The sequence below is a fragment of the Lynx canadensis genome, chromosome D1 (genome assembly GCF_007474595.2).
Source record: "Lynx canadensis isolate LIC74 chromosome D1, mLynCan4.pri.v2, whole genome shotgun sequence".
Lineage (NCBI taxonomy): Eukaryota > Metazoa > Chordata > Mammalia > Carnivora > Felidae > Lynx > Lynx canadensis.
This window is the reverse complement of record NC_044312.2, coordinates 17,544,161-17,832,518: the sequence shown is the minus strand read 5'-3', so window position 1 is coordinate 17,832,518 and position 288,358 is coordinate 17,544,161. Positions and strand designations below refer to the sequence as shown.

The 288,358-nt window shown below is 44.2% G+C and overlaps 3 protein-coding genes across 7 annotated transcripts; all 3 read right to left on the bottom strand.

Annotated features, from left to right (window-relative positions):
• Positions 1-76,215: 76,215 nt before the first annotated feature.
• On the bottom strand, positions 76,216-227,256 carry ARHGEF12 (Rho guanine nucleotide exchange factor 12). 5 transcript variants are annotated; one of them, XM_030333249.1, is made up of 41 exons: positions 226,703-227,140; positions 154,995-155,018; positions 153,654-153,739; positions 152,026-152,082; positions 139,492-139,590; positions 138,815-138,864; positions 136,345-136,402; positions 133,637-133,815; positions 132,363-132,440; positions 132,051-132,170; positions 130,331-130,471; positions 125,050-125,124; positions 122,680-122,772; positions 120,480-120,590; positions 120,105-120,203; positions 114,452-114,494; positions 114,042-114,147; positions 113,472-113,609; positions 112,752-112,784; positions 112,315-112,429; positions 111,515-111,620; positions 109,416-109,628; positions 104,158-104,290; positions 103,078-103,113; positions 102,596-102,750; positions 101,460-101,606; positions 100,324-100,409; positions 96,690-96,815; positions 94,951-95,065; positions 93,491-93,591; positions 89,939-90,016; positions 88,751-88,826; positions 87,840-88,007; positions 86,679-86,766; positions 86,096-86,182; positions 85,883-85,962; positions 85,350-85,583; positions 83,287-83,754; positions 82,175-82,491; positions 80,833-80,902; positions 76,216-80,220 (listed from the first exon to the last, which is right to left on the bottom strand). In XM_030333249.1, exons 1-41 carry the CDS (start codon positions 226,732-226,734, stop codon positions 80,210-80,212), a joined length of 4,632 nt encoding a protein of 1,543 aa, XP_030189109.1. In that variant the 5' UTR covers positions 226,735-227,140; the 3' UTR covers positions 76,216-80,209. The 5 variants fall into 5 exon arrangements, with proteins under 5 accessions (XP_030189109.1, XP_030189113.1, XP_030189111.1 ...); XM_030333253.1 differs by lacking the exon at positions 226,703-227,140 and adding an exon at positions 224,059-224,082; XM_030333251.1 differs by lacking the exon at positions 132,051-132,170 and having other exon boundaries at positions 226,703-227,256.
• Positions 227,257-230,325: 3,069 nt separating this feature from the next.
• On the bottom strand, positions 230,326-235,604 carry TLCD5 (TLC domain containing 5). The gene is made up of 2 exons (XM_032595027.1): positions 235,227-235,604; positions 230,326-233,580 (listed from the first exon to the last, which is right to left on the bottom strand). Exons 1-2 carry the CDS (start codon positions 235,423-235,425, stop codon positions 233,042-233,044), a joined length of 738 nt encoding a protein of 245 aa, XP_032450918.1. The 5' UTR covers positions 235,426-235,604; the 3' UTR covers positions 230,326-233,041.
• A 9,124-nt stretch (positions 235,605-244,728) lies between these two features.
• POU2F3 (POU class 2 homeobox 3) lies at positions 244,729-283,158 on the bottom strand. Its single transcript, XM_032595006.1, has 11 exons — positions 282,777-283,158; positions 264,686-264,790; positions 263,394-263,496; positions 260,521-260,603; positions 257,979-258,161; positions 257,410-257,551; positions 255,606-255,742; positions 253,522-253,683; positions 248,129-248,195; positions 246,972-247,104; positions 244,729-245,996 (listed from the first exon to the last, which is right to left on the bottom strand). Exons 1-11 carry the CDS (start codon positions 282,849-282,851, stop codon positions 245,957-245,959), a joined length of 1,230 nt encoding a protein of 409 aa, XP_032450897.1. The 5' UTR covers positions 282,852-283,158; the 3' UTR covers positions 244,729-245,956.
• Between the last annotated feature and the right edge of the window lie 5,200 nt (positions 283,159-288,358).

The window sequence follows — 288,358 nt, the reverse complement described above, 5'->3', positions numbered from 1 at the left end:
GCGGGGGGGCAGAAGGGGAGGCCCTGGTCCTCCTGAAGTCCAGCCTCTCCCAGCAGACAAGACAAATCTATTACCAACTTCCATTATCGCAACCCAGTTTAAAGTTATTATTATGGATTCTTAAGATGTCAACAATGAAGAACCCTATTGTCCCACTAATTAATTCAGCAATCTCCCTGAAATAATAGGAGTTGTAATTATAATTCCAAACTCACCCCTCGACCACTGGAATCAACTAATTAAACAACAATTAGCCAGCACCAGGCTTTCATGGGGAAGACGGACCATTCCTTTTTATAGCTACAATTAGGCAACACGTTCAATAATCAGAATGATATACAAATTCACTCAGGAGCCCAGTAAATTATGACCATTCATACTGTGTTTTCCTATGGTCGCCTCCTAGAAAACAAAAGGGGCTGTATCTTCCAGTGGTGGCTGAATGTCGTCTGGACCCCCTTTGAGCCAGTCTGCTCAGGGCCCCCCTCAGTAGCTTTCTGATGCCGAGCAGGAGGTCAAAGGGGCTGGTGGTTTCTGGAGGGAAAGTGGCAGAGAACCAGCTAAGAGCAGGAGTTGTACATACAGTGGTACCCAGGCCAGTGTGTGAGGCACGTGCCCCCAACACACTCACTCTCACAAGCACACCCCGTTCGGGAAACCCTTGGCATCTCCTGCAAAAACATCACGGTGGGGCAGGAGGGCTTGGAGGACAGTGCTAAGACCCACACGCCCGAGGGAAGTGATGCAGGTGGGTTTCTTGAGGAGCCACCAAATCGGGTGCGAAAACTAAATCAGCTAAAAGGCAGTGGCTGGGCCAGGAGAGGGGAGGAGAGGCGTGAGACAACAAATGGAAAGACACCCCCGGCCCGCCACAGGCTGAGCAGAGAACTTACCACGCTGCAGATTTTGCCAAAAATACGCATGTCCTCAAACGGAGCAAGCAAAGGATCGTGGCACGAATGTGCAAAACTGAATCATCTCAGCTTGTCTACCTGAGGGAAGGGGTGGGGGCGGGTATGGCAGGGTCCTCTGAAGGCTACTGGGAACAGCCCTCATGTGCCCTTTCCTAGAACTCACGGAAGGCAAAGTTGGGGGGGGGGGGTTACTCAAAAAAGCACAGGAGAGCTTCAGGAGAAATTCAAGGGAAGGGATTCTTTTGCAGAAGATGTGGGAAACCTCTCGATGGCAGGGACCCCTTCCCTGCCACTCAGTATGGACCCTCAGTGGGCAATGTGGGGAAATACAGAAGAAAGAGCTCCCCCCCTGTGGACTGATCGGGGAGTGCTTCAGCAGAGAGACAGCAAAGGATGCTCTCAGTCTGCTCATTCACTCCTTCAAACCCATTTACTGGGCATCTACTCCATATCCATTGCACGCCAGGCACTAGGGGCTGCAATATGAGCAAGACAGGCCTGATCCCTACCCAGACACGGTCAGTCCTAGGGAAGGGGGACAAGCCAACAGCCAGGAGGAGCAAGAAACGCGGTGATGGGGAGGTGGAGGGCATTAGAGCCTTCCAGAAGGAGAGAGACGTGAAGAATGCCAAGGAGTAAGCCAGGTGCCTTCATTTCCCCATCTGTGAAATGGGAGTAATAAGAACACCTGCCTCATAGGGCTGTACTAAGGACTCAACGAGAAAAAAAAAAAAAAAGGAATTAAGTGAAAAATATCTGCGTAAGGTGCTCCAACAGGTCCTGAGGCAGAGCACGCACTGTTCAAGTGTTTGCTGCTGTCATTACTATTACCATCCCGCCATCATTCTCGCCTTGAAGGAACACCATAACCATGGCGGTCCATCCTGCCCAGAGACTCCATCTTGGATAGTTGCTCTCTGCCCGGTTCCCTGCCCATTCTGGCATAGCCACATCGCGTGTGGCCCACTGCTCCACTCGCCCACCACGTATGGAGCCCCTGCCACACCCTGACACATGCTAGGGCATGTTGGCACTAGGGAAGGGGTTCCCAACTTGCTCTCAGGAAGCCTACGATAAGCCTACGATAAGAAGGCATGTGATGAAGAGCTAAATCTCACATCAGGGAGTCTGTCCTGGAGGCCCTGGGTTGGTCCCGGAGGCGAGAGGATGTGCCAGGAGGGGCTGTCAGGACAGTGGAGGGGAGTCAGCAGGAGTCCCAAGGCCTTGCCATTAGCCACGCTTCAGCCACCTTCTGTCCAGGCCTCTGAGGTACAGAAGAGCCGGAGTGAGAGCAAAGGCTTAGCTGTTGGTCCAGGCCGCCCCTACCCAGAAGGGGCTGGCAGCGGGTCCTGAGCCCCAAGCCCTGGACCTCTGTGGCTCCCTGGCTCCTGGCTCAGGCCCATGCACACACCGTCTGTGGTGGCCAGGACCACAGCCTGCTGACTGCAAGTCTAGCCCCACCCGCTCCCCATGCCCCCTCCCACTCTGCTCTCTCATATACCGGCTCCCCACCATCTGAGTCCCAAATGCTCCAGTTCCAACTTTCCATCCTGACATCCACCTCCTCCTCCCCCCTCCTCGGGCGACAAGATTTGAGCTGACATCAAAGAACCTGCAAGCTTGAGCTGAAGGTTGCTGAGCTGAGGCCCAGGGTCCCCTGCAGCTGTGGGGTAGCATGGGTGGGCGGTGGGGCCCGGACTAATTCACTGAGTCCCTGTTTTCTGCTCAACTTCTCCATAGCAGCAAATTGCCAAGGCCCTTTTCATCATGCCCCAGCTCTTGGAAACCATAAAGAGCCTGATTAAGCACCCTCAGAAACACGTTCAAGGGGAAATTCTCACACACGCGAGTACTGATTTATCCCCTGATGACAATGGCAGGATTAGCTTTATTGATCAAGCATCACCATCAACAACAAACATTTATGGGGCTCTCACTCTGAGCAAACTGCCTGTCCTGCTGCTCAAGCTGGATCCTGAGGGCCCCATACCGAGTGAGCAAAACCAACCGGGCTCATGGCCTTGGGGTGACTACAGTCCACAAGTGGTCACACTGCTTTAAATACACTTAATACCTCAAACAGCAAGATGCTGTGATTTTTATGACACCGGAGCCTAGAGCTTTCTTCGATCAGTAAGATACCATAGAGTGAGTGAATGAATGAATGAATGAATAGTGTACAGTCTTGATTTTCTCTCTCCTTGCAGAATATTTAATGGCCTTACTTGGGTCATTTCATTGCTAATTTCTAGCTCAATCAGAAGGAGAGGGAGGGAGCGGAGGAAATGTAAAGGAGAAAGACACAAATCAATCAGTGATGTTCCCTTCAGCACTTCGGAGAAAGGTTTTGTGGAGAGGCAGATGAAAACTAACAGCTACGGCAGAGCGGGAATTATCTGTGGATGGTATTTGTGCAGGACTTCCGGCATGAATGGCCGTCTTGCTTCCACTCTGCCTGGAGACCTTCCCAGGAAAGGTGATGCTTTAGGAGAGGATGAAAAAGGAGAGGATAGGAGGCAGCCTCCTCCAGCAGGGCCAGGCAAGTCCTCCCAGAGCCGGCCTGTGAAGAAGACAGCCTCTCCCACCCTGTTTGCCACCACAACACGTGCCTACCTACTGAGTTACAAGGGACTTGATGGAGAGGAGCCTGACTCTCTCCCCGATGCGCTACTCCTTCCCTTGCTTGATTCAGACCCGAATTCTTCCAGGCAAAGGCAACCAGGCCTGTCGTAGAGGGAATCCCCTCCACTGACTTCCTGCTTATTCGGAGGGAGCGGGGCTCTGTGGCAGACAAAGGGAGGAGGCACCAAGCAGACCGGCCACCCAGAAAAGGATAAGATGCCGGGTCATCTCGCAGACTCTGGGGTTTCCCCCGGGGGACACCATGCCCTGGACAGGGACCGGGCCAGGGCGCAGGGGACTGTTGGAGAGACAGACATCAACAATGGGACTGGCTAGGGAGGAAGGGGAGAAGAAGGGAGGGATGTTGAGTGAGACCAGAGGGATGATCAGTGGCAAGGACCAGGGAGCACTGGTCCTGGTCATGGTAGGAGGAGTACAGATCACAGCTCAGAGGGAAGAAGAGCACTGGACTTGACCCTGTGGATCTGGGTTCAAGACAGTTCTGATCCTCACTAGTGTGACATGTCTGAGGGCCCTGCCTTCCTAAAAATCAAAATGCTTCAGCAGGGGGAAGGGATAAGAAATAGGGTCACAGGGGCTATAGAAAGCAGGAGATCCTACCCAGGTGGCTGGGGGGGGGGGGCAGGGGGATGGGGGGTGGAGGAGGAGAGTGCTGTGCACCTGGTGCGGAAGGCACCAGCCCAGGGCACGTAGCACCACACTGCGAACTGTCCTCACCAGGCCTTTGGCCACTGCACGCTTTCTGAACCAGAGAAAACTCCTAGTAAACTCCAAGCCAAAAAAGAAGAAGATGTGAGGCCCTAGAAATAAGGAATGTATGCAGAAAGGCAAAGGGAATCCCTGGGACCAGAGAAGAGGAAAAGTCCCAGGAAAAGTCCCAGGATAACAGCCTTACTGGTCATCCAGCCACAACAGCGGGGTGGAGCTAAGTGTCTGATGAGACTGACCTAGAAGAAAATTCTTCTTCTTCTTTTTTTTTTTTAAGTTTCTTATTTATTTCAAGAGAGAGCGAGAGAGAGAAAGAGCACAAGCGGGGGTAGAAAGAGAGGGAGAGAGGGAGACTCCCAAGCAGGCTCTATGCTGCCAGCACAGAGCCCATCGTGGGTCTCGATCCCATGAACCGTAAGATCATGACCTGAGCCAAGATCAAGAGGTGGACACATAACTGACTGAGCCATCCAGGTGCCCCGAGGAAAATTCTCCTGAGAGGCTACTGGTAAGTACCAAGAAAATGAAAGCAAGAAAATTAAGCCAAACAAAGCAGTTATTAACTCCAGGGAAAGAAAAAAAAAACAAAAAGAAACACAACCATAATATAATAGTCCGCTGTGAATAATACTCAAATAGGCACAATGTAAATCCCGAGTATTGATTTAACTAAAATTTAAATATTCTATATAGAGGGTAAGAATCAGAGGAGATGGCAATGTAAGAGAACTAAATCCTCATTACCATAAAGAGAAAGTCAATAGATAATATAATTAATGCATTAAACCGCACTATACATATTATTTAGACCTATAGAGATATGTAAACGTCAGAAGAAACATACCAAGTCGAAAGCCATCGCTTCTAAGGAGGGAGGCTGAGAGGTAAGGGAAGGGTAAGGCAGAGAAATACTGGCTGTTGTTAGAATCCTTATAAGCCTTTTGACTTATAACTATGAGCAATTATTACAATCAGTGATTTTTCTTATTGGTAAAATACCCAAAATGAAGTTTACCATCTCAATCACTGAAGTGTGCAGTTCAGTATAGTTGCAAGTATATTCGTGTCATGGTGTACAGTCAGGTTTCAAAATCCTCAAACCCTGACCTTCTACGGTTGGCAGTAGAGGGAGGCTTTCCAGTGAGACGGACAGCAGGCTCTTTCTTCCCCTACCCTTGTCCCCTAAGCTCTATCTTGTCCCACTCATTATTGCAGACACCAACAGGGTGGTCTCAGAAAACAGCCACCATCCCTTTCAAATAATGCTCTGCTGCGGACACAGTTCCTTTGCCTTAATCCCCAAAGCACAACTAATGAGACTAGAATGATTCGATAAGACTTTTCCAACAGCCTGGAAATACAAAGGGGAAAGGAGCAAGAGGGACACTCATCTACCCAATCTGCCCTTCGTCGGTCCACTTAGACCCTCTCTGGGGCTCTCGCTTTACCCTTCCTAGCCCCTGCCCATCTGTACGGAGACAGTCCGGCTTCCTCCAAGTCTGTATTCACCAGAGTAAGGCCCAAAGTTTCTTCTCTGCCACCTCGACGTGCTCTTGACCATTCGTGTTTCCTAGTTAATAGCTTTCCTCTTGTCCCGGTGACCGCCACTGTGCAGCGTTACCCTTTAGGGAAGCCCACACCTCCTGCTCCAAGCTAGAATTCAACATAAAATCCCCAAGAATTTACGAGGGGACACTCACATATGAAAATGAGAAGGGGGGACAAAAAAGGGGAGGCTCTTACTGTGGACAAAGTAGTAAACTTTCCGAAGCCTCAGTTTTCTCATCTGTAAAATGGGGGTGAAAGTATCTGTTTCAATCTCCGGGTGGTTCTCAAGATCCCATCAGATGATGGATAAAAGGCAGCGCTGTGAACTCCAAAGTCCCTCACAAATGTGAATTATTACTGTTTAACAATACTTTTTGAAAATTAGCAGACTACAAAGAGATCTTTGAGTGGCGGGAGACCAGAGCACTGAAGTTAAAAGCCTCCACCACTGGGGAGCCCTGTCCCAAAGTTAACCATGGGGTATTCTTGTCTGGTTGGTCTGTTATCCAACCTGCAACAGTGCCAGCTGCCCTGCCTGGAGCTACAGACGCCCCGGGCACAGTCCTTGATGCCTGAGGCAAATGGCTCCAAACACCTGTGCCACTTCCCCTTCATAAAATAAAATTGCTCACTAATGCTCTCCGGCTCCTTTCATACGAATGGCAACAGCCGTTGTTCTTATTGGATTGTAGATGAATCACTTGGAAAATATTTTTGGGCACATTATAGAGGCAATAACATAAAAGTACCTGGAAAATGGTTCTGTTTTGTTTTCCACTTTGCAAACCCAAACTGGAGCCTGGGGTTGTATTACATATTTTTGTCTTTTTTTTTTTTTTTTTTAACAGAACTGTTTTGCTCATTTCCTCTCCGTGCTGGGAAAAGGGACATGTTAATCACTCCTGAATGGGAAGCAAAACCCTTCAGAGGGTCTAGCTCAGTCTTCGGCAGGAAAAATTTGAGCGAGGGGAGAGGTCAGCCTTAAAGGCCAGCCTTCAGATCTAGGAAGAGGGACAAGTAAGCATGTCTCCACATCTGCACGTCTGTCTCCACTGAGGACAGGAGAGAAGAAAATGGCAGGAAGAAGCTGTTAAGCTTAGTCTACAGATGTAGCTTTCGATCATCTTAAATAGACCCTATTTTTAAAAAGCATGGATTTATCCAACATCTGAGGCCTTATTCAGTAGGAAGGAATGTGGGATCTGATCTCCTTTCTCCACAGTCAACTCCAGGCTGGATGACCCCCAACAGGTTGCTTAACATCTCTGGACCAGTCACTTCCCCAAAGAGCAGAGGGTAGAGTAAATAATATCTTACCTCCACCGGAAGATCCTGAAATCCCCTAGGGTTCAAGAACTACAATTCCTCACTGAAGGGTCTCTACCAATGAATACTTTTTTTTCCCCCTTTTCATTTTTCAGCTAAAATCTGAGACCTAGAGTCTGAAGGCCCAAAGTGCAAGACCAAGCTGCCATGTTACTAAACCCTAGATATAGGACTTAACCTCTCTGGGCCTCACCCACGTGTCCATCAAGATGACAGTCATTGGCACCACAGCTAATGCACACTAAACATGGCATCATCCCCCTTCCAGCTTAAGTACCAAAGTCACCCTCCAAGCCCAGAACAGCCGCACAGCTCAGCTCTTTCCCCTTGATTTCCTGTCTTACTTTACTCCCTTTAAGAAAAGATGGCTTTGTCCATTCCCTACCAACTAATGTGCTATTAGTTAAGTTTTCTCTTGTGGCCAGATATTACCTCTGAATTATAAGCGGAAACGCGGAGATGTAAGAAAGAGCCAGGGGGGCAGGAGTAATTAATGAGACAAAGCCGTGAGCCAGACCCCCTATTTCTGCTCGGGTCTCATTAACCAGTGAAGGCTGCCCTGGGTTGGAGGCCCTCTTCCCTTACCTGTCCCTCCCCACTCGGCTGTTCTCTGTTGTACCTCCTACAATATTGGATCTGTTAAATGCTTTATATTCCGTTTGCCGACGCAGGGATGATTCAGAACAAGATTGGGTTATTACAAATTCAGGAGGCAGTACACACACGGCTGTCATGTTTCAGTTACCCTTTCTCTCAGTTTAATAAAATTTGCCACACTAATACAAAGCCATCTTTTATCGTTTTCCCTGCAGTTGTAACAACTTGTCCAGCTCCCTCCTGCTAATTAAAGGAGGGGATACAGCAGCTCATTGGAAAGCGAGTTTCCGGGGAGGCTGTCAATATCTTCGCAGCCACTTAGCTCTGGTTCTTATGGTCCTTTAACCACCCGCTCCTCCATGATACGAGCCCTAATGAGGTCAGCAGCTGGTGGCGACAAAGCCGGCAGAGCCGCGCGCGCGGTGGCGGTGGTGGCCTGGCACCTCCGCCCGCTGGCAGGAGAGCAGCACAGCGCTCCCCACGGGCCGGATGACGCGGGCTCCGCAGTCCGTCCTCCCACGCCTGCCCCAGCATCACTGCCTCGGCCCCAAGCGTGTGTCACCTCCCTGGTGAAGGGTCCCCAGCAGGATAAGCAGGACTGGGGCGGAGGGAAGGGGGGAGGGGGTGTCAGATAGGCCCCCCTCGCCCCGCCCCCGCGTGGAGCAGATCACCGGAAAGGGGGAGGAGGTGGGAGAGAAGGAAATGGGGGGGGGGCGGCGGTGGGGAGAGAGGCGCTGTAAACAAAGAGCTGCCCTTGTGCGAAGTCCTGAGATGGGTCCAAAGCAGCCGACTTCCGGAAGGCCCACGCTTTGTTCGTCATCCCACTCGGGAGGCTTCAGGGAGCCAGGCGGGGAGAAGGGCGCCCGTCTCCACTGAGAACATCTACTTCCGCGCCCGGCCCCATCTGTCCGGCTGATTACCTGCTACCGCAGCCGGGCCGCTGCCCTTTCAGAATAAGGAGGCGCGGGCGCATCGTCATTCCGGGCGCAGGCTGCCTCCCCACGCGGGGTGGGCAAGCGCCCACGGGCTGCGTCTGCAGGGAGCCCAGGGCCTGGGGAACCCCCCCCCCCCGCCCCCAGGGCAGTAAGCCTCTCAGTCTCTTGCGTCTGATGGGTGGTCGAGTTGGGGGGGTGGGGATCCTGCCCCAGGAAGCACCTGTCTCCTCTCTGGGTCCTAAGACCCTTCCCAACCGTGAGTCGCTTGGACCCCACTCCTGGCGTAGCGTAACGTCGGAGAATCGGAGCAGACAGGGCCAAGGGCAACGCAGGGGCAGGGGCGCTCACAGCCGGCTGCCCCTGCCCACCCCTCGGCTCAGCCCGGCCCCGATTAGCATGCGGCGGCCGTCGCCCTCTTCCGTCGCCCCGCGCGCGGCAGCCCGGATTCCCGGGCCCTCTCGCCGCGCGCGCACACTAATAAGTTTACAAATGGAAGCCGGTGGCGCCGGTTGCAATAAAAGGCAGAAGCTCCGCTCGGGCGCTTCAATGAGAGCATTTTCCCCCCTAACAAGGGGCTGGATTCAGCTGCCTGCCGCCGTCTGAGCTGGACGAGTTGCCAGAGTAACGAAAGCCTAGCGCACACGTGGTGAGAGGGAGCCGGGCAGGGGCTCCAGGCTCGGCCGGTCACCGCGCCGTCCACGCCCAGGCCCCAGGGCTCTTCCTTCGGGCCACCAATCCATTCCTCCCCGACGTCACCAACCCCACTCCCCAGCTTCCCCACTGCACACGTTCTCACCACGACGGCGACGACGACCCCCTCCCCCCCGCCCCGCACTCCCACCCCGCGCCAACCCCCAACTTCCAAAGGCTTCCACAGGCTCCCTGGAAGTCTGTATTGAATTCATGAGACACAGCTGGCACACTTACTCCGGGAGGGACAGATAATGTTCCAGGCCCTCGGGCATCAGTCAGGAGTCAAACGAGACTGGTGGCTGGTGCTCAAGGTAGGCCCGGGAGGCACAATCGATCCCAGAACAGGCAGACGGGGATTCATAAATTCTCTGAACAAGAGGTGGGCTTCTATGAAGCTCCAGGAAGGGTGGCGGGGAATTCAGAGCCAAAAACCAGGAGTGCCACATGGAATTTCCTTGGATGGAGGACCAAAGGACAGAGTTCCATGAGTGCTTAGGTCAGCTAAGCCGGGAGAAGAAGCCTGCTGGATGGTGAACAAAGGGCACCCATCCCACCCTTAACCACAAGATGGCTGCTGCCACTCCCTGCCAGCCGCTGGCCTAGCTTGGCCTCACACTGAACTTAGTTTTTGGTCCTCAGTTCGTAGAAGTTCACATTTTACTCCAGAAAGTTCAGGTTGTCACCCACTCACCCTGCTTTCTTCCCCGGAACCCGGACATATAGGGGTTGTCTTATCTCTTTTTTACAAGCTTTTCCTTGGGCACTAGTTCATCCAGGCCCTAGAAAGTGTCCCCTAGAGCCCAGAGAGGCTGGGGGATAGGGGAACTCGGAACTTGGCTCTCCTGCACTGAAGGCTTCCCGACAGCTGCCTTCCCCATGGCCATATGCTAGTAACCTAGGAGAAGCTAGGTCCAAACGCAGTACTCACTGGCCAAGCACCCCCTAGGCCATACAGGAAAAGAGGCCAATAATAGACTCCGTCCATATGTCCAATACAGAAAGAGCCTACTTCGTTTGTAAGGGACAAAGAAGGGGTTTGCCTCAGGGAGGGGAGGGTGGGGTAGGCGCTGAGCCAGCTGGGCCCCTGCCTGCATGACTGACATCTCAATAATCACATGCTTCCCACAGCCCAGTGGTCAGAATGCATCTAGTTCAACCACATAAGGCCAGAACAGGGCTCGTGTCCGTGGTGAAGATCCCCACTGCCACCAAGCAGGTGGGCCACACGTCTTTGGGGACAGCCTGCCCACCCTGGTCCCTCAGACCCAGTTTCTCCCTTTTCTCCCCATGACAGACCCATATCTAATCACTAAGTCCTGTGGATTCTGCCTTCTAGAGATCTCTCAAGTTTGTCGACTTGCAGACCTTAGTTTAAGCTTACATTTCTCGTGAATATCTGTCGCAGCCTCATGATCTTTCCACCTCCTGTCGTCTAGCCACCCTACTATCCACAGAGGATCTCAACCTGTTCCCTTATGGATAAATCCTTGCCAGTGGCTTTCTGGTGCCCTTAGCCTGACACAAGGCCCTTCACGTCTGATCTCTGCCACCTCTCTGGCTTCTCTCTCCCTTGCACCTTGGCTCCAGCCTGCCAGCCGTTACCCAGACACAAATTCTCACTCAATTCTGGGTGTTTGTTGAAGCTCTTCCCTCAGCCTTACTATGCACTGAAAGGGCGGGCCTACGCCGGCTGACTCCATCTTGTTCTGTGTCCTTCACCTTGACCACGCCTCCTCCCCTTAAGTAACCTCCCGCTCACCTGTTCAGACTTTCTGATCAAAACGCCCGGCGACCTTCGTAAGAGGACTCAGACCCTTCCCCAGCCAATCAGCTGAAGCCACAGCCATTACCTCACCAACTGCCCCCTAGACCCCAATAAAACCTTTGTGCTTTTGAAACTCGCTCTCTCTCCCCGGTATCTCACCACTGCATCAGTGCAGGTAGGGGATTGAGCTCGAGCTAGCTCGAATAAAGGCTCTTTTGCTTTTGCATTGGACTCGGCTCCCTGGTGGTCTTTGGGGATCACGAATTCTGGGCATAACAGCACCACCTCTGTTTCTTCCCTTGGCTGCCTCCTGTACATCCTTCTAGACTCAACTTAGGTGTCACCTCCTCCAGGAAGCCCTCCCCATTCCCTGAGTTTGCCCCTCAAATATACTCACCTGTTCTCCTTCTCCACTGAGCTTCTCAGGAGCAGAGCCCGGCCCCCTCCTGACTTTTCAACAAGGCCTTACTGGCAAATGATCAAAAGTGATCAGAAGTCAGATATGGGTTTGATTCTCAGCTCTTCCATCTGGGAAGGTCATTTCATTTCTCTGAATCACAACCGCTTCCTTATTAAAATGGATAACGGGGGCGCCCCTGGGCGGTTCAGTTGGTTAAGCTTCCGACTTGGGCTCAGGTCATGATCTCACAGTTCGTGGGTTCAAGCCCCGCATCAGGCTTTCTGCTATCAGCACAGAGCCCGCTTTGGATCCTCTGTTCCTTACCACCACCCCCGCCTCTCCCACGCACACATGCTCTCTCTCTCTCTCTCAAAAATAAATATTAAAAAAGCAACTAAAACAGATGATAACAATATTATCGTAAGACTTGGGGCTAAACGAATTAGTGTGTTTAAAGGATGTCGCACAATGCCCAGCACAAGGTAAGCGGTCTATTCTCGCTGCTACGTGTATTTCCTCGGTATCCAGCACATAGGGCGTGTTTCAACCACTTATCCACGCTTCCTGAGTAAGTGACTGCATGAAGGGAAGAACAGCACGTGGCTTAAAGTATCTTCACCAGCCCTGGCCCTTCTCCCCCAGATGGGCTTTGGTTTGTTGGTAGCCTGTTTCATGTGGGTCCACAAAACCTGGGGGCCGGTTCACACTCCTAACATCAAATATATGCAGTGTAGACAAGAGTCAAACCCCGATACGTGGATGGGTAAGCAGCAGGAAAGAGAAACACAGATAAGTCGGAGGGTCTCTGGGCCACCCTGGGGCTTGGGGAGGAGAGAAGAAGCTGCAGGAATGGTCGTGTTCTTCTGGAAGACAGACAGTGTCCTATGTAAAGAGGCCTCCCCCGCGTCTCCTTGTCTTTGCTGCATCCTGACCCCTGGGGAATATGTGTGCTGCTCCTCTGTGTGGTCTGGGAGGCCCTTCCTCTCCACAAGACCCTCTCACAGCTTTTGCCTTTGCCGGGGCAGAGGACGCCCAGAGTGGCATGCCCTTTCAGTGTGGCTCTCCAGCATCAGAAGGAACTAACAGAACGGAATGGCTCTGGTCAGCAGCACCCCCGCTTCCTCCGAGGCAGGAGGGCAGGGGGCCTCCCTGGTGGGTGGGCAGGGCTGGTGGGTGGGCAGTAGGGCCAAAGCAGGAGGGAAAGAAGAGAAGGCGGCTTCAAGCCCAGCAGGAGCTGCCCCCAGATGCAGATCTAGAACACAAAGCGGGAAGTCTCCATCAAAACGGGCTGAACTTCAAAGTCTGCCGCAAGCTACCCTCTCCTGCCTGCCTCAACCCCCCGGGGAACGCTCCCGTTCCTGTTCCAAAGCTGCTGCCGCTTAGAGCCACCCTCGTAAGGAGACCACACACAGGGGGCTGGCCAACTCGCTCCCCTCCCGGGCTGTTTTGCAATTTTAATTTCTCACCTTCCTAAACAGCCAAGATTGATAGCATACTTGACAGAAATATTTAATTTTCCAAATGCCTATTATTCAAAGGCTGTGGAAATCTCCAGCCCTCATATTTCTGCATTAATATCCATCTAGCGCCAAGGCCAAAGAAAGATCTTCCCAGAGCCATGGGAGAGGGGAAGAGGAGGAGGGGGAAATCCTGGGCAGAGAGGAATGACCCCTAGAAAACCACCCACGAAGCTCACACCACTCTCCCAAACCAAATCAAACATTTAGGCTTTTTATCGTTGTTATTAACACCCCCGAGTGGTTACTACATGCCAGGTACGTGCTAAGCGATTTTAACAGCTATCTTGTCATTTAATTCACAACTCTATGAGGCAGCCACTGTCACTATCCCATTTCTGAGATGAGGAAACTGAGGCACAGAGTAATCTAAAATCACCCAACCAGTAAAGGGAAGGGCTGAAATTAAAGCTCCAATTTTTACCGAGCCTTACCCACCATCATACTGTCTCTTTTGTACACATGATAGAAATACTCTTTTTCTAGTAAGTAGTACTTCTATGCTATATTCAATTTCACCTCCTATCTCATTAAGTAGATTCACTGATAAGTTCAGTGTGCACATATGTCTGAGGTCCCTGTCACACACGGAGCACTGCTGAGGGGAGAGCATAACACATGGAAGGTGAGGTCTCTTGTCTACCATGATCTAAAAATCCATCTGGAAAACTGGTCATACACGATCCCTGCACAGTCTATACAGATATCGAATCATTATGTCGTGCACCTGACACTAATATCATGCTACATGTCAATTATGTCTCAATAAATGAACTTAAACACCGGGCATGTATGCAAACAAACAAACAAACAAAAAAAAAAACAAAAACAAAAAAACCCAAACCGGGCATGTGTGCAAACAATGCAGCAACAAAACAAGGCAGTCTGATAACACCACCTACCCAGGGGACTCAACTCTGAGATCAAAGAAGAAACAAGACTTCAAAATAAATAAGAGACCCTCCCAGACTCCACTCTATGCCTAATGCAGATAGAGTTTATTCACACTAAATGCAAAAACGGACATGAAGATCAGGGAGGCAGGCAGGCTGGCAAGGGCGACAAGAAGCAACTGGTAAAGAGGAGAGGGGAGAAGATCATGAAACAGACAAAGGACCCAAGAAGTTAGCGGTTTGGGGCCACGTGATGTGGGCCACAGAATATCCGGGGGATAGCTCATGTTTATCATAATGACCCTGAGTAATGAGAAAAATGATCAAACTGTGTTCTGTGTACAGGGAGCACCCAGGTGGCTCAGTCGGTTAAGCAAATGAATGCCTCTTGATTTCCGCTTAGGTCATGATCTCACGGTGCGTAAGTTCGAGCCCCACGTCGGGCTCTGTGCTGACAGTGCAGAACCTGCTGGGGATTCTCGCTCTCCTTCTCTCTCTGTCCCTCTCCCCTGCCTCTCTCTCTCAAAATAAATAAATAAACTTAAAAAAAAAAAAAGATGCCTGTTAGTGAAACTTTTTTTTTAACGTTTATTCATTTTTGAGAGTCAAAGAGAGACAGAGCACGAGCAGGGGAGGGGCGGAGAGAGAGGGAGACACAGGATCCGAAGTGGGCTCCAGGCTCCGAGCTGTCAGCACAGAGCCCGACGCGGGGCTCGAACCCACGGACCGTGAGATCACAACCTGAGCTGAAGTCGGACGCTCAACTGACTGAGCCACCCAGGCGCCCCTTAGTGATACTTCTCTCACGGCCATTTGGATGGGAATGTTTAAAGTGGCCAAAATATATATATATTTTTTCACATTTTGGTGCTTAAAGAAGGAAGTTATACCCTGTAACTCATTCTGTAGTGAAACAGCACAGCCTGACTAGGTCTGGGAGCTCCCGGTGGAAAGATTCTGTCTGGCCCTCTCTGCTCAGGACGCAGCACTGGTAAGCACCCAACAAAACATGACCAGCCTTCACAGGGGTGCTGGTGCCCACATGCCTCATGCATGCACAGCTGAGAAGATAGAGGAAGCTGGGGAGCCCGGGGCCCCCTCCAAAACCAGGCCTGGGGAGCCCAGGACCTCACTTTCCCAGCTCCCAGGAGGCCGAGCTTAGAGCAGAATTGCCACTCCCTGGCCCAAGGGGGTCTTTGCTACCCCCCCACGGAGTCACCACCACCATTCCTTCTCTGGAAGGAATCCTAACGTAGGTTGTCAGCACATAAGAAAGGAGGTGCCTCTACCTCCCTTTGCCTGCTCCTAAACGGTTCTAGCCCGGAAAGGTGACAAAAACAAAGCCAAACAACAAAGCAAAAAGGTGAGCGTCCCTCAGCATCACTATGGTGAGGCCCTATCAAGGACCTCAGAAGTCTCTGTAAAACCACCCACTCACAGGTGATGAGCCAGAGCAAGAAGAAAAGTAAGACACAAGACAGGGACCCACCGATGGAACCCATACCATGTCCGAAAGGTGAAAACGTCTGCCAGCTCTCTTTCTATGTGAACCTAAAACGTCCCCTGAAGCCATCTCGCTCCCCTATGTCAACTGAATACGTGGAACCCTCATCGACTCATTGTGTGCAAAATGCCTCTACATCAGCATGACTGAATGAACCAAAAACATCCATGAGGCTTTTTACTTACTTCATAAGGGGGAAAGGAGCTAATATTTCCCGAGCACTTACTCTAATACAGACACTTCACGTAGGCTCGTCTCATTTAATCTCGTAATAGCCCTCTAAGGTAGATATTATTTCCATTTTATGCGTTAAGAAAACTGAGGCTCAGAGAGGTTGAGCAACTTGCTCAGAGCTGCAGAGCTAGAAAGCACCAAAGCAGTCCGGTTCTGTTTCCGGACCATCTAACCCTGAATCCCGAGTACCGCCAACAATGCCTTCTCGGCAAAAGAGCAGAGAAAGGCCTCTGGGGTCACGGGTCTGGAGACAAGGAAGACCCCTCTCACTTCACATAAGAATGTTCTTCCTTTCGGGCCTAAGCTCGTCTGGCATTTCAGGGGCTGACTTTCATGATAAATGGGCCCAGGGCACACACGAGATGTAATATGTCTTGATTTAGTGAAGCGCTTGATAGGTCGTCTGATGAAATTTTACTTGCAAAATTAATTCAGATTGTCTTGGCTGGGTGCTCCCGTCACCCAGACGGCAGAGAGGCTGAGACACTGTAAACAAGTGGTCAAGAGAAGAGGCTGGGACGGCAGGAGTGCAGCATCAGAGGCAGGTGACTCCAGCAGCAGGAGGTAGAGCGTTCTTTCCCCTAACGCGAGGACAGGTGCCTGCAAGAGGTGTGCAGGGAATGGAAGATGAGCTGGACATGAGAGGCCCTGGCCGGGGAAGAGGGTTCGTCCTCGGTGCTTGCCAGCGGCAGGGGGCAAGGGAAGAGCAAAATGACCCCCAGGGGCTCCTGCAGTCCTTAATTCTATGTGGTCATCACACAGGGCCCAGAAACGCACTGACGGAGGCAGAGGAGAAAACAGTCAGCCTCGGAGGCTGACACGGGGCAGCTCCAAGAGGCAGCTGCCTGCCCGAGAGTCAGGGTGATCTAAGCCTATCAGGCCAACTTTGCAGCGGGAACGGGAGGCGGGTGCCTTCCAGGGGCAGGAGGCTGCCCGGAGGGGTCAGCCAAGTGGGGGATGTCAGCCCACCCCAGGAAGGGGAGGCTGGAGGCCCAGGAGGGAAGGGTGGCCAGATGGAGCAGCGGGGAGTGACTAAGGAGGAGGAATCAGAGGCTCTACTAGACTGACACAGGGGCGGGAACGTGACTGCCACTCACAATTAAGGACAGAGTGGAGAAGAGATGAATTACTGCAATTATGAACCTATGGAGCACAGCAGGAAAAAAAAAAGAAAAGAAAAAGGAAAGAAAGAAAGAAGGAAGTGTTCTCCTGTCCTCTCGTGTGCATACATAGTAGGTAAGAGGAAAGAGGTGCCATTTTTGTTGTCCTAAAGCAAAGGCTAGGTGTTAAGCCCGCTCCAAAGACAGAGGTCACCCAGGATGTTGAGGAAGTAAGCAAGAACCTAGGGACGAGAGGAAACTAGGCAGATCCAAAAGAAAGCAGGTGCCAGAGAAACCCTCATCCCCGTCTCTCCGTGGCGTTGGCGGGAGGTAAGGGGAATTGATCGCATAGGGGGTGGAGGGGTAGGTGCTGCCTCCTGGACGCACCCTGTGTCATCCTGGCAAAATGACTTGAGCTGACTTGAATTTTAAACGGCTCACTCTGGCTGTGATATTAAGAATAGGTGTGGGGTGGGGGGCAGGTAGGATGCATGGGGAGGGGGAGAATGGAAGCAGGGAGGTGGAGAGGGAAAGCAAATGAGACTAGGGTGGCGGTAGCCAGCAGAAGGGGTTAGATTTGGGGCATATTTTGAGGATGGAGAAAACAGGAATTGCATATGGGTATGAGATGAAAGGAATCGTGAATGAATGAATGCATGCCCCAGTCTGACTGCATTATTATGTGGACCCAGGGGCAGTAACCTTTTCCTTACCCAGGCTTACCCCCACCCCTGGCAATCTTCTCTTCAGTTTAAACCTTGACCTATAGCCCACCCCTTCCAACTATCTGATCCCCGGCTTTCATCCAAGTTCAACAGCCCATTGTATGCCGGCATGGAAACCTAATCACCACCTGAAAGTGTATTTCTCTAAGAACCGGTTTCAAGTCGCCAACAGCCAATTTGTAAATAAACCACTAGAAATATGACCTCTACATAAGTAGGAAGGGCCCGTATAAACGCTGTCATTGCCTAAATCGTCAAGTCCAAGGCAAAGCAATTTCTGTTGCCCCTGAGACTAATGGCCTGAGCCCGGCCATGATTCTCAGTGGGCAGGGGCATCTGTAACGGTGACGGTGGGAACAAGCCCCAAGGCCTCTCGTGATGACAGAGTGGCTGGGGACAGACATAAAAGGAACTTGCATACTCTGTGCCACTCACAGCTCTCCTGGGAGGCGAAAGAACTGCAGGTGGAGGGCAAAGCCTCTGCCCCTCCTCCCACCTCCCTATGGAGACACCGGACGCTTCTCAATTCTATCTGCCAAAGAAACTGCCTAGAAGTGGGTAGGTCAGGAAAGGCAGGTGGGCCGGGAGAGGGAAGGATGCCCGCTGTGTGCATCTGGCAGCAGCCTCAGCCCCACTGTGAATTCTACTGAGGGAAGATGAGCAAGTCTGGGAGTGCTGGCTAGGCTAGCCGAGCACATAGCAGACCCGGTAGAAAGCTTTCTTAGCAACCTCGGTGCAAATCCGACTCAGAGAAACAAAAGCCAGACCTCTGAGTGCTGTGTCAGCTGCGGAGATGCTTCTCCACTCCTCCTCTGGCCCCGCCGCCTCACCGTGGCTTCTGGTTCACCACTCAGTAATGAGAGCTCCCACACCTAATGAATAAACAGGAAGCCGCTAGCTGGGCTCTGCATTCGGAATCCCAGCCTGCGAAGAGCCCAGAAACACCGTGCTTTCTGGGGCTTCACGTCTCCATTTGTGGGAGCGAAGCATGAAGTCATGATAAGGATGGGTCAACGGCACAGCGACACCTGCACTTCGACCCAAGCGTGCAGAGCCTGGAGGGCGCGTGGGCAGCAGCTTGTGGTCTGGTCTCCCAGGCAGCTGCAGCAGCCGCCCCGCCAGTGGGCTCCCGTGGGCCACCCTTCCAGGATGCTGGCATTACAATGTGGCTGCAGTCTCCTCCCCCCACCTCCTCCAGGGATGGCCTCCCCACACCCCCAAGCTGAGCACATTCCTCATCTGGCAGGAGGCGACAAGATGCCCAGGAGCTCTCCAACCGAGCCCCTCACAGGAGACTGGAAGGGATCAGGGCCCCGGACCTCCCCCCTTGACTTTATGTCACACACCAGGTTGGGGAGAGGGAAGAGAAACTTGGAGAAAAAGAAAACCCAGGGGGAGGCAGGAGCCCGTGCGGGGCGGGGGTTGGGGGGGCGGGGGGCTATAAGACTGAGAGACACTGTGGTCCCACACGGAGATCTGACCACCGCCCTGACACCAAAACAGAGGGCGGAACGAGCTAGGCCACATGCAAAGGCTTTCATGGCAAAGAAAAATGAATTGCCGCCGCCGACTATTCAGAGCAGAAACTTGTCCCTGCCAGTGATAGCCTGGGTTCAAAACACTCGTGCAATCCACGGATATTTTTGCTCATCCCGTCTGGGCCTGACCTTAGTTTTTTAACGTCAGATATTCATCCACCTTTCTTTCATTCAGGGAGCTTTGTGGCTGCCGATAGCATGGGGCAGGCACCAAGGGGGCGCTGTGGAGGTAGGGGGGGGCGGGGAGCGAAATCTACAACATCCGCCTTAACAGAAGTGTCCCTGCATGGAACCCATCACAGCGGCACCTCCCTCCAAAGTGGTTTCTTGGGTTTACAGCCTGACCTTGACCCTGGGGCCTGGACCCTCCCCCGGCCCCTCCCCCACTCTGCCAGTGTTAAGAGCCCACAATCTGTTGGGAGCCCACAGTCAGCTTCCGTACAGGGTGAGAAATCTCGGGGCACAGGTGACAGACGGGCAGGCAACGTGCAGTTACTCGGCCTGTTCAGAGTCAACAGTACCAGTCCTCACTCCTGGCCTGTTCTCTGACCCCTTTTAACTTCTCCCCGCCTCTCCAGGCCCAGAGGACTCTCTCACTCACAGCTCCAGGCCCTGAGGAAGACAAGTGCTGTTTTCTGGTTCCAAATATAACCCCCGAGTTCAGATCATAACTTCTTTTTCCTACAGCTTCTTGGAAAATTAACTGATTTCTCATTTCTCTAGACCTGGGTCTGGTTCCCTCCGTATCTAACACTGTTGATCCTCTGACCCCACTCCCTGTTGCTGCCTCCTCCCCTTCCTTCACCGCTCCAGCTGGCCCCTCCACCTCTCTCCTCTCACCTTCTCCTCTCTCCCGGGTGGCCTCCACGTAAACAATTCTAGCCTCGGGGACTGCCTGGAAGCAAGCCACACAGTTGGCCACAGCATCTCCGCATCCCTTGTGGTTTCCATGGCACCGCCTCGCCTGGTTTTCCTCCCTCAGTCTCCCCGAAAGGCTCCCCCACTCACCCCATAAGTGTTGACTCTCAGGTTTGGTCCGTGACCTTCCTCCTCCTCACCCCACACTCTCCCGTGGCGATCTGTCTAAACCCTCACTGCTGCCTGTTAGCTGATGACCCCAAACCTTTACTTCCAGTGTCTCTTCTATCTAGAGAGTTGGGGGATATGCATCATTATACAGCGTTATAATGATGCATATCCCCTTTGCAAATTACCTCTAATCCTTCGAGCCTTCCTCCCCACCTTTTCTCACCTAGCTAAATCCCAAGTCCCCCTGCCCTCAACTACACATCTTCTCCATGCCCGCACCTCAGCACCTGAACGTTTCTGGACAAACCCACACGACCAGCTGGCTACTAGCACCTTAGTGTATAATCAGAAGCTTCCAATAGGCGCTCATCATTGTCCTGTCTGCAATTCCCCCCACAGATCCCTTGGAGAGCGACCCCAACTCCCTCAGACTGGCATTTTACGCCTTTGCCCATCACTTGTAGCTCATGGCCTTGACCCCCAGTCCACTGGGAACACAAGTCAACGGGAGCCCCCTAAACTTCCCACCACCTGGTCTACAGACTTGCCTCTGTCTTTTGCCACATTCTCTGTCATCCGTCCGACTATACGCCAAACCATTTGTTTTCCAACCCCTCCCTCTTTCAAGGTCTTCATTCTGGAAGTCACCCCCTCTCCCCTATTATCAGTTTGGTCACCGTACCCCTTGTCATTTCCGTCACTATACACACGCACTCTGGCGTCTCCAGACTTTAAAAATACAATGCGCTCAGAGCACCTGGGTGGCTCAGTCAGTTATTAGGCATCCGACTCTTGGTTTCAGCTCAGGTCACGATTTCATAGTTTGGAAGTTCAAGCCCCGCATTGGGCTCTGCACTGACAATGCAGAGCCTGCTTGGGTTTCTCTCTCTCTCTCTCTCTCTCTCTCTCTCTCTTTCTCTCTCTCTCTCTCAAAATAAGTAAATAAACTTAAAAAAAATAGAAATAAAAAATAAAAAAATAAAAATAAAACGCGCTCACTGGCACCTTCCATTCCAACGCCTAGCCACTACTCCTGTCCCTGCATCTGCTCACAGCATCCCTCAAAGGCCTTCCCACGCTCTTTCCCTCAGTCCCCTCCTCCCGTCTGCTCTTCCGCAGCTCCTGTCTGGCTTCTGATCAAGGTCCCCAAGGACCCCCCTATTGCCAAACCCTGCAGACACTTCTGCACTTGTCTCCTTCCTATGTGACCCCTCACCACCATGGACGCCGTTGACTGCTCCCTCCCCTCCCCATTCTCCAGGCCCTCCCCACCGTGAGATGCTGGGTACCACACTGCCCTGGCCTCCTCACTCCCTATCTCCATGCTGCTCTCTCCACTTCTGCCTGGCTCTCAGCCCCCAGGGCTCCGTCCCCACCCCTCTTCTTCTCAGCATCTCTATTTTCTCCGCACATTACTGTCTTTCCTCCTAATAATTGGCGACTCCCCAACCTGGACCTCTAGCCTGAGTAAGAGACCCACATCCGACTGCTGACCTGTTATCTCTGTACTCGGTCATATAATCGGCATCTCAGATGGAGAAACCCCAGCCCCTCCCTCCTCAAACCTGCCAGATGTCACTTTGCAGCCTGGTCCTCCTCCTAGGCACCCCACATCCCTCCAGATCACTGGTGGGTGGCGGTCCTGCGGATTTTATGCCAGCGTGCACCGTGACCGTGACCGTGGCATCTGCCCGCTTGGCCACCACCAGCCCCCCGTGTTTAAGCCACTTCTCCCACCTCCTGAGTGGTCTCCAACTCCCACTCTCACCCCGCCACGGTCCCTTCTCCCCATGGCTGCCAGAGCGGTATTTTTCAAATATAAATCAGATCCTGTCACCCCTCAGCTCAAAATCCTTTAACGGCTTTTCATTGCACTTGGAATCAAATCCACGCAAGTGACAAAAAACCCAACTCAGACTGGCTTAAATGATAAAAGCTAATTTATTGATAGCAGAGTGGCTGGAGGTGTTGCAGAGCTTGCGTCTTCATACCTCAATATCCACGGGTGCCTTTTCCAGATGGCACCCCGGGCAGCTGGGGGTCAGGGGTCGGGTGGGGGGGGGTGCTCAGGCCCAAGGGGCTCTGTCCGCTCAGAGACTGACCCTCCCCCTTCCGCTCCACTGGCTGCCCCCAAGCCAGCCCTTCTCAGCCTCCGCTCTTTTTTGTCCCAGGCTCCTGCTATGAGCTGAGCGGCATTTTGGGACACGTCACCTTTCCAGGCTCAGGGCCGGGATGCTGGCTGTACCTCCCCTTGCTCTCTCCTTCTCTAAATCCTTTTAAAGGAAAGAGCCCTTTCAACACCTGCTACTACCGCTCACATCTGGCCGGACGTTATCACTCGTTCTTTGCTACACTTTGCATCTGTCCACAACTGCCACTAACTGGGCCTCCAGGGGGCATGTCTCTTACGGGAGGACCAGCCAGGAAAGAGAGCATCCTTCCGAGCCCACCGATCCCTCAGCTGCCTGCCACGGTGAAGCAGGGAAGAGGGAAGACCCGGCCCCGCACAAGACCACAGGCCACGTATGGCGCCTGGGCCTGCGTGTCTGACGGGCATCGTATGGGCGCAGGTGTTCTTTGCCCTTTCTCCCCTGCAAATTCCGCCTCCTCTGCTGAGCGACTTTCGATGAATCTCAACCCCTCAGGACTCTGGTGTCCTGTCTGTAAAATGAAGGGGCTGGGAGAGTGACCTTCGGGCCTATTCCGGCTCTGACATGCAACGCTTCTCTGGCCTAGAACGTGAGTCTGGAGTTGTGCATCCGCACAAAATGTCTGACCCCAAAGAAGTTTGCTGATGCAACATAAGGGGTCTCGGGGCTGGGGTAGGCGGCCCAGGGACGTGCCTCCACTTTAGGGCGTGTGCCCTTTAGGTCTCTCTGGAGACCCCCACTCTCCACCTGTTGGCCCTCCATACTGCCATCACAATACCCTTCCCAAAACCCCAACAGGGTCCCGTCGTTCCCCTTAGACCCTCCTGCCTCGAAAAGAACGCTCTGATCCCCCCAGCAAGGCAATCGGGAACCACGCCACCTCCAGCCGCTACTCCTCTCCTCCCTCCCACAAGCCTGACGTCCAGCAGAGCGAGACGGTGCGACCTTCTCTGACCACCCCTCCTATTCCCACGCCACCATGCCTTGGCTCGGGTGTTCCCTCTGCTTGGAATCCCTTCCCGGCCTCCACGCCTCTTCCTCAACTTCATGCAATTCTACCTAACGATCAAGGCTCCGCTTCAACGTCCTCTGTGCGTCCTCACCCACCCCTGCCGCACAGTCAGAATTAAAGGCCCATCACCTGGACATCCGTGTCCTGGGTCTTTTACTTATCTACACGCCTACCACGGCCAGCACTTGTAACATGGCCCGAGGCCCGGTGCAGGCAGGGCGGAGGGGAGGGGAGCAGGGGCCTCTGGAGAGTCTGGCAGGCCTGAAGGAGAGCGGCAGGCTGAGTTGCGTCCTGGCACCAGGTAAAGACTCTCAGCTGGATGCCTACGCATGCGTCTCCCCGGCGTCCTTCCCCCGTGTGTGCTCCTTCAGGAACACTCGGGAGTCCCCCCGACAGAAGGCCAGGCAGCCTGCTCACCCTGGCAGGAGCCCAGCAGCCGTGCGTTGCACATTCCCCTTGCACCCAGCACATTTATCCCGCTAATGAGAAGTTTCTTAAAGCTCTAACAAGGCTCTCTCCACCGAGCAGGTTCATAACAGATTCTTATAAGAAATAAATACAGCGCATTAGTGGACCCACAGGGAGGGGCCCGAATGTACCAAATAGCAAGCAGTTGCTGTCTTTTAATTAAAAAATAATGACGAGCTCATGTAATTTCTGGTCTCTCCCTAAGAAAGATTTTCTGATGTTCCACGCAGAGAACCCGCATGTTTTTGTTAGGACTAAAAACGACCTCTGAGTGGCTGGAAACAGGAGGAAGACTTCCGTGCTTTGGGCTCACCAGCTCCAGCCCCCACTCGGGCACCTTCTCCCCTCGCTCATCCGATTACTGTCTTGAAAGCGTGTGTGAGACCTCACGCCGGTGTGACCAGCCTGAGGGAGTCCCGCTCTGCTTCACCACACTCGTCTGTCTGTCCCTGCAGCCATCCAGCCACGCGCTGAGGTCCCCGGGTGCTAGGAGCTAGACACGCAGAGATGCCCGAGGCAAGGTCTCCGACCTCCGGGAACCCACGGTCTAGCTGCAAAGAGAGATGTCAAAACAAACTAGCAAAGACACTAAAGGCCACGGTGGAGGTCTGCCCGGGGTGCTGAGGGGGCAAAAGAAGAGGAGTGTTTTCTAGGAAAAGCTTCCAAGTGAGGCTTCCTGGTGGAGAGCACCGCACCAGCGCCTGAGGAGGAGGACGAGGGGAGGAGGGGAGAGAGAGGAGGGAGCACTCCGTAGCGGGGTGGCCCAGGCAAGGGCCTGTAGCAGACCAGGCGCCAGCGTGGAGAGGGAAAGCTGCTGGAGCCCGGGGGGGAGGTTCCCGGGGGGAGCCTCTGCACGCAGGAGGTTTAAGCTGGACGGCCAAAGCGATGGCAGAGGCCCCTCACCGTTCGGAAGCTGTGCTCGGTCCCAGACCCTGGGATTAGAGATCGAAGTCCTAATTGGTTTCTCCAGCAAGATTCTGAATCTTGGAAATATAAGACTTCTTATGTTTCCGTTTTAGAGCCTGTCCGTGGAGGCCTAAAGCACCCCCAAATTCCCTCCTTAGTCCTAGGAACCACACAGTAAGGAGCTGGAGGTAGATGGGAGGGTGTCTGTGACTCAGAAGGGGCAGGGACACATGGAGGTGTCCACGGCCCCAGGCGCCCTGCTTGTGCACACAAGAGACTCCAGTCTCCGCCTTCCACACACTGTGTGTGGCAGGACTCCCACGGAGTCATGCTGTGCCCAGCCCCCTCAAGGTGCTGCACTGCGGCCCAGACTGCAGCCCCCCTCCTCAGAGTGGATCTCTGGGGAGAAGGAACCGGGCGATTGGAACAGCAGGTGCAGAAGCCACACACCCACAGCCTGGCAGGAAGCGGGCGGGCACAGTCCCTCAGGAAGTCCCTCGCTATTCCAGAGGGAATCGTTCCAAACTGTCCGGTCTGTTCTCACAGGCTCACCCTCCCTCCCCTCTCTCCGCCTCCTTGGAACACACCCCTGATCACTTCTCTGGACCACACCTAGTTCCAGGCCATTTTTCTTGAGGTGCAGCCCTGAGAAATCCACAAGCAAACCCCCATCAACGGGGGATGAATCGACAAGTCTGAAATGGCTAAATTAATGCTGTAAGGGGTGGTTTTCAGCGAGGGAGGATGTCGTCCCAAGGGACCCTGGGGGGGGGGGGGGGGGGGGGGGGACGCAAAACCCGCCGTGTCTCAGGGCCAACACTTGGACCAACCACAAAGACCAAGGATTCTTGGTCGCTGGCCACAGAGGCGCCTCAGGGAGAAGGTGAGGGTACCCAGGCCACACTGTGGGGCACCTGACCACAACGTGGGGCCCACAGGTCAAGTGTGAAGCACTCAGGCCCTGAGCCACGCCCCTCGCTGAGGCGGGAAGGACCCTGTTCCATCCATGGCTCATCACACAACATCAACCGAATGAACTTCTCATTATGGAGTGCAGCTCAATGGTTCTCAATAACTCTTGCTCTGTCTTCATAAAGCCTGAATTAAAGAACCTCTAGGTGCTGTTATCTAAAGATTCTTGGAATTGGTGGTCCCTACCTGACAATTATAATCAAGATTTCTGGAGTCCTGAGTAGTTAAAACCTAGTAAACAGCTTCAACTCCTCCCTTTCAAAATTCATAGCTGTTGCTATTTCTTTTTTTTTTTTTTTTTTTAGAGAGTGATTTTTTTTCTTTAATGTTTTTATTTATTTGTGAGAGAGAGAGGCAGAGTGTGAGCGGGGGAGGAACAGAGAGAGAGGGAGACACAGAATCTGAGGCAGGCTCCAGGCTCTGAGCTGTCATCACAGAGTCCGACGTGGGGCTCGAACTCACGAGCCGCGAGATCATGGCCTGAGCCGAAGTCGGACGCTCAACCGACTGAGCCACCCAGGCGCCCCTGTTGCTATTTCGTATAAGAGACAGGGAGTCTGAGAGCAGGGGTCCTGGAGCCACACTGTGTACATTAAAATGTCCTCATTTTCTGGCTGTGTGACCTTTGCTGAGTTACTTAACATCTCTGAATCTGTTTTCCTCACATATAAAGAAGGGTTGGGGTGCCAGGGTGGCTCAGTCAGCTAAGCAACCAACTTTGGCTCAAGTCATGATCTGGCAGTTCGTGAGTTCGAGCCCCGCGTCGGGCTCCGTGCTGAACGCCTCAGAGCCTGGAGCCCGCTTCGGATTCTGTGTCTCCCTCTCTCGCTGTGCACCTCCCCCCCACCAGCTCATGCTCTGTCTCTCTCTCTCGAAAATAAATGAACACTAAAAAAAAATTGTTTTTGAGTAAAAACTAAAAAATCGAATAAGGGTTAATAATAATAATGTCTTAAAGCCCTCAGAATGGTTGCTTACTATGTCACAATTCTTCAACACATGTCACTCATTATTACTGTTATTAATTTTACTCTCCATGGTAGGATGATTGAAGACTCCCACCCTCTCACATTTGCCTCGCTGTATTTTTAAATGATCTTCAACGAGCATCTATCATCTTATAATTAGAAACAAAGTATCTTAGGAAAACAACCTTCCATTAAATTGACTTAATATAGTTTCAGCCAAAAGAACAGTCTAAAGACTAGAAGACAAGGTGGTTTTGAGTGAGCAGAGCTCCATGCGCGGGTTGACTCCCAAACACACAAATGTGCTCTCAGGGGCACCTGGGTGGCTCGGTCGGTTAAGCGTCTGACCTTGGCTCAGGTCGTGACCTCAAGGTTCGTGAGTTCAAATCCTGCATCGGGCTCTACGCAGTGTGGAGCCTGCTTGGAAATTCTTTCTGTCTCCTTCTCTCTCCGCCCCTTCCCTACTTGTGCACATTCTTTATCTCACAATAAATACAACTTAAAAAAAAAAGTGAGTAGGAACAGCCCTGCCCTGAGGAAGTGCCTAGTCGGCTGGGGAAACAGACCCAGGAATAAACAGTGTCAACACCCTGAGTCACAGGTGCTCCAGGAAAGCTGGTTAAGGTTTAGTGGCGGCTCAAAGGAGGGGCAGTCAGCTCTGCCCAGAGGGAACAGCCCAGCAAAGGCTTGCACTGGGTTTTAGAGGATGAGTAGGAGTTCGGTAGCTGGGGAAGAAGGCAAAGACAGAGTAACGCCAGCAAAGTCCCTGAAACCTGAGCTAGCACAGCACATTCAAGAAATTATAGCTAGGGGCGCCTGGGTGGCTCAGTCAGTTAAGCACCCAACTTCAGCTCAGGTCATGATCTCACAGCTCACAGGTTCAAGCCCTGCATCAGGCTCTATGCTGACAGCTTGGAGCCTGGAACCTGCTTTGGGTTCTGTGTCTCCCTGTCTCTCTCAAAAATAAATAAACATTTAAAAAAAAAAAAAAGAAAGAAAGAAAGAAATTATACCTAAATCCTGTGCCTGGACCCCAACCTTCGGTGGGGGGGGGGGGGGGGAGGGGGGTGTTGTGGGGGGGAATACACTGAAGTGATGGGCAGGGCCAGTTGGGGCGGGGCTTATACAACAAACAAACAAGTGGTTCTTTGTATTTTTTTTTTAATTTTTTTTTTAACGTTTATTTATTTTTGATACAGGGAGAGACAGAATCTGAAACAGGCTCCAGGCTCTGAGCCGTCAGTACAGAGCCGGACGCGGGGCTCGAACTCACGGACCGCGAGATCGTGACCTGAGCCGGAGTCGGACGCTTAACCGACTGAGCCACCCAGGCGCCCAGTTTCTTTGTATTTTTGAGGTTACAGCCCTCTTTGAGAACCTGATGAATGCTGTCAACATTGCACCCCAACCCTGAACCCTATCAGTGACCCCTACGTGCTAATAAACCCCAGGTTACAAACCCCGGGGGAGCATCCTCAGGAAGAAACTTGGTAATATGGCCACACCCCTTTGCTGAGAGCCTGCACTGTGTGGTTTGGGTTATTTCCCCCCCTTAAAGCAACATGCCATACTTTCTCATGATAAAGCCACCCTGCTCTCTGCCGGCTGGATGCCCAGCTCTGTGGGACCTCGGTGATCTCTCGCCAGACCCTCTGACAAACCCGGGGTCACCATCACGGACAGGGGCTCAATGAACCGAGGCCAGGCCAGTTCACAACGGACTCTGTTCTTATCCCCATCTGCCCTACCCTATGCCGTCTGTTGCCAAACACTTTCTGCACCTGTGACAAAGTCATAGCCAACCCCCCATCCCGCCCCAACAGTAACTCAAGTATTTTTAAATTCCTTTTGGTGAGCAACCTTGGAAGGCCTTCAAGAGCCAAACAGCCTACGGCTGCCGGTTCCCTTTACCTGGCTGCCTCCTTACCCCCCAAAGGGATCCCCTAACCACCCCAGCACACACGCCCTCTGCAGAGACCCACCGTCCGGCTCCCAGTGGAGGCATCTGCCTTCTGTGTCTGGCGACCCTGTTCAGCTGGGAGAGGCTGACATGGCTCTGAATATTTAACCACTTTAAATACCTTGGATAATGATAATAACTTTGCCGATGGCAGCTCGAATTAAGCTCCGGATCAAATAGGATCTGTGGGACCTAAAATACTTCCAGTTAGATTCCTGGCCAGCTTCCCTCGCGGTAAATGGCCACAAGGGGCAACTGTGTATCCCAGGCAGGGCACTGGACTTGGGAGTCCAGCTGTAAAGAGGGGCGAATAGTACTCTTTCCCATGGTGTTGTCGTAAAAAGCAAAGGAGACTGTGTTTGCAAAACGGCTTCCTTTGGTGACCCATTGTGACACGGATATGAAGGTAAGGGACCATTACCACTGCGAGTTTAAGATGCTCACGGTTCATCCACAGGGGTCCACCCTGTGATTTTCTGGACCTCTTACCTAGAACCTCTTCAAGACCATAGTGACGCAAGGCCCAGGACCATCCCATGAAGCTACCCCAGCACCCCAGCAAGGGGGGCTGTGCTCTCCTCCTACAGGGAGATGATCCCTCTTAGGGCACCTTCCCCTCAGCAGAGTGCCCCAGTGCTAACCTCCTACCTTAGGGAGCCCTCTCCCAACCAGAGCCTGAGTCCTCTCAACTGATCTGGAAGTGGCTTTGGCCTTGGGGATTCCCCGGGAGCTTTGGGGGCAGGTAGTCAGGGCCACTTCCCTTCCCTTGCACAGAATTTCCCAGTCCAGAGAGTCAGGAGAAAAGAAACCTCCAACCTGGCCCCTGGCCCAGCGAGGACACTGGCCCTCCCTCTGCCGGGAGGCTCCTCGCCCATCCTGGGATACAGTCGGAGCCCTGAGTCCTGGCCTGGAGTCACCACTGTCATTGTGCAGACTCAACTTGTCAATGAATCGCACTGACTCGCCCATGGAGAAACGACCCCTTCTTTTTCTCCTGACTTCCTCCTTCGCTAGGATGAGCTCTAGGTGACTGACCAAGTAGGCTGCCTGTTTAAAGGTCTCAGACAAGCAGCAAACTCCAGCCCCTGGCCCATCTCGGCACTTCAGAAGGAGAAGGAGAACCTGAGGCAGTGTGCCCAGCCAGCCCTAAGAGGCAAGGAAGCCAATGATAATGGCTAATGCAATACAGACAATTTCATTACTAATGTGAAAATTGATTCTAACTCACGGGGAAAGAAAGGGGAAATATGCTTGGAATGGCTGGATGTGCCTGCCCTGGGAGAGGGAGGCTTCTGCAAGGCAGACCTCGTGGTGGGGAATCAGACACCTGCCTGGTATGGACGGGGGTGGGGGCAGGGGTGGCCCCGGACACGGGCCACCTCCCTATACAAGTACCTGCCTGTAACCAACTGCCGTGCTCCATTTTCCTTCCCAGGAAGGGACAGCATCTCCACAAACATCCCCCTCCCCACTGACCTGGTACCAAACCCGTCTGAGAAAGGAGACCCACCTGGAGACAAGCACAGACCCGGAGGGATGTGCGGAGCTTCAGACACGGTGGGTGCTGTCGGATGCCTGTTTCTTCCTGTCTCCAAAGAAAGCCTTCTGCCCTCATTACAGCTGTGTAATGTATGAAAGTCGGTGGCTGTGACATCAAAACACACTTTTGTTTATTAAAGCTAAGTAATTAAGACGAGGTTCTTATTTAAACACTGGCCTTGGCAATAAATCACAAACTTGCTCTGTGGTTTTCCTTGCTGTATGACATACGAATATCTATACATCCCTGCCCTCCACCCTGGCTGCATCCTCTTAGCAAGGAAAAGGCTTGTTTGTTTGGGCGGTTTTTAGGAACAAATGAGTATACGTTCCAACCTGTGCACAGAAGAATGTGTATTTATTCTACAACAGATTCACTCATTCATTATTGAGCAACTACTTTGTGCGTGGCGCGGGGCCAAGGCGGAAGCGACAACGAGGGGAAGGCAGTTCCACGGTGTGGTGGGGGTGGGAGGGCAGCTTTGCAAACGCACGGCCATAATGTATACATGCACAGACACCTGGCAGACGTGGGTACAAAGTGTTTGGAGACCAGAGGAGAAGGAAGGCTTAATTCTGTCCAGGGGAGGGGGGTGGGCTTTGGAAAGAACTTCCAGGAGGCACTTGCATCTGCTTCCAGGGAGGACTCCCCTAGGCAGTACAGAAGCTGCTCTGGCGAGGTCCCCGAGGTCGCATTCATACACATGCATCTGCCTTGCCTTTGTGCCCAATAAGTAGCAATGCAACATCCCTATTAAGGACAGTGACTATTTTGTTTAAAAAAATTTTTTTTAATGTTTATTTCTTTTTGAGAGAGAAAGAGAGAGACAGAGCATGTGCAGGGGGGAGGAACAGAGAGAGGGAGGGAAACACGGAATCTGAAGCAGGCCCCAGGCTCCTGCTGTCAGCACAGAGCCCGACGCGGGGCTCGAACTCACGAACCGTGAGATCGTGACCTGAGCCCAAGCAGGACGCTTGACCGACTGAGCCACCCAGGTGATCCTGACTATTCTGAAGCTTGCTATGCAGCTGGGACCGTAGTGTATTTACACTTCTCCAGCTAGGTGCTCTCCCCACTGACCGCAACCCACATTTCCCCCTGCTTTCCATTCCCTCATTTTTAAACAATCCATTAGCCAGGTAAGGAGAGGATGATGGAGCTGTGGGAAAGAAAAGGAGGAGCCCTATATGTCCACTCCTGGGGCAAAGAGTAAGGGACAGTGACACAGAGAAGTTAGGCTGTCTCCTTTAGCCACACTGCAAACCTTCAAACGTCTGAAGCAGCCACGGGGAATCTTCTCTCCCACCTTCCTGCAGCCCCTTGCCACCTTGCCAGCCTGCTCCGGAATGCACTGCGGCTCTTGTCAGCATGTCTCAGAGCGAGACTCTTGGCACGGAGCACAGAGCACCGTGAGCATGCTCTCATGAGGGTGCAGGGTGGAGAACATGCCCCTCGGCTGAGCACGCGGTGGTCCTCAGCACGCACTGGGCAGCCGGAGCTCGCGGTCAGCCCCACTGCCAAGGATGTGCGAGGCCCGGCCTCCCCATCCTGCGACCATGTAATTGATTTTTTAGAAAATCTGTACGTAAGACTTCCCATTCGCTCATGGCTAATTCCATCGTCTTTGGTTTGGGCCCATCTTTCTGCCTATCGATCGTTCTACACGCTGATTGTGTCAGCCAGTGGGGTAGCCCTTTCCTGGCCGGCCTGGTGCCACGTGTGAATTTGACAGTCTGCCTTCTCTCTCCCCATCCAAGACCTCGATAAATATGTCACCCGGGACGGACCCAAGGATGACGCCCTTGGCGCTAGAGATCTACAGAAAGGGCTCAGTTAACATTCGTCACACAAATATGAGTTCTTGCTAGGTCTACCCCCATCCTTAATCAATGCCCTGGGTCCGACTGTTCAGCTGGCTATGAATCCACCTGTCTGTACCGCAGGGGAGTTTATAGCCTTCCCTTCCTTCCTTCCTTCTTTCCTTCTCCTCCTCCTCCTCTTCCTCTTCCACCTTCTTCTTTTTTTTTTTTTTTTTTTTTTTTATTGCTTTCTATCTTATCCCTAAAGACACCATCAAGACATGGCTTAAGACCCTCTGAGATTAAGACACCCATGTCTAAGATACTCAAACGTGGTAAGCTTTTGAAAAAGAAAGGGAGGGGGCTTTGACCTGGCGTGTTCTTCCTGAACCGCTGCCAGCCCTGGTGAGTGCCTCTCTTGTTTTCCCAGAGCTCCAAAACCACCTGCTTCACAGACTCTTTCAAAATATTGGCGGAAGAGGGCACCATACTTATTGTCTTATCATATTTTTTAGCCTACCTTTTCCTTCTTTGTGAAAACATTTGCCTGTCTGCAGACTTCCAGCACCTCTCACCCTCTCCATGATGTCTCAGCGCGATGCTTCCAGAACCGCCTTTACGATTTCCCACTGCTCCCCGGAGAATGAGTTTACAGTCACCTCTTGTTGGTCCTGGTTCCCAATGCAACCCTGGCTTTGTCCCACCGAGGCATAAATGCAGCCAGGCGGCCAGCAGGAGCCCGCTGAGTTTACAAATACCCGACGCACATACAATCGTGCCTCCTACCGAAAAATTAACACCAGGCCCGCTGACTTGAAGGCAGGTGACGGCTTCGTTTTCCTATCTTAAGGACGGCTCGTTATGCACGAGCAAGGGGTGAATAGGTGTGGCAATGCAAATGTGAGCATATGTGCAAGGGTGTGGATATAAAAACTCAGTATTCACTGAGCTCCTGCTGTAATAATAATAGTTAATATTTTATATCACTTCGCTCAGGTACTAAGTGCTTCATAGATTTAACGCACTTAATCCTCACTACAGTCCTGTAGGTGAGTACTGCCATTATCCCCGCTTTGCAGCAAACAGAAGAAGCCTGCAGCTGTAAGCGGGGGAGAGAGCTCTCTTGGGATGGGCACCCAAGCAGCCCGGACTCAGACGCTGGGCTCTCAACGACGGCTGCCTCCCCCTAGGCATGATTACAGACATCGGCAAGACCCCATCCCAAGCCTTACACTTCATCTCCTCTAGACCTCAGCGTCTTTACATCTAGACCCCCACTATTCTGTGAACATGCCATTCACACCACTGCGTGAACCACGTTTTATACCACTGTGCCCTCTGTTCACACCACCGGCTCTGCCTGGAACAGCCTTTCTCCTCTTGCCCACTCAGAAAACCCCTATTCATCCTTCGAAGCCTAGTTCAATACCGTCTCCTCTGTGAATCGTGTCCTAGGGTCCCCCTAGGTAGAATGATTTGTTCCCTCCCTCCTGGGCCTCCAGCAAGCTGTCTGTACTACGCTATGGCAAGCCCGTCTAGATCAGGCTTTATAAACAGTGGAAGATTCTGGAACGGGGATGTAAGAGCTGACAAAAGTAGCAAGGATAAGTCTGCAGGATGTCTGGGGCTTTCACTTACTAATTCGTTCAATAAATATTTACTTGATACCTACTGTATACCGGGCACTGACTGTTCTTTTTTTTTTTTTTTTTTTTTTTTTTAATGTTTTATTTATTTTTGAGAGAGAGAGCGCGACTGGGGGGACAGAGAATCTGAAATGGGCTCTGTGCTGACAGCGGTAAGCCTGATGCGGGGCTCGAACTCACGAACCGCGAGATCATGACCTGAGCCGAGGTCAGACGCTCAACCGGACTGAGCCACGTAGGTGCCCCTGGCTGTTTTTGATGCTGGAGATAGAGCAGTGAATACAACACAGATATTCCTGCTTTCACGGAGCTTACATTCTAGCGAGGGGAAACAGACAATGAACAAAATAATTAAAATATACAGCATACTAGCAGATAGGAAGTGCTGTGATAGGAATAAAGAAGGGAGGGAACAGAGAGCAGGAGGGACAGACAGGGATGTTTTCCCTTTCGATCCTAGTCCAAGACTCATTCTCAGCTGCCACTGCAAGGTGCCAACCAGAATGCCAACCAGCAGGTGTTCCTTTAAGAAGACCCTGAACTTGGACAGGGCTTCAGAGAAACTGCAGGGCCCCTCAGCTGCCTCCCTTCCGCCTCTAGCGGTGGAGACAGGGAGTCAAACCGCCCCACTCACCCAAGGAGGTAGATGCGGATGCGAAAGAACATCTGAGGGCACAGCCGGAAGGGACACGTGTCCACAGCGATCACATCTAACACGAACTGAGCGATGTCTACGCGCACGGGCACATGGTGCCCAACGCTTTCCGTGGATTATTTCATCGAATCCTCACAGGTCTATACGGTGAGGGCTACTGTTATTCCCCTTTAATGGAGGAGAAAACTGAGGACTGGAGAAGTTAAACATCCTGACTAAGGTCTCTTGGAGTTTAAATGATGAGGAGGGGACTTAAACTCGGGTCTTTCCGACGCCGAGGCCGCGGCGCTGCCTCCCTAAGCCCCAGAAGTCATTAGTCTAGAGCTGCACCAGCTCCTGTCGTCTGGGTCACCCGCGAAACACGCCCAAGGGCAGAGACAAAGCGCAGCACGGAGAAAGAGGCACTCTCCACGCTGAGCCACGCTGAGCCACGCTGAGCCTTATTCCAAACGGGGAGCCTGGACAGTCCTGGGGGGAGGGCCGGCTCCCAGGCTGGGCGTTCAGTTTTGCAGTCAGAATGAGGGGGGCCCGGCTGAGGAAAGAGGCTCCAAAACCTGCAGGTAGGCCCCCGCCAACGTCTCCCCTGCCTCCTCAGGCCCGCCCAGCGCTGCTGATCCACACCCCAACCTTGCCCGCGCGGTAAGAGGGTTCCCCCACTGCCCCCCTTAGCAGCCAAGTCACAGCACAGACATGGTCGTCCAAATAGGCCCTTGGCTGCCCCCGTGGGGCTTCTCCCTCCTGCCACACCTGGCTCCCCGGGGCTGCAGGGCTCCTGATCACTGTTTCTTCCTTCCCCAAAAGAAGAAACCTGCGCTCCTGACCGCATCTGCCCTTGGGGGTCGCGCGCCCTCCCGGGCTGATCTCTTCGCTCTCCCGGCCCTGGTCCCTGGCCCACCGCACCCCCTCCAAGCGGGGTCTCACTTCCGGGACTGGTCTGAAATCCATGCCCAATCGCTACATCAACCGTGACGCAGAGCCCCTCCGCCTCGCTCTGGTCCCCATCGAGGGGAACCCCACCTGTCTCCCAGGTCCCTCCCTCTGGGTCTCTCCTGATGTGAGCTAGAGCAAGCCCAAACCAGCTCACAAGACTAGGTGTGATACTTCTTCCCAACTCTGCCTTCAGCGACATCATCTCGGTGGTTTAACATGGACTGTGGCAAGACCGTTCCCTCCATACACGGGCGTTCACACCGCGGCGAGAGCGTTCACACCGCGGCATTGGGTAAATACCACACATCGGGGCTTCCTCCAGAAGAGCTCCTTGTCAAACACTGACCAGCTCGCCAGCGGAAGTAAACTCTCCCAGGGTGACCAACCGTTCCAGTTTGCCCAGGAACACCCCAGGCTTAGTCCCAGGTCCCAGGAAACCCGTCAGTTATGGCAACTGAAGGCACCCTCAGCTCTTTACCTCTGCTGATCTTCCTCAGCCAGTAAACCGGGCTCAGGTCCCTCGGGCTGAGGAACCCCTGGCGGAACCTGCGCCCCTGCCTGAGGCCTTTCCTGGTCTCCCCTCTCCTCCCAGCCCGGCCGTGGTGAATGACTCCCAGCTGCCCCAAAAGAAGAGTCTGAGACAACAAATGTTGATGAGGATGTGGAGAAAAGGGAACCCTCGTGCACCGCTGGTGGCCATGCAAACTGGTGCGGCCGCTGTGGAAAGCACGATGGAGTCTCCCCCAAAACATTAAAACGAGAGCTACCATATGATCCAGCAATCCCACTTCGGGGTATTCAGCCAAGGACGATGAAAACACGATGCCGGAGCCGTATCTGCGCCCCAGTGTTCGCTGCAGGCTTATTCGCAACAGAAAAGACACGAAAACGGTGTAAGCGGAATATTACTCAGCTACGAAAAACAAGGAAATCCTGCCCTTTGCAACAACGTGGATCGAACGAGGGCATTATGCTAAGTGAAATAAGTCACACAGAAAAAGACAGACACCCTATGATGTTGCTTATATGCGGAATCTAAAAAAAATAAATAAATAAAGCCAAAAGCAAACATCCCAACGCCCAGAAAAAGAGATCAGACTTGCGGTCACCAGGGATGGGGAGCAGGGAGAGAGAGGGGGAATCGGAGAAAGGTGGCCAAAAGGTACAAACTTCCAATTATAAAGTAAATAGAAGTCCTAGAGGGTGCCGTGCATGTGACAACTGTCATTAACACGGGTGTAGGCTACCCAAGAAAGCCATTAAGAGAGTTGATCCTAAGTTCTCATCACAAGGAAGCAAATTCTTTCTCTTTTTCTTTTTTGCTTTCTCTTTTTATCTATCTACCAGCTGACGGATGCTACCTAAATTCACTGATCAATTCCACAATATACGTAAGTCGAACCATCATGCTGGACGCCTTAAACCTACATAGTGAGACACACACGTCAATTGTATCTCAGTAAAACTGGGGAGAAGAAAGCACCCTGTCCTGGATGGGGAAACCGCGGTGAGGAATCCTGTAGCTAATGAGCCTTGCAGTCCCATCTAGACGGTACCAAGTACTAGGAATGCTTTCTTTTTCACCCTGTGGAGTTTCGATACGCATCTTTTCCGTGTTTGGGGAAACATGCTATTGAATAACGCTGGTGAGTGGATGCTATATCAACTAACAGTCTTCAGTGTAAGGTCCGTGCAGTAAGTGAGTCTCCTCGTCAGCAGGCAGACCCAGCCTGCAGCAGCTACAGGCATTCCCTTCTCATTTTTAGGGAATGTGAGTGTAAGGCCTCTCCATGATCAACAAAGATATTTCTCATTGATTTGGGAATCCTAACGATAAGTTGACTTCTGACAAGACTGTATTTTGGTGAGATTTATCCGTGTATTTTTCAAAGAATACATTTTTGTAACCTTTGGCTAAAAAACTAAAAAAAGGTGGCACAAAACCAGACACTCAGATCAATGGAGCAGAACAGAGAACCCAGAAATGGACCCACAAACGTATGGCCAACTAATCTTTGACAGAGCAGGAAAGAATATCCGATGGAATCAAGACAGTCTCTTCAGCAAGTGGTGCTGGGAAAACTGGACAGCGACATGCAGAAGAATGAACCCGGACCACTTTCTTAACACCAGACACAAAAATAAACTCCAAATGGATGAAAGACCTAAATGTAAGAGAGGAAGCCATCAAAATCCTCGAGGAGAAAGCAGGCAAAAACCTCTTTGACCTCAGCCGCAGCAACTTCTTAACACATCTCCAGAGGCGAGGAAACCAAAACAAAAATGAACTATTGGGACCTCATCAAAATGAAAAGCTTCCGTACAGCAAAGGAAACAATCAGCAAAACTAAAAGGCAACCGATGGAATGGGAGAAGATATTTGCAAACGACATATCAGATAAAGAGTTAGTATCCAAAATCTATAAAGAACTTATCAAACTCAATGCCCAAAAACCAAATAATCCAGAGAAGAAACGGGCAAAAGACATGAATAGACACTTCTCCAAAGAAAACATCCACGTGGCCAACCGACACATGAAAAAATGCTCCACATCACTCATCATCAGGGAAATACAAATCAAAACCACAATGAGATACCACCTCACACCTGTCAGAATGGCTAACATGAACAACTCAGGCAACAACAGATGTTGGCGAGGACGCGGAGAAAGAGGATCCCTTTTGCACTGCTGGTGGGAATGCAAGCTGGTGCAGCCACTCTGGAAAACAGTACGGAGGTTCCTCAAAAAATTAAAAATAGAACTACCCTACGACCCAGCAATTGCACTACTAGGTATTTATCCAAGGGATACAGGTGTGCTGTTTCGAAGGGGCACATGCACCCCCATGTTTATAGCAGCACTATCAACAACAGCCAAAGTATGGAAAGAGCCCAAACGTCCATCGATGGATGAATGGATAAAGAAGATGTGGTGTGGGGCGCCTGGATGGCGCAGTCGGTTAAGCGTCCGACTTCAGCCAGGTCACGATCTCGCGGTCCGGGAGTTCGAGCCCCGCGTCGGGCTCTGGGCTGATGGCTCAGAGCCTGGAGCCTGTTTCCGATTCTGTGTCTCCCTCTCTCTCTGCCCCTCCCCCGTTCATGCTCTGTCTCTCTCTGTCCCAAAAATAAAAAAAAAAAAAAAAAGAAGATGTGGTGTATATATATACAATGGAGTATTACTGGGCAATCAAGAAGAATGAAATCTTGCCATTTGCAACTATGTGGATGGAACTGGAGGGTATGATGCTAAGTGAAATTAGAGAAAAATATCATATGACTTTACTCATATGAGGACTTTAAGATACAAAACAGATGAACATAAGGGAAGGGAAGCAAAAATGTAAAAACAGGGAGGGGGACAAAACATAAGAGATTCTTAAATACGGAGAACAAACAGAGGGTTACTGGAGAGGTTGTGGGAGGGGGGATGGGCTAAATGGGTAAGGGGCCCTAAGGAATCTGCTCCTGAAATCATTGTTGTACTATATGCTAACTAACTTGGATGTAAATTTTAAAAATGAATTAAATTTTAAACAATTTAAAATAAGAATCTGATAATCATCTAAACACTTGACTTTTACCCACCACCCTTCACCCATACGCAGCCAACCCCTAGGTGTCCTGCCTCCTCCTTGCCGCCAAAGCCCCCGCTCCCCCTGCCTTAGTCAATACCTAGCTTTTGCACAGGGTCATTGCCAAACTAGGTTACTGCTCTCTATGCCTCTGGTCTGGGTCAAGTCCCACCCATCCTCCATACTGCAGCCAGAGTGGTTTTCTTTCCCTTCCTTCCTTCCTTCCTTCCTTCCTTCCTTCCTTCCTTCCATTCTTCCTTTCCTTTCTTTTCTTTCTTCCTTTCTTTCTTTCTTTCTTTCTTTTCTTTCTTTCTTTCTAAGTTTATTTATTTACTTTGAGAGAGGGGGTGGGGGAGAACAGAAAAGGAGAGAGAATCCCAAGCAGTCTCCACACTGTCAGCACAGAGCCCGATGTGGGACTTGAACTCACAAACCATGAGACCATGACCTGGTTAAGCTAGACGCTTAACCAACTAAGCCACCCAGGTGCCCCTAGAGCAATTATTTCTAAAGCAAATCTCATCTATCTATTCCTCTATTTAAGATTTCTCAGTGGCTCTCTGTAGCTTTCAGGATAAAGTTTAAACTTTTTTAGCGCACACACATAAGACCTTCCATAATCTGGCTCCGCAGGCAATACCCCAAGGTCACTGACCCAACCCTTGGCCCGACATCCTGGGGCCAGACAACAGGTATGAGACAGAGGGGTGCTGAAGGAACCAGCATCCCTGGATCAGTTGCCTGAGTTCCTATGTCTGGTCCTCTACCAAGGACATGTGGGATCTGAGCTCTGCCAACTCAGTGATTAAAGATGCTAACGGTGGGGCTCCTGGTGGCTCAGTCGGTTAAGCATCTGACTCTCGATTTTGGTTCTGGTCATGATCTCATTGTTTGTGGGCTGGAACCCCACCCCGGGCTCTGTGCTGAGAGCGTGGAGCCTACTTGGGATTCTCTCTCTCCCTCTCTGCCCCTCCTCCATTCACACACTCTCTCTCAAAAGAAATAAATATTTTTTTAAAAAGATGCTAATAGTACCTGTATATAGGATTGTCATAGGTGTGAACTAGGTAATCCAAGGAAAGCCCTTCGCCCCTGCCTGATGTTTAGTGGGTGCTCGGTTGTAATCACGATTAGCCCCTTGCCTTACTCTTGGCCACCTCTCTCTCCCGGTCTCGCTCTGGCCCAGCCACCACACGTTGTTCCCTCTGCCCAGGATGCCTTTGCCCTTTCCTTTGCCAGACGAACTCCAACTGGTACTTTGAAATCCGCTCAAGCTGCAGTACAAGTATTGTTCCTTCTCCAGGAAGCCTTCCCTGTTGCCTACGTCTGATTCCAATGTCCTCTCTGTGTCCCCATGGCTCCCTGCCTTGGCCTCCGCTTAGACATCATGCCAAATTCTCAGGCAATTTGGGCCTGGTATAAAGTTGAACACAGGGCCTGCTATAAAGCAGATGCCCCCAAAATAATGAATGAACGAATGAATGAATGAACAAATGAATGAATAAACGAACAAGCAAAAGCAGGCCTCATCGTGTAAGTTTCCAGACCCCTTTTCTCTGTCTTCCAAAGAACATCTCAAAGCATTTAAATCCCCAAAGAAATGTACCGGGCCGACTCTGTCCTCACCTGGGTCTCCAGATACTTTAGAAAACTCCAGTTGGGGAATGAGTCATGTGAATCCACTTGGGAGAGACTAGTGGCTACAGGGAGGCCAAGGCTGGTACCAGAAAACAAAAGATGCTCATGATGAAGCCAGTGAAATGAAACCAAGGTTGGGGGGTGCAGGGGAGGAGTCCACGTTAGGGAAAGAAAAACGAGGACCAAGCAAGCAAACTGTTTAAGCAGTCTACTGAGACTCGGAAGGGAAGGACAGATTAAATCAAACCTCTGACAGGCAATCAATGGACATTCAATTAACAGTTACAAAATTACTCATTTACACGCAACGTCTAAACAATACCCTTTCCCCCTCAGGGAAGATCTTGAGTCAATGCCTCCCAGTTGTTGGGACATTCCCCGATAGCCCAGCAGGGTCACTGTGCCCCTGCTCAGGTAGACCCCAATGGGACACACAGATCAAGAGACCTTGGGGTGCAGGGTGGGCCTGGGCAGATGCAGAGAGCCGGGCCTGGGGCTGGGGCAAGGATGTTCAGAGCAGGTGGCCAGCTCACTTGAGGACTCGGGAGAAACAAGCCCAGACTCAAAGAGGCCAAAATCAGAATCAAGCAACCAGGCGAGTGGGCACAGGCCCTGGCTCAGCCTTTGGAAGTCCAGCTCCCTGAAAACCATGGCACTTCGGAGGCAACATACGTGCCAGGGGCACTGACATCCTTCTTCACGTTCAGGGCATCCAGACAAGGGCAGGACGGAGGCCTCCGTTTTGGGGTCAAGGGGAGAAAACGGAGGGCAGCCACTTCACGGGGACACCCCAAGGTCACTGACAAGACCCTGGGCATGACATCCTTGGGACAGAACCTCGAGGCAACAGGGTGCTGAAGGAGCCAGGCAGAGCCCAGTTCTAACTGTGACCTTGGGGAGGCCCGTCACAGCTCGGGGCCTCAGTTTCCTGCTGCAGGAAGAGGGGATCATACGGGTGCCCACCTCAAAGCCGGGTGAGAGCCGGACAGCAGGCGTGCAGAGCGCCCAGTCCGGCGCACTGGTGACGCCCGGTGTCCGAGCACTATTTTGGGCAGCATTATGGAGCAGGTGCATGGTGGGGGCAGGGAGGGAGAGAAGAGGAAGATGCCCTTCCTCCGTCCATTGTTCCCAACAGGTACATGCTGAAAGCTGTCTCGAGTACTACCTACACACACAAATCCCAAGACCCCTCCCATTTTCTAAGCCCTCCAGAAGCCCAGCTTGAAGCGAAGCAAATTCTTGAGGAAAGTGTGAGTGCGGTCTCCAAATATCGGAAGGCCCGGCACCTCCCTTCTGCTCACGCGGCCCCGTTTTCCCTCTTGATCTATGACGGGCCAGGTCTCATCATTCCCGTTTTACAGATGAAGGAAACCAAGTCACAAAGAGGTTAAATGGCTTGCTCAGGGGGCACCTGGGTGGTTCAGTCAGTTAAGCGCCCGACTTTGGCTCAGGTCATGATCTCACGGTTTGTGGGTTCAAGCCCCACATCGGGCTCTGTGCTGACAGCTCAGAGCCTGGAGCCTGCTTTGGATTCCCTGTCTCCTCTCTCCCTCTGCCCCTCCCCCGCTCACACTCTCTCTCTCGCTCAAAAATAAACATTAATAAATAATATATAAATATAAATAATTTATTAAATATCAATCAATCAATCAATCAATCAATGGCTTGCTCAAAGTCACAGAGTAGCAGGCCTTGTCTTTCTTAAATTATACTCTTGCCAGCCCACGCTGCTCCGGAGACGCAAGCAGGACCGATGAATTACAGGGGTTAGAGGTGCGGTCTACCGCAGGGGAGAGGGGAGAGGGGTCTAACGATCAGAGCTGCCCTCACCCCCAAAATGCTCTCCAGCTCTGAGTCCCCTCAACACCCCAGGGCCCTCTCTCCCTCTTCCTATACTCTGACATCGCGGAGGCTACGGTCTGTCCCTCGGTTTGTCTGAGAAACTCCTTAGGTCCCTGCCCTGCCTGGCAGAAACCAGCCTGCTGTCCCAACTCCGGCGTCAAAGGCAGAGGTGCCCACCGATCGCAGGCATGGGTCACTGCAGGAAGCGACTTTCCCAAGTACGCATTTTAAGCACAGATAACTGAAATAGATACCTGGGAAGTATCCACCCAGCCCGGAGGGTGGCACTGCCACCACTGACAAATGCTCTCTGACAAACGTTAACATGCAGATTAACGACTCCCCGAACCAGACCAGGAGTGGAGAGCTGCCCCCAGTAACGGTCCCTCCCATCCCCTAGCCAGTAAGGAACCTGCAGGAGCTAGGTCCCCCTGTCACTCCGCTCCATGAAATATCCTTCTCTGCATCCTCTTCCCACAGGCCATCGACCAATTCATTTGCTCACCATTATTTTTAAAACTCAAATTTTATTAGCAGTGGAGCATGAGTAATAAATACTAATACACTGTTTGCACTTGAATTAGCCCTGCATGTCCTGGGACCACAGGGCCATTCGTCAAAGCCAGACTTCCCCCTCCCACCCACACTTTGTGGTTGGGACACAGGCCCTTCCAAGGTCACAGACTCTCGGGCACCAAGCAAGAAGAGGAAGGTGCTCTGAGGACTCGCCCTTGGGGCTCCCCGATTCCTAAGGCAGGGCACCGAGCTGCCTGGAAGGAGGGCAAGCTATGGTAGGGCTGTTCTGCCGGACGAAACTGGATCCCAGGATCCCAGCTCTCCCGCTTACCAGTCAAGTGACACGGTGTGAGCACGCCTGCGAAACCACCCGGAACTTCCGTTTCCTCATCTGTGAAATGGGTCAGTAACACTCACCTCCCGGGGTTGCTGGGGGCATCAAATGGAGAAGCTGGATACGAGAGCACCCAAAAGCAAGCACGCCCGTAGCGGAGACGGTGGCCGAGGCTGGGGACACGTGGGAGGAAGGCTTCTCTCTACCAAGAAGCGTAGGATACGGGTACCACCCCCACCCGCTTCCATGGAAGGATAAATGATGGCCAGACCCTTTCCTGGTCCCCTCCCCACTCCCTGCAGGGGTCTTACACATTCGCTATCGAGGCATATTTGTGGAACACTGTTATCCCGCAGAACACACACCTGTGTGCAGCTGCCAGGAACTCAGCGTTGAGCAAAAAAGGATGCGGTCACTGGCGCCCATGCTGGGCTTTCGACCCTGCCTCTAGGCAGCTGTTTCGGGGGCTCAAGCTCAGCTGGAAGGAGTCACAGACAAGGGCAGCCTTCCGGCACAGGCAGGCACAGCAACCGGGCTCCGAAGAAGCAAGAAGCAGCTCTGGAACCCTGCTCCCTTCTTGGGCGCTCCATGGTCTCACCTCTTTCAACAAACATGCAGCGAGATGCCAGGCACTGGGTTGGAGTCTGGGGCACAGAAGTGGCCAGGACAGCCCGATCCAATCTCTGGTTCCCCAGAGTTCACGGCCCAGTCAAGGAGACTCCAAAGGGAAGGAGTGCTGGAGGTTATGGAGCACACAAGACAGACCTCGTTCGGGCTGGAGAAGGCAGCAGGAAAGGGCTGCCTGGAAGAGGAATCCATACACAGGAGTGAAGCAAGAGAAGGAAAGGAGGTGGAGGAAGGGGTTCCAAGCAAGGTAGACAGCATGTGCAAACATCCTGGGGCAGAGAGCCAAGGCTACACTGGGCAGCTAGAGTGAGCACTGCAGATGGGTAAGTAGATGGAATCCCCAAGACAGGCTCAAAGGAAGGGTCCTCACACTCCCTGCCCTCAGTCAGCCTCCAGTCAAATGGGGGTAACGGGATCAGTGTCCTAGAGATAGACTTCAGACGAAGTAAATCATAAACAACCAGAACTTGCTGAATGTATTTACTCTATTCACAGTGTACATGTCCTTGCTGAGGGCCGGGATGTGACGGGAAAGGGCTGAAAGGGGTTAAATCAGGGCAGGCCCCCCAGAGGAGGTGAGCAGGCTCATCTGGTAAAGAAGCTGTCCGCCCTCCGGCACCCTGAGTGAAGCCACCAGGCCCTCTTTTCACCATCTGATTGGAAAGCTTGGACAACAATGAGGCTTTATCCGTTTTGCCAGTTGCCATATAAACACGGACACAATGCCACCTCTCTCCCGGCAGACAAGGCCACACGTCAGGGCGGCTTAGTCTGAGTTTGGCTGACTTACTTAGCCAAATAATACAGGCCAAACAAGCACCTTACTTCCCATCTTTCCCCCCAGCCCCCCAGCCACTGGAAGAGCCAGCGTGTGCTTGGCTTCTCCTGAGCAGGAAGGTGGTTCTATGAAGATGCAAATACGTTAGGAAGAGGCTCCCTCCTCCTCTACGACTGCTGGGAGAAATACTGCGTTCCCCCTCTCTCACCTGGCAGGGATCCGCCCGGAGGGGTCCACGCCGCCCCCTCCCCACCGCGACCCCGGACTCGCACTGAGCTCAGCACGGCTCGCTCCTCTCCAGACAAACGCGCTCCTCCTGGCTCCTGCTTCCCACTGACTCGCGTTCTAGAGGCGTCTCCAGATTGGGACCAGCACGGCAACAGTGGCCGCTCCGCACATTCCACACAAGCTGCCGGGCCAGCAGGGCCTGGCACAGTCGGATTTGCGACGACAGCACAGGCCAGAGTCTCGCCCCCGGTTAGCGGAGGAGGCGGTCAGGGCAACGCTTCCGTCCTTCACACTCTGCCGAGAGCGCCGGCCCCGGAGTCACGCCTGACCTGGCCCCCCCTCCGCCACGGGCTGGCTGGGTGGCCCGGGGCAATTTATGTCACCTCTCCGAGCCTCAGTTTCCCCACTTGCAAAATGGGGTTTGTTGTAAGGGATCAAATGAGAAATGCACAGGAAAGGGGCGGCACCCTGCCTAAAAAATGCGTTAACAGATATCACCTTCTATTTCTATTAACGCCATTCCAGGCCTCCTCTTCAAGCGACCAGACTTTAGCCATTATAACCACTTTTAAAAACTTTTAAAACAGAAGTATATGGCTCGTATACTTGGCTCAGTTGGTTTGAGCGGTCCGACTTCAGCTCAGGTCGTGATCTCGCGGTTCGTGAGTTCGAGCCCCGCGTCGGGCTCTGTGCTGACAGCCCCCGAGCCTGGAGCCTGCTTGGGACTCCGTGTCTCCCCCTCTCCTGCCCCTCCCCCACTCACACTCTCTCTCTCTCAAAATAAACATTTAAAAATAAAACAAAATAAAACAGAAGTATAATGTATGTACAGAAAAGTGCACACACTTTTCAGTGAATGTGAATTTCCCATATGATCAGTTCTCACATCAAGACACGGAGCAGGTCCCCGTCTCTAGAGGGAGCCCCCCGCCCCCTTGCAAGGGTAACTACTATCCTGACTTCCGTTCCCGAAGATTGCCTTGCCGGTTCTGGAATCTTATATAAATAAAGTCACACAGTATGTACTGAAAGCACCTTATGATTTAAGATGCCCGTTCACAGATGCTACCTGATTTGTTCTTCCCCAAGCCCTAGGAAAAGAGGCTCTTTATTGTCCCCATTTTGTTGCTGAGCAGAGGCTTCGGATATGGTAACTGAGATGACTAAGGCTACACAGTAAATAGAGACAGGGACTCATGCTGCCAGGAAGTCCCCTCTTCTAAGAAGCTTCTGTGGATCGCTCCGAGGAGAGTCGTCGGCCTGTCCTGCTCTGTGCGTTTCAACCCGGACCCTGGATCTCAACGCACAGCTAACCCGGGCACGTACCCGACAGGCCCATGGGTACTGCCCGCCGTGGGTCCGTGTGATGCCTCTCCCCGCCTCTTCTCCCCACGTCTCTTGGGATCACAACTCCCAGAGAGGAGGGCCTGCATCTGTGGTTCACTCGGCACCCTGTCCAGGATGGATGGCTAGAAGCTGGGGAGGGCCCCGGCCAGGGAGGGGCGGGGCAGGGGAGCAGGGCACTGGCTCCCCTGGCTCGAAAGGAGGCTCCCTGTGAGTCGGAGGGGGCGCGAGACAAGAGCAAACCAGGGGTCAGGGGAACCCCGATTCTGCAAGCCGAGTGACCTTGGGCAAAGTCACCTCCCCTCTGCGAGCAGTTCCCTCAACTGTAAAACGAGATGGTCGGCCTAAATCTCCCTTGATCCCTAAATCCCCTGCGGTGGCTACAAGTCACCCCAGGCCCGGCCCCAGACCCCTCTCAGCCCACGACCACCCATCAGCAGAAATGGGCACAGGAGGAAACCAGGCTGACACGGCCGACCACGGCCAGCAGCAGGCGGCCGGAGCCACTGAGCCCCCGTTTCCACATGTAGCTCCCGATCACGCCCCAGAATCCAGGGGGTGGGAGGTCAAGCAGGACCTCCTCTCTTCCCCTACATCCTGGGTCCCTCTTCCTAGCCACGCCCCGCCCTGCCCACCGCCCTCCGACACAGCTAACTCCACGTGCAAGTGAACGAAGTTCAGGGCACACACGGTCCCAGCTCACCCTGCGTGTCTGGACCCCCCTGATCTCAAGTCAGAGCCCCTCACCCACGCGTGGGCCGCCTCTGTTCTCACTAGACACCCCTGTCCAGTCCCCCCAGCCCTTCGTGCTAGGCTCGGCTGGGTTGAAGGTCGGCGTGAAGTGCTCAGGGCCAAGGTCCAGGAAGACCCACGGTTGCTCTTTTTTTTTTTTTTTTTTTTTTACGCTTATTTATTTTTGAAAGACAGATGGACAGAGTGTGAGAAGGGGAGGGGCAGAGAGAGAGGGAGACACAGAATCCGAAGCAGGCTCCAGGCTCTGAGCTGTCAGCACAGAGCCTGACGCGGGGCTCGAACTCACAAACCGCGAGATCATGACCTGAGCCAAAGTTGGACGCCCAACCAACTGAGCCATCCCGGCACCACCCCACCCCCACCCCCCCCGCCACGCACAGTTGCTGTTTGTACTGGTTCTGTTCGTTATGGGTCACGCTAACCCCGCAATGCAAGGAGAAAATGTATTTTGAGATCCTCACAACTGAACAAGTCTGAGTTGAAGCAGCCCATCCAAGCTTTCCAGAACTAACGCTCATCACTAGCTTAGGGATGCCACATCCACGGCCTCTGCAGACAAGGGGCTCGCAAAAGCAGCCGACCATTCTGCAAATATTTATTGAGCACCTACTATATGGTGGGACTGTCCTAGTTATTGGGGATGCAATGCCGAGAAACAGACCCAGGCCCTGGGCCAGCGGAGCTCACGTCTCATAGAACAGACAGACCATGACCCCTGCTGACCTCCTGGAGGCATCAGAGTGTGGCCTGACCCTCCCCCAAGAGAGCTGCTCCAATGGAAGTCCCTCCTCTGCGGGGGCTGGAGGGCTGAACAGAGACACCTACTGGCTCCTTGGAGAAGCACAGGCCACCGTGGAGAAGCCATGGGTGCGGAAAAAGGGCAGTGCTGTGGTTCAGCTGCCATGACCCAAGGCAAGCAAGTAACTCGGGCTCCTGGAGCACCCCTTCTCTCCTGGGTCAGATGGAGCTAATAACCCCTCCAGTGCCCAGTCGGGGCTCCAGTGATGACACAGGACAATGGACACAACAAGACACAACAGGATCAGCGGTGGTTATCGGCTTAGGAACATGGGACAAAGGGCGGCTCCGTCCCAGCTCCCGAGGCCCCAGGTCAAGTATCCCCCTCGGCTAACCCCCTCTCCAAAGAGGAGCAGAGGGTCAGAGGGACGGCCGGCCACCCGCCTGCCTGGCCAGCCTCGTGCTGATGGAAATGCACTTTCTCAGCCGACTCTCCACTATCCACACAGCCCGGTGGCCTTGTTACTTCCAATCTGCACCCCACCTGGCAGATCGCATGTTCCAGCCTATTTACTTTGGACTCTGGCAGGACTCTCACTTTTCAAAGGAGAATGGGACGGTGCTATTTTAGCTCCAACTGGCGAGCTTTCTCCACCTAGTTGCCCACTCTGTACTACTAGATTTGGGTCATCTGAACTTTTTGGCCCTTTCGGGGAGGGGGCGGGGCATCTGCAGCATCACCCAGCCTCGTAGGAGCTCAAAGGAGCAGGGGGCCACCTCGGTCCTCAGCCACCTGCCCGCAGGACACGAGGCCCAGTGTAGCATCGGACAGATTCAGAAGGGGTCTGTGCACGTGTCATATAAGGGCCCGGTCCGGGGCACCGCCCGGTCAGTGCCACTCTGTGGCCGTGCCCGGCACACCAGAGGCGCTCAGGAGACGATCACTGGGAATGGATGTGTGGCAACTACCCACAGAGCCCTGTGGCCAAAGGTCAGGCACCTACCCGCCCATGCGTCCTGGCCTTAGACATCTCTCTGAGCTCCACCAAGCCATCTGATCTTCCCAGGCAGGGGACTCCGTGTGGGGAAAAGAGTCTTGGAAAGCAACCCAGTGAGGAAGAGACTGAATGCTGGCTTTGCTTCTTGCTCATGAGGTATCTTCACAGCCCGAGGACTGGAACAGGAAGAAGGGTAGAAGTACCTTCTGGGGTTCCCAGGAGGGGTGCAGAACAAGTGAGCCCATGCAGAGGATGGGAAGTAGATTTGGCTCAGCATCAGGTAAAACCTTCTGGTATTTTTGAAGAAAATCGCTACCATTTCCTGAGCGCCTTCTGTATGCCAGACCGCATGCTGGGTGTTCTCACATGTCCCCTCGTTTCCAGCTGCCGCACAAGTGGTCAAGAGCATGGCCCCGACAGCCAAATTTATACCACTCGCTAGTATATCACCTTGAGCCAGCTATAGGATCTCTCTGGGCCTCAGTTTACTCACAGGGTTGGTCGTTGGTAGGTCAACTTAGCACACGTAAAGCATCTAGAACATAGTAAGTGCTCAGTAATGTCAGCTTTCAGAAGCCGGGGAGGAAGAGGAGGAAAAGGAGGCAGCCGAGGCTGGATAACTAGCCAGCGGACGTTCCGTCTGCAGATGAGAGGACAGCATCAGGTAGGATGCTGAACAAATGATCAGGTTCCTTCCAGGAACAAGGCTCTATTTTTCATTACCCTGGGTTTCAGTTTTCCGAGCAGGAAAATAGGCATTTCTGGACCAATGCTGCTTGATTCTGTGCAATAGTCTCAACCTTGGGCAGAGCAGGTGCGCCCAAGGACCACTGCCTCCACTATTTGCCCGGAGCGCGGGTGACCTTCAGAAGGCACTGGGTGTGCAGACAGAGCCCTGAGCGGGGGACGGGAGTCCTGGAATCTGATCCAACCTCTCCACCAAATTAACGCTGGTTTTCAGCTAGTTACTGAAATTCGGAGAGTCTGGGACGATACTCCCTAGTTGCCCCATCTACCTCTGAGAGAGATCCTTGGGGCAGGGGCAGAAATCACCAAGAAGAACACTGGAAGCCTTTGACTATGGGATCCCCACCAGGAAGTTGCACTGGCAGCTTCCGCATAAGGGCTGATTGTCTGACGGGAGCCCAGGAGCAGAGAGCAGCTGGGGAGAAGCTCCACAACCACCCCCAGGAAATGACTCCCCAGGGGTCTTCTGGCCCTCCCTCTAGTCTTCTCCACCTCTGAGAGAGGTAGCTGCCTCCAGAAAGAGACGCCCAAATTCCTACCGTCTCCATCTTGCCGGGGACGTTCTTCTATCATGATCTGACGAACTAAACTAGGCTAGGGGAGATGCTGGAAAGATCACCAAGCTCAAGTGTGACAGGGGTGCTCCATCAGATTTCTTCCAGAGACACCCCGTCACGTCTCTGAGAGTCCAAGACCCCAGCGAGACCTCCCTCCTGATGATGCAGGTAGCCACGCCAGCCAGCTGGGCCCCAGGGCCCTAAAGGGGATGGTTGGTAAACTGATGCTGGTTGGTGTGGCCAGGGTGGGGCGGCTGTGACCTCGAGGAGCCAAGGGTCACCTGAGCTCCATCAACACTCAAACTTCTCATCTCGACGAGAGAGTCTCGTCAATGGTTCATGGCGCTGCCCTGGTCTGGCTTCCACCCCATGCCCTCCTCGCCCGGATGGAAGAGACTGACACAGGATTCAGGGCCCACTCAGGAGCTCTGATGAGGGTGGTCTTTAACCGATTCCCCCCCCATTGCCCGTGACCTCTCGCTTGGGGGTCAAAGAAATCAGGCCAAGGAAAGACAAGCAAAGCACCAGAGTGTAGGGAAGACTTATGCCCCTCCAAGCTGGCCTCCTTGCCTACAAGATGGGGGGCAAGACAGTGAAGCAGCCACAGGGGGACTCCAGGAGGTCAGGGGAAACCCAGTACATGTGTCACATACACGTGCGTGCACCCACACAGGCACAAAGAAATTTCTGACACCTAGTTTGAAATCAGACCACCTGAGGGGTGCCTGGCTGGCTCCTTTGGTAAACATGCAACTGTTGATCTCAGGGTCGTGAGTTTGAACCCCATGTTGGGGGTAAAGTTTTCTTAAAAAAAAAAAAAAAAAAAAACAAACCACTTTTTTTTTTTTTTTTTTTAAATCACACCGTCTGGGTACAAATTCCAACTCTGCTACTTACTAGCTAGGGGACTTTGGGCTAATTAATCATCTACACTGAATCTCAGCCTCCTCACCTATAAAATGGGTACAACAGTACCCTAAATAGTACCTAAAATAATAATAGAACCATAAAGAGTATCTTCAGGGTTAAAGTTCTTAAGAGGATGAACTAAGATATGGAAAGCGCTTTGTATTGTGCTTGATATATAATAGGCATTTGAAAAGCAGTAGCTATTATTATTACACTTTGTCCCTACTACTCGAACCTTCTGCTAGAGACAAAAACACAGGCCATATCTCTGCCCCCAAGGAGTTCACAATCTAAGAGCCTTCGAGAATTAAGATCGTTCCCCTGGTTGGTGCCAATCCAATTTGGTTTGGATGCCAAGATGGGACCAAATGGTTTACTGACGTCGCTCATTGCCTCCCTCTCGCTTCTGTGTGGAGGGCCACAGAGCCCCCAGAAAGGACGCAGGCCGGGGAGCCTGGGGCCCTGGGCTGACACCCCTCCGTCACTACCCACCTTATAACTTGGACCAAGTGACTTCACCAAAAACAAGTCCCAAAGGGCCATGCCCCATCTCCCATCCCGTCACCAGCCTCGCCAGGGACGTGATTCCATGGCGGCTCATGAGCCGAGCCGGGCTATGAGAAACTCTGTAAAGATGGAAACGTAACCATACTTGTAACAGCCATAACCGCAACCATTCGCCGGCCTTCGGGGCACCTGCTGGGTTGCTCCTAGGCTCCTTCGCTCCCGCCCAACGGCGCGCCGCTGCAGCTGGAAAGGCCCGGATTTGAATCCCGTGCCATCGGGGCCAGGCGTGGCCGACCACTGTACCACACGGCCTCTGGCGCAGGGAAAAGGGTGTCTCGGAAAGACCGAGAGCAGCAGAGAGCTGCCCCCAAAAGGTGAGGGCAGCACTGTCCGCTCCCGAGACCCCGTCTCCCTGCTCAGGAGCCTCCGGGCTGGAGAACGGCAACTACCCCGGCCGCCCCGACAGGTGGTGCCATCCTCCACGGCTTCTTAAAATCTTTCTTTTTCATTAAGTGTCCCTTGTAGGCAGCCTCTCACTTTCGCATCTTAGCCTCCTCTGGGCTATTGATTTCTCATTCTATTAAATCCTCCTCTTTAACTCTGGCCCTTAAACGCCCATTCTCAACTTGTGTTTACTCCGCAGCCACTCTCCCAGACCACCGGCTGTGCCCCCCCCCACCTCCATCCTGGGAGTCGTGCCCCCTCCACCTCTCCCCCTCCAGAGAGCCAGCAGAGGATGATCATCAGGAGTCAGGCGCTCCGTGACGTCAGGTGTGTTATGTGCCCAAGATCGCAAAGAGTAAACTGAGGCAGCCGGGGGAGCCCCGGCACACCCCACTCCTGGAAGCCCAAGGCCCGCACGGCCCTCCTCCCCTCTCCTCACCCACCGCGTTCCACCAGGAATTTCTCTCTGGAACCAATATTTGTGAAACAGGACTTGGGGCCACTTAATAAGACAAATACTCACGTAGCACCTGCCCAGTGCCAGGCACTGGGGACACACTCCTGTGAGCGATGCTCAGAGCGAAGCTGGGCTCTGGCCCCCCGGGGGTGACACACACAGGAGTCACTTCCAGCACAGCAGCCTGGTGCCAGGTCGGAGGCGCCCGCCTCGCACAAGGCTGCTCAGAGTCCCCAGGCCACCCAGGCTCCATCCCCAAATGCTCCCGCCGCCTGCCTCACAGCATGTCTGGGAACACACTCGTCAGCTCTCCCTCAGGCCGGCTTCCCCTTCTGGCTTCCCTATTTCTGATGCGGCATCACCATCCTCCGGGGCTGTAAATCTCAAAGTTCTCGGCGACACTTGCCCCTCCCTCATCTGCTGTTCCCAATCTGTCCGTGCGTTCTGCTGTAGTTTGGAAACGCCACTCAGATGCACCCTTCTCCCGCCACCTCCCCCCCTGGAGCCCTCAGACCCCTGATGGGGCCGTCACTCCTCCGCCCAGGGTTCCTCCGCGAACCCGATGCACCAACCTGAACCTTTTCCTTCCGGCTCTCAAGGCTGGTTACCTCTGAGTCAGTTCTGCCCTGCCCCTGCCCAGCCGGGCCCCTTCTTCCCCGGCCCTCAGGACGTCCCCGGCCCCCACTCTGCCTGGGCAGCCCGCCTTGCCCACCGAGTCCTTCCTCCTCCTCACCGAGCTCCAGCCCCATGCGGCCGCCAGCTACCACGGTGGCCCGAGCACGGCCACACAGCCCTCATGTGTGTCCTCCTGTGCTCTCCACCCAAACCCCAGACCTGCTTCGCTGGGCCCTGCCTCGAGGAGGTGTGTAAATGGCGGAAGCGTTGAGCTGTCCGAAGAAAACCTGTGTCGAATCTTTTCACAAAGAGCCGCTCCCTCCCAGTTTGAGGCCCAGGGAGCAGGGGAAGGGAGTGGTGGGGTTCTGGAGCGCTCCCTGAACTATGACGTGGCTCCGATGGGCACCCCTCCCCCATCTGTAGAACTGGAGGTGCTCACGTGTAACTCACCAGGTAGCTGGGGCGACTCCGTGAAATGAGCAGAGCGTGCGGTCAATACAGTGTTCAAACTGATTCCCTCCATCCTTCCCACGAGTTACCTTGCCCGGTACCGTGGCATAAATTGTTTTCTCATGGTGGACGTGTTAAACGTAAGGCATACCCTGCTTTCTGTAACCGAACGTTCCAACCAACCAACAACTACTTCTGACGTTCCTACTCTAAGCAAGGGGCCGATCTATGGGTGTTGAATGACGGCGCACGCTCAGTGAGGAATCAGGGACCGAAAAGGCACGAGGCAAAGGCCTGGCTCCTCAAGGGACTTGCCTTCTGGGTGGGCGACAAACAGAGACGGATAAGCAGCAGTAGCAGGCAGGAGCTGGGAGCGAAACCAGCACGGCAAGAGGGCAGCGTTAAGAGGAGCCAGCTGCAGGTGCTCTCAGCATTATGGGTGAGGCCAGTGAGGCTCAGAGAGGTTAAGCAATTTGTTCAAGGTCACTCAGAGAGTGACACCAGGAACCCTGGGGGGTGGGGCGGGGCACTGAGACTCCGGAGACGTGGTCACATGTTACAAACACCATCTTTCGTAGGAAAGGGGGTGTGGCAGCAGGTGCTGGGAAGCGGGGAGCCTTAGGCTGCCCAGGGAGGAGGCTGTGTTACCATAACCCAGGGGTGAGCTGCTAGCCCCAAGCGGGACAGTGGCAGTGGGCAAGGAAAGGTCAGGCTGGGCACCGCTGTCTAGAACCGAGGGCCAAGAGGGTGAGGTGCAGAAGAGTGGAGTGGGGGAGGCAGAAGGACACAGAACCAAGGGGTCCGAGGTGTCCAGACCAGGGCCTGGGAGGAGCAGGAACTCTCTGCAGGAGGCCGTCAAGAGGAAGAGCTTGCCTGGGGTGGGGATGGCCGGACATCCGGGGTGCTGGAGCACCCAGGCGAGGGGCTGAGGGTGCAGAACCAAGAATCAGCCAGATCCGAGCCCTGGGGCGGAAGCGGGGACGAACGACCGGCCCACCCCACGGGGAGGAGAGAATGTTGAGCAGACAGCGGAGAACGTAAAGACGAACCGAAGCATGGGTGGGGGGAGAGAGGGCTGAAGAGCAGAGACAAGTTGCGGCACAAGAGCACCGGGCCGGGAGTCCGGCGGCCTCGGGAGTGGCTGCAGGGCATCGGACAGGTCATCTGACCTCTCCGAGGCTCGGTTTCTGGGGGCTCAACGACACCTCCTTGAGGGTGACAGTACAGATGAAATGCTTGTAGGGCCCTAGTAGAGATCAGATGAAGCATTTGGAAACCCGTGGCACTCGTTCCACGCAAAAGGGATTCGTACTACGCAGAAGTAACAGAAGGTGCTTTCTTCCCACACGCTCACTGCCACTGCCCCCCCACCCCAGCCACACAACCGCCACTTCCTACTTGCTGCTCCTCTTGCTTTCCAGCAAGCTTTACCCTCCCTCACCCAGGACAGGTCTTCCTGCCCTTCTCCCTTCCTTCCACCTCTTTCCAGGAGCCCCTGCGGCCCAGCGGCTGGGACCTCTTCTCCAGGGTCCCCACTTTTCTCCCACTCCACCAAAGTTCCCTCCCTCTCCATCCCCGGGGAAAAGCAGACTGGAAAGCCAGACCAAGATGCAGACCCAGTGTCTACGAAGAACTTTTGGTGCTGGAGAAAATGTCAGCCAATGACCAAGACGCCTGGGGGGGTGGGGTCCTGGGGAGGGGGAAAACAAAGAGAAACCAGAATGTCCTCCCCAGGACCCCTCCGCTGCACCCCACCTCTTCCCCACCCGGCACTGCCAAGAGCTCCGGGGACCAGCCTGGCCTCTGGTCTCTGGTGGCAGGCCCACAGGAGGACTGCGGGACGGAGCTGGCCACGCAGGCAGGAAGCTGGTGGGCAAGCCCGGGCCATGGCTCCCCACGGAAGGTTCGCTCCGAAAGAAATGAACAAAATACGGAAAATTAAACAAACCCAGACACTGTAATGTGTGCATATTAGATTAACTCTCCAAAGGGTCGCGACCTTGAGGAACACATCCAGCCAGTGTGGAAAATAATAAACCTGATTAATGATGAGACATGGGCCGCAGCTTCAGCAAATACAACCAGCCTGATGATGCCTGGTGGAGTTCCTGGGGCTTCCGTCCCAGGTGGGAGCGGAACACCGCTGACCTCTCCAGACCCCTCGCCCCGATCACACGAGCACAGACACTCAGGGAGCAAAGTGGGACCACACTGCTCTCTCAGCTGCCCACTGCCGGCCCAGACCGCCTCTATCCCAGGGGACAGCCTGCTGTTTGCAGATGCTCCGGGAAGTGTCCCCGTCACCCAGGTGACCATAGGGAGCTTAAGTGAAGGTACTTCTCTTTGTTCCTGGCAGGACTCCGTACTCCTGGCCAGTCCCAGGACCACTTGGTCTGGTCTCGAAGGGCCCCAGCCGTGCCCAGAGCTCCCCTCCTCTTTCCAGACAACCCAGGCCCTTGGGAGACATGCCCAGGAGAGCCACTGGAGGGAGGCAGGGAGGTGGCACCTCGTGGCATCACCAGACAACAGCACCAGGAGGAAGATGGCAGCATAAAGTAGAGGTGCCAAGAGCCGTGCAGCCAAAGGTCCAGCGGGGGAGAAGCTCCGGCCGCAGTGCCCCACCACTGCCAGGCAGGCAGGCCCCAGGGCCCTGGCCCAGCCCCCCACCGCGGCCTCCCCCTCCCCGGCCGGCTGGCCAACTCTCCCCGGGCTCCAGCTCCTCCTCTCTCACTTTCTTCTGCTCAAGGGAGCCAGGGAAAGAGACACAGGTGCTCTCAGTGCCTTGAAACCCCTGTCCCAGCTGTCGCAAGCCGGCCCTCCACCCTGGCCAGGTCTGAGCAGCTCACCGCTCTGCCAGTCCTCACTGGAGAGAATCTCAATCAGCTCCCCTCCCCCCCTCCTCCTCCAGCCCCCTCCCCCATCACACGCCCAAATGCAGGTCTCCAGAGTTTCTCCCTCACTTCCCACTCGGGTGAACTAGGGTGAGATGGGTGGGAGCCTCATTAGTCCAGGGAAAAGAGGGTCATTCCTGATAGGACGCCGGTCCCCCGAAGCGAGCCGGCGTGTCGGGTGGGGGTGTGGTGGTGGCCGGAGTCCAGCGCAGGGGCAGGGGGCAGCGGAGGCAGATGGCAGCGAGGAAAGGGGGAGGGGGGCCCCGTGGGCTCCGGGGCTGCGCTGGGATGGGGCAGTGAAGCCGGGGTCGGGCGGGAAGCGGGGGTGACGAGGGCTGGGGGAGCGCGCCGGTGGCGGGCAGGGGCCGGCAGCCCTGCAGGGGGGCAGACGCTGGGCTGGGAGTTGCACAGGGGAAGGGGAGGACCAGAGCGGGAGCTCCGCGAGCCCGGAGGAGGGCTGCGGAGGGAGGGAAACGGGGATGGAGACTGGAGGAACTACGGAGCGGAGCGATGGGGGGTCCAGAGCCCGGGAGACGCAGGGATCCGAGCGCAGGGGACCGGCGGGCTGAAGGCGGGAGAGGGGAGGCAGGGCGCCGGGGAGACGGTGGGGCGGGGGCAGGGAAGGGTGCGGGGCAGCGGCCCCGGGGGGACGGAGAGGCGGAGACGTCAGAAGTAGGGGGGACGGGCGCGGGAGGGGCGCGCGCGGGGCCCGCGCGGCCGGGACGCGGGGGGCAGCGCAAGGGGCAGGCTGGGGGACGCCGCGGAGGGCCCTGCCCTTACCTGGGCGGCTCCGCACTCCGGGGGTTGAGCTGGGGCCGGGCCGCCGGGCTGTTGTTTTCCGGTTTTCCCTGCTTCCGCAGCAGCCGCGGCGGCCCCAGCGCGATCCGCCGGCAGCTGAAGGCAGTCTGTGTCCGGCCGCGAGCGAGCGGGAGCGGGCAGCGCGGGAGGAGCGCGGCCGAGGCGCGGGGCGCCGCCCGGCGGCCAGCGCCGGAACTGCGGCGGCCCGCGCACGCCGGCCGGGGGGGCGCCCCTTCGGGGCCCGGCGGCCGGGCGGCCCGCACGCCCCGGGCCCCGCTCCGAGCCTCGCCCGGCGCGCCCCGAAGCCGAGGCGCAGGAGGAGCGGGCGGCCGCGGGCAAACTTGCCGCCGCCCCGGGGGGGGGGGGGGGGGACCGAGGCCGAGCGGGAGGCGCGGGGCTCGGGCGCGAGGGCGCGCGCGGCCGGGCGGCCGCGGGACGGGGGAGCGGGCGCTGCGGTGTAGCGACCTCGAGGGCGGAACCCCGGCGCGGCCCGCGCCCTGCACCGCCCGGCGCGAGGGGGCAGCCCGCTCCGGCCCCCGGAGTTAGGGCCCGGCGGGCTTCGGCGGGCGAAGGGCGCCCCCTGGTGGGGCGCGTGGGAAGCGCACGGGGGACGAGCGTGCCCGGGGGCCGGAGACTGCGGCCCCGCGGCGGCGAAGATGGAGAGCGGGAGGTTTCGCTTGCGGAGGCAGAAGAGCGAATGGTAACCAGAGGGCTGGAGAGACAGGCACAGCGTGCGTCTAGGAGTTCCCGGGCGCTGCTTTCTGAGTACAAGCGGCTGGGGAGGAGCCGTCTCCTCGGGTTACGGATGAGGACCCCGAGGCTGGGAGAGGCGCACGGTCCAGCCCGGAGCGCGGGGCCCCAAGTGAGCAAGGGAGCGAGGGGCGGGGACCGGGAGGGCAACCCAACTGTCTGACACGCGGGCGGTGCGCGTTTTACTACGGCGCGGCTGCCCTCAAGAGGAGGCTGGGGACCGGGGCCCCGATCCCGAGGAAGGAGGCCCGAGGCCACGTGACCTCCTCAACGTTATCCTCTTTTCCACCCCGCACGTCGGCCTTGGGGAGGAGACAAGCGAACTGATCGCAGAGCCCTCCCGTCTTCGGAGGCCTGGGCCCCCACACCCACTATCCGCACACCCACAGCCTAATCAGACCCTCCGGGGCCGCTTGGCCCCAGCCCCACCGGTTGGGCTTGAAGGGACGGGATACTCTCGTGGTCAGTGCATTCCCAGGGAAGGCCAGCCGTCCTGCTCTTCCCTCCCCTACCCACCCAGGCCGCAGGCCGGAATGTGGCTCCCGACTTGACTTCCCATCCCCCACCCCACGCTGGCGTGGTGCATGCTCTTCGGGGAAGACATTATTTAGCACCTACTGTGTGCCGTGACTGCCGCACTTAACAGTGCCGTTTTCGATAACCTTGGCCTCAACTTTGCAAGGTGACACTAACCCCACTTCGCAGGGGAGGAAGCCCGCAAACCAGCCACGCCGGGGGGGCGAACAGGCTACACAGAATCCAGTTCTAATTCCAGCCCTAGTCCCCGGGGCTGGCGCCTCGTTTGGCGAAATGGACAGAAGGACGGCCCTGGGCTAAGCAGCAAGTACATTAGAGGGGCATCCCTGGGATCCTTCCTGGGCAAGGGACGTCACGTCCCTCGGCTTCCGTTTCCACATCTCTAAACCGGAGAGAAGCAGACTAATCTCTAAAGTTACTTCAAACTCCGAAATGCCAAGCGTGGATCCAGGGCCCTAAACTAGAAGGGTGCAAGATCAGCAAGACGATAGAAGCTGTCGGGTGGGGGAGGAAAAACACGAAGTGCAATGCTTCAGGTTCTTTTGCCTGGTGAACTCCAGCCTATTAACCAAGGAGGCGGGAAGGAGCTTTTGACAAGGTCAGAGAGATTGCTAACAGGTCTGAGGTGGCCCGGGCAGTGAGCTAATGAGGACCCCAGTCGCTCCCCTCCCTGCGGGGGTGATTCTGACTTTCTTTCCCTTCAGGCCTCTGCCCCTTTCCAAGTCAGATGGTTGAGAGCGGCGGTCAGCCCCACCCTGGCGCCAGCCCACCCTGGCTGTGCCTTCTTTCTTTCTGCTTCCGGCTGCTGAGTACTCACAGCTTGCTCTCTACTTCCTTGACTCCTCGACCTCAGTGCCACTTGCCCATCAGAATTGGATTCCGGACAAGCTAAGTTCCCAAGCTCCGCTGGGGGGTGGGGATGGGTGGGGAGGTTAGCCCAGACCATTTTGGAGATTCCACAGAGGGCTACGTCAAAGGGAATGAGGCTGGTCCAGCTCAGCTACCCTCAAGGATTCTCTCCTCTGTCTCACTCGTACTCTCTCATCTCTCTCCTCTTTTTTTTTTTTTTTTTAGTTTATTTATTTACTTAGACAATCCCAAGCAGGCTGTGCACCGTCAGTGCAGAGCTGGACGCGGGGCTCGAGCTCACAAACTGTGAGATCATGACCTGAGCCAAAATCAAGAGTCGGACGCTTAACCGACTGAGCCACCCGGGTGCTCCTGATGTCTTGAATGAAAAAACAGAGTAAAGCATCCCTCACAGCCTGGGCATCATGGGGAAGTCTAGTGGATCTGAGTTCTAGTGGATCTGAGGAAGGAGTCTGTGCTCCTGGATTTATTTATAGCTTCTTCCTTCTTTGAAAGTGCCTCAGGTATATCCACGAAGACTACTCGATCTTAAATTTACCCACCCTGTCTTTTCCAAAGGTCCCTTTGGAGGTTTATCACTAGTGCATAACGAGCCCACTGCATCGGTAGGGCCAACTGAGGACCACAGTGACCAAGTGACTTGTCCACGCTTGACTTCATGGGACATGCCATCAGTGTGTCACTGTCTCTTAGAAACCAGTGCAGTCTCGAACTGATGCCCCCGCCTTTAGACTGGCTTCCTAACGCCCCACAAATGACTGCCCGAGGGATGGACCTAAAATGAGCCCCCAGCTCAAAACCCTTCCACGACCCCCTATGACCTATAGAGTGAAACTGAGTCCAACACGCCTCAGCATATATGCTCCCTGCTGACTTCTCCGGCCTCGCCCATCGTCCACCACTGCCCGTCTCATACCCCATCAATGCCAGGCTGCCCACAGTTAGTTCTCTGGTTCTCCTATTCTATGTCTCTCTGCTTTAACACATTGATTTCTGCCTGGAGACACCCCACCCCATGCACACAACGTATACACAAAACCCAGTTTAGGAATCTCCTCCTACAAGAAGTTTCTCCTACCCTGCTGTCTGGTCTCTTCCCAGCAGAATTAATTACTCCCCTCTCTAGAATTCTCTTGCACTTATTAGAGCTTACGGTTGCTTACTTGTTTCATGTCTGCGTTCACTAAAAGACTACAGACTTGTTCTCCTGGATTTATTTTTAGCTTCTCCCTTCTTTGTATTAGCCTCAGGTATATCCACAAAGCAGAATAGCTGTTCTTAAATTTACCATCTCTTTTCCAAAGATCCCTTTGAAGGTTGATCACAAGTTCATAATGAGCGTATGGACTTAAAAAATCCATATTAACAGCATAATGCCTGGGACAGTAGGTGCTTGGTAACTGTGTTGAATGAATGAAGCAACATGAAGTAAGGGCTACGGAGGACTGCCATTCTGGAAAATCAAATTTGCTTCTGTCGCTGGCCTAAATGAGCCAGATGGGATTACCTGACCGGCGGTATGAAACCACGGGTCCCTGCTAAGCTTGAAGCCTTTACAAACGTAAGCTGAAGGTGGGGTTCGACTTGAGGGGCTTGAGGGTGAAGCCAGCAAGAGCCTGACTGAATATCCTTATCGCCACGCGGTGGTAAAAATGCAGCAACCCCGCTAGCATACTACGCTCAAACTCCAGATTACATGAAAATAATTCTGTGTCCTTCTCGTCACCTGTGTGGGGGATGAATGGTTCATTCCTGAAGGATAATGTCTAACAGAACCAGTTTAGAAGCAGAATTGAAATTAGAGAGAGAATTGTTCTTTGATTTTTACTTCGAGTTTTTACTCATGCCTTAAAGGATGCGCTGAGTGTTGGTTTTGCATAATGACATTATGGCCAAGGGTTGTGTGCCTGTGGGTTTCGACGTACATAGCCCCCAAGCCTGCTCGGAAGAAGACTCCGTCGAACGGGGAAGAAGCCCCACCTCCGCTTGACAACTATGTTATCACGCAGCTCCCTTCCCCCAACCTCTCTTATCTCCATTTGCTTAGTCTAGACATACAGAATACTGCTCACACTGAAATTTCAGCGAAAACTTGGATCCTCCTCGCTCAGAATACAACCTGCCTCTCCTTCTGTGGTCCTGCTCCTTATCCTAATGTAAGAACCAGATTCGTTCCCACCCTGTGTCTCAGTTTCCATTTACTGCTCTGCAGAGGAGATCAGCTGCCATGGCAGTCAGTTCTTCAGGAAATCTTACGTGCCAGGCACTGGAGACGAAATAGAAGACGAGGTGAATCCAGGGCTTGGCCTCTTGGGGTTCGTAGAGGTAGTACATCTCCTTCTAGCGGTTATGGCCCCATTCTGAGACCAGGTCGTTTTCTGTATGATATTTCCCAGTTAACTCAGGGGCAGGGTCGTAGTCTAGGCTGGCAGACTGGGTGGGGGTGGCGGCAGGGGCATGTGGCTTATGGCAATTCCAGCGTTGGGACCGAGGTTCCTCGGCACACACGGGCTTGGGTGGGCACCCAGAATGCTCTGCCTGGCGCCTCTACAGACCTATACTGCAGCTGGAGGCCCGCCGCTCGACTGCACCTGCATCCTGTGTGGGAAAGGGGCAGTGGCATTCACCTGCACCATGAAGGCTGGTAACCGGTACCAAGGTCGGAGGGTAAAATGCATTTTACTTGCGGTGGGCTTTATACTTCCATACCCACCTTTCCTCATTTGCTCTCACGCTCAGTATAGGCAGGTTCCATTATACCACGGTATCGATAGAAACCATTCAGTGAAGTGGTTTCTATCTAGCAAAGCTGAGTTAAAACTCAGGGCTTCTGGCTCCAGGAGGGAGCTGCGTGAAGGACATCGGACAAAGATCGCTGTGAGGAAGGAAGGGGTAAGCCCACCTAAGTCAAATTGGGTAAAGACTAGCCAAAGACTGAAGAAGCTGTACTTTTGGGGCTCCTGGGTGGCTCAGTCGGCTGTGTGTCTGACTCAGGTCACGATCTCACGGTTGGTGAGTTTGAGTCCCCCACCCTCCGCCCTCACACACCCCCCCCCGTCCCCTCCCCCCCCCAAGGCATCAGGCTCGCTGCTGTCAGCGCATAGCCCGCTGGGATCCTCTGTCCCCCTCTCTTACTGCCCCTCCCCCACTCACACTGGCTCTCTCCAAAATAAAAAATAAATATTAAAAATTAAAAATAAATATTTTATTAAAATTAAAAATATTAAAAAATAAGTTTAAAATTAAAATATTAAAATATTAAAATTAAAATTTAAAAATATTAAAAAATAAATATTTTATTAAAAATAAATATTAAACATCTCTCTTCCTCTGCCTCTCTCTCAATAAATACATACAAATTTTAAAATTATAGGAAAAAAGAAGTTATGCTTTCTCTCCCCCTTCCACTGTTTTCCTTCTCAATCTCCAATAACAAGAGTAATTTGAGTAACAAGAGGCAATCCAGTTGAGCAGGAGGGAGAGGTGGGAAGATGAGGAATAGGGGTGCCCAGGGGGGCACATTCTACCTGGGGGCAAAGCACAAGCACGTTAGCAAGGGAGGGCACACAGGAGAGGGTCTACCTTCCCAAGCCAGCCACCTCAGGATACAAAGATGCCAAGATAAGTAAATAAATGAATAAGATGCCACATGTCACATTACCCCAGGTGTTTAGGGTCTGCAGTTGACCCAGAGAACGGTTTTGTCTGTACTATGGCATTAAGTCTTCCTATGAACTATTATGAAATGACCCCAGGATAGTATAAAGGTAAAAAAAAAAAATGTGTATGTGTATATATGTGTCTCTCTACAGATAGGTAGGTAGAAAGATACATGATAGATGCATGTGTATGTGCATTCCCAAATATGTGTATATTTCAACATAAGGTTGGCCAGTTCTCTTTTTTTTTTTTTTTTAATTTTTTTTTCAACGTTTATTTATTTTTGGGACAGAGAGAGACAGAGCATGAACGGGGGAGGGGCAGAGAGAGAGGGAGACACAGAATCTGAAACAGGCTCCAGGCTCTGAGCCATCAGCCCAGAGCCTGACTCGGGGCTCGAACTCACGGACCGCGAGATCGTGACCTGGCTGAAGGACGCTTAACCGACTGCGCCACCCAGGCGCCCCGGCCAGTTCTCTTTTTGAGCTCAACAAACCAATAAATCAGCAAGCAGCTTCTATCTGCCAGGAATGATATCGGGCACTAAGGGGGACAGAAAGAAAAACTGGACATGGTTCCTACTTTCAAAAATTTATGTTCCGGTGCCCTTAATTTTCCCTTGTAAAGGAAAACCTTTACATTTTAGCTCATAGTGAGTTTTAGGAGCCTGTGCCCTCTGAAGGAATTCAGAATAGTAAAAAGAATGCGATAGTAGGATTTCTCTTCACCCAGGACAGATTTCTTACGACTCCTAAATGAGGGATGAGTTACATCCAAGAACTGTACTACGTAGTGGGCTATGCCCAAGTTTGAATATAGAAGAGGCGCTTTTTTCTTTTATGTTTATTTATTTCTGAGAGAGAGAGAGAGAGAGCTGGGGAGGGGCAGAGAGAGGGAGACACAGAATCCGAAGCAGGCTCCAGGCTCCGAGCCGTCAGCACAGATCCCAACATGGGGCTCGAACTCACAGATTGTGAGGTCATGGCCTGAGCCGAAGTCAGACAACCTACTGAGCCACCCAGGCGCCCCTAGAGGGGGTGCTTACCAGCTAGCCGCAGTTGTGACAAGTATTGTGTTCTGCGATGGCTTAACCCTCAGCTGTTTCCACTACCGTTCTTCCAGATTCCAGGCAAGAGTCTTAATTTAGAAGAATCCAGTTACCTTAATTGAAAAAAGACTAAAGGAAGATGTGACACTTAAGACCTTTCCTATTTGCTCCATAACCAGGACAAACAGATAGAAATTACAGGCCAATTTTAGCTCAAATAAGAAAGAATTTATGAGTCGCCTCAGGAGATAATGAGCTCCCCAGCATTGGAAGTATACAAGCAGATGGATGGCCATCTGCCAGGATTTCCAGAGAAGGGATTCCAGCATTGGATTAGGAGGTTGAATGAGGTTTCCTCCATCTCTAAATTCCTTGATTCTCAGTCTGTCTCCTTGGCCCAAGGCAAAAAAAAAAAAAAAAAAAAAATTCAATCTTGGGAGAAATGTAACTCCTATTGTCAAAAGTAAAAACATGCCGTATGCTTTTGGGTTTTTCTGTCTAGATGCATGGGCACTTTCCTTTAAATGTAGTGAAGATACTTCATATTAGGAAATGCAATAATCACTTAAATGCTTCATCGACAAAATTAATATGATTGATATACTCAAGCGTTATTAGGTAAATAGCATTAATGGCCTTGTTAAAAAAGGAAATCTGTTTACAAGAAAGGACGGCAGTTCCAAAATAAGACCAATCTGAGTAGATGAACGTCGTGCTTGTTTTTTAAATGACTTCTTACAACGCGCACACATGCATACACACTCAGGAAGGAAAACAGTGCGTGGAGGAAAATGAACACGTATCTCAATATATCTACTGCTTTTATGCCTTGGAGTCAGGCTGTACCACCTGCTGCAGGAAGGATGGTTTTCTTCATGCATTTTCAAGCATTAAGCACTTTGGCGAATCTTAGCCTGCACAATAACACCTTGTTCCTCGGAATACAAATCGACTCCGAGGTCTCCTCCTCTCCCCCCCCCACCCCAGCCTGATGGAATGCACTGCTTTTCAAACGCTAATTAGGCCGGCAGTAGAGGTGAGACGGTCGACTTAAAAATTGGGCGGGTTAAGGGGCGCCTGGGCGGTTCAATCGGTTAAGGAGTGAAGCGTCTGACTTCCACTCAGGTCATGATCTCCCGGTCCGTGAGTTGAGCCCCACGATGGGCTCTGTGCTGACAGCCTGGAGGCCCGCTTCAGATTCTGTTAAGAAGCATTACAAATAAATTAAAAAAAAAAAAAAAAAAAAAAGATTCTTGGCGGGGTAAGAAAAATAGAGAAATGAACTCGGGGAAAGAAAAAAAAAAAAAAAAAGGCAAAAGCAGCCCTGAGCGTAAAATACCTACACATAGATGGCTAGACATTTAATAACCAAAACAGAATGAGAGTCTCTTCTCTCCCAACCCGCAGAGACAAGATTTTTTTATTTTTATTTTTTTCACGTTCATATATAAGATCTGCTTCGTGACATAGTTGGATAAAGAAGTGGATGGGGGCAGAGGGGAGAAAGTTTGTCAAATAACAGTTACCACGGGGCGTGGTGTTCAGGGTTCAGCTGGCTTTCGTGAACAATTTCTTCTCACTGGCTGCCCTGTGCCCGGTCCTGTCCTAGGTGCTGGGGACGCACGAATGAGCAGACGTGGTCCTGCCCTCCAGAAGCTCCCTCACTCCTGAGAGGCCTGGAGAGGCCCCTCTTAGGAGTTGGCCCCCTTTCAGTTTCAGCCCTCAGCTCAACACTGCCGCCCATGCACCCTACTCACTAAAAACAAAATAAATCTCTTACATATACGTGCAAATAGATAGCAGGCATTCTCAAGAGAAATACCTTTCGCTTCTATCACGTGGGCACCCGGCCCACCTGCTCTGACACAGCAGGCACTAACAACTAGCACAACACTTCACAGTTATAACACGCTCTCACAAGGCACGATCGATCGTATCTGTTGTTCATCATGGCCCTGGGCTACTGGTGTCATCTGCATCTCAAAGATGGGAGAGGAAGCCATTTAGTAGTAAGTTATGAGCCTTCAAGTTGTATTTTCCGATTTTAAACCAGAAAAATTCCCCTTCCGCTACTCTGACATCCTGATGTAAGACATACATTTTTTTTTTTTAATTTGTTTGTTCAGTTTTAAAATTTTTATTTTGAGTGGGCTCCACGCCCATGGGGCTTGAATTCGTGACCCTGAGATCAAGAGTCACATGTGGGGCGCTTAGGTGGCTCAGTCTGTTGAGCGTTCAGCTCTTGATTTCAGCTCAGGCCATGATCCCACGGTTTGTGGGATCGAGCCCTGCTTCAGGCTCTGTACTGGCGGTGTGGAGCCTGCTTGGGCTTCTCCCCCCCCCCCCCCTTTCTCTCTCTCTCTAGCCGGCGCACTCTCTCTCTTTCTCAAAGTAAATAAATAAACATGAAAAAAAAAAAAAAAGTCACACACTCTACCGACTGAGCCAGCCAGGCGCCCCCATGATGTAATACATACAGAACCTGTGGAACAAAGTGTTTAATTGAACAAATCTCTGCCACTTCTTGGTGAAGTGAGCTGCAGTCCAAATTCCTGCTCCTTAAAGTTCCAGGCTTTTGCCTTGTAACTGAGCCAAGCCAATTTTGCCTTGGGCCAAATGAAAAGATCAAAACGTTCTTGAGAGAAGGAAACATTGGTAAGACCAAAACCCAAGTAGCTAGAAAAATCAACCTATCACTTGAGACAAGAGCAAAAATTAAATCTTATTTTATTTTAAATGTTTATTTTGTAGAGAGAGAGAGAGAGGAGAGAGAGAGAGAGAGAGAGAGAAGGGGAGGGGCAGAAAGAGAGGGAGACACAGAACCCAAACAGGCTCCAGACTCTGAGCTGTCAGCAAGAGCCCAACGCGGGGCTCGAACTCACCAACTGCGAAGATCCCGACCTGAGCTGAAGTCGGGCTTAACCGACTGCGCCACCCAGGTGCCCCTAAATCTTACTTTTAGATCCATCTTCCTTTTTAAAGTAAGTCCAGTGTATTTTATTTTATCTCTCTTATCTTGTGCCTGGTTTTGTATCTGTCTCTCCCAGGGGCAGGGTCTAAATGTTTATTAATTGCACCAGAAAATATTTGGAAAACATACCCTAGGACGACATACACTGTCCACTCTGTGTGTTTTAGTCGCCGGCATTGAAAACTGATCTCATATGCATTCTAGATTCTTAATTCAGACAGAACCATACTATTCTTTGTGTTTAACAGAGCACATGGTTGCCATTTAATAAATGTTAGATAATAAAAATAGAAGCAATACTTCAAAGTAGCAATATCTGAAGAATCTCATTAAACACAAAGTAAGATAAACAAGCTACCGTCGCACATCTGGATTTGTGTAGATAGGCAGCTTCCCCCCTCTGGCTGCTACAAAAGACATGGGCCAGCTGGGATCTCACCCGACGCTGCCGGACGGCATTTTTCACCCCAACACCATGGTGAGAGAAAGAAAAAAAATGGACTCTTTGTCCAGCTCTCTTCCCTAATTATACTTGGTCTAAATAAAGAAAATACAGCACACGTAATCAGAAATAATTTGAAGCAATGGAAAGCACCAGAGTGGAGGGTTTAATCATGTTATCGGTGGCGAGGGTCAGAGGAAATGGACAGATAAGGGCACCAAATTATCTACAGTGGCATGCAACGGAGAAAGAGACGCAAAGCCAGAGGAGATGACTCAAGAAATTAAGTTTGGTTTCCAAGTTACTTCCAAACTGTTTGGCAGCTGAAGGAAGGAAGGAGCAATGACATCTCCAGCAAGGACTCTGCTCATTAATAATGTCCTAGCAGAACAATAACCTCAGATAATAAGAAATACCATGCTGTCTCCAGAGGCGAGAGAGAAGTCAGGCTTACTTTCCCATCCACGGAGTTCCGTTGAATAGGGTGTGTGCCACCTAGCTGAATGAATTTCGAGGAGGTTCAGACATCGATTAGGGGAAATGTTTCACACCAGCGACATCTGGAAACAAACCAACCAGTTCAGGGAGCAGGTGGGGACATTTCAGTTGTATTGAGCCCCTGAAAGGCACATTGGTGTTTCGAGGTTCTAGCCGCCCCGTGTGGGGAGCGGGTACGGGGTGGGCAGCAGGAAGCAGAGGAAATGAGAGGTGGGAGAGACGCTCCCCGGGGGCAGAGCTACTGAAGGCTTCTCTGCTTGGGTTTATTACAGTGTTTTATGAAGCCGTGCAACAGGTCACCCAGACATCTCCAGCCAACACAGGACCACGCTGGACTAATGTAACGTTACCAAGTGGCTTGTAAAAGGTCACCAGATCTTCCAGATGGTGGAACCTACATAGATTGTCTCCTGTCTAGGATTTTAGCGCCGCATCATTTCCTAGCTCTTGCCCGACCGTAGCCAAAACCACGATTAAAAATTCCGAGATTAGGACAAGAATCTACGAGACGACTCGTCATTACTCTCGTTCACTTTCCAAACTATCTTCCTTTCTATCTTTCAGTTACCAAGAAACATAGGGATATTACGAAGGCTTGGGGGTCTAGGTTAAACAAAGACAGCCCCCAGCTCTTAATATCATTGGATCTTTGGGGGAGGGCCTGAAACTAAGCACAAAGCCGGCCTAGCATCTTGCTGGGCCGTCATGCAGCGGTCCAGATCCGAAAGCACCTCAGGGTAGATCCCATCAAGATTCTTTCAAATCTTGTTTTTTTATGTTCACTTATTTTTGAGAGAAAGAGACAGTGTGAGAGGGGGAGGGGCAGAGAGAGAGAGAGAGAGAGAGAGAGAGAGAGACAGAATCCGAAGCAGGCTCCAGGCTCTGAGCTGTTGGCACAGAGCCCGACATGGGGCTCGAACCCACAAACCGTGAGATCTTGACCTGAGGCAAAAGTCGGCCGCTCAACTGCCTAAGCCACCCAGGAGCCCTGTGGCTTTTTCTAAAAAATAAAGCCACTAACCAACCTTCACATTTTCACAGATTATTCCAATAATGTCATTGCTTCAACAGGCTTTGTAGGCCGTCCGATGACCAAACACGGGTGGTAATTGAGCTCTTACTAGGTACTTAGTGTTGTAAAGGGCAGGCGAGAAGCAAGAAAAAATTGTTGCCATTTATCAAGTGTTGACTACGTGCTGGGTACTACACGCTTTACATTCATTTATTGCTTTGTTTTCATCCACACAAGCCCATGAGGTGTGTGAGACAGCCAGGTCCCTGTGACAGGAGCTCTTTAAGCACGGAGAACGAGTGGGAGCGGAGATGGAAGAAGGCGCTGAGTCACCCCGTATGGGAACAAAGTATGTGATGTTTGAGGTACTGTTTTCTCTTCCATTTAAAAAAAATTTTTTTAATGTGTATTTATTTTTGAGAGAGAGAAAGAGCGCGAGTAGGGGAGGGGCAGAAAGAGAGGGAGACACACGATCCGAAGCAGGCTCCAGGCTCTGAGCTGTCAGCACACAGCCCGACATGGGGCTCGAACCCACAAACCGCGAGATCATGACCCGAGCCGAAGTCGGACGCCCAACCGACTGAGCGCCCCTCTCTTCCAGTTTTCAAAAGGTATGATTCACATGCCATAGAACTCACCCTTTTTAAAGCGTACGATTCAGTGCTTGTGTATTTGCGAGGTTGTGTAACTATCACCACCGTCGAATTCCAGAACATTTTGATCCCTCCATACCCATTCGTATTCTCCCATGTCCCGGCCTCTGGCAACCAGTAATCTGCTTTCTGTTTCTATGGAATTGCCTATTTTAGACACTTCATGTAAACAAATCCTACAATCTGTGGTATTTTGTAACCGGCTTCTTCACTCGGCGCGGAGTTTTCAGGGACCTTCCTGTTGTAGCACGTGCCCGTCCTTCGTTCCTTTTCGGGGCCGGATGATATTCCATCGTGTGGATGCGCCTTTCCTTGACCTGTTCATCAGCTGATGGGACTCTGAAGTACTTTCCACCCCGAGCTCTTGTGGACACGGTGTTCCGGTTCTATATTCAGCCAGGACACTAGCAGGTATGACTCAATACAGTGACGCTCCAGAAGCCCACTTGCAGCTTCTTGGGGGACATCTCTGTTGATAGGCCGCTGTCTAAACTCAACGTGTCAAATGAAACTAATTTCTCCCCACGGCCTCTCTCCTTCACGCTTCCTCACTTCTGCTAATGGCAACACCAGTCTCTCAGGTCCACATCTGTAAATCGTACCTCAGTGACACCATTTTCCCCTACTCCGTCCCGAGCGACTTCGAGCCTCCCGTTGGCTATTACCACAGCTTCCCGCCAGCCTCCCTAGGTACTAACTCTCCCCTTTCCACTCTACTCTGACTCAGTTGCTGGAATTGTCCTTTTTTTTTTTTTTTTTTTTTTTGAATTCAGCTGTGTCCAAACCTGTCCCAAGATCAAGCAGCTGAAATGAAATGTAAATTTCTGCCCCTTGGTCCGGCGTAAGTGACTTCTAACTCAGTCAGGGAGAACGACAGAGGAGTGACAGTCGTGCACCTGTCTTCGCTATTCGGCCGTGGGCACCTCTAAGGGAAGAAACTACTTCCACAGCAGGGTTGTAAAGACAAGGCTTTGGTGGAAGCCAGACTTTCTCTTGAATTCTAGTTATTCCATGAGGATCATCAGAGTCATTACTAACTTCAGTTACCTCATTTGTATTTAAAAAAAAAAAGGGGGGGGGGAGAAAAACCCCTTACCTCTTGGGGTGCCTATGGAGATTAGAGGCCACGCACTTAGGGGTAGGACCTGACACGCGGTTCGCACACAGTGCGCTGTAGCTCCTGCTTTTCATCCTCCCAAGACGTAGCATGCTACTCTGCAGAGTGGCTACTCGCCTACACTCGTATTGCTAAGTGGAAAAGGGGGGGTCTGGTGGAATGCAGCGGAAAAGCACAACTGCAGAAAAAAATGAGGCAAAGCGAACAGCAACTGGCAGTTGCATAAAAATGAAAAAAGTGAGCTCGAAAACATAAGCAAGACATACACGGCCAGGTAGGTTTCAGGCTGGTGTAAAAGCCGAGGTCGAGGCAGGACCTGGGAGGCAGGGTGAGGGAGGCGGGGAGGAGGCTGAGCCTTCCTGGAGGGGAAGGGTCACAATGGCTGGGAGAGGGAAATCGAGTCGCCCAGATAAATTATGACCGTCTCAGAAACTGAGCAGAGTTCAGTCTCCACACAGCAGTCACCAGAAAGCCATCATGGTTCTTGGGCAGGCCAGTGACACGAGGGGACTAGCGGCTTTTTGGAAAACGGGATAGGGAGCTATGTGCATGACAGACAGAAGAGCAGAACGACCTGGTCGTGGTGGGAACAGAGCAAGGGGTAAATCAGGAAGGCACTTTGAGAGAAAAAAAAAAAAAAAAAAAAATCACAGGCCCTCATGACAAATACTGTAAATGTTCCTGGTCTTTTGCCTCTTTCCTCTAAGGCCCATATTTTATTTTTCCCCCCCCAAATATTTCAAACACCTTGCTCCTCCAACTCTTTGTTTTCTGAAACAAAGCTAGGAATACACTGACCAATTAATCAGTCAACCCGCAAGTCATGGCTGCCAAGATACTCTGACCCAAGATAGAAAGATCCCTGCTTATTTTAATCTGCCTACATGTGCCCAGTCTTAACTGCAATCTGCTCAGAACTTCTCTGAAGAGACAGGAAAAAAAAAAAGTTGAGAATATAAGCCAGTCAATCATAACTCACATTTAAAGATCCAGAACCTTCCCTACATACTCCTCTTACGGTGCAAATACCCCCACAGGAAGCAAACGTTAGGCTCTCTGTGTCTTCGAGCCAAATGTCACTGACTGCCCAATGGAGTTAGAATTTATCTTGAAGAGGCCACTTTCTAAAAGGAAAAGAAAAAAAGTGGAGAAAATTTGAGGCTTTTACTTTCAATAGGTGGCAAGACATAGGGACAGTTTTGTTGTGTCTCTTCCTTTCACTTGAGCTGTTAGTTCACAGACATTTGATTGCATGAAAGCTTCCAAGTTCTCTAAGACTTATTCTTGCTGGCTGGACCAGTTTTTCTGATGGTGCATTTGCTTGCTAAATAATCAATCCAGCTACCTCATGTTCCGGGCACTCAACTTTTGTGAATTTGCCAAATTTCATAAACCTTTCAGAAGAGGCCATCACTCAGGACACGAGTGGGAACGGAGGTAAGATCTGTCAGTCTCTCCTCAGCCAATGCTCAAAAAGTCTCCTCTAACCAGGAATGTCAGATTTGCTTCCACCAAAGCCCCCAAGATTCTTACAAACTGGCAGTGAGATTGGGACAGAAGAAGAAATGTAAATAATGCTTCATCAGACCGTAGATAATACTGAACTAGAGACATCTATCAGAAGAGATTCCAAAGAACGGGAGAAAAAAATTTCTAAGGACAGACTTCAGTGAGTGACGTTAAAATTATATTCTTATTTGGAGAAACACATGAGGTCAGGAAAGGCTAGAGCTTACCTGAGACTACCCAGCGAGAGAGCTAAGCTCTACCTCTGTGTTCCTGTGCTATCAATTTCACAGGACTATCAGCATTGGAGGGACCTAAGAGAACAATCATCTAACTTCCTCAGTGTAAGATGAGAAAACAGAGGTCCAGGTAGGGTAAATGACTTGTTCTAGGTTAGACAATGAACTCATAATATAAGAGCAGAGAGTGGAAAGAACTTTAGTTTGGTCTTGCTTCCTTGGTCTTATTATGGCTCTCCCTAAGGATTGGAAAAGGCAGGGAGGAACCCCAGAAACCCTGCCACACATTGGACTCCAGGCCACGATGTCTGGGCTACAGGGTTTGGGTTCTCTAGAAAAGGTCTCAAAGTATATGAAATTCATACTCATATGAATTTGAAAATTGTTTATGGTCTTCACTACAGTAGATACGGCAACATATGCATTTTCAGGAAGATAAAACACGAAGTCTCATTAAATAACCACAATATAACTCAGTTTCCCATTAGTTAAAAACATAAGCAGCACAGGACGCCTGGATGGCTCTGTCGGTCAAGCGTCCAACTTCGGCTCAGGTCATGATCTCATGGTTCGTGGGTTCAAGCCCCGAGTTGGGCTCTGTGCTGACAGCTCAGAGCCTGGAGCCTGCTTCGGATTCCGTGTCTCCCTCTCTCTCTGCCCCTTCCCCCACTTGTGCTCTCTCTCTCAAAAATAAACAAAAAAGTAAAAAAAAATATAAGCAGCTCATATATTTTAAGGAAATAAAGAGGTTTCAAAACAGCCAAGATCTAGCTTTAACTGGAAGATAAACCCAAGGAGTACTAGCACATTGCATACACATGATTTTGAAGTTTCTGGAACATCGACTATCAACCACACTCCGCCCCATTATAACAGTAACACCAAAGCAGCACACATCCAACATACAGGTTTCTTAAAAACCAAGGTTCTTACTAAATCAAGTTTTTTCTTTCTTTCTTTACATTTAAAAGGACAATTAGGTTAAAAGAGTGTATTATAGAGGCTAGCAACGAATTTTGAAAAAATGAACATACACTCTCTCCTCCCCTTCCGCCTTCTCTCTCTCTCTCTCTCTCTCTCTCTCTCTCTCTCACACACACACACACACGAGCCTAGAGTTTGGACATACGAAACCATTATAAAACATGAAATATGGCTGCATTAGTAAGAGAGATATTCACATATTCTAAATTCATTAATCATTTTTCACCGTCCCTGCTTTACGCATTCAACTCCTAGAATAAAACGCCACCACCACCACCATCTTTAGGCACCAATCGCACGCCTGGAAATTTCTCATTCCCTCCTCGCAACAACTCCGTTAAGTATTACTGGCTCTCATTTACGGCTGAGGAAATGGAATCTAGAGGGAACCTGCTTATGGTCACACAGCAAGTAAGCAGAAGTGAATCTGGATTGCCTTAGTTCAGGGTCTTTTCACCACACGATCAGTTTTCAAAGTATGGTCTCCAAACCCCTGGCAGTCCCTGAGACTCTTTCAGGGACATAAAGAGTCGTAACTATTTTCACTGAACTACTGATTTGGAAATTTGTGTCCACCACCATGAAGCTTTCTGATGAGATCAGTCATTGAGGTCAATAAATGTGAGCTTTGGATACCATATAAGGAAACGGGGGCGCCTGGGTGGCTCAGTCGGTTAACTGTCCAACTTCAGCTCAGATCATGATCTCAGGTTCGTGGGTTGGAGCCCGGGGTCGGGCACTGTGCCGTCTGCCCAGAGCCTGGAGTCTGCTCTTGATTCTGTGTCTCGCTCTTTTCTGCCCCTCTCCCGCTCATGTTCTCTCTCAAAAATAAACATTAAAAAAAAAAAAAAGGGTCAACATTTGAAGGCCTACGTAATTTGGCAAATCAGTGTTTCCCAAATTACTGATACAGGATATTACAAAATTATGCATAGGTAAAAGATTCCATCCTTCACCCATTTAAAGTATGAAATGGACTGATGGATTTTAGTGTAACAAAGGACAAAAATGTTACTGATGGGGCTTCAGATTCCACACTGCAGCTCTTTTAAGAAACTACTACTTGTCAGAAGTTTCAGTGTGGTATCCAAGAAGATCCACAATCATCTGAAGAAAGCTATTAAAATACTTTTCCCCTTTTTAAAATAGATGTGTGAAGCCGGATTGTCTTCATAGTCTTCAACCAAAACAACATGGCACACCAGACTGCATGCAAGAACAGAAATGGGGATCTGGTTGTTTTCCACCAGGACAGGCTGAAGGCATTTGAAAAACTAGGGAGGCCTGGGTGGCTCAGTCGGTTGAGTGTCTGACTTGGCTCAGGTCATGATCTCACGATTCGTGAGTCTGAGTCCCGCATCAGGCTAGCTGCTGTCAGCATGGAGCCCGCTTCAGATCCTCCGGGAGCCCTGCATCAGGCTCTGTGCTGACAGCTCAGAGTCTGGAGCCTGCTTTGGATTCTGTGTCTCCCTCTCTGCCCCTCCCCTGCTCACGCTCTGTCTCTCTCTCTCAAAAAATAAACATTTAAAAAATTTAAATTAAGATTCTCTCTCTCTCTCTTTTTGCCCCTCTCCCCTGTTCACTCTCCCCCTGCCCAAAAAAAGATTGAGAATGGCTGCCCTTTATTATTTAAAATAGAGGGCAGAAAAAATTTCTCTGTACAGATGCTCCTCCAAAAACTTTAAAAAAATTACCAAGATACACCCTCATTATTGTTACTGATCAGAATGTTGACTGGGTGGCCCCAACCCCATGGTCACACGTACAAAGAAAGAGATCCCCTGGAATAAAATGCTATAAAGGAAGCCTTAAGTTATAGGTAGGCACCAAAGCACCCTAAGCAAATAAGGGGGAAAGACTGGGACAGAAAGAGAGCTCTACCTACCTTAAATGATCTCACATCAAGGCCTCGGCTGACGCTCAGGGAATGATGGTGTCTCCCTAATAACAGGTGGCAGAACAAACCCGCTCCCTGACGGCTAAGATCAGGCAAGGGCTTGCAGGTCATAATACAAATTACACTTGACGTTAGAGAAAGAGATGGGCAACACCTACATCTAGCTATTTACCTGTAATATTTTAGGACATTCGTCATAGTAGGAAGCCATCAAGTCCAACTGAAAAGCAACTATTCATCCAGATAGACCCTCTTATCTTTCAAAGTGGTATTAAACTTTCGGTGAGCCAGTCATTTAGCTTGGAAGAGGACAGCAAAAAGTGAAAGCAACTGCTCATATGCAACGACAGTATTTTATTTTTGCCACTCTTCTTAGAAGATGGCCATCCAGGAGTGGGGATGGAACAGGCATGCGTTTCCCTACCGGTTATGCTCATAAACACAGCCACAAGCACAAACAGGTTCATTTCTGCAAAGTACATTTGCGTATTCTTCAGTTTTAGAAAGCTTAACTAAAAAATCCTACAAAATACTGAGCATTTTTTGTCACGCTTATTAGATCTATCAGCCAAATGTGCCCCCGAATGACTGAAAACTAAAATATCATCCCAAGAATAAGTCGAATGATACCTCTGTGTCAAAACCAACATACCAAAAAGCCCAAAAGTTGAAACGGGGTCCATAAAAGCATAGAAATATTGCTACTTTAGGAAGTCCAGCACTGGGGATAAGAATGGTAATAAAGACATCATATTTTCATTTAGGGTGGCATTAAACCAAAGTCATTTTCAAGTGAACCATAAAAGCTGCCCCATTAATCCCACCGATTTATACACTTAAAAGATGGTTAAGATGACAAATTTTATGTTACATATGTTTTACAATTTAAAAAATACATACCAAAAATCATCGAACTGTACACATTAAATGAGTGAACCGTGCGAAATGTGAATTATGTCTCAATGAAGCTGTTAGAGAGCAAAAGCACCGCCCCGGACGCTGCGGCAACACCCGCCGTCGGTGTCCTCACGGACGCTGGCCCATCACAGAGACGAGCTGGCTCGTCCGGCTAGTAAAGACGCTCTAACAAGCAGGAAGCTGCTCGACAGTCACTTGCCAGTAAGATGAATGAAGGCCTCCTTGGGGCCTCAACTTTTCTAATGCAACTCGGAGAAGACAAACCAAGAAGAACATAAATAAAAAGCCACATACTTGGTTCCTTTAAGCATATTTAATATTTGAACTCTCATTTTCTATTTTCCCAGACCCCAGAAAACAGAAAGTTTTTAGATGACCAATATTTTGTTCCAGAAACATACAGCCTTATCAGCTAATTCATAAAAGAGCTATTTTACAAAGGTACATCTGGATAATTAGAACAATAAAGTCTTTTAGGCATTTCAAAATGTGATCAGTAAAAATACATGATTATTAATAAAGTTCTTTTAAAGATAGTTCCAGATTTTTTTAAAAGTAATTTCTGTTAAAGAGTACATGATTGTATGGTGAACAAGGAAAATAAAATGTTCTAGTAGGAAGAGGCTTATTAAAAATAACCAATAGTGTGCACATTACAGTCACCACTTTTGCAGTACATCTGCTTAGCCATTGGCACCTGGAAATGGCAGACAGGGCTTCCTTCTACGAGGTACGTTGTTCTTCCACCAATTTATTATCAAAACCATCAGTACCAGTGGGGAAGGCATACGGAACGAGGCAAAAGAAACTCTTTTCTCGAAGAAGGAACTATTTTGCAGATCAACGAAAGGGGTGGGTCAGAAAACAAACAAAACAAACAAGAACGAAAAAACCCCCATGATTTAAAACAAAAATTGTAACAGGAGGGGGAAGAAACCAGCCAGCAGAAAGATGACTACACGGTCCTGACAATTTTGTATTCTGAGGTCCTCTGTACACAATTCTCAATGGTGCCCTCTGTGACGTATACAGAAGGAAATATTGACCAAAGCTCTAGCAGTTCAAAATAACATCATACACCACCTTCAGAGAAGACAGTTTCCAGTTTGAAATAGAGAAGCTCCATATAATACACCAAATTTACCAACATCAAAAGAAAAAAAAAAGTATACAAGTAAAAGACAACTCACAGGAAGCCTTAATTATCTTCTCTAGCTTCTAAAAAGAAGAAAAAATAAGCTTTTCTCCTTTACTCTCACATTAGGTTCCCCCTCTTGCCTCCAAAAAAACAAATAAAAACTGTCTGAAACAGTGGTTAGAAGTTGTTTTGGGGAATGGGAAGCCAGAAAACTAATGAAATGCACCTTCTTACGGTACGATAGAATGGTTACAGTTTAGGTTCTAAAAGCCAAGATAACTCAAGCAGTCCAAGTTGGCTGATTTTAAAGTATGTAATCATGATTTTAAATTATAGCACTTTGGGGGCTTGCTGATTTGCCTTGATTAACTCTGTTCTCTGAAAAGGAAGGAGACACTCCAAATGTAATTTGCCACTTAATAGCAAAGGAGCCATCAGGCCCACAAGAGAGAGCACAGGGTCACAGCGGGTCACTTGGATGGCTAAAGCCCAGCCCTCCTGCTCTGGGAAGGTTGCTGTGTTCACCACCCTTGATTCCAGCTTCTAGTCAGGTAACCTGGGAGAAAACAGCTTCGCTGGGGACCACTGTCGCTCAAAGACACTAGGAATATCTAATTCCATTGTCCTGAAAGGCAGATATGGTATCAAAGTAAAATGGCTGTGATTATAACGGCCAAAAAAATGGAAGGTGTAGGAGGCAATGCTGGGAAGGAGGCGGGAGGAAGGTAGGCTGGGAGGATAAAAAGAACACACTCAAAATTGTGGAATCTTTTCAGACTCAGACTTTGTCTTGGGGCTTCATTTAAAAATCCAGATATGAGTTTATTTGGAAGTACTAGAGCTACGGTCAAAGTATTTTTCCAGTTAGCCCTGTTCCAAGGAGAGCTTCAACTGCAGGAAAAGCAAAGCCAATAGTTGTTAAGGGCGAGACACACTGGCTGAGCTAGAAGAGAAACCCAAACGCTGTTGACCTACAAAGCTTCTTGAGTGCTAGGGAATTATGGGATTACGCTGTACTGTCTGAATTTAAGATAAAAGTTCCATTTACAGTTCCCTTTCTCCAGATTAAATGCCAGCTGATGACCCCGGTGTCAGGTGGCCACGGGCGTGTTGCCCTTTTGGTTACGAGTGACTACGTCATCTCCAGCAGCACTACATGATCATTTGGCTTTTCCACTCGCTTCTCTTAAGAGATACAGAAAGTTCAAGTCCCAAGCTTCCCTTGCTAGCTTCTGCCTCTAAAATTTTTAAGCCCACTCAGATTTAATTGACACTTGGTCTACGACTCAAAATAGAATTCTAACTTATAGATGAGGTCCAACAGTCCAAATTGGTCTACTTCAAAACATAGGTCAGATTTGAAAAAGGCAGGAAATAGGAATCCGGACTTAGATGAGCTTGTTAAATTGTAGTGGTGTTTACAAAAGCAGTAGGGAATCCTTACCGCTTGCGATGAGAGTGCGGGGGAAGAGTAAAATTACTTCCTGATTACCCACAGAGTTCAGAGGGCACTACTGAAATGAGCAGTGGAGGTACTCTTTATGTAGTAACAGAATTTGAAGACTTGACCCATGATTTAGCTTTAGTTGGCAAAAATACTCCAAAACACATATACCCGATGCACAAAGAAAACCACAGAAAGCCAGTATCACCGAAGGAGTTCTCAAGTTACAATTCTGAAACATTTACCCTCTGCAGGGGGCAGCCAATACTACGATTCATTCTAGAGCAGGCAGTTAGCAACCCCTTGCCCACAGTATCCAGTGTATGCTCTGGTCTGCAACTTTTAAGGTCGGTCATGCACCAGTGTGGAAAAAGCTCCGGCAGCGAAGTCAGAGGAAGTGCTTCGGGAGCTGGTTTGAGCGGCTCTGCCTTCTCCACCTCATCTCTCTCCACTCCACTCGCGGCTCTCCTTTGAACTCAGAGAGCCCTTTGGCACCCATCAGTGCAAAATTAATATTAAGAGTCAAACCTCCAGGTACTAAAATTTTACTGGCCTTATATTCAGCAGTACCCGTGGCTAATGAGAGCCATGGTTCAACTCAGTAGTGATTCAGTTAGATAACCTTCCCAAACTCTTTTCCCCGCTCCCATCCCCCCCTTCCTCAGCACCCCCACCCCTGCCACCATCTGAAGCATCTCCATTTGTTTGTTTTTACTTCCCGCTCAACCTGCAGGGATAATTTACACAAGTGCCGAAGTCTAATGTATAATTATAAAAATGAAACAATACCAAGAATAGCAAATTTATAGCCAAGAAAATAAAATTTGCTTTCCTCTCCCTCCCAAATCCCTACCCTCGATAGAAAGAAGACAAGAAGAACACACCCATTTTCAAGTGCCTGCTCTTTAGTACACTGAGGATTTCTGTTAATTGGGGGTTGATCCCGGCTACAGAGAAGAGGTGCTCGCCTCACGTGGGAGGAAGCCCACCTAGCTCTCTGCCCATCTGGGTAGCACACGGCTCAAGTCCTCCGCACACAGGAGCGGAGCCACGGGCATACTATGCCTTTGAGGTGACCCTCAAAGACGATGCCCACTGGGCAGCAGAGGGCATGGAATACAGTTTAGTGGAAGCTAGATGCTCCTTGCTCCCCCTGCTTACTTCCCCCTCTCCTTCACCTCTCTACGCAACCTCCTAACACCTTATCCTGAACTCTTGGCTTCAGGAGCAACTGACCCTTGGGTGTACTAAATACAAAGGGCTAAAACTCTCACTACTCAAAACAAAACATGGCAAAATAAAAATTAAAATGTGCTTTCAAATACGGAATGAAGTCAAATAAATACATCTGATTTTCTCTTTTTCTTAAGTCTAAGTAAAATTTCATATCCTACACCCAAAGCTCTATACATTTGGTTTCTGTTGTGAATCAAAATGAATTTCCGATAGTGAGGAGAGCAGAGTGAGAGAACGAATACTCCCTCACTGACAGACCAGTGCAGCTGCCAGACTGTGAAGAACTAGTCCCGCTCTGGGCGCCGCCCGGGCACATGGCTGCCCCGGGGGGGGGGGGGGGGAAGGGGGTGGTTCACAGGCAGACCCTCTGGGACACACTCTTCTCTGCACCCACGGTGGAGCCAGGATGGGTGATACAAGGCCGACGCTCAAAATCCAACAACCTTCAGTCACCTCCAGGACACGCGGCTCTAACTTTTATCTGGGAAGAATAAAGACATGCGGAGATCCAATTAAAAAGAACAAATGAACACTCAGAGAATACCGAGAGGTGAGGTCTGAGGGCATGGCTGGGTCTTTTGTTCACTGGATCAGAACAGCCTCATTCGAAAGCACGTAAGCAGATGGGTACAAATCGCGTCACCGAGCACAGATCCATTTGCGGTCGCGGGGAGACACCGCTCTGGCTGTCGGGACAGACACCGGAGTACAGCCAGGCCCGAGGAGCACCAAGCCCCCTGGCAGCAGCACTGGCAGATCTCTAAGGAACCTAGGATTGCCCAGGCTTCCCACCGCCCTGCTTTCTGCTTCTGTAAAGGTGAAGAAAGACGGGGGCGGGGGAACGGGGGAGTGTGCGGTGGGGAGGGACTGCACAGAAACTGATGGCCGCGGCTCCTCTCACAAGAGGAAGAGCACAGTCAGCAAATGGCAGCCTCTGCCTGATAGATGATGTTTGGAAACAAGCAGTTTTTTAAAGACAGGAGAGAAATGGAATCTCAGAAGGCTTCCACTTTAAAGAATAATAAATCATTTCACCCGATGTACTGTTCAGGCAGAATGATTCTAGAGTCTGGAGTCCACAATTGTCACATACCTGAGTGCTTGTCTGTGAGGGCTGATCCAGCCAGCCTTTGGCAAAGAATGTTGTAACTTTCCTCCACCTTCTGTAAAATAAAACCCATAGGTTTTCATTTGAACATCCTAATCTTTCTTTATGAAAACAGGAAAGAAAGCTTTTGCATATTACTGGTACATGCCTCTAAATGTCCACATTAATGTCGTTAACAATTTTGTTAGTGGGGAAGAAGAGGAAACCTCATTCCTGTAAAAAGATTCTCCCTTGAGTGAATAACTTAAAACCTTCTCGTGTAAAGGTGATTCTCCCACCCCTAGAGTCACCCTGAAAATGGTCCCATAGGTGATATGAACGGTGGCAGAGCCAATCTGCCCACAACGGCCTAGGAGACATCTCATCAGCTCTGGGATGAGGGGAACACCGACCAAGTGAGGTTAAAAGAAAAACTAAGATGGGTGGCTCAGTCGGTTGAGCGTCTGACTTCAGCTCAGGTCATGATCTTGCGGTTCGTGGGTTCAAGCCCCGCATCAGGCTGTGTGCTGATCGCTCAGAGCCTGGAGCCTGCTTCGGATTCCGTGTCTCCTCCCTCTGCCCCTCCCCAACTCACACTCTGTGTCTCTTTCTCTCTCTCTAGAATAAATAAACACAAAAAAATTTTGTGTGTGTAAATAAAGAAAAGAAAAAAGGAAGACCAGTCTTTAGCTAAAAGGCTAAGATCACTTTTAATACTGTCTGCAAAGTAATGAAAAAATGTTTGGGCTCTAGCATTTGTATCTACTGATGACAAACTTTAAGATAAAGTCCTTTTCTCGGAAATTACCACCTAAGTCAGTTCTGAAATAGTGGCCCATACGGTGACAGCTTCAACTACCAACTCACAAAAATCCACTCATGTCCAGGTTTTCAGATTATGGGAGCCATTGGAGCCAATGTCTATGTGTCAAAGCGGCTGGGAAACTACTGACATCACCTAACGATTTGCAGGTAATTAATAAGTGAAAGCATTTTCTAGCCTAGATTCGTAACGACACAAACCCCACCTCCGTCAGCTTGCTATTCACATTTTCTCATGGAGGCCAGCCAGTCATCCCAAATATATTTGGGTTCTTAAACTTAGAAACCCAAACAAACACGCTGTCTACGGTGCTACAACCTTTTCCTGTTTTTGTGATCTGCAACCAGATAAACAGTGCTGATTTCGGCTTTTTATCCAGGTCTGTTCATGGATACTGGTCAAAGAAAACAGCAAATCTAGAACCTGAACAAGCTTACTGACATCAGCATGTCAGTTGTTCTGTACGTCCTCTCTGTTAGGTATGTTTCTTTACCCCAGCCACGAGGACACGGACATCTGAGGTACCTTTAAGTGTTCAAGGTCAGCCTCGATCTTACGAATGTACTCCATGATCTGGCTTTGTGAGTCTGCACAAGACGGGGGACTCTGGATCTCAAAACAGGAATCCTCCATAGCTCCCCAGCGCTGCTGGACCAGGAATTCTGGGGTGAACGGTGAGAGCGCCCCATCAGAATGGGCGTTCTGGGGAGAATGCTGCTGCTGGCCGGCAGAGTCCGTGGGGGGGGCGCCTGTCGTGGGCGGTGGGGGGAGTGAGGAAGCAACCTCCTCATCTGTGGAGCTCTCCTGCACCGCATCGTAGCCGTCAAGGATCAAATAGTTTCCTATTGACAGAGACAGAAGAGCTCGATGAGCTTGGTGCCGCCATCCTCGCATCAAAAAACAGAGACGAGGGGATATGCTGACAACTTTCAAAGCCACTAAAGATGGAGAAAAGCCATTAATTCTCCGATCCTCAAGTTCAGTTTTAAGTACATCAGGGTCTTCGCACTTTGGCTTGAAGCTAAACTTAGCACACTTTCATGGTAAATCTCCAAAAAACTTCGTGTTAGTGTCTTAAAAGTCAAAAGCTGCACACTGCAAAGTCCCCATATGATCCTGCCCACAAGTGCCCTAGCCAAACAGTCCTCGTACCTCATGGTGCACCACCTTCTCCCTCACCCTGCACCTAGCCACCGCCAGACGCTTGCTCTTGCCCAGCGGCCTGCGTGCCCCCGCTCTCTGCTAGAGTCCTCTGCACCCCGACCCTGGTTGCCGACTGCCCTATCAATCTCTGCCGCCTCTGACTTATTTTTCCTCCTAATTCTTCTTACTGTCTGACATCTGTTTACTCAGTTACCATTATTCTTTCCTCTCCTAGTACTCAAGCTTCCCAAGAATAGTGGATTTTTCTGTGTTATCAATGCCGTATCTCCCAGCACCTACGATGGGGTCTGGCATAGAGCAGATTCAGTCATCATTTACTGCATGAAAGATAAACGCTATACACACACACACACACACACACACACACACACACACACACGAGAATGCGTAGATACCCAAACATCCATCTCAGCACAGCACACGGCACAGTTAATGACCATCAAAATCAAAGTTTAAATGTGAAAGAAACTTGCCTGAGATGCGCAAATTAACATCCTCTTCCTTCTTAACCACTCCATCACCTTCTGATGGATTATCATCACTATGTGCTTCCCGGGCATCAAAAAAGTGCTCTCCACTCTCATCAAGACTCCCTTCTGGCTCTGCAGGAGGCATCTCTGGGGTCATAATCATGTGGTCCATTACTAAAATGTTACTTGCCTGGCTATCTTGGAATGCCAGTACCACTGAATCTCGTGGAGCAGAAGATTCAGTTGAAGTCCGTGGACTGTAACAAGTGGAAATGTCACCACTTTCAGTTCTAAAGGACACCTGTCCTTCACCAGGAGGACAGGCCTTACTATTTTCAGAGTTCTGGGTTACACTGTCTGTCTGCACCCCGGAAGACGCTGTTCCGTATCTCAGGAAACGTGACCAGTCTTCCTGAGTGCTCTTCTCAGCCAAACCCAGCTGTTGTACAAGCAACTGCTTCAACAAGCCCACTGAAAGATTTAGGAGGGAGGAGAAAACACACATTCACAACAATAGCCTCAGACTGCCAGAATTAAATTCGTCTGCGGAACTACCAATTATTTCAAAAAGTATCTTTTTAGTAGAGTCAAAATATTAATTTCATACCATCATTTTTTTTGTTTTGTATTGAAAAATGAGATAAAGCACCATCTAGAAAAGATTTAATATCAAACAAGACTTGAAAAGATGTAAGTAAGCCTTCTGAATGAGGAGATACTCCTGTTCAGAACAGCTAACTAATACCATGCCTTTGTCTATTTTTGATTCCATGTAACCTGAATAATACCCCGAAAGTACTTTTTAAAAAGATGTTAAAAAGCTGTGTTATGCTAGAAAAGAAGCCCTGAAAGTTTTGCTTTTTCCAGAAGCCGACACTGTATACACAGGTGTTATTTTTTCTAATTTTATTAGACACACAGAACATTTATTTTATCATTTTATAATAATCCAAAGAATCTCCTTACATGGTGAAGAAAATAAAGTTGCCTTATAATAAAATTTAATTTCAATGATTTGGCAGCATGTATAGTTTCAAAGGATAAGAACATATTTATTAGTTTTTTAAAAATGACCTTACTAGTGGGACAGTGTTAGTCAAACCATCAGAAATCATTCTGACGGTCAGAATCAGGAGACTCTAGAATGAATTAGATTTTAAAGAACTTGACCAATTCCGTACTTTTCACTCTGGCTTAATTTCTATCTTGTTTCTTTAGGGAGACTGTCTCCATATAGGTCTGAGTCTTTGGCCCTCTGTCCTGCTCTACCTTCATTTCCCGAGAGATATGATGAATTCCTATGGCTCTGACATTCAAACCCATCTCCTTCTCTATCCTCTCCCCAAAGCTCCAGGCTTAAAACTCCCAACTTCCTGCTCGTCACTTCCTCTTAAATAGCTTGCCAGTTTTCAAATTGAGCCCGTAATCTCTGGTAAATAAAAAAAGGAAACGATAGGGTGCCTGGGTGGCTCAGTGGGTTGAGCATCTGACTCTTGATTTTGACTTCACGTCATGATCACAAGGTTGTGGGATCGAGCCCTGTGTCGATCAGATCACACTGCGCCCCCCTGCGCTGTGCCACCCTTCAAATTCGGAGGACTCAATCTGGTATTCAAGGTTCACAACAGCTGGCCTCAGCGTCCCACCTTCCACCTTTCCCACCTTATCTCCCCTGCCTCCTTGAGCTCACAGGGTCTACCTGTGGGTCTCTGAACACACTCAAGTGTTTTCTGCCTCTGTGCCTCTGGCCCTATCACTATTCTGATCTGCATGTTTTCTACATGCCTATCTGAATCCTGCCCATTCTTCAAGGTGATAATCACATCCCCCTTGTTTCCTGATGCATCTCTCTCTGGTCACCACCACCAGATCAACTGTAACAACCTGTACCGGTTACTTTAAAAGGTGGGAGGAAGTGTTCTATCATCTTCCCAACGAGATAGTACAATTCTTTAAGGGAAAAGTCAGAGTTTAAACTTCCTTGGGTTCTCCCTAAATGGCTGCGTGGTACACGACACACTCTGGCACTTCACAAACATCTGTGTTAACTTATGAACAGCACTTACAATTCCTTAGTGCGTCCAAGGCCCACCGTTCTTCTGAGGCAGGCAAGTGCGGGTCTGGGATTGGGATTTGGTAACTTGCTCCAGCTTCCTGCAGAGTCCCATCTGCATGCCGCTCCTTAGCAAACTGTCTCTCAGCCACAAACAGATCATCTACCTCGGACTTCCCAGAGGCACCCAGTGAATGAGACTGAGGTTTTGACGATATTAAGGGAGACTCTAATCCCAAATCTCTGTCTGTTCAATGGAACAGAAAAAGTAGAATAGATCTTAAGCAAAACTTTTAACTTTCAATGTGAAGCATTCAGGAAATACTTGAAAAAATAACCACAAGAGTACAGAGATCATCTGCTGTTAAGTGAAAGACACGGCACTTGGAGCAGTGTTAAAATGGCACACGAAAGGCTCATAAGTGAAGTTTGTTAAAAGAAACAGCTTATGCGAGAATCTGCAAAGTCCAAAAGACGTAAAGGCTCTTTGCGTCTTAGTAATATTTAGACTCCACTCTTCCAGGCAAACCTAACAGATCAGTTTACCTGGACTCTGCAGACCAGGGACTGAAATGCTATGATGCTCCACTTTTAATTTTGGAGGTTCTTCTTCATCGTTGTCTCCTCTATGGAAGAAAGAAAACCATCCTTCAGCTTCACGAGTTGCCAAAACATCATTGTGACACGATGTAAGAATTAGCTATTCCCTTCCTGACAAAACGCGAAGTCAGTCCTACTACAATGCAAATGCACACTCACTCGCAAGGTGGTGACTGGGGCAGTGGGATTGGCTTCGCCGACTGTTCCTTCACTGATGCGGCCATCCGGCAGATAAGGTCCTGCCAGCTGCAGAAGTTTGAAAAGGTTCCAAAATCCAAAAGTGAAAGGAAAAACAAACGCCCTTTAAATACACGCAGAAAGAAGTAACAACAAAAACAAACAAACCAGAAATCAAGCCAAGCCAATCCAACAAAAAACCCGACTTCTGCCAGAGAGTTATTTTTATTTTGGCAACGTAAGCAGACTATAAAAAATGCTATACCTTAATGAAAAACCTAACAAACAGCGTTATGCACACACTGCCCATTAAAAACTTCACATGACACTCGTGAGAAATTTTCCTCAGAAAAGATACTTTCAAAAGAATAGAATCAAAATAGGAGACGTCAATCTAAAAAAAGAATAGGTTCTTAGAAAAATATCTCTAAAAGAATACAGAGGAAGAGCTTCTTTCCATATAGTTTTCGGTTGTCAAACTACAATTACAAAAATGAAGTTTATAGAATATTATATTCAGGACAATAAAAACCATTAGGGTAAGGTAGCTATATCTAATACATACACAGTCTTTTCAGAAACTGTCTGTGCCACCAGTTCATAAATTTGGGCCCCATTGTCCGACATGGAGATGACAAACAAAGCTTTGTTATCTGGAAGAAACAAGACAAAAATCACTCTGACGACATGACCGTGACCTATAGGGGCCATGAAGGATGCTTCTAGTGTCCTGATTTATTCTGCATCTTAATCTAGGTAAAGGTTAATGTGTTCACTTTTAAACATGTTCACCCTGTAAAAAATTGTTAAGCTACACGTTACAATTTTGTGCGACTTACCGTAGAGGATGCTGTATATATCATATGTCAATAAAACAAAGACTATAAAAACCAGCACTGATTCCACAGTCACTTATTAGAAACAAGAGGTGTCAATATATCTAAATTACTGAACTGACTTTTTTTAATTTTTTTTTTTTTCAACGTTTATTTATTTTGGGGACAGAGAGAGACAGAGCATGAACGGGGGAGGGGCAGAGAGAGAGGGAGACACAGAATCGGAAACAGGCTCCAGGCTCTGAGCCATCAGCCCAGAGCCTGACGCGGGGGCTCGAACTCACGGACCGCGAGATCGTGACCTGGCTGAAGTCGGACGCTTAACCGACTGCGCCACCCAGGCGCCCCTGAACTGACTTTTTTGCACTTATTTTGAATTGCCCTTTTGCTAAACAGCTAGATGTTGGAGAAAAGAGGTCACCAATTTTTCTTGTCATTGCGGAACGAACAAGTTTTAAAAGGGATCTCATTGTTGGTACAGTTAACATATAACTTGCTGACTTAAACGGATTTCAAGTACCCCAAACTAAACCCATCTCTTCATTTTTGTTTGTTTGCACTTTTTTCACAAATCAAAAAATACACCACTCTCATGAAAGCCTTTTCGTTGGGATTACCTCTCAATTCTCCATCTTCACTGGTGTCAATCAATGATTTGAACACAGAATAAAGATCAAAGTAGTGTGCAGAAAATTGCTCAGAGAATCTAGGCATCCCAAATAATTTGGGGGCACAAATTCGTACTTTCTCCCCAGTAAATAAATTTCATTTGTCTAAGAACATTAAAAAACCAAAACTCTATACCAGTTGGGCTACTTAAACAATACCGAACATCTCCTGTAACTGTATCATGAACCCTAAGCTTCCTGTCACTCTGCAGACATACTTGCCTGTTGCCACTTGTCGAACCAACACTGTATTCAACTTAATGACAGGGCTAAACGTGTGTTTGCTATCAGCTGTAGATGCCAGAATCTTACTATGACATCGTAACACCAGTCTGTCATCCTGTTTTTGTAACAATACAAGAATGTCTTCCAGCAGCAACGTGTACAGATCTAGAAACAAAAACATAGAGAAGGGGATGAGTGCAGATACTGAGATGTGGTTTATAAACTTTTTAACAATTTGACACAGAAAATTTATTTCTGTTAAATCTAATACAGTCTAATACATGTTAAAAATTAACTTGCTATTGCCTTTTTTAGTTTTATTTTTAGGGGTGCCTGAGTGGCTCAGTCGGTTAACCATCCGATTCTTGATTTTGGCTCAGGTCACAGTCTCACGGTTTCATGAGTTCGAGCCCCACATCGGGCTCTGTGCTAATGGCCCAGAGCCCACTTCAGATTCTCTCTCTTCCTCTGCTCCTCCCCTGCTTGTACTCTCTCTGTCTCTCTCAAGATAAATAAACTTTAAAATAATAATAATATTAATTTTTATATTGTATTGACACACATGCCAATCTGTGACTGATGAGGAAAAAAAAACCACTACGGTTTCTCACCACAGACAGTTTGAACTGGAGCAGTTTAAAGAAAGCTTATTGGAAAGCTCATTAGAATACAAGAATGATGGAGACAGGGCAGAATCTTGACAAACCTCTGCTTCACCCCAAATGAATATGTAATGCACTTCACATATAACAACACAGCATAAGCAGATCTGCAAAAATACGAGAGCAGCACTGCTCACTGCTGCAGCTGAAAACTGTCAACGGTCATCTCTTCTCTCGGGCATAAGGAAACTTTACTATTTTCTTCTTTCTTCCACTCTCCCCCATACTGACAGACATTACACCTACCAATAGTTTTATCCCGATTCACCTTCCAGACCAGTGGCCCTTCATGAATCATCTTCCTTTTTGTTAAATCCAAATTCTGCCAAAACAAAGACGATTATACACAAATTATTTCCAAACACTTAGGGAGATCATATTCCATACAGTCGCTTTTCAAAAAATTCTTCACATAAAAGACGCCATTTACCTTCAGTATCATTATCGAGATCTATCAACTATTGACCATGGAATAAAGATCAAGTTAAAGTAAGCTGCATACAATCTCCTAAAAAGGGAAGAAGCATCTTGCAGGAAAATATTCAGGAGTGCTGTCTTACAAATCTCACACTAAACACATGACAGCAGCTTATGAAAATGATCAGCACTGGATTCGCAGCCCATCCCCTCATTTTTCTATGAATAACTAGATAAGGGGGGTGCCTAGCTTATCTGCAGGAGGCCTGCGAGTGCCAGACTCTAGTTTCAAACCAAGTTAAGGAAGAACAGTACTCATAAAAAAGTCGAGGCGGTGATCAGCCTTGCTCTAAATATTAATAATTTAGTAAGAGAATCATCTTTTAGTCTAGGTAGCCCTAGAAAAATCCCACTGTCTGGAAGAGATGGGGCTAAGCATATTAAGCCTGCTTTTTGATAAGCTGTTATATAGGACATAAAAGTCTGATTAACCAGCCACCAAATACATCTGCCAAAAACCACCACCAAGTAAAACAGACCAAGAAAGATTAAAAATCCTAAGCAGTTACTTAACACAAAAGCCCCATGTAACAGAAATGGCAATTACTAAATATTTTACTACCATTCCTGTAATGGTTTCAACATTTATGCTTCTGAAGAGGTTCATGAAAAAATTATTATCTTGTTTTACTCAATAATCTAGAAAGTTCCCAGAGTAAACAGCCCTACTCTCATTCAGACTGTAAGAACAAAATAAAACTAAATTACTAATGTTCCCTTAGTCTCCTGCAAATTTCTCTTACAAAGAGTTCGTTTTACACAAAAGATTCCTCTAATGAAAGACTAAGCTTCACGCAGACCAGATGTTGCAAACGAAGAACAGAATCATAAATACAGACAATCTGTGATACAAGAACTCCTTCAGGTGATGGATGTTCCCACAGAGATGTTAATTACCTGCAAGGTCTTTAGTAAACTGTATTTCATTTTTTAAATTATGATTAGACAATCTCTCACCCTGAGCTCTTCCACATTTGGGTACTCTGACAACTTCAGATTGGAGGTATCAAGGCGACGCTGATAGTCTTCTAAGCGCTGCGAGTACGACAAGATGGAGCCAAGGTTACTGCTTTGGGTATCAATGGACCCAAATGGACACTTGTTCCTAAACCAAATGGACATCTTTTTACCTGTATTTTACAGAGCTCTCTGCAACACCGGACATAACCGACAGCTCACTCATTCTTAAAACAACCCCCTCCTTCCGCTGGCTCTGGAGACATCACACCCTCCTAGTTTTCCTCTTGCCTCTTTGGTTGTTCTTGTTCAATCTGCTTTCCAAACTCACTGACCTCTAACTAGCTTGTGGCTATTTTCTGAATATGTAAATCATGTACGTGGTACAAAATCCGAAAAGTAATATAAGACACACAATGAAAACGAAGCCTCACTCCAATCCTGTCCTCTTGCCTCCTCAATCTTGATACCAATTCTTGGGTAGCCTATGAGAAAAATTCTTTTTTTTTTTTTTTTTTAACGGTTATTTATTTTTGGGACAGAGAGAGACAGAGCATGAACGGGCGAGGGGCAGAGAGAGAGGGAGACACAGAATCGGAAACAGGCTCCAGGCTCTGAGCCATCAGCCCAGAGCCCGACGCGGAGCTCGAACTCACGGACCGCGAGATCGTGACCTGGCTGAAGTCGGACGCTTAACCGACTGCGCCACCCAGGCGCCCCGAGAAAAATTCTAAGCAAACGGACTATATGCATATGTAAGTATGCTTCTCTCTGTGCATGCTGTGTGTGTGTATATATCCTTTTTAAAAAGATATGGTAGCATATTAATATATTAATTACTCAAATGGTAACATATTCACATACACATGTGTACGTGTACGTGTGTGTGTGTGTGTGTGTGTGTGTGTGTGTGTGTATTACTCATCACTGTATCTTGGAGACTGTTCCACATGAGCACATATAGAAAGAACTCACTTTTCAAATGGCCGTATGGTATTAAGCTCTATGAACGTACTATAGTTTACCCAACTACACTGACTGAAGGACATGTAAGTTACTTCCAATCATCTCCTATAACAAACAATATTGTGATATAAAGGCCTTAAAACATATATTTTTATGGACATGTGTAGATATATCTGTAAGATAAATTTCTAAAGGAACAACTGTTAGGTCAAAGCGTATGTGCACTTTCCCCCAAGATTACAAAATGTCCAAGTGAACAGAAAAGTCTGAATGTGTATTGTGAGCACCTATACACTCATTACTTACGTCCACAGTTAATATTTGCTGTATTTGTTTTATTATATGTCTGTTCATCCCTCTAGCTATCCATCAAGGCACAACACATTTTGAATGCATTCCAAAATAACTTACAGATGTAAGCACACTTTACCTTTAAACATTTTAGTGTGCGTATCATTAACAAGAGTCAATATTTATTTATAGTTACTTTTTTAACATTTTTTTAAGTTCATTTATTTATTTTGAGAGAAGAGAGAGAGCATAAGCAAGGAAGGAGAGGGGGAGAGAGAGAATCCCAAGCAAGCTCCACGCTGTCAGCACAGAGCCCGATGCAGGGCTCGATGCCACCATGAGATCCTGACCTGAGCCAACATCAAGAGTTGGACGCTCAACCAAATGAGCCGCCCAGGCGCCCCTACGGTTACTTTTTTGAAGTAAAATGTACCTGTGAGATGCACACACTTTAAGCGTACCTTTCCACAAGTTTTTACACACGTACGCCCCTGTGCAATCAAACTCCTATATGAAACACTGCCATCACCTGTGATGTTCAGAATGTTCCCTCGTCCTTCTTCCTGGTTAGTATCTGGCCCTGCATCGCCAATAAAAACCACTTTTTTGACCTTTTTTTCCCACCACAGATTAGTTGAGCCTGTTCTAGAAGTTCACATAAATAAAACTATATATATGTGCTCTTATCTGCTCTCTTTCACTTGGCATCATGCTGGTGAGGTTCATCCACGTTGTATCAGCAGGTTCCTTTCTTTTTATGCTGGTATTTATTATTCTAGTTTATGACTACACCACATTGGCTTTATGCTATAAACACTCCTGTACAAATCTGTGGGCACATATCTTCATTTTCCCTGGGTAAATCACTAGGAACAAAATTGCTGGGTCAAAGGGTAGATGTATGAACATATGCATTGTTAATTTAGGTACATATTGCCAAACTGCCCTCTGGAGTTTTATCATTTTACACTCCAAACAACACATTTGAAAGTTCCCGTTTTCCTATAGCCTCACCAACAGAGCCGTCATCATAATTCAGTTCCTAAGAAATTACATCCAGGTCCACGGATTCAATTAACCTCTATATATACTCACAATCTTACATTTTTATCTTCAGCGCAGTCCTCTTAGAGGTGGGTCCAGATAGCCAACGGCACACTATCCATCTTCACCTGATATTCCAAACTGAACTCCTCATCTTCCCTACAAATCTGGGGCCTTCTTCACTCATCCTGTCCACCCAAATGTGCAAACCAGAGACCTAGGATTTATTCCTGCCATCGCACCTCCCTTCAAATCCTTCTCTAAATCAGTCACCACTTAGTTTTACTTTCCACTTCTCCAACTCTTGTACCTCTCGAGCCGCCACTACCTGTCCTGAACTGCTGCAACAGACTGAGCTCCTTCATCTCCTCCCTGCCCCCTTCCACCCCTCCGCCACGGACCAGTACGAGTGATACTTACAAAGTGTAAAATGTGAACACGTCACTCTTCTTATAAATGTCTGTAATGAATTCCTACTGCTCTCAAAATCAGAATCTAAACATGGTCTACAGGGCCCCGTGTGACTTGGTCCTGGCCTACTGTGCATCCTTCTGTTAGCACTCCGGCTTCACTTTTTAGGCATGATCCACACTAACCTAATCTTTCAGTTCCTCGGACAGACCATGCTTCCTCTTTACCCCAGGACTTTTTGCACATGCTGCTCCCTCTACTTGTAAGGATGCCCCCTTCCATATTCTTTTGGTTGATTTCCACTTATTCTTCAGGGCTTGGCTTAAATGTCACCTCCTCAAAGAAGCCTTCTCTGATGGCTACCACCCAACACCCTCAAACCAGGCTCTCCCTGTACCCCAGCACTAAGCTATACACTCCTAGCACTCCAAAGTCTCCTTCATAGCAGCTATTACATAAAATACTTGCACCACAATCTTCTCAGTACCTTCTTCTCCTGCCAGAAACTGCACTCAATGTGGGCACTTACTTGACTTATTTACTTCAGCACTCTATACCCTATACTCAGCATACACTCAGGATACAGGTGCTCTAGAAATATTTGTTGAATGAACACATAAATGAAAGACCCAACAACTACAGATGCTCAAGAAAGCCAAATACAAAACTGATGCTCTACCACAGACTGAACCGGACCCACCTACTACATGAATAGCCAACAAATGCTCCACCTGTCAATTATGTCATGATAATTTCAATTATTATTTCACAGATCCCAGGTAACACTAATTTAATACTCTCCCTATGTCATCCTATATCTTCTTGTTTTTCCCTTCTTACCTGCTTATTTTCTGCCTCCTTGACAGCCTGATTTACATAGTTTAAGATCTGACGACAGTGATCTGCAGCTTTCTTCACCTTCTCCCTTTCCATTGGCCATTCTAAGTATAGAAGAAAAATCCAAAATGTAAGATAAAGGAAGTCAGAAAAGAACATACATTTTACATATATATATGTATATATACACACACATATATATGTACATATATATGTATACATATATATATACACACACACACATATGTATATATGTATGTATGAAGAGTTTGAATATTTTTATATCAGGCCAAAATCTACAGCAGAATCTCAATTCAGATAGCCTTTGGGCAGGTGAGATGTCTTAGGACAAATAAGCCCAAATTAAGCCCAAATTCAAGGAGCTGTGCATTAGTGTCAGCCCCACCATGTTACATACTCCAGGGGGTGGGTCTCATTCATGCTGTAAGCTATACATGTGGGACCCCTTCTCCCCCTGGAATCTCCCCTGAGGGCACAGCCTATGTGATTATGTCCAGGGAACCTGTTCAGCAATAACTGTTTAACGGTAACACTGAATTCAAAATAACTGCAGAAGACGTTTCTTTGAATTTGAGAATATATTTAAGGAAAGAAAACAGATTACAACATTTTATCATTAAAAGAAGATAAAATTCACCAAAATGTGTTGAGATTACATTGAGGCCTACAATGTAAAGAATGACAAAACCAGAATATTTAAGACAACAACCCTCAGAACAACGGCCCACCTATCTGGAACAGGTGTGTTCACAAATGAACGTGCATGAGTATTTCCAAGTTTTCAGGTACAGGAAATAGTTTGCATAAAATTATTAATGAGAACTACGTGTAAGAGCCTAAAAGCTCAACTCAGAAACTCACACTAACCTCCTGTTTTTAAACAGGAGAGCTGGGGTTACAGCGCACTGCTGGGGCTTCATGGAGGTACGTGTTAGATACACAGAATTTCTTTGCCCAGGATACGCCTTCTTCAAAGCAAATATGATGTATACTAGAGGAAGGGCTGGTGCTCTCTGTAAAGCGCCAGGTGTACGTTTTGTCTGTAAAGCACTGGATGACAAATATTTTACACTTTGAGGGGCTAAGTGGCCTTTGTCACAACCACTCAATTCTGTTTGGTGCAAAAGGAGTCGGAGACAATTTGTCAACAAATGAACACTAGTATGTTCCAATAAAACTTTTTTACAAAATATGGGATGAGCCAGATCTGGCCCACGATCCATAGTTTGCCAAATGCTGTGTTAAGAGCTACTAATGGAGCATATTAAATCAAACAGCCTAAAGAAGACTGGACTGAATCTTGTTAGGAAATGTTGCCATGTTCTTTGGAAATCAAACCCTCGGACACCAGGACTCTGTGAGAGATTATTCAGCAGGACATGGGTTTTTTGTTTTGTTTTGTTGTGTTCCTAGGCTTTTTAATTTCAGTGAGAATGCTGTACCTGTGTATTTAGCAATATTATCTAACAGAAGAGGGTACTTAGTAAGCCTCTGCATTTGGGTAGGAATGATATCCTTCAGCTGCAGACGACGACACAGCGGATTGCTCTCGGCATCCTAAAATTAAAGTAAAATAGGTGAATTTGTGATTCTTATTAGTTACCTAACATGTACCATATATTCATCATGTATGTGTCTACAACATCACAGTTCTGGTTATTAAACCAAGACTTAAAACACGGCAAGGTATAACACGGTCTCACTGTACTTCTGGCTTTCTCCTTTATTGACGTAATGGGGGAGGGGAGCCTTTATCACTAAGCCAATGGCTTCTTTCTTACCTGTTTAAGCAAAAACTGAGAATATCCATAATCAACTCTAAGAACTGCTTGTTTGTGATAAAAGTTTTATCTTTACATATTCAGAAAATCTAGCTACATTTTCCTATGACTGGCATTCCTACCAAAAGTTAGTTGGCTGATTTGGTATTTGCCATTCCAAAGTGGGCACAATGGATCATCAGCCCGGATATATACCAGCTCATCTCTAACAGGGCGTCTGCAAACTTTTGAGTAAAGTGCCAGATGATAGATACTTAAGGCTTTGCATGCCATCCAGTCTTTGTCACAAGTACTCAACTCTGCTGTTTTAGCACGAAAGCAGTCATAGATAGCATGTGAATGAATGAACATGGCCGTGTGTAGTAAAGAGTTCTGAGACGGCCTTCTAGATTCCCATTCTCCGGCGCACACCTGTATAATCACCTCCCCTTGAGGGTGGAAAGAACTTGTCAATGTGATAGGATATCACTCATATGATTAGATTACTACCAGTTAACTTTGTATTGATCAAAAAGGAGAGTGACTCCTAGGCAAGTCTGGCTTAATCAGAGGAGTCCTTAAAAGAAAGCTGTCAGAGAGACACAATCCTTCTGGCCTGCAAGAAAGGAAACAACCATCTTGTAAACTGCCTATGGGGCTGCAGGGCAGAGATATGGGCATTCTCTAGGAGACAAGAGCAGTTTCTAGTCAACGACGACAAGAAGACAGGGGTCTCTGTTATACATTTACAAGGAAATGAATTCTGTGAACAACCTGGGAGCTTAGAAGAGGACCCCAAGTCTCAGATGAGACCTGCCGCTCCAGTTGATGCTCTCATTTCAGTCTGGTGAAAAAGCATGAAGAGAGGACCCAGCTAAATGACACCTGTACTCCTAAACCACAAAAACTGTGACATAATACATTCGCATTAGGTTGCTACGTTTGTGGTAATTTGTACCACAGTAAAAATCTACTACACTGTGTTCCAATAAAACTCCATAAAAACAGGCAAGAGGCTGGATATGGCCCGTGGGCCACAGTTTACTGACCCTTGATATATACCAATATCAACACCTCTGTAAGCATGACTGTGGTTACACTCTTCCCTGGCTAGTTATGAGCCCATTCTCATGTTGTGACCGTATTATGTCACCGGTGTACATGGGACACTTCCTGACAATATCTCCGTGGCAATATGGACTTCTCTGTCAAGTATTTTAACACTGATAATTATTCTTTATTATTTACCATTCCAACATCATCTTTATACTCTCCAATAATTTAAGAGATCATGTAGGACTTGCAAAAAATATTAACATAATCCTTTTAAAAATCTTGGTCTGAGACTCCCCCCAGTTTATTCCATATTCCATAAAAAAAAGTTGCATTATTTTTTTCCTTACATGACTCACTCAACTCACTTGCACAAAAGTCTGAAATCGGGAATCCTTTTTCTGACGAGACTTGATCATTTCCAGGGCAAAAGGTTGGTTACTGCAAAAGGTGGCAGCAGCGTGTTTCAACTTCTCCTCCCCTGGTCCGCTGAACTGTGCCGGGAATGCAAAGAACACAGTAGAGAACGGCATATGGAGCCCATCTCAGGCCAGGCAAAATGAGAGACAACCACGATTCTTTCCACGTCCCACTAATTACTCTCAAAAGACAAGAAACGGAAATCTACATATGTCTGTGCGCTATCAATGCTTTTCCGTTACACAGGTCCGACCCTGATACAGCCAGACCTTTTCTGACCACGTTCCAATGTTTTCTTGCTCACAGGCTACCACAGCTTATCACTTGCTCAGTTTACGCCACTTCGACATGAAACAGAAAGATTGACACTTGGGAAACGTAAGACACAAAACACTTAAAGACTGAGATTAAAACTTGATTTTCTTATAAGCGGACCCCCTTCACAAAAATTGCTAACTGCTCTAGGAAGAAAAGCTGTGGGCTCTGGCTTTTTATGAAAACCCAGAACAAGTCATCAGTTTTCCGGTCACAATAAAACTGAAACGCTGCTGCTTCATCCACACGGAGGGTAGAGGTCCATGCCTTCAACCTCTCTGGGGAGGGTCCCATGAGTCTATGAACCTCTTCTGCCAAAAATTACACCTTCTACTGATATTTTTAAATTTCTAAATTTAAGTTTGTATATATACTGATTTTAGGCTCTCATAAAACACCTAAGAAGTGCCTCACTCATATAGTCTTATATAAGTACAGATTCAATTATTTTTTAACCATCTTCATGTTCATAATAGTTGCTCTATAGTTTACAAAGAAGCTTTTCATATAATCTCCCATTTAAAGCCATTATTTCCAGGGGCACTTGGGTGGCTTGGTTGTTTAAGTGTCTGACTTCAGCTCAAGTCATGATCTCAGGGCTCGTGAGTTAGAACCCCACGTTGAGTTCTGTGCTGACAGCTCAGAGCCTGGAGTCTGCTTCAGAGTCTGTGTTTCCCTCTCTCTCTGTCCCTCCCCCACTTGTGCTCTGTCTCTCTCTCTCTCTCAAAAATGGATAAACATTAAAAAAAATTTTTTTTTAAATAAAGCCATTATTTCCAGAAGTTTGTATGTAAAGGTATTTTGTGAAAAATCCTTTTGTAGTGCATTTGTAGTTAAACTCAGGGTATCCTTTCTTCAACTAGCATACGTACAATGTGAAAACTTTAATAGTTTGCTCCAGTGTCAATTGATATTTTATTATAAATATGACACTTAACACATTGAAAGATGAGACTGGCAGAATTTTTGGTATGTTAGTCAACCAAAGTGCCATAAATATATACTAACAGCAGCTGGGTTTACAAAAGAAAGTAACATCCCAACCTCAAGTAGCTTTTTTCCTCTTACAGTAGTTGTCAAGTAGCTTAGTATACATAAGGTGATCTCAAGGGACCAATACCAGAAAAATACTCTCCAAGCCTGTTTTAAAAAATAGAGCAAATCTAAAGGCCTATTTATGATTTTTGCTTGTAGTATTTCTGGCCAATGCTTTGCCCTAAGCAAACACTTTGTACCTCATAGTTACTAACCAAATTGGTGAGTCCATTCTATTTTTCCTTAGCTTTTTATGGGTACATCACAATGGTCAAGAATACAATTCTTCTGGGGCACCTGGCTGGCTTAGTCGGTGGAGCGTGCGACTCTTGATCTCAGGGTCCTGAGTTTGAGTCTCATGTTGGGTGCAGAGATTACTTAAAAAAATAAAATCTTAAATTTTTTTTCTTAAGTTTATTTATTTATCTTGAGACAGAGAGAGAGAGAACACAAGCAGGGGAGGGGCAGAGAGAGGGAGAGACAGAATCCCAAGCAGGCTCTGCACCATCAGTGCAGAGCCTGACGTGGGGCTCAAACCCACGAACCGTGAGATCATGACCTAGGCCGAGATCAAGAGTCGGATGCTTAATTGACTGCGCTACCCAGGCACCCCTTAAAAAAAAAATCTTAAAAAACAAAAGAATACGATTCTTCTTACATGTTCTAAAATTAATTTTCTTCTGTCCCACTCTGTTAAGGGGTTTCTCTACCTTATTTGTACCATGTAGTAGGTTTATGCAGTCTCATGGACTATGGCAAAAGGACTGACTGCACCTCTGTACCTTATTAATGATAAATCTCACTTGGCACTTGGTGGCAAACACTACTTATATGAGATCCAAGTGAAACTGCATAGGAATCAAGATTGGTATCTTAGGTCCACATGACTTAAGCTTTTAAGTCCAAATTTGACATGAAAATTGATGCTTTACCATGTCATACTATGGATTTTCTGTTTCAAGTTGAGTAGTGTGCTGCCAAGCCAAGAGAACGCGGTTGCAACCTTCACTGTCACCCCGAGATCAAGGAACAAAACGAGCCACACCATCACAAAGTAGTTGTAAAGTGAGTTGGGTTTTTCAAGGACTTAAATCTCCTTAGTAACAATAATGCCAGAGCCGGCCTTGTGAGAAGATGGTTTGGAAAGTTGAGTAAATGCAAGATGAGACCGGATTGTGATTCTGCAATTTTTTCTAGGAGTCAAGTGGCTGAGAGAAGATCTACTATTGGATTAGTAGATTCTGAGCCATGATCTCACCATCAACAAAAGCAGTAAGATGGACATTGTTTTAGTCAACTTTCTAGCATTTAATTTTTTAAAAAGTTACCATTGTAGAGTTAGCAAAATCTTGTGGCATTTTCTCGAGCCCTCTGCATATTGATGTAAAATAAGTTTCTGTGGGCATATCTAACCAGTTCCTGTTCAACTTGGGTTAACATTTTGAGAACAGGATCATATACTTTACTATTATCACAGCCTTAACTATAGCACTTTCTTTAAAAGTTTGGATCAAATTCACTTTCCCTTATGAAAATTTTCTCTATGTCCTAGTTTGGGTCTCCCTGCTATTTCTTCCCCTAATAAACTGTCCTCTCCCTTTTTTGTAACTCTTAACACACTTGGAAGAACTAATGACTGTCTTCCCAGGGATTGTAAGCGCCACCCAGGCAGAGGCCATGTCTGCTTCGACTGCCACTGTACCCCTAGCATCTAAAACAGGGTTTGGCTCAGAAGTACATACTCACAGAGTGGGGTACATACTCACAGAGTCGGACAGAAAAACAGAACAGCTATGAAACAGCTGTGACAGTCTCTGAACTCTTTCCTTACACTGTAAATAACTGTCACTTCTTTACTTCTGTGATGGTAGCTCTGGATCTACAATTGTTTAATGTCTTAGAGCATGATTCTGAGACCTGGACAACGGAAGACGGCTGAAATTTTACATTAGTTAAATTATTCTTATCAAGAGTCACTTTGCTATTTGTTAAAACACAAAGAATATCTTTGATGAAAAAAGAGCACTTAATTTGAATGAGCACCTTTTCTAAGATATTAACAACAACAAAAAACTGATATTACCCAAGAGAATACATACTTGGACCCCTTTCATCTTTACAGGAGCTTTGCAACATGGATGAGTTTGCAAATTTGCAGATTAGTTACTCAATCCTGAATGTGATCTTCAAGTGTCTATAAAAACATTAAAACGAAATGGCAAATTTCCTTACCCAGGTCAGTAAATCTTCCCCAATCTGATCAATAACTGAGGTCTCATTCCTCTTGCGAACAGCCTTCATTTGCTCATTCAATCCAACTAAGGGGGGAAGAAAACAGCAAAAAATAATTAAGTATACAGCCTGCATTACTGGCTGTACCAAGAACCTAAATTTTCAAAAAAAAATTTTTTTCACAGTAGTGTAGCCGCTTCTTGCCCCCTTAAATATAAATCTGAACACAATTCTTATACGTACAGATACCTGTGAGCTCTCTCTGAAAAACAGGTGCCAAAGCATAAAACAATGTGGAAACTAGCACATTACATACAGTATAGGTGCATCAAATATGCATCTAACTTCAAGACTCCCTCATAACCATGCTCATAAAGAAATTTAAATAGAACAGGTGATTCTGCCTACTGTTGCTCTCAAAACGTTCCCATTCACAGGCAGTGGATATAATCACACTGAACTTGTCAGTTCATGCCGGTGAAACCTAAGATCACCCACAAAGACGTAAAAGGCATCAATTTGGTAGGCAGGCGTTGGCAGGTGCTGATGGCATCCTTGATGCAAGAAAGCTTGAGAATTAAGGATCACAGAGAAGCAGTGACTTACAAAAAGAGAAAATGTCTACAAAGGTCTGAGATGACTATAACCAAGGAAAGCCAGCAAGGTAGAATTTTTTTATATATTTACTCAAACCTTTGAAGCAACAATAATTTAATTCCTGAAAATTATTCCATCATGAAATTATATACTGTATATTATATATCCAAAAAATATATACATCATTATATTGGATATATATTTTTAAAAACACATACACTGCAACTGATAAGAAACTTCCAAAGGTAATTTTAATTATTCATATTTTTTATCTTAGACATCAACTTTAGACCTTAACTCCTGGTGCTAATACTTTATATACAAAAGGCTGATGGTGTGAGTGGGTGTTTGGGGAGGGAGGCATTCAAACATCAGATCACTTCTTTATTTAAGTTATGTGCTCACATATTATTATATAATTTCAGGAATGCTAACATGGATACATTTAGAAGATTTTACTGTTATGGTGCCTTTATGCACTCACAATCTTTCATCTATTAAAAATGTTAACCACAAAGATCAGAGTTGATTTTTCTTACTGTGAAGTTGAAGAATATCTTCCAAGTTTGAAAAAATTTTCCGTAGTTCTGAAGGTGACAGAATTCCTTCTCTGGATACTCGCTGGTAGAACACTTGATCAAGAACCTTCAGTGTTCGAACATGAGCTCTTTCAGTATAGAACAATTCTAAGCAGAAAAAAAGGAAATATGAAATATACCTCATTTAGAATGATTCCATGAGACCAAACACAAGCTTTAACTGGAATTAAGCAGCAAATTAGCTCTATAATACTTGTTCATAGTCTTGAAAGGATGTAGTATTTCTGATGTCACTTTCTTGAATCTATGAGACCCTCCTACATACTGGCTCTAAGAGTTGAATGCCAACAAATGAAAAATATCATTCAAAGCTATTCTGTATATTAAAGGTAACAATGTACTCCCAAATCCTTCTGTCTCTTGACAGTAGTACCCACCAACAACAGGAGAAAGCTAAAGCCCAAATAGTATATAGTCTTTCAGTTGAGACCTCTTCAGAAGTAATAGTATTTTGGTTATCTCATTTGCCTACAAACCTTCATTTCTGAGGCCAGACTTGTTATTTCACTACGTCTCAAAGTGATCAGACACAGGAAGGATATTTATTTAAATAGCATCCTAAAGTCAGTGGAGGGCACAGCCTCCGTGTCACCCCCATTTCTGTCACATATATGCTGGGGTAAAATAAAGAATACTGCTCGAGGATAAAGGAAGGACTGGTTCCCAGTTTTCTCCCTATCACTTATCAGCTAGCCGTGTGGTCTTGATTAATTCAACCAATCACCCTGAGCCTGAGCTTCCTCATAATCTATGCATAAAAATAAGTTGGCATAAAAGTGAAGTGAGAGGACCCATATTGTCTTAATGACTATTCAAGTTCAAGATCTATAATGCTATGAATCTTAAATACCCTGAAAGCTAAACACCTTTGCCTTTTAAATTATCATTAAGTATCATAGAAGCGTTTGCATTTTTTGAGTTGGAAAGTTCAAGGATCATCTATCTAGTTTAAATTCCCTTTTATGTAAAACAAAAGGCTAGCAGAAATTTTGAAGCAAACTCCAAGACTCAGGGGCTTGTTTTAGTCTAATAAAACTCACTATGTGTGAACAACAACAAAATCTAATTACACTCACCATTAATTACTTCCTGTCTTTTGATCTCACAAGGCTTTAGTCCCAGTAACACTTCTCGACTAACGAGCTGTTGCCAGTTGGGTGGATCTGTCTCTAAGTCATTTTCAAACTGTTCATCCTCACTTTGACTTTCTCCAAAAGCTATGCTGTCGAATCTGATGGAAAAAAAAAATAACGAATTCTATTCTAAGGACATCAGGTGGACAACGGGAAATAGCACAAGTTTTTATATTACAGCAAATAAGTCATATTTCTGAAGTACTGCCTAGCGCAGGGCCTGAAACATCATCCTCTCATACAAAATGATTTACATGTGTTATATATAACTCTATAAATATCTTGTGAATAGTTTGTGTTTACTAAGAACTTTCTTTTATACTATCTAACGGATCCATGTACAGGTTTTTTCCTTTAAAATTAGAATGTTAGTTTTCTATTTCTTAAAATATGCCTCTACTGAAAGTTACTTCAGGATTACTCACTTTCGAAAGGGCTTTGGTGTCCCATGTTCAGGCACCCTAAAAATAATGGAGAATAAAGGGTCAACGTAAAAACAAAATGGTAATCAAGAAATTTATGCCAAAGACCCTGAACAGACATTTTTCCAAAGAAGACATACAGATGGCCAACAGACACATGGGAAGATATTCAGCATCACTGATCACCAGGGAAATGCAAATCAAACAACGAGATATCACCTTGCTAGAATGGCTAGTATCACAATGACAAGAAATAGCAAGTGTCAGTGAGAATGTGGAGAAAAAGGATGTGATATATATACACACATATACATACATATATATGTACACACACACACACACACACACACACACACACACACTATGGAATATTACTCAGCCATAAAAAGTATGAGATTTTTGTCATGTGTGACAATATGGATGAACCTAGAGGGTATTATGCTACGTGAAATAATACAAAGACAAATACCATACGATTTATGCGTGAAATCTAAAAAACAAATGAACAAAGAAGCAAAGAAAGCAGGAACAGACCTATAAATACAGAACTGGTGGCTGCCAGAAAAAAAGTGGTGAGGGGATGGACAAAATGGGTGAAGGGGTGACAGATCCAGGCTGCCAGTTAATGGAGTGTGTAAGTCAGGGGAACGAAAGGCACAGCACAGGGAATACAGTCAATGGTGTTGTAATAGCTGTTGTGGGGGGACAGATGGCAGTCACACGTGTGGCCAGCACAACAGAACGTATAAACTTGTCAAATCCCTACGGTGCACACCTGAAATTAAAGTAACATTGTGTGCCAACTATACTTTAATAAAAAGTAAAAGAAAAAGAAATTTATGCCAGAGATACTCAAAACTGGGTTAAACTACAGTGGCTAAAAACAATTTTTCTGGAAGTTATAATGATTGAATATAAAATAAATTAAAAACATTTCAGTACCTGTCTAAGATTTACCAGCTATAAGCTCTAGTTCCTTTCTTAAAAGCATATGTGGGGAAAACGCTACAAAGTACAGGAATACTATACAATGAAATAGGTGAAGTTGGCCTAACCGTCCTCCATAAGATATCACTGAATTACCTTTCCACCTCCCACTCCTCCTCCTGCACTTGGTCTAACGGAGGAGGTGGGAAATCGAAGATGGTATTGGGAGTGCGAGGGGCGCCATCCATGCAGTCTCCAGATGCAGGTGTTTCTCCAACTTGCTTTGATCCTGAAAAGACGAAAGTCAGACCCTTAGATGGTGTTAATGAAGACAACGATTCCAAAAAAAATCAGTCTCCAATGAGAGCTTCAATCCATCCATAGCACATTCGTAATTCAATTACAGGTTAGCTAGAACCAAAACTCTAATATAAAATGCACTAAAAAATAAACAGAAATATTATTTTTAAGCAACTTTTTAAAAACCAACATAAGACACGTAAACAACTCAGAAGAGAAACATTTGCTGACGTTATCTTTTTCTAACCCCTGTGCCAATCTTTTTCATACAAATTTTAGTTATTATGGTGGTCCAATTTGAAATAATAACCTCATACTTCTTTTTCTTGATTTACTACCTTTAGGTAATATACATTTCTTCCTCCTCTGAGGATTTTGCTCAGTTATACTTCCCACCTTCACTTTCCTCCCATTTCTTCCTGATGGATAATAATTATATTATTATTACTAGCTGAGTTACTGGTTATTATCTAAGTTTAAATGATAGAATTATATCTGTGTTTTTATTTCATCAAGAAGTTAGTATCTTAAATCTCCTCTATATCAAATTAGGTATTTGGTTTATCTATATCCTTCCCTTTAATTGTATTTCTCTCCTTCTACCCTTCATTTCTTTCAATGAATCATTTTTACCTGAATCAGTCGATGGAGTTTTACATTTCCCTGATCTATGGCCACAACTAAATATTCTGTGCCTTGCCTATTAGGTGGATTCTAAAAGCCTGAAAACCAACAGACTGCTTACATTATCGTGTCAATGTACACAGTGTCATAAGCAAAATACAACACATTACATATACATATTATTCCTGCCAGGTTAAGAGGGATATTAGTTAGGATTATGTTTCCTTTTCTGCTGGTCCAAAGATGCAACTCATGGATCATGAGAAATAGAATGCTCATTGCATCAAGGTCAGGCACTCCATCAGCTACTTCAAGATTATTCCACTTAACTTTGTTTCACATTTAAATCATGACTTAACTTTCTTGAACAACTGTTTCACTTAGCATTTCTGGATGGCTTTATTTTACAACTGTCAAAGCACTATCATTTTATCAATTCTCAGAGTTTTTCATTTGCTACATCATACTATCAACTGCTTAGAATCTCCCTTTTTCTTATCTACTAGTTCTCGTGCTCTAGTCAACGTTTATTTATTTTTGGGACAGAGAGAGACAGAGCATGAACGGGGGAGGGGCAGAGAGAGAGGGAGACACAGAATCGGAAACAGGCTCCAGGCTCTGAGCCGTCAGCCCAGAGCCTGACGCGGGGCTCGAACTCCCGGACCGCGAGATCGTGACCTGGCTGAAGTCGGACGCTTAACCGACTGCGCCACCCAGGCGCCCCTCTCGTGCTCTAGTCGGGAGCAGCTGCTCCCTTGGCCTGTGACATAACTACCGTCTAGGAACTGCCTGCCCGTCCCCACTTTTCTGGGTTGTTTCCACCATTTCCTGGATCCCGTAACATTTTCTTCTTCACTTTTTCTCATTTTGCCGGAGTGTGTATCTTCAAATCATGTTCAAGGAAAGGGTGCATTTCAGCTAAACTTTGAACCGTGGCATATCTGAAAATGTCTTTGTATCTTCCTTCATTTCTGATGGGTAATTTGGATGGATATCGAATTCTAAGTTCAATGATTTTCTTTCAGCAAGTTGAAAGGCATGGCTCCTTTGTATTCTAGCCCCTCGTGTTATAATGAGAAATGTGATGCAGCATAATCCCCGTTTTTTCTTTTTTTTCCCTTCAAAGCTTTCAGGACTCTGTATCTCTGATGCATGGAAATTTCCAGAGACATTTTAGGTATGGCTCTTGTTATTATTACTGTTCTTGTTATTCACTGTAGGTGGTTCCCAGTGAAGACAACTATTCTTCTTTACCCTTAAGATGGTCTCTCTCATCATTTCTCTGTCTCTCCTCCATTTCCTCTGTTGATCTTTCATCAGACAGGCAGATATAGGACCTCTCAAGTGAGTCTCTCTCTATATGTATAATTCTTGTCTCTCCAATTTCTGTCTCTTGGTATTTCTGATATACATTCTGAAATATTTCCTTGACTTTATTATTTTTTTTTTAATTTTTTTTTCAACGTTTTTATTTATTTTTTTTTGGGACAGAGAGAGACAGAGCATGAACGGGGGAGGGGCAGAGAGAGAGGGAGACACAGAATCGGAAACAGGCTCCAGGCTCCGAGCCATCAGCCCAGAGCCTGACGCGGGGCTCGAACTCACGGACCGCGAGATCGTGACCTGGCTGAAGTCGGACGCTTAACCGACTGCGCCACCCAGGCGCCCCTCCTTGACTTTATTTTTACGGACTTCTTTTTTTTCTTTAATTCTTGGTAGCTCTGGTGGTTCAAAAACGTGCACAAAGTTTTGATACTCCTTCCTTCAGGGGTCGAGCCTAATTATTCTGTCCCTTGAGTGTGAGCTAGATTTAGGGGCTTGCTTCTAACTTGCTGAAGTGACAATGTGCACCCACAGAGCCTAACTCATTAAAGATAGCGAGGCTCCTTTCTTGCTCTGTCTTTTGGATCACTTCGGAGAAAGTTGGCTACCGTGTCATGGAACACTCAAGCAGATCCATGGAGAAACCCGTGTGGTGAGGAGTCAATGCCTCCAGCAAGGAGCTAAGTAAGTCCCCCTGCCACCAGCCACCTCCCTAGCGTAGAAGCAGGTCTCCTGGCCCCGGCTAAGCTTTCAGATGACTGACAGACACCTTGACTGCAACCACATGAGACAGAATTGCCCAGCTAAGCTGCTCTCAAGTTCCCCACCCACCAAAAATGTGACGAATAAGTGTTTTTTTGTGTTAAGCTATAAAGTTTTGAGGTGGTTTATACAAAGCAGTTGATAACTAATACGGTAGTTATTGTCTTGTAATAGTTATATTAAATCATTTCTCTTTGGTTTATGAATGTTCCTTTTTCATAGTACTGTTATTCTTGTTTTACAGATGTAATAATTTTTAAAATTTCCCCAAGTATACTATCTAATTTAGAGGTATTGTTTCAACGTTCTTGTCTATTACCTAAATTACGGTTTTCTGCTAGGGGCGGTTTTTCTGTTTATTTCGTTTTCTTTTTTTATGCCATCAATAGGTTTGGCATTAATGTATTATCTTAGGTCTTGACTCTAGCAAGCAAATTTTTTCAACAGCGAGTAATACTATTCGTATTTGAGTAGCTGCTGGGGCTTTCCTTTGCAGCTATACACAAGCAGACCCATTTCAGTTGGGAGCTCTCTGGACAGGGTGAGACCCTGGCATGTCTACTGTCAGGCTTCAGGCCCCCAAATGTTAGAACTAATGTCCTAATTAATGCCCTCCAGGGCACTATTGTCAAGGAGGACCTGCCCAGCTCTCCCTACACAACTCACTCAACTCCTCTAAAAGAGCACACTCATGTTCTTCTGGTACATAAATGACAGACGGCTCACATTTTACAATGCAAGGATCAGAAACTGTTGACGTCATTGTTTTGATTACAGGCCTTCAATTAATTATTTTCAGCTTTATTTCTTACTCATGCACTCCATGTAACACATGCCAACTGCTGAGCCCAACATCTTTCCAGGGTTCTAATGGGCAGACTGGCTCCCCGCCTGGGACCCCTTGTACGGATTATGGACTCCAGCTTCCTCTATGTTGTTTTACTCATCAAACCACTCTTGTCCACTTTTAATTTCCCCAAACTCTGTTGAAATCTCTTACTTATTGATAACATGTTCTCTTCCTCCACTTCCTTTCTCTTCATGGTTTTTATTTATTTGTTACTGGTTACCCATCTGCCATGTTTTTATTTCAGTGAGAGCTAGGAGCCATGAATTAATGCACGTACTCAACCCAACATCTTCAGAATTCCACGTAAGATAAAACCTCCAGAGTTTTCTACAAATGTCACCCCTCCTTCTTTGTCTTAAATAAAAACCTGCCTATCCCACTGGCGATGACCTCTTCTGCTACAGTGCTCTCAAACGGAGACAGATGTTTCCATCGTACACTGTGTACTTCAGGGCAGAGCGGAGATAGATACCCTTGTTCCTCAATACTACTGTCAGACCATTATCTTGCCTTCCTATAAAAATCTCTTGCGGCCTGAGACTCTCACTCCGAGATACTATCACACGCTCTCCCTCCTCACGACAATCATCTAGCAATACTGAACCTGTGGCTGCTGGCTCACAGCTTCCCTCTCTCTGCTGCTATCACATGAGGTGACCTCAAAACCCAGGGATATTAAGGTATTCAAACCCCTGGCTTGTTGGCCCCTTACTTGCTTCATCTCTAGTTACTTCCTTTATGCCATTTCAGTGACCACTCCCATAGCTTTATCCTCGACCCTGTCATACCAGAAATTGAACTGCTTCCAAAATCGCCAGTATAGATAGGCATTCCCTTCTCCAAATAAAACCACTGATTCACCCAGCTCGCTTGCTTAAGAAACCCATTATAACAAGTATGAAGAAATATGGTAATAAGCTCTTTTCCCAGTGACCTACAATTACTTTACATCTTCCTCTACTCCTCAAGTCCCCTTGCCCTTCACACACGCTCTGCCTCTCATCTCCTCTCTCCTTCTCCAAGCTCTTCCCTATTCGTTATATATAGTCTGTCCCCTGCATCTTCAACCTCCTCCTCTTTCCTGGCTTCCCTATAGTATTAAAACAACAACAAAACACCTCTAGTATCTCAGGTTTTTAAAAAAGTCTTCTTCAGCCTCCCCCCCAGGTCTGCTTCTAGCTACTAAATCCCCTCAACACTTCTTTTACCCTTCCATTACTGGATCGGGCACAATCTGAATTTTTTATTGGTGTGACTATCTCCCCACGGGACTAAGCAGCACAGGGCAAGAATCTAAGGGTCACTTCTGTGTGCTGGCATCGGATACAGAGCTAATGCCTGACAGAGCGCTCGATCGATATTCCTCAATTGGTGAGAATTCAAAATGATCACTTAGCACAGATTTATCACCAGCTGTAGAAGATATTAAAACGTTAAAATGAAGTTAAACTGGGATTCAGGCTTGATTAAAATAATATGCCACTCTATTGCTGACTTAGTGTGACCGTTTTAAAGTCTTGAGACTTAGTTAAGTTGCACTACAGCATTCGCTCACCCAGATCATTCTCTTTCCCTCCTTCCTGGGAAAGAGTGGCCCCTGAGGCCCCAGAGGACATGGAATTGGCTGGCAGGTACCCAACGTCTGTTCCTTCACCTGCTAACCCACTCTGGCGCAACTTGGCAGAGTCCTGAGGCTCAGGACTCACAGAAGAGGGTGTGGATAAGTGCTTAGGGTGCCGCTGCTTCTGTAGTTCCATAGCTCTGCCAACTGAACAGAAAGCAATGGTTAATAATGTATGTTTCAAAAATCTAAAAAAAAAGAAGAAGAAGAAGATGTAAAGGATCTAAAAATTGTCTGGAACATGGAAAATATTTGTGAATTACTACTGTGTGAGAGACAGATAGATAAGACGGGAAGAAATGAAAGAAGGAAAAGAAGGAAAAAAGGAAAGAGAAAAATAAAGGGAGAGAAAGAGAGCAAAAGAAAGGAAGGAAAGAAAGGGGGAAAGAAGAAAGGAAGAAAAAAAGAAAAGGAGGGAGGGAAAGAGAGAGGAAGGCAGGGGAAGGTGGAGGAAGGTAGAAGAGAAAGGGAGGAGAAGGTGGCAGTGAGAAGGAGGGACAAGAGGGAGAAAAGGAGAGGAGAGCAAAGGTGGGGAGGGAGCGTGTTGAGAGAAGAGATGGACGCACACAGAACCGTACTCACTTGTAAGAGCGAAGATGGAGCCTTCTGTGAGCCTTGGTAAGGTCCCGCCCGCCCCCCAACACTCGTAGCTGCACCATCATAACGTGCCTCAGACACGATCGAGATTAATCTGCAGCCTGCGCACTATCCCTGTTTGCATCAGTAACCACGAGAAGCTAAAGACACTTAGGTCATCATCCCCCACAGCACTGCGCACCCTCACATAGCTCTGTACTTCCCTAATCCTGAACTTCTCCCTTCCCTAATTCCTAAAATGCTCCTTCTGTATCCCTTGGAACTCATGGGCAGCACCTATGAAGGGCTCCATTCTTGGAGTACCTGGTGGATCAGCCAGTGGAGCCTCCAACTTTTGATTTCGGCTCAGGTCACGATCCCAGGATCATGGGATTGAGCCCTGTGTCAGGCTCTGTGCTCACTGAGCATGAAGCCTGCTTAAGATTCCCTCCCTTTGCCTCAGCCCCTTTACCCTGCTCACACATGCGCTCTCTCTCTCTCCAAAAAAGAAAAAAAAAAAAAAAAAGACACATTCCATTTTCTCCACCTCGTCTCTAAAAATTTCCTTCATCTTCTCAGTGTTTGGGGCACTACTGGTATTCGACACCACTACTGGCGTCGGACATCCAGCACCGCTGTTAGCACAATGCCACTCCCACTCCAACCTCGCCAATATTTTCCAACGCGGTGCTGCCCGGTCGAAGACCACTACATGACCTAATTTCCCACCCGGTGGTACCACCCTCCCTATTTCTCCCGCAGAGGGCCGATCTCTCTCCGTTAGGCCTGAGGGTGGAGGGAGATCAGGAAATAAAGCACAATGGAGAGGTGGAGACATTGTATAAGTATGGAGAGAGTGAGTAATACGTGTATAAAAAGATTAAACAAAGAATGGTGGAGAAATCCATGCACTTTTTTTTTTTTTTTTTGATTTAACAGAAGTTGAATGCAAATAAAATCCGAATAGGTAAGTAAATTATGTTATGGACAACTGACAGGATACTACAATTAAAGAAGTCTTTTTTGAAATTTTTTAATGTTTATTTATTTTTGAGAGAGAGAGAGACAGAGAGAGAGAGACAGAGAGAGCACAAGCCAGGGTGGGGCAGAGAGAGAGGGAGACACAGAATCCGAAGCTCCAGGCTCTGAGCTGTCAGCACAGAGCCCAACGCGGGACTCTAACTAACAAACCTCGAGATCATGACCTGAGCCGAAGTTGGACGCCTAACCGACTGAGCCACCCAGGTGCCCCTAAAGAAGGTGTTTAAGATAATTATAGAGCCACGTGGGGATAGTTAGCTCAGAAATAACCTTGAATGCCAGCACGGTACATTGGAAATTCAGTGGAATCATTTCAAGAACACCTTTCTCCAATACTTCTAGTTAACTGAGCCTGTGAAGGGAAGATGGAGGGAGCTGGGAGCTGGTGAGAACGCGCCATTTCCAGCTTCACATACTTGCACTGTTGTCATGACGGCTTGGTCTCCTTGGGGGTCCCAGGATGCTGGGGAATCCTCTGCGCTTCCCTTTTTCTTCGCCTTCTCGATCTTTCTTCATACTTTGCTAGAGTCAAGGTACAATCAGAGAGATAAGAGACACACAACAGAGTCGAGTTCTTTTGTCGCTGTCGAACACAGAAACGCAATTCTAATGGTCAGCTGAAAGAACTGGCTAAATGCAAGTGAGAGACACACACGCAGCACTCGGAGGCCGGCACACAGTACCGTGTGCACGTCAAACTCAAGATGTCTTTTCAACCTATTTCGAGCTGACAATTTTGGAAAACAAAAAAGTAGTTTGCCAACACATTTACCGGGAGCCAGTTCCAACCAATTCATTCCTCTGCTGAACAAACAATAAGCCCTTCCTGCATGATGGCACTGTGCTAAAAGCTGGGGACACGATGAAGGAGGCCCTCGCCCTCACAGAGCCGCCCTGTCTGACAAAAACTAAACGAAAACATAAATAATCACACACTGTGACCAGCGCCATAAAAGGAAAGACTGAGGCCGTGACAGAGCTGGGATGGCACTCGGCATAAAGTGCTATCTGCACTCCTCACACTGTCTGATCATTAGTTTCCATGCCTGAATGTCTCACTAGATTTTTTACTTTCTTGAGAACGGGGACCACGTCTTACACACATTAGCACGCCCAGCACTAACTTGCTGAATCAGTAAATACGAAGACGAAGGAAGGCACTGCGACCCTGTGTAAAGAAGCACAGGGACCTGAACACACTAGTATCCAGTCCTACCTTGATTTTTGGAAGGAATCCAATCCGACCTCGCTTGTGCTCCAAATTTCGAGGTTCTTTCACTTTTACTCCCAAATGCTTCATGTACATAAGGATAACATACTGCATTGTTGAACTGGAGGAAAAGGATTAAGTCAAAGAAGGACTCTGAGAAGGGAGGGTGGGCAGAATAAAGACATCAAATGACTTAAAAAAAAAAAAAAACGCAATACTGGAATTCTTAGAATTCATTCATCAAGAAAAAACTAAGCAGGTATCTACTGGTTGCAAATAGAAAAGGACTCTACTCAAGACACTAGAATATTAGTCGAATAAAACAGAGGCCACCAGAGGGAGACACTCTATACTTTGAAGTTAAAAGAAATCATAATTTAGGACTTAGAAAAGACAGTTTCTTTTTTTTGTAAAATTCTTGGGAAAAAACCCAGTTATATTACCTTTTATCTTCTTCTACAGCCTGAGCAGTCATCCTAAAAGTAAAAATATTTCAAAATTAAACATTAAAGTTTAACGAAGGAGTTGCTATTAACTCAGATACCTGAAGCAACAGAACAGAGCTCAATCTGTCACCTGGCATGAAATAGCAGAGAAACCCTAACCCTCTAGGGGACTACAGGCTTTTCTCACTCCTGTCATCAACTGTAAATGTTTTCTGACCTCAAACAGTTCCAAAGCCCATGAACTAAAACCACTGGAAGTGTTTCTGATCAGTTAGACATTTTATAGTTACTCATTTTACCAATACCCAGAAAAAGAAACACAAGAACTTTTCTAAAACATCAGCAAAATTTAAAAATTAAAACATTAGGGGTGCCTGGGTGGCACAGTTGGTTGAGCGTCTGACTTCGGCTCAGGTCATGATCTCACAGTCTGTGAGTTTGAGCCCCGCATCAGGCTCTGTGCTAACAGCTTGGAGCCTGGAGCCTGCTTCAGATTCTGTGTCTCCCTCTCTCTCTGCCCCTCCCCACTCATGCTCTGTCTCTCTCTCAAAAATAAATAAACATTTAAAAATTAAAAAAAAATTAAAATATTAAAACCAAAATACATGGCTCCACACACGTGGTCTGACTCCCCTTTTGAGTTTGTTCAAAGTGTGCTTTAAGCATTATGGAGCATCTCAAGAGAGAGGTGCATTTGCACATGCTTCTGTTACTTACAACACTTCTTCGATTTTGGCAACAATCTGTTCCGCACATGCCCGTTCCTTCTCCAAAGTTACCCGGTCCTTGTCTCGCTCCGCATCGAGTTTTGTCAGCTCGCTTTCAGCCAAGGTCAGCCCCATGCTACGTTTCTGCCTAAAGGGAACAGGAGAAGCTTCCTGAGGTGGCCTAGAGAAGAACCGTCTCCCTCTGGAGATGTTTCATCAGAGTTTCCATGGCTATGAGTTTCTAGCAACAGGCGAAATGTCACAGTTTTCTATTTTGGGGCCCCTGTCACCTAGGACACCAGAGGAAAAGAATTCTAGAGGCGATCACTCAACAGAACACACATCCTGAAGGAACACACTTAGCCTAGAGGAGACCTGAGCTCAAATCCTGAAAGCATACAGAATGGGGACTGTGGACTCAGTACCATGCCAACTCTTCGACTCTAGGTATTCCTTACATTTTAATCACAGTGATAAAGACCATATGCTAAGCCAAGGACTTAATGTGTAACCTTTTCCTACCTAAACAGAAAGTTAATTCAGAACTACCATATCAGTTTATATCTGCCACCAAGCTTACCGAAAATCTTCCAAGTGCCTCTGAACTTCTGGGTGGACTCTTTCCTGCATAGTTTGAATATAGTGGCGGTGTAGATCCTCAGGTATAAGCTCAGGTCTTCTTTTTTCTGCACAAAGAAAAGGCAAGGAGTTACCTGATGTGAAGGTATATCCTGTGCATTATAACTGGCAACATATCAATGCTATTTGGTACAAACTTGGAGTAAGACAAAGAGAAGGTCTTCAGTGCATTTTGTTTTTTACCTCACAATTCCAATTTCATATACGTTTAATGTATTACAGAATCTATTTTCTGTTGTGATTCAGATGATCTGCTCATTACCACGTGACAGATAAAAACCTTTAGAGATGAACTGTGCTACATATCTAACAGAGACATAATTCTCCAGAATATTGATACTCCAAACTTACCTAGATCTATTGATATTTCATCAGGAACAGAAACTTTCAGGTGCTAAAACAAAAATGCAAACAAAAAGTGAAACAACACTAAATACTTATATAAGGTGTATATACAAGGACTTGTATAAAGTGAAGAGATACAACTTGGATAACTATTTTTACAATCACATTCAGGTTTAAGCTCACTTATCCCATCCAAATTTCACAGCTCTGGAATGTACCACTGTTTCAACATGAAAATAGGCCCTTCCCCCCAGTGATCATATACAGGAAATATCTATAATCACTGGTTAATATAATCAGTTATATACATCATTTGAATCAATATAGTTAACACCGAAACTGTGTATATATGGTATGAAAAATTTAGTTATATATAATCATGACTTTTTTTTTTTTTGCTGTACTTGAGACTCTAAACCACATATTACCAGTAATTTCCTATGTAAAGTGAAAGAACCCTCACAACATTCATGCCCTGATGAGAAGGTACTGGATGTCAATGTCGAGCCTTTGCAGTATTAAATCTCCAATAACCATCCATAGTTTTTACTATTGACCCAACTAAGGTAACCGTGTCATAATTAACTTCTTCTTAGCTAGGATTTTCCCCATAATAACTGCAGTTTTCGGTCCTATTACCACATAGTTGTGTTTTCCCTCTCATCAATCTGGGAAGTATCTTAGAAAACAACTTATTTTGTATTCAAAGAAAGTATCTTAACCTATTCATGCTTACTTTATAATGTATACCTACTTGTCATATACTTTGAGAATTTAAACAGTTCCTGTAAGATCTAAAGCTTTACATTAAAAAATAAGTCTGCTGCAAATTATGAGATCTCCAAATTCATCTGAAGAACAGTGAAATGGATTTCAAAGTTTTCTCTTTCACTGACGTTGTCACACAGTAGCTCAAATCAACTGTCCTAGAAGTATTGCTAGCATAAATGTAAAAAAGTATATACACGCTCATTTCTGTATTTATATGAAATAAATAAACCACCTGTGACATGAAAGAATAATCAGCAAATAAATCTATCAGGGTTATTACACTTTAATACTGATAAATTTAATACAGATCACAAGCAGCAAAATAAAGATTTGACTTAGCTTGGAGCTCTTAAGATATGTGACATTAACTTTTGGGGATTTACCTGAAGTAAACAAAAACACTAATTCAAAAAGACACATGCACCCCTATGTTTATAGCAGCATTATTTACAACAGCCAAGATATAGAAGGAACGTAACTATCCACCAATAGATGGATGGATAAAGAAAATGTGGTAGATATACACAGTGGAATTATTACTCGGCCATAAAAAAGAATGACACCTAGCCACTCACAACCACATGATGGACCAAGTGGGTATTATACAAGGCAAATGGTCTAGACAGAGAAGACAGATATTGTATAATTTCATTTACATGTGGAACCTAAGAATTAAAACCAATGAACAAACACACACCAAGAACAGAATTAGGCTCATAAATACAGAGCAGACTGATGGTTGCCAGAGGGGAAACAGGGTGGGAAATAAGTTAAATGAGTGATGGGGATTAAGAGGTACCAACTTCCAATTGTAAAATAAATAAGTCACAAAGTATAACATCCATTCATGATAAAAACCCTCAACAAAGTAGGTTTAGAGGGAACGTACCTCAACATAATAAAGGCCATATTTGAAAAACCCATATCTAACATCTTACTCAATAGGGAAAAACTGAGAGCTTTTCCCCTCGGGTCTGGAACAAGACAGGATGTCCACTCTCACCACTTCTATTCAACAAAGTACTGGAAGCCCAAGCCATAGCAATCAAACAACAAAAAGAAATAAAAGGCATCAAAATTGGTAAAGAAGAAGTTAAACTTTCACTATTTTCAGATGACATGTTATTATACATAGAAAGCCCAAAAGACTCCACCAAAAAACTGCTAGAACTGATAAACCAATTCAGTAAAGTCACAGGATACAAAATCAAGGTACAGAAATCTGATGCATTTCTATACACTAATAATGAAGCAGCAGGAAGAGAAATTAAGAAAACAATCTCATTTACAATTGCACCAAAAATATAAGATACCTGGGAATAAACCTAACCAACAAGGTGAAAGGCCTGTACTCTGAAAACTATAAAATGCTGATGTAAGAAACTGAAGACAACACAAAGACATGGAAAGACATTCCACGCTCAAAGATCAGAAGAACAAATATTGTTAAAATGTCTATGCTACCCAAAGCAATCTACATATTTAATGCAATCCCTACCAAAATACCAACCATATATTTCACAGAACTAGAACAAAGAATCCTAAAATTTGTATGGAACCACGGAAGACCCCAAATAGCCAAAGCAACCTTGAAAAAGAAAAGCAAAGCTGGAGGCATCACAATTCCAGACTTCAAGTTATATTACAGAGCTGTAGTCATCAAAACAATATGGCACTGACACTAAAACAGACACGTAGATAGATCAATTAAAACAGAATAGAAAACTCAGAAATAAATCCACAACTATATTGGCAATTAATCTTCAACAAAGCAGGAAAGAATATCTAATGGGAAAAGGACAATGTCTTCAACAAATGGTGTTGGGAGAACTGGACAGCAATATGCAGAAGAATGAAACTGGACCGCTTTCTTATACCATACACAAAAATAAATTCAAAATGGATGAAAGACCTAAATGTGAGACCTGAAGCCATAAAAATACTAGATGAGAACACAAGCAGTAACCTCTTGGACATTGGCTATAGCAACTTTTTTCTAGACACGTCTCCTGAGACAAGGGAAACAAAAGCAAAAATAAACTATTGGGTCTACATCTCAATCAAAAAGCTTCTACATAGCAAAGAAAACAACCAACAAAACTAAAAGACAACCTACAAAACAGAAGAAGGTATTTGCAATGACATATCCCAAAAGGGTTCCTATACAAGGTATAACAAGAACTTACAAAACTAAATACCCAAAAAGCAACGCAATTACAAAATGGGCAGAAGACATGAACAGACATTTCTCCAAAGAAGACATCCAGATGCCCAACAGACACATGGAAAGATGCTCATCATCACTTACCATCAAGGAAATGCAAATCAAAACTACAATGAGACATCACCTCACACCTGTCAGAATGGCTAAAATCAACAACACAAGAAACAAGAGGTATTGGCAAGGATGTGGAGAAAAAGGAACACTCATGCGCTGCTGGTGGGAATGCAAAGTGGGGCAGCCACTCTGGAAAACAGGATGGAGTTTCCTCAAAAAGTTAAAAATAGAACTGCCCTACAATCCAGCAATTGCACTACTGGGTATTTACCCAAAGAATATAAAAACACCAATTCAAAGGGATACACACAACTCTATGTTTATGGCAGCATTATTTACAATAGTCAAGATATGGAAACAGCCCAAGTGCCCAGTGATTGGTGAATGGATAAAGATGATGTGGTATATATACGTACAATGGAAATCACTCAGCCTTAAAAAAGAATGAAATCTTGGCCATTTGCTGCCACATGGATGGAGCTAGAGCGTATAATGCTAAGCAAAATAAGTCAGAGAAAGACAAATACCGTATGATTTCACTCATACGTAGAATTTAAGAAAACAAATGAGCGAAGGGAAAAAAAGAGAGAGACAAGCCAAGAAACAGACTCTTTAATTAGAGAAAACAAACTGAGGGTTACCAGAGGGAAGTGGGGTAGGGGATGGGTTAAATAGGTGATGGGGATTCAAGAGTGCATTTGTGATGAGCACCAGGTGATACATGGAATTGCTGAATCACTATGCTGTACACTTTCAGCTAAATAACACTGTCTGTTAATGAACTGGAATTAAAAACTTATAAGAAAAGTAAAAAAATAAATAAGTCACAGGGATTAGAAGTATAGCACAGGAAATACAGGTCAATAATACTAGAATAACTTTGTATAGTGACATGAAACTATAGTTATTACCATGGTGAGCATTATATATGTAATTGTCAAATCACTATGTTGTACATCTGAAACTAATATAATATTGAATGTCAACTGTACTTCGATTCTAAAAAAAGGAAATGTGAAATTCAAATATACTTCAATATACTATAGTTTCCTCATGGAAGTAAATCATCTTAATGAATATACGTATAATATTTTATTTTTTAAGTCTATTGTTTTATTTTTGAGAGGGGGGAGGGGCAGAGAGAGAGGGAGACAGAGAATCCTAAGCAGGCTCTGTGCAGCGCACAGAGCCTGACGTGAGGCTCAAACCCATGAACCATGAGATCATGACGGGAGCCAAAACCAAGAGTCAGACTGCTTAACCAACTGAGCCACCCAGGCGCCCCTATAATATTTTAAACAGTGGCAGTATAATCAGAACCCTAACTCATTCACTCAATAAATATCAAAGTGACCACTCTTCCAGGATCGATCAGTGTTGGAAAAATGGCAATGAACTAACAGAACAAAAATATCTGCCCTAATGGAGCTTTACATTCAGGGCAGAAGAGTAAGAATACAGACAAAATAAACCAACAAAATAAAAGTTCTATGGACAAAAATAACACATGACAGGTGACAGAAAGTGAAGGGAATAAAATTTCAAGTAGATTGGTCAGGGAAGGCCTCACTGAAAAGGTAACTGTATTCTGCAATGTGTAGGTGTGCAGGCAACTTTGTAAAGGAATACAAAGATAATGAGGTAAGAGTTGGAGGGAGAAGTGGAGACAAAAATGTTTCTGGGTATGTTTGTTTTAGGATTGGTAAACTCACAACGTCTGCATGCTAACGTGAACGATTCAACAGAAAACAAAAAGTTGACGATATCAGAGAGAAGGATGGCAATTGCTAGATGATGTTGTCAAGTAGGAAGAAGGAAATGCAGTCCAGGTAAACAGGGGAAGAGTCACCTTGGTATAAAACAAGACAGTCTCTCCACAACATCAGGAGAAAGGGCAGAGCATATACTATGATGAATGAAGGCAGTTGATATCTGGTAGAAGTTCACCTGCAGATACTTCAAATTTCTCAAAGAAACAGCAAGGTCATGAGCTGAGAAAGGGCAGGAGAGGAGGCGATGAGGTTTCAGGAGAGGGAAGTTGTGACACAGTCATAGAAGAGAGGAGCAAACGTGGAAGACGTCTCAGGAACCGCAGCACAATTATCCAGGGAGCATTACGGGCTGGTACTTACCCTACCACGAGGCCAAGAATAATAAAACCCATTAGTTTAAAAATCTCATAAAGACTTCTACTGGTAAAATAAAATAAAACACTATTATCATTCATGTAAGATCTTTTCCACCACTTTTTAAACTTGTGCCTCTAAACTTCAAAGAGACCAACCAGAGTTCATTATACCAGCAATATCCTCTGGATCCCAATATATACATATATCATTTGGGTTCTCCTTTTCACTCTCTCATTATGCACATGTATAAGCCCAAATGTACGTGTATACCCCCTAAGACCTACTGTGAGAATTCAGAGCCTACAACTAATTTAAAAATAATAAGAGTAACAGTCAAGAGTAATCAGTAACTGAGACACAACATAGATGTCAGAAAGTCCAAAACAATAATGTCCAAAAATATGAGGTCAGACTGGAAGTAGGAGACCAATAACTCAACGTACAACAGTGCAGATGACATAATATTAACTTGGTAACTTACTGCAGATCGATCCAGGAAAAACTGATGAAACTCGAGGAAGACACGCCGAGTCTCCTTGGAATTGGTCTGCTTATATAGGTCTGAATAGAGATAACAGAGCTGCAGTAGAGGAAGAAATGGAAAAGAGAAAGAAAGTAGGAAATCATGAAAAATATAACCTGCTAGATCTTCACTGAGTAGCAAAGTTTCCCACAAGTAGGCCACTACAGACAATGTAATCATTACCATGCAAGGAAGTTTAAAAATAAATAACTTTCAGCTATCTTATGTATCTATCCGTATATGCTTAGCAACTCATCTTGCAGAAGTGCAAAGTTTTACAGTGTAAGAATCAATGTAGGAACTCTGAATTGGCTAAATCGTCAAATACATTACCAACGTTGCAGGGTCAAACTGTGAAACTACATGGTGTAAGAAAACAGCCAGGTGAGCAGGGCGAGATTTTAGCAGTTCAATGCTCTGGAAACAGCTGCACTGCCCATTGATCTAGAAAAGGAAATAATGATACATCAGTAACTCCACCACACAGATGCAAAATGTAAGGTAAGCTCAGTTAAACACAACTACCCAAATTTCACTTTGACATACCCTAAAAAATTCAACATCTTAAAAATTTCACCGGAACTTATGAGCACCTGGGCTTATGGAATCTCTCCCTCTGGAAATTAATAATCTCTTGGAAACAGCTTGGAAGAAAAACCATCTTAGGAGAATGCAAGTTCAATAGATAATTACCGAGGAACTCAGATGTCTACAAGTCAGTAAGTAAAAAAGCAGTGTAGCAACACTTCTAAAAAGGTAATGGGAGGTTTTTGCCTAATAATGAAATAGGTGTCTTCCTTTCCTTTTGAGCTAATCGCAGAAATGGTTGTACGAAAATGGAGATGTATGAGTTTAAGTGAGACAACTCCTAGAATAATTGTATTCCCTAACTGCACTGAACACAGAAAACTAATAGTTCAACTTAAGGTAATCTTGACTCACAATTTCCATTTAATTTCTCATGTTTAAATAAATTAAAGAAAGTTAATCTAAACAAATAATACCAATTCTTCACAATCTCTTTCAAAAAATACAAGAGGAGGGGACACTTCTGAAGTCATTTTAAGAGGACAGCATTACCTAAACACCAAAACCAAAGACATTCTAAAAAAAGAAAACTACAGACCAATATACCGCATAAAAAACAATGTAAACATCATCAGCAAAATAATAGCAAATTGAATCTGGTAATATATAAAAAGGAAAATACACTATACGACCAAATGTGGTTTATCCCAGGAATGCAAATCTGGTCCAACATACTAGTATCAATGTAATTTATCATATTAAGAGACTAAATAAAAAAAAAAACCTGTATGATGTCAATTACTTAACAAAGTTCAACATTCATTCGTGACAAAAAAACTCTCAGTAAGTAGAAATAGAAGTAAACTTCCATAACCTAATAAACAGTATCTACAAAATACCTATAGCTAACATCGCACTTAATGATGAAAGACTAAATATCTTTCTCCCTAAGGTCAGGAAGAAGGCAAGAATGTCCTGTCTTACCACTCCAATTCAACCTCATAGTGGAAGTCCTAACCAGTACAATAAAGGTAACAACAAGAAATAAAAGATAAACAGATTGGAAACAAAGAAATCGATGTGGTTGTCTATGTGGAAAATTCCAAAAAGCCATTTAATTTTATGTATTTAAAAAAAATTTTTTTTTAATGTTTTATTTTTGAGAGAGAGAGAGAGAGTGAGCAAAGGAGGGGCAGAGAGAGAGAGAGGGAGACACAAAACGAGCTTACCTTACATTTTGCATCAGAGAATCTGAAGCAGGCTCCAGGCTCTAAGCTGTCAGCACAGAGCCTGACATGGGGATCAAGCTCAGTAACTGCGAGATCATGACCTGAGCCCAAGCCAGATGCTTAACCCACTGAGCCACCCAGGGGCCTCCCAAAAAGCTATTTTAAAAAGCTCCGAGGGGCACCTGGGTGACTCACTCAGTTAATTGTCCAACTTTGGCTCAGGTCATGATCTCAAGGTTTGTGAGTTCGAACCCCGCAACGGGCTGCGTGCTGACAGCTCAGAGCCTGGAGCCTGCTTCGGATTCCGTGTCTCCCTCTCTCTCTGCCCTTCCCTGCTCCTGCTATCTCTCAATCTCAAACATGAAATAAACACTAAAAAAATAAAATAAAATAAAAAACTAAAAAAAAGTAAAGGCTCCTAGAAGTAGTGAGTTTATTAGCAAGATCATGGGATACAAAACCAAGAATCAAGCCAATCATATTTCCAAACCATTGGAATTTTAAATCAAAAAAAGATATATTTACAATTGCACCCTCCTCTCCCAAAAGGAAGTACTTTAGTGTAAATCAATCACTTCTTATCAGCTTTAAAAGCAAAGTCATTTCTATTGGTCAAAGCTAAAATAAACAACTAAGCCAAGCAATTAATCTTAGCTCTAAGATACAGCTTCAAATCTTTACAAATACAATTTCAATCTCCAAAAAGCATTCATTTTTGTAACAAAGTAAACATCTCAAATAATTAATAATTTGTTTTTTAGAAAAAAAGCCATCACCTGTTCATGTTCAGTACCAAAATCATCATCCTCTGCTCCAATAATATGAGGTGCCATTCGGGGAGAGGGGCTCCCGATGAGTGACTGAGTGTCCTGGTAACATTCAGAGAAAAAAAATAGAGAAATTATCTGTTGGTCAAATTCAGAGAAAAATGAAGCCAAATCATCAAAAAGAAATGGTTCAGTCAACCGACCAGATTTCATTTTATTGATTTTCTTTAAGTGCTTCACTTTCAAAGAAGTGGTTCTCAAATTTTCAAGGCAATGAATCATTTTAGCAAAGAAAACCACAACAGTATCAACTGTTCTTAGGGAGAAAAAAACATTTCCTCTGGAAATAATTAACACCTTTTGCTCACTACACTCTTGGATATCTGATTCTAATCTCTGTGTACTCCACTCATTTCATATAAACCTTGTTCCAGACAGAAAGTTGGCTTCTGTAAATAATTACAATTCTCAAAAGCTAGATTAGGAAAAGTGAACGAAGACAACAAGACAAAGGAAAAATGAGAATAGAAATGATAAGATGAAGTGAGTGAAGAGGTTAACACAAAGACTTCTATTAACATCGCATAATTGAAAGCTGTCACTGAACCCTGTTTTTTTCATTTTCAATTCATTTTCCTAAGTGCATAATGCAGGGTTTTTCAACCCTGGCACTGCTGACATTTTGGGCTGGATAATTCTTTGTTGTGGGGGCCGTCCTGTGCATTGTACGATGTTAAGCAGCATCCTGGGCCTCTACCCACCCACTACATGCCAGCAGCAGCCTCCCAGCCATGACAATCAAAAACGTTGCCATACACTGCCAAATGTTCCCTGAGGGACAAAATCACTCCCGGTTGCAAATCGCTGGCATAATGCAACGAAATTTTCAAGCAATCGCACAAAATTAAAATCATTTTGTATAGAAACAAAGAACCAGAGTTGCAAACACGAAAATGTAGGTTGGCAGATCTCCCTCCCGTGCCACAGCTCATCCACTTGTCAGCTCACTCACAAGGACGGACTGAGCAGGAAGAAGGCAGTGTGAGGGCACGAGCATACGATATAAAAAATATGCGATGTATGAGGTCCATAAATACTAAAATCAAAGGCCATTCAGTATTAAGGAAATAAAAATTGGGGAGGAAACAAGGAAGGCATGAGTTTGGCTCAAACCTGACAGCAGCTGACATGCAGGATCTGGGGCTGAGCAAGGACAGTGGGGCGATCCTGACTCGGGGGCCACGTGCATCTCAGAGCTGAAGGTACGCGCATGTAGCCGCAAGATACATGAAGTCGTATGTAGCTAAGTTTTCCCTCCTTAAGCTGCAGCCCTTTGTATTTGCGTCTTCTAACCTTGATTCTGACATTTTTACTGCTTCTTTTTTAAACTCTAAGGCTTTTGTAATTTTTTAAAAAATGGTGCAACAACAGAAAGTTGTTCAGAGTGGTTGTCAAGACAACTTTTGATTTTATAGCTGTTTCCATGTCTCTGAATTTTCAATAACCCTCATGTTGCTAATAATTGACGGATCCCTTGCTGTTTAATTAAATCTTTTACTATAAAACTTTATACAAATCTAATTAGAAAACAAAAGCAGAATGTTAAAAGTATTCACATAAGAATATGCAAAATCCAGCAATCTCACTTCTGAATAAATACCCAAAAGAACTAAAAGAAAGCATAGATATTCTGAATAGATATTTTACACCCATGGCCACAGCATCGTGATTCACAAAAGCCCAAAGGCAGAAACAACCCAAGCGTTCACTGACAGGTCAATGGATAAGCAACACATGGTATATGCAAACAATGGACTATTATTCAGGCTTAAAAAGGAAGGAAATTCTGACATAGGCCACAACATGGATGAACCTCGAAGACACTACGCTAAGTGAAATAAGATAGTCACAAAAGGACAAACACTGTATGATGCTACTTATATAAGGTTCCGAACCTAGTCAAATTCAGAGTAAAACAATGGTTGTTAAGTGCTCTGGGGAGAGGAGAATGGGGAGTCAGTGTTTAATGGATACTGACTCTGAGCTGGGGAAGATGAAAAAGTTCTGGAGACAGATACGGTGACGGTTGTACACGAAGGTCAATACGATTTAATGACAATAAGCTGTATACTTAAAAATTACTAAAATGGTAAATTTTACGTTACGCATTTTTTACCACAATAAGCAAAGTAACACTGAACCACCTAATACTACTATCATGGAGTAGCTCTCCATTTATCAAATCTTACTGAATCAGTTTAAGCTTCTTCTCTCCCCACTCCCCCTCCATCCCCAAATACACAAATATCGGGGGTGTCTGTTACTGAAGTGGAAGGAAAGCGAAAGGAAGCCCTACCGCTTCATGGACTCCATACTCACAGTGTCCTGAATCACTTCGCTTTTCTCTGGGTTTTCCTCTAGATAAATCCTCTCTTTCAGGGCACTCTTGGGACTCTAAAAAAAGACATTCAGTTCATTTCAACAGGCTCCCCAAAAAGGGACAAGGAAAAATAGGGTGGAAAACAAGGTTCCGGATTTCACATTTGTATTTGAAACCACAAAGGATCTTGCATCATACCTCACTCTACTATTTTTTTCCCCGACTTTGGCAAGGCACTTATTCTCTTGGCCTTTTGAGTTTTATGCTGATGAACAATATCACACTAACAGAATAGTTGTACCTCATCTCCAGGACTGAGTGCTAATTTCTACCAAATAAACCTAACTGGATGCATTATGTATCTCTCAAACTAGTTATGTCAAAGTCAAACTCTGTCTTTATCCACCACTTCTAACCCCCTCTGCCCCCAACTGTTTCTTTCTATGCAAGTTAAAAGCATTTTGGCCTATTTATAGGAATGAGATTAAGTTTCTATTTTTCTGTATCGTGTAGAAGTGACGTGTGGATTCTTCTAAAATTTACAGGGTATGTTTGGGATGACCGAATACAAAACACAAAGAATATGATGTGTGGAACTTCGATTCTGGAGGATGAGGAACACTCCACAGCAAGGGAGCCATTCGTCAGAGCAGCTGAAAATGAGGTGCAAGAGATTTTTGTGTGAATGCCAACAGGGAACACACATGCTATTTATACATATACTAAGACAGCACAAGATAAAAACAGTAGCTTCAAATATAAGCTCCACCTTGGACAAATGGACGACTCTGGGTCTTGGACAAGAGATATAAAGATAAAGATAGAATAATCTTGTCACAGCAGAAAGCGTTGCTGATAACTTGTTATCAAAATTACTGGGAGGTCATATTAAAAGAACACATAAGACAACTAGAAGGAGCTCCCACTGCCCAAAAAACGGACAACTTAAGCAACAAAAAGAAATAATGACTGCAATGGACTAAAACACAATAAGCAAATATGTTAAAATCTATGAATTCAAAATATTACACAAGTGTGTACACACACACACACACACACACATCCCCACATTGGTGACCATTAGATCCTGTTAGGGTACCAACTCCTCTGGAAACAGGTACATCATGGGATAAGAATCAAGTATTTATCCCACATTTCCTGTATCAGCTATATTTTAGGGTCACCTAAAAGCTAGTAAGACAAAATTCTTTTAAAATGATTCCGTCTAATAAATATAGAAGGAATGACAAAATTATAATATCATCCTTTTGAAACCACTAAAGAATGGATGCAGGCATTTTGATCATCAGTGACTGGTGACAACATTATATAAAAGCTTAATGGAAAACTTGATTATGAACGAATCATGCTGACATAGTCTGCACACTTTAAACTTACAGTCAGAGAAAGACAACCAGACATCCACCTCCTGATGTGATGTAACAGGATATACACAGTCCCACCCATGAATTGTTCTGGCCAAACAACAGCTCTTAATCTGATCAAGATTCTAGATCTCACTAATAGCTTTCAGGAAATATAGAGAGATGAACATGTTAAACAACACCATGAAAATACAATTAAAATGTGGGTTGCTTTACCGGGCATATGACCCAGTTTCTGTCACAAAAGAACAGCAAGAAAAAAAAAAAAGGACATAACAAATTAAGAGACTTATGAACCAAAGGCTGAAGACCTTGACTAGATCCTGACTCAGATAAACCAACAGCAGAAAGATCATTATGAGACAATTAGGGCAATCAAATTACATACTTAGAAATTTGATTTGATAATGTTATTACGCCTGTATTTTTGAAAAAGTCCTCTTTTCTCTTCAAGACACATATTGATGAAATAATGTCATGGATTTACTTGAAAAGAATCCTGTATTTGGAGGGTGTGAAGAATGAGGGATACAGACAGAACAAGTTTGAGCACTTGTTGATGACTTCTGAGGCTGGGTGATCAAGGACGTAAAAGGGATCATTATGTTAGCCTCTATTTCTGAATAGGTTTAAAAGTCTCCAAAATAAGTTTTTTTAAAATATCAGCCACAAATTCACAAAAACCAGACAGATGCTCTACATTTTGGATGCTGATTTGTGATGTACTTGCTTCTGCTGTGAGAACCGGGTACATGGGTGTTCTTCACAGCTTTCTCTGAGGTGAGCATAAGCAGGGAATTTTACAATAACAATGGTATCACAAACATTACAAGAATATTATTTTATAAAATGCGAGCAGAAAATGGGAAACAAGTAAAAGCACTGATTCAAAAGACAGTAAGACCCATTGGTTCCTGTGGTCTTAACAGAGTACAAACGAAATAAACATGGAAATCCACAAGCTAAACAAAGCACATCTTAAGCTTCCAACAGACCTTGTAGGAATTAAACTAGTTATGTGTTCAAGTAAATATCCTAGTTTGCGATGTATTATCTCTCATCTGGATTTCCACAACACCCATTTATTTACCTGGCTTTAATTTCTTCATCTATAAGACAGTGATATTGCTTCTTTAATATTATTATGAGAGTTTAATAAAAGAATATTTGTACCGTAGGCATGACTGTGGACACAAAGTAGGAGGAAGTCAATAAATGGTAACTCTTTATTAGCCATTCAGCACACATTTGCTAGGGTCTTATTAAGCCAACCAATCTTCTTTCCTTACAGATCTCCCTGTCTCTTTATTCCAATTCATTGCCACACTGACATGTTTCTGATGGTGCCTCTCCACTGCAAGCAAGATAGAGCCCAAACTTGCATTCATTCTGTTGTTCATTCAAATACTTATTATAGGGGCGCCTGGGTGGCTCAGTCGGTTAGGTGTCCAATTTCGGCTCAGGTCATGATCTCAAGGCTCGTGGGTTCGAGCACTGCATTGGGCTCTATGCTGACAGCTCAGAGCCTAGAGCCTACTTCAGGTTCTGTGTCTCCCTCTCTCTCCATCTCTCTCCTACTCGTGCTCTCTCTCTCTCAAAGAACATTAAAAAAAAATTAAAAAAAAACCAAAACAAATACTTACTAAACACCAAGTACATCTCAAATAATCTCAAGTCACTGGAATGTTTATTTCTACACTTGCCAATTCACTCTGTGTTTCATAAAGTTATATTTCTTTTTTTCTTTTAATTTTTAGGGGGGGACGAGGGGGGAGAGAGAGAGAGAGAGAATCTTAAGCACAGGCTCCACACTCAGTGCAGAGCCTAACGTGGGGCTCGATCTCATGACTATGAGACGACGACCTGAGCCAAAATCAAGAGTCACATGCTCAACTGACTTAGCCACCCAGGTGCCTCCATCAAGTTGTATTTCTAACCCACATATTTTATTGTAACATTCCTCTAAATACAAGGTAAAATTCAAAGTTTTCTTTTGTACCATCTGTTCTGAATTCCTGATTGTAGGATCTGCCAGACTTTGGAGACATGGAGTCAAATAAGACTGTCCCTGTCCTCTCAAGAAACTATCGAATGGTAAAGACAAGCCATGAAAACAGGAGAAGCAGCAGTGAATCTAAAAGGAGAATGTGAGAAGGACCTCCCAAAAACAGTACTTCTAGAACAACTTGAAGGCCTCTAAAACCTGAACTCAAGCCTCTGTTTCTAAGATAAACTCTAGCCATTCCATTCATCATCCCAAATACCAGTAAAATTTTCACTGCTCTCCCAAAATGTTATGCATTTTTACTCCTCAGGGCTTTTGTTCATATTTCAGGTAATGGTACTTTAGAGCTAGATGTAGGCAGATCACATACTATCGGGTTAAGTCAGCAAATTAGTTAACTCCCTTTGGCCACAGTTTTTTCTTCTGTAAAATTATGGTAACAATAGTACTACTTCATAAGGCTGTTTTGAGAATTAACTAAAATAAGTAACATAAACGAGTGATTATAGCATATGGTGTGTATGGCCAGGAAATGTTTTTTTCTTGAGTCAAAATTGAAATTTTTCATTAAAACCTTCAGCCTATCGACCAATCATAAGACTGTTATGTTAGCACTGTCTTTCCAAAAAAAAAAAAAAAAAAAAAAAAATCCTCAAATTTTCCCTGAATGAAGGACTGAGTCATTGGGCCTAAGCCTCAAAAGGTGGCCTGAATGATGGCTTTAACGGGTGGCTTCCAAACTTTTTTATCACAACGTTCAATAAGAAAAAGAAATTTTAATTGTTGGAGAGCCTGGGTGGCTCAGTTGGTTGAGCGTCCGACTTTGGCTTGAGTCATGATCTTGCAGTTTGTGGGTTCGAGCCCCTCATTGGGTTCAGTGCTGACAGCTCGGAGCCTGGAGCCTGCTTCGGATTCTGTGTCTCCCTCCCTCTCTGCCCCTCCCCCGCTCATGCTCTGTCTCTCAAAAAATAAATAAAATAAATGTTAAAAAAATTTAAAAAGAGAAAGAAATTTTACATTGTTAACCAGCATACGAACGAACACACACACGCGCACACACACACATACATGTGTATATAACAAGTCACAAGAAGTAACAGTTACCTCATCTACATTTTGCAAAGCATTATTTCCTATACTTTCTTTTTTAATGCTAGCCCTAATCCACTAAACTGACTCCATGATCTACAGTTTCCAAAACACTGGTTTAGACTATTTTCCTCCTCACTTTTAAAGAGGGTGGTCTACTTTTTTAAGTCATTATTCTTATCACTGCATACCATTTACAAAGTATTGCTGAGTAAGCAACAGTGAACTTAGCTTTTAAGCACTCATATGACTATGGTGCTACATCATATTCAATTTGAAATATTTTCTTATGATCTTCTTAACAAATACCCATGTTTATCTGGCAATTCTGGGGTTAATCAAGAAAGCATTACTAAACAAGGGCTATTAACTCAAGTCTATCTAACAGGACTAAGGCTTTTCCTCTTTGTAATGGCAAAGTGCCCCATGATTCAAGACTGAGTCACTCTGACCACAAATGGAATATTAACATGCACTTAAAGATATCAACAGTTGGCTTCTTGGTTCAGTAAAAAAACACTAGCATTATTAACTTCTCAACCCACAAACAAGAGGCCTGCTGGGAAATTCCACCTCCTCAAAAGAAACATTTGGCAATGTGTGTCTAAGGGAAAAAGTGAACTCTGGAATTAAAAGCTCATATACAACAGTGGCCAGGATTTCTGCTCATCAGATTGCTCTATTAAAGGCGGTGGTGATAAAAAGAAAGTATAAGAGAACACCTCTTATTCACGTAACTTAAAATCAAACATGGAAAGGAGCTGTAAAGAAGAATACAAGACCAAGACGTAGAACACTTACTTCTGCGCTGTCACTACTGGGCCGAGAAGCATCTCCGCTGCTGTAGTCAATTCTCCCTAGTCCGTCACCAGGGTCTGCTTCTACCTCACTGACTGTCGGGGGGTCACCTAAAGACCTGGAGGACGTAACTACAGCTCCATCCTAAAACAGATTAAACACACAAACACACACACACACAAACACACCAACACAATAAAAAAAAAGTCATTACTGACTGCATAAAGAAACAGACTCACGCTGCAATCTAAACGGAGACTGGTAAAAGCTGGCCAGTTTGATGCGATCAAGAAAGTTTAAACCTTTAAAAATTTAAAGCATCAGTAGTTACTAATTCTGTGGTTCTAAAATGGCATGATCTGAATTTAGCAAAGAGAATAAAAGTTCAAACTTCTGAAGAGAACAAAAAGGTTAAATTGTATAATTCATATTTCCTGCCCATTACAGCAAAGATTATTACACTATAGATTCTGGTTAACTACCTTCTAACACTTTAAAATTTCAAAAAATTGCCAATTCTGGGACACAATACTACAATATAAATTATTACAGGCTTTTAGATCAGGAACCACGTTTTTATTGTTTGAACAGAATAAGAATGTTGTCTTCGCTCAGTAATTATAACAACATAAAACTGTCAACATTACTGAGGCATATGACTCAAAACTTCATAGAGATAATGGGACTAAAAGTAATGAAAAAAAAAAATACTGTGTAAATGGAAAGGACACCAAACCAGGAAGTCAAGAGACCTGACAGCTGTGTGACCTTGTGTAAGTCACTTAACCAGTGTAGCCCCTTATTTTCTCAACCGCATGATTTTTTGACTTTAAAATGAGATGAGGCTAGATGATCTCAAAGAATCTGCGGCTTTCTATGAACCAGTGTTTTTCACTTATAGACTCAGGAAGCATGATAAATCAAGAGCTTTTCCTCAGTTTAAATGGTGCAGGTAATTTGTCTGTTTTGCTTTAAGATAAATTATAAGGAGCCTTTCATATTCCAAACATGAATATTACAGAATATAAATCCGGTTAAGCTATTTTTCTAATGAGACCATCATCTCCATAACTTATACCTATGTAACAAACTCTGTTTAAATCTAGTTTAAAATTCCAGTAAAAATATAGTTGTAAACAATATGAAAGTGCTTTGAACTCATCAGACTGGGTTTAAATCCAGTTCCGCTGCTTTTGAGGTACACGACCTCAGACAAGTTATTTCCTTTCTCTGAGGTTCTCTAAGTGTACACGTAGAATGGGGGGAAACAATAGTAGTATCTAATCTTGGAGGCTTGTTGTGAAGATTAAGCAAGAAAACGCTTGTCTCTGTATTTAGCATAATGCCTGTCATTTTATAAAATCTGTTCCTAAAAACTTAACTGCCATTCTGTTACAAAATGGCAGAATGAGTCTCAAAAATGTAAATATATGCGTCTGAATACATTTTGGTAGTTTGTTACATCAAAGCAAAAGCACTCAATTCTTTTTAAAGTTATTACGGAACAAAGAAACATGATATCATGAGCAAGCAGAGAATTAGAAGCCCACATTTCTTTTAGTTCATCATTATTTCTGTAACATGCTACACAGGACATCCTGTTGGCCTAGGCTAGAAAAAAATCACTTTTAAAAAAGGCAACTGCAACCCTCTGAACTGAACACATTCCCAGAAGAAAAATCTCCTGCAAAAAGTTGGGTAGCATTTTTAACAGCGATGCTACCTGAGCAGAGCCTGTGGCTTTGGATAACTGCTCTTGCAGCTGAGGAATGTGTTTCTTGGCCTCTTGGATCTCTTTTAGCAATCTTTGGGCAGGTGTTCGGTTGTAATCTTCCTGCAATAACTGAAAAGTTATAAAAATATTTTGAGAATTAATTACTTATGTCAAGAAAATATAGAAAAAGTCCATTCTTAATAAATTAGCAGATGGCATTGATTACAATACTGCGTGATTGTGATCATGACAAATATCAACTCAACTATGCCCACTCACATTTCCACTGGCCTGTAAACAGCCCCATTTCTAATTTAGTACCTGCAGCCGTTCTTGTTCTTTCTGTAACATTTTTCTCAGAATTTCTACTTTCTGGTTATGAACCACATTGTTTTCCTCCTAGAAAAAAGATAAAAAAAACAACAACAACAACCAAACAAAAAAGAACCAATACAGGGAAAGTGAAGCTAAAATAAATAGCAGTTATGAACACAGGCTATTAGACATGACAAGGTTATTGAGAAATTTCAGCCCTTTTATTTCACTTTTACTAAACTAGGTTCAAGAAAACATTAAATACTGATTATTAGCTGGAGAAATGAAATTGCCTTAAGTACAAGAATAAGATCTTACACTTTCCATCCTTTCGGTCTGTATTACCAATCCCCACGCACGACTCCTAGTACTTCCTGCCTGAAATATTAAGACAGCTCCCTAACTCCTCTCTCTTTGCTTCACAACCCTATAATATTTTATCTAATTAGCCTTCCTAAAATCACTCTCTCGCTCCCTCCAAATTTTAATAGGTTCTTACTGCCCACCCAGTTGCATGTAAATGAGTCTGGTAGTTGTGATTTTTCAAATAGTCTTACCTTTTTCAAGCCTCATCTCCCACTACTTCAAGCCTTAATAGGCACCGGCCAAACGAGAGTCCTGGCAACTTCCCCCCAATACTTGGTGCTTTCTTGGCTCTTTGTTTCTGTTTATTCTACTTCTTTTACCTGGGCTACTTTTCTCCCACTGCCACCACTTAAGTGATACCCATTTTTCAAGGTCCAATTCAAATAATAGCCTTCCATAATGTCCTTCCTTACTACAACTGGATGTACTTCCTCCCTTTGAATTGTCACAGAACTTAGTATTTTCCCCTTCATAATGTCTACATTCTGCCTTTGTACTGTAATTACTCATATACCCTTGATTCTATCTCAAACAACAAAGGTTTAAGTACCTACTGTATGCCGAGCAATATTTTAAGCACTGGGGACACAACAATACACAAACAAAAATACCTCTGTCTTCTTAAACTATATATTCTAAGATAACTAAGGACCTTGAACATAGGGTATCTTAACTGTATTTTTGTGAATGACTTCCTGTTTTCTATATGGCAGGTGTTAAATATTTGTTACTTAAATGTGTTATCCCAATACCCTATAATCATTTCAAAGTATTATGTAAATTTTTATATTAGGGAGCTGTTTTCTACTATCTTGAACTTGAATTTGTCAGCTCAACACTTCAAAAGTCTTAATATAAAGCAAAGGCACCATTATATAAACTGAGCATTTATAAAGAAGTTTTCCCCCTCTTACCCCCATGAGCACAGGACTAGTAATTCTCTCCATGTTCCCAGATGCTCCAGGTGAATGAGGGGATGTCATGATGGGAGACATATGTCCAATGACTGATGACTCTACTTCAGAATCGGCAAGTGGAATCTGGGGCGACCCAGGTGGGCGTCCCTGAACAGTGAGAGCTACATAGGAACCAGCTTTGGAGGGGAAGATAGAGGAAGGGGAGGGAAGGAAAAAGAACACTGTCACCTTTTTTTACAGCATTTCACTACTTCATCTTTGACAGTTCTATAAGATCCAGTTATGTAAGCAAGCATGATCTGCTAACCATTGCTCCAGAAAAAAAGAATCCAACTTGTCATTTCTCTTTTGTTACTCCCCTAAAAATCTAAAAGAACAGTGCCATTTTCAGATAGCAAATTACCACTCAAAATATCAGATATTACATAAAAGCAAATAAAATTTCTAGTCCCAAGAATTGTTTTTAATTTAGGGAAGAGTGTGTTAGTAGCAACCATCTACTAATGGTTATGTTCAATTAATTTCTCAAATGTAAATTTAAGGAATGATCCTATTTTAAGACGCTTTAATTAGGCAGGGATTAACTAATTTTCTAGAATATCATGATGCACTTTTAAATTAACTTTAAAAAATGCATATGACCAAAAAAACCCACGAAAATTGGAGAAGAAAACCCAATAAATAAATAGTGAGTTTTTATTTTAAACTGTGGAGAAGACAGAAATTCACTAAGCATATTACAGGGGGAAGAAAGCACAGAAAGCAAAATCAACCCTGAGCAGAAAGACTCGACAACAGACGCTCATTTATCTAGCACTGAGAAAAAATGAGACTTTCAAATTAAGGACTTTTCTAGATAGCTGACCTTTGAATAACAAAATCTTCCTCTTAGACTTTCCAATAGAACTTTTAAATGCATTCATACTTTTCTCCCTATTTAACTGTCCATGGAACTCACTGTCAATTATTTCAGTGTCTGGGGTCCTAAAAACCATTTTTTTTTAACACTTATTGGTCACAAATGCTATTATTTGGGGGTATTTTAGGTACATATACTTTTCAAGGTTTTCTTTTATTATATTTCTCTCTGTGAGAAAGTCATCTACTATGTCTTATTTACTTATCCATGTGCTTGCCTCTGTTAGCTTCCTATTTCTTCCCTTCCCTTCCTCAGCTATGTTTCAACTGCTTCCATTTGAAATCACTTGTATTATGTCTAGAAAATGCATTCATTACACAGTAGGACATGGGGGACCTCCAGTGTAAGTACAGTATACTTTAGTATGCTATAGTATACACAGGTTTGAGGCACTGCAAATTTATATCTGTTGGACACTCAGAGTGTTTTATGCTTTAAGTTTTTAGCTAGGCTCTCATTATTAGATAGGTCATCTTTTGCTATAGTGCTAGGATTTAATTTTTTAAGTAAAATTTACATTGGAAAGGATAAAATATATAACCTAAAAAACTAAAGAAATCATCTTTTTATACTCTGCAATAGTTAGTTATCAGGCATATATTTAGTTATTATCATAAGCCATCATATTTATGTAGCACATAAAAATGCATAAATCACAATCTCATCATATAAATAATAAAATTTATTCATAAACGCAGACCTAATTTTGATTGTCCCTTTTCTTTTTAAAACATACTGAGATTAAGAACTATGATCACAGTGACCATTTAGAGCACTGGGAGTCTGATAAACGTAAAAGAATTCAAGGGTTGTTTTAAACAGTAAGATGGCCAAGGAGGAATGCCATTTATTAAATTTATCCAAAAGATGTCCAGTCTATGAAAAAAAAATGGATTAAATAAAACAGTAGTGTTTCTGCTCAGCTATAAACAACTATTTCTTACTTGTAGTCTACTTTAAAAAAAAATTTTTTTAATGTTTATTTTTGAGAGAATGAGAGAAACAGAACATGGGTGGGGGAGGGGCAGAGAGAGAGGGAGACCCAGAATCCGAAGCAGGCTCCAGGCCCTGAGCTGTCAGCACAGAGCCCAACGACGGGCTTGACCTCATGAACCGTGAGATCATGACCTGAGATGAAGTCAGATGCCTGAGTGAGCCACCCAGGTGCCCCAATTGTAGTCTACTTTACTGTGGAATAGTCTGATGCAGAAGATTCTAAATTCTTAACTCTGGAGATTTCCAAGAGATCACTACTGTGCATTTTATTTAATCATTTACTTATCTGAGGAAACATGATTATGCCAGATGATTTTTAAAATTCCATTTCAGTTTACCTGGGTCATTCCATCTCAATTCTCAATCTCTTCCCCCTCAGATGACTCATGCATTTCCATATTACCATATGCTTTCCGTATTACCATATTACCAAGAATGACAAGGATATTATAATCAACCATGTATACGTAGTGGACCGAAGATAGTTATTAGTAAATTAAGAATTTTCGCCTCAGACTTTCCTTTAATGCAGGGTTAAAGCAAACTCCAGCCAAGAGGCTAAGTCCAGCCCAGACTGTTCTGACAAAATAAAGTTTTACTGAAACACAGCCACACCCGTTCATTTACATACTGTGTATGGCTGTTTTTGTGCTACAATGACAAAGTTGACTAGCACACTGTAAGGCCCACAAATCCTAAAATATTTACTATCTGGCCTATCACAGAAAATGTTTGCTGATCCCTACTTTAAGGAATTCAGAAACCAATTAACACTAAGAATAACACTTACATTTGATTAGCTTCACCACTTCCAAATGGTTTGAATGAGTCACCAATGTACCATTCACCTTTAAGAAAATGGAAAGTGCATGTCAGGTACGTTTTACTGAGAATGGAGAAATCGACTTCAGGAATTATTATACATAGTACAACCCATTATAATATAACATAGTACACATAACTACATTAAAATATGTATGTATTGGGTGCAATATTCACTTTTCTCACTGTTCTATAACGTATACTCAGCAATCAAATGAAGTTGAATGCAAAATAAGGCCTTGATTTAAAGGAGATTACAATTTACCATGAAAAATGACAAAATACACCATGCAACAGGTTTTACAAGTCCTTCACAGTGAAGGACTCTTGCAAACAAAAAGGACTTCTCGGCTTTTAATTACAAATTCTGATCTGTCAAAATCATACTAATTTTTTTGAAAGATAAAAAAATAAGCAATATTTCCACAATACTCAATTTACTTCGAGTTTTCCAATCGTGACCTAATCTTTACAATGAAAATTAATTTTCAGACAGGCTAACTGTGGGAAAGGTTATCCAAAGTCTCAACTAAACCAAATTAAGATATAAATATCAAACACAGATCTAACATTATTTTTGTTGATGTAAGTAATGCTAATTTTTACAAGTTCAAATATGTCAGTGTCAAAAACAGCAGTAAAATACTAACCATGCGCACCAGAGATGATCACTATTAACCAAGAAATTTAATCTGTGAGACACTATTTTAGCAAACACACACCAGATACACAGGCACATATACATATACATTATATCTGCCTTTTTTTCTGCAAATACTTTTTTATTCTACTGTGGATATCTTTCGATATAGGTACACACAGACCTAATCCATTCTTTTTTTAACAGATGTAGATGAAATGGAATTTCTTTCTCTCACCCTCCATTTATGCACATTTGCCTGTTTACAAATTTTCAATATGATAAGGCTGAAATGAATTTCCCTGTATATATACCAGTTCACATTTGTAAACTTACTTTCTTACGTTTAAGTTCCTAAAAGCAAAGTTTCTGGTCAAAGGTTATATACTTTTTGAAAGTATATAATTTTTGATGCAAATTCACAGATTTCCATCCAAATAGATTCTACCCAATTTATACTCACAAGTTTATGAAAACAGCCATTTTACCATACCTAAACTATGCCAAATGTGTATTATCAATAATCTTTAAAATTCCTCACAACCAAATATATTTGCACCTACCATTTTATTTTTAAATGCTAGTTTATTTTTGAGAGAGAGCACGCACCCAAGCTGGGGAGGTGCAGAGAAAGAGGAAACAGAGGATCCAAAGCAGGCTCCGCACGGTCAGTGCACAGCCTGATGTAGGGCTTGAACTCACAAACTGTGAGATCATGACCTGAGCTCAAGTCAGATGCTCAACCGACTGAGCCACCCACCCAGGCGCCCCTCACTCACCATTTTAATTTCTACTTCTTTGTTACCAGTGAGGTGAGATATATTCTCTATAATATTTATTTCAGTTACTTTGGGGAACTGATAAAATTCTTTGCCTATTTTTCTATTAAGCTATTTATTTATTCTTTTCTTAGGAATTTAAAAATGCTCTTTACAAGCAAGGATATCCTACTCTATACTAAGTTTCAAATATTTTTTTTCCAGGTAGTTGTAAATACATTCATGGTGTGTTTTCCTGTACAGTAATTTGATTTTAAGTATTCAAATTACTCAACTGTCTCAAGAATAATTACTAACTGGGGCGCCTGGGTGGCTCCGTCGGTTAAGCATCCAACTCTTGATTACGGCAGAGCATCAGGCTCTGCACTGACAAGTGTGGAGCCTGCTTGGAAGTGTCTCTCCCTCTCTCTGCCCCTCTCCCACTTGCGTGCGTGCTCTCTTTCCCTCTTTCTCTCTCAAAATAAATAAATAAGCTTAAAAAAAACAGTAATTAGTAACCAATCCACTCTTTTCATACTTGTCAGAATTCCAGGCTTGTTTCTGGATTGATAGGTCTGTATCTAGACTAGAGCCACTTGCTTTGAATTAATCCCTACATCTCATCTCACACATACCCATACACATAACATGTGTTTGTTTTTTTAGCTCTTCTTATACCTCTGTAAAATTCGTTTGGAAGAATCCTCAGTTTCACAAGTAATGACACATCTCCTCAATCATATTAGTATATTTTGATGAGACTTTCTTGCTAACAGATTAGTCTGGAGAGAAATGATCTTTATAACTGACTTACTTTCCTATCCCAGAACAAGACTCCATTTATTCGAGTCTTTTATTATGCCGTTCAGTAGAATAATATTAACCTTAAAATAAATAAGTTTTTTATAAATACATCCTATATAATGCACTGTTTTTGTAAAACTCCAAGTGAAAAATCCAATCCAGAAAACAAATCCAACCCAAAATATGGCTAATATATGCTGTTTTTTAATCTACCATAAATTCCATCTTTTCCTTACCTTGATGATTCGATCACCTGTCTGTACTCCAGCCCGCATGGCTGCTCCATCTGTAAGAAAAATTAATTACTCAAAATGTAATTCATTTGCCATGTACTGATAATCTTCTTGAAAAAGGCAACATAACCAAATGGTTAAAAAACATGGGCTCTGCCACTCACTAGTTGTGTGACCATAAAATCAGTCAATTTTATGTTTTCTTACTCTAAGCCTCAATATCACCTATAAAATGGGGATGAAAAATACCTACCTCAAACTATAGTACCCAAATAAAGTATTTGACATAGAGTAACAGAACATATTATTATTATCATTTTGGGAAAAGTCGATGTTTTTGAGCATATAACCATTTCTTTAATCTGGTCTACCAAAATATCTCTGGTGCCATGAAAAAAATAAAAGTCCATAAATTTCTGTAAGTGATAATGAATAAACATGAACAAGGAGTCATACGGTTTCTAAAACTATATGAGACTGTTTTCTTCCTAGTGAGTACAAAGAAAATCACCTAGGGTAAATTTGTACCTATAAATATGACACTAAAGACTGATCTAGCCCAACAGGCCACATGACCAGCAATGCATGTGATTATTTTATTATGCGCAAGAAACATGAAGCTTTTCTGTTCTTACTCTGTTTGCTCCCAAGTGACAAGACTGTTTTAAAAAATGCCTTGCCTTCTTTGACAGACTGTACGAAGACTGGATTGTCTCCACTGACCGTCAGCCCAAATCCATTGTCATCCTTCTGGATGATCACACAACGCTGAACAAGACCTGCACAAGAACCACAGGGTAAAGAGAGAAGGAAGAGAAAATGGAGAGAAAAAGACATTATTACATATTAATAATGAACTGTAATGAACTGTATTCTATCTGGAGAAACACAAGATGACATGTGAGGCCCTTATCAAAAATCAGAGTACTAACCCCATAAACAAAACAAACACAAGAACATCACGAAGAGCCATATATGTTGGTCTCTCACTGGACAGGTAGAGTAGAATTGCCTCAAGATTAAAAACAGCTACGGCAAAGTGGAAAAGATGAATTATTAGAGAGGAGACAGAACGGAAGCCTATTCACATCTCTGCTATTTATCTGTAACACAAAATCCTCCCCACCGCACTGTGTTTTTTGGTGCTCTAATTAGTATTCAAACCCAAGAAAATCAAGTATTTTGGGACATAAGGCTAGAAGCATCCCCTGGTAAACCCTAGAGAAATCCAATCTCACTCTCAGAAAAATCTACTCAGAAAAAACTGACTATGTAAGGGAAACTGACTATACAAAGAAGAGCACCGGCAGATCTTCTCCCAAAACGAACAAGTTCAAAGACAGACCCCGGCTCATAGAAAAAATAAACAGAAAGGAGAAAAAAGTAGAAAAGACAAAGAAAGAACCTGCGAGCTCAACCAGTTCATTTCTTTCACACACTCACCTGGATTCTACAGGAGAACTATTTTCCTTTTAGCTAGACAGCAAACAAAAGTAGTCAAGGCAAGGCGAGAGAAAGAGGGCCACAACCAGAGGAAGAGAGATGTCCCATCACAGAACCCTGATTGACACCCAGGGCTGTTTGATCACAGATCAAGATCTAAAGATCCTGAACTCTGTGTTAGCCAGAGATTTAACACTTTCAGCTTTGCAGTATCTAAATGCTTCACCAAAAATCAATATACAAAATATGGAAAATAATGCAAGTATAGTGATGATGAGAAAATAAAAATTTCTTCAGAATAAAGATTTTTATACAAAGAGCATGACCTTTTAAATAAGTCTGATGCACAAAACAAAGGGTATGTTAAAGATTGCATGTTAATGAATACACGTATTTCTCGCTGTTGTGCAATGTCACAAGTATGTGAGCCTACTACAACCGAAAGCCTGGAATAAGTATATCACAGTACAGGAAACACAAACTATGAACCTCACTCATAACCCTACATGAGAAATTAAAGTGAATCATGGACCTAAACACAAAGGTTTCAACTTTTCATAAGAAAACACAGGAAAAAATCATCAAGACCTTAGGGTAGGCAGAGATCTTTTAGGATGCAAAATGCATCAACCATAGAAGAAAAAAAATCATACATTGGACTCAAAATTTTAAATATCTGCTCTTCCAAACACTGATAAATGAAAAGGCAAGCCACAGAGTAGGAGAAAATATTCACGACACAAATATCTGATAAAGGACTTGTATCTTTATTATATTTAAACAACAACTCTACAATTCAATAATAGGGGACACATTTTACTTTATTTATTTTAAATGTTAATATATTTTTGTGAGAGAGAGACAGAGAGAGAGAGAGACAGAGCATGAGCAGGGGAGGGAGACACAGAGTCCGAAGCAGGCTCTAGGCTTTGAACTGTCAGCACAGAGCCTGACGCGGGCCTGAACTCTCGAACGGCGAGATCATGACCAGAGCCAGTCAGCTGCTTAACCAACTGAGCCACCCAGGCGCCCCTAGGGGACACCTTTTAAAAACAACAAACGATTTCGGGGCACCTGGCTGGATCAGTCAGTGAAGCATGTGACTCTTGAATTCGGGGTTGTGAGTTCAAGCTCCATGTTGGGTATGGAGATTACTTAAAAATAAAATTATATTGGGGTGCCTGGGTGGCTCAGTTGGTTAAGTGGCCAACTTCGGCTCGGGCCATGATCTCGCGGTCTGTGAGTTTGAGCTCCACGTCGGGCTCTGTGCTGACAGCTCAGAGCCTGGGGCCTGTTTCAGATTCTGTGTCTGCCTCTCTCTGACCCTCCCCTGTTCATGCTCTGTCTCTCCCTGTCTCAAAAATAAATAAAACATATTAAAAAAAATAAAAATAAAATTATATATAAAAAAGAAAAAGAATAAAAGATCTGAATAAACGCATCACAAAGAAAGATACTGAACTGCCAATAAGCACAGGTAAAGGTGCTTAACATCTGCAGTCATCAGGAAGACGCACATTAAGACTACAATGAGATACTACTATACGGTAACTAGAAATGGCTAAAAATAAAAAGACTGATAATATCAAATGTTAGCAAGGATGTGGAGCAACTGGAATGCTCATGCACTGCTGATAGGAGTGTAAAATGGTACAAATGCTTTGGAAAACAGTTTAGAAATTTCTTATAAACATGAGTACTCCAATCAAAACGTGAGTATGCATTTACACATGACACAACAATTTCACTCCCAAGAGAAATGAAAACCCATGTCCACATAAAGACTGGTACACAAACATTCATAGCACTTTTGTTCATAAGAACCAAAAACTAGAAACAACTCTAACGTCCATCAACACGTGAATGGATAAACATACTGTCGTGTATCCATTATAAAAAATACTACTTGGCAAGGAAAAAAAAAAAAAAGGAATAACTCACACGTGTAGCAAACATGTAAGAATCACAAAAACATCATGCTAAGCAGAAGAAAACAGATACAAAAGAGAGTACATACTATGTTATTCCAATGGAGAACAGGCAAAACTGAAGAACAGTAACAAAAGCAGATTAGTGGTTGCCTAGGGGCAGGGTTGGGAGGAAGGGTAAGAATGACCACAAAGAGACACGCAGGAACTTTCTGGGGTGATGGTCTTGTATCTTAATTAAGGTAATGGTTACATGAATGTATTCATTTGTCAAAACTCATCCAACGGTACACTTAAAAGGACTGCAACTTATTTTATACAAATTGTACCTCAAGAAAGTTGATTTTCAATATCAAAATCTGTTAACCCTCAATTCTAGAGACTACTCAACACCAAACAGTATTTGAATTAGCAAATTCACCACTTCCACAAAACAGTACATTGAAACGGGGACAGAGGAAAGATAATTTATCAGAATTCAATGTTTGACTTAATGTTGCGTCCTTCAAGTAATTGGGAAAAGTTATAAAATCAAGGAAGAAGTGTTCTTTGTAAATTTCTAGTACATAATACAATCAATATAAGAATCAGACTAGAATAAGAGCAATGGCTTATCAGAATCTTTTAAAATCCATGCCCGGTATTAGAAAAATAAATATTTGATGATCTATTTTCTTTAAAATTATTTAAAATTTGTTTTTTAAATTTTTTTAAATGTTTATTTTTATTTTTGAGAGAGACCAAGCATGAGCAGGGGAGAGGCAGAGAAAGAGGGAGAGAGAAAATTCCAAGCAGGCTCTGAGCTGTCAGCACAGAGCCCAACATGGGGCTCAAACTCATGAACTATGAGATCATGACCTGAGCCGAAGTCGGACGTTTAACCAACTGAGCCACCCAGGTGCCCCTGAAATTTCAAAGTAAGATATCATGACTTTAAAATAAAAATCAAGGGGCGCCTGGGTGGCGCAGTCGGTTAAGCGTCCGACTTCAGCCAGGTCACGATCTCGCGGTCCGTGAGTTCGAGCCCCGCATCAGGCTCTGGGCTGATGGCTCGGAGCCTGGAGCCTGTTTCCGATTCTGTGTCTCCCTCTCTCTCTGCCCCTCCCCCGTTCATGCTCTGTCTCTCTCTGTCCCAAAAATAAATAAAAACGTTGAAAAAAAAATTTAAAAAAAAAAAATAAAAATCAAGACAGCTGCAACACTGAATATAGAGATTTTTCCCATACTTATATCTATGTTCCTCAGTTCTCCTACCCCACCTCCCAAGAGCTGAAAAATCAGTGAATTAAAGGTTTCTAATGTTGGGGTTTGCTGTGCTAAGCCACTGGCCTTCTTAAACAGACTGTTTTTTTGATCCCTGTAGAGAATAGGATGCTTGTAAAAAATGAGGGAGAGGAGGGGCGCCTGGGTGGCGCAGTCGGTTAAGCGTCCGACTTCAGCCAGGTCACGATCTCGCGGTCTGTGAGTTCGAGCCCCGCGTCAGGCTCTGGGCTGATGGCTCAGAGCCTGGAGCCTGTTTCCGATTCTGTGTCTCCCTCTCTCTCTGCCCCTCCCCTGTTCATGCTCTGTCTCTCTCTGTCCCAAAAATAAATAAACGTTCAAAAAAAAAATTAAAAAAAAAAAAAATGAGGGAGAGGAACAATGGGCATTAAGAGCTTTGCTACGTTTGTGTATTTCACTTGAATATAATATATATTAAGTACTTAGCTTAATGCCTGACAAACATAAATAACGGCTCATAAATGTTATTTTATTATGATAGGTAGCATGCCCTTGGATTTTCATGCTCAGAAATATAATACTCATCTCTCCATGCCATCAATAAAAAAATCAATTAATAAACACTTTTAACTTATGGGCACCTGGGTGGCTCAGTCAATTAAGCGTCCAACTCTTGGTTTGGGTTCAGATCGTGATCTCATGATTCATGAGTTCAAGCCCTGTGTTGGGTTCTGTGCTGACACCGTGGAGCCTGCTTGTGATTCTCATTCTCTCTCTCTCTCTCTCTCTCTCTCTCTCTCTCTCTCTCTCCCCACCCCTGCCTCCACTCTCTCTCTCTCAAATTAAAAAAAACAAAAACAAAAACAAAAAAACATTTTTCTGTTAAACTCCTGTCATTAATGGGAATGCTCCTTAAAAGGATCAATCCTCATTTATGTCTTTGTCTAAATTTCATTTTGTTTTGTTTTAACAAAACAACCAAATTAGATTTGGGTGGGGAAGGAATACAGAAGGGAAATATTACAGAGTAGGGCTTCTTCTTATAAGAAGGCAACGTTAGAATATGGGAGACAGCAAGAAGGCCTCGAGAAACAAATCACCTTCTCTTATAAGCTTTTCCTAAACATCCAGACTGGGTCGGGTACCCCCTTACAGACTGCACCCTCTTGTTATGTCCACAGTATCATTATCATTCACAATTGATTCCTATTTCTTTTTCTCTTCTCACTAGATTATATGCTTCAAGAGTATAGGGTCTCTATCTTGTTTACAATCTTATCTCAGGAACTGGCACATGTTCAGACACAGAAAAATTTTCTTTAATTGGAAAAGTTGAGGAGTCTAGAGATGGAAGTTCAGAAAAGAAAGTCATTAATAAGAGAGAAAAAAAATCCATCACCGTCAATTTTAGCAACTATGTCTAGGATCCTAACAGACTGCTAAAATTTGAACGATATAGTAGAATTACCTCAGAATACTGCAAACCTGTTTTCTACAATTCAAAATTGTCCAGCTTGATCACTTTTCCCTCTTAATTCTACATCAAAAGGAGATGAGGCCCAAAGGAGAAGAGCAAACAGAGAAAGAGCTATGTACATATCCTATTTATCTTTCTCCTCTCCCCAACCCCACTATATTGTCCGTTTATTATTATTCTATCTGCTAATCCGAGAATCTGATATACTTTAACATATAAGAACTACTAGAACAATACAAAAAGAAAACACGACTTACATATACAGCCGATTCAGAATCCACAGAATTCAAATTAATGATCCTATTTTGTCCTATGAATCTATGCCATCTGCAAAACCTTACATTGGGGGTCGTAATTAACTAAAAACTAAGCTGTTGTTCCATTCAAAATTCAGAAATCCGGTCTTTCAAACGCTTAGATCTATTACGTCCCTTCCCATTGAAAATCAAATAAAATGCTTTTCTTTTTTCTTGGGAGAAATTATTTTTTTTTATGTTTATTTATTTATTTTTGGGAGAGAGAGTGCAAACGGGGGATGGGAAGGGAGAGAGGGAGACAAAGAATCTGAAGCAGGCTCCAGGCTCTGAGCTGTCAGCAGAGAGCCCGACGCAGGGCTTGAACTCACGAACCACAAGATCATGTTCTGAGCCAAAGTCAGGAGCTTAACCAACTGAGCCACCCAGGCGCCTCATTGGGAGAAATGTTCTACTTGTTGTAGACCAGAAGCTATTTTAACCCAAATCTCACCCTTAACACCCTTAACACTGAAATCACCAATACACCAACAATGAAATCACCGAAGATTAAATTATTATATCACTGAAATATCCTTTTTGACAAACTAGAACCCACTTTCTTAATTTAACAAATTTGCATTGAACATCTGTCTACTAGTTATTTAATACCACAGTCTATAGGTGTTGTGAAAAGTACAAAACTACTAGAAGCCTTTGCTCTCCAAGAACTTAAAATCTTGGCAGGAAAGGACAAAAGAGAAACAAATAGACAAACAATGACAATGTTTAATAAAGAATCCAAGTATGGTACAGATAACAGGCCCTGTATGTTATAAAAGAAGGGAGAGATAACAGTGGAGTCCTAACTCCGAAACAGCCATTTTCAAATTTCATTGATTAAAAACAAACCAACCAACAAACACCGTCCACCATTTTTACTTTTTCTGGTTTTTACAAACACATGTAGTTCATAGTCTGTTTGTGGGTCTGTCTTGCTGAATCACTTATCATCTGTGATAACTGCATACAATGTGTTGACCTCTGAGTATGAGTTTCTATACGGTCCCAAATCACTTTGGAGCTGCATCCAAGTGCCATGTGTGAAGACAAGCAGAGAGTGCTCAACAAGTAAGATAATGGTGAGGCTCAACCTCCCCTGAAACTTGGTCATGGTAATACTTCCTCATTCCCATTGTTCTTAGTGCCATATGAAGATTGTTTTCACAGCTATCCACTTGTTAAGGGCATACGGAGCACTGGTAAACAAGTGCCTATCTCTATTACAGTACTTACCAAAACGTATTAAGATTCTTCTTTTGTGCTAGACTGTGAACTCCTAGAAAGCACGTACAGATCCTATTATCTTTGCATCTCCATCCCTTATCATAGTGCCTGGCATACAATAGGTACTCACTGTATATTCACTAAGTAAATCTGCATGTATTTTATATACGGGAAATTCTAAACCATATTCAATCACTTTTTAGGAAAAAGTAAAATCATAGGCCTGAAAACCATGCAAAGTAGTGAAGTACTTTTATAAGGACACTAATCTCCTGCCTTGCCTAAATTCTAACTAAAGTAATTTGATTCCCCACCTACCCTAAAATAACTCTAGTTACAAATAAATTTTTCTTTATTTCCTGTTTTTTAAAGTTTATCATATTTCACCTGGAAGCTAACAGACATCATGCTTCATATCATCAGTGAAGAGTGTTCTTTAAAATTTATATAAATACTATTCTTTTCCTAAATTTTATTTTCTCTTTATAACAAGACATTTCTTTTTCGTGTTATAACAGAATGTTATATTGGTTTGAAACCAATATAAAATGACTGTTTGTTACTTAAAAGGTAATTACCAAGGAGGGTATTTTGAAAAGTGAAAAAAATCAAGCCTTTGTAGTGCTTTGGAGTGGGGAGGGAAGAAGTCATGAAAAGGTCCCCTGAAAAAGAGGAGAAAGTTCTCTCTGATTTCACTATAAGACATATGTGGAGAAAGGCAACAACCATAGTGCCAAAGAGCAAATTATGGAAAATGGAGTGTTAAATACGCAAGGCAATATGTGAACCCTTCCATACTGCATTTATTCCAGGGAAAGCACATTAGTCTTTCTTCACCTTTGATTTTATTACATGACCAAACTTCTCGAAGTCTCACCTCTTAAGAATTAGCTTCAGGGAAGGGTGTGGAGAAAGACCATGTGCAACCTCATAAAAAACAGCTCATTTTTAAACTGCTGCCAGACATACATGTTTTATGAGTAAGACCTCAGATAATCCTTTGATTAAGAAGCTTCTGGATTCTAAATGCACAATGCTGCCAGCAAGAGGAAGCCTTAACTTCCAAGTAGGCTGATTTCATTCTTTTAGACTATTACCAGCAACGAGGCTCTTTTCTAAGTTAAATTTTCTTCTACCTTAAAATTTTTCTGAAGACAAGAAAGATCCAATCAAGGTGAGCTACCATTTTATTCTATCGATTCTCTTTACTAAAATACTTTATTCCAATATCAATAATCACTCATTCATAACTCACTTGATGTGTGCCCCCCCTGTGTCAGACACTACGGGAGATGCACAGATGAAGATAAAAAATAACAAGACAGTCAAAACAGTAGACACAAAGCAGGATGTCGAAGGTCAGACAACAGAGGAGTGGGGTGGACCTAGGAAAGCCCTATGCTGGAGGTAGTATTTGAATGGCGCCTTGTAGGAAGGAGAGTTAAAAGGAGGTAAACCGCTCAAGACAATGGGAATGACATGAGCAAAAAAAGAATACCAAGCTATGTTTGGAAAGTGAAACTTTGGAGGAGGGGCTGGTATCTCTAGGTGAGTGGTAGTAGAAGTTAACAGTAGGAGATTAGGGCAGAATGATAAACTGGAAACAAATTACAGCATATCTAAACTATTTGTACTCTCCTAGTAAGTGAGTGAATGACCAAATCCTTACTTTAGTAGTACTAACAGAAAGAGTAGAATGGAGAAAAGGAAGTGAATCAATGTGAAACAAAGTTACGAGTCTACGAAAATAGTCTTATGTTGTGATGGAAAACTGAACAAAGTGGTGGTAATAGAACCAACGAGTGAGGGCTGAAAAATAACGTGAGGGTAGAATCAATGGGACTTGGCAAACAGTGGACTACCGAGGACAGGGGAAAGAGAGAAGTCAAAGGTAACTTCAAGAAAATGAGACTAGGTGAATGGAAGAACGGCGGTACCATGAAAAGAATCAGGGAAATCAAAAGAAAGTCTGATTTCTGGCCACTGGGAACAATGATGAATCCCACACTGGCCATTCCGAATTTGAAGGATGGTTAGGGGCACCTGGGTTGTTCAGTTGGTTAAACGTCTGGCTTCAGCTCAGGTCACGATCTCACGAGTCGTGGGTTCGAGCCCTACATCAGGCTCTATGCTGACAGCTGAGAGCCTGGAGCCTGTTTTGGATTCTGTGTCTCCCTCTCTCTCTCTCTCTCTCTGCCCCTCCCCTGCTGCACTCTGTGTGTCTCTCTCAAAAATAAACATTAAAAAAAAAATTGAAGGATGGTTAGAGTGAAAGTATTCAGGAAATGGTTAAAAACAGAAGACTGGAAACAGGAGAAAAGATCAAGGACAGAAAAGTGGACCATGCCTACATTTATAAGAGGGAAAAAGCAATCAAGTAAAGAAAAGCCAAAACAATTGCAGACAGAAAAGGACCAGATTAATGCAATACCATGGAAATGAAAAAAAAAAGGGCATCAGCACTGCCAAATTGTTCAGAGGAAGGTGAGAACTGAGAAAAAGTACTGATTTTTAAGGATCTTCTGGTTCACCTTCCAGATAGTACGTGTTCAGAGGTCAGATTTCAAGAGGTTAAGAAGTGAATGACTTATGAGGAAATAAAAGGTTCATGTTGTAGAACGCTCTTTGTCAGGCTAAAGAAGAAAGCAGAAAGAATAATAACTTGGTGAGAGTAAGAGTCAAACCAAGGACTTTTATATTTATGAATCTGAAGAAGCTGAATTTAAAAAAATAAGAATTTTTTAAAAATACACTCTGAAGTATCCAACCAGGACAGTTCAAGTACTAATAGTCTGCCTCTGTTACGGACTGCTGCTTGTGTCCCCCCCCAAATTCATATGCTGAGCCCTAACCCCTAACGTAATGGTATTTGCAGATGGGGCCTTTGGGAGGTAATCAGAATGAGATGAGGTCAAGAGAGTGGGGCCCTCATGATGAGACTCGTGCCCTTAGAAGAAGAGACACCAGAGAGATTGTTCTCTCTCTACACAGCTCACACCAAAGAAGGGCCATGTGAGCACAAAGCCAAAGGTGGCCATCTGCAAGCCAGGAAAGAGAGCTCACCAGAATCTGGCACCCTGATCTCATACTTCAAGCCTCCAAAACTTCAAGAAAATACATTTCTGTTATTTAAGCCAAGTCTCTAGTATTTTGTTATAGTAGTCCCAGCAGATTAAGACAGGTTCAAAAAGACATGGGTTAATTTCTTGTACATAATACTATCAGCTAGAATCTCTTCATGAAACAAGACAGAAGGTAGGAAGAAGCTGCAAACTCAAAATTCCCTTGCCCTTCTCTCATATCCCACAAAAATCCACAGAATTTTCCATTACGATAGTAGTGAGAAAAAGACAAAATTAAGTATAATTAAAATTGCAAATCAGAAACACGATCTGCTCGTGATCAACGGACTCCAAAAGGTGCAGAAGGAAAAATAAGGAGAAATGGAATAAGTACTGACCTACTGCACCAGGCAGAAACCTAACAAAAGAAGTCCATACAAAACAAACATTTGGTTTCCTTTTAAAATGAGCAAAGTAAATCTACCTCACAAAGTAGCTCTAAAAATAGCCAAGAGAGTTCAAAATAAGTAATTTGTAAGCAAAGAACTAGCACTCGTCTAAGTAGTGAGCTAATGAATTTTACCCCAAGACCATATATAATCTCAAAAGTTAGAAGTGGGCTTGTTAAGAGACCCTACACTAAAGCAATGTCAGCAGTTGCTACAATTCTACTCCATCATATTTCAGTATTTCCAAGCTTTTCTGGACTCCCTAGAGATTCCTTTCCAACTGTGCTAACTGCACAAAGTCTGAAGGAGTCCATTCACACAGGTGACAAAATATTTGTAATGTCAAAGAGATTTAAGTTAGTATGCTAACTCTGTTCCGATCAACTCATCCCTTTTATAAGTGCTTTTTAAAGACTCACGGCTCAGTTCCTTCCAGAAAAGGTATTTCGAGGGTTTTCAAGAAACAAACATACAAAGAAGCCACACCTTGTTTCCCCATTACCACTTAAAATGTTTCTATTACTAACAAGCGAATGGCATGCCTGAACTAGCATTGATATTCCTATCACTGAAATATTAACATCCAAATCAAACAGCAAGCTTTTGCATACATACCACAGATCTAGGAAAATGGTGGGGAGGTGAAATACAACACTGCAAAGGCTACTGGAAAAGAAGGGGGCCGTAAAGATGGTGTTCACATTCCTAAGGAGAGGATAAACCATAGGAAGCTCTTTATGTAGAACAGAAAGACAGAGTCTCGAGAAATTCGGAAGCTATTTCTTACTTATGAGAAGCCAAATACTTTGGAAGGGAGGAAAAACACAAACCTGCCATGCCATACAGCACGGTGCACATTTCATCTTGAACTACTGTAAGAGGTTTCACTGCACGAAAAAGGTACTGGTCACAAAAACCAAAGCAAAGAACCGTATTTATCCCACAGAGAAGCATTAACTGGTTTATAACCAAACACTGAAGCCTCGTAATATTAAAAAGTATGTGACACTGTGGGCTCAAGTGTCAGGAAATACAAATTACAAAATGTCTTAAAGGGGGGAGGGGCATTCTCATATATTTGTTTCCTTTCATGTATGTCAAGCTAGGAAACAGCTATATCTGGGGGAACTTCCGTTTGATAGACTTTTTGTTCTTTTAGAGAAGACCTGGTTCTCCTTTGAGGACAAATTTGGAATCTTCATAAAAAGAAGTAACTTATTAGTCTTTCAGTTATTTTAAAAGTCTTGGCTCCAAGCAGTGCTTCTCCTATTCACTTTTCTCAAAAAACGAACTGGATGCCGAAACAAGGGAAGAGGACGGCAGGTAACACTGTGCAGAGGAAAGGGAAAAACACATATGAACTTCACAAACATGGTTTATATTCTCTTTGGAAGACAGGACACAGTCTAGAAATATTAGTGTTTCAATCTTCTGTTGCAAAAAGTTAACCATTCAGATTAAACCTGCTCTTTGTGAAAAATACCTTTAAAAGGTACCATTTTGAAATTTTCCCATTCAGAATAAGCTTCAGGGAAACTTATAAAAGGCGTAAACAAATTCTTCAAGCCACAGAAATAAAATACTTAAGGTATTTTTGCTGTTGTGGATAAATCATACACGAACAGCATTTTCAGATAATGAAGGCAATTAAAAACAAATAAAAAAAATCAAATAAGAATTCCAAAGAACTGCTAACACCTCTGAATCACACCAGTGCTACACTTAGAGGGAAAGACTGGTGCCATGAAATTCTACATGATCCAATCTCTGCAAATGGGACACGGGAAGAAGATGCCAAGAATTCAAAGCCCATCCATGTTACATGGAGGAGGCTGACTCAAACATATCAGACATCATCACTTTCCCATCATCCACAAGATGGAAGAGAAGATGGGTCATGTGGCCTACCCTTACTCTACAATGTTAGTTTCTAGCAACCTTAAGCTTCCCAGTTGCAGCCACATTAAAACCCCGGCTCCCTTTCCCTGCAGTAGGTCATGCCATGCAGAGCAGACACAAGGAAGGCTGCAGTTATTTAAAAAAAAAAAAAAAAAAAGGAAACAGCATGAAGCAAGCTCCAAAGGTGCAAGGCTGAATCAGCTACATTAGCTTACCATATATCTCGGATCTACTCTCCTCTGAACTAGACTTTGTCTTCTTGGAGGAGCTATCTGCACAAGAGCGGGAGAAAAGGAGAGAGATATAGAAAATATGGAGACCAATGTAAGGGGAAAATTCATGGGGGAAAAAAGAATGAGTCATGATCAAGTTAAATCGTGCAAACACAAAGTATGAACATCACAGGTGATAGCACTTAGAACAGTCACGAACAGCACAGGTAATGACATATTTTAAAGATTTATCGAAGAAAAGATAGTGCAATAAAAATATGTTCAAACAAAACAACACATGAATAGTCTACAAAATGTATCATCTGACAATTGTAGAGATGACAAAAGCACCAAAAGCTGTGATAATCTCATTTTGAAGCACTGCATACCCCTCCGCTAAATCTGTCTTTGGAGACAGCACATCACAGGTGAACAATACAGAGTAAGTCATTCTAACAAGACTATACTATTTAGGTGCACTTGGGCAGAAACTCATTAGCAAGACAGTAACTAATCATATAAATAAATAAAAGCCACTGAGCCTCATGATGTCAAAGTTAGGTATCAGAGATAATTATCTTTTAATAGAAATCCAGAAGTTATACCCCACCACAAAGCCTAAATTGATGATCAGGACTTCATTTTTACCTACTACTCAAGATGCAAGTAAATTATTAGCTATTCACTTCCTATTCTTCCCTGTCTAGATAATAATATTTTTTCAAAATAACAGTTTATACTAAGAATATGAAATATTAGACACAAAAAATATACTTTTAAAAATTAAAAATCGTATTTATAAACAAAAAATATCTAAAAAGATATTTTATTTGTGTATCTAAGACCTTAGCATTCATTTACTTTATCTTTTGTCATAGGAACGTACAACTGAGTAAAATTGTTATGAGCACAGAGAACACAAATCAGTTTCAAATGACAAAAGCAAAATTATCAAGCATTTTTTTATAAATTAAATACTGAGAGAGTTTATAAGGAGAAAACAAAAGACCGTATTTTACAAAAGGAGTTCAATCTGTATGTATAAAATTAAGAATTTAATAATCAGAAGTCTACTGGCATGAAAACTTTAGGAAAGATCAACATTACTTAAGACTCTCTAAGCTCAGAATATTTGACTGAAGAAAAAGGGATCTCTATTCATTTGCTTACTCTAAAATCGTATGATCATTAATTTTTGAAGTTGGATTTTATCTAATACTCCAATTTACCACAATCACACATGAATTTTTAAATAACTACAGAAATCTGTAGTTGTTACTGCTTTGATTTCATGAATTACTACTGTTCATACTTATGATTCATTTTAACACTAAGTCCTTGGTCTGACTGGAATCTCTAATTATGATATAATAACTATTTCTCTTCTCATGATTATTTTTTTAAAAATCACTCTACAATGATGCTTCCATAGTGGAATCCATAGTGTTGAGTGTTAAAAATGCATGCAACTCCTCCTGAATGCACAGGTTTTATATTACATCACTGAGGAGGAAGGAGAGTCCTGAACAGACCAAACAGTAACTCCTGGTGTTTCAGGTAGTTACACAGCTTAAGCTGTATCAGTCTGAACTTCATTACTCTCAATAGTCTTCGGAAAAATGGTGTTTTACCTGTGGGATCAAAATCATGCGATGCACTGCGCTCAACTTTCTGCTTCTTATCTGTTGGTGACTCTCGGTTCAAAATACTTCCATGCCTAAATTAAAGTAAAGCAATCAAATATTTACTACAAGCAAATCAACAGAATAAAAACTTAATTTAAAAATTGCTGATCAGTTTACCCTATACAGTCTCATAAATCTCTCTAACGTATGTTTTTCAAGAAGTTTTAAATTCAGTCTGTGCTATGTGTAATAAAGAGTCTATTTATTTGGTTATATAAAGTGCTTAAAAATAATAAAAGTAGTATTTAGCATTAAGTCTATTTTATTCTTAGAAATAACTTAAATTCTTTCAGTGGTTTTCACAAGTTACTATTATTTCCACCGAACAGGTAAGAAAACAGTGCCTGAAAATAATTAAACACATTCCTCGACCAGATTCTACATATACTATGATAAGGTTCAAAATCACTGTGTAAATATAGCATGGATGAGAAAAGTTAAAAAAAAAAAAAATCTTAGGCGAGCCTCACTATAGCTCTAGCTACACAAGTCAGGCAGACCCAGTTGACACTAGAATCATTATTTTTCCTATGGCCTACCCAACTACAGTGATCAAATAGTGGCTGGGCAGCAGATAAGACCCTCACCGTAACACATACACTACCAATTAACTGAAATGTCAAGATCAGCATTGGTATCCTGGACCATACTGTCACTAAAAATGACAAAAGTAGTATAATAGTTAGGAATGATATACTACCTACATTGTAAATAATATTCACAACAACCAGGATGAGAAAGAGATGTTGAAGAACAAGTACTGAGGAAAAGGCATTTAATCCCAGGGTATGAATACATATGGAGATATGGATGTGGGCATAGGCATATTTGAACATTCTGGATTTTTCCCTTTACTGGCTTAAAGTAATTAAGACTGATTCAGTTTGCCAAAGTTCATTAACTAAAGGCAGCTGTAGTTACCCAAGTGATAAAACACATCAAAAACTGGCAATCCATTCGCACTCCCCAAGCTACTCACAACTGAAAACAGTCACAATAGATTTTAAAATTAAATCTCTTCATAGGGAGTGACCTTAACTATCAATTTGAACAAACTTTTAAAATGCTTACATTAAAAACATTGAAAATGTTATCAAAACAATGCTCTCTCCAGAAAAAATATGCAACACCTGTTATATTTTAAATTTGTAAAACATTTTGATATTTTAAACTACTTAATATAAAAAATCCACATTTTCAAAAGCCACAAAAATCCACCATAATTTCGAAGGAATGCTTCTAATTAAGAGTTAACCTGAACATATGAAGGGCAACTGAACAACTTACCTTATAGGTTTTTTGAGGGGAAACCTGAAACAAAGGAAAGAAAAAAAAAAAGGGTTAAATGTAGTTATCTCACTGGTAAGACTGTTATTCAATTTATTCATTCTATTAAACCAGAATAAGAGATTTAAATCTTACACTAACTTTCCCAAAGCAAGATTCAACAAACAGGCTGACAAAAAAGCTAGATTCTATTTTTTTAATACCTTAACTCCTTTGTTAAATCTTAAATTTCAGGTGCTAGGAGCTGTCACTAAAATCTAAATATTAAGTGCTCAGCACTATTCTAAACTGTTAACATGTACTATCTCATTTAATCCTTATATACTTATATATACATGTACATATTATTATTATTATTTCCATTTTACAGGTTAAAAAGACTGAGGTAAAGAGAAATATCTTACCGTTAAAATATTCTACCTCGTTTCCCTGGCAGAGAAAGTTTCCTCCCTTCCGTCACCCCCTCCCCAACCCCCACAAGATATCTGGGTGCTGATTACTGCTCTGTTCATCTGCATCTACTACCCTTTGATCATAATCAAATCACAATTCTTGTTTATTTACGTTTGGCATTTAGAACAGAAATCTAGAGAAAATACCATCGCAGGATTATCAGTTATTAAGAATATGTTCCACAAGTAGAAAACAAAGGTTACATCTTTTCTTCTTGCAGTTCTATAAGCTATAAAGAATACTGCATTTCCTCCTGGTTGTCTTTTTTAAAGAAACATTACTGGGGCTTCCTGATAAGAATTTGATGTTACATATAAACACTAAGTCTCTAAGTGTTCCCAAATTTCTTCCCATTCTCCTTTTCAGGTCTGTCCTTTCAGAAATCACCTCAACCTATGGCATTTTATGTAAAGATTATTTAGCCTGCGTAATAAAAACAGGCTTTCTTAAGAACAGCCATAAAATGTTTCTTTAAAAAAGGTTATTAGTAAACACAGTAAGAAAAAAAACAAAACAATGACATTCGAATGACTTTTGTCATGGAGATAGTTTAGTTAAAAAAAGAAAAAACCCTCTAACATAAAAGTTTAATTACAATTTTCTTTAACTCCTACATAAGCCAAAATTGATCCAAAGAAAAAGACAAAGAATCTAAAAACTTCCGTGATAAGTGCATGTTAACTCACAACAAAGTCAGGGAAAAGGGGTTCTGGGGTAAAGAGCACATTGCTCTACTGAATGTACCAATTACAAACGATTATCAAACTTTTAGAAATAGTTCCTAAGAAGTCCATCCCTACTTGTTGGGGAAGTGGGGAGGTGGGAATGTTTTTTAATTCGGAAACAAATATAAAAGTTGGCAGGAAAGAATTCCCAGCTGAGTTTCTGCAAAGGATAATACCTGCAGTTAGCAACCTCAGCCACTCTTCCTGATAGCCATTACAGAAACTCCTACCCCAAAACAATGGCCGCTTGCGTCAGGGGCTGACTGCAACATCCAGGGAGATTCTGGTAAAGAATCCCGGAAGTTCCCAGACTACTGATTGAAAACCAGCTTCCTGAGCGGTTTTCTCTTACGAGGGAATGGAAGAGGAGGGGAAAGAAGATAAAAATGGAATGAAAAGATGAACAAGGACTACTGTACAGGAAAATTTGCTTACCACAATCTACTTACTAATTCTTAAAGCACAGATGAAGAACAAAAATTTTTAAATCACAATAATTTTTCTCTAATCACTAAATTGCAGTTAGCCCGACACCAGGCTGATGAAACGGTTCCGCACAAAATCCTCTATTTTCAAGTCCTTGTCCATTCTGTAACCCAAGCATAAAACTGACAATCTCCTCTAGTTCGATATTTATGTAAAAGAGCTATAGTTGAATGAAGTCATTATATTAATGTACTTAATCAAACTGTACCTGGCTTTTGAAAACACCATATTGATGACTTGGGCATTTAGCCAACAATGAACATGTTTGTGCTTATTTACATACACGTGTATGTATTCTTCCAGATGTAAGACAAAGTCCAAGTACTAATATGGAGAACCATAATTTAAAAAGGAAACTGGGGTGCCTGGGTGGCTCCGGTGGTTAAGTTTCTGACTCTTGATTTCAGCTCAGGTCATGACTCAGTTCATAAGTTTGAGCCACACATCAGGCTCTGTGCTGACAGTGCAGAGCCTCCTTAGGATTCTCTCTCTCTCTCTCTCTCTCTCTCTCTCTCTCTCTCTCCCCCCCCCACCCCCAATTGTGCATGTGCTCTCTTTCTCAAAACAAATAAATAAACTTAAAAAAATAAATAAATAAATAAAAAGGAAAGTGTTGTCAAAATTTGAGCCACTGGGATAAGGCAACTAGATGCCCTTACTTTTGATAACCTATATAGCAAGCACACTCATACACCACAAATCCTAACCAAGGGCCTCAAGCTTATAATTACATTGACTCACTTGACTTCGGGATGCCTTTCTTTCTTTTTTTTTTTTAACGTTTATTTATTTTTGAGAGAGAAAGAGAGAGAGAGAGACAGACAGAGCACAACTGGGGGACAGGCAGAGAGAGAGGGAGATGCAGAATCCAAAGCAGGCTCCAGGCTCCAAGCTGTCAGCACAGAGCCCAAAGTGGGGCTGGAACCAATGGACCATGAGACCATGACCTGAGCTGAAGTCGGACACTTAACCTACTGAACCACCCAGGTGCCCCAGGATGCCAGTTTTTTAAAGTTTATTCATTTATTTTGAGAGAGAGAGCATGTGCAGGAGGGGCAGAGAGAGAAGGAGAGAGAGATAATCCCAAGCAGGCTCTGCACTGTCAGTGCGAGGAGCCCAATGCAGGGCTCAAACTTACGAACCTGTGAGATAATGACCTGAGCCAAGATCAAGAGAAGGATGGTTAACCGACTGGGTCACCCAAGTGTCCGGGATGCCTTTCTTACAAGTTCTGAGCTCTAATATTAAAGCCCCAGGTAGCAACACATAGAGGCCTCTCCAAAGTTTTTATTTTCACACTCCACCCATGTGTTATTACAGTATAAAGGGAGTTATGATTTGATAATTAAATAAACCCTAACTAAATATTTATTCTAGTAAAACTTCTAATTATAGCCAGGTTAACTATACATATATACATACACATATTTAAGTATATAATATATATACACACATACATAATTTTCTAACTGGGATATTCCTTTAACTTTGTTAAACAGAATTTGTTGTAGATGAAAAAAGAATTGGAAAGGGCCGCCAAACTTTGTGTTTTCACATATTTGCTTATAATGAAGAGCCTATAAGAAGTCATTTTTCCTTTTTTGATTTTTGTGAGAAAAGAGCTAGCCTTTGACACTGTTCCTATGAGAAATGTCCCAAAAGAAAAAATAGAGATTATCACACTCAAACCTTAATTCCTACCCTCTCTCTCCTTCAAGGTAGATATTTTTTTCTTGGGGTTAGTAATGATGAAGAATTTAGGACTCTGGATGGTTCTTAATAAGGGATGATTGAAATGGGGAGAATAAAGTTAAGGATATTTTACCTACATTGTTGGATTGTGGTCAAGTTTTCATTAGCAAACAATGTTAGCTACTAAATTTAGAATTCCAAAAAAATTCCATTGTAAGATACATCCTGACTTTAGCAATGTTAAAATGCAGGGTGAAAAGCCTGTGTACCTTGGAATCCACGACATATAGCACTAGTTTATTGGAATTCATGCCAGTGAGGAGAGTTTCTAGACAAAGAACTCTGCAAAATAGGTTACAGCTAAGATATTTCTAAGGCTCAATCCTCATAAAATGATGGCAAATATCAATGCAAAAAATACAGTGTTCCAATACAGTTACAGGCAATGAAAATCACGTGTGATCTCAAGGCCTCAGGAACAGGGATGTCTCAGAAAACAAAGAACAAGGTTCACATTCTAGTTTGAAAAGGCGCTTGCACTTGGGCAAGTTGCTTAACCTCTCTTAACAATCATCTGTAAAATAATGATAATACTACTACCTACCTTACAAATTTGTTTTGAGGATTAGATTAGAAAATGAGGAACATTAAATGAGAAGCACTGCCTAGCACAGAATAACCACTTAATGATTATTAGCTATTAGTTAAAATGCAAATAAAATCTGAACTTTAGAGACATAACTACAAATTAAGTAGAGGAGAAAAATAAACTTAAAGACTAACAATATTCAAATAGGCTTTCAGTTCAGCAAAATCCACAGAAATGCAAAATCCAAAGCCAATGATGAAACCATAGGTTTAATGTGCCAAGCCATATTATATAAAATTAACGTCAATACTCAAGTTAACAAACTTCCCAGATGCTGCAGGGTAAAAGAAAAGATCAGGTTACAACCAAAACTTTTAATTTTCATGGCAAGTAGGGTCAGTGATTTTTTTTTTAAGGCTGTGAAATTGTGCTGACCATACCTGTCACTTCTTAGCAAGAGAGTGCATTATTTCCACATCTCCTTTAAAATATAAAAATGATTAAGGCATCCCGTATCCTGGATATAAATTAGGTTTTTTACTTCTCTGTTTCTACAAAATAATTTCAATAGCCTAAAGTACAACACTTAAATTTGAAATTACTCCAACGTGAATATGAACCAGCTAGCTCTACTATTACATCATTTTTCACAAAATAACAAACAAAACAGCTAAAAGGGCATCTGTACCCATAAGTACCCATAAGTATAGGGATTTAGAACATACTGCTGACTTTAGCTAAACTGTTAATTCGAGCTTTAGATCTCTGGACAGTCAGATTCATAGAACCAAAAGTAGTAATGACCACTACCACTCCTCCCCCTTCAAAAAAACACCAGTCGTAGGTCCTGTCACCACCTACAATTTATAACTGGCCTGGCTGAAAGTCACTAAAAGAACTAAAAATTGTGGAAAGAACAAAAAAATAAAAGTCTGAAAATGACCTACCATTGTACCTTTTTATTAGGATATAGATCCAAAGCATGAAAAGTTGTTAGCTGAGCTGGCAATAAAACATTAGTTACATCAGAAAGACTCAGACAGAAGCTACAGCTGACAGGATGACTCATGGAGAATTTTTCATGGTGTTATTAGTTTTAAACCCCTGGACCTTGCAATACAAAACCACAAAATGACAAGGACCAAGGAGCTCAGTTCTGGTGTAAAATCCAAAAACAATTCACTGAAATGTAATGTAAGATCTCAAGCTAACTTCTTAAATATGGTTTGGTATACTGTCACTGTTACTGAAGAACTTGAAACACATGACGACCCTCAGTAAGTGGCTCTTCTTTCCTGGATGTACTTTGACAAATCAAACAGTAAATTCTGAATTATCTTAATTGCCTCTGTCAGATATTGTAAGCTGGACACTGGTTGTTTCAGAACTGAGAAAAGTAGTTCACAATTAATGTAACAGCTTATTTATTACAGGCTCTCATTTACTCATTGATAATCTGGAATAGTATCACTTTTGCAAATATTTCCTGTAAGGTTTCTAAATAACTTTCCTTTGAAATCATGAGTATCACCATTAACTTATACAGTGTCTTTTTAGACTTCAAATTACTCACTTCAAAAAACAAAGAGAACTGCCAGAAAAAAGTATGAGAACCTCAAACTACTTAGTTATTTGCATCCCATTCAACATCAGTCAAACCATCAAATCCATGATTATATGGATCTGGGCTTATATAAGCAATAAACTGGACTCAACAGAATAATCTCATGATTTCTAAAATAATGACGATACATAATTTTCATTTGATAGAGATTAAAATCTCAATCTTGTTTCACGATTCCCTATTTCAGAATTTGTTTGGAGAAGTGGTTCAAGACGGCAGTGCCTGAAGATCCTAAACTCACCTCCTCCCATGGACACAAAATTCAACAGCTAAAATGGAAGAATTTCCTCCGAAAAAGTTCTGTGAAAACTAGATGAACAGTGCCTCTACAACAAAAGATAAAAGGGCCACACTGAGACAGGTAAGGGAGGCAGAGACAGACATGCTCTTGCCAAAATGCCACCCCAGGAGCAATGACCCACAATTGGGAGGGACCTCAAAAAATATGGAACTTTTTCCAGAAGGGTGAGGGGTTTGTGCCCCACATCAGGCACCCCAACCTGTGGGCCCTGCACCAGAAAGACAAGCCCTCAGAACTTTGTATCAACTAAGATTACATCCAGGAGAACCATAGAAATGTAGGTAATTAAAAAAAAATTAAAACACTCTTAAAGGTCTTGCAGACAGACTCACTCACCTCGAGACCTAGCACAAAAGCAGCAGTTTGAAAAGTTCCTAGACCACATGTAAAGGAGACCGAATTACTCATCTTAAAGCAACTTCCAGAGAAGAAGGCACCTGATGGTTCTCTCTCCAAGAACAGAGTGTTGGCAGGTGCCATTTTTGTGATCACATTCTATTGTGCTAAGGCTGGTACTGGCGGGCACCGTTTTTATAATCTCCCTCTAGCCTGCTAGTGGAGGTTGGTACCCCCTCTTCAGTGCCCAACCATGCCACAGCCAGGCAAACATCTCCTTCACCACCTCCAATGCCATAGCCATAGCTCCACCACAACCAGCAGGCATGTACAGAACACACAGGGGATGCCCTTTGAGAGCCTGGCTCTGGTGACCAAGGGGAATGCACTTCTGGGCCTCCGGGTCATCTCCTACAGAAGGCCACTCCATCAATACTAGGAGATGTAGCCGTTTTGCCTAATATATAGAAACGAACTCAGAAACTCAGGCAAAACAAGGAGACAGGAATGGGTTGCAAACAAAAGTACAAGACAAAAACTTCAGAAAAAGATCTTTATGAAACACAGATACGTAATCTACCTGATAAAGAGTTCAAAGTAATGGTCATAAAGATGGTCACGAAACTTGGGAGAAGAAAAGATGAACACAGTGAGAACATCAACAAAGAGAAAGAAAATAAAAGGAGGTACCAAAAAAAAGTCACAGAGCTGAAGAATGCAAGAACTGAACAAAAAAATACACTGGAGGGGTTCAACAGCACCCTGGATGAAGCAGAAGAACAATCTGTGAGCTAGAACACAAAGCAACAGAACCCACCCAAACAGAGCAGCGAAGAAAAACAAGAGAGAAAATGAAACTTTAGGAAATGAAGATACGTGAAAGGGCAGATGGGATAACATCAAGCATAATAACACCCCCACTATAGGAGTCCCAGAAGGAAAAGCGAGAGGCAAAGGAGCAGAAAACTTATTTGAAGAAATAATGGCTGAAAACTTCCTTAATCTGGGGTAGGAAACAGACATCCAGGTCCAAGAAGCCCAGAGTTCTAAACAAAACAAACCCAAAGAAATCCACACAAAGCAATATTACAATTAAAACAACAGAAGTTAAAGATAAAGAGCCGGGTGCATGGGTGGCTCTGTCGATCAAGCATCCGACTCTTGATTTCAGCTCAGGTCATGATCTCACAGTTGGAGATCAAGCCCCACAGCAGGCTCCACACTAGAGGGAGAGAGGCTCTCCCTCTCCCTTTGCCCTTCCCCCCTCTTTTGTTCTTCACTCTCAAAAACATAAATAAATAAAAATAAAGATAAAGAGAGAACCTTAAAAGCAGCAAGAGAGAAACAATTTGTTATGTACAAAGGAAACCGGTAAGGCTATCAGCAGAATTTTCAGCAGAAAATTTGCAGGCCAGAAGGGAATGACATGACATATTTAAAGTACTAAAAGAAAAAAACTTCCAACCAAGAAAACCCAACCTGGGGGTGGGGGAGTGGGAGGAGGATACTCTACCTGGCAAGGTTATCATTCAAAACAGAAGAACTAAGAATTTTTCAGATAAGCAAAAGCTAAAGGAGTTCATCACCACTAAACTATCCTTACCAAAAAAAAAAAAAAAAAAAAAAAAAAAAAAGTTAAAAGAACTTCTTTAAGGTGAAAAACAATAACACTAATTAATGACAAGAAAACACATGAAAGTAAAAAAATCTCACTGGGAAAGGTAATATATACAGTAAAGGTGGTGAATTAATCACTTATAAAGCTAGTATGAAGGCCAAAAGACAAAAGTAATAAAAATATCTAGAACTACAATAATGAGTTAAGGGACACCTAAAATAAAAACCTATGAAATATGACATCAAAAACAAAATGTGGGGGGGATAAAAATGTAGTTTTGGAATGTGTTCAAATTTAAGTTGCCATCAACTTAAAACAGACTATTATATAAATAAAGATGCTATTTGTGAACTTTACAGTAACCACAGAGCAAAAACTTATAGTAAATACACACAAAAAAATGAAGAAAAACCTGTACATAAACGAAAGAAGGTTATCAAACCACAGGGGAGAGAGAAAGAAGAGAGGAACAGAGAGGAACTACAAAGACAGCCAGAAAACAATTAACAAAATGGCAATAAGTACATACCTACCAATAATTACTTTATAAATGTAAATGGACTAAATTCTCCAACCAAAACGTACATTATAGTTGAATGGATTAAAAAAAAAAGACTCCTATATATGGTGCCTAAAAGAGACTAATTTCAGAAGTAACACAGAAACTGAAATTAAAGGTAGGGAAAAAGATAGTCCATGCAAGTATGAACTGAAAAGAAAGCTGATGTAGCTATGCTTTTACTAGACAAAATAAACTTTAAAACAAAGACTTTAATAAAAAGAAAGGCATTACATAATGATAAAGAGGTCAATCCAGCAAGAAGATATAACGTTTTTAAATAAATATCACCCACAATAGGAGTACCATAATAAATAAATATTAATGGACCTAGAGGAATAAACTGATAACAATACAATAATAGTAGGCATCAATAGATGAATCATCCACACAGAAAATCAATAAGAAAAAACTGAACTAAAACAACACATTAGACCAGATGTCCTTAACAGATATATATGGAGCATTCTATCCAAAAGCAACAGAATACACATTCTTCTCAAGTGCACATGGAATATTTTCCAGGACAGATCACATGTTAAGCCACAAAACAAGTCTCAATAAATTAAAGAAGACTGAAATCCTATCAAGCACCTAGTCTGACCACAATGGTATGTATGAAACTAGAAATCAATTTTAAGAAGAAAACTGGGGGGGCGCCTGGGCGGCGCAGTCGGTTAAGCGTCCGACTTCAGCCAGGTCACGATCTCGCGGTCCGGGAGTTCGAGCCCCACGTCAGGCTCTGGGCTGATGGCTCGGAGCCTGGAGCCTGTTTCCGATTCTGTGTCTCCCTCTCTCTCTGCCCCTCCCCCGTTCATGCTCTGTCTCTCTCTGTCCCAAAAATAAACGTTGAAAAAAAAAATAAATTAAAAAAAAAAAAAGAAAACTGGAAAAACCACAAAAATGTGGAAATAAACAACATGCTACTGAACAATCACAGGGATATCAGAGAAATCTAAGAAATAAAAAAAATGCCTAAACACAACTGAAAATGGGCACCTGGGTGCCTCCGCCGGTTAAGTGTCAGACTCCCAGTGTCGTCTCAGGTCATGATCTCGCAGTTCATGGGTTCAAGCCCTGCACTGGGCTCTGTGCTGAAGGCACAGAGCCTGCTTGGGATATTCTCTCTCTCTCTCTCTCTCTCTCTCTCAAAAATAAATAAATAAATATTAAAAATTAAAATTAAAAAAAAGACAACTGACATGCAGCAAAAGCAGTTCGAAGAGGACAGTTCATAGCAATGCAGACACACTTCAAGAATCAGAATATGTTTGGGGCGCCTGGGTGGCTCAGTCGGTTAAGCATCCGACTTCAGCTCAGGTCACGATCTCATGGTCTGTGGGTTTGAGCCTCGCGTGAGGCTCTGTGCTGACAGCTCAGAACCTGGAGCCTGCTTCGGATTCTGTGTCTCCCTCTCTCTCTGCCCCTCCCCTGCTCATGCATGCTCTGTCTCTCTCTGTCTCAAAAATAAATAAAAACATTTAAAAAAATAATTAAAAAAAAAGAATCAGAATATGTTTGTGAGCATAATAAAAATAAGAGGAAAAAAATGTCCTCTTAATCTAGGATAGGCATGTTTCCGAACAAGATTTTACATAAAATACATTAAGATTGAATGTTCAAATTTTGTAAACTGAAGAGAGAACTGTGCAAAATTTGTTAGGACAAACTGCTTTGTGTAGATTTGCCAAAGGTCACAATTGTACTTCTGAAAAAGCAGAAAGTCTTAGCTTTTACCTTTTATATTGAGGTATCATTGAGACAAACTCCACCATCAATGTGAACTGGAGAATTTTATGAAAATGTAAAATTAAAATATAAAATAATATGTCAAATAACATATTGTCTAGTATATAAAAAAGTTCCACTCAAAATACAAATTCTTCTGTATCACTTTAAAGCACATATATGACATATTTGCAGTTGGCCATTTTTATTAAAGAAAAAGTCTGAAACATCCATAAAAACAGCAGTTTGTAGCAAGGAATACCAATTCAACAAAAAAGCAAATTATAATAGATTTCTCTTAAATTTTCCTAAACATTTCTTAGCAAGTGCCAACACAAGTATAATAGGAATCTTTTAGGAGAAGGAAAACCAGTCAGGATTTACACTGACACCCAAATCACAGAGTATTAGTCATGATCTCTGCGTACCTTCAGCTATTGTACTTGGTATGCACTCATTCCTTGACTACAAAGAAAGCTAATTCATATCATATCTATACCACAAAGCTGAATAAACAAGGATTTACCCCCCAAAAGTCACAGCACAAGGAAACACAGGGAATGAGAAAAGTATAAACTTAGCACCCATATGCTCTAAAAATGTGCACAATTTCTTTGAACCAAACCAACATAGACCTATTTCTTACAAAGAAATAAAAACCTCATATACTTTGCAGGAAGAACTCTAAGAGGATAAGGATTAAGGACGTTCCATGCTTTCTACTTATAATTGTTACAATTATTTAAGAAATGCATTATGAGTAAGCATTTTGATTACATATCATTACATTTATATGTCACACTCCTTAGTTGGTGAAATAATTCCATAAATAAATAAAACTTACAGGATATATGAATATAAAATATCAGTAAAGATAAGACTACTAAAAAAACTGATCATAGCCAATATCATTACAATTAAATCTTCTATATAACACACATCCCACCTTCATAAAAATGTCTTATTTTCTTCTAAGGAAATTTTTTTTCATTAAAAACACTTTTACCAGCTATGTATACAATGAATGTTATAATGCAATTTTTGGTTTTTAACTAGAGACTTCTCTTCATAAATGCTTTGGTTCTGGCATCAAATATTACCAATTCTTCAATTCCCCTTAGCCATCCACTTAGTCTATCAAGAAACCACATTTTCTATGACAAATCTGAATACCCCAAACTTTCAAACCGGCACAAAGGAAAAAAAGACCTCTGATTCTGAGAGGGAAAGGTGAGAAAATTAGTTATATGCAGGCTATCTCACATCTTCTTCTACAAGAGTTTTTCTTGGCCCAAAACTATGGAGTTAGAGTAGAGGGTATACAGTCTTATCAGTAACATGGCTCACCACAACACTGAATTTGGAAAGTTGGAGGGAAAGTGTGTTTTAAATATTTTGACATGGTTCTTACATCACTCCAGATCTGGGAATCATTTTTAATTTACTGACATTTAGTTCTATTTTCTTCTTTAGATACTAAAAATGTGACTTATCCTAACACACTTTCAACAGGTAAGACTACTGACATTAATTTCTAAATAGATCTATGTTACCAATAGTATTTTTCTAACATTTTCAAGAGAACTCCTCTCTCTCAAGGGACTGAAGAATTAGACTGTTATCTTTCCAAAAGTGTAAAGTTTCCTAGAAAGCAATAGTTTTCTACTTTTCAACATGAAGAAATATCCTCTTTATTCCCCAAAAAATATATGCACAAAAGCTTTAAAAATTAAAAAGACAAAATAGAAAATAAAAATCACCCAAGAGTTCAATACCCAGTATTTTTATGAATACTTCCCCCAACTTTACTAAAAATACAGACTTCTCTATTTGTATATAGTATAGCTACAGTTTAAAAGTTTCTTTTTGTAACAATTACAGCATATAGGACATACTGTTTGGTAGACTTTTTAACTAATGAAACATTGACATAATTTTACATCATTAAATATTTCACTACAGCACTGATTTTAAATTGTGCTGCACACAACCTTAAGGGTTCAAAAGACGTCCCTCAGAGAGCACAAGTGGGTAGATGGGAGGGAGTTTTAGGTTCCCTGCACATCAGAGCTGCTTAGCTTTTATTTATTTTATATTCTGAGCTTCCAAGTAAGATAAAGATTTGAGAAAGAGATCTCTAAATAAATAATTCCTGATAGCTACAGAGTGCTTTGAGATAGGCTATTCAATTTAACCAATTATCTTTTGTAAATATTTGGACTAGGCCCATTTTTTTCAGTATAACAGGCATTGTTGTAACAAATAACCTTGTAACTCAAATTAGGCACTCCCTCTTGATTTCTTCCTTAGGATGAATTTATCTATAGTAAAGAATCCGCATGGGAGTTTGGACTTGAAGAGGAGTTTGTGTGTGTGCCAGGTAAAGAGAAAAGAGAGGACACACTATTCCTTTAGCTCAATCCCGTGGACTCATGCCTAACCCTTATGGAAAGACACAGCAGCAAGAAGCTAATAAAGGAGACATTTTGGGAACAGACCTTGTAAGACAAAGGGCCAGAGTAACATTACATTGGTGTTCAAGTTGACAAAATTTTTCTAATAGACGAAGGAGATTCTTTCTGTTAAAAATGAAAACAAAACAGAGGAACCATATAAAAGCCACAAACTGAATAAATACCAAAAAGCTGTATTTATATTTTCTAATTATAATACCAGAGTTACATTTGAAAAACAAGTAAACATAGACGAGGAAGATGCATTACTTATGCAGTGTGGGAACTGCACAGAAGTGCATACAGAGATTATCAGTTCCCCTGCATTAAACATGAAAGCAACCCCTAAACTGGGCACTACCACACTTGTTATAGGTTGAATTGTATCTCCCCACAAAGGTACACTGAAGGCGCACTCGGGTGGCTCAGTAGATTAAGTGTCCGACTTTGGCTCAGATCATCTCACAGTTCATGGGTTTGAGCCCTGTATCGGGCTCTGTGCTGACAGCTGAGCCTGGAGCCTGCTTTGGATTGTGTGTCTGTCTCCCTGTGTCTCTCTGCCCCTCCCCTGCTCACCTCCTGTCTCTCTCAAAAATGAATAAACTTTAAAAAATTATTAAAAAACCAAAACACTGAAGTCCTGATCCCTAGTACCTGTGAATATATGACCTCATTTAGAAACAGGATCACTGCACATGCTTTGGGTGTCATATCTAAGAAGTCTTTGACTAACTCAAAGTCACAGACATTTTCTCCTATATTTGCTTGTAGAAGTTTGAGAACTTTCCAGTTTACTTTCAGGTCTTTTGACATATTTTGCAATAATCTTGGTATAAGGTGTGAGGTATGGATAAAAATTTACTTTTTGTATATATGAATATCCCACTGTTCCAGCATCAATTGTTGAAAAGACCATCCTTTCTCCACTAAATCGCCTTTGCACTTTTGTTAAAAATCAGTTGTCCCGGGGCGCCTGGGTGGCTCAGTCGGTAAAGCGGCCGACTTCGGCTCAGGTCATGATTTCGCAGTCCATGAGTTTGAGCCCCGCATCGGGCTTTGTGCTGACAGCTCAGAGCCTGGAGCCTGTTTCAGATTCTGTGTCTCCCTCTCTCTCTGACCCTCCCCTGTTCATGCTCTGTCTCTGTCTCAAAAATAAATAAACGTTAAAAGAAAATTTTAAAAAAATAACAAAATAAAAATAAAAATCAGTTGTCCGTATAGATGTAGGTCTATTTCTGGGATACCACAGAAGTGAAGTTCCCTTCTTATCACACATCAGGGGGTGTACAACTGGACTTGTCCCTTGTAATCATGTAATCATGTTAACCGTGATCATTTGGTCAACGTAGGGTTTACCAGACTTCTCCCTGTAAAGTTACATTTTTGCACTTTTCATACTCTATTCTTTAAAAGCAGGTCACTAAATCCAATCAATACTAGGGGTTAGGAAGATTAAGCTCCATCTCCTGGATAAAGGAGAATGTACACATGCTATTTGGAATTCTTCCGTAAGGAGTATTTCTGTTTTCTTATTTATGCAATCATTTATGTCAATACTGAACTCATATGTATTATTTTATACTTGGAATTCTAATCCAATACATTACTTATTTTCCTGCTCAAACGGTTTCAACTTAAGCCATTCACAAGTATTTCAGGTCGGTACCTGTTTCCTTTTGACATGTCCCCAGCTTTTTTTTTTTTTTTTTAATGTTTATTTGTTTTTGAAAGAGAGACAGAGACACGGCGAGTGGGGAAGGAGCAGAGAGAGAGAGAGGGAGACAGAATCCCAAGCAGGCTCCAAGCTGTCAGCACAGCACCCGATGTGGGGCTCGAAGTCACGAACCATGAGATCATGACCTGAGCTGAACAGACTCAACTGAGTCATCTAAGCTCAGCCTTTTGTTTTTTGGAGCATTTCCTTGCTTCTGGCACTATAAGGTGCTCTAGACTCCTCTTTTATTTCCCCTAATCCAGCCTTGGAATCAACCATTTCTCCAATGAGCTATTTACTGGGGATTGGTAGTTAGAAACCAAGATCTGGGTTCTAGGTGTGCTTCCTGTTATTTCTATGCTTCCTCAGCAGACAGAACTAGAAAATCAAAACTTGCCTCAGTATCTATCCATCTTGATGTATATATTAAGCTAAACATGAGTTCATACTGATGTCTATAATTCTAATCCAGTACAAGGTTCATTGATCTTCCCTCCTTGCTTGACTCCCTTATGTGACAATGAGAAAATTAGCTTCCATCTACTCTGTACTCAGAGGATAAACTCCACTCGGTTATAATATATTGTTCATTTTATATGTTTATATATATGTGTGTAAATGTGTATACATGTGTGTATATACATACAACTGTGTGTATATCTGCACACATACACATGTATGTATTTTATATGTTCATATATATGTATGCATATATAATACATAGTTATACCTTACATATGTTTGTATATTGGTAGACTTTTTAAAATCCCAAACCATATTTCATCTAAGTTGTTAAACTTACTGACATAAAAGTATTCATAATATTCCCTTATATCCTTTTTTTTTTTTTTTTTTTTAGAGAGCAAGTGAGCATGCGAGAGGGGGAGAGAGTCTTAAGGAGGCTCCACGCTCAGCACAGAGCCTGTTGAGGGGCTTGATTTCATGACTCTGGGATCATGACCTGAGCCAAAATCAAGAGTCACACACTCAACCGACTGAGCCACCCAGGCGCCCCCACTCCTTATTATCCTTTTAATATCTGTAGAACCTGTAGTGATGTCACCTCTTTTATTCCTGAGAATGGTAATGTTTGTCTTCCCTCTTTTATTCTTCATCAGCCTGGCTAGAGGTTTAACAATTTTATTGATATTCTCAAAAGAAACAGCTTTTGCTTTCACTGATTTTCTCTACTGTTTTTCTGTTTCTACTTCATTGACTCCTACTCTGATCTTTATTATTTCTTTCCTTCTTACTTTGGCTTATTTTTCTTTTTGTTTTTAATTTACATCCAAATTAGTTAACATATAGTGTAGTAATGATTTCAGGAATAGAATTTAGTGATTTATCACTTATATACAACACCCAGTGCTCTTCTCAACAAGTGCCCTCCCTAATGTGCTTCTGCTTACTTTGTTTTTAATGTTCTCTTCTTATTTTAGTTTCTTACAAAAGAAGTCAACTTTAGACTTTTCTTCTTTTCTAATAGGTGTTTAATGCTTTTTAAAGTAATGGTTTAGTGGCATCCTGCAAATTCTGATAAATTGTGGGGTTTTTTTTCATTTAGCAAAAAATAATTTCCTATTTCCCCCCTTTTTTTAAGCTTATTTATTTGAGAGACAGCAAGCAAACAGAGGAGGAACAGAGAGAGAGGGAGAGAGTATCCCAAGAAGGCTCCATGCTGTCAGCGCAGAGCCCAACGCAGGGCTCAATCTCACAAATCATGAGATTGTGACCTGAACCAAAATCAAGAGTTGGATGCTTAACGGACTGAGCCACCCAGTTGCCCCCATTTCCCTTCTGATTTCTTCTTTGACCCATAGGTAATTTAAAAGTGTGTTGTTTACTTTCCAAATATTTGGGGATTTTCCAGAGATCTTTCTTTTATTGATTTCTAATTTAATTCCACTGTGGTCAGAAAGCATACTTTATAGGATTTGAATCCTTTTAATTTGCTGAAACTTACTTTGTGGCCCATAATAATGATCTATCTTAGCAAATGTTCCATGTGTACTTGCCCAAAAGGGAAAAAAAAAAAAAAAAGTGTACTATGTCATTGGCTAGAATGTTCTATAAAATGCAATTTGATCAAACTGGTCAATGGTGTTAAGGAATCTATACCCTTGCTGATTTTCTGTCTACTTCTTTCAATTATTGAGGGATACTGAAATCACTGGTAACAATTGTGGATTTGTCTATTTGTCCTTTAAGTTATATCAGTTTTTCTTTCATGAACTTTCAAGCTCTGTTATTAGGTGCATAAAAGTTTAGAACTGTTATCTCTTCTTTTTTACTTGATGCTTTTATTATTATGTAATGACTTTTTAAAAAAAATTTTTTTTTTAACGTTTATTTATTTTTGAGACAGAGAGAGACAGAGCATGAACGGGGGGAGGGGCAGAGAGAGAGGGAGACACAGAATCAGAAACAGGCTCCAGGCTCTGAGCCATCAGCCCAGAGCCTGACGCGGGGCTCGAACTCACGGACCGCGAGATCGTGACCTGGCTGAAGTCGGACGCTCAACCAACTGCGCCACCCAGGCGCCCCTGTAATGACTTTTTTATCCCTAATATTTTTGCTCTGAAATTTACTTTATCTGATTTTTTTAATTTTTTTTTAATGTTTTTATTTATTTTTGAGACAGAGAGAGACAGAGTATGAGCAGGGGAGGGGCAGAGAGAGAGGGAGACACAGAATCCGAAGCAGGCTCCAGGCTCTGAGCTGTCAGCACAGAGCCTGACGCGGGGCTCAAACCCATGGACCGTGAGATCATGACCTGAGCCGAAGTCGGAAGCTTAACCGACTGAGCCACCGAGGCGCCCCAACTTTATCTGATATTAATGTATCACTATAGCTTTCCTTTGATTAATATTAGCATGGCATATCTGCTTCCATCCTTTTAAACTGTATGTGTCTTGGGGCACCTCTGTAGCTCAGTCGGTTGAGCGTCTGACTCTTGATTTCGGCTTGGGTCGTGATCCCAAAGTCGTGGGATGAAACCTCCTGTTGGGCTCCACACTGAGCATGGAGCCTGCTTAAGATTCATTTTTTTCTCTCTCTCTCTCCCTCCCTCTCTCTGTCTCTCTCGGCGTCTGGGTGGCTCAGTCAATTAAGCATCTGACTTCGGCTCAGGTCCTGATCTCCTGGTTCGTGAGTTTGAGCCCTGTGTCTGGCTCTGTGCTGACAGCTCAGAGCCTGGAGGCTGCTTCCAATTCTGTCTCCCTGTCTCTCTCTCTCTGCCCCTCCCCTGTTCGTACTCTGTCTCTCTCTCTCAGGAAATGAATAAACATGAAAAAAAATTTAAAAAAAGATTCTCTCTCTCTGCCTTCTCTTCCACTCGCATGCTGTCTGTCTCCTCTCTCTCTCTCTCAAAATAAAAAAATAAAAATAAAAATAAACTATATGTAAGAGGGGAAAGTAGGTGATGGGCATTGAGGAGGGCACCTGTTGGGAAGAGCACTGGGTGTTGTATGGAAACCAATCTGACAATAAACTGTATTTAATATAAAAAATAAACTATATGTGTCTTTATGTTTATTAAGGTGTGTTTCTTGTATGTTGTATATAGGTGGGCTTTGCAGTTTTATCCAATCTGATCACCTCTGCCTTTAATTGGGGTGTTTACACAATTTGCCTTTAATGTGATTATTGATATGTCTAGATTTAAGCCTATCCATCTTGCCATTTGCTTGTCGCATATGTTCTTTGTTTCCCCTTTTCATTTTTTTTTGCTTTCTTTTGTATTAAATTACCTTCTTCAATTGATTTTTGAAATAATGTTAATAATCTGTTAACTTGTCCCTCTCACTAGATCTTCAATTATCTGAAGGTGAGGACAGTATTTTATCTGATTTTGTATTCTAATTAACTAGTTCATCACTGAGCTTATACTTGACAATTCAATGTATGTTTAATAAATGAATTCATTCATTCAAAACATGTTTATTTAGAATTATAGAGGATATAAGTACTTCCCAATCCACACCACAGCCCTCCTTCTAACCCCAATTCTATTCAGTTATCTACCACTTTCCCCAGAATGACTCAAGGAAAGATGACCCCATTTGCAGCAACAGAGATGGGCCTTTTTGCACTGAATGGTAAATGCATTGCTGGGTAACTGGTTCAGAAAGAGACGATGAGAATAGAAACAAAGTTTACTAAAAACATCTGTGGAAGTATTTTCTTACTCTTAAGAAAGAACATGAAACTTCTTTTCCTCTCTCCCACTGGACAGGAATGAGGAAGAATGTAGCCTTGACTGCTACTTACTTAGCATTCATCCTTAAGAACTAGTTTAAGATGATGCTGACACTAATGGCAACAGTGGAGAATTAGAAAGAACCTGGGCTCTTGACACAGGTAAGCCATGAGATCAAAAATCCCCGAGCCCTGGGGCGCCTGGGTGGCTCAGTCGGTTGAGCGGCCGACTTCGGCTCAGGCCATGATCTCACGGTTCCTGAGTTCGAGCCCCGCGTCGGGCTCTGTGCTGACAGCTCAGAGCCTGGAGCCTGTTTCGGATTCTGCGTCTCCCTCTCTCTGCCCCTTCTCCGCTCATGCTCTGTCTCTCAAAGATGAATAAACGTTAAAAAAAAAAAAATTAAAAAAAATTTTTTAAAAATCCCTGAGCCCTACCTCTAGACTTCCTTTTATGTGAGCCAGTAAATGTTCTTACTTCTTAGATTTCCTGTTAACGGGCCACCAAACACACACTAAGTTACACAAACAGCAATCTGTGCCATGCACTGTTCTAGTCACGGGAGATTTACATCTATGAACAGATAGAGCCTCTGCTCTCAAGAAGCTTACATTCTACAGGAAGACAGACTAGACAAACAAATAATTGTACCAAATTATTTCAGACAGTGGTAAGTGTTATGAGAAAAATAAAAGAGACGTGACTATGACTAAATGGGTTAATTCTGTTTATTCACAGAAGACTTCCAGGGCATTTGACTTGACACCTAATGAGGTGAAAGAGCCAGCGATGAGGAGATATGGGGCCAGAGAATTATAGGCACAGGAATAGTCGTACAAGGTTCACAAGGGAGAAGCAGCTGAGTGTATTTGAGAAATACAAAGTCCAGTGTGGCTTGAGCATAGAAAATGACCGAGTAGTAATGAGATGAGATTAACAGATACAGGGGACCAGATAATGTAAGAATGTGAGCCATGTCAACAAATCTAGATGTTATTCAAAGTACAATGGAAAATTAGAGGGTTTTAAGTCATGATCTGATTCATGTTTTAAAGGAGCACTCTGAAGAATGAATAAACCTTCATATGCCATAGACATGAACACCAAGAAAGTCTAATTCAGTCTTTGTTTAAAGTAACAGTGTATTTTGCCCCAAACATCAAATACTTATGAAGCACCTAACATGTGAAGAACACCAAAGTTTATAATGTGACATGTTCTGTCATGTATGAATGACATGTATGAATGTATGAATTCCCACCATGTATGAATTCCACATTATCTTAAAGTTAGACTTTATTAAAAAAAAAAAGAATAAAATGAGCACAGGAGAGGTGGGCTGTTAAATTTTTGTCTATATAATGTCTGAAACTCATAGACGTAACTTTTTCTAATTTTAAGTGTAACATGACTGAGAGGCATCTGGTAAACTCAGAACTATAGTTCAGCCATTTAGTGTCTGCCCAGGCAAGTGTTTCAGTCCTGTTCTAACACAAGTATTTGGATTTTTCCAAGAGCTGATGTCAGGGCTTTTCAGAGAGACAGAACAGCATTTACAGGCCAGAGAAGGAAAAAGGGTTTCCCCAGCAGCTATGCTCAATGTGGCCTTTGTACTGTTCCACTGCTAACGGCAGGAAGACCCTGCTAGATAAAGCTATTTAGTTCCTGAAAAAAAATTCTACCCGGGGAGGGTGAAGGAAGATGAATGGCCAGACTCCCCATTAAGGGAACCCAGCTCGGTTTTCTATCAGTGCTCAAACCCAAATTTAAATGAGCTCATCATCAGAACAAATGTTTCTGAATTCTTATGAGGAAAAAAACATTCTACTGAACTTGTATTTAAAGAGGAGATGAACTGGCTGGAAATTGTAAGTCAGAGAGGTGAAGAATAACACAGTAAGCTGTTGTGTATTTCCTGGGGTTGGATTCCCTGAAAAATACTCATTTGGAAAGAAGGATTAGTTGAGGAACACTCCATACCTTCAAGTCCACACCTGGGAGTTAAAAATAACGCTAGACAAATTGCTCCAAATACGTGTCCTCCATTATTCAGAAGAATAACGATTAACAATTACAAGTATCATAGTAATAGCTAAAACTTACCTGACTAGTTTCACTGGAGTTAACATATTTATATTACATATAATATATATGTATATTATATATTATCTTGTATATATATATATATATATAAATTCTAACAATAATTCTAAGAGATAAATACTATTTTTAGCCTCCTTTTGTAACAAAAAAATGTGAGGTTCAAAGAGGTTAAAGTAACTTATACCAGTTACATAATCAGTAGATGGAGCACCCTTGATTCAAACCCTCATGGTCTAGAGTCCCTGCTCTCAACCTCTAGACCACTGCCTTCCCACAAAATACTATCTTCCCTTTGTATAGTTTTTTATAGTTGACCAAAAGTTTTCACATTTTCTCATTTCAGTGAGAATCAGAAAATTAGATGTGATATAACTACAAAATATTTAGCTAGAAAGGTGTTCACACTCTTTATATAGTTTCAGGCAAAGACAAGCCAATATAAACTGGTTACAAGAGAACTCCCAATCCTACGGAATCTGCGTGTCCAAATCCCAAAGCTCAGTGGAGAATTCAGTTAACATCTACTTGCCATGTAGGCAACTTGCCAGCTACGCATCATAAAGGAAACCTGTTTCCACCTGAATGTGTTTCTTCATGGCGACCATCTCACAAACCACCGGTTCCTTCAATAAATATGCATGAAATTCGAAGTAAAGATGAAAGATAATAAAAACAATTTTACTCCACCAGCCTTCCTCGACACTAAAAGCAAAAAGAGAAGGGGAAAAAAATCCATCTTCTATGAAAGAAGGACATGATTATAACCTTAAACCGCTAACTACAAAACATACTTGCCAAATCTATTAAATTCTGGATCTCTACCAAAACAGTCTTGGTAAACCTGAACGGGAGACTGATTTCCCTAAACATAAAGATCACAGATCTGAAATGAAGATCTAACTGTCCTTCTTTTAGGAAGTCAATATCCAGTTTGGGGATAAAACAAAGGAGAAGGGGACTCCGTAGAGACTCAGAACAACAGGAGGAAGTAAAATTAAAGAACAAAAACATGCTGACACATTCCTAGGTTTATGATACTGCTGGAGGTAAAGTGGAGATAATGAGGGAAAGACAGAGCACCTGCCATCAGAACACAACACAGAAAATCCTGTAACCAAGAACTTTGCTGTGAGCCACATAGGTGGTCTTTTGAACACAGACAGAAAAGAACAGTAACAGAAAAAAGGAATAGTTAACAATAACAGCTAACATTTATTGTGCATATAGCATGTACCAGTAACTGTTGTAACTGTATTACATATATTAACTAATCCTCAGTAAATACTATTATTATCCCTGTTTGACAGATGAAGAAACTAAGGCACAGAAAGATTAAGGAATTTGCCCAAAGTCAAATAGTAAGCAGAGAAGCTGAGACATGAACCCAGACCTTACAATTCTTGTTCTTAATCACTATGTAATCTTTTTACAGGAAAAAAGAATATTCAAAAATATACTAGAAAAAAATCCCCCCAAATACAAAATAATTGAAATCTGAACAATACACCATACTCTAAAAACAGACACAAAATAATCAACACTAACACACACACTGCTAAAGTTATGAAAATATAAGATTTTTAAATAAACAGTTATACGACAACAGCGTTTTTCACAGAACTAGAACAAAGAATCCTAAAATTTGTGTGGAACCACAGAAGACCCCAAACAGCCAAAGCAATCCTGAAAAAGAAAAGCAAAGCTGGAGGCATAATTCCAGACTTCAAGTTATATTACAAAGCTGCAGTCATCAAAACAGTATGGTACTGGCACAAAAACAGACACATAGATCAATGGAACAGAACAGAAAACCCGGAAATAAACACACAACTAAATGGTCAATTAATCTTTGACAAAGCAGAAGAGAATACCCAATGGGAAAAGGACACTTCAATACATGGTGTGGGGGAAACTGGACAGCAAGTATGCAAAAGAAAAACTGGACCACTTTCATATACCATACACAAAAATAAATTCAAAATGAAGTTAAGACCTAAATATGAGACCTGAAATCATAAAAATCCTAGAAGAGAACACAGGCGGTAATTTCTCTGACATTGCCCATAGTAAAATGTTCTAGATATGTCTCCTGAGGCAAGAGAAACAAAAGCAAAAATAAACTATTGGGACAGTATGACAATAAAAAAACTTCTGCACAGCAAAGGAAACAACGAACAAAACTAAAAGACAACCTATGGAACAGGAGGAGATGTTTGCAATGACTTATCTGAAAAAGGGTTAGCATCCAAAATATATAAAGAACTCATAAAGCCCAAAAAACAAATAGCCCAATTACAAAGTGGGCAGAAAACATGAACAGACATTTCTCCAAAGAAGACATCCAGATGGCCAACAGATACATGAAAAGATGCTCCATATCACTCATCATCAGGGAAATGCAAATCAAAACTACAATGAGGTATCACCTCACACCTGTCAGAATGGCTAAAATCAACAACACGAGAAACAACAGGTGTTGGCAAGGATGTGGAGAAAAGGGAACTCTCTTGCATCACTGGTGGGTTGCAAACTTGTGCCACCACTATGGAAAACAGTATGGAGGTGCCTCAAAAAGTGAAAAACAGAACTACCCTATGATCCAGCAACTGCACTACTATTTACCCAAAGAATAAGAGAACACTAATTCAAAGGAGTACATGCATTATCTACAACAGCCAAGATACGGAAGTAGCCCAAGTGTCTATCAACTGATGAATGGATAAAGAAGATGTGGTACATATATACAGCGGAATATTATTCAGCCATAAAAAGAATGAAGTCTTGCCATTTGCAGTGACATGGATGGAGCTAAAGAGTATCAGCTGTCAGTATCAGTATCAAAATAAGTCAGTCAGAGAAAGACAAATACCACATGATTTTACTCATATGTGAAATTTAAGAAAACAAACAAGCAAAGGGGGAAAAGAGAGAGAGAGAGAACCCAAGAAACAGACTCTTAATTACAGTGGTACAAACTGATGGTTACCAGAGGGAAGAGGGTGGGGGGATGGGTGAAATAGGTGATGGGGATTAAGGAGTGCACTTGTCATGATGGGCACAGGGTGATGTACAGAACTGTTGAATTACTATATTGTACACCCGGAACTAATATAACACTGCATATTAACTAACTGGAATTAAAAAAAAAATTTTTTTAACGTTTATTTATTTTTGAGACAGAGAGAGACAGAGCATGAACGGGGGAGGGTCAGACAGAGAGGGAGACACAGAATCCGAAACAGGCTCCAGGCTCTGAGCTGTCAGCCCAGAGCCTGACACGGGGCTCGAACCCACGAACTGCGAGATCGTGACCTGAGCTGAAGTCGGACGCTCAGCCGACTGAGCCACCCAGGCGCCCCTGGAAGTTTTTTAAAAATTATTTTTTTAAAGTTATAGGAGTACCTAGACAAAAAAATCTAAGTCTTATGCAAGTAGGAAAGATTAAGTTAGCCTAAGATTTCTCCACAGTGAGATTCCATATGCCATAATATAGGACTCCAGTGTAAGAGATAATGACACAATGTCTAAAATTTCTTTAAAAAGTTTCTATGTATACTGGAAATTAAAATATAAGGAATCTTTAGAGAAATTAAGGATATAAAGCACCTATGAGCCCTTCTTGGAGAGGGGGAAAAAAAACCTACTTAAAGACAAAATCCATCCAATAAAAATATCTTCAAAATAAAGAACTCAGGAGCCATAGTAAAAGGATTGAGGGTGAGCACTGGACCAATTAACATACAGAAACTAATAAATACCTGTAACAAAAGCCATTCCTACTGCCATTCAACAAAACATTAGTATCTCCTCAATGGAGAATTTGTCTTAATTTTGTATCCTCACTGTATCTTACACTTACACTTCTGCACATAGTATCAATAGATAAATGCTTTTTTAAAAATGATCATCTGATACATTAACCACCCACTCATGCCCCCTCCCTCTCTTGCAGGAATATAAGCTCCATGATGGCAGGATCTCTGGTTCACTGCTACATTCCTGGGCAGTGCTAGATACAGAGCTCAACAAATATTTGTCTGATGAAATAATTAGTATTAGACTCAGGAAATGGGCTTCTTCTATCTTCTGGGCTTTAAACAACTGCTATTTGGGCATATTCATTTAGATATACCACTGACATCCCAAATTCAATAAATTCAAAACTAAATCCTTACTCAGCCTCTCAAAACTTCTTCTCCATCTAAAATAAATAGATCTGTCCACCTACCTGATCTAGTTAGAAATCTAGAAGTCATCAATGACACATTCCTGTCCCCGCTCACATCCAATACATTCAACTCTCCATCCATCCAACATTACTTATTGAGCATTTACTGTATACCAAGCATTGTTCTAAAGGTTGAAGACACAAACTAAAAAAGTCTCCATTTTCATGGGTTAACATCCATCATTGCATTCTACTGACTGTACCCTCAACACATATCTCAGATTTGTTTATTTCTGACCTTTGCCACTGGTAGCTCAGAGCTAGCCACCTTGTCACAAGTTTATACTATTGTAATAATTTAGGGGCACCTGGGTGGCTCGGTCAGTTAAGTGTCCAACTCTTGATTTTGACTCAGGTCATGATCTCACAGTTCGTGGGTTCGAGTCCTGCATCGGGCTCTGTGCTGGCAGTGCAGAGCCTGCTTGGGATTCCCTCTCTCTGCACCTCCCCTGCTCTCTCTCAAAATAGATGAATGAACATTTAAAAAAAAGTCACTTAAAAGGTCTTGCCACTTCTACTCTTGCACCATCCCCCAATTCATTTTCCTATTCAGGAGCCATAAAATTTCAAAACACCAATCTTAGTGAGTTCCTCCCCCACTTAAATTCTTTCAATAACTTCTCAGTGCTCTTAAAAAAAAAATTCAAACACCAAACATGACATGCAAGACCCAAATATAAAATACAGCTCTTCTTACTTTTTTTTAATGTTTATTCATTTCTGAGGGCCAGAGAGAGACAGAGGGTGAGTGGGGAAGGGGCAGAGAGGGAGACACAGAATCTGAAGCAGGCTCCAAGCTCTGAGCTGTCTGTCAGCACAGAGCCTGATGCAGGGCTCGAACTCACGAACCACGAGATCATGACCTGAGCTGAAGTTGGATGCTTAAGCGACTGAGCCACTCAGGTGCCCCAAGCTCTTGTCACCTTTCTAATTTCAGCTCCTCCCACTCTCCTGGCTCACTATGCCCCAGCCAGTGGCCTTCCCTTAGTGCTTCACATGCTTCCCCCAGAAAGGGCTATCTTGCATGCTGCTCTATCTGGGAAACTCTCCCCACCAACCTAATTCCTGAATAAACTTTAGGTCTTTGCTTCAAGGTTGTTACCTCAGAAAGGCCTTTCCTAACTTCTGTTACCCAATTTAAATTGGGTTCCTCCCGCTATTGCCTCCCACAATTACCTTGTTCTCTCTTTTTTTGTTTGTTTTTACATTCTGTAATTATATTGTATCTAATGTTGGTCTATATCATTAGCTCTAATTTAGACATGGTAAATTCAGCACCTGGCACAGTTCCTCAAGGTGTTCAATAAATATTTCTTGAATGAATTAATACTTCAACCAAGGAAAAGAGACAAATGGAGAAATTCTAAGCAAAGGAAGAAGCATATACTGATGTGTCTGGAGAAAATGCAAGTAGCTCAGTATGGCTAGAGCATGAGGGTTGGGTTGGGGGAGGGTAATAATGTCTGCGGAGGAGTCCATATACATATATGTCTACGTATATATATATATATATATATATGTATATATATACACACACACACACATATATATATGTGTGTATATATATATATATATATATATATATATATATATATATATATATATATATATATATATATATGGAGGACTAGAAAGATTCTTAACCCAGACTTCAGCTTCTACAGGTATGGAACATTTTGGGGTGAGAGAATCTCTAGAGAGAATCTCAAAAGAGGTCCATTAAAACATGAGTCTTCTCCAAAGAACCACTGCTAGAGACCATGCAGGAACACTGACAGGTTTTAAGCCAGGCAGTAATATGACCCAATATGTATGTTAGAAATATCCCCTTGGAAACAGAATGAAGAATGGGCAGGGAAAGTATGAAACTGGAGGCTGCAGAACCAATTAGAAAATAGTAACAGCACAGATATTTTAAGTGATGAGGATCTAAACAATACCAAAGGCAATAAAGAAAAGGGAATAAATAGTAAACATAATATTACAGTAATAAACATTGAACCTCCAAGCAGATCTAGAAAGGAGAAGAAAAGAAACTCCCAGGATTTTGGCTTAGATGACAAAACATTTAATTGTGCCACTCACCATGGAAAGAAATGCAGAGCAAGCTTGGGTAAAAAGCAGTCTGATGTTTGCCAAGGTACCTGCTGGACGCCATGGTAGACATGTCTACCAAGGCCTTGAGTTCAGAGAGACTGGTCTGAAAATTCAGATTTGGATGACAACAGAGTTCATGAGAGTAGGGGTAATTCCCCCAGAGATCTACTTAACATCATCTGTAAAATGTTAAGGGTTACACTAAATCTGAAAGATACTTCTACAGTAACAGTAACGTGGTTTTTACTCTTTATTCATAAAAATCAGTATTTCAATTTTTTTATTAAAAAAGTCTGTAAATGAATGAAAAAAAGTTTATTACAGCTGATCCTCGAACAACACGAGTTTGAACTGTGCAGGTCTACTTACATGTGGATTTTTTTTTTATATATAAATATAGTACAGCACTGTAAATGTCTTTTCCTTACAATGCTCTTAGCAATATTTTCTTTTCTCTCGCTTACTTTATTGTAAGAACACAGCATATAATACACAGGACATACAAAATATGTGCTGACTGTTACCCGTAAGGCTTCGGTCAACAAGAGGCCATTATTAGTTTGGTTTGGGGGGAGTCAAATATTAAACATGGATTTTTGGCAGCTCAGGGGTGTCAGCGCCCCTAAAAACCTTCATGTTGTTCAAAGGTCAATTGCATATTTAAAAAAATTTTTTTTAATGTTTATTTATTTTTGACAGAGAGAGAGACAGAGCATGAGTGGGGGAGGGGCAGAGAGAGAGGGAGACAGAATCCAAAGCAGGCTCCAGGCTCCAAGCTGTCGGCACAGAGCCCGACGCGGGGCTCGAACTCACAGACCGTGAGAGCATGACCTGAGCCGAAGTCGGACGCTCAACCGGCTGAGCCACCCAGGCGCCCCAAAGGTCAACTGTATATTAAAGTTCTTCTTATATATCTATAGTTTCTACTTCCTCCTCATATTCTTATGATATATTTGAATTCAAATTTATGTCACAACTATTAAATACAAGGAAAATACTAAAAACTTGTTTAGCTGTAACTTCTTGCAATGCCAGAATTTTGGCAGTGGTAGAATTTTCTGTTAAAAAGAGTAATTATTATACTGAAAAATACTCTGAAAGTCTTTGTTCTTTATTTTTATTTTTTTAATGTTTACTATTTATTTTTGCGAGAGACACACAGAGCATGAGCAGGGGAGGGGCAGAGAGAGAGGGAGACACAGAATCTGAAGCAGGCTCCGGGCTCCAACCTGTCAGCACAGAGACCAACATGGGGCTCGAACCTACCGATTGCCAGATCATGACGTGAGCCAAAGTCAGACGCTTAATCAACTGAGCCCCCCAGGCTCAGTCGAAGGTCTCTATTCTTTAAAAACATAAGTATGCTCTTTTCTATTTAAATTTGTTTTACTTAATTTGAACAACAGTATTATCGATTATATTTCTAGTTCTTATAGCAATAAACACTCACAAAAAGAGCCTAATCTGATAAATGACATCTACAAAAATCTACAGCTAACATTGTAGTTAATGGTGAAGAACAGAAGGCTCTTCCTCTAGGGTCAGAGACAGGATAAGGACATCCCCTCTCATCACTTTTACTCTACACTGTACTATTATTACAGCTAGTGCAGTAAGGCAAGAAAAATAAATACAAGGCATCCAGATTGGAAAGGAAAAAGTAAAACTGTATTTACACAGAGTACATGATGATCTATATGAAATCAGCAAAAAAGCTACTAGAACTGATTAATAAGTTTAGCAAGGTGGCAGGATTCAAAATCAATAATCAATTGTATTTCTATATATTGTACTAACAACGGACAATTAGAAACTGAAATCGAGGGGTGTCTGGATGGCCCAGTCGGTTAAACATCCAACTTCAGCTCAGGTCATGATCTCACGGTTTGTGAGTTCGAGCCCTGCCGTCGGGCTCTGGGCTGACAACTCAGAGCCTGGAGGCTGCTTCAGATTCTGTGTCTCCCTATATCTGTGCCCCTCCCCCACTCTGTCTGTCTGTCTCTCTCTCTCTCTCTCTCTCTCAAAAATAAACATTAAAAAAAAAGGAACTGAAAAGACAATATCACTCATGGTAACGTTAAAATGTTAAACACTAAACACTTGGGGTAAATCTGACAGAAGATATATAAGACTTGTAAACTGAAAACTTACATGGCTAAGAAAAATTGACATCTAATTAAATGGAGCTATATGCCATGTTCATGGATTGGAAAGCTCAATACCGTTAAGATGTCATTTATCCACAAACTGATCTACAGATTCAAGGCAAGTCCAATCAAAATCCCAACGGGCTTTTTTCCAGAAATGAATAAACTGACTCTAAAATTCATATGGAAATGCAGAGGGCCTGGAAGAGCCAACAACTTTGAAAAAGATCATAGCTGGAGGATCAACTCTACTTGATTTCAAGACTTACTACAAACCAACAGTAGTCAAGACAGCGTGGTATCGGGGTCAAGAGAAACAAAGAGATCAACAGAATACAGAACCCCCTGTATATGGACAACTGATTTTTGACAAAGGTGCAAAAGTAATCCAGTCTTTTTAACAAATGGTGTTGGACTATTTGGATATCCATATGCAAAAAAATACACTTCAATTTATACCTCATAACATATTAAAAAATTACCTCAAAATGTATCCCAGACTTAAAAGTAAAGCTAAAACTATAAAACTTCTAAAAGCAAACATAGGAGAAAATATTGATTAGGAAAATATTTCTTGACATACCAAAAGCACAAGCCATAAAAGGCAAAACTGACAGACTGGAATTCAAAGTTAAAAACTTCTGATCTTTGAAATATGAACAACATATCAATAAAGTTGTTTTTTAAATAAGGAGAGAATACTAAAAGAATTTAAAGACAAGTCAAAGACTGGAACAAAGTATTTCCAAATCAAGTATCTAAGAAAAAGGCAGCATAATTAAAAATAAGACTTCCATTTGCAACTTGGATGGAAGTAGAGTGTATTATGCTAAGTGAAATAAGGCAGAGAAAGACAAATACTGTATGATTTCATGCACATGTGGAATTTAAGAAACAAAACAGATGAACAGAGCGGAAGGAAAGGAAAAATTAGATAAAAACAGAGAGGGAGGCAAACCGTAAGAGACTCTTAAATACAGAGAACAAACTGAGGGTTGATGGAGGAGAGATGGGTAGGGGGATGGGCCAAATGGGTGATAGGCATTAAGGAGGACACTTGTTGGGATAAGCACTGGGTGTTACATGTAAGTGATGAATCACTGGGTTGTACTCCTGAAACTAATACTACGCTGTATGTTAACTAACTTGAATTTAAATAAATTAATTTTTAAAAATTTAAAAAATAAGACTTGCACAGGCAAGTCATGAAAGAAAAACATATGAATGATAAACACATAGAAAGGTACTCAACATCACTGGTTATTACATGAAATGCACATAAAACCTACAACATGATACCATTATACACCCACTAACATGGCTGAAATTAAAAAGACTGACAAGGGGCGCCTGGGTGGCTCAGTCGGTTGAGCGTCCGACTTCAGCTCAGGTCACGATCTCGCGGTCCGTGAGTTCGAGCCCCGCGTCGGGCTCTGGGCTGATGGCTCAGAGCCTGGAGCCTGTTTCCGATTCTGTGTCTCCCTCTCTCTCTGCCCCTCCCCCGTTCATGCTCTGTCTCTCTCTGTCTCAAAAATAAATAAATGTTAAAAAAAAATTAAAAAAAAAAAAAAGACTGACAATACCACAGGTGCCTGGGTGGCAGGGTCGGTTAAGCATCCAACTTCGACTAAGGTCATGATACGGTTCATTGAGTTTCAGCCCCATGTCGAGCTCTGCTCTGACAGTAGGGAGCCTGTCTGGGTTTTTCTCTCCCTCTCTCTGCCCCAGCCCCATTTTCTCATACACTCTCTCCCCCTCCCTCTCAAAACAAACAAACAAACAATGAAAAAGACTAACAATATCAAATATTGGTGAGGCTGTGTAGCAACTGGAACACTGCTGGTAAAAACATAACACAGCCACTTCAAAAAACAATTTGGCAGTTTCTTAAAAATTTAAATACACTCTGAGAGAGAGAGAGAGAGAGAGAGAGAGAGAGAGAGAGAACAGAGCGTAAGCAGGGGAGTGACAGAAAGAGGGAGATACAAGAATCTGAAGCAGACTCCAGGCTCTGAGCTGTCAGCACGGAGCCTGATGTGGGGCTCGAACTTGTGAACCTCAAGATCATGACCTGAGCCAAAGTCAGATGCCTAACTGACAAAAATCAAAACCTATCATACTGTATACTTTAAACATATATAGTTTATTATACAATTATACCTCAGTAAAGCTGTTCAAATCTCAAAAAGCCTAATGGTCAAATGAACCAAAACTGCCAGTAAACATTATGTCCATACCTTAAGCCACTTAAATATTTTAAGTAAAAAGACTCAATGGTTTGAATATTTTCTACTCATTGTAAACTAATAGCATTTGAGAGTGTACATAACTTAAAGGATAAACCAAAAAGCTATGGAGTTTTGTTTGTTTGCTTATGTGGCAGCATCCAATAATGCTTTAGTACAGTATTTTTAAATATAATATTGGGCAAGCCTATGGTCATCAAGTTCTATACTGTCAATAATTTTATATGGAGAAATTTTAGCAAACTTTACTTGCCTAAACTTGATTGTAGGTTCTCTTCTTTTCAAGATTCTCACACTATTTAGTTCTTCAAAAGATCATTGTAATAACAAAATGAATAATTTTAGCCCCAACAGAATGTGTTGGTATTAAAATGCACAAAGTTACTTATCTATTTTACCAATGTACTATACAAGTTTATCATTCATGCATTCATTTATTCAATAAATGAATTTATAACTACATACTCTATAGTCAAGCCCTAGCCTAGATCCTTGCAATATATCTGGGGTAAAGGGAAGAGGGAGAAAACAGATAATAATGATCTCAATAAATGTATACTGTAAGAAGTAGAAGATGGTACATACTTCAACAACACACATTAATGAGACTTGTTTCCATAAGCCACACGTGAAAAATCTCTTACACTAAATAGAATCACATTATGTTAGAGCTCTACTTTAGGGTGACTTAGTTTAATCTCACATTTTACAGATGATGTTAAATTATTTACACAATCGCCCAGCACTTGGCAGAGATTAGGATCCCTATCTCCTGTTCACTGTATTGGCAACACTCTTTGTCATGTACAATAATTGTGATAAAATGTTTTAATCTGCTCAGTGGAAAGAGATTGGGACTTGACAGGCCTAGGCTCCATGGTTTTGTTTATATTACTTAACCTCTCAAAATATAAATTTCCTCCACTACAAAAGAGGGCCAGATGTAATTCTGTGACTGGGTTGTTATGAGAATTAAATGTAACAGTTTATGAAAAATACCTACATATTAGTACATGAGTATATAACCAGTATTCATATCTTGGCACCAAAAATAGCACATCATTTGCCCGAGTTTTTTTATATCCTCTACTAGACTATAAACCTCATATATACCTAAAGTACAGAACATAATATAAATACTCAATAAGTAATTGTTAATTTGTTAATATTCTAAGGGTCAACCAGCTTTCAAAATGTGGCAAACAGTATGATAACTCAAATCACCAAGATGGGGATGATCAAATTAACTGAAAGCTTCAAAGTATACTTAAAAATGGTTTCAGGCAATCTTTTCTAAACAGAGCTGTCTGTAGCGCTAAACAGTTTTTAGCGTCATAAATCATGGTCCTGGGTCTTTCTGTCCACAAGAAAATAACTTCCACTATGAAAAACACATTCAGGAGGAAACAAAAAAGCCTGCAGCATTTTATACTATTTCTTTTCACATTCATGCTTCTGCTCTGGTATGAATACAGATATGAATGCAGAAAAAAAAAAAAAAAAGCAAAATGCAATTCCAATGCCATCACATAGTAATCCGGCAGCGTCTTCATATTTATAACCAACATTTTAGCTGACAAAGGCAAAAAACACCACAAATTGAACAAAGGATAAAATAATTCAAGTTCATAAGAGTGTTTGGCACCATGGAGATCACCTTTTCCAAATGACTGTGTGCTGCTGCATTTTAGTTTCAAATTAAAAAATAATCATGAAAATTACTCTACAAAAACATTCCCTTCCCCCCACCATAGGATTAATCCCTGTTCTCTCATACCCCATCTGAGGTCCCTTGGGTATCAAAGGGAAACCACCATCCTGAAGCTTCAGATAATTAAATCACAATTTACAGAATAATAAATCAAAGTCCCTAGCTCAGAATTACGAGAAGTTATATCATTTCAGTTCTAAAAAAGGTAAAAAAAAGGATGCTGCTTCCTATCCTTTTGAGTGAAAATATCCCTGCAATGCTGGATGTTAAACCTTTGTTCTCAAGCTAAGCAATTAAAACACAGATTTTCAAAACTAGAAATTTTCTTCCTTTAGGTCAAATTAGGTTTTTTAAAACATGAAACAAACCTTAAAAGCTATTTTAAGAATAATGAATAATGTAAAAACGTGCTTTTCCTTTTCTATCTTGCTCCTCCGTGATAGGTACATCCCTTTCACTGAAGCTATTTTTCTACCATTTTGCTACATTTCATACACCACCGAGAAAACAAAGACTGCTATAGATTACCTGGATCACCGGACAAATCAGCAGACAAGTAAAACCTCAAAAGGCTCGTTTCCATGGAGTAAAAGAGAATGAAATCCTCACCAAAACACCACTCCCTTAGCAATCTTAGGCTTTTCCTTTATATATACACTCGACATCCTTGGAAAGGCATTTGCCAGATGATTTTACTGCCCACAAGAGGGATGAGAGGAAGAAACCCCACCTCTTCTCCCACCCCCCAATCATCTACTATCATCAACCGAAGCCCACCACTACGCTGCTAATGGAAAGGCAAAGAACAGCATCCATGAACACTACTCTCAACGGTTACACCATAAAAATACTTCAAGAAAACAAAGATTTAACTGACAATTTTTTTAAGGGAGCAGGCCAAGCAACTCCCACAATATTGAAAATACTCGTAAAAGATCTAATTGTAGAGCTACAAAAAATTAATTTTCTTCAGAATTTCCTGAATAAAGTCTGATTTTTATTTTTTTTTAAATTTTTTTAACATTTATTTATTTTTGAGAGAGAGAGACAGAGCACGAGCGGGGGAAGGGCAGAGAGAGAGGGAGACATAGAATCCAAAGTAGCCTCCGCTGTCAGCACAGAGCCCGACGTAGGGGCTCGAACCCATGAATCGTGAGATTATGACCTTGGCCGAAGTCCGATGCTTAACCAACAGAGCCACCCAGGTGCCCCTAAAGTATGATTTTTGGAAAAACAGTTTGTTCTCTATGAAAAATGCAGTTTTTCAAATACCTTAAAATTTTGTTCTTGCTTATTGCTCCTTTCCCTACAGGCAAATCAACCAAATAAATTAAGATTTATAAAAAAGGTCTCTTTGTTGGTAGTGTGATCTCTTCAATGATAATCTGGGACAGGAGGTGGCAATGGAGGAGAAACAGATAAAATATGGGAGGAGGAAAAATAGTTTCTGCCCCAATAAGCCTAATTAAGTTTGTAAGCAAGGCTGAGAGGATTGAAATTTCTTCATGCTACTTTGTCTGTGTTTGATTATTGTAAATCTTCCCTGGTCTCTAACTATGCCCCAGGCATTATGATGTCTGGCACTCTGTTAACTTGCATCCCTGCCACTTACAGTACAATGAGGGAGGGACACACAGTCATTCAATTTAATCCCTGGAAGCCATGTAATTTTGCTAAAACAGTAATTTGCCTCAAATACCGCTCCCTAACAAATGCACTGCCACTCCAAGAGGACTCGTTAGCCTCTATTTTCCTTTTCTGAAGCATCAACCCAATTTGACAATTTGTACACACATAATTTCTGGGGTCAGTACATTAGTAATGAACAAAAAAACATATTCTTTGTTTGATAAAACATATTCCCTAAAACATCTGAATGTATCTAATTTTAAGTTAAAACCCAGTAATCATTGCACTCACTTAAATTATAGCCTAGGGTTCTGTAAATTTATAAGCAAATTCACAGAACCTCAGAATCAGTCAGTGATGTATGAGGAATCAGTTTCCATGGAACCACACCTTGGTAAATTCAGTTTGTAAAAAATAAATAAAGGAAGAACCAAAGGACAGATAGAGGAGTAGATTTTCAGATTTGCTAAACTAGACACTAATGATTTTAATGCTCACCTTGGACAATATTAAAGAATAAATTTATTGCATTTATGACTTATAAGCACTTAGTACAGCAGCAGTGATGCAATTTACCATATGGCCATATGACCCAGAAATCACAATTTGGAGGGATTTTACCCAAATGATGTGAAGATGTATGTGCACACAAAAATCTGTCTGTGGATGTTTACAGCAGCTTTACTCATCAGTGCTAAATATCAGAAGTAACCAAAATGTCCTTCAATGGGGGAATGGATAAACACACTATGATTCATTCATACACGGAATATTATTCAACAATTTTTAAAAGATGAAATACCATTTCATACAACAATACGGATAAATCTTAAATGCATTTCACTATGTTAAAGAAGTCAGATGCAAAACCCCAAGATTTTGATATCATTACATTCATAGGACACTCTGAAAAATGCAAAAGTAAAAGCAAATTAGACCAAAAAAAAAAAAAAAAAAACCCCATAAAACCCAAAAAAACAGATTAGCAGTTACTAGGAATTAGGGGAGGGGAAAGTGGTTGGCTACAAAGAAGATGCAGACTGAAACGTTTGGGGATGCAGGATCTTTTCCATATGATACTAGGGTCATAGATACAAGATTCTACTCTTTAGTCAGAAAACACAGAACTGCATGTTCTGAAGAGTGAACTTCTATGAATACAGACCAAACAATAGCAAAAATCCATCAGCCAAAATGTTGGAAGACTCCAAGATGAAATGCAGACCGTGATAAATGAATCTGTGTTACAAATTATGACATAACTGCACTAAAGGGGTGGAGGGAAAAGGAGCTGACCTAACTGGTTAATTCCTAACTTTGGAAATTGTAAGGCTAATGACAAAAATAAACACTGGACTCTAATTGGAAGGTTTGTTTCTCCATGGGTATACAGGTTAACACTTCTGAAACAGTTTTGCGTGTATACTGAAGTAGAACAAATAAGTAAATGGATAATATATGGCTGGAGCCAGGTTTCTCACTGTCAAATAGGGAAATCACATATAAACAAGAAAAGAAGACCAGAGTGAACTCTGTACTGAATTAAAATCAGATATACCAGTAAGAACTCAAGTTTAATATATATACAAATAGGTACAAAAACAATTACAGGTAGGTGTGTATACATGGCTATATATATATATATATATATATATATATATATCACACACACACACACACACACATAACATACACGCACATTACCTATATATACATATATTACCTAGCTAGCTCTGTCCCTTGAGAGGGCTTAAAAGCAATGGCATCCCAATAGTCATGAGCATACCCAACAACTACATTTTGGTCTCTAAATGCCATTCTCCAATAAAAGGAATCACAGCTCCTTGGGAAAATGGCTGCAACTAGGGCAAAGAAAATATAAGATGAGCATCTCAGAGTACCAGAAAATAAGGATGTGCTCAAAAAACAAAAGAGATACATGCAAGTGCCAACCTGAAAGTCTTTCCAGTGGTCAAAGGTGGAACAATATGAGCAACAAAATAAAAACATAGTATTGGATTACAACTCAAAGTATAAAATAAATATACACTAGTCATACTGATAAAAGTAACTGAATAAATAGGAAGAGAGAAAGAAAAAAAGAAAGAAAGAAAGAAAGAAAGAAAGAAAGAAAGAAAGAAAGAAAGAAAGAACACACAAAAATCTTTCTTACAGAAGAATTCTAAATCATATATGTAGATACTTCCTCCTCCCCTAAGTGTAGATTGGACATAAACGACTTGCTTCTAAAGAACAGAGTATGGAAACAGAAAAAGAGTAACTTCAGAGTGGAGAAACCTGGCAAACACTACCTTACCCAAGAGGTCAAAGTTAATACCACCCATGATGTCATATGGATGCCATACAGACATCATATACTCCCGATACGAAATGAAAGAGCACTTCACCCCTGCGGTATCTTTTCCAAAAATGCATAACCCTAATAATCAAAGACAGCAGCAAACCCAGACCATGGGAAATTCTAAAAAATACCTGGGCCACTACTCCTCAAGTCTATTACAGTCATACAAAACAAGGTAAGCTTAAGAGACTTTCACAAGCCAGAAGAGACTTGGGAAACATGAAAACTGCAATGTGGTATCCTGAATAGGACCCTGAAACAGAAAGAGATCATTAATGAAAAGCTGGTGAGATCCGAATAAAGTCTGTAGTTTAGTTAATACTAGTATCAATGTCTTAGTTTTGATAGATAAGCCATAGTAATGTAAGATGTTAACAATGAGGAACACTAGGTGTAAGATATATGGGAGCTCTCTACCCTGTCTTCCATCTTTTCTGTAAATCTAAAATTAGTTCAAAACAAAAGTTATTGAATAAATAGTATATAATGCTAGAAGTCAGAACAGTAGGTGCTCTTAGGTAGTGACTTCAACTGTTGGTTAAAAACATTCCCACACTGGGGCGCCTGGGTGGCGCAATCGGTTAAGCGTCCGACTTCAGCCAGGTCACGATCTCGCGGTCCGTGAGTTCGAGCCCTGCGTCAGGCTCTGGGCTGACAGCTCGGAGCCTGGAGCCTGTTTCCGATTCTGTGTCTCCCTCTCTCTCTGCCCCTCCCCCGTTCATGCTCTGTCTCTCTCTGTCCCAAAAATAAATAAAAACGTTGAAAAAAAAATTTAAAAAAAAAATAAAAAAAATAAATAAATAAATAAAAATAATAAAAACATTCCCACAAAGAAAACCCCAGGCTCAGATGACTTCATTGAGGAACCATCACAAATATTTAAAGGAAGATGTAATAACATCCTACACACACTCTTTCTGAAAACCCATGACACTTTCCAACTTAGTCTCTGAGGCCAACATTACACTCAATATCAAACCAAGGCAGTGATATTACAAGAAAATGAAAACCAATATCCCTCATGAATACAGATGTAAAAATCTTCATCAAAATACTAGCCAACCAAATCTATTAATATATAGAAAGAAAAATACATAGTGACCAAATGGGGTTTATCCCAGGAATGCAAGGCTGGCTTGACATTCAAAGTTCAATGTAACTCACCATATCACCAGTCTAAAAAAAGAAAAACCATCTGATCATCTCAATAAAGGCAGAAATAACATTTTACAAACTTCAATACCTGTTAATGATAAAACATCTCACAAACTAAGATAGAAAGTACTTCCCCAAACTGCTAAAGAGCATCTATAAAAAACAAACACATAACATCACACTTAATGGTAACCAATTAAATGCCTTCCCCTCTATGAGAACAAGGCAGGGATGTCTACATGTCTACTGTCACAACTTCTACTTAACATGTTAGCCAGAGAGATAAGATAATAAAGTAAATATGTAATAGGCTTACAGACTGAAAAGAAAAAAATACAACCATCTGTAACCACAGATGACATGATCATCTATGAAAAAAATCCAAAAGAGAGGCGCCTGGGTGGCTCAGTCAGTTGAGCATCTGCTTCAGCTCAGGTCATGATCTTGCTGTTTGGAGTTTGAGCCCCACATTGGGCTCTGTGCTGACAACTCAGAGCCTGGAACCTGTTTCAAATTCTGTGTGTGTGTCTCTCTCTCTCTCTCTCTCTCTCCCCCCCACCCCCCAGTCAAAAATAAACATTAAAAAAAATCCAAAAGAAATCTATATTTTAAAAAAATAGAATGTTTAGCAAGATAACAGTACACAATATCAACATATGAAAAGCAATTATACTCTATATACTAGCAACAAATTAAAAATTAATTTTTAATTACCATTTACAATAACCTCAAAACACATGAAATATATAGAGATAAAGTTAAACTATGTGCAAAACCTATATACACTGAAAACTATAGATTTTTTTAGAGAAATAAAATACTTCAATACAGGAAGAGATTATGTCCATGAATCAAAAGACTCATACTGTTAAGCTACTGATTCTCCCTCACCTGATCTAGATTCAACACAATCATCCTCAAAAAATCACAGCATTAAAAAAAAAAATACAAATTGACATGCTGATTCTCAAATTCAGATCCATTCAATACAAAAGATCTAGAAGAGCCAAAACAATTTTTTCAGAAAACAAGAAAACTGGAAGGCTTACACTATCTTATTTCTAAGACTTAAGATAAAGCTAAGGTAGGAGTTCCTGGGTGGCTCAGTCAAGTTAAGCATCTGACTTCGGCTCAGGTCATGATCTCACACTTCGTGAGTTCGAGCCCTGCACTGGGCTCTGTGCTGACAGCTCAGAGCCTGGAGCCTACTTCAGATTCAGTGTCTCCCTCTCTCTCTGCTCCCCTCCCCTACTCTCTCTCTCTCTCTCTCTCAAAAATAAACAGTAAAAAAATTTAAAAAAAAGATAAAATTAAGGTACTCAAGATACAAGGACAGGCATATTGATCAGAACACAATACAGAAAGAACATAACAAGAATCATGTGTAGACGGCTGATTGAGTTTTTAACACAAATGCCAAGGTAATTGAATAAAAAAAGAATAGTCTTTTCTACAAACAGCACTGGAGCATATGCCAAGACACACACACACACACACACACACACACACACACACACAGGCTTCAATCCTTACATCACACCATATACAAATGTTAACTTGATATGTATCAATTGGACTAAACATAAAAGCAAAACTATTAAACTTCTAGAAAAAATTAGGAGAAAATTCTTACAACCTTGGGTTAGGTCAAGATTTTTCAGGTAGGACCCAAAAAGCAAAAGCTTTATAGTTGTTCTTTTACAGAAGTTGATAGATGGAACTTAACCAGAATTAAAAACTTCTATTTTTTGAAAGACACTTTTAAGAAAATAAAGACAAGGCACAAACTGGGAGAAAAATTTTCAAAACACGTACCTGATAAAGGACTCATATCTCAATAATAAGAAGAAAGGCCAATTTTTTAAAGATTTTAACACATACTTCACAAAAGAAAACAAACAGCAAAAAGCACATGAAAAATCCTCATCATTAATCGTAAGAGAAATCCAAATTAAAAATACATCGAGATGGCCATCCATACCCACTAAAATGACTAAAATTAAAAAGACTGATAAAACGATGTTCTCATGAAAATACGGAGCAACTGAAACTCTCCTACCTTGCTGGTGGGAATGTAAAATGATACAGTCACTTTGGAAAACAGTTCAGCAGTTTCTTATATAGAATGCATACATTTGTCAGATAATTTATTAGCAATCCTACTTCAAGGTTTTTACCAAAGAGAAATGAACATGTAAACCACACAAAAATTCACATGCAAATGTTCAGATTTATTCAAAACAGCCCAAACAGGAAACAATTCTAATATCCATCAACAAATAACTAGATAGGGAAACTCTGATACACTCACACAACAGAATATTACGACAAGAAGCAGCAGCTACCGTAACATGCAACAACTTGGATGAATCACAAAAGCATTAAAGAAGACAGACACAAAGATTACATACACTGGATGATGCACTTACATGACATTCTAGAAAAGGCAAAACTCCTGTAACAGAAAACAGATCAATGGTTGTAGGAAACTAAATGAAAAGATGTAGGAGAGAGCTTTTGGGGGTGATGGAGATGTTCTGTATCTTAATTACAGTACTGTTAGTTAAAAACTACATACACTTGTCAAAGTTCTTCACAATACACAATTAAAATGAGTGGAGTTTATTATAGGTATCTCAAAATAAGGTTTTGTTTTTTTTAAGATAAAATGAAGAGAGTAAGTCCAGAATTTAAAAGGCTGATAAACTAACTTCTCTCACTCCCTACCTAAAATATAAAACCCAAGTTGTTGCTTTAAACATAGGATCTTTAGAATTCCACCAAAAAAAATAAATGTTTATTTCAAAAATAATACTTGAAAGGCTGAGCATTTTAAAATTTAATTCTTAGCTCTAAACATATTATTTATAAGAATATTTAACATTTCAATGACTACTATATCAATATGATGACTTACTTCAATACCTAAAGCCCAAGCAATTATCAAAGCAATTCACCTAACTTGGATATTCTGGCCAGAACAGTACAACACTTACAGTAGAGAAACCTGATGAACGCTACTTCAGACAGTTGATCAAGGTCATCAATAGTCATAAATTGTGTTGATGGTACTACCCTTGATATGATGATATGATGAAAATGGCACTATACCTCTGTGATCTTCCTTCCAAACAACCCGCAACTCCAGTCTAATCATGAGAAAAACAGACAAATTCCAATGTAGAGGCTATTATAAAATACCTGACCAGTACTCCTCAAAACTTTCAAGACCATTAAGTAAGCCTAAGTAAGTCTAAGTCACTGTCACATCCAAGAGGAGCCCAAGGAGACATGACAACAAAATGAAATAGGGCATCCTGTACAGGATCCTAGAACAGAAAAAGAACAAGAGATAAAAGCTAAGGAAATCAGAATAAACATTGGACTTAGTGAATAATAATGTATTAAAGCTTATTAACTTTAACAGAAGTACCGTACTGATGTAATACATAGTAACAGAGGAAGCTGAGTGCAAGTCTGAAGTTCCTCTCTAAATGAGCTTTCTAATTTTTATGTAAATCTAACCCCGTTTTAAAAATAAAATGTTAGAAAAAACTCCCCCTCCCTCCACTACCAAATAAAAAAGGCCATTACATCAGAACTTAGAACACTACAGGAAAAGGAAAGACACAAGGAGAAGGGAATCAAGAAAAGGATTGTACAGGTGTTAAAGAAATTCAGTACAGCTTGGGCAGAAAATTATGTTATAAAGCTTTTTTTTTTTTTTTTAACTATTTAGTGGAAGAGGAGAGAACATAAAAAGAAAGGTCAAAAGATGATCTAACAGGGACGTTAAAAATACTCTTCCTACTGCTTATACAGCTGTACTGGTGTTTTGACGTCAATCTCCAGACTCCCATGGATTATAACAACAATTCATTCTTTGGTGTTTGCTGTATAAATTTCAAAGTGAAACCCAGTTGTTAATGAATGTTCACAGTTTCCATGATGAGAAGATTAACTTTGCCTAAAATCTGAGAAATACAGTGGCTAATGATGGGGGGAGGAGAAATGGAGAGGGCCATTTTGAACATGTTCATTTGAGTTTAAAGTCAGTCTTCTCTCTTCAGTCTTCAGCCTGTGAAGTCATTTATGTTCTTTCTCATTCTTAATCTTCCAGTGAAATACTAATCTCTTTCATTTCTTTTACAAACCCGGAAAAATTTGATTGGGTAAAAGCAAATTATTAATGTGCCTTTCAACTGACAGTTGATATCCAAAAGCATTTGGAATTTCAGTCTGGAGTATCTGGAATATTTTGTATGGTAGATTTAATAGTTATATTAGTGATGTGAATCACTTATCTGTATGATTCAGTGTAATCAGTTATTCCTAAGAGCATAGTCTTCACTAAAACCATCATATAAAATCTTCACTATCCCAAGAGAAATGTTTTTTAAAAATACTTTTTTCCCTAAATTTGTAACTACATGAGGGCTCTCTGTTATACCAAAATTCATGAGGTAAATTTTGCTTTCTGGAAGGTAATTTCTGCTATGTTATATGTGTCGTATACTTAGCTTTATGAACCTCTGGAGCTGAGCAGAAAAATCGGCTAGAGATGGTCAGTGGTTCAACAAAGCTATTTTTATCAAGTATCACAACATTCACATACATAGTTAGCTGTACACAATAATCCAACTTTATCTCCAGAAGTACCTCCCTACTCTTTATAGGTGATTAAATCCAAAGGAGTGAATGTTTCTTCTCTACCCAAGGAAAAAATATGCCAGCAATGTCAAAATTGCAGAACTGTTAGAGACATTTTTTTTAAAAAAGTACTAACTAGGCACATCATTTTTATGAGAAAAAGCCTATCTAGACGTCAAAGCATCTCTCCTACACTGAACAAAGGTTACACTCTGAAATGATCATAGGAGAGGGACACAGGAGGCATGTAGGAGGAGTTGGTTAATGACACCCACTAGATCATATTTAAAGGAAGCATAATATAGGGAAATAACCACAAAAATACATTTTCATATTTCAATTTTGTTCACAAATTAGTTTTTTATTTCCACCATTATAAAAAAAAATCGTTCACTGAAAAGAATATGGAAAAGAAACATAGAAAAATCACCTGAAGTCTTACCATCCATCATTATTCTACTAAATATTTATACAGCGATATAATAAATTACTATACAACCACAGAGTATAGGCACTCACATAGAAATAAAACATATTTATGGGGTACCTGGGTGGCTCAGTCAGTTAAGCGTCCGACTTCAGCTCAGGTCATGATCTCACAGTCCGTGAGTTCGAGCCCAGCGTTGGGCTCTGTGCTGACAGCTCAGAGCCTGGAGCCTGTTTCAGATTCTGTGTCTCCCTCTCTCTGACCCTCCCCTGTTCATGCTCTGTCTCTCTCTCTCTCTGTCAAAAATAAATAAACGTTAAAAAAAAAAAAAAAAAGAATTATGGGGCACCTGAGTGGCTCAGTCAGCTGAGCACTCGGCTTCGGCTCAGGTCACGATCTCACAGTTTGTGAGTTCAAGCCCTGCGTCAGGCTCTGTGCTGACAGCTCAGAGCCTGGAGCCTGCTTCGAATTCTGTGTCTCCCTTTCTCTTTGCCCTTTCCTTGCTCACGCTCTCTGTCTCTCTCAAAAATAAACATTAAAAAAAAATAATAATAATAAAGAAATAAAATATATTTAAAAAGTATATTGCTAATTGAAAACTTGAAGTTAGAAAACAATACATATAGATTAACTTCATTTACATAAAGCAACTTAATGGTTGTTACATCTGGTAAATCAGATTAAGCAAGCGAATGAAGAGAGGGAATCTGTCTTCATTATACCTTCTTCTATGGTTGAAAAAAATCTAAAGTATAGTTTTAGTACTGAAGTACTAAAACTATGAAGGTTCCCTGTGTATTCTAACTTTAATGTATGTCTAAAATTTTATACAATAAAATCATGTAAAAGCGCACTTTAAAAAACTACTTCTAAGGAAAAAAAACATTTGCAACTAGTTTCTTTCTGAATTAGCCTTTGTGTCTGCATTTATTTTTAACTCTAGGGGGAGGTATCTTAGCTAGATCCCCCTTAAACAAAAAAACTATCAACCACCTACAATTTAATAACTAATATATATATATATATATTACTCAAAACCTCTTGAAGTAGAATTACAGTAGATTTTACCGATAAAGAGACAAAATCGAAGTTAGAGAGGCTAAGTAATTTAAAGTCACTTAGCTAACAAAAGCTAGAGACAAAATTTGAAACCCAACGTATCTGATTGCAAATCCTGTCTGTTTCTATCAAAAGGTGGAAAACCCTACAAAAATTGGGCACCTGTCTTACCTCTAAGAAACAAACTTCAGTTTCTCACAAATAATTCTTTCTTTTTTTTTTTAATTTTTTTTAACGTTTTATTTTATTTTTTTTTGAAACAGAGAGAGACAGAGCATGAACGGGGGAAGGGCAGAGAGAGAGAGGGAGACACAGAATCGGAAACAGGCTCCAGGCTCTGAGCTGTCAGCACAGAGCCCGACGCGGGGCTCGAACTCACGGACCGCGAGATCATGACCTGAGCCGAGGTCGGCCGCTTAACCGACTGAGCCACCCAGGCGCCCCACAAATAATTCTTTCAAATGTAAGGAGTTAACTACAAAAGGATTCCTATACTCTATTGCTCACTTGCCTAGGAAGATCAAGATATGTCTGACAGCAGATTGAACCCTGCAAAGCAAACTGATTAGTAACACACTGGGAGAAAGGTCTGCCAGAAAGAACTCTGTATCACGCTGGTATATGACACGGTGCGTGTACTGAGGCACAAATAAATTCAGAGGCATTAAATGATATCAGGCCCATGTTAAAGATGACATCTCTGTTAGAATACATGAGAATTTTACTTCCAGAATGCAAAAAAAAAGAAAAAAAAAAACATTATCAGCAGATGAGAGCAGTAAACAGTTATACTGAAACCCAGATTATAGTGCTAATGGTGACTAGTAAATAATAAGGTAGTTGGGGGCGCCTGGGTGGCGCAGTCGGTTAAGCAGCCGACTTCAGCCAGGTCACGATCTCGCGGTCCATGAGTTCGAGCCCCGCGTCGGGCTCTGGGCTGACGGCTCAGAGCCTGGAGCCTGTTTCTGATTCTGTGTCTCCCTCTCTCTCTGCCCCTCCCCCGTTCATGCTCTGTCTCTCTCTGTCCCAAAAATAAATTAAAAAAAAGTTGAAAGAAAAAAAAAAATAATAATAAGTTAGTTGTAGATTCTTTTGTAATTTATAAGGCAGTTTTACTGTAGTACTAGTTACTTGGTAGTTACTACTACTTTTCAAGTGTTCTTTTATATAGTGGCTTTAAGGGTGCCACTAAAAATTCCAATATTCAGAAGTATGAAGGTACAGTACAAGCACAAGTATAAACACAAAAATGTTTAGAGTACCACTTTTCAAGATTATAATCCAAGTTCATGCTTTGTAAATTAGGTTATAAAATATCCAAAGTAACAGTAGCTTAGTCCATGCAAAGGATAGTTTTGGTGAGTTACGCTTTATTATCACTTCAGGTTTTTACCAGAGGTCATTAGAAAAGACATTTTAAAAAGCCCCTCATTTGGGGCGCCCGGGTGGCGCAGTCGGTTAAGCGTCCGACTTCAGCCAGGTCACGATCTCGCAGTCCGTGAGTTCGAGCCCCGCGTCGGGCTCTGGGCTGATGGCTCAGAGCCTGGAGCCTGTTTCCGATTCTGTGTCTCCCTCTCTCTCTGCCCCTCGCCCGTTCATGCTCTGTCTCTCTCTGTCCCAAAAATAAATAAACGTTGAAAAAAAAATGTTTTAAAATAAAAATAAAAAGCCGCTCATGACTTGTCATAAAACTGTTATTTTTGGGGCGCCTGGGTGGCGCAGTCGGTTAAGCGTCCGACATCAGCCAGGTCACGATCTCGCGGTCCGTGAGTTCGAGCCCCGCGTCAGGCTCCGGGCTGATGGCTCGGAGCCTGGAGCCTGTTTCCGATTCTGTGTCTCCCTCTCTCTCTGCCCCTCCCCCGTTCATGCTCTGTCTCTCTCTGTCCCAAAAATAAATAAACGTTGGGAAAAAAAAAAAAAAAATTTAAAAAAAAATTTAAAACTGTTATTTTAGTTCTTTGCCTTCTCCCCAAAACAATGATGCCAGGTAGTAGGTGCAAAAATATCCATTACATTCTTTTCTCTTGTTTTGCCTTATGCCTGAACTATTTCACAATGAAATGAGAGGAAAAGAAAAAATTAAAATTAGGTGTTACAGCTAATTGAGACTTCTGTTTAATGACACTGAGAAAGCATATGGTTTTTCCTTTTTTAAATTTAGAATTCATTGGAAGAATAAAATGTTCTTATATTCCTCCCAAATACTACCTTTGTTAAAACTGCAACACTCCAATTAACGTCTATAAAATGATAGATGCAGTATTTAGAAGAGCTTATACCACCAGTTCACTGACTTAAAACTCTCTAAAACGTATCGGCAAGCGCCAGTTCTGAAATCGCTCTCCCTTATCTCTGAAATTTATTGTAAGTTTTCAATTAAAAACAAAAGATTTGCGTGTACACTTTGGTAGTCATCAGTCACTATATAAGATCACACTGCTATCACAGAGATAGCTAGAAACCAAGGATAAAACCAATTCTACTTTTCCAGCAGCTAAAGAATAACCACCTATATTATAAATGCTGGCAAATAAAACTAATTGAAAGGCCAGACGATATTTATTAATAGAACTTTTCTAAAAGGGATGTGCAGAGAGAAAAAAACATGGGTTCTGCTATTGGTCAGAATGAGGTCAAAATCTGGCACAGCCGTTCAATGCTTTGTGTGACCCTGAGAAGCTTACTGAACTTCGCTGAACCTCAATTTCCTCACAAATGATTAAACTGAAGGCCTGCTTTACAGGAATCCTCCCTACTTGTGTAGGATCCCTCCCTACTTGTGTAACAGCTCAAAGAATCCATGCAGTAAGACGACTACTGGACAGCAATGAAGCTTTTTTAAAACTACCGGCTCCACTTGGCCATAGTGTAGCAGTGACTGGTTAAAATTTTTCCTTTTCTATTTATTTCTATCCACCTATGGAGTATTTATCATGTGACCTCCAAGAAGGGAAGGCGGGTAAATTTAGAATTAGGAAACAGAAGTCAGGATTTGGGGGGCAGACTGTGGTCATAGTAATTTACCTGTTTGCTCAGTCAAAAAAGGGAAGAGATCAATACTTTTGTGGAAAATTAAGGAACCTCATACACAAGAACAGAGCACTCACTGCATTACTTTATTGCCCACAGCATCATGAAAAGATTTTAAAAGAAATCTAATGTAACTTCCCCAAAGCAGATATGTTTTAATTTAAATTAAATTTTGGGTCACCAAGAAATATCCCTTTGGTAGTGTTTTCTGTTTTTAATTAACCCTTTTCCCAGAGTCTTGCAGTGGAGGAAGAGTTAGTTGGCAGGATATTTTTTTTCCCAACTCTTTTGTTGTTGTTGTTGTTGTTGTTGTTGTTGTTGTTGTTGTTGTTGGAAGTGCTACCAGAGGTACACGTGATTTTTCCAGTTTGACCTAAAAATTATCCTTCCTTACTTGAGAGGTGCTCTTTTTCACTAAGATTATAACTTCAGGAGTGGTGCTCACAAACTGGTGAGCAAATCAGCTAATACCTGTCAAGAAACCCAGGTCCACTGACTGGCAATCCACAGGGTGACTGATGTCAGAAACATATCTTCATTGTCATACGTTTGTTCTTCTTAGCCTTAACAAATTACAAACAGCATCTTCAACAACATACGGGATTTAAAGAATTCAAGTATAAAGAAAACAGAATCTGAAGTTGTTAATGACCACATTAAATTTATATGTTCTGCAAATAAGAATACATTTTTTAAGAGCCAAACTTTCGTCTCAATTTTTTTTTAAGTTTATTCATTTTGAAAGAGAGAGTGAAAATGGACACACACATGCGGGGGAGGGGCAGAGAGAGAGGGCGAGAGACAGAACTCCCTCTGGGGTTCAAACTCATGAACTGTGAGATCTCTTGAGCACAGATTAAGAGTCGGATGCTTAACCTACTGAACAACCCGGGCACCCCGTCTCAAATTCTTTATATTTACAATGAACATGCAGAAATGAGGGTTTTCCACAGCCCTCATTTTCCTTTATCCCTCTATCTTATTGGTCACTCAGGTCCTCTACAATCCTATCACCACTGCCCCACTGTAGAACTTCTGTCTCCCACTGTAGTCTCCCAACTGCCTTCCTAGTCTCAAGAATTACCTCCCTCTCAGGGTGCCTGGCTGGCTCAGTCAGTAGAGCATGTGAGTCCTTGATCTCAGGGTCATGAGTTCAAGACCTACGTTGGGCCTAGAGCTTACTTTAAAAAAAAAAAAGAATTACTTCCCTCTGGTCATCTTTCAGATTACTAAGTTTTTCATTAAAATAAAAATCAAATAAATAAATAAGTAAAAACTAAATAGAGTTTTCACTTCAAAACATTTCTAATTACAAAAGCACTATATATTCATTGCTGAAAGCCTGGAAAATACAGATAAATATAAAATATAAAATAAAAATCATCCATAATCTCACACCCCAGAAACATTTATTTAAATGTTAATTTATTTTTGAGACAGAGAGGGAGAGAGAAAAAGCATGTGCATGCAAGCGGTGGAAAGAGGATCCAAGAGGGCTCTACACTGGCAGCAGAGAGCCTGAAGTGGGGCTCGAACCCACAAACCGCAAGATCATGACCTGAGCCGAAGTCAGATGCTCAACTGACTGAGCCACCCAGGCACCCCAACCCAGAAACATTTTAAAAATTAGTACATGACCTAGAAGTCTATATATTAAATATTTTAAGCACTATATGTGTTTTTAAAACATTGTTGTAATGTTTCATTTATTTTTGAGAGAGAGAGAGAGAGAGAGAGAGAGAGAGAGAGACAGACAGAGTCTGAGTGGGGGAGGAGGAGAGAGAGAGGGACACAGAATCCGAAGAAGGCTCCGGGCTCTGAGCTGTCAGCACAGAGCCCCACGGGGGGCTGGAACTCGTGAACCGCAAGATCATGACCTGAGCCGAAGTCGGACGCTTACCTGACTGAGCCACCCAGGCGTCCCAAGCACTGTATGTTTTTAAAACATAACTGGCACTATATTTGAAGTTTTATCTTCTACTTTTCACATGCCATGGACGCTTTCCCATTAAAGTTTACTTGAAAATGTCTTCAGTGCTTGAATATAAAATATTCTATCAAACGTCATACAGTAACTTAACACTGATCTGACAGCTCCTTGCCACCACAATTTCTAGGTCTACCTCTTCAGAGACACCAGACTTAGACTGATTCCTCTTTGCCTCTACTACAAATAATGGTGTGGTTGACATCTTTCCATAAAAACTGACAACGAAATCTTTATTTCCTTTTATGTCTTGAGATATATACTAAAATTGGCATTAATGGATCAAAAGGTTGAAATATTTCTTGGGCTTTTGAGCTATACTGTCCAATTATTTTCTATAAAGTTTAAAACTACTTTATATGCTCAACTGTAGAGTATAAAAACCAGTCCTTACCACAATCCTCCCTGGCATTACATAGTTGCTTAAATTGAAATTGAAGAAAGAAAAAAAAAAAAAAAAGCACCAAAGCATCCAAAGCAGTGTCCTATCAAACTCCCTCTGGACTAGCTACCTTCCAGATCCAGTCTGGGCTCAATTTTCTTGAGCAGAGGCTGTCCCTGTGTTGACCAACATGAAAACTGAGGCAACTGAAAGTGGTGAGGCACATCACCAGAAAAGTTAGAGGCCAAATTGTGAGTGGTCTTAAATGCATGTTAAGGAACTTGACTCTAACCCATGGGCTACTGTTTCTCACACTTAAATACTACCTTACTGATTTGCCAGTCACATAAGCCCTGAACTATTAGTTGCTTAATGTTTTCCTTTAAGTACCATGGAAACTTTATTTCACTATTATAAGTAAAAAGCCAATATTATTTGCCACAAATAGAAGATAATAGTAGACAAAAAATACAAAAAAATACAAAAAATACAAATTTTTTAATTAAAAAAAATTAAAAGTGAAATGTAAATAAAACATTCTTGGAAGTAGGAACATAATAATTAGCAGACTTGGGGGCGCCTGGGTGGCTTGGTCGGTTGGGCGGCCGACTTCGGCTCAGGTCATGATCTCACGGTCCGTGAGTTCAAGCCCCGCATCGGGCTCTGTGCTGACAGCTCAGAGCCTGGAGCCTGTTTCGGATTCTGTGTCTCCCTCTCCCTCTGCCCCTCCCCTGTTCATGCTCTGTCTCTCTCTGTCTCAAAGATAAATAAACGTTAAAAAAAAAAAAAAAATTTTTTTAAATAAAAATAAAAAAAATAATTAGCAGACTTGTTACATGGTCATTACAGCAGCCTAGAAAAAGAGGCATTTCTATGTTTCCTTCTCTTCAAATCTGAAGTCATGACATGCCTTTAGCCATACAGTAAAAACTTCCATTCAATTCACTGATAATAGTGATTGGTTACTTAGTGGAAAAAAGTTAAAGTAAGGAAATGTTAAAAAAAAAACCAAAAACTCATATACACCTTAAACTTCATTTCAATTTAGAATATGTAAGCGGTGCCTGAGTGGCTCACTTGGTTGAGAATCCAGTCATGAGCTCAGGTCATGATCTCACAGTTCACGGGTTCAAGCCCCACATCGGGCTGGCTGCTCTCAGTGCAGAGCCCACTTCAGATCCTCTGTCTCCCTCTCTCTGTCCCTCCCCTGCTTGCTCTCTCTCAAAAATAAATAAAACGTTAAAAAAAATAAAATATGTAAGTGTACATTTCTTTACCAATTTTTAAATGTAGGATCAAGGCCTTTTCCTGAAGTAAGGATGTGTTGATTGAAGTGCCCTATTATCTTTTTTGTATGAACTATACTAAAATACCTCAGCTATGATTTATTTCCTGTTTCAGTTTCCTTACAGTAGACCAAGAAACCAAAAATACTCACTAGACTCTACTTTTTTCCCAAATAACTAATAGTTGTTTTTTAGTCACATCTAATACAAAAGCCATTTCTTTACAGACAAGCCTCTATTCACATTTCCAAAGTGAACACAACTCAGTCATAGAAATACCTCTCTTTTTATGCTCATATTTCATTGTTTTTCACAGTATTTAACTAAATTATCTAATTCTAATACAAGTACAACAGGTTAGGATTATACAGTTCAACCGGAAGCAGAAGTATTTAGACATATTACAAAGGGGCCTACTGGACAGAAACATTTAACCCACTGCAGGTATAAGTCACGCTCTACAGAGGAAACAGAGTGCACTAAATTGAGGTTAACCAACAGACTGATTCACCCCTCCCTTCTTCCTAATATGTTAGTTACATCGTTCAAGACTTGACCATGTTTAGCTACCCTTGACTTCAAGGATTCCTAAGTGACCACCCATCTTTACCACATTTCCTCCAACAGTTCCTTAGCCCTAACCAGCCATCTTGAGATACTCCAAAACTGTATCTTAACATCAGGAATGATACTCTTTTTTGGCACTTTTGTAGCAACTCTAATGCTGTTATTTGCATGCTTTTTCTCGGCCATTAGAGCTTAAAAACATTCATTAAAAATCTTATGAAAGTATTCCCTATCTTAACTTCAAAATTGGAACTATGTATACAGTCTGGCAGAAACAGTGGAAAAGTCTTCACACATCCATTTGGGATGCAGGAAGAATTTCAACTATTTTGGAAGAAATCTTCAATTTGTGAGATCATATGCGTGACTGAGACAAGCTCTGCAAATAAGCACATCTTGACAAATATATCTGCTCATGTGAACAACTTAAATTTATCCTAACGAATTGAAGTACTCCATGTACAAAACAAAGTGAACAAGATAACTGCAAGACTAAAATCACAAGATATGTGAGGTGGATTTTTTTTTTTTTTCTGCTCTAAAAGGACCACTTGAGGACTCTTCTGAAAAACCACTGAAAATATTTCAAATGTTATAAAAGATGCTTGAAAGATTTGGTATTTTTTTCAGAAGAATTTTCCCAAACCAGATGGCAGCAAAGAGTAGACGAGGAACTCCTTTTTCCATTTCATGAACATCACCTAATAAATAACTGGACACATTCAGAAGAACAGACTCTAGAAATTCCTTTACGTGATTTCTTGGAATAAAAGATGTAATATTTATTAGTATAAACTGTTGATCAAAGTTGACCATTAACTAGCTTCTGACCTTTCCAACTAAAAATACTTGAGCGTTGAGATTCTTGGTATTTGTTAACATCAAAATTTTAACAATGCATCTGTCTTAATGACCTCAAGTCTCATCTTAGTTATACACCAAGCAGTGTCCAAACAAATATCCCCTATTGCCAACTAAAAACAGTCTTCTCACTGAGGAACTGCTATTTCAGGCAGACATTTCTGCTAATCAAAGGATGCATTACTGTACTTCATTTTTAATTTTTAAAAACTTAATAGCAGTTGTGTAATTTTTTCTACCATTCCCTTCTGTAAGTGGCAAGAATAGTGATTTTCTATTTATAATAAGGAAATCAAGTTACTTTTGGAAATGGATTTTCAACTTAAAAAGTAATGTTAAAAAACGTATTAACAACAACTCATGTTAAAATCACAAGCAACATAAAATATAAAATTCCAAGGGCACCTGCATGGCTCAACCAGTTAACTGTCTGACTCTTGATCTCAGCTCAGGTCATGATCTCACAGTTTCATGGGTTCAAGCCCCACAAAACCCACAGTTTTGTGGGTTGTGCACTGACTGTGCAGAGCCTGCTTGGGACTTTCTCTCTCCCTCTCTTTCTGCCCCTCCCCCTGCTCACATGCATGCACACTCTCTCTCTCAAGAATAAACTAAAAAAAAAAAAAAAAAAAACAACCAGAAAATTAAAAAAAACATGTATAAAATTCCATCTAAAAAAATTAAGTAACTGACAGCTCTGTGATTATAAGACTAGGGCAAATTATAAAGGCAGTATCCAAATAATTTCAGTACAGAAAAAAATAGCCTACAAGATAAGGGCAATTCCTTACCGTGCATTCAAGAACACTCTATCTTCTCATTCTCTTTCTCACCACTTTCCTTCACCACAAATTTCACGTTCTAGCAATATCCCACACATAAAAAAATATACTTTCATATACATCCACTGTATTATCCATATCACGACCACCACCACACCTCCCCCCATACACACCTAAACATCTAACTTGAATCCTTACCTGTTAAAGAAGTTCTTCGTGAAGGTATTACTTCCTCCAAGAAAACTTCCCTTAACCATGTCTCCTCAGACTGTATTACAGTCGTGTCTCATTTTATTACACTTTGCATATACTGCGTTTTGCACCAATTGAAGGTTTGTGGCAACCCTGCATTGAGCAAGTCTATCGGTGACATTTTTCCAACAGGTTTACCTCATGTCTCTGTGTCACATTTTGGTAATCCTCACAATATTTCACTTTTTCATTATTATTATATTTGTTACAGTGATCTGTAATCAGTGATTAGGACTTGCTGAAAGCTCAGATGATGGTTAACATTTTTTAGCATTAAGTATTTTTAGTTAAGGCATGTACTTTTTTTAGACATAATACAATCGCACACTTAACAGACTATATACAGCATGGTGCAAACATAACCTGTATATGCACTGAAAAACCAAAAAATTCATTTGATTTGCTTTATTAGTGGTCCGGAACCGAAGCTGCACTATCTCTGAAGTACGCCTGTATAAGTTATTAGAAACTATCTTATTCTCTATACTACCTTTCTCTGGTTCTCAGCAGTTATTCAGTAAGTAATTTTTGAAAGAATGACTCTCCTATGTTTTACTTCACTATTTTATATTACTTAACAATGTTAATTACATTTTACTTTCCACTTCGGACCTTCATGAAGTTTCCTTTGTCCATATATCTGTACTCTCCTGGTACTCCTCTACTCCTCTGTAACCCTTCCCTTGATTCTCTGTAACCATTTCTTAATAGCCTTTGAGAGCAATTCTGTCCTCCCCCAAACATGTGACCCAAGCTATTATTTTGGTCAGCCTTCCCACACAATCTTATTCTTTTGAACTCACCTATTCAAATTACTTCGACTACCATAACAAACAAAACAGCAGTAGCCAGTAGCCAAGACCTCACTTCTATAGAGCTCACATATATGTCACTGAGTAGCCACTTACACCCGGATATTCATAGGTACCTGTGGTGAGCAGCCTCTAAAGCATCCTCCAAAGAATCTTGCCTCCTGGAATTCGTGCTCTGTACAGTTCCCTCCCAAACAGAATTGATTTGCGTTACCAACAGACAATTACAAAAACGACAGCAGTGTGACTTCTGAGGTCAGCTCATAAAGGTTCTTATGGCTCCCACCTTGCTAAGATCATTTGCTCTGGGTGAAGTCGGCTGCCTCAAATATCCTCACAGAGAGGTCCACCTGATGAGTAACTGAGGCCTCAACGACAAGCACTCACCCAGCATGTGAGTGAGTCACCTTGGAAGTGGATCCACCAGCTCCACTGAAGCCTTTGCTTATTCAGAAGCAGCCATCTGGACTACACCCTCATTAGAGACCTCGAAGCAGAACCACCCAGCTAAGTTGCTCCCTGATTTGATCACAGCAAATTATATGAGATAATAAATGTTTAGCAGCACTGTCCAACAGAACTTTTTGCACTGATTAAAATGTTCTATGTCTAATGTCCGACACAGTACCCACTGACTACATATGGCTACTGAACACTTAAATGTGGTTAGTGTGCCTGAAGAATTACATTTTCAATTTTATCTGACTTTAACTAGTTTAAATTTGAATAGCCAGGTGTCTTATGGCCAACATAAGTAGCAAGTTTATGTATTGTTTTGGGATAATCTATCCGCAGCAACAGACAACTACTGTAGTACCTTAAACTAAATCTGCCCCTTACTGTATCTATCCTCTCCTCAATCTTTCATCTAACCAGTCAGCCAAACAAACATAATAAAACGAAACAAAACTGTGCCTCCTGTCTTTTACATTCCCCATCTTGGCAAGTGGTACCAACATCCAAACACCCAAGCCAGAAAGGTCTTCCCTTTCGCCACCTACCCTTTTCATACTGCTGGTATTCTTAACACCTTCTTAATAGCTCTATTTGTCTCTTCTCTTTTCTGTATGTTGGTACAACTTCAGTTTAGAACTTCGTCTTTTCACCTGGATTACTGAAAAATGTCCCTTCTTGGTCTCTCTGCCCCTAAAACTGCTTCTTGAGACTAATCCATTCTTCACACTGCCACCCAAACGATCATGCTATGACATAACACTGATCTTATTACCCTTCTAATGTTTATTTTTGAGAGAGAGAGAGAGAGTGAGTAGAGAGACAGAACGAGAACATGAGTGGGGGAGGGGCAGAGAGAGAGGGAGACACAGAATCCGAAGCAGGCTCCAGGCTCTGAGCTGTCAACACACAGCCCAACACGGGGTCGAACTCACAAACCGCGAGATCATGACCTGGGTCAAAGTCGGACGCTCAACCCACTGAGCCACCCAGGTGTCCCTACCCTTCTCATTAAAGGTCTTCAGTGGCTTCCCACAATCCAGAAGATAAAACCCCATCTCCTCAGAACATAAAAATAATCTGGTGCCTCCCATCACTGCTTTATAAACTTTATAAACTGCTATGCCCATCATCAACCCCTCTGCTCTAATCACCTATATGCTTTCTTAGAAACCATGAGTAATTCACTTCTGTGCCTTTGATCATATTGCTACTTCTACCTGCTATGCTCTTCCATTCCTCACCTGTCTGGTAACTATGCCCCATCTTTCAAGATTCAACAGAAGCATTCACCTCTTCTGTGAAGCTATTTCTGATCTACCCAGAGAGTATTGATTCTTCCCAAGTCCCTACTGTACCTTGTGCACTTAGCTGCCTACATGTTTGTCTCCCTCTATTAGTCTAGAACTCCTCAAAGGCAGAAACTGCCTGATTCAATGCTAATATATCTGGTAGTATACCACAGTATTTAAGAACATAGGTTGTAAAGTCAGACAAATTCAGACTAAAATCCTAGTTTCATCACTCACTAGGCACACCACTTAACCTTTCTGAGCTTATTTCTTCCCGTGTCAAATGGACATTTTATAACAAAACCCATTACTTCACACGATCATTATGAAAATTAAGTACAATACTATGTATAAAATATTACAGCGCCTATTATATAACTTTTACTCAATAAATATATTTTGGGTGGAGAGGTTAATGGTTGGGTTACTACCTCCTAGGTAGGTAAAGAAAGGGTTAGAAAGGTCAAAATAGAAGGTATCATCTTTGAAATAACTTGTTGGGTTACTCTAAAGAAAAATGAAAGGTAATCCAGGAAGCCTACTGGGTATCTACTATGTGGTTAGAGAAGTGCAGGAAATGGCAAAAGGACTCAACTAGAAATAAATAAAAGCCTGAGGAAGAGCAGAGGTTCTAGATGGCATCAGACAGGAGAAGAGAAGCCTGGTGATGACCATAAAAATAAAGAGCTCATGCAAAAGGGTATGAGGGAGAAGGGAGAGAAGGTAAGAGATAGAAAAACAAAAATTTCAAAGTGGAATCCTTCCAAGCAATGACAAGATCTAAGATGTACTCATATTGATAAAGCTCCCAGGATAAATCCTATGAAACTACAAATGCTGGACTGCTTTTGACTAACAAGATGGATTGGGCCTTTTTTAAATAACAGAATAAAAGTTTGGGGATGACATATTGATTCCATTTTATATTCTACCTTTTGCCTTGTGTGCCAGAGACAATGGAAGGATCTTAAGACAATCTGGCAAAATAAAAAATGACATTTCTACTACAGTGTCCTGATGTTCTCTGGAACACAATTTAGAAATTGCTACTGTAGGGGCAGTCTGGATGGCTCAGTCTATGGAGCATACAACTCTTGATCTCGGGGTTGTGAGTTCAAGCTCCAAGATGGGTGTAGAGATTATGTAAAAAAAATTTTTTTAATCTTTTTAAAAAAAATTTTTTTTAAGTTTATTTATTTTTGAGACACAGAGAGAGAGAGAGAGACAGAGCATGAACGGGGGAGGGGCAGAGAGAGAGGGAGACACAGAATCGGAAGCAGGCTCCAGGCTCTGAGCCATCAGCCAAGTGCCCGACGCGGGGCTCAAACTCATGGACCGCGAGATCATGACCCGAGCTGAAGTCAGACGCTTAACCGACTGAGCCACCCAGGCGCCCCAAAATTTTTAAATCTTAAAAAAAAAAAAAAAAAAGGCATTGCTGCTTCAAATTATGTTAAAAGAAACTAAACAACCTTCTTTGGCTGAAAAGTCAAATAATTTTATACTATTTGTGGATTCTGACTTTACAGAAAGGATGAGTCCCCAAAATTACGTGCAGTAGCAAATACCACAAACTAAGAGTCAAAAGACCCGGATTTGAAACTTGGGTCCAAAAATGTACTACCTGGGAAATACTGGACTAGTCAATGAAGGCTATAAATCTAAGATTTTCCTCATCTGTAAAATGGGAATAACATTTGCCTTGTGGTATTGTTCTATGCATTAATTACAATGCTTATAAAGCATTTAGAATAATGCTTCATAAACGGAAGCTGTTATTGTTACTAAGTGAGAAAACAACTGTAAAAGTATAATAAATGTAAACTAGTACTAGCATCATACGAATAAACATATGTAAGGGACAATAATTTGATTTGTCACATGTGACAAGACTGAAGTGAACTACACTGTTGTGAGATAATAACCTTCCCATTTTTAATTACAAAAAATAAGCCTGGGCAAATATTTTTATAATAACCAGATTATTTATAGACTATGAATTGGTTATTTACCTCCGTGTTATTTTTTTCCAGTCTGATTTTCACCTTCAGCAACCCTCAGAAAATAACAGAACATACTCCAGACTAGTCATATAGAGAACAGTAAACTTTTCAAGCTGGATAAGCAAAGGTTTCCTTATTGCTAACAGTGTGAGGAAGCAATGCTAGCTAAAATGAGATATGGTAAATATTTATGCAAAATTAACAGACCTTTACCCCACAGGGAGGCTGCAAGCATGGGAAAAAGCAGCTTCCCAGAACTCAGCATAGCGGATGTCTGCAGATCTCCCTAAGGGCTAGAAAAGTCTCCACATCCATAAGAATGCTTCAAAGGGCACGGCTTTTTTGCAGGCATCCTCTCTGTGGGTTTTAAACCTAGTAAAATTCTCAAATTGTAATTTCCTAGCCTTTCTCTACCTAGAAGCAGTACTTATTCAATAAAAGATTTAGTTTGTAGGCTTCTTTTTTAAGTCAACTATCTGCCTACCTCTGTTCTAGACTCTCTAAGGTTACTAAGAAAACGCAAGGAAAAAAAAACCAATTTATAGCTAAAAAGGATTAGATTTTAAAAATACACTTAAATATCTCTTAAGCAAATTTCCTTTCCAATGTTATGACATAAAAAGTGGCTGGACTAAAATGATTCGTGCCGCAGGATTTCAGTAACAACAACAAAAAAAATCATTTACGAGGAAAAAACAAAGATTAAAATTAACTCTTTTATGGCTCAGAAGATAAATCTAGACCTTTAGAGTAAAAGTGTTTACATATTTTTTTAAGAGGTAGAATATATAAAATGAATGATAAAGAAGGAAAGATCTATATCATAAACAAGAAATCTTTAAAAGGAAATTATCTCCATTGCCACTTAACCAAAGACTCTTGTTTAGGAAAAACTTAAACCCAATTTACTCAAATCACTTATACTTCACAAAGGCACCTAGTATTAAAATCATTCATTTGCTGCCTTCTTTTCCTTGTACTCAGTGTAACAATTTTTAAAGTCCCTTCTTACTGCTTTGTGTGCTTACAATACCAAAACAAACAAACAAAAAGAAAAAAACCCAACAAAACAAAAAACCCCCACAAAACTTGTTTTAGATGGGCCTTAAACTTCTTAAAAGAACTTTAGAATAGTTATAATGGAAAATGATTTATAAGCAACATATATCAGGCTTCAAAAAAGTCCAATGTTTACAGATGTGTGTATTTAAAGCAATGAATAAGAAACCAAAACACAATGTAGCCATTCTTTAGAGGAAATGAGACAAAATCCCTCATGTCAGCAATCTGGAAAAGGGAGTAAGTGAATAGGTGATTAAAAATAGAAAGACTAAAATATAGTTATAAAATTATAATGCAAGACAACACTTTAATGGTGTTGTTGAAGACAAAATCCACTTTCTGGGCTTCGTCCAACTGATTCAAAAGATCAACGGACTGATCGAGATGAGCCAATCTGACTCAGTATAAGCAGGCCTGAGATCAGAAGGCCAAAGAAAAATGAACATTGGAATCATAATCCCAACTCTCTTGCTTAGAAACTATGTGACCTTAAGCAAGTTCGTGAATGTCCTAAAGCCTCATTTTTCTGTTTTAACATGGAGACAACAATATTTAACTTACACAGCTAAGAAGATTAAAAAAGACAATGCATAAAAAGTTCCTGGGACAGTGCCTAGCACTTAATATGCAGTCAATAAATACAAAAATCTTTTACCACATCCCAAATTTCTCTGTAAGACTAAACTGCATCCACTTTAAAGTGTTCATTTTTACCCACACTCACCTTTCCACCTTTCTGAAGTATAAAATACTAGTATACCAAGTCATCAGGATTTAAGCAGTGTCTTGCTAAACAAACTACTGTACTTTCCAGAATCTTTCACTGATCAAATCAACATATTTACCACTGGATGTACAAAGTATAAGCTTAACAGGTTGCTAGCACCTTCAAAGAGGTAGCTAATGAGAGAGTCTCCCTCCAAGAGTGACTAAAGCAATGCCTAATCAATAAAATGTGATTTCTTCTATTCAAAAGCAATGAACATCTAAAGCTTCTTAAATTTCACCTTAAAGCACTGCCCTTTCCACTTTAAGTAACTCACCAAAACATAATTAAACTGAAAAAAGAAAAAGGAAACATAAAAGGACAGTTTGTGATGGGAAATAATTTAATTTGGAAAATAAGGTAAGTTTCATCAGTAATCATTTTATTTCCCCAAAATACACGACTTCTCACCTTAATCTACAGCATGACTCAATGGATGTCACTCTCACAGGTAAATTTCTTACTTGTTAAATATAAATCAACAGGTAGCAAGAGCTCAAAATAACTTTGCCAACACAATGACCCAGGAAGAGCAGCCATTCATTATTTACCTAATAAATGAATAAACAAATGAAGGAATGTTGTAAAGACAGAACTCAACAAATTCTGAGCGATCCAAGGCAGATGTAAAAGTTGATTGCCAATCCTAAAAGTCTTACCACTTCAGCAACTAGACAGGTTAGTTACTATTTCAGTCGGAATTGAAATAACTGTCTCTCCCTGTCTATTCCTCCCTTCCAAATGTATCTTAATTCTAAAGACAACCTACAGTTTGAAATATAAAGGATAAGGAATACTATCTCAGCAAGGAGAAAACACCATCACAGCAGTAGCAGCAGAAAATACCTGTGAATTCAAAATCCTTTTACATGCATAGATCAAATTTTAGGAAAACCTAACAGCTACTGTAACTTACTGACCTCTTACACGCTAGGTACTTAAATACTTTCTCACTTCACCTTCACAAGAGCTCTGCCAAGTAAGTATTGTTATCCTCATTTTCACAGATGAGAAAACTAAGCTGCTGTTCTGAGAGGTAAATCTGACTATGGTCCCAGATAGAAGTAGCAGAACAAGTCTGACACCCTAAACCCAGGAGGCTCTTTTCTCTGCATCATCCTCAAACAGTTCCCTTCCATTGCTCCCTTTTACAAAAGATATATATACATATGATGTGTGACTATATAGATATACATAATATATAGACACACACACACATAAAATTAAGAACTAAAACACCTTTTCCTTTCACAGCTACTTTTAATTTCTGACAAAGAGGATAGTCTCAAAAAGAATTCTGCCAGCAGAATCAAATTAATATAATTGCTAATATTTATCCACATAATATTTCACTTAATTCCTATTTTTAGAAACAGGACTGTACCTTGTATCCTATTAAGCAATAACTGCATGATGAGAAGCTTCTCTTTTTTTTACTGGTCACATCCAGGCAACACACCCAACTTACTTCTAAATGCTGTCTTGAGAATTCTGATCTTGCGGAGCTTCTGAGTAAATACAGTTACTAGAAATCACAAATCTTTCCCCAAAATGTGCAACTAACAAATGCAACCGAGGTACAAATATATTACTCTGACAAAGGTGCTGACAAATTATTATCTCTGAAAACGATGTTTTTCAACTGTGATACAACAAAAAAAATAACATGAACAATGGCAAGTCCAAGGGTTATTCTCCATGGGGAAAATATTACTTACATTTTAAATAGACTATATTGTTCCAAGCAACCAAAGTCAGAATCAGTTCAATGCCAAGAAAAACTCAAATTTAAATAAAAATTTTATTTACAAGCTAATGGTTTTACAAGCCAAGCATTTTCTACTGCAGTTACTACATGGATTCTGAAATGAGACTAACAACATAACTTAATTAAAGAAAACAAACCACTTGGATACCTAGAAAAACCATTTTATCCTAAGTGTTTCTAAGCACAGGGACAGAAGCCCATTAAGAAAACAAAATTAGCTATACTAAAATAACCACTTTAATCAAATTATATACAATAATTTATTCACTAGTCTGTAAAAATCCTCTTTGATCACCTCACTGTCACCTGCCAATCTACAAACTGAAGGATTATATCTGCTTGACTGCTTCCCACTGTTGATTACATAATACCCCTTTCCCCAAAGAATTTCCTTGTGAAGCTGATGATCACAGATGCATAATGTAGAAATGACAAGTTATTGTATTACGCTGTATGCTAATAATATCTATAAAGTCTTGAGTCAAAATGGAGGCTTGAAGTCCCTCAGACAACTAACCTGAGCAGAGGAAAGTGGCTTTAATTATTTCTAAGCTAAAGTTAGACTCTCTTCCTTACTTTTAGATCACCTTAGGGATCTCCTTACAGATTGATCGAGCCTTTCTCTGCCCAGCAAATAGCAAAGGTGAATAGAAGATTTTTAGAAATGATTCTGATGTTCTTCCTCCAGAGTAAATAACATCACTGACTGGGAACTCCCAGAACACTTAGAGCCATTAAGGGCTGGGATTCCTTTCAACTGGCACCATGCCAACAGAGGCTCAGTGAGAAATGAAACCTCCTGCAAATCAAATCTGTTGCCATGTTATTTTTTCCAGGGGTTAATTACCTGCTTCTGCTATACACACACTCTCTCTCTCTTTCTCTTTCCCTCTCCCTCTAAAGTGGAGAAAAGGAGGTGCTGGGAAAACAGATGACATTCTGCTGGTAAGCCTCCTCCAGAAACACTCAAAATGAAATCAAAATAGGTTTCTGGCTGTCAAAATCCAGATACACTCCATGAACATCCTCTCCTACTTGACACCTGTCAGTCCCTGGTACCATTACCTCAAACTACTAGACAGTAAAACTTTACTAAAGGAAGTCACAATTTCAGACTTTATCTTTCAGAGCTAGTGAAATATTTATGGGTGAAATATTGAGAAACTGCTTCAAAATAATCTGATGGAGAAGCAGGGCAAGCAAACAGATGAACCAAGGCTGTCCATACACTGGTAATTATTGCAGCTAATGACGGGTACATGGAGGTTCATCATACTATTCTCTGTACTTCCGTGTATCTTTGAAATATTCCATTAAAAAAATAAAATTTTTACAGATTCAAAACAACCCATCTAATAAGCATTTATGGAGTACTTCCTGTGGTAGACTATGTTATTGTTCCTAATTTTTCCCTCTCCTCTCTCCTTCCTTGAGAGATTTATACACCCTCACCCATCAGTATGCGATTTGCAATGCCACCTGTAGGAGGAGTACACCTCCCTGGCACACTGCAATGAGCCTGACTGTATGACTTGCTTTGGCCAATGACACGTGAATGATTTATGTACACCAGACTGAGTAGAAGCTTTAAGAGCCACTGCATGTTTGCATGTTTCTTGCTCTCTCCCTCTGCCATGCAAATGACATATCCCAGACAGGGACTACTCCTTCAGCCAGGGCTCCAAAAATGTTACAGCCAATCCACAGCTAACAAGGTGTAATGCAAGCAAGAAATAAACCAGTGTTGTAAGCCACTGAAATTGGAAGCTGTTGTTATGGTAATACAACCTAGCAGAAACAGATATACCTACTACCAGCTAAATATAAAGAATATTAAAATGATAGGCTGCTATATCTGTAAGGATGTTTTGGTAGATAGACAAAGTTTAGCTGAGGAGAGTATGAGAAGTGGTAGGTGTGTAGGGATAGAGGTAAGATCAGAGGGAGACTTTATTATTACTGTCATATATCACTGGAATTTTCTGGTGTGTTTTTTTTTTTTTTTTTAACCTGAACAACACTATCTGACTGGTTGACTAATTTGGACTATTTTCTTCTTATGGTTCTTTATATTAAAAAAGAATAAAAACACAGTAAAGCAAATAGTAATCACTTAAAAATGAATAAGAACTATTCTCCTACCTTTGAGGAACTCAAAACTTAGTCGGCAATGTAGCTTTAAAGAAAGCCTCTTCCCAGAAAGCATTCATTGTTAATTTTTTAAAGCAACAAAGGGTAAATGCAAGCCAAAAATAAACAAATAAATAAAAGTATAACATCTGCAATTCGATCAGTTTTTTTAAGGTTCGAGCAAAGCCAGTACAGGGTTTTGTATACGAGTGGTACAGCCATTGATTTCAAAGGAAATTCTCTTATTTCTGTAGGCCAGTTAAACTAGTGAAGAAGCATGCTTGAACCATTAAGTTTTGTGAACAAGCCTTAACCAGTACTATAGATAAGGTATCCACTCCATTAAGTTAACCCATGTACAGTAAAATTACAGTTAGAAGAAGAAAAGAAAAAAAGGAAGAACTCCTAATCCTGACTATCACAGCGATTAAACAACACCTGAATGGCTACAGAAGTCAAGGTCCACAGAGTTAACACTTTACTGCATAAGAATGTTTTCTCCTTAAATTTGAGCAATATCTGAACAAAGCAGTAACTTGCAAATATGATTACAAGCATGTCTGCACTATTCATCTTAAGATCTCAAAGCATCTCACAGACATTAATTTAACCTTCCTATCCCCTGAAAGGTAGATGTTACATAACATTATAACCATCCATCCTACTGTTACAAAATATTTCAATACCCCTTCAGCAGTACTCGCTCTGAGAAGGCCTTGCCCCAAAAGCCAATAAAACAGGAAATAAGCTGACAGTGCATGTGCCACCAACAATCTCTGAAAAGATCAGACCTTCACCCACAAGAACCACTTCCTCTGAGTAAACCACAGAGACAGTACAAGGCAAACCACATCATACCAGCTTGTGTCTGGAGCGCAGGCAGATAACCCATCTAAAATCAATGGAAGGATATATTTAAGCCCCTTCGTGAGATTTCTTACACGGATTTAAGTGTACAAATCTTCCTCAACTTACGATGGAGTTCTGTCCCGATAAACCCATCGTAAGTGGGAACTATCGGTAAGTCAAAAACACATTGAACGCATAACCTTCGGGACATGACAGCCTAGCCTAGCCTACCTGAGACGTGCGCAGAACATGTACATGAGCCTACAGCTGGGCAAAATCATGTAACACGAAACCTTTTTCATAATAAAGCGTTGAGCATCCCACATAATTTATCGAATACAATACTGAAAATGAAAAGCAGAATGATTCTTGGGGTGCCGAATGGTTGTAAGTATACTGGTTGTTTAGCCTTGCGACCATACGGCTGACTGGGAACAGCGGACGTGCTGCCTCTGCCCAGCATCGAGAGAGTACCGTGCCACACAGCCCTAGCACAGAAAAATACCAACATTCCAATTCCAAAGTACAGTGTCTACTGAAGGCACACTGCTTCTGCACGTCTTAAAGTCTTAAAAAACTGTGGTAAGTTGGGAACCATCTGTACTTTGGGGACTTGTGATTCTTCTAGATAAGATACAGCCACCTTCTGCATTACATGACCAATTTTACATATAACTTCTTCAGATGCCGATGAAATCTCCGGTTTACGACAATATAATCTACATTTTCTGAATTCAAAGAAGACCCACAAAATCCTCTTTGACCTTGTCAGTATGTAAACCTAAAGTCAGTATTTAAATGTAATATTTGACCAAAAGTACAGTCTCAGAGCAATATCATTAAATGACAACAATAAGCTTTGTAACATTAAAGAAAAAGCCGTGTACAAGTGGCAATTAACTGTAAGCATTAACTAAACCGGGTTTTCTTAGATTTCTCTGTGAATTTCTTCGTGAATTGTTACTCACAGTCCCAAGACAGGAAATCTAATTTTTCATTGGCCATTAGATTTGCTTGTCTTTCAACACTGGGAAGCCACCCAGGCCTATCATGTGACTATGATCTCAAAAACCAGGATTCAGCATTTGAATTAGTAAAAGATCCTGTTTTGGTATGAATCTAAACTGTCAGCTGCATTGGTACATGCTAATTCAATAAGGCAAACAGTGTAAATTTCTTCTTTTACTGAAAGTCAATAATGTATGCTTATGCAATTTAGGCAAAGCCTCTAACCTTCAGCACCATCAAGTGTTACCTCCACGGAATCAAAAAGCTAAAAATGATTCTAAAGCACTAGCTTCATAAGCTTGTCTGGGAGGTAGAAGCTGCCTTACAAAACCTTTCAAACTTGGCTATCTTGGTACTCTACATACTCTAAGTTGCAAAGTAAAATGCCCTCACTTTGGCATGTTTCCAAAATTCTAAAGTTTGAGGAAACAAAATCATGAGCAAAAGGCAAAAGAACAAAGACATCTATTTAAATAATTTTAAACTAAGTTACCATCAGTGAAAAAGGTCTACTAATAAAACATTCAAGAGCTCTACAATCTTATGTATTTTGTAATAATTTAATGCGTACTGTTTCCTTCTTTTATGATCTCTTATCATTAGTAACAGTTCTTATAAATACAGTGACAAAAAGAGACAGTATTATTTCAATATTAACAATAGTGCATCTCACTGGAAGAATAACGGTAAGCATTGCAGGTCTATTTCTTTTTCACTAATATGTGGAAACAAAAAAAAATGCAAAAAGTGACATACAATTTAAGGTGAGACTGAAAAACTACTGCAGGGGAAAAAAAAAAAAAAGGAACAACTTCCAGATATATCTCACCCCACTGCAACAGATATTTTACTTTAGAGCTACAATCACATCTCTTCATTTACTTACAAGTTCAGAAATGTTTTATATTCACTTCTGATTGATTTTCAAGCAAAGATTCCTCCTAATGTTTATTATTTTTGTTTGCTACCCATTTGCCACATAACTGATAACACTTGTCACATTAGGGGCACTCATATTTTAAAGAATCACTTTGTAAAGAAGCCTTTTATACATAATTGCTTGACTTAGTAATTATGCTGTTTGTATAAATTTGTTTTACTTGATTGTAATATCTCCCATATCCATTGTAAAAACTATCCAAAATAAAAGTGAGAATCTCTATAGCTCTAATTTTGGGCTATGCCTGGAAAAAACTGAAGACCCTGTGAATTACATTAAACTGAAGTTGGAAATTGCTGCTCTAGAATATGGGTAAAGATAAAATACAGACATCTAAGGAACAAAATCACTTTGCACTAGAAGAGTGACTGAGGAAAAGTTAATAAAACATTAAGAGGGGCAGGATAATTGTTAGACAACAAATCAGAAATACAAACTGGCTAAGCAAAGAATAGGGTGGGGGTAAGGAAGAGGTGCTGATTAACTGTCTAAGCCAGTTAGAGTCATATAAACACAAAATGGGAGGACAGCAAGTACATACAAGTAACAGGACAAATCAAAAGTCTGAGCTAAAGATCAGGAAAAACTTCCTGACTACAAGATCTATCAGATTGTTGTTCAGTCTCATGAGGAAATGACGAGAGCTTTATCCTCTAGAGATACTTCAGGCAAGAATGTATAAAGGATAGAAAGCACTCTATAAGAAAAATCTAACTTGGTCAGATTGGAAGATTACTAAAGGAAAGTAAGAAAAAAAAAATAATACACATAGAAACACCATAATTTAAAGTAAAAAGTGGGGGGAGGCCTTGAGAGCCAGAAAAATCTAAGTTAAAATGGTGGCTCTGTCCTTTCCAGTTTTATAATCTTGACTTAAATTCTATGAGTTGCCTGAAGTGTAAGTGATGATCTGACCCGGGGGGGGGGGGGGGGGGGAGTCAGAAACATTGTAAATGTTAAAGAATTACACCACAGTAAGATATTGTTACATACACAAGAGTGTTTTACTCAAAAGAAAACAAAATGTTACTCATTTTATACTTTCAGTTCAAATGCCACCACATTTTGAAGACTCTTAATTATTAAAAGGGAAAAGAGAATATCATCAAATGAACATTTAAAACATCATCAAAACCAAGTTTTAACAAACAAGACTGAAAGAAGTTAAGCTCCAGCTCCCCGTTCCTGAAAATGTGACATAGTCAATTTCTAGGAGATAAGCAATTATATGATAAGAAACATTTCTAGTAACTTTGTCAGACAACCATGATGTAAGAGTCTCTCCAATTACCTCTGGAAAACCATTAAAATATCCTGCTCTCTGTGACCCATATCATTTTGCTTCAAATTTCATTTCCTAAACTGAAAATTCAAACTTACTTTAAAAAATCCTATGTTAACTCAATGCTATCTACATTTGAACAAGAAATCATCAATGGGTTAAGCAGCATCACCAGGTTAACATATTTTTGCAGTGATTCAACTAAAGATTCTCTTGTCACCTCACTAAATAAATGAGAACATCTTATAAATGTGCCATTAATCAGGAAGACTATAGCTCTGCACTTTTTTAAAAACTTCACACTGTACACGCTGACTCATGTAAAAGTGTGCAAGTGAATGTACTAATGCACGCCTATATGAATCAAGATTTTATACTGTGCCGGAAGAAAACAACATTAAACTGAATACAAAGGTAGCACTATGATCCTGGTCCCCAATATCAATTTTGTATTTATCAAATGACTGACTTCACAAGTAAACATTACAAACAATCTAACCTTGCATATGACTCGGGCAACCTTGAAAATAGCACTCATACAGGAGTGTTTTGTTTTCTTTTTTTAATCAAAAGCATTATGTGGCAATGAGGGCAGAAAAAGCATCATGAATGAAAACGTTAATTACTGGGTACATGCGTATAAAGTCACAGGTCTGCATACTCACTAAAAGTTTGCTGAAGTTAAACAAGCTCAAACTTGAACCCAGTACTAAGGAAAGGCCAATATATCAAAAACCTTTGTTTTATCAGTCAAAGTAACAAAATCCACAAGTCCTAGACCAGACAAAGGTCTATTTATTTCAAGTAAGACCCTTATAACAAAATCCTACCTGTATCGTCCCTGAAAATTCACTGTTCTAGAATCTGGCCTGAAATCATTTAGTGAGCCCACTGAAAGAGCATTCCCTCGCCTCTATCTCTCAGAAGAAATTCCAAGTGCCGTAAGACCCCTAAACGCTCCAGGACAGAAGACAGGCATCTAAGAGGACTGCCAACAATTAGGATACGTTTTGGGACTGAACACGGCAATCAATGCAAAGTGAAGAGCAGTAATCAGATATTTCTGCCACTTTTCAAGTGCTGATTCTCAAAGTGGAAAGAAAACTATACATCTCACAGAAGTTACAAAGCAAGACACTAGATGGTATTCATAAGCTTCTTAGATTAAAAAAAAAAAACAAAAAACAAAAAAACCTATTCATATACCCTACATGAAAACAGTAGCTACCATGAACATAGTTTGGATTTTAAATTGACGACTATACCTTTCAAAAAGTGGAGCATGAGGGGTCTGGAGAGTAGACGAAGAGGAAGAGAAGGGAGTAAATGAATGTGTTAATTTAACTGCAAAATAATAACAGGATATAACAGAGTTCTGAGTATCCACAGTGACCAATCAGAGCCTAAACATAGCTGAATTCCATCCCAGCCCCAGCACGTCCCTAACACAAGAATAAAACCCTTCTTATCTTGTTCAGCCATGTGTCGCCTGCCACAAACTGCAAAACAGAACAACGCCCAAAACCAGCTAGTCTGATTTCAACTGAGGACAGACAGACTCTGTAGTCAGAAGCACCACAATGAAAGAACTCTAACTCACACAGCTGGCCTGGTGGGTCTGCACACTCTACAAAACAAAGCCATACCACATACGGTACTTCAAACTTAAAAGGATCTTTAAAAAGCTACACTGGCACTGTTAATTTGCCAATAGCTCTAGAATCAGCAAAATATACCTACAGTATCCTGGAAGTGGACAGTGAGAAGAGAGGATGAAGGAGGTAAAGCTGAGAAGCTAAGAACTATTCTATACTCATAACTTTGTTAAGGTACCCTAGAAAAAAAGTAACACTAACCCAGCACTTCCATATTTCACTCCAACATATATTCAGATCAGAGACAGCTACTCTTCTAATGCACAAATAGATGCTTGATATTTACGGAAGACGTAAAGAAAATGTAATAGTCACCCAAGAATAATCTTATTAAAAAAAAAATGAGTAAATTCCTAAGATACAGGTATCCATACTGTCTCAGCAATGCATATTAAATTAAATGGCTATTAAATGGTTTTTTTACTGTTTAAAAAAAATCTATAAAATCAGCCAGCCCCTGAACTAATTCAAGGATACTAATATCCAAACCAATTTGCAGATTCATCTTATAGTTAGAATACTCATCTTTTAATCCTTCGTGCCTAGCACAGTGCCTGGTAAAGGACATTCATTGACTGCATGCTTATTGTATATTTGTATCTCATCTAAGCTATGAGGAAAAAAAAAAAAACCTAAATCCCAAGATTTTATTTCCAAGATAATGGAAAAAGGAAAAAAAAAATCTGAGCACAGAGAAGAAGAAAGGTTATCAGGTGGGCACTATTAGGTGATTTTCATGTGAAATGAGCTGGTGACCCTAGGTTCTGTTTCTACAAAATTAAACACTCCTAATGCCACAATAAAAACTACCAACACTACACTATTTCCTAATAAGACTTCTTGTCTAAAGGCTCAACAGAGAGGGCAAGAATTGAATGAACCAGGAAAATAAAAACAATTACCCACACACCCGTTCAAGTGATGTCTCAGTACCAAAACACCCTGAAAGTTAAAGGACTGGGGATGATTCAAGGAAATTAAGATAAGAATTGTTGCTACTCAGGATACGGGTACAATCTGAAAAGCTGAAAACCAAAATTCATCTTAAAGAAAAATACGCAAAGACTACAGTTTAAATATTTGATGGCATCTTTTAGGTGAACATTCACGTGACACTGGAAAGCATCAACAGGAAGAGGAAGTTCTGTTTCTGGAGTAGCTGTTATGGTATGATAATGGAATTTGGCCCTTTTAAAATCAACAAATGAGTCTTACAATTGGGTGAAACTCTCTTATTAGGAAATTCAACTATTTTTTTGCAAGAGCACTATGGTTGCGCTTTTCATCAAAGTGCTTTCTTTGGCCCCCTAGTTCAGTCATTTGATTTTTTTTTTTTGATGATGTAATGGTTTGAACAGTGACTAAAAAAAAAGGTTGACTGAAATTTGGAATCAGCATACAATGTCATCATGAAAGTGAGAAATAAAATACAGTAGTGGAATTTATCATTTAAAATAATATTCCAAAGAATAACCCTTAAGGGTAAAGAAGCTCCACTTACCAACCACCAGCAACATAGATAAAACCTATAAAGGACCCACAGAACTCAACAAATCCACCTGCCATGCTTGTACGACCTAATTCGCTTAGGGTTTGTATCCCTTAAATGTAAATACTTCTCAAAGACAAAATACTAAAAATGCAGCAATTAAAATCAAGCCCCATGACTTTCTCTCCCCCTTTTTTAGCTCCAACAAGAGCCTGTGATTTACCAGTAATTTCAACATTCTGTAAAATTATTAGATAATCAACGCTACGCAGGTCAACATTCAAAGATCAAGTTCAAAAACCACCATGCAGCAGTCTCAGAATGAAGTTTACAAATAGCAATTCCTAAAAATCTAACAGGGTCTGGAGAACTACAGGGCAGGAGTAAAACTGATGATGCACCAATACCCCAGCCGACTTCGGGCACTGACCTTCACCCAAAATGACCTTCCTCTGGTTCCAAGATAAGTACAGAGTCCCAATGCACAGTACAGACACAAAACCACAATCATGGTTTTACCTACCCCTTCGCCGAGAATCTGGAGAAAAGTTTCTCCCCAGAAAAAAAAAATAAAAAAGCTACATTTCCAAATCCAATCAACCGGGTAACTTGGCAGCAACCCCAGACTAATTGCAGAGCTCCTAAACAACCCTCTCTCCTATGCCTGTCAACTTCACTGGTCAAAGGCAATCGGCTATCACGGACTCTCTGCTAGGTCAGGCCGAGCCCAGGGAAGCTAAAGCGCAAGGGGAGCTTCATACCAACCTGTCGGTGATAGTGGACTGTGTGCCGCTCATTGGGGCCCTTGGCGAGAGGTCCTTCTTTTATCCAACTTGCATTTTACAGTAACACCTCCACCCCACCCCCAGTGCTCTGGGATCAGGCCCGACTCCGTAAGGGACACAAAAGTCCAACTCAAAACTCCATTCAGTCATCTAGAACGTCCGACTGGAAGGGGTCAAGGAAAGGGGATGTAGGTCGGAGCAAAACAGGGTATCTCCCAAAACAACCCGAGAAAGTCTGCCAGAAGGCGAGTTCTAGAGCTAGAGAGCAATCCTCGGGAAGGCACAAGGAGAAAACTCCGTCACGGGGGGGAAGTCGGCGAGCCGCAGGGAAGGGGCCCGGGAGTCCCTCCGGGGCTGGGGCGGGATCAGCTCGGGGCTGGGTGTCGGCTCCTCCTCCGGAGTCTCGGGGGCTCGCGAGTCCCCGCCGCCGCGGGGCCAGCCGCTGTGGTCTCCGCTCTCTATCTGGGGCTGCCGGCCGCTCGTGGCCGCAGCCTAGGCAGCGTCTCGGGCCGTCCCGCGCCAGGCTCGCGCGGCCCCATGTCCCCGGGCCGGGGGACCCCTCTCGTCTTCCTCGCCGCCCCCACCAAGCTCCGGGCGCTGGGACGACCGCGGGCGCCGGGGGAAGGGGTCCCGCAGCCAGAGGTGACAGGAACTTGGTCTCTCAGCGCCGCGGGCTGCTCCCCATCCCTGGGAGGCCCGGACTCTTCCGCAGTCGGCACGGGCGGCGGCGGCTCCTCCCCGACGCGCCGGTAGGCGGCGGTTCCCGCGAGGGGCGGGAGGTTCCCGTCCGGCCCGGCCTCGAAGCACCGGCCCCGGAGGCCGGCGGCGCGGCGAGAGCGACCACTCGGAGCGCAGGACCGGCTCGCCGGGTCCTGGGGCCCTCGCGGGAGCGCGCGCGGCGGGCGGAGGAGGCCGCCGGCGGTGGGGGCCGCGCGACGATCGCAGGCGCGCGCACGGGTTCCGGTTCCGGTTCTGTCTTCCCGGCCCCGGCCGCGTCCAGCGCGAGCTCGCGCTTCCCCTCCCCCGTCGACTTTTTTGGCCTCCTCCCCTCTGACTTCGGGAAGCCGCCTCACCCGGGATCCCTCCGCGGCGCGCGGGGCCGCCCCGCCGCCCTCGCCGCCCGGCCTCGCTCGTCTCCCCCGCGCCCGCCCGCGCGCCAGGGCCGCGCGGACGCCTCCGCCGGAGTCCTGTTTGGGGGAGCGGAAAAGTAGTTCTGCGGGGCGGAGGGAGGTGGGAACCGGCCGTCTCCGGGAGTCCCACCCACCGACCCAGCGTCGCCCTCAAGGCCCCGGGAACGCCGGAGAGCTGTACTTTGGAGTCTAGCTTGTACTAACTCGGCTTTACCCGGAGACCGCCAAAGAGCACTCCACCAGTGCTGAGGCGTCCGGGATGAGAGGCATCACCCGCCCCCTTGCCCTGGAAACGTTTATTCCTTAATGGAATGTACTTGTTCTTATTTTCTGATAACACGTAACGACTACTTGTAAACTGCTGGCAACGAACTCCGGTCCAGGTGCCAGGACACCATCCCTCTCTTCCGCAGCAAACCCCAGCAAAGAGAGGGTTTGGCCTTGGCCGCTCACCTGGGGCACCTGCTGGCCTCCTCCCAGGACAGGGGCCGCCGCTCACAAATCCTGGCTGCCAGGGCAAAGTTAGAGGACGGTGGAGCGTAGGGCTGGGGGGAACGAGAGTATGGGAATCGGAGCCAGGATTTCTTGGTATAATATTGCTTTTAAGCTGCTTCTGCCTTGGCAAAGTGAAATGTCTGAGTTGCCAAATGGAGAAAGCATGGTGCTTTCCACAGCGACTTCACAAGCTTGCTGTGGAGAGAAATGGGAGCAGCAAATAAAGTGCATTTATCCGGTAGAAAGCATTGCAGTTCTCTCTGAAGAGTTCCCAAATATTTGGGGAGGGGGCTTATTTTTTTTCCTACCGGGTACATGTCGATATCCATCTGGTTTTATGATTGCATAATCCCGTAGTGTAGCAATTGTAAGTACCACATACAATATGGTTCAGTTCCTCGGGCCACTGCCCTAAGTGGCTGTCCCTTTACCTGTTTTCAGAGTTAATGAGTTCAAACCTGCATTGGTGGGTGAGCATCTTCAGCCTTTCTGTGGAAGTCAGGTAATAAAGCAAATTTAAGAAAGAGTGGATGTGGAGAGGGGAAACAAGGACCTCTTCATGATGCTGGTTCTAAAAGTCAACCTGCAACAGTTCGTGAAAAGATCATTATCCCTGAATAGATGCATGAGCTAAGGCTGACGTTAGAACGGGGTAAAAAAAGGAAAAGATAAACAGAGGCCAAAGATGACTCTTTATTGCTTGATTTTTTATTTTTTTTACTTTTTCAGGGCACAGCCAGCTAATTTTGTAATGTTTATTTTGGGAAAGAATAGCACCCGATAAAAGTTCCAAGCCACTTTCCTAATGATCAGACCAGGACACATTGCCACCTGCTGGTGTACCCCAGGATAATTCTACCCTGAGAACTCTTTTAATTGCATATTTTTGTCATATAACTGGAAAGAGCTCTATCCATCTGTATAAAATGACCAAAATGCAAACCTTATCTCCAAACCTGTATCTTTCTTAAACATAGTAAATATCATTTTGCCATACCCTAATAAATAGGTACGAAATTAATTGGACCCAATGACTCATCAAATCATGCATTTAAAAAATGAGTTCTCCTCTTTCCTTCAAGAATGCCTCACTACTTGAGCTTCAGGAATAAAACAAACTGGAAAGCTTCCTAATTCACCTTCCCTTCCTTGCATACAAAACCTCTTGGCAGGCTGCTTTCAAGATCTTTCCAAACTTAAACAGACCCAAAGTTCTAGCTGTGAGCAAAGAAGGCATTTGCTGTGGGAAAGCTTCAGAAGATGGTAAGCAAAGGATTTAATTAAGCCAGTGGTTATTCATTCCAGAGCTATTTTTTTCAATGATGAAAATCTCTATGTTCACCCACAAAGCTCTAATGGTAAAAACATCCCTGAAAGCCTCTTTAGAACTGTTGGTAGCTCTAGACTGTTCTGAAGGCTCTAACTATAGAATGCCTTCAGAAGAGTCCCACCAATCTAGGTGGAACACACTCCCCATGGTCATTAGTCCCTTACCTAAAAAATTGACACCAGTGACACAATCCACCATGCATGCTCTTTGAGGTTTCCCTGGGGAGGGGGGAGGGGAGGGAGACTGGCTATCCTAAACCACATCCTTACCCATTCTTCTTTCAATGTTTATTGAGCACCTACTATGTGTCTAGCACTGCTCTAGGCATTGGAGGTGCAGTTCTGAAGAGAGCCGAGGGTCCTTATCTTCATGGAGCCCACTCAACATCATTTTCAAGGCAACTGCCCAAACAAATGGCAAAAATAAAGAAAGGAAGTTTTTCGTCAGTCTTTAGCAAACTGTTTTCTGTATTCTGTATGTAGATTGTTGCCCCGAAAAGTAAACAGCATTAGGAATGGTTGATGGTTAAGAGCAGATAAGTGGTATTTCACAGATAATTATAAATATGGGTCAACATTTCTACACGCCATTTTTTTTTCTTTTTTTTACACTTCTTGGCAAAATCACACCAAAGATACAAAGGCAGACTCTGGGTTGATAAAAATTTGTTTATTTTTATAAAATTTAGTACAAATCTTATTGAAATATAAATCTTTCTTGAGCAGTGTTAGGAATTATTACATAGTAATCCAGATGCAAATGAATAAAATACTTCATTTTGTCCGACCATACCACATGTTAATTAGCCCTTCGTTTACCCGTGATGTCAAAACTCAGCATCTTAACTGCTGAGTCACCTTCATTTCCCATTTTTCTCTCAGGGAGGTTCCTTCAGAGTTACTAGTTAAAGCATCAAGAAAAGCTGAAGTGAGCTATTTTTTCTTCTCTTATCATTTAGGTTATTCAAAACGCAAAAGAAACCTACGTACATTCCCAGGAGTACCCCTAAAACACCAAGGTCTGCAATCCCTTCACGTCTGAGGAGTAAAAAGAAAAAAAAAATTGGTACCAGATTAAGTCTATTCATTTGTCTGGTATGGAACAGGTGGCACTGTGCCAAAATTCAAGAGCCAGCTTTTTCTTTTTTTAAGCTCCTGCGCCAAGCCACTCTTTTTCACTAGGCTTTTGCTAGAATCAGCATTCCCCGGCATCCAACTTTGACCACAGTTTTGTTGGAAAAAAGCTCACCAGCATTCTGGGGATACTGATCACAGGGAAAAAAAGAGACGGGATGCTACTGTCAGATTGTTTCCATCTGCAGCAAAACTCATTAACCAAATGACAGTCATTTTAAAAGACCACTGTCAACATGCCTTGAAAGTTGCTTTTCCCAGAGTAATGATGACGTCATGCCATTCCAACGCTCCGTCATGCCTGGGCACTGACATCCATTTTCAAGACCACTCGTTAGGTTCGTATTACCGGTGACCATAGAATGGGCGGAGACTTCCTACTGACCTAGGCTTAGACTTCGGTAGCCCCACACGTTTACTCACCAATTAAGCAAATCAATCCCCAGGGGTCTAAATGACATAATCCAATAAATAAATAACAAGCAAATAAATAAATAAATAAATAAACAAACAAACACACAAACAAATAAATCGTCCCTTTCCCCATAAAAGTCCTACATTCGTTCACAACAGGGTAAACTGAGATAGAGAACACAAGTGACCTGCCCAAGTGATCTGGCAAGTGAGGAGCAAAATTAGTTAAAAGAACCCAGAAAGTCTTGATTCCTAATCTCTCATGTTAAGCTTACGTTCTTGCTTTTCCTGAGTGGGATGATAGACTATCGCACTGAGAAATTTTTGTTTGTTTGTTTCCTTCTAGGACTGGCCTTGCCATCCGATTTTATCCATAGAGAGTGGCACCTTGTTCAGAGAAAAGAAAACGTAGGAAGTGGGCTACAGGGAATGTGTTTGGGAAAAAATAAAATAAAATTCGCCTCATCCCCCTGAGGCCGGTACACTTTACTCTTTGGTTCTGGTTTGCAGGATGTATAGCAGGGCTGAAACCTGAACTGCCATCTCAAGCACAGTGGAATCCACATGCTAAATCCCTATGGAATTCAGTCACAGCCTCTCACGCCTAGGAGATTAATGCACAAAAGCCCTGAGAATTGGCATCATTTTCTCGGTAGGGCAGAACCCGTACAACAGGACTCGGTAAATCTGCCCACACCTCATTCATCTCTCATCCGAAGCCCTAACTCCCTGGTTTTTGTACAGAAAAGAGTTACCAGAGCAGGCCTGAACTCCTGTCCTTGGAAAGGCCTCCGTGCAAGGTTGGCCCTTGGCTGGCATCTGGAAACTTAGATTTCAGGAGGGCTCCCTTCATTAACTGATGAGAATGGCTCACCGTGCCTACACTGTGCAAACAATATGGTTTAGGCTGAACACCTGCTCTCCTTCTGGGAGTCAGGAATTCTGCTACATGCCAGGCGATGGCTGCCTGCATGACCCCCAGTAAAGAACTGGGGCACTGAGCATCTAATGAGCTTCCTCGCTGGACATTTTACACGTATCGCCACAAATTGTTGCTAGAGGAAATCAGTGCATCCTCAGTGATCCCACTGCGAGAGGACTCTGGAAGCTCGGGCCCGGTTTCCCCTGGACTCTGCCCAAACACCTTTTCCCTTCACTGCTCTTCCCTTGAATCCTTTCACTGTAATTGATCACAGCTAGGAGTTGCACTACATTCTGAGTCATGTGAGTCCCCTCAGCAAAGCACCGAACCTGGGGGTGTCTTGGGGCCCCTCGACAGTTGGTTTAGGGTCACTTCTCTCATCCTTTCCCTTTGTTTAAGCACAGCCCCTTCCCTGATCCAAGGCTCAGAATGCCAGACATGCATCTTCCTAGAAGTCCCTCACTTTAGAGTAAATGGGGTGACTTTATTTAAATTGCTACACGGAAAGCAGGAACAAGGGTTTGTTCAAGGAGTCAATTCTCGAAGAAATTCTCAAATTCCTTCCTGAGCGGTCTAACCAGCAAGCATCCCAGAGACAAGAGGACCCGGGGACACCACGAACAAAAAGGAAGGCAGCTGTGCCCACCCCCACCTCACAGCGCCGACTCATTCACAACTACCACTGAGTAGTCTCACTTTCTACACCTGCGCCACGGTAGACGTGAGTGTTTTAATACTGGTATGGGCTCCACTCAAAGACTGACCACACTGCCTGATACGTTTAGCCCTTTCTTGAAACCTAAGTGTGTTATGAGCCTGATTCTAGAACAGCCGTTATCTCCAACCTGGGTCCTGTGGCTGACTAACCCGATCCGGCATCTGGAGGAAGCCTTGGCTAGCGCGTTTTGAGATGTCCGTTACGTTTCAGCTGCCGCTCCTCCCTCCGCCTGCTTCTCCAGGCGTGGTATTTTTTGATGCTTTTCCTCCACGCAAAGCGCCAGATGCTAAACATGAAACACCAAGAGACAGCATACATCGCCACTCCCCCAACCTTCACAAACCCCTTGGGCTTGGGGGAGACCATTTCACAGAAAAGGAGGCGAGCTCCGACGCCAATCCTCACTCCGGTAAACAGAGCCACAAAGAGGAAGTCCACCACATCTCCAGTGAAACTGTGGTAGTGCCCTGTTTCTCGGAGAAACCAGCGCATCTGTAGCAAGGGGTTGGTAATCTCACTTCCAAAGAGGACCGCGTTGACCTCTGTGCCTGATTCTCCGAGCACCAGGGCCATGATGATGCCCAAAATACTCAGGGTGTGGTGAGCCAGCATCAGGGCCCCCTCAGACTGGAAATAGACGCACCAGCCCAAGTCGAAGATGAAGTAGCCCAAGGTGAGACACAGTACGTGCACTTGGAGAGGTGTATTGGGTGAGCCTGCAATAAACCGAGACAGAAGCAAACTGAGTGACCGGGAATTGTATAATAACAGTGACCTTGCACGAGGGTCCTATGTTGTTGTCTCCCACAACAGGGCCACGATGATCAGTTGCGTCACTGAAAGCAAAAACAAAGGCAGGCACATGCATTGTAATGACGACCAAGACTAAAATCTAAAACCTTGGTCTTTATCAAACCACATAATGTGACAGGCCCAGGAAATGCTGGATTTGATGAATCAGCTCTCAATGAGTGATCTGAGCAACAGCTATTATCTCCGTGTCCACTCAGTTATTTTGTTCCTTCAACTAAAATCTTACAGTTTCTTGCTTTTTTCTTCTTTTTATTTTATGTGTTTGTTTAACTAGCTTTAAAGGTCTGTTTCCAGACTCTTTCAGTTATTCTGCCCTGGATGTCGGATTAATTTCTTAGCTTAATGGGTTAGATTGTTGGACACTGGTGGCCCTGACCCTTCTTGAAAGCGGGCCTTGGAAAGAACCCCAGAAGTTAGTGTGTTCCCAGCTTAAGAAAATCAAGTACAAGGACAGGACACGTTGAAATCTATTTGAAACCTTCATACGAGACACAAAGCTTAAGAGCTGCTTTCGTATCAGTTTGACAGTTTGGGGGAAAACTCAGAAGCTCACTATAGAAATTTAAGGAAATTAAAACAAAAAAGGATCTAAGGAATTGAAAAAAAAAATCACATCCTAGGGGATTTCTGGATTGAACTGTCCCTTGCAAACTCACGTGTTGAAACCCTAACCCCCAATTCCCTCAGAATGTGACTGTACTCGGAGATTGGGCCTTTAAAGAGGTAATTCAGTTAAAATGAGGTTGTTAAGGTGGGCTCTAGTCCAATATGGCTGGTGTTCTAAAATAAGGAAATGAGGACACACACACACACACACACACACACACCAACGGAAGACCACGTGAGGACATGGCAAGAAGGAAGCCACGTGCAAGCAAGAGTGAAGCCTTAGAAGAAACCAAACCAGCCAACAATTTGATCTTGGACTTCTAGCCTGCAAAACCGGAAGTAAATAAGTTTCTATTGTCTATGCTCCCCAGTCTGTGGCATTTTGTTATGGCAGCCCAAGCAAACTAATTCAAGGGGACACAACTTTTTTATTCTAAGGAAGTAATACTCAGACATTTAGCAGCTTAAAAATCAATATAGGTGCCCCAAATAATGAGACATGAGTTAAATAAATGGCGATGTATGCATACAACACAATATTATATCACAATTAAGACGGGTAAAAAAAATCTATATAGGTGTCCTTCGAAAATACAATCGAGTGAAAATTGCAGGCTATCAAAAAGTATGTGTAATACAGTCCATTTGTGTCTGTTTGGGAGTGGTGGTGGAAGATACTGATATTAGCTTTATGTTTTTGTACATTTCAGTGGCTTACAACGTAACAGGCATTTAAAATTTGTTTTAAAAGCAGAGAGTTACGAAAAGCAGAAATAGGGAAACATACAATATCAGAGTTAAAAATGAAGACTCCCGGTACAAATTATAACGGTAATTCCTCTTCAGTATTGTACACATTCTGTGAAAATGTCCCATCCTTCCAAGACTGCCCCCAAATTATATAATCCGTTAGGGAAAACCCTCTAATGTCTCCACCTACCTGGGTGGGTAAAAGGCCAGGGGCCATCAACGAAGCCAATATAAGCTGAGAGGCCTATGGAGAGGACTCCATGGGTGAAAGTAACCAACCGGCAGTTCCACTCATAGCTTCGGTGCTTATTTAGGCGGCAGAAAGAAATGTAGAGCGAGAGCCAGCCCCCCAGGCTGCACAGCACCTGCGGACACAGACCTAGTGCCATCCTATGATGAAAAGACCGAAACCAGAAAAACAAGATATACCCTAAGAAAACAGCACTGGGTCAATGCGAATATAATCTTCATTTCTTCTATAGGAGAGTACAAAAACATTGCCTTCACTGAAACTCTTCCTTATCTACACAGCTGAGAATCTTCCTCTTTTTTAAAAAATATTTATTCATTTTTGAAAGAGAGACACAGGGCGTGAGCAGGGGAGGGGCAGAGAGAGCGGGGCACAGAATCCAAAGCAGGCTCCAGGCTCTGAGCTGTCAGCACAGAGCCCGACAGGGGGCTCGAACTCACAGACCGTGAGATCATGACCTGAGCCAAAGTCGGATGCCCAACCAACTGAGCCACCCAAGCGCCCCAACTCTGAAAACATTTTTTTTAAAATAAGGATGAGTACATGTCAATAATCTGTCAGTGATGACTGACCTTGAACAATGATACATGAGGAACATAGTACACGTCTTCGATAATGTGTTCACTCCAATGAGAAGCTCTGGTGAAAAAAACAGGACTACTGCCTGTGGTTTCTGCTAGAGGTCATATGACATGTAGGAGTTTAATGTGGTTTGAAGCTGATATTAAACTCAACTGAAATTGGGACTTAAGTCACAGTTTTACCAGTTAAAATGGAAACTTGAGGTAACCCTAAACACAGAACTAATCAGACTCCAGATATTTTGGAAGAGAAAATAATCCGAGTTCGATTCAGTTCTGAAGCCCAATTCAAAGACTAACCAACAGGGAAGCTGAGGGATTTGGAGGTGCATGTGGGAAGTTTTTGTTGATACAGAAAAATATCTTTGGGGCGCCTGGGTGGCTCAGTCAGTTAAGCAGCCGACTTCGGCTCAGGTCATGATCTCACGGTCCGTGAGTTCGAGCCCCGCGTCGGGCTCTGTGCTGACAGCTCAGAGCCTGGAGCCTGTTTCAGATTCTGTGTCTCCCTCTCTCTGACCCTCCCCCGTTCATGCTCTGTCTCTCTCTGTCTCAAAAATAAATAAACGTTAAAAAAAAGATTTAAAAAAAAAAAAGAAAAAGAAAAATATCTTTAAGGCAATTATTTAGTTAAACATATGTCAGAAAGCTACATTTTGAAATTTTTACTGATGACAAATATATCAGGCCAAGAATGACTGTAACTGAGTCAATCTAAGTCATACAGGACTAAAATCTTCAAGTAACCAAGATGGTATTAATATTCGTTAGCTCCTCTATTGAAATTTCGTACAAAAAAAAAATTTCAGGTATCTGTCTCATCTCTGCAGGAATTTTCTGCATGGCTACACTTATTGCTTAACCCTATTCTGACAAGTGAAATAATATCTGAGGACCAACACACTTCAGTACACAAGCCGCTCCCAGGAATGCTATCCAGAGAGGGCTTTATGAAGGTCAAGTTCTGCGCTGCCTTCAGCTGAAAGCAGCTTTCTATTCAAGAAAACAGTAGGTGTCAATCACAGACCTGAGTTCCAATTCTGTCTGTGCCCCCTAACTAGCCATAAAACACTGGGCAAATCACCATCACCTCAAGCCTCCCTTACAAAAAAAAAGGGGGGGGGGTGGGGGTAGGAAAAAGAAAGAGAGAGAGAAGAAAAGAGGATTGTAAACTCTAATCCGGCCCAGTTCTGACAAGGAGTTCTGAGATAAATTTTGTAAAGCATCTAGGCCAGTTTTCGGAGCAAGGCCCAGAAATACAAAGTACCCAGAGTGAAAAGAACCGTCCTCGCTTATTTCCTTCTAAATGCCAGGGTCACCGGCCAGTAATGCGGATCAGCTCATTTGGATCTGCTGATTAGTATTTTTAGAGTCCTCTTCCCTGAATCCTAATTCCCTGGCAGAACAGAGAAAACAGTAGTCTATTTACAAACACTTAAAAGAATAGACATTTGTAAATGGCAGATACAAGTCTGTGACCTTGGGAAAGTCAGTCCATCTCTGGATTTCGGTTTTTTACTTTTGGGTAAAGGAACGGAGGAGTATTGAGATGGCCGATAGGGCACAGAATTCCAAGGCCCCTGTCCTCGCTCCTCCCGTTCCCGGGCCAGATTCGGGAGGAGGAGCGCGGGGCGGACCCACCTGGCGGGCGGCCGCGGAGCAGGCGTGGCTGGGGCGAGCAGCAACCCCGGCGCCCCGCAGGCACCGCGACCCGCGCATCTCCCTTGGACGCGCCCGCGGACCGGGCCACGCCCGGCTGCGCGCACCTACGCCGCGCCGCTGTACGGGCATCCCGCCGGTCGCCGAGCCTGGCGAAGCAAAGCCTCCCGCGCCCCGAGGCTGGAGGAGCCCCCCACCCCCACCCCTCGGCCGCCGGGCCAGACCAGACCATCTGCCCGCCTCCTTCCCCACCAGTGGGCCGGGCGGGCCGGGCCCCCAGCGTCCCGAGCCCAGCCCCGCGGCAGGAGCCGGGCGGTTCGCGCCGCGCTGTTACCTGGCCGAGCGCATCGGGAAGCCTCGGGCGCCTCGGCCCCAGAGCTCGGAGCGCGGATCGTCGGAGCAGGAAGCGGCGGAAAGAGGGAGAGAGGACGAGGATCTGGCGGCGGCGGAAGAGGAGCCGGGGGTCTGGGGGCACCTTGTGGCTGGGAGGACGGAGCGCAGAACCCGAGCTGGACGGGGAACGTCCGTGAAGGGAGCCGAAGGGTACTCCTCCTTCGCTCGGGGCCCAGGATGGGGGGGATGGATAGCGGAGGGTTACCTGGTGGTCACGTGAGACCTACAGGTTGTTGCCCTTGTTTGTGTGTTGTTGTTTGTTTCACTAATTACCCATCCCGCCTCCCCCCCCCCCCATGTGGGGACAGCCCATCCAATAACCAGTGGCTGAGCACCTACTGAGGGCTCGCACCCCTACTAGGCACGATGGGAGATGTAAGACGTAGTCGCAGCCCTCCCGCTGGAGTCTCAGTTGTGAAACAAGCACGCAATTAATTAGCCAGGAAAGTGCTCAGGCCCGGGAATTAGAAGTTATTCCTTTTCGTTACAGCCCTATCACCCTACTTGGCAGTAGAGTATAAGGCTTAAAAATAAACGTGGTTTGGGGCACCTGGGTGGTTCAGTTGGTTGGGCCTCCCACTTGGGCTCGGGTCATGATCTTGCAGTTCGTGAGTTCGAGCCCCACGTTGGACTGGCTGCGGTCAGTGCAGAGCCTGCTTTGGATCCTCTACCCCCCTCTCTCCTCCCCGCTTGTGCATGTGTCTCTCTCCAAAAAATAAACGTTTAAACAATTTTAAACAAACAAACCCAACCTGGCTACCGACTCTGTGTCGTTGGGCAAATTCACTTTTCTGTGCCTCCATTTTCTCAAGCATAGAACAGGGATAGTAGTTGCTATCTTATAAAGCCATTGTAAGACTCTTACACACTTCACCTGTGAAAAGTGCTTAGCACAATGACAGGCACAAGGAAGCCACTATGTAAATGTTAATTGTTGTTGTGACACTTTGGGTAAATCCTTTTCTCCGCTCTGAGATCTATTTTAATACCAAGGGAAGTGAAATTGGAAGAGATGATCAAACTAGCATGGGGGCACAAATGCGGTAAAGAGGACATCTGGTTTGGTTTATCAGGACGGGCGACAATGGGATGCTGAGGGCCCCAGACGGTCTTCAAAAGAGAAGACAGTAAGTAGAAGGGTGAACATTTACACCATGGCTGGGGAGTAGTTAATAATCTAGTTTTGGTGTTTATCTTGCCAATCTCTCATGAGTAAGGGTCAAACTGTTTTCATCTTTGTTTTCTAATACCTGGTAGGAGGCAGGTGCACTAGATGTTTGCTGGTTGAATGAATGGGAAATGAGCCTGGAAAAGTGTATTAGAAGCATATGGTGTCTCCTATGGGAAGTGTTTCCAAAATAGTCTTGTAGGGTGTACCTTGAAGAGTACGATTCAGTAGCCTTAGTGTGGGGTCTAGGAATATACATCTTTTAAAACTTGCCCCTGGATCATTCAGATATTAGTCACACTTAAAAACCACTGTTGTCGGAGGGTCTTCAATGACTGTGATGCCAGCCTGAGATGCCAGGCTGAGGCATCTTATTATGTGGGTAACAAGAAGTCTATGATGTTATTAGGCAAGGGAATCATTTTATCAAGCCCTTGCTGCTCAAAGTGTGGCCCATAGCCCAGCAAAATCTGCATCTCCTGAGTTTGTTAGAAACAGAATCTTAGACCCTAACCCCAGACCTACTGAAGCAGAACTGCATGCTAACAAGGTTCCCAGTGGTTTGTACGCACTCTTGGATATTGGTTCTCATCCTTGATGGCACAATAACATCGTTTGAGGAGCTTTTAAAAATCTCAGGGCCCAGGCTATGCCCCAAAGTAAATCAGAATCTGCGTGGGGCTCCATCTTTTTTAAAGCTCTCCTGGTGATTCCATTGTGTAACCAAAGTTGAGAATCACTGCTATACATTCAACCAAAATCGCTGTAAGATGAACTGGAGAAGACAGTCTGCTTCAAGTAGGTTGGAACAGACCAGATAAGAGGTAATGAGAGCCTGATGAAAGAGAACAGGGAGGGATTCATTTCACTAAATGGAGAGAGTATGCAGATCTCAACTTTTCCCCATTTGCTTGCGATTATCGAAACGTTTTCTCCTTCTTCCTCTTCTCTCACTCCTCCTCCTCCTCCTTTCTTTCTTCTTCTAAGTTTTACTTATTTAAGTAATCTCTACACCCAATGTGGGGTTCAAACTCACAACGCTGAGAACTTCCAGGGCACCTTAGTGGCTCGGTCAGTTAAGCATCTAACTCTTGATTTCAGCTCAGGTCACGAACTCACTGTTCATAAGATCGAGCCCCTCGTCAGGTTCTGCACTCTCTACCTCTCTTTCTGCCCTTCCCCTCCCCGCCTTCTCTCTCAAAATAAACATTAAAAAAAAAAAAGTTATATACTCTTCAGACTGAGACATCCAGCTGCCCCTCTTCTTGTTCTAGTATCTGAATTTGGAACTACCTTCTTGCTGCCACCATTTTCCGGGAAAGAACAGAGTATTAAAAGGCTTCAGGGGTCTGAAGGCTGAGGCGATAAGGAAAGGTGCCAGTTCTTTCTAGGAGCCTTTATCCTAGGGTGACTGATGGTCCAGGTTCAAGCTTCATTACCTAGGATTACATTTACTAATTTAGATATCTTTGGCCATAACACTTGTTCTACCAGATCAGATAATCGTCAAGGGTGGTATCTCCCCCCACCCCACCCGCCCCCCACAAAAGTTCTGGGCTATAAGGGAGAACAGGAACAGGAAGCTCTCCACCAATTTATTTGGATAATAATGACAATAATTATGTTTATAATCACAATAATAGCAGACAACACTTATTAATGTACCAGGCATTGTTCCAAGCACTTTACAAATATTAACTAGTCAATTCTCACAGCCCTTTGAGATGGCTGCTATTGTCATCCCCATTTAATAAGGGAGAAACTAAAACACAGAGCAATTCAAGGAACTTGCTCAAGGTGACATGATTAGTAGGAGGTAGATTTGAGTATGAACCCAGGCAGTATGGCTCTGCACTTGACTAGAAGCCCCTACAGACCTGTGCTGTATTATGCGGCATTCACAGCTCACAGCTCCTAACCTCAATGAAGGGCACTAGAAGTTATTTAGAGGTTAAAAAAAAGGAATTTCATTTTCAAAAATCTTAATTTCCCATTAGGTACTAGGCACAGTGTTAGTCACGGGCATATAGAGAAAAAGAGACAGACTCAACTACAGGGAGCTCCCCACAGTCTAGAAGCAGAAGAGTCAGCAAATGCAGTACGTGAGATATGAGAGGCACACGGAGAGTGTGTGGGAAGGAGAGGCAGGGAGCCACGAAACCTGGGGGGCTCAGGGCAGGATTCCTCATTTGAGTCCTGAAACTAAACTCATTCTCTGAGTTGCACCAAAAGGCCTTAGTATTCCAGCCCACGGTGGGGCCCACCAGTCTTGAGTCAACAAAAAATTGAAGTGTGAAAATTTGAAAAGGAGCAGGAGCAATTCTTCTCTTTCTTTCCCCCTGGACAACGACTGGGTTTTGCCCTTCGATTCTCTTGTGCCTAATTAGCCGCTGAAGAAGCTAACCAAGCTTTGGTTGAACTTCACTGGGATTTTAGGGCATCACGTGGCTGTGAGAGGCAAATCAGTGCCTGCTTCCAGGGTTGGCTCTGCTGAACAACTGTCCGAGACAATGGACAATGGAAGCTACTGGAGGCTGAGAAGTTAGGCTACAATTCTGTATTTCTTTCATAAAAAAGTATGGTCAAATAGCCCAGAAAGAAACCCCCATAAATGGAGTCAACTGATCTTTGACAAAGGAGCCAAGGCAATACAGTGGAGAAAAAATGGTGCCTTTAACACACGGTACTGGAACTATTGAACATCCACATGCAAAAAAAAAAAGGCAACTGGACACAGACCTCACACCCTTCACAAAAATGAACTCAACATGGATCACAGACACACATGTAAAATGCAAAACTATAAAATTTCAGGAAGGTGACACTTAGATGAAGAAAACCTAAATGCCCCCGGGTATGGTGCTGCCTTTTTAGATACAACAACAAAGACACAACCCAGGACAGAAATAATGGGTAAGCTGGACTTCATTAAAATTGAAATCTTCTGCTCTGCGAAAGACAAATATCAAGAGAATTAGAAGACACGCCACAAACTGGGAGAAAATACTTGCAAAAGACACAGCTGATAAATGGCTGCTATCCAAAATATACAAAGAGCTCCTAAAATTCAACAATAAGAAAACAAATAACCTGATGAAAAAGTCGGCCAAAGGCCTCGCTAGACCCCTCACCAAAGAAGACATACACATGGCAGTTAAGTGCGTGAAAAGTTGCTCCACACCCTATGTCCTCAGGAAAATGCAGATTAAGATAACTGAGATATTATTACACGCCTATTTGAATGACCAAGATCCAGAGCCGCAGGAACTCTCGCACATTGTTTGGTGGGAATGCAAAATGGTACAGCCACGTTCTGTTGGGAGGCAGGGTGGAGGTTTCTTACAAGACTAAATGTACTTTTACCGTATGATCCAGCAATCATGTTCCCTGGCATTTACCCAAAGGAATTGAAAACTTCTGTCCGCACCACGCCCCCTGCACACAGCTGTTTACAGCAGCTCTATTCATATTTTTATTTTTTTTAAAATTTTTTTTCCAACGTTTATTTATTTTTAAGACAGAGAGAGACAGAGCATGAACGGGGGAGGGGCAGAGAGAGAGGGAGACGCAGAATCGGAAACAGGCTCCAGGCTCTGAGCCGTCAGCCCAGAGCCCGACGCGGGGCTCGAACTCACGGACCGCGAGATCATGACCTGGCTGAAGTCGGACGCTTAACCGACTGCGCCACCCAGGCGCCCCTCTATTCATATTTTTAAAAAAATTTCTTAAAATAATGTTTACTTATTTTTGAGAGAGAGAGAAAGTGTGCAAGTAGGGGAGGGGGACAGGGAGACAGAGGATCTGAAGCAGGTTCTGAGCTGTCAGCACAGAACCCGACACAGGGCTTGAACTCATAAACCGTGAGATCATGAACTGAGCTGAAGTCGGACGCTTAACCGACTGAGCCACCCAGGTGCCCCCCAGCTCTCTTCATAATTGCCAAAACTTGGAAGCAACCAAGATGTCCTTTGGTGGAGGATAAACAAACTGTGGTGTATCCAGACAGCAGAATATTATTTATTCTGTGCTAAAAGGAAATGACGAGATGGAGGAACTTTAAATGCACACCGCTAAGTGAAAGAAGCCAATCTGGAAAGTGTATGTGCTATGATTCCAACTATATGACCTTCTGGAAAATGCAAAGCTATTAGAGACGGTAAAAAGATCGGTGGTTGCAAGGGTGTAGGGAGCAGAGAGGTGAAAAGGTAGAGCACAGAGAATCAGGGCCGTGCAAATACCCTGTATATTACAATGGTGGGTATATATCATATTTTTGTCCAAACCTGTAGCATGTGCAACACCAAGAGTGAGCTCTAAGATGAACTGTGAACTTTGTGTGATTATTATGGGTCAATGTAGGTTCATTCTTGGTTTAAAAAAAAAAAAGACTTTCTGGTGAGTGATGTTCATAATGGGGGAGGCTATGCATGTGAGGGGGCAGGGGTATATGGGAAATCTCTGTACCTAAATCTAAAAGTGCTCTAAAAAAAAATAAAGCTTTTTTTAAAAGGTGAAATGGATGAAAACCATCAGTGTGGACAGCGCAGGATATCGGCTTTCAGCACTTACCTGAACAAGATATCATGGTAGCCAGGATGGCCACAGAAAGGGTTGGCTCTGGCACCCATGAGCATACAAAGAGTATACACATGCCTGAGTGTGTATGCACACTTTTGTACACATGGGCTGATGGGTGGCAGAATGGTCCCTTCATATACTTAAATCAGCGCCGAAGGCTCCTCTTGCTGTCTCTTTGCTGCATACGTAGCCACTTCCAACCGGATCTTTTCTTGAGACCGTAACTACTACCAATAGGCTTTCTTCTCCAGCTTCGTGTCGTGAAAGATTAGTCTTACTATAAGGCCCATTCAAACGTCAGAAACAGTTAAGTCTTGATTATTTACATATAGATTCCCCACTTGGATATTATTTGCAACAAACGTTTCATCCCAATTTTGGTTTTTCCCCCTCAGCTGTTAGAAGGGCTTCCCTTTCGCACAGGTCAGTGTCAACCTTGGGCATGGTAACGATTGAAATTTTTATTAACCTCAGAAAAACCACCAGGAGAGCTTGCTTGCCCCTCAAGCCCCTCACCAAAACTCACAGCGCATTTCCAAGGCCACCTATATTTGATTGTTGAATTATGCTTTGTTTTTCATATCTATTGCTTTCCATTGTGGATATTGAATAACTGACCTTCAGGATATCTGGGATATGAGCCTCCTCAGCCTCTGCCCCCACCTCTTAAGTCTGAATGACTTGGCCTTAAAACTCCCCCTTTCTATCCTCCCCCTTACAAAATGAGGCAACCAGCCTCCTCCTCCTCTGTCAGAAAGAGTAAGAACTCTGAACTCTTCAAAGCCCTGTATTAATGTAGATCATCTTCAGCGGCAGGTCTGGGGAGTAACAGACTTACTGCACCAATTGGCAACATTTTCCCCATCCCATTTTTTGTAAGTAATCTCTACGCCCGGCGTGGGGCTTGAACTCATGTCCCTGAGATCAAGAGTTGCCTCCTCCACTTACTGAGCCAGCCAAGTGCTCCCCCATCCCATTGCACTATACGCACTCATATCCCCCTCAACAAAAGACACAGAACAATAATCTAAACCTCTTCTTATCAGCAGTGGAATCATTTATATCATAACTATACAAATTTATTTAGGAACAGAGAGATTCCTTTGAATCTCAACATTTTCTTGGATATACAGTCTTTAAAAAAAAAAAAAAAAAGGTTACCATCTCTGGAATGGCTTCATGTTACATCTCTACACACTGGCCCACAAAGAAGGAGACTAGAAATAATGTTCCCGAGAAGTCAACAAAGATTCCCAGCCCATGTGGGAACTCTTGTGGAAGCTAGCACAGTATTTCACACTTTGGCATTTTTTTTCCTTTCTTTTTCTTTTTCTTTTTTTAAAAAGAAGATAAAATATTACAGAGATATCTTCAAAATTCACACCTGAGTTAAATATTTTGTTGGAAAATTCCACATTAAGGAGAGAACGTCATTGCAAAAACTGGAGAGGGCTATATACAGGTATTTTGCCAACATAACTCTTACATATTTGCTTTTGTGTCCTTTCTTCTGCAGCCGGGGGTGGGGGGCGGGGAGGGAGAGAGGGGACCCAGGTAAGGACGGGGAGGGAGACAAGGAGCAAGCACTCCTGAGCTCCGGGGCAGGTATAGCAAACAAAAGAGCACCTGTGGGCAGAGAAACATGCCCCGGGGGCTGAGGGTGGCTCAGCCTTCTGTAAAGAAGAGAGAACCTGGAGAAGGCAATCACGACTGGATCTTGGTTCTAGAAAAGGGGGCTAAAGAGAAAATGGGGTGAAATGAAGATTCAGTCAGAAAAGTTTGCTGAACGGAGAAAACATCAAGTCTTTGGTGGAGACATCAGATTCAAATCTTTTCACAGATTTTAGAATCGGTTCAGAGGTGGAGGCTAAGTTCAGAGTCAAAACCATCATCTCTCCTTCCGGTTGTTTGGCACACCAGGCAAACGTCTGTCCCCGAGAGGCCCACGGATGCATTGGGAAATCGTGGCAAGATGTCCTTTCTCCGAGAGACTACTGCCACAGTGAAGCCGTCTGAGATATTTAGAACTAGGAGAGAGGAGCACGGGGATGGAAGGTGAAAATGGTAAACAGCGAGGAGGGGCATATGTTTCAAGAGCACTAGGAGTCCACACATGCTTCAATCACAGTTTAGATCTCTGGGGGCCCTCACTCCTGAAGAAGCAAGAGTTTGGGTTGACAGTGGGGATTCTCTTTCACTCTTCTGACCGTAAGCTGTCCATACACAGAAGGCGTGATTCCCTTCCTTCCAGTGGGGAATACAGGGCCAGGTGGATTAGGAGAAACTTTTTGGTCTCAGTGGAGGTAGGTGGGATGATTCCATCGGTACCAAGATCTGGAAGGAAGGAAAAAAAACGAGTCAATGATAAAAGGTGCTAATGTGACTGAGGGAAGACGCAAATGGGCAGCGACTGCTAACAGGTGTAGGGTTTCTCTCCCGGGCAATGAAAACGTTCTGGAATTAGATTATGGTGATGGTTATGCCACATTGTGACTACACTAACACGCACTGGATTGTACCTTCAGGGGTAAATTGTAGGGTATGTGAATTCTAGCTCAAAACACAGTAAAACATGTACATTATATGGTTTTTTTCGCCCCCCCCCCTTTTTTTTTTTGGCAGGGGTGGTTGAGGAGCTCCAGAAGTTTGGTGTGTGCAACAGTTATCGGTCAGTAAGACCTTGCTGCCTTGTGGAATGGCCTGGGTTTGGACAAGTGGATTCATTTCTTCCGACGAGGTACTGCCTAACTTTCAAATCTCTGCTGTGCTCTGAATCCGTGAGCCATCTCTCAAAGCACCTGCTCTGAGAATACTTTTTAGAGCAGACTCTTTGGTCCCAGGGGCGGCTTACCTCGCTGCATGCCAGGTGGGAACCCGAGATGGGGGCGGGGGCAGGGAGGCAATACTTCCCTCTGTCATTGTGTCAGCCACACTGACAGCTCCCGCTCACGTCAGAACGCCCCAAGAGCAGGGTTCCTGGCAGGGAGTGGAGAAGCCCTAAGCCCACTGAAGGACCTGGCCCTTCCTTACAGGAGTGTTCAGAAATTTCCACCCTCCCAGTGAGGATGGAAATATTGGCTTTGTTGACATCAGCCTCTTGCCAGGACTGCTGGCTGGCCGAAGCTTCTCTTTTAAAGCCCACTCCCTAGGGATACGGTCCAGCCTGGCTGTCCACTCTGTCCCCGTCCTGCCACCCCAACTCTCCTCTCCGAGAAAGTGGCAGGCTTCCTGCCCCGAAGGATTGACCCAGCTTCTTGCATGGTCCCTTGATCCTGCTGGAATGTCTCGGTATTCTCTCCTCCACCTTACCCCGAAGAGTTAAAACCGGAGGCGCTCATTGCCGCTTTGGAGTTATTTTGAGATGCAGTGGGGCTGTTGGCGTGGAGTCCGGAGCCGGGAGACGAAGGCCCGCTGTTGTTCCCAGGGGAACAGGATGACGTTACTGAGGACGAAGAGAGGCCAAAACAAGGGGAAAATAATGCTGCTGGGTCCCGGGACCTCGTGACCTGGCCCTTCAGACATGTATCCCCAAAGAACTCCCGCCCTCTCCCTACCTCCCACCCATCGGCCCACCTCCTGCCTCGTCTGCATCAACACCCGGCCCCAGAGGGACTCTCATCCTAAATGCTCTTTGCAGCGCAGGCCCTGGAGAGCGGCATGGCTGGTTCTGCGGGTCCAAGAATTGCCAAACGCAAAAGGACAGATGCCAAAATCATCCTACCCCAGGACACACCCTGGGCTGGGCGTATGTAGCCCCAGACTGCGAGGCGGGAGGGGGAAAGGAACAAGAAGGCTCGGAAAGGAGGAGGGGAGGAAAACGAGAGAAGGGAATAGGAGAGGAAAGAGCATCTGAGGCCACAATTAAAGGTCGCCGGCCCCTCTCCTGTTTCTGTCTCCACAGAAAGACGCCCGTGTATCTCCTAGAAAGAGTACAGCCAGGGGACAGGCTTGGATCCTCATTTTTGGGTTTCCCTAACAACGTCCCGTGAATAAGGGGACAGATATCTTGCCATCCAAGCAAGCCAAGATACTTTGACGAGTGGGGAGCAGTGCTATTGATCGTGTCCGGACAAGAGGCAGACGCTGGGGCTGTCCTGGGCACATGCAGACGTATGGTCGCCCCTGCTAGTTCTTTGGAAGGCTGTAGGTACTTTTTGAAAAATAGAGTTCCGCAGAAAACTGGTTTGGAAAACCCTGCCTTCTATACAGCTCCTTCAGGGATGTGAAATGCACTCTGGTGCTGAGAAAGTATGGCAGCGGAAGCAGAAAGCAAACGCTCGTTTTAAACTTGGCCTCTTCAGCACTTCCCAAACTTAGGGGGTCACGGAACCCTTCTTCTCCTGGCAGAGATTTTAATAGCCATTGAAATACATTTAAGGAAGGCTGACTTAGTTACCTTTCAGGTCTACCATCCCATCATTTAAAGGAATTCTGGAGTTCTTCAGAAACCCCATTGTAAAGCTCACCTGTTCCAGGCATGGTGCTGTGGACAGGAGGGACAGAGAGGGGGCCCAGAGACCCAGAGGGAGAGACCTGAAAGGCAACAGAGGTTTGTAAATGTCTTGTGTCTGCTCCCTTCTCCAGTCTTGACTGCTTCTCCCAGGGTGCTGGGCCCCAGACCGCAGATAGCAGGACTCAGCTTCCTGGCTGCTTGCCTAGTTCCAAACCTCCGCTCGGTCCCCCGCTTCCAGAAGAGGGCCTCTGGACCACGTACAGCATCGGCTCCAGTTCTGCAGAGCCCGGGGCCCTGCCCTCCCTGCTGGGCCCCCTGGCAAGGCTTCTTCGGCACTGCCAGGATGAAGCTCGAGTACCGAGGGCTTGGCCCCTGTCGTGGCAGATGCTGTCAGTTGGCTATAGCACCTCGTTCTTTTCTTCCATGAGATCCCTTTGCTTGGTGCAGCAGAGCCCGGCCCTGACAACCTGTTTCAGGCTTCCTGGCCTGGTGTCTGAGCGGACCGCCCACTCTCCAGAGAAAACTGGAGGGGCTAAACTTTCATTTTGCCCTGAAGACCTCCCAGCATTACCGACTCTGAGATTGGGAAGGGACTTCAGGTCATTTAGTTCGAACCTCCTTACTCTTCAGGACTCTCCCCCTTAAGAATCACTGCCTTAGCACGACCTAGAACAAGTTGTAATAGAAAGAATGGGCTTCGGGGCCCAACAGATCTGGGGGTGAGAACGTGGTTCCATCGTAACTATCCACGTGACTTTGGGCGAGTTACCTAACCCCGCTGAGATTTGGTTTTCTCATCCGTGAACTAGAGGTAATACCTCCCTTATATTTCCTTTTAATTAAGATTTAAAAAAAAATTTTTTTTTCAACGTTTATTTATTTTTGGGACAGAGAGAGACAGAGCATGAACGGGGGAGGGGCAGAGAGAGAGGGAGACACAGAATGGGAAACAGGCTCCAGGCTCTGAGCCATCAGCCCAGAGCCCGACGCGGGGCTCGAACTCACGGACCCCGAGATCGTGACCTGGCTGAAGTCGGACGCTTAACCGACTGCGCCACCCAGGCGCCCCTAATTAAGATTTAATAAGATAATGTCCATAAAGCTTCCAAGTCAATGCCTGGCAAAGAGTGCCAGGCTTGTTAAGCGTCCGTTCCCTTCCCCCCCTGAAGGAAGCTGTCAACTGTCTCTGGACACCGGTCACCTCTTCATTTGAGCTGAAATCTGCATACCTTGCCTTCCCTTTATTCTCCTCTTGCCGACAGGGGAAGCTCCAATCGATGTTCCCAAAGGACGTTGGAAGGACGTTCTCAGGGAGCTGTGATTTGATATCCCTCCCCTCCCCAGCTCGGATCCTCTCATCCCAACAGGATGTGGCATGTATTCATTTCCCAATTAATCAGCTACGGGTCTGCTGTCTTCATTTACCTGCCTTTTTACAATGAGCCTCCTCAGTAGGGCCGGGGGCCCACGAAGGGTGGAGGCAGGTGTGAGGCCTCCTGGTAAGAGATGTTATCAATGATTTCTCTCCCTCTTCTCCTCTCCTCCCTACTGCCACACCCAAGACATTTGTTGTTGTTTTAAAATAAATAACGTGTTCAGTCACTGTGACCAGCTTCTTCTGTTTCCTTCTGGAGGCAGGCTATGCATATGCAAGCAGACGTATCTATGGTTCCCCCTTTTTAGTTTTTTATATAAATGCTAGCATTCAGCCCACACTGGTTTGCACCATTTTGTTTTGCTTTTTTTTTTTTTTTTTTTTGCTTAACTGTATATCCTGGAGATCACTTCATATCAGAAGCGGAAGAAACTATGTCCTAGTCCCAAGGAGACTGTGCCAATGAGACCTGAGGAGAAGATAGGATCAGAACATGCTCTCTCTCCGCTGCCTCTGTAACATCACAAGCATTAATGTAATTATTTATTTAACATCTTTTCCCCCCGCTAGGCTGTAGTCTTCCCAAGGGCAGGATGATGTCTGTTCAGGTCTACCGACTACAGTGCCTAGGACTTTGTAGGTGCTCAGTAAGTAAGTGTGGAATGAATGATGAGAACCAATCAGGCTCCTTCCTGGATCCTCCATGCCTCCCACTGCTTTTCTCCATGTGGGTGTCTTGGATTGGGCTTGGACCAAAGCGAGAACCTACCTCCCAAAGCCCCATGTTTAAAGATTCCGATGCTCTTATGACATGGTTCCATTTCTTTGACACGCCTGACATAATCTAGCCCCCGCCTACCCCTCCAGCCTCCTCATTCACACTCATTCACTCCCTGGGTTCCAGCCCATGCCAGCTTTCTATGCTTCCTCCTTTCCACCCATCCCAGCCTCAGGGCCTTTGCATACACTCTTTCCTCTGCCTCGAATATTCTTCCCTATGCTTTGTCCTCCCTGTGCACCCTCGACCCCCATTAACATCTACTCATTCTGCTGCTGCCAGTTTGAGCATCCTTCCTCCAAGAAGCCCCTGACACCAGGACTAGGTTAGGGCCCTCTAAATCACCCTCCATCTCTTCTAGAGATTCCATCACAAAGAGCATTTGCTTAGTGTCTATTTTCCCTGCTGGGACCGTAAGCAGGGATCATACGGGTCCTGTGCACCACCATATCCCAGTTCCAAACATATGGTGGCTGCTCAATAAATATTTAAGAAAAGAATGATGACTGACTATCCCTTGCCTCCAACTTAACGTTTTCATTGCTTTCTCACAGCCTGCAGGGTAATTTAGTACCTGTGGCCCGTTGTGAGCCAGCCCTTATCAACCTCTCTTAGTCCCTAAACCTTAGCTTCATTTAGATGGCAATGTTGTGATTCCCCAAATGCAGCACATCGTTTTATAATCCCATGCCTTCTCACAGATGGTTCCTCCCGCCTGGTGTGGCGCTCTTGCTAATTCCTAATGTGTTTGAAGAACAAATTAGGGGGTCAGCGCTCCCAGCCTCCATTCGGGTTGGAGTGTCTCTCATCCTCGGTGTTTGTCTGTGTTCCCGGAGCACTCCTACAGGGCTTCTCACATCTCCTTCACTGCAATCTCTTGCCTCTTCTCGCTCCTCCTTAGTTTCCTGCCTGGATCCTTTTCCTTTGCCTGTCCCTCACCTGCTGGTGTTCCCCAGGGTCAAGACTAGACTTTTCTCTTGGCTCTGTTGTGCAAACAGCATAGCTGAGCTCCTCCTCCCCTAGGATTTCAGCCACCAATTTATGCTTATGACTCCCTGACCTACGTCTCCATCCTGGCCTTCTCTCCTGACCTCCAGACCCATCAATGCAAGTGCCCAAGGACAGCCCCACGTGGGTGTCCCACAGGCCTCACTGGACCTTATAATAATGTAAAGAATGGAAATCGTCACCTTTTCCTGCTCCCGAATCCGCTCCTCCACCTGTGTCTGACTGTCCCATCAGTGGAGCAACCACTGGCCCCATCAGCCCAACAACCTGAATGCTGACAGTCAGCCCAGAGTATTGTCTTTCCTTCGTCATTTCCCTGCCGCCATCTGATTTCCGATTCATAACCCAAGACCCAAAAATTCCACCTTCTCATTGTCCCTTGAGTCTCTCCCTTCCCCTCGTTCTTAGTCCCTAGCTTTGCTTCAGCCCCCATTATTTCTTTCCTGGGTAACTGCAGCCACATCCTACCTGGTTTCCCCACAACCAGTCTCATGTCTCTCAAACCACCCTTTATACTGCACTCAGAGTGATCATTCTGGAAAGCAAATCTGATGGTGTCAGTGGCCTGCTCAACATCCTTCGGTGACTTCTCCCAGCCGTCTCCTTAGCGTTGTACATAGTCCCCTCAGTCTGGCCCTTGCTGGTCTGTCTAGCCTCATCGTTCCACATCCCTCCGCAGGGACCACCTATAGTTCTGGGAACATGCCATACACTCTCCCTGCTCCCCGCTACTGTTCTTATACTTTCCCCCCAGGAGAACTCCACCCCACACCTATTTGCCTCTTCACTCCTTTTCCTTTTAGACTCAGCTCAGGTATTAATTATCTCCTTGGGGGAGCCTTCTCTAACCACCACCTTGGCAAGGCGTCGTTAGCCGCAACTCCTAAATTCTCCTAGAGAAATTATGATGTTGTTTATCATTTGTTTCTTTGTCTGTCTCCTCTGCTAGATGGTGAGATCCTCTGGGACAGGGGACAGATATTATTTATTTGTGTATCCCCAGCACTCTGCGCAAAGGTCACTCTATGGTAGATGGCCAAGGAATGTTTGGTGAAAGAATGAACAATGGTGTCGTTTTTATGAAACAGCTGTGTTCCACCCCAGACAAGGCTGAATAGGACGGTGGCATTGCCCCCAATTCCCTTAACCTTCCAACCATGGCATCCCCAGGGATGGAGGAAGAGAATGTTCCTCCATCTTTCCCTGGATGCAGAAGATATTTCCTACTCCCCAAACTTCCACGTTGTTCCCAGCCCTGACTTTTCCCCCAGACCACCAAAATCAGACACACAACTGTCCACTTGACACTTCCTCTCGGATCCTTAGGAGGCGTGTCCAGCTTAATCTGACCAGCTCCAAATTCTTAGTCTTTTTCCCCCTCACACCTGTATCTCTGGCTTTCTTCATCATCTTAAAAAAAAAAAAAAAAAAATGGCAGCGCCTTCCAACAAGTCGTTCACGCCAAAACCCTTAAACTCATCTTGGCCTCATTTCTCACACTCCTTATCTGAGCTCTCAGCACATCTCGTTGGCTCCACGGTTGAAGTATATTCAGAATCCAACCACTTCTTGTCACCGTCCTGGCTACCACCCTCCCCTAAGCTTCCTCTACTCTCAGCCTGGTTATTGTGGTTCTCCTCACTGGTGTCCCTTTGCCACGTAGATTATTCTCCACCTCAGTCAGTTTAGGCTTCTCCACTCACAGCTCTCCAGTGTCTTATTTCATACAAACCCAAAGCCAGGGTCCTTTAGTGACCTCCATGACCTTGGGTGGTCTGCTCTCTGTTATGTCTCTGATTTCCCCTCCTATTCTCGCCTCCTTCCTCACTCTGCCCCAGCCATACTGGCTTCCTTCTGTTCCTCAAACATGCCAAGTCATTGTTACTTGCTGGTCCCTCTGCCTGGGACACTCTTTCTTGTAGATACTTCATCTATTTCCAACACTTTGGGCTCCACTCAAATGTCACCTTCCCAGGGAGGTCCTCTCTGACCTCTCTATTAAAAAAGCATCTCCTCATAATTACGTCCACTCCCCTTACCCTTCTTTATTCTCCTTTATATTATGTTTATTTCACATATGGCATCTATTTGACTATTTATTGTATGCCCCTCTCAACTCCCGACGGCCATCTTCCCCCGGATGGAGAAGACTCTTCACCTTCCAGGCACCATTCCTGTTCCTGCCCCCTCCCCCACCCCCCACCCCCCCCATGCTTGGCGGGCAGCTTGGTTCTTGGCCACTTACCAAGCGGGAGTTGTAGATGGGAGATTTGATGGGTGTGGTCACGGGGCAGTTGATTCGCTTCTCCTTCTGACGTCGATTGCAGAACCAGACTCTCACCACCTCCTTCTCCATGGACAACTGCTCTGCAATCATGGAGATCTCTTCTGAGCTGGGTTTGGGGTTCTGCGGAGACCAAAGGGATAGAGTGTGGTCAGCAGGAAGGGGGAACAGGGTCAAGAATCAGGGGTGGGGGCCAGAGGGTCCAAGGAAACAAGATAGGCCAATGGATGGATCAAAAGCTTTAGAATCAGACCTAGGGTGGAATGCTGGCTCTATCATTTACTGTGTAGCTTTAGAAGCCTTTCTTAACTTCTCTGAGCCTCAGTCTTATCATGTATGAAGTGAGAACAATAAGGTCTACTGTATAGGATTGTTGCGAGGCTAAAATGAGAAACCATGTGTAAACTGCCAAGCCCAGGGCCTGCCACAAAATACAGGATCCACAAATGTAGCTCTCTTCCCTCATTTCTTACTTCAGGAGAAGTTCTGAAAGGAGAAGTCCTTTGACATGTGTGTGGGACGGGCAGAATCCCGAACCCCGTGTTTCGCCACACAACCTGATAACCTTTTCTCGTGTTATTGCTTCCTGTCCCACCTCAAAATAGGAAAACATAAACTAAAGCATGCGGATCCAAGACTGTGGAGACATATATATTCAGCACTTTCTTGTTCCAACCCCTCCCTCCACCCAATCTTTGATCTCAGCCCCTTTCCCTCCTTCCTACACACCCCCTCCCTTGCTCGGCTGCTCCCAGAAACCTAATCAGCAGGAAAAGCCAGCTCTTGCCATTCTGCCAGCAGGACGCAGCCATCAAATCCTTGAGCCAGATGCACCAGCGAATGAATTCGCTGGAGCGGGCAGCAGTCTCGGAGGCCTGGGGCCCACAAGATTAAATGAGGCCAAGGACACATCCTTTAGGGACCTGGGTCGTGTGGATAGAGGCTCTGAAGGCTGGTATCCAAGGGATCCCGATTAGAAGCTGTGTAGACCACACCTGTTTTCCTTCTTCTCTTCCCTAGCTCCCACAGGGCACAAAGCTGGTATTATTATTAGCTTCTACATACTGGCTCAGGAATATGCTTTTGCTACAAGTTCAAACAAATGTATCATATTATATGATCACAAGTATTTAAATGTGTGTGGAGAAAGAAACAGGAGGAAATACATTTAGATGCCATTTGATGGTAGATTTTTTGTTCTTTCTACTTCTCTATATTTTCCTAATTGTTTACAGTGAGCATTTACTACACTGATAATTCTAAAACTACAAATCAATGCATAGAAAGTAAAGAATTTCAGATGGTAACTATACTTGTTATGATGAGCATTTTGTAATGGGTAAAATTGTTGAATCCCTGCCATACACCTGAAACTAATATAATATTATATGTCAACTAAGGTAGAAAGAAAGAAAAGAAAGAAAGAAAGAAAGAAAGAAAGAAAGAAAGAAAGAAAGAAAGAAAGAAAGAAAGAATTTATATGGAGTGTTCTGGCTTTGCTCCCTTTACCTCCACTGGATACAGAGATCCACCCTCTTCTGGGACTCTATATCCCTTTTTTTTTTTTTTTAATGTTTATTTTTGACAGAGAGAGAGAGAGAGAGAGACAGAGTGCAAGCAGGGGTAGGGCAGAGAGAAAGGGAGACACAGAATAAGAAGCAGGCTCTGGGCTCCAGCTGTCAGCACAGAGCCTGACGTGGGGCTCGAACTCATGGACTGGGAGATCATGACCTGATTCGAAGTTGGATGTTTACCCAGCTGAGGCACCCAGGCGTCCCCCTATATCCCATTCTTTAAATCTCCTGGTGAGAGGGACAATGGGCCCTTAAAAAATGTCAGGGCAAGAAGAGTCAGTGGGGGAAGAAGTTCCTGAAACCCAAGACGAAGGCGCCCGCTCCCTGGGACACATGGGTGCCTGGAGAGGGTGCCTGGGCTTGCTTTCCGACCCTTTCCCAGGGCAGGTGTGGTACCGAGGGGCCTGAGTGTGTCTGCTCATCCAACTCTGCACATCAGCCCACCCGTTCCCACCCAGAGGAGCCGCTCACATCTTGAAATCTCTTCTCCAGAGTCAGGCGGATATTGGTCTCGATGCTGGTCCGTTTCTTCCTCTTCCTACCAAACACTTCATTGAGGGTGGGGAAAGAGCTGGGGGTGCTCCCCGAGGGGTCCGATGGAGAGGTTTCTGTCCGGAGGTGGAAAGACAAAGGAAGCTCAGAGAAGAGAATGCATGGCCAGTTGAGCTCTGTGTCAATGGCCTTGAGATCCACCGATGCTGCCCAGTAGGCTCTGCAGTGGCTCTTTTGGGACCAGCCCCCTCCTCCCGGAAGGGGAACCAGAACAGGCCAAGAACCCTGCTTGTCCTCATTGCTCTGGGCAAAGGTCTTCCGCGACTCCCATGCCAATGCCTCCAGTGTTTGCGGTCACGGTTCAAGGACACTCAGACATCAGCGGCATGTGTGGGTGTGAGTGGGTGCAGGCAGGGCTCCTACAAGGGACTCTCATGAGTCTGTCTTTTACAAGGATGCTTGGATATGGATGCTCAGTAAAATGGGAACTGGTGTTTTGAGCTAAAAGCAATGGCACTTGGTGGCAGAATGTTGGTGCTGATGTCACTTTCTTTTCAGGGCAAGTGTTGGAGCTGAGGCTGTATGATCGGTGGGCAGATATACCCCACAGGAAGGATTCAGGCATCAGGTAGGGGGGACGCACTAGAAACGACCCGTAAGGTCTCTTCCCAAAGATCCTAAGACCCTCTGATCATCTCTGTCACTTCAGTGCCCTGAAGAAAGCTGACGAGGGGACAAGTCGTTGGGGACAGCTTCCTTGACCTTCCATGTTTCCTCGTGGAGGGACTTCTGAGGGGGTGACTGACCCCCTTGTCTGCCCATCCCACCCTTTCCTTCCTCTGCACAGGAAGTACTCGTCAACATGTGTCTCCTGACTAGAGCCCAGCCTGGCGCCGGCTCTGCTCCTTCCCTCTCTGCCTACACCAGTGGTTCTCAGCTGGGGCGGTTTTGCACCATGACTGCTCCCCCAGGGGACATTTGGGATATCTGGAGACATTTCTGTATGTCTCAACGGGCGGCAGGTGCTGCTGGCACCCGGGGGGTAGAGACCAAGGATGCCGCTAAATGCCCTATAATTCACAGGACAGCCTCTTCCAACCAAGAATTCTCCGGTCCAATGTGTTGATGGTGTCCTGGTAAGAACCCTGTCACCCACTGTCCCCAGACACCAACCTCCTCCATTCAGTATTCCAAACATCTTGCCCTTGGCTTGCACCCTTGACCTCCTGGAATGCCTCCCAGGTCACCCGGCTGACAGAATCCTGTGGACCCTGCTCCTGCTGTAGGACTTTCCCCACTAGTCTTGCTCACGGTGACTCCCTGCCCTCTGGAGACCTGCTCGAGGTTAGCCAGACAGAGGGCTTGTGTTGTGACTCTTGCCTTCCCGGCTCCCCCAGGAGATCCTAGAGAACCCATTCCCCTATCTTCCCAACCTAGAAGGGGTCCAGAGCGCAAGGTGAGTAAGTTTGCAGACCCAAACTTTGTCTCTGGTGAGCCGTCCCCAGGTGGCTGGGTGGCCGTAGGGTGGACAAGGGAAGGGGGCCAAGTCTTCATGGCCACAGACCTGAAGCCATGTCTTTCAAGGGGCCCTCTCAGCAACGAAGCAGACATTTCCCTCTCCCCTTGTCTGTCTTCTGTATCTTATTTCTCAGGTGGTTCCAGGCCCAGGAGGAGAAGGGGTCTTACACACTGACCGCCTAAAGCCTCAACTCAGACAAGTCACCAGCCCCTTCCCTGCAGAATCCTCTGGGGCACCGTCCACCCTTGAGTCCCGGATGCCTACCTGCATCGTGCAACCATTTCTCCAGCAGTGGCTTGAGCTTGCACATGTTCTTGAAGCTCAGATTGAGGGCCTCAAATCGCGAGATGGTGGTCTGGCTGAAGTCATTACCGTACAGTTTTCCCATCGCCAGCCCCACATCTCCCTGCATGTGGGGACCGAGAGGGAGAAGCCGGAGGGACGGGCTCCTTCTCTTCTTCGTCCACGTTCCCCACCATCCTGGCGCCCATCATGCACGGACAGAACCTTCAAGCACCCACCCGTGACCGTGACTCCTTTCCAGGTTTTTTCCCTCTAAGAGGGAGACTTTGGTTCATTTCCCTCCCCAGACTCGGAGAGGGCCGTGCCCATGTGCCCAACCCCTTGTCTGGCTCTCATTCCTCCTACCCGTTTCCCAGCAGTGTCCCCCAGTTCCCTTACCAATAGAAACTGTGCCCTATTCTCAGGGAACACAGGGACACGTGGGCTTGCCCCAAACACATTGAACGTCCGGCCGCTCCTCAAATGTACACTCGGGAAGCCCCGTCTCCGCTCGCTCAACCCGATCCCTTCTAGCTCCCCGCAAACCAAACCTGTGTGAAACCCAGCTTAATGCGCCTCTGCTTGAAGGTCTTGGCAAACTTCTCCAGCTCTTCCAGGTCACTGGGCTCATCAGCCCCTCCAGAGCTGGGTAGATGCTTCGGCGCTGGGAGATGTGGGGACGCTTCCAGATGGGGGTCTAAAGAAGATCCCGGCAGCCCGGGGCGCCCAATTGCCTAAAAGGGAACACATGCCAAACAGATCCACAATGGCACAGATCAAATGGCACTTTCTATTGTGTGCTTAGCAGGCGACAGATGTCTGGGCGCACTTGATTCCTATTTTTTTCAGGGGCGTGGAAGTGAAAATTTGGGTTTCTACAAAGGGATAGCAAATAGCTAGAATAGCTGGGGCAGACACAGGACTGCAGGACAGGGAGGTGGCCTTCTTGGGTTTTAGTCTATGACTCATTGTTTGACTCTGGGCAGGTAACTTCCTTCTTTCAATTTTCCGCCGTAAAAGGAGCTAGCGGGGTTGTTTACTAAGATTCCAAAAGCAAATCTCAGAATGGGACAAGGAAAAGGTTGTTTGCCTTGCCTGTTCTTTTCCACAAAGCAAAGTAACTGAGGTGTTTAACAGGCATTAACTGGAGATAACAGAGGACATCCGAGACTTGTTATATTAATAGACCTTCCAGAAAAATTTAAACCCTTATGACTGCCATCTTACTTTCGAACCCATCATTTTCTTTCATGAGAGTGTTGTTTGGGTGTGTTTCGTTTTGTTTTGTTTTTGTTTTAAGTTTATTTATTTAATTTTTCAGTAATCCCTACACCCAATGTGGGGCTTGAACTCGTGACCCCGAGATCAAGAGTCGCATGTTCCACCGACTGAGCGGGGCAAGCGTCCTGTGTTTTTTGTTTCTAAATCAAAGGTATTCCCGTGCTATCTAAATATACGTTGATCTCATTTATGGTTGTCAGGAGATAGTCTTCCTTTAGTTCATTTTCATAGAAAAATGGGCTCTAAAACCTAGAGTTCACGTGGCGCCCTTTTGGGGTTGGATTGAATCCCCCTCCTGAAGACATCCACCATAGCACAAGCTCTGGAACCCAGACCGAGGGGTCCAGGCATTGCGTCCCGTCCAGGAGCCACTGCCCACGTGGACAGCACTACCTATATCCGCCCTTGTCTTTCTCCTTCCCAGCTTACCGTTTTCCTAGACTAAGGTGAACTTTCCTCCTTCTCTCTTCCGAGATCTGCAGATTTACAATTCAGACGGGCAGCCTCAGGATGAGGAAGGTGAGAGGACCCTGGCAAAGGATCTTTTAGAACAGAATGATTTGGAGCCTTATGGGTTTGGTCCTGTTTTGCAGGATGGGGGTGGAAATCTTCAGCTCTCTTTGAGACTTCCTTCTCATCGATTCCTTTGTTCTTTAACAAATACTTCTTGAGCTCTCTTTGCTAGACCTTCTTCTCCCTTCCTCTCATATCCAACGAGAGGCCAAATTGCATTCGTTCGTCTTCCCCAAACAGGTCCTCGTTTGCCCTTTCCTCTCTACTCTTATTGCCACAACCCTGAGCAAGTCCCTCATTACCGCTGCCCTGGACCATCTTAATAACCTCCTGAACGGCCTCTTGGATTCTCAAGTCGTAAGATATGAGAGTTGATCTCAGGCCTCTATAAGATCTCTTCCAGATGTAAGTCTATGATGACATTCTGAGTCCCCAGGAGAGAGTGAGTTTAGGATTCCAGTGGCCCCCTTCCTATTAGCCACTAGATGGCACCCTCTCCCCTTCCTGATGTCTTCAGTGGACACTCTAGCCCTCTAGAGTCAGGGCCCTTAGTGATCCGTGGGGATCTTCGCGCACAGAAGGGCCAGTGGGGCCCTGTAACCTGTCTCTGCAGAGCCATCTCCTGCAGCTGTGCACGGGGGCACCCAGATGAGGGGAGGAGAGGCACCTACCAGACAGCTCCTGCTGCTCTTAGCGAGCCACACACCTAGAAAGAGGCCACGTCCGGCCAGAGGAAGAGGTGGCTCCTTGTAATTGGCAAACAGGTACCGTGTGGCAACACGGCAGCTCTGTTAACAGCCCCTCGCGCCGGTCTCGGACCTCCTGACCCGCACAAGTGCACTGCAGGAGGTGGCCGAGGATAGTGGGTCTTGACAGGGACCCAGAGGTGAGAGACTGTGGCCTGGTGGGGACTCTGGTCTCCTCCTTGGGGCTTGAGAGGACCCGGGCAGGGCTGGCGGTCGCCGTGGCATCCCTGAAAGTCAGCCCTCCTTAGGACCTGGATGGTCCTAAGAGGAGTGAGCGAAACCAGGGCTGGTGTGGAGGACCCACACTGCTGAGCAGGACGGCCTGGGAGCTGAGATCTCTGGGCTCCAGTCCTGGGGCTGTTGGCGATGCTGGTTCGATCGTTTCTCCCGGCCGTGGCTTTGATTCCTCGTGTGTGAACAGGGATAATCCCTCGCTAGCCCCTCTTCCCAGAGGCGTAAGTGCAGCATCGAGGGGGTGGGGGAACACCGGTGAGCAGCTCTGTCCAGAGCTGAGGCATTCTCAGGGGGAGACAGGAAGAATGTGGTTGTTTACCTGGGACGCCAGGCCAGGCCCGGTCTGCGGGAGGAGGAGAGAGCTCTGTTGCTGCGGAAAGGGGAGAAGATTTGGCTGCAGACCTGAGTGGAAGGGGAGGGACAAAGGAACAAACAAAATAAAATCCAGGCCGTCTGAAGGACACGCTCCACAGCTTCGGGACCGAGATAACCGTCCCCACCCCCTGCTACCTCGTCAGGTCCCTCAACCCACCCCGAGCCCTGTGCAAAGGGCCCCCACGGGACTGCCAGGCATTGCCACACGCAGGTGGAGGTGAACGAGACACGGATAAGCAGGTAAACAGCCATCCGCAAACCAGTCCTCCGGCTTGCCCGCCCGCCTGCCTGGAATGGTGCTGCACGGGCTAAGGAGGTCAAGGCCAGCCTGCTCTGGGAGCTGCTAAGCAGGCCGATGAAATCCAACAGGGAAGGAAAAGCAGCTGGAACGGAGGGGCCGGGGAGCTCCATTTTGCCTGCAGACAGCCACAAAAACCTGGGCAAATCTGCAAATATGCCAGGCCACATAGATGGGGCCAGAGAGCCCCAAAAGGCGGCACATGGCTGGCCAGAGGCTCTTGGCAGAACGAGGACATTTTCTACTTGGGAGGAAGAGCTGAGAGAGAAGGGAAGACCAGGGGCCAAGCCTCTGGAAACTCTGTCTGGTGGTATGGCCTCCTTGTACTGTCTGAGGACCTCTTTCTGCTCCTTGTACTGTCTGAGGACCGCTTTCTCCTTCCCTCTCCAGGAAAACGGCCCATGAAGGGCTCTGCCTGACTGGTGGTCATGAGAGTGGCCTCCCTCTAGGAAGGTCCTCAGCCAGGAGCTCTCACTGTCGCTGCGGGAATGAAGCCATCGAGCTACCAGAACAATGGGCCGGGTCACCCCAACCACTCAGCACAGACCAGAACCTTGGGGTCTCTGGGGTCCCTAAGCGGCTGCAGGTCACTGATGTACGGCATCTGTGGAAGCTGACCTTTACGCTCCTCAGTCTATAAAAGTCAGGGCTTAATTTTTCCTTATTAAAGTAAACAAAAATCTCTCATAAGGAGCTCCGAGCCAGGAGTCAGAGGCTTAAATGCTAATAGTAATCTAACATTTATACTGCATTTTGAAATACACAAAGCCTTTTTATATGCATTATTTTGAATAGCCCTCAATAACCTCGTGAGGTAGAATTTTACTATTTTTCTATTTCTTACTGTTTTCCATTTTATTTTATTTTGCTCCGTTTTTATTCAGAGAAGTTAGGTGAAGTTTCCCAAGGACACACAGCCAGTAAGTGATTTAAAAAAAAAAAAAAAAGAATTTTTTTTTTTAACCAATGAGTTTTCTGCCTTCCGAAAATTTTTTGTTTGTTTATTTTGCCCTGCATCATACACTGGCCTCACTGGTTATATGTCTACCTCTGGGCCATTTTCACATCACTGTCTTTGAAATTTTTTTTCTAGGGGCGCCTGGGTGGCTCAGTCGGTTAAGCCTCCGACTTCGGCTCAGGGCATGATCTCGTGGTCTGTGAGTTCGAGGCCCGCATCAGGCTCTGTGCTGACCGCTCAGAGCCTGGAGCCTGTTTCTGATTCGTGTCTCTCTCTCTCTCTGACCCTCCCCCGTTCATGCTCTCTCTCTGTCTCAAAAATAAATAAACGTTAAAAAAATAAAAAATAAAATAAAAAAATAAAAATTTTTTCTAATGTTTATTTATTTTTTGAGAGACAAAGCGCAAGCGGGAGGGGGCAGAGAGGGAGGGAGGGAGAGAGAGAGAGAGAGCGAGAGAGAATCTGAAGCAGGCTCCAGGCTCCTAGCTGTCAGCACAGAGCTCGACGCAGGGCTTGAACTCATGAACAAGAAGATGGTGACCTAGGCCGAAGTCGGACACTTAACCGACTGAGCCATCCAGGCGCCCCTCACGTCACTATCTTTTAAAACAGAAGGGAATTAGCTGTTACCTAGGAATGTGATATACGTTGTTTAGCTAAAATAAGTACTTAAAGGCTCAAGTATGTTCTCAGTCATCACCATAAAAATACTCTGAGATGCCTCAGAACCTAGGGGTAGGGACTGTAATTTAGGCAGGTGTTAGGGATGGAAGGCAGAGTTGCACGTTGTTTGGATTCTGGGTTTCCAAAGCCTCTACCTGGGATTTGTACACAGGTGGCAAACTCCTACTTCCTCCATCACTTTGGCCCTCGTCAGTGGAGACCAGAGAGAGGGGGGAGGTGGGCAGGCAGTGCAGGTCAATGGCCAGGAACACAGGTTTCGGCCAAACTTCCGGACTTTTCTTATGTCACCAGAGACACACTATGACTATCTACCACACAAGGTTATTTTGAAAAATGCCAGGAAAATCACTCATCAGGGCTCCTGGCAAATCACGTTCAAGAAATACCAGCTATTATCATGAATATTCTAATCTGTTTGCTCTTGGCCCAGGAGCCAGTCTCTGGTAGTAATTTCCGTGCCAAAGAAAACCTGAAAACCCCTTCTCCCGCCTGAGGGTGGCGCTGCTGCTCTACCCAAGCAGAGTCAAGGCCGGCTTCCTGGAGGTGAAAGTCTGAATCAGTCCTGAAAGATTTCCAAGGAACTGGGACTTGTCTGCACTGCATGTCCCAAGGAGCTCTTCCTTCCTGTGCTCCCCTCCGCCCCCAGCTCCTTGCCACCTTGCACCTCAGTCTCTACTGGCCGTGAAGTTGAGGAAGATGAGAGGGAAAAGCAGAGGACTCTCAGCCTGGCGGGGGCAATGCCAGGGTCCCTTCCCTGGGTCTCAATGCCAGAGGAGTGAGCCACTCACCCATGCCCCACACTTGGGCTCCTTTATCCAGCAAGCCACAGCAGCACTTTGCTGGACTTGATCGATGTGGAAAACTCCCGAGTTCTTACCTTGTTGCCCAGATTGGGTCTGGGATAGCAGGAACTGGGATACGGACTGGAGGTGGCCAGGAACCAGCACGAGCTGCTGGAGCGGATGGAGGGAGGTCATGTCCTGCACATGGGGAGACACATAAATCGCCGAATTTACACGCTGGGGGTGCCGGCTCCATCTGCCTGCTGCCCATCTGTCCCGTGGGGCTCCAGACTCTGAGAGTTTGTTGGCAGTGACCTTGCCTTATGTCTCTGTGTAGCTCAAGTGCCTGGCACGTAGCAGCGATTCCATTAATGCTGGCATTGTTACAGCTCCTGCACTCAGCCAAGCAGTGCCTCTCAGCCTAGTGTACTTAAACTTTGCCTTGTTATTTAACTTTCGTGCGTGTCAGTCTTGTCTCCCAAGTAGACGGTAAACGTCGAAGGCACAGGCTCAGTGTTACCCGGCTCTCAGAGGTTTACCCTAGAAATGACATGAAATCCCGATCGTCTGACTCTGTTTCTTTAATCTCATGCCACTCGACTGTGCTAAAAGCCACGTCTTGGCCATTTCCTGGGCCTGAGCCTTTCCTGGAAGGAGGAGCAAGTTATTATTTCTTAACACAACCGATCTGATGAAGCAGAAAGGCCACTGCCCCTGGGCTCCTCCCACCAGCCCTCAAAGGGGAGACAGCAGTTCCGATACGTGGGGGATCGAGATCCTCAGGGCTCTGTGCCCCCTGAGGGCTGTGCTTCGGTCTGGTAAACCCCTGCTGAATGAGGAAGTGAAGGAATGGGCACACGTTCCGGTCTTAAGTATTTCCAGGGAAGGGGTGGCATTTCTTCCCCAGGTGATCCAGACCAAGAGAGGGGCTCGCCACATGGACATCCGCCCTCTCTGACGTTTGCTGTTACTGTTTCAGGGTGCCTCCTCTTCCCCGCACGACACTCTGTTCTACTTTGGCTTTGGTGCAAAACCTCGAGGGAGGAGAGTGGGCTCGCTGGAGACAGAAATGCTCTATATCTGTAGCCATGGTTGTCGCAATAGGGCCCCCTGAAATGGGGGCCAGCTCCACAGCCGCTAGGTCCATTGTTCTGGCCAGGCCGGCTCCTTTTGGTCCCAGACAGGTAGAGGCAGCCGGGCTTCCCCTCTGGACTCCCACCTCCACCCCAGGCCTGAATCCCTCGGTCACACTCCCTACAGGGGGCTTTTCGGACCACGAATTCACCGAGAGCCAGGTCTAGAGGTCAAGCATTTTGGAGAAGGCTTGACTTCAACTCCCCGGCCCACTGAGACTATCAGGGCTCCCCGGCATCAGGCTGGCATTTACCCCAGACATTTGGTTTCCAGACATCATGGCAGGTCCTTGACTCAGGTGACATGGCCGATGCGAGAGGGTCTGCTGCAAGGAGTCACTGAGGTCCTCAGTTTTAATCTGTGTAAGTGGAGGCAGGAGAGCATCAGTGCGGGGCCTCCCCAGGCGGGCAGAAACAGAAACGTAGAGAAGGTCAAGGCGGATTAGTGACGAGCCCCGAGAGTAAGGAGCTAGCTCCGTGCCTACGGTACCTACAGGGCTGGGGCTTGATGTGCCTCCCTGTGTGTGCACCTCAGCCCAGGGCAGCTGGTAAGAGACAGGGAAATGGCACTCTGGAGTCAGAGTCTGCAGGAGGGGGGGTTCACAGAGATCCATGGTTCCTCAGCACATTCTGTGGGCTGTGCAGGCCCACGGTGCAGTTTACGCGCTTCCTCGTTGAAACGGGAAAAAAAGAAGGATATTGCGGGGACTTGAAACATTTCTTTTAAATTTGGAGATGGCGTTCTTCCTTTTTTCTTGGGGGGAGAGGTTAGAATTTCTTTTGTGACATGATGCTGATTCTAAATGGTATTTTAAGGGGCACCTGGATGGCTCAGTGGGTTAAGCGACCAATTTCAACTCACCACTTGTGGTTTGAGTCCCGTGTCGGGCTCTGTGCTGACAGCTCACAGCCTGGAGCCTGGTTCGGGTTCTGTGTCTCCCTCCTTCTCTGCCCCCCTCCCCCTGCTCATGCTGTTTCTCTTTCTCTCTCTCTCTCTCAAAACGAAATAAACATAAAAAAAAATTTTCTAAATGGTATTTTAAAAACTCCCCACCTTGCAAAGTGGAAAAAAAAAAAAAAAAGGCAACCCTTTACCAGTCTCCCCCATACTGTTTGTTTATTTTCCTGGTCCACAAAATCCCAAAGTCTGGGAGCCAGCTTCCCCTCTCTCTTCCCCTTGTTTTCCACAGTTATCTATCTTCTGCGTGGTGAGCTGCCTCTGTAGTCAGCCCTCTGCACCCATGCGGCTCTGATGATAGTCTTTGCCGGTCTCCCTACAGGTGGGGACACGTCTCCCTCATAGTCACTACTGCAGGGGCAGCCTGAGGGGGCTGTGATGGCTTCTGAAACCTCTCTAGCCTCTCTCCAGTGAGAGAGGCTAGTGCTGTCTCATCCAGTGCTGTCTTGGATGACAGCACCAATCACCCACCTGTGGGGCTCTCGGGTGTCCAAGGGCAGGGCTGGATGGGTGCACTATTTGGGCCCATACAGAGAACTATACTCTTGCGGCTTTTCAGGAAGTCCACTGGGGCAGGGGAAGCCAAGTGACTCTGAATTCATATAATATGACAAAGAGCATAGGATCTAGACTATACCTTTGAAAAGACATTAGGGAGACCCTCTGATGGAAATTCTTGGCCACAGACGTCCTGGCTTGAACCATTTTCTTGGTCTACACTGGGGATGTCACAGACATCCTGGAATCACTCCTGTATTAACTTAATCCAAGTAAAACGTTCAGACCAATGGCTATGTTTATGCTTCATTGTTGTGAAATGAATCTTTAGATCACTAAAGAAAGAACTCCCTTTGGTTGGTGAGCTAGGCAGATCCTACTGAGTGATATCAGAGACCGAGGAAAGAGCTAATGTCCTAAATATGGTACCTTGCACATAATGGGAATTAATGCAAGTTGATTACCTAAAAGACACAAACAGAACCCATTTCTCCATAGACTCCAGGGGGATACAGTCAGGAAAACGTTGAACAGGGAGCTAGACCTTGTGTCTAAGTCCTCACCCCGACTTGAACTTACTACGTAACCCTGAGCAATCTTTTAGCCTGTACGAGACTCAGTTTCTCCATCTGTTTGATGATTCTATGGGATTCTTCTCTCTTCCAGTCCTAAAATGGAATCACAAGTTCCAGTTCCATAGTGCGTTTGGCAGACTTGGCTAGCCCAGGTTGCTGCGGTGTTCTAAAGCAGACCTAAAAGGGCACCAACAAGGGCTGGTGCCACCAAAATTGGGAAGAGGATGCTTCTTTCAGGGACAGTCTTTACAAATCATTCCTCTCTTCTCTCACCTAAGGAGACTTATTCTGGGGCACTGGAAGCAGAGAAGAGGAAGGGAGAGAGACAGGAAGTAGGACAGTGGGGGCAGAGGGTTGAGACTTTGTGAAAACTCTAAAGACACGGCCAGCCGGGAGGGATTGCCAAGACGGCCCCAATCGCTAGCCCCAGGGTCCCTCGGTTCTTCCCACCCAGGCTTGGCATCTCCGTCTAAGAAGCTCTGGTGTCCTACTTTCTTCCCGTAGAAATTAAGAGTTTTCACATCCTCGATTCTGGGGAAACATTTGTTAGCAGGTTTTTAAAAAGCCAGAAATAGATGATACAACTACTTATTTAAAACCACCACCACCACCACCACCCTTAAGGTTTGTTCGAAGAGATTTTAGTTAAGCAAAGCCTTTTGGGGGCCACGTCTCCTTTGTAGATCCCCCCCCCCCGCTCCTGCCCCGGTGCATCCCTCTCCCAGTGCGGGGATAGGTGAGGCAGGATGGAGGAAGGGGGACAGAGGGAGAACATGGAAAATTGGAGCCAAAGCCACACTGGGTAGAACCACCGCGGGCAGCTTGGCGGGGCTCCAGCTCGGAGGCAAGTGGCAGGGTTCCTTTATAGACTCATTATGCGCAATGGAGATAAGAAGGTGCAGCTATGACAGAGCTTGAAAACATGTGCTTTGCCTCCAACCTGGGTGCTATCTGTTAGAATCACTGCCAGGTCTTCCTGCAACACTTAATTTCAGAAACCAGCGCCATCATAAAAGAAAACTCACCCTTTCATCTGCTTCCCGGATCAATTGCCCTCCAAACTCGTTGAGGGGCACAGCTGACCTCCCAGTTCTAAAAATGAAGCGACCGATAGCAGGAAATTCCTCTGGGTGTTCGTCTGGGGCGTTCTGACAGCCCCGTGTGTCATTGTTGTGACTTTTTGCTTCGGCGACGTTTCACTCTTTCATTTCTCATATTTCATTAGCCTATGGGTGCGAGCTGCTGACAGTAACCCCCCAAGGAAGAGAGTCCTATACAAACCAGGTTGAAAGACAGTAAAGGAGATTTCTTTTTCGGTGACAGATTCTAGAAGTCTCTGCCTTGGTGGGTGGGTCTCAGAAAGAGAGGAAGGGAGGAAGATAGACGTTAGCGGCTCTTAACAGCCTCCTTCGGCAATTCTCTTAAGAGTTCACGGGTGAAGAAACTAAGAAATTAAGAAACAAAGTCCTTCCCAAATCAAAAAAATCCCTTTCACTGCTGTCGAATGGAAAAGATTGGAGCCTTTCCAGGCAACTGGGTGTTGGCTGTGGATCTGGAAGACGAGATAGAGACTTCTGTTGGAATCCCATTGACTTCTAATGTGAGAACCGGAGGCAAATTGGACGAAAATCCACTTTCCCCCGTACTTGTGAAAACCCAATCAAACCCACAGCCTGCCTGGAATCATGAAGACTGTCTCCAGAGTCCCTTTGGTGGTTCTTCTCACGCAAAGGGATATCTCTCCAGGCCCTGCTTGGGATGGACTAATCCCTGGGGACACGGGCCACCCAGAGGGCTCGGCCCTGTCATAGCCACTGACCGTCCCGTCCATCTGTTAGACAAGGTTTGTTCGCTCAGGATTTTCTCCACCCACTGTGCTGTGTACAGGTATTACACTGAGTCTTGGGCAGTGACCAGGGAGGTAAAAAGTCATCATGGGTGATTATCTTTTCTAATCCCAATGAACTCCCTGACATCACCTGCTTGAGAAAGCAGTAGCCTCATTCCGCGAGGAGAGAGCCCCCTCTGAGGGGCTGGAAGCCTTCATACGTTCCTTACTCGGCTTCACACTCCCAGCCAGAGGTGTGGGGACAAGTATTTGCCTTCCCATCTCATGGAGGCCCAGAGAGTTTTAGAGATGGGGATAAAGTTACATAACAAGACACTGGCCAAGTCGCTTAAGGGAATGACCCTCTGATTTTCCCCCGGTTCCCTTTCTACAAAACAATACTATCAACTTCCCGGGGGTGGGAGACAGCATAGACCGTAGGTGATGGAAAAGGTAGCGTTCTGGCCCAGATAGACCCACGGACCTCCTTATGAACCATGTTTTGGGGTCATGTGATGGGGCACGAGGGTGCTGGGGTACTCCTCCTTAGCCCCACCCATGACATTTTCACATGGTTCTCTCTCTCGGGGAAGCAGCCCCACACTAATGAACAGATCACTGGCGATGAAAACGATCAAAGCTGTTGTCCTGGTTGCATAACTCGTTTGTGGAAAGTGTTTCATAAACATTTCACAAGAAGGAGAATTTCAAAGCATGAACATCTCCCAACCTGCCTTCAATTACAGGCAGGATTTTTTTTTTCTTTCTCCCCCCCCCTTCTACACTTCTCCTAGCAGTAAGGAGAGTTTCTGTTTTGTAACTGATCTATAAAGGGTTGGCAGCGAACATGTTGCTCATGAAAAGATCCTAAAAATATATTTCCAGTGGTAGAATGGGGCTGGCAAGTAACTCATCTCAGGTGAACAGGGCTGAAAGTCCCCCGGGAGATGTTGGCTTGCATTTTCGCTTAGGAAACTATCCTCTTTCTGTGGTTCTTGGTTGTTCCCTGGGAGTCCAAGACTCCTGCCTTCAGATGCCTCCGGGAAGTGCCTGGGGAGATGGCCTCACCCAGGTTTCCAGTCAGAGCAATGACAGACCAGCTTCGAGGCACTTTTGCCCAGGGACACTGGGATCTTCTCCCTGCCCGCATCAAACTTCTAGACAAAGGAAGAGGAGAGACAGGGGACCCTTGAGTAAACTAGTAGCTCCTCAGGAAGCCGGGGCCACTTGGGGTTGCTACCTCCTGAAAAGGAACTTTTCAAAGAGGCATCCTTGTTTTTCTGGCTTGCACCGACTCTGGAAATGCAACAAGCTTATCAGTCATGTTATTTAATGCTTTGGCTTCAGTTCTTAAGACATAGCACTGCTAGTGCTGACACATGCGTGAAAAACCCCATCATTTTAAGCCTATAAAAGTTTTCTTCTCCCTCTGGCACATAAGTCCATGCATTCAAGTTTAAAAACTCTGGGAAGGGGCTGCGTCCCTACGGAGGACGGATCCTCACAAATGTTTCTTGGTGGCCAGGACTTGAACGACGTCACGCTCTACCTTCCTTCAAAGCCTTCCCGAGATGCCCACCATGTTCCCTTCTGGTGGGTCGATGGAGGCTCTCTTTTTTCTGACCCTGATCCCCTTTGAATCACACCCTTCTGGCTCTCCTAGTAGGCCACCTGGTAGAGAAGAGCCCAGAGCTACTACTGTCTTGAGAGGAATTCCACACAACTCTTGATTTGCCCACACAGAGAGCTGTTCTGCCCCCAAAGAAGTGAAACGGCAGGAGGTAGGAGGTGCAGTGGGGGAAGAAATGCTGAGCACGTTCTCTGAATCAAACTCTGAAAATGGTTCCTGAGCCCAGTGGCTATTCTTGGGAAGTGTCTGGTGAGTGAATGCAGTTTGGCATCACACTGGGTTCTTCTGCATACACCTGGGCTGCCTATCATGGAAGGACTTTGCTGTCCTTTTCAGAGCAGGAGATGATTAGAAAAGAAATGAAGAAAGAAAGAAAGAAAGAATAAGAAAGAAAGAAAGAAAGAAAGAAAGAAAGAAAGAAAGAAAGAAGAAAGAAAGAAAGAAAGAAAGAAAAGAAAAGAAAGAAAGAAAGAAAAGAAAGAAAGAAGAAAGAAAGAAAGAAAGAAGGAGGGAGGAAAGAAAGAAAAAAAAGGAAAGAAAAGAAAAGAAAGGAAAAAGAAAAGAAAAGAAAAAGAAAAGACATCCAGGAAGCAAGTGCAAGGCTCAGGAGCAACCAGGAGTTCTGACTTTCGGTCCCATCCCTGCTTCTAACTAGTGGCATGATCTTTTTTTAAAATTTATTTATTTTGAGAGAGAGAGAGAGCACAAGCAGGGGAGGGGCAAAGAGGGAGAGAGACAGAGAATCCCAAGCAGGCTCCATGCTGACAGCGTGAAGACCGATTCGGGGCTCGAACTCACGAACGTCAAGATCGTGTCCCGAGCCGAAATCAAGAGTCAGGCATTTAGCCGACTGAGCCACCCAGGCACCCCTGGTTGCATGATCTAATATTTTAAGTTACTTCATTCGGTTCTCTAGGCCTAGACAAAAGGAGAAAAGGAGATTAGATGGAATCTACTTAAGAAATTTATAATGCATAAAAGAGAGCAGGAGCAGACTTGGGAGCAGAAAGTATGCTGACTGTCTCACCAGCCCCATTTCACAGATGACAAAAGAGATTGAGGCTTGTAGATATTAAGAAACCTGCCTGAGGTCAGACTGCAGGTAAATAATAGAGATGAGGTTCCGGTCCAAGTCTATGTGACTCCATAGTTCTACGTAAACCTAAGTCTCACCTGCGAGTGATGGATTCACAGAGTCATAGACTCTTCACGGTGCACACCGTGCCAGCTACGTGGCAGACATTCAACAAGTGTTGGTTCCCTTCCTTCCCCATCAGAACTGGAAGGAAATGCAGCTAGCACCTGGCCCAAACCGTTCATTTCACAGCTATGACTCCTGAAGCCCAAGGAGGGGCAGACCAACTTGCTCAGGGCCACAGACCTAGAGTGGCAGGCAAGCCCGGCCCGGAGACCCAGGGCCCATGAGGACAGGTCTCCTAACTCCCCACACACTATTCCGTCCATTCCATTGCACGGCCGCATGGCTCGGTCTCGTGTTTTTATCGCTCAAAATATTGTTTCCTACATTTCCTGGTCATAACTCAGTAGCAACCCTAATCCCACTGCTCTAACGAGATTTCATCAAAAGAAAAGTCCCCGTTCAGAGTTCTTCATTACTACACAGACTAAGGTTCATGTCCAGATAGAGCACAATTGACTAGATATGATAACATAGTTCTTGGCTTGGGACCCAGTATTCTGCATTTCCTTGACTCTCCCCTGCAGGAATTCACTCCAGGGGCTTGATATTTGCTCATTTCCCTCCCTCATTATCAGGAAGCTGAGTGGGGTAGGCGAACAAGAGCATCGGCTCCAGAAAGAGAGAACATAATACTTTTGTAGCACTTTAGAGATTCAAAAGCACTTGCAAATATATCATTTATCCTTCATGATAATTCCATGAGGCCAATAATCTTATCAAACGTTTTTACAGATGCAGGAACGATCAGGAGAGCTGACATCATACAGCCAGGAAGAGCGCAGCATGACTTTCTACTTGGGTCATTCGCCTCCAGACCCTCCCCCTCTTCTTCTGTAACACTTGGTCCAAGTGAGGCAACCCCATTGGCCTCCCCCCAGAATTTCCCATCCGAAAATGTCCCTGTGGATCCCTACCTCCTCTAAGTTCCATGTTGTTTTCACATTGGTACGTGGTTGGTGTAAACATTTTCACAAGGGTGGCCTGGGACTTTTATGTGCATGTGGGGCTTACATAGCTTTGCAACATGAAGTTTGCAACAAGTCTGAAAGGGATTCTCCTTGGCATTTCCTGGGTGACTGCCTGTGACCTGGAAGCCTGCCCCTGAAAGGTGGAGCATGGGTTACCAGTGTAAGTAAATGGGTTTCCCTGGCAATTTGTACCTTTCATTTTTTTGTTGTTTATTTATTTTGAGTGAGACAGAGAGAGCATGAGCAGGGGAGGGGCAGAGAGGGAGTGGGGGAGAGAGAGAATCCCAAGCAGGCTTCGAGGTCAGTGCCCAGGGTCCCACGTGGGGCTAGAACTCACGAATGGTGAGATCATGACCTGAGCCAAAACCAAGAGTCAGACGCGCAACTGACTGAGCCACCCAGTCGCCCCGGTGATTTTTACCTTTGAGAACAGTGTTCTAGCAAGACCGAGGGCCTCATGTCTTGAACTTCTGTTCTGAACTCCAGATAAACTGAGGCACCCCTCGTGGCCTTCCAACACTGGGTCTGCTCTGACAGCATGGAGTAGCTGGTCTTCCACGTGGCATGCTTGAAACACAGAGGTTTCCTGTCCCATACAGGTCCCCTTCCCAGGTCAGTTTAGTTCAACGAGAATTTAGTATGCACCTACTGTATACCAAGGGGGAACTAGAGGCACGAAGATGAATGGGGGCCTGCCGGGTTAATCAGGACACAGGACACGAAAAGTAAACAGCAACCACGCAATGCTTACAGCAATCACAAGCACGCATCGTGGTGGCACGGAAAGATTGTGACTCACCGTGGCAGGGCACAGCACGGCCAGAGGAAGGGGAGCGAGGTAAGGAGAGCCCCACGGAAGAAAAGTCCTTCTGAGCAGCCCTGAACGGTGAAGGGGGCTCCCCAAGGGAAGGCACGGAAGGGCATGTCAGGAAGTGGGAACGGCTCGTCCAAAGTTGCAGAGGACGAGAGCAACTAGCAGGCCAGCGATGTCGCGGCCGCATGGGGGTGAGGAGAGGAAGGTCTGGATGAGCAGCCAGGGCCCCTGGAAGCCCCGCACACCGTGCAGAGGAGTTTCGACGGACTCTGCGGGCAAAGTGTCACCAGAGGAAAGGGGAATAGCACGGAGAGACTTTTGTTCAGCTCAGTTACGCCGACAGCGGTGTGGAATACGGGTCTGAAGTGGGTAAACCGCAAGCAGGGCCGCCGATTGAGAAGCCGTTGATGGCAACAGTCCAGGTAAGAGCTGATAGGGATACATGCGCCCAAGGCCAAAACAGCAAGGACGAGGCAGAGGAGACAAAACGGAGAGATTTTAGGACAGAACGTCTATTTCCACCCTTGAAGCTTTATCCTTTGTAACAAAGGCCTGTTTATTTCAGGAATCCCCTGGTGAACGCCTGTGGGCCTGAAAGAGCGAACCCAGACTGGTATCTGAAAGGCCACGGTCAACCCAACTGCTCACAATAGCCGGAGCGGAGAGGGTTTGGGTTTCCAGAAGGCGTGCACAGTTCGGCAATGTTTAATTTTTTAAAAGCTAATTATGAATTTTAAATGAAAAAAAAAAAAAAAAAGATTAAGGAGCGCCCGGGTAGCTCAATCGGTTACGCGTCTGACTTCGTCTCAGGTCATGATCTCCTGGTTCGTGAGTTTGAGCCCCACGTTGGGCCCTGTGATGACAGCCCTGAGCCTGGAGCCTGCTTCGGATTCTGTGTCTCCCTCTCTCTCCCTCTCCCCCGCTCGCACTCTGTCGGTCTCTTTCTCTCTCTCAAAAATAAACTTAGAAAAAAAAAGAAAGGTTAAAAACAGTAAGCACTCAAAATGTCACATATCCGTATAGAACTTTTTAGCTTACGAGGTGTTAAAGTTAGTTGTAGGGTTCCTTCTTTTTCCTGGGCAGAGGGACTCTTGAGAAGTTAAGGGGCACATGATGTAAATAAACATACATACAGATATTGCTGTATGTGCGTGTGTGTGCCCACGTGCATGTTTAGCAATAACAATAGCTAAAAATAATAATAGCAAAAATAACCCAATCTCCTTCTCTCCCCACTTCTTGAGTCACTGTCTATACCAGCAGGCAACACCTGGGATGTGGCCTACAGACCTTAGAACTTTCTGTGATGTTCTACAGTTCACAAAGCACTTTCAAGCATACAATTTTGGTTGAGTTTCAGAATATCCCCATAAGATGAAGAGGCAGGTGATGGTCTTTCCATTCTATAGTTGAAGAAAACAAAGTTCATGAGAGGTAGATTTTCCCCAAATACATAGCTGGCTAGCAGGAGGCCCAGGGTCTGAACCCGAGTCCTCCGTTTTAAAATTCAACACATCTTGGGGCGCCTGGGTGGCTCAGTCGGTTAAGCTTCCGACTCTTGATCTTGGCTCAGGTCATGATCTCACAGTTTGTGGGCTCGAGCCCTGCATCGGGCTCTGTGCTGACAGCGTAGAGTCTGCTGGTGACTCACCTCTCTCTTCCTCTCTGTCTGCCCTTCCCCTGCTTGCACTCTCTCTCAAATTAAGTAACTAAACTTAAAAACAAAAATTCAACACATCTTTAAAATCCCTAGGATATCCTCCCTCCAGATAAGCAGATTTTCAGTCCCAAAACCTATCCCTTGCAGCTCCAAAGACTTTTATTGCAGCTTGGGATAGAGATATATTGGTTTCATTTTGACTAGAGATCTTACTAAAAGGTAATGTATATATCTCTACTTTCCCTTAAAGAGTACTTGAAAGATAATTTAGTCAATGACTCAAGTCGTAACTGTGAACTCCTCTTAAAAGCAATCATGCCCTTGGGGGTAGCAAGTGTTTGGCCTCTGTTGGCTGCAGCACTAAATAGTCCCTAGTTGCTTTTTTTCTTTTTCTTTTTCTCTCTTTTTCTTTTCTTTCTTTCTCTTTTTCTTTTCTTTTCTTTTCTTTTCTTTTTCTTTCTTTTCCTTCCTTCCTTCCTTCCTTCCTTCCTTCCTTCCTTCCTTCCTTCCTTTTTTCTCTTCTCTTCTTCTCTTCTCTTCTCTTCTCTTCTCTTCTCTTCTCTTCTCTTCTCTTCTCTTCCTTTGCAGGTCTATTTTTTTCCAGGTTTTTAAACTCCTTTCTCACACCAGGTTTTTATCCGCTACTGTTGGTATGCTTGCTTTTAGCAGCCCCCTCTACCAGCTCAAATTTGCAGTTCTTATTTGCGAAGGGCTGGAAACACCAGATCATTAAACCCATTACAACTGTTTCTAAAATAAAACTTTAAGGCCCTGAGAAAGGGCTTGGTACGAGGTCTCATTTTGCTTCCTTATTCCTAGTTGGGTTCTAAATGGGTGAGGCTTCGGGCTCCCTGGATAAGTGAGGCACTACAGTAGGTCTGGGTAGCTCCCTTTTACATGGGGCTCACCCTTTGGTTCAATTTCTATTGAGTACATAGCTCTCCTATTACCCTTCTTAGCCTGGGATAGGGCTCTCGGCATGATGGTTGTTCAAACCACTGTAATTGACAGTGTAAACTCAATTGTCTAGGGCTGGGAGCAGTTACCAAATTGGTTATGAAAAGGCTGTGTGAACCTGAGTCAGAGGATTCTCTAATCATGTATCTGTTTCCCTACCTATAAAAGGGAAATAATCTCTGATTCTTACCCAGATCTCAAGGGCTAGGGCTAAAATATCTATGAAACATTCCAAGGAAGGCTCTCCTTGCTCTGGTCACCAAAACAATATGAAGGTAATGACTGTTGTTCATTTATTACCTGGGAGACCTACTTGCTTGCTGCCAGAGCACGACGCCTGTCATTTCGTAGGTGCTTATTAGATCTACGGGGAATGAATGCGTGAACGCTTTCAACAATCCTAGAACACAGGACACTGGGTCTCAGAGAAGTCAAATGATTTCCCGAAGATCGTACACCTAGGAAGTGGCAGAATACCACCTGGTTCTGAGCGGATCCAGAATCAACTCTCTCTCCACTGTATCACACGGACTTGAAAAGTCACGCCACACTAGGCTGATTTCCTTTCCAGGGTTCCTAGAAATAAGGATCCGGCAAATGCTGTAATTATTGTATGCGTGCGTACAGTACATGTACGCACGCACTTTGATAACACATATATTTCAGTCTACCCATCACCCTCTTTAAGTATAATATCCGCAGGTGGACAACGTTCAATTATCAGATGACATCCGGTTAGGCCAGAGCACAGTGGGATCATTTGTGCATTCACTGATCCATTTACTCCGTCAACAGATGTGTATCGAGCAGGTACTATGGCTGTGTTGTGCCCTGATTGCAGCCATTCCCAGCACAGATGAGACATAGTAGGCCTGAGCATACACGTATGTGCGCTCGTATACGCGTGTGCATGTATGTATGTATGTATTGTCTCTGGAGGTCAAGATGGGGTCACACGGGTTGAGATAGGATTAATTAACACGTCACTGTCATCCAGGTGGGAGGTCTCCGGTGACATGTCGTAGGACTCTGCACGTGGCCAGTCTAAGAATGTTCTCAGTAAATTGGATGAAGATACAGCACGCGTACTCCATAAATCTCCGTGTGAGGAACAGGACTACCTAGTACTTTGCCCAAAGATGTCAATTTTATTTTTTTGAAAGCTTGAAAATATGGAAGGAAGGGAAGAAAGGAATAAGATAAAATATAGGGAGCAAATGTCACAATCGTTTACTTAGAATATGAAACTTAAATGTACAAGTTGAGGCAACATTTAACATTTAAAAATACTCGAGAGACATTAATGAATTCTAAGAGCATGCAAGTTGACAGTGTGATAGAATTATCTTCTTAAAAAAATCTGGAGGCTCGGCGGCACGAATGGAAGTAGAGCATCAAGGAAGCTTCCCCTATTTGACCATATAAGTTCCATGAAGACAGGCCTACTACTGTCTCATCTGGGCTGGGAATGGCTGCAATCAGGGCACAACACAGACACAGTATCTCCTCGATACACATCTGTTGAACGAGTAAATGGATCAGTGAACGCACAAATGATCCCACTGTGCTCTGGCCTAACCGGATGTCATCTGATAATTGAACGTCGTCCACTTGTGGATATTATACTTAAAGAGGGTGATCGGTAGACTGAAATATATGTGTATCAAAGTATCGAGGCACAAATGAATTCAAAGAGGTCATCAGAACACCGTAAAAAGAAGTACTTGAAACAACCTAATGTCCATCGACAGGGTGGTAAGCAAGTAAAATTACACTGAAACCATAGAATGTTACATGGTCGTCAACAAAAGTCATACAACTATCTGCCATGAAACACCTATATATCCTATTTTTTTTTTAAAAAGTTTTAATGCTTATTTGTTTTCAAGAGAGAGAGAGACAGAGCGTGAGCGGGGGAGGGGCAGAGAGAGAGGCAGACACAGAATCCGAAGCAGGCTCCGGGCTCCGAGCGGTCAGCACAGAGCCGGACACGGGGCTTGAACCTGTGAACCAGGAGATCGTGACCTGAGCCAAAGTCAGATGCTCAACCGACTGAGCCACCTAGATGCCCCTGTAAATCCTATTTTTTAATTTAAAGAGAAAGTTGCAGAAGAATACACACAGCATAATTTATACACATAGACGTACATACGTGTGAATTTTCAAAACCCACAGACATTTGGACATTTGCATTTGTACCCATGTCCGCACATGTGCAGAAAGAAAAGTCTTCTAGACATTTACACACCACAGTGAAAACAGGATTTACCTCTGGGAGGAGGGCTGAGAGGGACAGGGATCCAAAGTCTTCCTTTTTATCTCTATTATTAAATTTTTTTTGCTACCAGAAGGTATTCATGTATTCTGCGTGTCGTTGCTTTAAGTAAAGCAGTCGAGAACCTGATGTGTGGAATCATCCGGGGAATTCCAAATATCTACATGTAAAGGGGAAGGTTTTGGGGTGATAGCTCTTCTCAAATATTGAAGGGCTGTCAGGTGGAGGAGAAGGACGCAGGCCCTGGAGCTAAGGCAGGCAGAGTGACAACTCCTAGAGATGGTGACCATGGGGACATTGATCGGGATCTAACAGGAGAAAAAGTGGCCTAACAGTACAACCGCTGACCTGGAGTAGGCTGTATTTTGGGTAGCGCGGCCAAAATCCCTGAGCGAGCTTTGGCAGAGATGTGGGGGCAAGGGCCATCTGACAGGGGTGTGAGACCATTTCATCACATACAATTAATATTTTAACACACGCACGCACGTGCGCACAAAAGCTCAGATGGTAAAAACTGAATATATTTAGCTTTATAAAAATTTGCTCTGTTTTTTTCATTTAAAATGTCACTGCAGACAGTGAAAGTTTAGTCCTAAGATGTTATATTATGAGTAAGCAAGAGTATTGACATGCAAGATGGAAGGGAGGAAGAAAAAGCCTTTGTGCCAGATAGCAGAGGTCTGTGGCGCCCTTCTGGGAACAGGGGACCTTTGACCTGAGGGATCTTTTCGCCCTGAGAGTCTGTATGTCTCTGACTCACTCCAGATAGAGAGATTCAACCCAAACTTGTCTCCACGGTTGATGAAAAATAGTCACAGTGACATCAGGTGTCATTGGATATTCCCAGCTCCCACTGTTTCCGTTAAACGGCCAGGAGAGGGCAGTCCCAGGAGAGCCACATAACCCACCAAGGGGCATTTGTTAAGGGGCCCGTTCTGGCTTGGGTTACTAGCTTAGCTCAAAGAGTTTAAAACACTGGGTTGGTCAGAGTCCTCTCTGCAGACCCTGGGTCCCTGAAGGGTGGCCCCTAGCACCCCAGCAACCACTGAGCCTCAGCCAACAGCTCCCAGCGCTGGCCAGCAAACTGCGGAGTTGGGAAATATTTACCGGAGCAGACCGGATGGAGCCCATGACATACTCTATTTGCATAAACCCAACAAGCTCACCTTCCTGGGGTAAGGTGTGAGATTTTGTGGATCACTTGCTGAGAAAAAGACGCCAGGAGCAGAGCAGCACGAAGGGAAGTAGGCCCCCGAGAGCAGAGAGATGGGAGTTCATGACACCCAGGACAGAGGGACGGGTAGGTGGGCGGATGGGTTCATGCCAACTATCTCTCAATCCATTTATTTAGGAAACATGTACTGAGTGTCTACTCTATTACACTCCTCTACTGTAATAAATAAACCACAGACCCTCTCCTCAATTATTTCACAGTCTGGTCGGGGAGGCAGACCCACTCCCAGTAGAAGCCTGTTGAGATACAGAAGGTGGAGGGGGTGGTCCCAGAGGGCTGCCTGGAGAAGGAGGCATGAAAGCTGATGCCAGGGCTCACTCAAAACAGACTCAAGATGCTTGTGTATACCTGTTCCTCTCTACCTTCAGGACACTTCCGTCATCCCAAGGAGGATTCTCATTGATTCTTTTTTTTTTTTTTAAGTTCGCTTATTTATTTTGAGAGAGAGAGTAAGGGAGGGGCAGAGAGAGAGAGAGAGAGAGGGAGAGAGAGAGAGAGAGAGAGAGAGAGAGAGAGAGAGAGAGGGAGAGAGAGAGAATCCCAAGCAAGCTCCGCACTGTCAGCACAAAGCCCGATTCAGGGCTTGAACTCACGAACCATGAGATCATGACCTGAATCAAAATCGAGAGTCAGATGCTTAACTGACTGAGCCACCCAGGAGCCCTGGATTCTCATGGATTCTAATAAGCACCCAGGCAGTACTTAGAAGTCCTTAGGATCTGGGAAAGAGGGGGGGCTGAAGCCCTCTTGTGAAGCTGGACTCCCCAGATCCTCTTCCCGCAGAGCATCCTGTTCCCTGCCTGAACATTCCCGAAGAACCCTGGGTCCTCGCTGAGCTGCCAGGTCCTGGGCAAAGTCCGAACGCCAGGTCCTGCTGTTCCCTGCTCTGCTTTGTGCCAGGAAAGTGTCTGTCTCCCCCAGGCCCCTGGGCAAGGCCAAGCTCTGGGAAGTACTCTGCGAGCCAGGAAGCTGCCCTCCGTGTTGCCAGGCTAAGTATAAGGGGAAGTACCAAGTCCTGAGAAAGGAAGTTGGTTCTGGTTCATGTCAGAGAGGAAGAGACTCCTTGCCTCTGGGCGGCTGCACTGCTCCCCCTTCCAGACAGAGCCGTGTTAACCTGTTCTGGCCCGGTGGTTCAGTGGTTCGTGCTCTAGCAACTTGATCCCTCCTCTTCGTGAGGGTCCCGGGCCAGAGGGAGGGGGACTGAAGCACTCTGCCACTGCCCCCTGCAGGAATCAGCGTGTACCCCCAGCGGCTGGGTGTCCAAATCTTTGCAGGCCTCAGTTTACCAGCTACGCAAGGGGTCTACAAAGCCAGCTTCTGATCCTTCAGATACACCCCTTCATAGTGATGGGGTGAAGTTTAAACAACGTTCTTGTTATGATCACACAGTTTCTTTTCCTTTTTTTTTTTTTTTTTTTTGAGAGAGAGAAAGAGAGAGAGTATGAGCAGGGGGAGAGGGGCAGAGGGAGACAGAGAAAGAATCTTAAGCAGGTTCCATGCTCAGCATTGGAGCCCGAAGCAGGGCTCAATGCTGCGACCCTGGGATCACGAACTGAGCCAAAATCAGGAGTCTGGACGCTCAACCAACTGAGCCACCCAGGTGCCCAGGATCGCACACTTTTCTTTGAAAGATGTCATCAGAGGGAAAGGCAAGATTAATCTGTAATTTACCTTAAGCAAATACTATAGATGATGTTTGGTTCTAACTGACTGTAAAAGGGCATTCTTCGTTTGCCTGAAAAGATGTGGTCTAACATTCCTTTAAATAGCAGGCTCTCTTTTGGGAGACAAATCAGATTTAGTTCACAAACTTTGACTTAAATGTGCATTTCAGGAGCCACCCTCTTAGGTACAGTGAGACATGCCTGTATTTACCTGGCACAGACCAAGCCTGGCATATTTCTCTTATTATTGAGGTAGCAACGGCATGAGTCAGGTACAAGGACACGGGTAAGAACACTCAGAAGAATCTGAATCTGAGCAGAACTGCCACCTGGAAAAAGGTGAACCCCAGGCCTCCAGAGCCTTCTGAGGGCAGAGCTAAGAAGAAGAGGCACACAGGAGCCAGGCTGACGCGCGATGGGACAGCTGGGGCCAATGTTATTGTGACAGCACCAATAACTCATGTTTATTGAGCATCTACCGTGTCCCAGACACTTTACATTCAAAATCTCATTTCATCTTCCTCCTGACAATGCTGTAAGGTTCGTGCTATTATTTCCCCCCATTTTACAGAGGCAGAAACTGAAGCTGAGAGAAGGTGGAGTGACCAGATGACACAGAGCCTATTGGTAGAGCCAAGATTTGAATCCAGGTCTGTGTGATGCCACAGCTGGACCTCTGACCATGACACTGTCACCTGTAAGCCTCGAAGCAGGGACACCCTGCAGTAGTCTATGCCAACAAAGCCTGTGCTAATTTCGCAGAAGATGCCGGTGCAGGAGAGGGGCTGCTAGGAAACAAAAGCAAAACAGGATGTGAACCAAGGATCCTTGGGGGTTGTGAGCCAAGGGGGTTTTTCGCGGCCACGCAGGGCAGAGGGAGGGGAGTCTTTACTCTGGAGAGCAGCGGGGGCAGCTGCGATTCGCAGAATAAGCTGAATTTGGAGACAACAGACCCGTACTGAACACGGTGCCGATTGGCGAGGAGACTCAGAATAAAGGTAAACTGAACAGGCCTCAGCTCCCCACTTAGCCGCAAGTCACTTCACCATTTGAGGCGACTGACCAGCTACATTGGTGTAGCGCCTGAGCCCTGAGGGTGGCCTTCAAAGCCATTCTTGGGCTGGACCAAGAGAAGGAAGTTTGAGATGGAAAAAGTGTATTTTCAGCTGCAGCTGGGAGTCTGGGAGAAGTAATCTCCTGGTAGGGGGCAGAGAGAAATCCGGGTCCCACCCCCTGCCCTGCAGGCACATACACAGGCAAACAGTCCTCTCCCTGTGCCCTTCTCACGCACAGGCCCAGGGAGGCGCTTCTCGTGGGGCCAGGGGAACCCTTCTCCACCCCACCCTTCACCTGGCAACCTTCCCTGGGCCTGCAGATACTATCTCTGTCACCCCAGCTGGCAAGCCGTGGCTGTAAGAGGTCTGCGGGAGCCGATATGAGTGAGAGGACTCTAGAGACGTGGAAAAGTACTGTAGAGATGTCGAATGAGGGGCTCTGGGTAACGTTAGGTCGTGTCTCACCTGCAGGAGAGTGCTTGTGCGCTCTCTCTCTCTCCGTCTCTCTCAGCCTAATACAGTGTAGAATCACACAGGCCTGTTGTATATCTGAGCTCCACCTTGGGTAAGTTACTTAACCTCTCTGAGCTATCGTTTCCCCAGCTACAAAATGGGAATAATAACGCTTACCTCACCAGGATGGCGTAAGAATTAAGTAACAGCAAATAAGATATAACTCTATGTAAAGCGCCTGGCACCTTCCCCCATCCTCGGTTTGAATCCTGGCTCTAAGCAAGTCCCTTGGGCTCTCCCAGACTCAGTTTCCTCTTCTGGAAAATGGGGATCACAAAAGCTACTGCCCTGGGTCGCTTTCGGATTTTAAACGAGATACTACTTGCTGAAGAACTCAACCCAGGGTGCTTATTAAGCCGAGGGCTCAGCACATGGTGTCAGCTGCTTCCGTGACTGGGGCCAGATCCAGCTTCCCTGTCAACACCGCTGCTCCAAAACGATTCCCACATGGGGGAGACCTGGCCTTGCTTTTAGTCCCACCAGGGTCTCACCGGTATCCGCCAAAGGCAACTCACCGAGATCTCCAAGGAAAGTCCACCTCTGTATCCCTGCAGAATCAGGGAGACTGGATGCGTGCCTCTGCCTTGCATCCTTGCTGCTCTCCAACCCACACCTGAGCAGAGAGGAACAGTCTGCACGCCCCGTCTAGAGGCATCCAGGGACTCGTTGCCAGTGCCGGAGCCGGTGCCCCAGAGGGGCTCTGTGGTGGTGTTTGCGCAGTCTGGTGACCAGAGTGTGCTGGGCACAGGCCTCCTGGGAAGCCCCAGCCGCTCCCACTCCTTATCTGCCTCACTGCCCTGCTCTCAGCAAGGCTCGGTCCATCTAATGCTGGGGCCGCTGCCCCGGGGCCGCAGACGCAAAACAGCTGACCATCTGAGCCTCCGGCCAAATAGCCAAGCTTGGCTGGCAAAGGAAGAGGAATTCGCACCTCTCCAAAAGCAAAGACTCTTATCACCTGCTTCCCACCCAAGCGTGGAGGGGGGCGGGGCTTAGACAGAGTGCTCAGGGATCTCAGAAAAAAAAGTACTCTTCTAGGAGCATCCGTAGTCCATCTAAACGGGTGCGAGCCCAGCTTAGCAGCCACACAGAGAGAAGAGAGGAAGAGAAAATGATGGGTTCTCATTCACCAGAAAATAATAAGAGCTGATGTTTATTGGTTGCTCACCGTAGGTCAGAGACTATTCTAAGTCCTATATCGTGGCTATAATTAATCCTTGCAACATGCCTAGCAAGTAGGCCCTATTAGTGGTCTCTCATCTTTGGATGAGGAATGTGAGGTCCAGGGCAGCCGATCGGCTCACCCATGGTGACTGATGCCTCCTCCAAAGAAGGAGGGCCGTGGAGGGCGCACAGCCACGCAGTCTGGAGTCCGGCGGGCTTGGCTTTCAACTTGCTTCTGGATGGCGTGATTGTGGGAAAATTCCTTAGCCTCTCGGTGCCTCAGTTTCCTCATCTACAGAACTGGAATGAGCCCGATACCTCACAGGATTGACAGAAGTATTCAATGGAACAACGGACATTTGCGTTATAATAACAGGCGATGATGCATTTCGCACTCCGTGCCCGCACGCAGGCAGGATCCAATAAATACCATTATTGTAGTATTTTGGCTATGGTGGGGAAATCACTCTGGAGAAAGCACTCATACAATCTCACCAGGTATCTCCTGCCTGAAAATTAATTCTGTTGCACGTCTACCTGGTGATTCCACGAACCCAGTTTTATTTCCTCTTCAGGCAGCAATGGCTTACGTAGCCCCTGTTCTGATATTTTTAGGGATGTTTCGGACCTGTCTGCCCCATTGCATGGCAAGTACATTCTCTGAGGGCACAGGCTGCGCGTGTTATTTCTGGGGTGCCTCTTTCTAGTGCTGGGGAGACTCTGTTTCCCACTCCCTTATATTTCTACGTGCAAGGACTACAGCCACGGGTAATCTTGCGCTCTGCCTCCTGGTGGAAGTGACCTGTTTTCCTGGTGGGTCTAGGTCAGCTGTCCTCGCTGGGGATGACGGGCAACCTGGAAATTGTTTCCTGAAATCAATGGGGCGGTTTTTCTGGCTAATGAGGAGGCTCGATTTGCATGGACTGGGCAGAAGGCAGGCACTCCAGACCTCCTGCGATGCAGAAGACTATACCAAACAAGGGCCACTTGTGTCCATGCCACTTTCATGCAACTTTCGAATGCCCCATGGGACATTTGTGTGTCAGCCAGTAGCCGGCCTAGAGTCACGTGAGCCTAGAACCCAATTTCATCATTCATGCGAGCACAGAGTATCTTTCGCACACTTTTATTTTTTCCTTTCTTTTTAAAGTTAACTTATTGATTTTGAGAGAGGGGGAGAGAGAGAGAGAGAGCAAGAGTGAGCGGAGAAGGGGCAGAGAGAGAGGGAGAGAGAGAATCCCAAGCAGGCTCCACACCGCCGGGGCAGACCCCCATGCGGGACTCGAGCCCACGAACCGCGAGACCATGACCTGAGCGAAAATCAAGAGTCAGGCGCTTCACCGACTGAGCCACCCAGGCGCCCTACTTTGGCACACTTTTAATACACACTGGCTTTTTCCACGGATGCCATTTTCTGTATAAATTAAGGAAAGATTTTTATCTTATTTTGCTTGGACCTGTATTGAGAGTTGTTTAACAACGTTTTGGAAAATCTTGGCTTTTGAACTGCCGGTAGAACATACTGATATCAGTCTGTATTTGTGTCTGTCATGGGGCACAAGCATCCTACTATCTCGTTAAACATGCCAGGGGAGTATGCACAAAGACTTCCTTGCTGAAATACATATTATTTTATTTTAAATTACTTCTCATTCTTTTAAATTTTTTTTTTCAACGTTTATTTATTTTTGGGACAGAGAGAGACAGAGCATGAACGGGGGAGGGGCAGAGAGAGAGGGAGACACAGAATCGGAAACAGGCTCCAGGCCCTGAGCCATCAGCCCAGAGCCTGACGCGGGGCTCGAACTCACGGACCGCGAGATCGTGACCTGGCTGAAGTCGGACGCTTAACCGACTGCGCCACCCAGGCGCCCCACTTCTCATTCTTTTAAAATCAGAGCATCTTGTTGATGCTTATTTATGTCTTCTATAAATTTCATTCTAGGATATTAAAGGAGCTTTACAGAATCCTTATTACAAGGGACATTGGGTCTGGTAAAGCTGAGGACAAGTTGCGTTTTAATTTTTTTTTTAATGTTTATCTATTTTCAAGAGAGAGAGAGAGAGAGACAGAGAGCAAGCTGGGGAGGGGAAGAGAGAGAGGGAGACACAGAATCTGAAGCAGGCTCCAGGCTCCGAGCTGTCGGCACAGAGCTCGACACACGGGGCTTGACCCCACGAACCGTGAGACCGTGACCTGAGCCAAAGCTGGACGTTTCACTGACTGAGCCACCCAAGCACCCCCAGAACAAGTTTTAGAAGGAAGTGGATGTGTGGGGGTTAGTCCCTCCTGGTCCCTCTTTTCAGACCTGCCTGTTGGCTAGAAGGGTACTATAAGGTCTGTTCTCTATCACCTCTACCTATGCCGGGGGGTTGTATTTAATTCTTTGAAAGCCCACTGTGGCCTTGCAGCAAAACCATGTCCCCAACCACAGTTCTGTCAGGCTCCAGGGTCTATTTTTCAATTGCTTTGGTACCTCAGAGGGGAAAAAAAGGAGGGATATTACGTGTCAAGACTTTCAACCCACCCTCACTGCCTGGGGTTGAGTAAAATGAGGTTTGCCGGCTCCTCGGCCCCTTTTCTCTCTTAGCTTGACCATCCCCCCATCCCCCCCAAATCCTGTCTCCACTTGGAAGCACGGAACCAGAGCTGAGTGCTGCCGCAGATGGAAACAAGTGTCAGAGGACCGACAGTCTTCCCATCCTTAATGTCCATTCCCCAAGTTCTCGCAGGGAGATCTCAGAGCCTCCCTCCGGCTCCCTGGGTCCCTTACCCCTGCCTGGCTCTACATGCCTGCCCAGCTTTTTGAGACTCGCAGAACCAGCCCCACTGGCATTACTATCACGGTGCGGGGGATCTCCCTCTCCTCCACAGCCTCCTCCGCTGCGCTTTCTGTCCCACTGGCTAAGAGCTCCTATGGGCAGGGCCCATGTTCTAGTCCCCTCTGACTCCTTACTACCCAGCTAAGTACAGGTCTGTGGTATGAGATGGTCGAACTTGGTCAATTAGCTCCTTCCCTTGCCCTCTGGTGCTCGGCTCCTGTGATGCCTGTTCTCCTGAGACTGCTGCCTGAGTGTCCAGGGGAGAGGGCTCACATGCGACCACTGCAGACCCTCACTTGCCAGCCTGAGAGCCTGGTCTGGCCTTCCCTGTGTTCCCCTCATGGGCCCCTCTGGAGAAGCCCATCATTCTGGACCCTCGCAGACCTTCCCTTAGGCTGAATTTTGTTGATTTTATAAATTTTAAAAGATGTTTATTGAGATACAGCGTGAGCAGGGGAGAGGCAGAGAGAGCGGGGGGGAGACACAGAATCGGAAGCAGGCTCCAGGCTCCGAGCTGTCCCCACAGAGCCTGACGCGGGGCTCGAACTAACGAATCGTGAGATCATGACCTGAGCCGAAGTCGGACGCTTGAGCGACTGAGCCACCCAGACGCCCCTGAATTTTGCTGATTTTAGAGAAGATGCCCCATCGAGCCAACTGAACACTACAAATCAACACATACCAGGAACTGCCAGAGAACCATGGTAGTTCACGTTCAAGAAAACAACGAAGAAAAATCCCATCCCATTTAAAGCTAACTGCTATACGGGGGCACGCTGGGGTCGCTGCTCTGGGCTGGCTGGCGTGGGAAAGTCATATATTGGCGCAGGTGGGCTGAGAAAGCCATCAAGCCTAGGGCTGAGAGAAAACCCCAGGTCACGGATTCTCCACTTTGGTGGCAGGAAGCTTAGGGACAAGGATACCTGCCAACTTGCTTCAGATCTCCTTCTGGCCTCAGAGAACTTTTGGAGTCTTCCAGCAAGATGGCATTCAACAACATACATGGAAACGTCGCTCTGATCCGCCTGGTGGAAACTCATGGCCCAGGGCATGAGGGACTCAGAAGTCACCAGGACAGAACAGCTTGAGGCCTCCTAGGTGTGCACCTGCCACTGTGGGCTCTCCAACCCCCGGAAGCTAGTTCTACTTCCCGACGTCCTTCTGAAGCTAGCTGTTGGTCCAAAGAGCAGGGAATGGAAACGGGGTCCTCTGGGCTCCTGAACTCCGTGACAGGGCACCCAGCCCCTCTACTCTCTCGGACGAGTCCTTCTCCTCTTCTGGCCACACCTTCTGGTTGGGTCTGCCCTCTGTCCATGTTCTCTCATTTCTGTCACCTATGCTGATGGCATCTCCTATCCCTCCCCAGGCCCACACCCAAGGTCTCCATCATCCCCCAAAGCCTTCCTTTCACACCGTCTCCATTTTAAGCCAACACCCCACCCCTTTGTCACCTCATGTCCATATTTCCTTCATCTCCTTGATTCCGACTTGTCCCCCGGCTACAGCAATCTGGCATCTGCTCTTACCACGGCCACCACCATAAGGCCATTGCTGCTCTTGTCACTGACAAACCAGAACCTGTTTTCAGGCTTTGGGCTCTACAGACACTGGGGCCTGTCCCCACTGTCATGAAAATCTCTCCTTTGTGGGTGTGGTTCTCCTCCTGTCCCCCTGACCATTCCTTCTTCTTCTTGTCCACAGGCACCCACGCTTCTGTCCCTTTACGTGTTTCTTCTGTGGGTCTTCCCAGGGTCCCCATCCCATTCTGCATACCATGTCAGGGGACCTCACTGCCTCCCACCATTTCAGTTAACATGATTCCACGGTGACTCCCTGATATGCATCCTGACCTGTGCCCCAGGCTCTGGATCCCAACTTCTCACCCTGTATCGGTACCTGTAGCCCATCATCTGCCCCTTCCTCCTCCTTCTACCATCTGGACATACTTGCTCCAGCTCCTGGCCTCTTGATCTCTGCTTGCAGTCCCTCTAATGCTTAGCACCCCGAGCTAGAAACCTAAGAATCGCGCTGGTCTCTTCCTATGTCTTTGCTGTCTGCGTCCAACCTGTTGCCCAAATCCTCTTGATGGTCTATCAGATCTCCCTCTTGAACT

Coding starts and splice junctions, on each gene's coding strand:
- ARHGEF12 (XM_030333249.1), bottom strand. CDS start 226,734: ATGAGCGGCACACAGTCCACTATCACCGACAG. Junction 152,083..153,653: donor GCATGATTTTGATCCCACAG/GTAAAACACCAT, acceptor GCTCTTGTGCAG/ATAGCTCCTCCAAGAAGACA. Junction 103,114..104,157: donor GAGGAGTGGGAGGTGGAAAG/GTAATTCAGTGA, acceptor CATTATTTTTAG/GGTGCCTGAACATGGGACAC.
- TLCD5 (XM_032595027.1), bottom strand. CDS start 235,425: ATGGCACTAGGTCTGTGTCCGCAGGTGCTGTGCAGCCTGGGGGGCTGG. Junction 233,581..235,226: donor CTGGCCTTTTACCCACCCAG/GTAGGTGGAGAC, acceptor GGTTTATTGCAG/GCTCACCCAATACACCTCTC.
- POU2F3 (XM_032595006.1), bottom strand. CDS start 282,851: ATGCAAGGCAGAGGCACGCATCCAGTCTCCCTGATTCTGCAGGGATAC. Junction 258,162..260,520: donor GGCCTGGCCTGGCGTCCCAG/GTAAACAACCAC, acceptor GTTCCCTTTTAG/GCAATTGGGCGCCCCGGGCT. Junction 253,684..255,605: donor TGGAGAAGAGATTTCAAGAT/GTGAGCGGCTCC, acceptor TGGTCTCCGCAG/AACCCCAAACCCAGCTCAGA.